Below are 224,805 nucleotides of genomic sequence, written 5' to 3' on the forward strand. Positions count from 1 at the left end.
TGAAAAGCAAAAGATAGAGATGAGTCAAATAAGACACCTAAATGATAAACAGAAGTGGGCCAAGAACTGAACAGTGACAGATTTATACCCTTGTAGGGTGATATAATATTTCCTATCGCTTATGTAGGAAATAAGCTAGGAAAGAGCTAAACCAGAGATACCGATATCAGAAAGATGAGAGATGAGTATTTCATGGCAGACTGTGTCAAATGCAGAGCTTAGATCTACAAGAAACAAGATGTTTATTAACCCAGAATCCATAGACAGAAGAATGTCATTAACCACACGAAGAAGAGCAGTTTCAGTGCTATGTGATAAACAAAATCCTGACAAAAAAGGTTCAAAAAGGCCATTAGCATTTAAATAAGATCTCCATTGTGAAGTAACTTTTTCAAGAATTTTACTTAAGAATGGTATATTTGAGATTGGCTTATAATTGTTCATGTCTAGATGGTGAAGAGACATTTTTTTTTTAGTATGGGGTTCACCGCAGCCATTTTTAACTCTGCTGGAACTATGGCAGATGCTAAACTACAGTTAATCATATGTGTTATGTAAGGTTCAACCTCAGGAACACACATCTTAAGCAAAACAGTAGGCATAGGATCAATCTGTCAGGATGTCGAATTTGACTTCACAATAAGATCACTTTTGTCAGCTGAAGTAGTGAGAGTAAAAGCAGAAAGAGAGTATGATGAGTGAGCCAGGGTCAGCTGACAACAAGTTAACATTTGAGTCAGTTGTATGAGTGGTTTCATTGGAAATGGATTCAGTGATTAACTTTAATTTATCTGAGAAAAAAAAATTAAAAAGTCATTCACAAATGCCTCAGAGCCAAAAATAACATGTTGTGGAGGGTTATTGAGTTTGTGAACCATTGCAAACAAAGATTTGGGCCTGCACATGGAATTCTTAATAGTAAAAGAAACATATGAGGATCTTGCAGCATTGAAGGCAGTACGGTAATTGAGCAAATGTTCTTTCAAAGCCAAAGAGTGTGCAATAAGTCCAGTTTTCCTAAACAGTCTTTCCAAGCGACGTCCCATAGCTTTCATTGCTTGGAAATCTGGAGTGAACCAAGGTGAAACGTGCAGATGGAACCAGTCTAGTTTTAAGAGGGGCATGTTTCTCTAATATTTGGGAAACTGTATTGTTATAGATGCTGCATATTTCAGATGGACAGTTGGATAACAAACAATCTGACTAGGTAGAAACCCTTACGGAATCAGAAAAAGCAGATGGATCCACAGAACAGGTTTTACAATAAGTGAGCAGTTTTTTCACAGGCGAAATAGAAATAGGAAAAACAGAACTGAAGTTTAGTAGTTCGTGATAAGAAAAGGCAAAACAATTTCCACTAACAAGAGTATAATATAATCCAGATGTACATATAAGGTCTGGTATATGACCACCAGAATGAGTAGCAAAAGTTCATGTAAGTAGGAAGACTTAATGCCACATCACATATTACAGTTAGATCTAGCCAATTGGCATGCAACACAAGGAATATAAAAGCCCTCTTCTCACCCTTCATTGTGTATTCAGATAAAGTCGCTGTTGTTTTTTGCTCAAACTGTTGCTTGACTTATTTCACGACTTTCCCTGGGTTACTTGCATATAGTTAAGTTTGTCTAATGTGAATGATTTTGCTACATTGCTGGCGTCGCTTTGGTGTCGCGGTGAATGTTTGTGAGTGTTTGGTAGTGTTTGCATGATATGCAGGTGTTGGAGTTTTCTCAGCAGAGGATGTGAAACATTGATGGAGTTCCGAGTTCCTTGCTTTCCGAGCTGCCGCGTCGGTGCTACTTGCATCTCAATCAACAAAATATTAAGATCTGTAGGCTAACATGAACCTGCACGATTTAAGTCTCTTCGGACCTCCTGTCAGAAACAAGGCTGTTGGTCTCCTTTGGCATTTCATCACTTTATCAGCCTACAGCAATATAAGTATAATTTTTGTTTTATGCACTTGTGGCGCTTGGGTGTAAATGTTATTATATGCACGGTTATTCACACACACGCATGTTTAATACAAAGTGCTTGGTGTTGCGTGATTGTATGTGTATCTAGCAGACTAGCACTGCATAATTAAACAAATGTGCACCTATGTTGCATTTGCCTTAGTGCAATTCCATATACATATATTTCATATACATATATACATATATATATATATATATATATATATATATATATATATATATTGTGACACATGTCCCGAGCTCTCATCAGCGTTTCCCACCTGCACCTGCTCATCACAGGCTGAGCGGCCAGACCTGCTACCCATCAAGCTCTGGCTACTTAAACCCAGCAGACGATCACAGAGGTGAGAGATGTCTCCACGAGACTCCACTTACCCCTTTCACTGCCTTTCCCTTAATAAAATCCACCCTTCAGGGAACTTACCTGCATCATCACGTTGTGTCCTTCTTCAACCCGCCACAATAAATATTATATATATATATATATATATATATATATATATATATATATATATATATATATATATATATATATATATATATATATATATATATAAAACCTTGCTCAGCGTATTTGTAAAATAGATTATAGTACTGAGGCCAGAGTTCAGGATTCATAGCTCACATAATGTTGCTCAATTCATCTTTGCAAGCTCATTCATATCTTTAACATACAGTTACAGTATCGCATTAGACGGTGCCCTATAGATCCCCTTAAGAACAGTTCCACTCATTCTATATTATAGGAGAGGAAGAATTGTATAAAAATGTTAACTCATCTAAACCAACAACATGTATGTTAGACCCTATTCCATCTAAATTCCTAAAAGAGGTGCTTCCAGAAGTCATATATCCTCTTCTGACTATTATTTTTTTCCTCATTGTCATTAAGATATGTCCCCAAAACCTTCAAACATGCTGTTATTAAGCCTCTCATCAAAAAAACACAACTTGACCCCAAAGAACTTGTTAATTATAGACCGATTTCAAATCTCCCTTTTCTGTCCAAAATACGAGAAATGTAGTATCCTCACAATTATATTCCTTCTTAGAGAAAAATGGTATCTGTGAGGATTTCCAGTCAGGATTTAGACCGTATCATATTACTGAGACTGCTCTCCTTAGAGTTACAAATGACCTGCTCTTATCATCTGATTATGGTTGTATCTCTCTATCAGTGCTATTGGATCATAGTGCTGCGTTCGACACTGTTTACCACAATATTAATTTACATAGACTAGAAAACTTTGTTGGCATTAATGGAAGTGCATTAGCATGGTTTAAATCTTACTTATATGACCACCATCAATTCGTAGAAGTGAATGAAGAGGTATCATATCGATCACAAGTGCAGTATGGAGTACCTCAAGGCTCAGTACTAGGGTCGTTACTCTTCACGGTTTACATGTTTCCCTTGGGAGATATCATCAGGAAACACTGTGTTAGCTTTCACTGTTATGCTGATGATACTCAGCTCTATATTTCGTCACGGCCCAGCGAAACATACCAAATTTGAAAAACTAGTATGGCAACTGGTATCACTTACTACTTAAGTTCTTCCCTGATTATGGAAGTTGTGAATGCAGAGCAGGCTATGGAAGATTCAGATATTCACGTAGTTGAACAAGTAAATGAGATGTCACTCCCAGCAGTAGAAATAAGCAATCCAACTGTTCAGCAGATCAGATTAAGCTCACATGAAAGGAGCTTTACAGAAAATAGTCTAGAAAACCAAATGGAACTGAATTGAAGGAGACAAGAGACTAGATCAAGAAAATAATTAAAACGTTTTGTTCACGTGAGAATCTTGAAAAAATACAGCAAGACATTCAAAGCCAAAATAATTCAGTTTATCAGCAATATGAAGCAGTACTACGTAACCGTGCTACTTCTCCGGACATTGTCAATCGTATGTGGACACTTGTGCTGCACTGTTATCTTGTGAGTAAATGGCTGGAAACAACAGATGAAGATTCCAATCAAGAGCTTGTGAAGGAAAGAATGAGACAAGTGCTAAATAAAGATTAGTGTGGATCCATCTTTGGATGCACAATAACAAACAGAGTCATTGCAGAGTCACTGCAGGGATTAGGACCTCTTCCAAGGTCTTAGGTAAATTAGCTGATACAGAGGGAGAACTTGCATTCAAACAAGAGTAAGCTAAAGCTATGCAAGAAATCCATGATCAACAAATGAAGCTTAATAAAATTGAAAGTGATTGGAAGCTTTGTGAAACTTAAATGCTTGCAGAAATAAACCAAAGGGAGAGCAGCTAAGGCTAGAAGAAGAAAGAAAACGGTTACATCAGAGAAGTAAAAGTAGCAGCAGCTCATGTCTAAGTGTATAACAATCTTGAAGGCATCGTTCAATGCGGTGATGAAGAAATAGACTCTAGCACTCACATTGGCTGTCAAAGGACAAAGCCCACATTTCAACTAAATTGTTGACATTTAGTTGAATTGTTCTTGCCTCAGCAAGCATTCTGTGAAGAACATGAAGCCCAGCCATCTCAGAATAATGTTCTGAACCCACAAACTTTGCTGGTGATCCTTTGAAATTCATAGTTTCTATAACGTGTAAATATATCCTCTGGTTTCTATAACGTGTGAATATATCCTCTATCGTATTCTACAACAAAAACAATCAGAGTGCCTTGTTATCACTAGTTTTATTTTGATTTCCCTGGTCCGCTATTTAGCTTATAGCCCGTTAGCATCACCAGCATGGTGGCCGCTAAACTCGCTTGCATTGCTAATACTCTATACAAACACACTACCATTGATTTACTCACTTTTACTTGCTTTAATTGCGGATGTATGTCTACCTTTGATTGCAAGTGAGGACATGCACTGAATGCATCTCAAGCTGGAGGCTGTAGAGAAGCAGATTCGCGACTTGGAGGTGAAGCAGGCCCAGCTGAGAGAGCGGAGAGCTGTGCTGGAAACCTCCTGGGCTGATGCTCACAAGTCCAGGATAAGTATACAGCAGGCTGCTGACAGTCCGACCACCTCTACTCCATGTGTTTTTCTGCACAGGCCCGGTGCACCCAGGACACAATCCTCCCAGATGTTCTTAACTCCGGCACCAGAACACCATGGACCCTGGGTGCATCCACAGCTGAGGACTTCTCCCCCTCCGTTCTCCACCTGGAACCATTTCGCTTCCCTCCACGAGACGGAACGCGATGGTGTGATTGTCAGAGACTCCATCGTCCGACACGTTCGTGCTATGTTAGCTAAAGGTACAGTGCACACTCACTGTTTCCCTGGTGCTCGTGTTCTGGATGTTTTTGTGCAGATACCCGCGATCTTGAAGGCCGACAAGAGCCCCAAAGTGGTCGTGCTTCACACCGGGGTTAACGATAACATGCTGCAGCAGACGGAGACACTGAAGAGGGACTTCGAGATGGTTCGCAGCATGCATCACTCCCCACGTATCAACAAGGACATGAAAGTTTCAGTAGACTTGTTGATTTAAATGAATCCTTATTGTCATGATGTAAAGAACAGAAACTGCTATTTGTTAATAATTGTAATCTTTTCTGGGAGCGTTGTAGGCTTTTTCGGGCTGATGGCCTGCACCCTAGCAGAGTCAGAGCGGAACTCCTCTCCAGGACACTTCGCTCCATATAACTAGTAAGCCAATTCTCAAATAACTATTATGATGACTTTTGTTCTACCGACTTAAATGATAAAAGTATGTGCGCTGTACAATCTATTAAGACTGTGTCTGTTCCCCGAATAGTGAAGTCAAAATATAAATTTAATGTAGGATCTAGGAAAAATCTTATCATAATAAAACCAGAAAAATTTTAAATAAATGAACAAAAAGCATTTTTAAAGTTTGGCCTCATAAACATGAGATCACTCACACGTTATTGTAAATGAAATAATCAAAGATAATAGTTTTGATGTACTCTGCTTGACTGAAACCTGGCTAAAACCAAATGATTATATTGGTCTAAATATGTCTACTCCACCAAACTACTGTTATAAGCATGAGCCCCGTCAGACTGGTCTTGGCGGAGGTGTGGCATCAATATATAGTGATATTCTCAATGTTACCCAAAAAACTGGATATAGTTTTAACTCATTCGAAATACTTCTGCTTAATTTTACACTGTCAGATATGCAAAAGAAACCTATTGTGTCTCTTGCTCTAGCTACTGTGTATAGACCACCAAGGGCATACACTGAATTCCTAAAAGAATTTCCTTTTTTTATTTTGCTCTTTTGTAGAGCAAAATGTCACCGGGCCCACTCATCGTTTTAATCATATAATAGATTTAATTAAATCGCATGGAATTGATCTTACTGATATAGATATCGTACCTCAAAGTGATGATGTTACCAATCATGTCCTTGTATCGTGCATGCTGCGTATCACTGATATTAACTATATGTCTCAGCATTACTGTCTGGGCAGAACTATTGTTCCAGTCACCAAAGACAGATTCGCAAATAACCTGCCTGATCTATCTCAACTGCTGTTTGTATCCAAAAATACACATGAACTAGACGAAATGACTGGCAACATGGGCACTATTTTCTCTAATACATTAGAAGTTCTCTAATATATAAAATTTAAAAAGGTTAGAGAAAAACTTACTGTGCCATGGTATAACAGTAATACTCACTATCTCAAGAAAGAAACTCATAGTCTTGAGTGCAAATGGAGAAAAACGAACTTAAATTAAAACTAAAACGAAGTTTTTAGAACTGCATGGAAAACAGTATGTCCAGCTATAGACAGGCTCTAAAAACTGCCAGGGCCGAGCATACTCATTGAAATTAACCAAAACAATCCAAGGTTTTAATTAGCATTAACGAATAACTAGACGCCACCTGGTTCTAATATTCCATCAACGTTTAATAGTAATGACTTTATGAATTTCTTCACTGATAAAATACAGTAGAACAAATCTAGATTCTACAGCGTTTAATACTTCCATCGCACCGAAAGATAAACTGCAGCATTTTACATCTATAGGACAGGAAGAGCTAAATAAACTTGTCAATGTATCTAAACCAACTAAATTTTTATAAGATCCTGTACCCACTAAATTAATGAAAGAGTTGTTACCTGCGTGTACGTTCTTTAAATAAGAAAAAACATTGCGCCAGACTTAGACCAGGTTTGAGCTGGTCTATGGCGCAGTCTATTTTCAGCTCTTTAAAATACGCCGGGTGTATGATAGGGCCCTTTAAGTTTTGATTGAACAGTTCAACCATGCCATCAGTCTGGGGGTGGTATGGAGTGATCTTAATGGCCTGTATACTTAACATAGAATAGACTTCTCTGATCTACCTGGGAGTGAAATCTGTGCCTTGATCTGTAAGGATTTCTGTAGACATCCTTACCATGAAAACCACTGCACAAGCGCATTCACAATTTGCCTGGACTAAATCTTTTTAAGAGGAAAGGTCACCAAAATATAACGGTTCCCTGACCTACTTCTCTCTAAAGGACCTACTATATCCATAGCTAATTTTGTGAAAGGTACATCAATTATAGGTAGGCTGACCAGGGGTGACCTGTCACACTTCTTAACCTGTGCTGTTAACTGGCATTCTGGGTATGACAATAGTCAATCACCTCCATGTACAATCGAGGCCAGTAAAATCTGCTTGAAATTCTTGCCAGCATTTTCTGTTGCTCTAATTGCCCTGACCAAGGAATGGAATGGCCCAAATGCAACACTTTAGCACTGATTGACTGTGAGACAACTAGCTGATTACCACTATCTGTTTGTCGGTACAACATGTTATCCATCACCTAAAATCGTGTTCTATTTCTAGCATGGAACTACCAGCTTTCTGAAAAAAGACCTTCAAGTGTAACATCCTGCTTCTGAAAATCAGCTCTATTATAAGGTATGTCATACAAGTTGTTTTCAGCGAGTTTGCTCTGCAATAACTGTTCCCCCAACTTTTTCTTTTCTTTTCTCTCTTCTAAACCTTTTACCTTTGGGCTCTGAGTGTTATCCATTTGTCATAAAGATCTTTTAATCTTGCCTGCAGCTCTTTGGGAGTCTCTCCTTGACGTAGGGCCTTTGCCCTAAAACGCCGCCTGTAGGTCTCTGCATTAATCTCCAACTTGACCAAGATTTCTTCTTCCACCCTAGCATACTCAAAAGTGTCATCACGTTCCATGGCAACATAAGCTGCTCTTGCCTTGCCTGTCAGCAGTAGCACTAGATGCAACACCCAGTCCTCAGTTGGCCATCTACAGGCCAAATGTTGTCAAATAGTGCTCAATGTCATCATCCTCTTGAAGACGTAACATCTTTGGTCCTTGTCAGCCCATCCATTGCATTGAAGTAACTCCTTGCCTGGTCACAGTTGGTGCCATCTCTTGATCCCCTTCTTCGCTATTCCGCCTTCTGTGGAGAACATTTTCCTTTTTCTTTTTGCGCTTCCTTTTCTAGAAAATCTCATGGTATGCAGTGACTGCATGAAACTCTCAGACATCTTTTTCATCTGATCCATTTTCTCCCCCATTGGGTCTGCCATCATTAAAGTGGTTGCCACAAACCCTGTAACTTCTTGGACAGACCTTGACTAAACATTATCTTCATCTTCCTCCACTGTTCTCTGCTTCTTGGAAGGCATCCTGCCATTTTACTGAAGCCTTCTACTGCACTGGACAACACCACTGACACCATTTGTCGTAATGTGTCCCTTGGTTACCACGGGGAGGTTGTAGATAGGCTCAGAACCCAGATTTCATCCAAAGAGGACTTTTATTAAATGCCAGTGGAGAAGTAGGAGTGTACATATTCACAGTAAGTGTAAAAATGTATAAAAATAAATAAATAAATCTTATAACATTAGGGCTGGGATAAACAATTATTTTTTAAACGATTAATCTAGCGATGATTTTTTTCGATGCATTCATTAATCTAACGATTAATTTTTTCAGACCGATTCGATTTCGATTATCTCCCGATTAATTGACTACTAACAATTTATACATGTTGATTTAAATATCTGAATGAAAAAAAACATGAATTCCTTAACATTGCAATATATGTTTATTGCTCTTAAAATTACAAAATAAAAGACTGACTAAGAATGCATTACTTTGTATAGAGATAGCATTCAATAAAACCTTGAAGCCTTGAAAACACATAGCTTACTGAAACAAGCTTACTGAACACTGAAGTTCTTCTTTCAGATAAAATTAATAACAACTTGATGTCTAGCATTCAATAAAAAGGTCACCCAAAATACTTGTTTAGAGCAATTGAAAGAATACAGTAACCAATGTAAACTTGAGGGCTTTAAGCTAATACAGAGAGTGCTTTTCCAAAAAATAAAATAAAAATTAACAGTGGGAGCCAGCAGCCTGTCATGGAGAAAAAAAAAATCTCTGAATGCTCCACGTGAAACTTTGGCGTTCCGCCCTTTTACTATCGTGTCTAATGATTTTGGTTAATATGCACGAGGGAGAGAGAGAGCAAGACAGCGCTCCTGTAGTTTGAAGACTGTGAGTGCGCGAGCGCGCGTGAAACTTTGGTGTTTCGCCCTTTTTCTATCGTGTTTAATGATTTTGATTAATATGCACAAGGGAGAGAGAGAGCAAGAAGCGCTCGTGTTGTTTGAAGACTGTGAGTGTGCGCGTGCAGCTGGGGCTCTCTCTCGTTCGCGCCGTGTCAGGTGCAGCAGTCATTCTATTCTACATCACTCACCGATCAAATAAGGCTTTGACAGCCACCAAAAAAAAGATCAATGCAGAAAAATCCCTGGATTGGTTATATAACTTTGGACAGAATGTTGATCCGGCCATCGCGTATATTCAGCGGACATAAGGTAAACGTTTTGCAAACGTTTTTAGAGAAATAAAAACAGGTTGACGAATCATTGCGCATATTTTGCATCTACTAATTTTTTGCGTCGACGTCATCGATGACCTCGACGCGTTGTCCCAGCCCTATATAACATGTTTCTGACATTAAACATCATCAAGTGGAACAGCCTCTCCATATTTATGTAACAGGGATGTGAAGTAATATACACACCACATAAATCGACAGCCAATTAAGGGTTAATTATTAGTAGCACTTGCCAAATCAAACATCACAATTACTATTGCTTGTCTGCTTGTGTGGTTAATGGGTAAAAAAATATCATAGGGGAACTATGGTAAACATAACACGATGCAATGACCACTGATATGTGCACCTATCTGCAATCAACTCAAACCACATGCTGTCTTAAACTGTATTATAGATCCATTTTAAAAGATAATGAACCAGAACAAATATAGTTGTATCTTAAACCTAATAAACTGCAACAGTCAACAGAAAAACACAAACATTAATATCAAATGCAAAGAGACATAAAACAGTTTTTGTACAGACTTCACATGCTCTTGATATTGTGGTACTGATGATGTCATCCTAGCACCCGTCATCACAGTGACCCTGAAGTTAAATCAGTCCAAACATTCATGACCACAGTCAATAACAATACAGACATTCTCAGTCGTTTCAGTTGGTTTTCTTCTTGGTCAATGCTTCTAAAGTTTGTTGCCAGGAAAAAAAAAAAACTAGGATCAAAACAGAAATACCCCAGTGGTCATATGACTGTTGAGGGTGTCAGAGGGCTGCTGAAGTTGTGATAAAACTTGTCTAGCAGAAAGCATTCTCCAAAGAAATAAGAATGTTCGAGAAGGGGAATACTCTTCCAAGTGCTAGTGCGTTTTACCTCCTAGATCCCATTTTAGACAAAGGTCTTCTTCGTGTAGCAACTTAGTGGGACCCAGGAATGAATTCATAGAATCACTGAAACAAGTTGAAACAATGTGCATTTGTTTTTAATGCTCCTTCTGCAAACCAAGCTGGAGGGATCTGGGAGCATTAAGAACTGTGTGAAATATACTCAATGCCACACTTGGTCAGTGCCCAGGCAGGCTGTTCTATGAAGAAAAGGCAATAGTTAATAGTCGTCTGCTAACGGTAGATGGCACTAATCCAAATTCACTTGAACCTCTAACTCCAAACCATTCAATACTGATGAAATTTGATTTTTGCACTTCCACCTCCAGGAAAATTAGTCAAAGAAGACATGTACGCTACTAAACGATGGGGCAGAGTCCAATACTTGGTCAAGCAGTTTTGTAGTAATTGGAAGAAGGAGTATCTTCTTAGCATTTTAACATGCCAAAAGTTGCATACTCCTCTCCCAAACCTCAGAGTAAATGATGTCGTAATCTTCAAAGAGGATTTGCTCCCAATAAGTCAATGGAAGTTAGTCAGTGTGGTTAAACTGTCAAAGAGAGTGATGGATTTGTTAGGCGAGTGAAGGTACAAGTAGGAGAATGAAAACTCGCTAGCAAACGTGATCAGCCCTCCAAACCCACAATCAATGAAAGGCACATCCAGAAATTGGTGGTGCTTCTTGAAGAAGAGTGACTGTTAATGGCTTGGGTGATACCCTCACATCAGACTAAGTAATTATTTCTGAAATGCTTTCTAGTCATTACCTGCATTCATGAAACTGAAAGGTGTTCATATTAAGGTTCAAAATCATGTTCTGATTCATTTTCAGTTTGTTCTGTTGATTAATCATTCTATGATTGTTGGGAGTTTAAATGACTGCAAATTATCATGTCACTTTACATTTTTTCTGAGCATGTTGCGTACTTTACGCAATGGGGGGGGGGGGGATTTCAACCTAGTGCTTTTTGGTAAAGCGAAACGAGGTATGTAGAAGTTGACGTATGTTACATTTTGTAATTAATTTCAAAGTCATATGAGCTCGTTTGTATGTATGTTAATCATTAGCTCTGCTCGTTAAATGTTTCAAACTGTCTTTATTCATTTCATTGTTTATTTTTCATCTGTTTCTTTGTAAATGTGAACTTTATTTATCCTGATTTTGTGTTTATGAGTTGTATTTATTGGTTTTGTTGTTTCTTTGTGTAGTTTCATAGTGCTACACAAACTAGAGTTTAATGGCGATCTTCATGAGCAAAATGAAGCAACCATCAGAAACACTGTGTCCCGCTTATGGATTCCAAAGGGCAGCTACAATTACAATGCAATCATTTAGATTCAATGGCTGCAGATGCAGAGAACCGTGGCTCTCACCTCATCTTTACACAGGTCACTCTTTTGGACTGGCACTATTATGAATGCAGTCTCTATCAAGCTGCTGTATACATGGTTATTCTCCCATTCGAGTTCTAGGTAAGATTTGGCTCAGGGCTCAGGGCTCAGTGCTCAGCAGGCATCTTTAAGCTATAATCAGGCTTGTTTATTTTTGCATTTACTGGTGGTGGTTCATTCTCTTTCCTCATACCTATTGGCTTCAGTCTTACTTGGCTTTCATGGCCTTAACATTACACAGAGTATTGTGGCACTTCACATAACTCTGCTATGGTGGTCATCAGATAAGCTTGTCCATTGCTGTAAATGAAGTTCAGCCTATTGTGGCCTTCACATATCACAGCCTATCAGGGACTTTGCTTAACATTGACTATCTCTTCTACTTATGGTCATGCTGATCTGGCTCATTTTCTATTTTGGGGAGATAGGTTTCCTCTGTGGGTTTGGAGTTGGAGTTCCATCAAGCGTGTGCAGGAGTCTAGCCTAAAGAATGTTTATGTATCTGTGTATATTCTCTTTCTTAAGTCGCTGTTGGAACACTAATACTACCACTGTCATTTAACCTAAACTAATGGCCTCTCTAACACAATGTGGTGGTTTAGAATCCCTGTAATTCACCATTAAGCTGCCATGTACATGATCATCCTCAGCATCTGAGTACTGTCAAGATCAAAGTCTAAACTATTTCACATAATACTCAAGGTACTCTTGGCAAACTACTGGTGGTGGTTACTTTTCACATGCTCCTCATGTCCAGTCTATCATGGCTTTTCACATACAATGGCCTATCATGGTCATTTACACATAGGGCTTTCACATCACATAGTTTATAGAAACATACACAGGTTATCAATGTAATTGCACCCCATCGGGCCTTCACATTACTCAGCCTATCACTGCCTTTGCTCAATTTGGCCTATTGTGACCATCAGGTAAGTATGACTATTATAGATTTTGTAACTCTGTTTATGTAATGCAAAATTGGCCTGTAATGGCTTTTCTCATTACATGAACTACACTGTCTTTGTGTTGGCATGATGTGGCCTGTCATGAGATAGCTCATACAGTCATTCGTTTGTAAATATTTATGCTTTTTGTTAAAAATGTAATGCTATACCATTTTATAAGCTGCAGTCTGTCCTCAATACACTGGCCACTACTGCTGCTGAAAGTTGAGTTCAAACATCAGCCATCAAGCTACTGGGCAGATGGTCATCCTCTGCATTTGAATCATACATTAGACCTGAACCACAAACCATCTCAAAGGTTCTGCAACTAATATCAAGCTGTCCTCAAGGTAATCTATAGGCAATTTCTGATGGTGGTGTAATACCTATTCATATTCTCCAAACAACTGCCGTAGTTTTCTATCTAAGGCTTGAGTTAGCCTTTCTCTATCTGGCCTATCTTTTGTGGCCTTCCACAGTACTGTCTATCTTGTGGCGTTTTGCACTGCGGCCTATTTACATGGCCTTCCTCTCTGTGCATACTGTGGCATTTCCTTCTAAAGCCTCTTGGCTTTCTCACTATGGCCCATCTGAGCATCTCCATCTTTTCTCCGTGATCTCTGTGGCCTTTCTTTGCCACCTATCAAGAACTCTTTAGCCTATCAGGGCTTTTCCCTCTTTGGCTTATCGGGGCCTTTCCTACTGCGGCCTTTCGTGGCCTCTATCTCTGTGCGGCCTATCATGGTCTCTATTACTATCTGGCCTGTCGTGACCTCAATATTCGAACCATAGTGGCCTCTCTCTCTGAGGCCTCTGTGATCCATCTCCTCTAAGCTAATACTTTAGCTATAATTCGATTTTTTATTTTAATTTCTATGCTTGTTATTCTCACTTTTATTATGAATTATTAAATATCTTACAATGCCTTGCGATAGTATTCATACCCCTTCATTTTTTCACATTTTATTATGTTGCTGCCTTATGATAAACTTCTTTAAATAACTTTTTCTTTAAATAACCCACATCAATCTACACTCCATACATCATACTGACAAAGCCAATACAGAATTGTTACAACTTTGTAATTTTTTTTTTTAAATAAATATTTAGCTGAAGCACCTTTACAGTCTCAAGTCTTTTTTTTTGTTTGATGCAACAAGCTTTGCTCATCCGCATCTGGCAATTATCTGCCATTGTTCTCTTCTTCTTTTTTCTTTCGTTCATATGTTCTAACATCTTTAAAATAAATACTTCATCTGGTGGGTATTTATTTTTCTTCTTTCTTTTGTCTTCGGCAGGAATAGCTGGAATCTGCAATTTCAGATTCAAGCTACGGATGGGGTCTATGCTAAAATAATTATGTTATTCATATTGGTATTGTAAATAAATACTTTTTTGAGGTTTATCTTCACCTCCTGAGTCTTTCTGGTAGAACTGTGTCATCTCTGCCACATGTATCTCACATGTCATGACCCAGCGACTTGAGCTGTCGGATGGTGATTGAAAGCCGCCACACTTGAGAGCATCAGCCTTTGCTTCTCTTGAAGTAATGAGCTGACCCAGAGAGCAGGCTGCCTTTGAGCCGGGGCCAAGCCATCTGAATCCACTCTGCCCAAATGAGAGCTTAGCTTTCAAAGCAGATCCGCCGAAGTCCGAGCCCAGCACCTCTGCTCAGTGTGAGGGAATGAGGGGGAAGGGGACCCAGAGCTTTTAAGCTAGCCCAGAAGTGATAAATCATTTCAGCGCTTGAAATTTGTATTGTCATCATGAATGCATCTGAACATTACAATTTACAGTGGTTGCTTACAGCCATAACGATTAAACCCAATTTCATTGGTTGGTTACTTTATGTAGGTGTGAAGTATTGAAGTAGTACCAACTGCTGGCTTGTACAATGGAAAAAAATGTATAAGTAGGCGCGTTGTGATAATGGTAAACCATCCGATCGGTGCTGTGATTGGTTGACTCCAGAGATAATGGTGCTTGGAAAATGGTACAACAGCTTGAGAGTAAACATGGCAGCTTTTGGGAAAGTAGCTTTTCATTACAAAAAGAACAGTGATTTGATCCAAAATGTCATACATCAAAATCGTTATAATGTCATCCTACGTCAAAAGTGAAGAACAAAACCTAATTTCCGAACGCAAAAACTGACGTGAATGTGTTTTTACACATATGTAATATAATGTATATTATACTCATCATCATGCTATTGTAAGCCTGTATGACTCAATTACTTCTGCTAAAACCAAATAATATCCAGAAGTTTGATTTCAGTGGTGTTATACTGTAGTAAATTGTGTCTGTAATGCACATTAGTGCCACCTACTGGACAGGAGTGGGAAGCAGTAGGAGTTGCTTTAATACGCGGTTGTAAAAATAAAAAAGAATCTACCCAGGTGCATTGAAAATATTTGCCTCTACCTGAGTTACTGCAAATCTCAAAAAAATATGATATGAATCACTGCAGTTTGATGTGATCACTTAACAGTAAAATTCTGACAACTTATTTTCCTTTTCACACAAAGTATGATTTGCAGGTCCACAGTTTCCATTAATAAAGCCTTATTTTCGCATAACTATTTGAGGAATATTATGTTATGAATTCAAAACTAATTTAACACGTTGCGAGATTTGAAAACCCGATGCATCTGAAGGTTAGCATCACATATCCAGCTCCATATGCATGAGTTCTCAGCACACTCGGCAGGTTTTCTCGGTAGCTCACACAATACGACGTTGCACTTCAGTGATGAAGAGCTTCAGTACGATCCCCATGAAACTACGGTTCAACAAAACAGCTCAAATCCACATAAGGAAGTTAACATAGCACGGCTGCATCAACAAATGCATTTTTATAACTTTTGCATTTGTTAACACTGTCGGGTAGGTTTAGGGTTGGGTTTGGTGTAGGCGATATTTCTAACATAATAGAGCATTAACTTTTCAGTTAACGACACTCCTCAGATATTTGAATTATGAACCACAGCAATATGTACCTGAAGCGATGTTATACAAACACAGAAATATGTGCCTATATTAACGTAACAAAAATTGTCCAGGTTCACGTATTTGATCCCGTATTTATAGCACCACTCACTGGACGTACTGCCACAAAACGTGCAGTAAGGTACTTAATAACAGTTCTGCCGAAATTTATTTAGAGGCACATATTTTGAATGAGCCTGGGTTGAGCAATATTAAATGCTTAAATATTGGGTTGCTTTTCATGGAAACCAATCAGAGCACTTGGGAAATGATCAGCGATGATATTTGGATGAACTATGTAAACCAACATTACCAGCCTACCAAAGTTGGCTTTAGAGCATTAGAAAATAAAACTGTCAAGTTCACACTTCCTGAACAGCACCGTGATCCAACTGTTGGAATTTGGTGTTTTTAGCGCTTGTTAGAGCCGTATAAACTGGCCTTAACATTCTCATCCAAGACATCTGACATGTATTATCCGAGATGGTTAATTTTTGCAAATGCGTCCCAAATTTTCCAGCTCTCATTAAGGGAGGTCGTGCTATTCCATATGTGAAACCCAAAGTCATCACAATGACCATAAATTATTAGAATCGAATCAACAGGCGATGGGCAGAGCGTCAGAGAAAGGGAGATGCTTTCACGCAGTCCGCCTGCACAGCAGAGCACTTCTGATGTGGTCTGGCTCCTAGTTCACACGCTAAACTCAATCCGCACATTACACTCATATATCTCCAAACAAGAGGGACGCAGATAGGAAATTCAAGCACTCTGCTTTTCGTGTTGATGTACATCAAGGTCTGCCAAGCGCTGTAGACCACATAAGGCATCTGTTGTGCCGTGATGCTCATCTCATCGTTTCGAGGATGACTGATGGATGTGACGAACCCAAACAAATCAATTCTCACTCACATTGCTCGCTTGGCCTCTCAGAGCTGTGAAGTTTCCACATTCTTGAAGTACAACACTTTTGAAAAATTAGCAAAAGATTTGTTGTCACAGTCAGAGTGTTGAGTTTTCTATGGAGGATTTAGAGGCTGTAGACACAATGAGAGGCAGTCGAGTACCGGTGGATATAAGAACTAAGGACACTTATCCATATGGTTTACATCACACTCATTTTAATCTTATTTCTGCTTCGTTTCCCTGTTAAAAAGAGGGGTCAGAAAGCTAGAGACCACATGTCTCGGTTTTCTTTTAAAGAATTTCGAGAAGTAAATAAATAAATAATTGTAAGCAAATTTGATTTTCACCATGTGAACTTATATGTACAAAAGCTCAGACTGAAGATGCTTTCTGTAAAATTAATAAATCATGTTGAACAAAATGATCATTGGGTTTTGCACAACATTGTGGGAGTTTAAGCAACTCGAGTGCTGATTTTATTATAGCAAAAGTGTGATACTAAATACTGAGAGATTCTAAAATGATTTTTTTATGTATATATAATTTATGAAAATCAAATGTTAGAATTATTAAAATTAGATATATTTTCACTCGATGGTTTTGGTTTAAATAAATTTTTAAATCTTATTTTTTATTGTTTTTTTTTTATATTTTACAGATTATCATTTTAATTCTTTCTTGTTAATGTATCGTATTTATTTATTTATTTATTTTGTCTTTTATTTTATTTTTATTTTTTTAGTATGTGAAAGTTCTATTAGCACTTTGACAAAAGTATTTTCAAATGCAATTTGAAATAAAAAATAATTACTCCCAAAAAATTCCTTTAAGGATCTCTTTAGTTTTTTTCTGATTCTGTAAAGTTAATGCGCTTTTCTTGTTGTGGCACATGCTGGAAATATTTGCACTACTTTTGACACCATCAAAATTGCTAATTCATTTGATGTGAATTTATATTTTCAACACTACTTTACAGAGCATTCCTCACTGTAACACAGATTTTAAGATATCTAAATGACCTCTTTCTTAAAAACAACCTATATATGTACCAGATGTCAAGACCTCAGCAGGTGCCAATTTCATACTGTATGAACTTTTTCTGAAATATCATGAAATTGTTTCATCTGTAATTTTCATGATATATCCGTTCTTTCTGCATTTCCTTTCCAGTTCTCTTTGCTATTTATATTTCCCCCGATTGGTCTTGTTACGCATTCATTTTCTAGCTTCTTTCACCTTCTTCCACCACCCCCCACACGCAGGCAGGTGTCCCACCCACGCTCTGCAGCGTGGCGGAGGGTGCAGGCAGCTGGGGAGATAAAGTGAGCTCGCTTCCTGCGTGAGGTTAAACTCTGTGCCTGCATAGCACTAACCACAGCCAGTTGTCTTAAACGCTGGTCTGGGAACAGTAACCCCAGCCAAATCCAAACTTTAACCACTACAGGCAAAACCACACAACAGGTTACAGATCAGCGTGTGAAGGTAACATCTAACAACATCTCCACACGTCGGCAGAGATGTGTGTGCGGTTAGACGCCCAGGTGCTCCTCAGAGCGAGAGGCTTTGAGAACCTCCGTAAGTCTCTGGTCTCATGTGTAATCAGATCAGATGTCATTTCGAGGGTTGAGGTATTGCCGTTGAGACAGTGGTTTTGGATTGTAATAGTCTGCGCTCCTCCGCTTCTGCAAACCTCCTGAGGTGACCTCTTATCAGTGAGCGGCTTTGTAAAAGAACGCTTCTATTTATATGAACTCTTCTGAAATTACCAAAGCGAGCTTTTATCAAAGGTCTTGAAGTAATAATTACATTTAATTTTTGTTTGTGCAGAGTGGAGAATTGCTTTGCGTGACCGTATTAGTGAAGTTGAAGGGCTTTTCACTCTGTCAGAAACTGTATTTATGCCATTATGTAGCTGCTTTTTTTGCTTACCAGCAAATCTGTTTGTCTCCGGCTCTTTATGCGTTAAATAAACGATGACAAAAGAAAACAAGCAGTTATAAAAAAAAATTATGTTTAATGTGTGCTCTTACATTTTTATTTACAAAATCCCCCAAGTATCATCTGGTTCGGGAACTGAACTTTTATGTCCTTTCAATGCAGCTAACCGTGGGTCACTTCAGGCCATTTACCCATGAATTAAACTATGACGGGTGAGTTACTGCAAAAAGACGGTCATCACTGGAAAGTCATGAAACTATGGTGCTATTTGCTTTTTAAAACCATTATATTTTTGACTTAGAAAATTCATTAATTTGACCAGAAACACCAGAGACCGGAAATGTAAAGAGTCAGGTGAAACTTGCACGTTTAGTTGGATATATGGGGGAAGGTTTAGGAGCTAAGTACAGCAGTACGTCCTGGAAAAAGGTAGCTTCTTACTGAATTTTGAAAACTAGTCAAATTGACAGTGTAAATCCTTTTATTTTGGCTACTCCCAAGTACTGTCAAATACTTTTTATTGTTGGGGGGAAAAAACAACAAGGCAACCTTTTACACCGGGGTGGATGCATATAAGACTTGAACAATAGATTCCCCTTTGGGCGAGTCTTCACCGGCCGCAATCAAACCTTGTGAAGACCCTGCAATTGAGGCAAATCAAGTCAGCATCTATTAATAACATTCCCAGCATTCCTTTTGGCAGAGGTGCGCGTCTGCCTGCTGTCAGGGACTGCATGATAGATCTTCATCTGAGCCAGGGCAGGCGTCTGTCACCTTGATAAACAATCCCTACAGTAATCTGAATAAAGATCTTCATTTTAGACCTCTTTTTCTTTGTCTCTTTTACAGTAATGGTTTAGTCTTTTGAGGTCATCTGATCATCTGATTCACTCTGGGGAGTTTTTTTGCACAAAAAGGTATGCAGCTGTATATTATTACACTTTGAAAGTCCTTCCACACTAAGTCTGAAATCTTCTTATGCGTTTTTTTCTCTCTTTCCCGTTATCCTTTCCTATTAAAATGCTTGCTACAGACGCGAAAACGCAGAAAATCGAACCTGATCCGATTTTTTTTTAACGACAGATGAAAGTTTTGGAAGCAGTTTGTAAATGTAATTGACACAGCATGAGGTTGTATTTATTTTTCAAAGTGCGAAAATTTCGAACAAGAATTTTGGACTCGGTGTGCAAAGACCTTCTGTAAAATAACCACAAATAAATTCAGAAAATTCCATGTTACAGTACATTGTGCCATATTATATCTTACAGATTATTTTTAAGGGTGTACATAATGGTGCGTATAAATAAAAGCAATTCAATTATATTTAAAAACTAAAAGAAAAAGCTATTATATATATTATATATCAATTTCAAAGCAACACCAACAACAGAAACAATTCTTATAATCTGAATATTTGTACTTTTACTAATGCTCAGCTGGCAAGTTTACATTGGACCGTGACATTAAGCTTTCTAAAATGAATAAATCATAATATAAGCATATAATATTCCACTCTCGTTCAGTTCTTTTAAAAGCAAGAATCATCAACGACAAAAAAAACAAAGGTAGATGCTCCTCTAAAGAGGAAAATGAATAATCTACAAGTAAAGCTTATACAGATGTGCCAGTGGAAAAATGTTAATAAAGAGAGAGAAAGACGAGTCTACAGTAAATATCAGTGGAGGAGCAAGGAAATCTCATCTTCTTTTTTAACCAGCAGACATGGGAAGTGAGAAATGTGCAGCACACAAACAAATGCCACAAAACATGCCATTTTGCACCGCCCCACCTCTAGCTCTGTATTTGCCTTATTTTGTCTCTTTTTGATTTTGAATAGATCCCATTTGCACGTATGCACACATATACATTTGTGATTTTTCTTTCAGCTCTATTGTCTTGTTTCCCAGTCTTCCCTGACGCACAAACTCAAACTACAAATCTACATAACGGCATAAGAAAGCACATACATTTCCAGCCCTGCCTATTTTAGCTCAGAAAGCAATAATCATAAAGAACAGATGTTTTAATATAACTGACTCTACTCATGGCATCCCATATGCAATTCTGTTCAACATGCAAAAAGTCAATGGACGAAATATTGAAATTGCTTTATGCATATTAAAGACACTTGTCATCATAAAGTGTGGAAGGACAAGAGGCAGCGTCCCTCTGAGGCCTTTTTTCCTCTCAAAAGTATCAAATTAGATTCAGGGAAATGGCCCTGCGTCGGCATGCAAAACAGAGCGTTTTTTTGTGGGTGCCGTTTTGCATATAAAAAAATGGGCGACCATGTAAATGGTGTACGATATACAGACAAATTGGTCATTCCAGATCGGAATGAAAATGACACTTTGGCGCAAACAGGAAATGGAGCCGTGCACCGCGAGAATTAGAGCCGTTAAAATGTCACGCCTTTCAGGTGTCCAGATGTATGGCTGAAGCAGACGCAGAAAAAAAAATGGAGATGTTGATGAAGGTGAGAAAACACGCCTTGGCCAGAATACATTGTCTTTCGGGAATGCGTTAGGTGGTCTATGATTTGTACCCAATCAGCTGCATCACTAAACAAGGGAAGGTGATGCCGAGGGGATTGCTGTGCAGAAGTGCTTGAATTGGTTGCATACTTTTAAAAATCTCTCCCGCCTCTCGTTTAAAGGGTTCACGGCGATCGTTCAAACTCGAGTCATAATTCATGAGTCTGTTTTCCTTTTTGGCATATGTTCGTCTTTGTGTGCAAGTAAATGATCGCCCTTCTCCAGACAGAAGACTAAATGACCCCTAACACCTACTTTGTGTTTTAAATGAGTCACTGTGGCAATTTGCCTGTTCAAATGGACATTACTGCGATGTAATGCCAAGCTCAACAACACGCTGAGCCAATCATCATTTGGACGTTCAGGGGTCGTAGAAGGGAATGGGGCGAAATAGAGATATTATTCGCAGGCGGTGCGTGTGTTCTGCCTGTATGCAAGCCAGGCGGAAATATAGGATGTAATAATCCACATTCGGTGCATTTTAAAGTGTGTCAGCACAACATTGGCAAATCTGGGAGACTGAGTGCAGGTCTACGGTCTGTTGATCTCAGGGGTCCACCCATTCTGAGACCACAGCCCGGGGGCTGACAAATGACCTTAATGAAATTGGACAATTCTGCACACATGCATAAAAAGGGACCTTAAATATTGATGGGGTGGATTAACCCAGTCCTTAATATTTTAACTACCTGACGGTCTCCGTCTGATAAATGGAGCTAAGCGTAATTGTCTGGTTGAAGTTTTTGTTAACTGCGGTTAGTGGACGACGCGGACATGATGTGTAACAAGATTCATTTCTCTGACAAAAACAAATGTACGCTTGCTTCTATGGATATTCCTTAAAATCACCGCAAGGCATATCGGATTAAATTAAAGCAATAGATTTGCAGCAGAACAAGAGCGTTTTATTACAAACCTTCATCAAACAAGCAAGATTATACTAACGTTCGAAATGATTTACTCATAGTTAACAAAGATCCATAAGCCTTGTGATCTTCATCTGCTAACTTTGATGGAAAACCTACTCATTTCATACACATAATGTATAATCATTTATTTAGATATTTGCAGATATTAACTCATTTTCTAAAGAAATAAACAATACGTTTACAATGAGACACTTAATAGGGTTCTAATAGGGTTAAAAACAGTTTTCTTATTTTATGACAAATAATTCAAAGGACAGCTCAGGAAAAAATAGTCATGATTTACACAAGCCATTTCATCACAATCCCATGTGAGAGAACTTTTGAAGAATGTTCGGGTTGCTGTTTTCCTGGAGCTATGCTAGTCTTGTGTGAGGAAAACATCTTTATTTTCTGCTTATTTTATACGAGATCAGGCCTGTTACGAGGATTTTGACATGTTATTTACTATCAATAAATATTCGATAAGCATGCTCACGATTTAAAATTACGCCAGAATGGATAACTAGTTAAAGATTCAGCCTAAATATATGTTACATTGGAAATACAAGCTACTTTTATTGATGAACTCCACATTAATTGATGACTTTATTGCTTTCAAATAAAAAAATAAAAAAAATAGCTGTAAGGTAAACCATTGCCTTACTCAATTAATGAAAAGTGTCAAGACGTGACAAGAGTAAGTATTTGAGAGTAATAAACATTTTATTAAGCATTGAATATTTGAATATTTTTTAAATCAAACTAAATTACAGTGAGACACTAAGAATATTTGGAACAATTCATCTTGTCTACATATATACTTATATAGAGGCTTTAATTATGTCTCTTTTATAGGTCATTAAATCAATTTTTGTTGAATTTTGTTGAATTGCTATGCTAGATAAAATCTGAATATCATCATATAAAGAAGTAAATAATATTTCCTGAAAAAAAGAAAGAAAACAATGGGAAAAAGTGAAAGTAAGTGGGACTCTTCTGTTTCCTCGTGTCACAGCTCCATAAAGATGACATGAATAATAATTATTCAAATTCACTCTGATCTGGGTATACTCACAGCAATCAGTTAATGTCTTAAAAATCAATTTCAGTCCCGCACGGACTGCCGTTGAATGCCCTCAGAGCAGGCAATTATTAAACACACACACAGACCAAAGGCATAATTAGCAGGAGATGGTAATAAAGCTCATGCACTGAGAGCGACTGATGTTAATAAGTGAACATGGAGCGGGACGCAAGGGAGGTGTGGAGAGACCTCTGCCCACCACTGAGACACGGGATGCCAGGTGTGTGTGTGTGTGTGTGTATGTGTGTGTGTGTGTGACACAGACAGCCTTATAAAACCAGGCCAATCCTAAAACATATTCCACAGATATCCTATTACGCATATCCTTTCATTGAAGAGTCATTGGATAATGTATTAGCAGCATTAAAGGGACAGTTCAGCCAATAAAATCTTTTGTTCATATTAAAATCATTTTGGACCTCATTGACCTTCATTGTAAGTAAAAGAAAAAAAGAAAAGAAATGCATACAGGTTTTGAACAACATGGTATGGTCAATTTAACTAACAAATAGCAATATTTAATATGTTTTATAAAATTAAATAAAAACATTACTGGCTGGTTATAATTTTATATTTTATTATTGTATCATATCATTTTATTAAGAGGTACCTGTATGTTTCTATAAAATATGATATCCATCTTATATGTTTTGAACAACCTGATGTCATGAGAAAATTAATGTAATGTAATTTGTACAAAAACGTAAAACATTTTGAAGAAAGTCATCATTGTCCACCCCTAGAGCAAACCAGCAGTAGAGTTTAAAGCATATTGGTGCAAAAAAAAAAAAAAAAAAAATGTATATATATATATATATATATGTATGTATATATGTATGTATATATATATATATATATATATATATATATATATATATATATATATATATATATATATATATATATATATGTATGTATGTATGTATGTATATATATATATATATATATATTTTTTTTTTTTTTTTTTTTTTTTTTTTTTTTACATTTAAATCATACTATTAGCCACAAATTCCTCAAAATGTTAAGCATGGTAATTATGAATTGACATGAGATGTCAAATAAACTGGCTGTTAGTTGGTCAAAATAAAATGTAATTTGTGAAATATGTTAAACCCTCAGACCTAAACAAAAAGGTTGCTTTCATATGAATTTGTACAATGTTACTTATAATGAAAACAGTTTTTTTATAAGCATGAAGATCTACCCTGAAAATCTAACCATCAGTGTGGCACAATAAGATTTTATTTTAAGGAGAATCATATGATCTAGCCACCAATTCTGCAAAATGTGAAGCAGTTAATAACTGCCATGCGATTGTGCTAGTTTAGACTTGAAAATACTCGCATTCGAATTATATTTGTGTAAATTGTCAAATCCTCAGACTCTGTTGATTTATTATGAATACATGCAATGTGAATTGCTTGAAAACAATTTTCTTTTCTTTTTTTTCTTTTTTTAAGTAAGCATTAAGGTCATCTCACCATAAGTGTTCGTAAGCAGATTGTATGAAAATGTACAAATAACATGACTTAGCCACCAATCCTGTAAAATGTAATATAGTTAACTGCTATGAGATTACCTTGGTTTTGACTTGAAAATTGGCAGCTGGTTGGTCGAAATACTTGCACTCCAATGTAACTTTGTAAATTGGAAATACCTGTCAGAATACATGAATTTGATTGTAATTTGTGCAATATGTCAAACCTCTAAAATAATAATAATAAATACAAATTTGAAAACCCACAGCAACAGTAGCCCAATTCCATGGGAAACCACAGATTTGGCAACCCAATTGGTTGGCACCTCCCCCTGTAGCCCCCACCCCGAAGAGTGCAGCATAATAGTGGGATGACCCTGAGAATCTCATTATGCATGTACCCAAAGAAGCCTCGGGCATCTGCATACAGAAGACAGACCAAATAAGGTCATAAATCAGCATCCCATATTCAAATGAATTTGGGGTGGGTGAGGGAGACCCCTGACTTGCACTTAAAAGACCTATATGTGCGAGGGCCTCATTCTCATTAAGAGACGAAGCCCGTCTGACCAGAGAGCTTGTATATACCCTACTCATCTCATTGCCCAGGGACAAGCCGTCACCCCTAAACATCAATATTCAAATGCAGATGCCATATGCAGTGCGTTCTCTGTCTTCTCCTGTGAAGGTCATGTCTTATTGTGCAGACAGGAGAACACTTTAGACCTCTTATGTTCTCTATTCCCATTAGCGCTGAAATAAACAGCACATGTTTCGAGTCTTTCTGGAACACGATGAGAATCATTTCACAGGGAGCACAATTGCGATTACTGTACATTTCCAATCAAGTCAAGGCAAATGCCGTTGCCACACACGCATTCCTATCGGTAAACACGAAAGCAAGAAATTATCAGAGCTCGTTTAAAGACGTATGCACACACACACACACAAAAGGATCACGTTCAAACGCGGTTTTTATTCACGAGCGTGTAAAGTAAGACAGATTCAGCTGTCAGCTAACTGCAGATAAAAGTGGGCATGTTTACAGTTTACAGACAGACGGTCTGTACTCGAACGAGAATTTCCAGAAGAAAATAAATCTCTTTAATAACACCTTCCCCTTGTCTCTGTGTGGGGGGAGGGGTTCGTTTTTTTAGTTATATGCAAATAACTATCCATCAATCTATTCGCCAGTCCCACATCTACCATCGGTTGAGCAGAGGCTGTGAAATGTAAGATTCTACACCAACAAAGTGATATTATTATCAATTAATTCTTATATTATCTGGTTTGTTTCACTTTTTTGAGAAGCAAAGGCACAATACCCTCTTGTTCGACACGGCCTGTCGTGATCCTTTGGAAAACAGGATTCAGTGGAAGGCGTCTGTTTTATTGCCAGCTTTGCACCAGCTGACAGTGTCATTATTTTTTTCCGGACACGTCGTGATGCAAATGTGCTGGCTAATAATGTAGGTTGTAGGGGAAGATCACTTTATCCAGATGAAAGAGAACGAACGGAGGAGCAGCTGTGACAGCAAGCCGTGCAAATAGTAGAGAACTGGTTTTCCGTGCAAAATTGACTCTCCATGTTTTGCTGTTACTGAGTGTGGTGTTAAATACGGTGACGACGAATAAAAAGGTCAAATTAATTCAACTCTCAAAGATTTCATTTGTTTGGAGTCTCAGACAGTGGGAATAAACATTTACAAATGTTCCGAACTCGAAATCAAACCCTTTTCACAGAATGACTACCATTAATCAATTATCAAAAACAGTTCAGTATAATAATGGACTTAATATATTTCTTGTCGAGCCATTGCATTTGATTTTAATAGGGCATCTGTGTAAGATGCACCATAAACTTTAGTTAGTTATTCCAACATTATATTATATATCATTATTTACTCCACACCTATTTTCTGTAATTATTTATTATGTACTCTTTTCCATACTTGATAATTGTGCAATGTAGTCCAAATGACAGCATTTTAAAATTAAACAGACCAACATTTAATATATATAATTAGAATAATTAGAATTATTGTAATATAATAATTATCTATTTATTTATATTCTGAAGTTAAAACTGGAAAGGAGCAGCATGAAGCTTTTCAGGATTTTGGATTTTTGTTTTTCAAAGGGGGAAAAAAAACTTTGGTTTTGGAAGGTTATGTGACAGAGTTTTCTTATATGAGTGAACGATTGCTTTAAAAACAGAGGAATATGTGACAGGGAGGGCCTTCTCTTCAAAACCCATGTCTCAAATAATATTCTCCCAGAAAGTTTAAAGTTTAAACACAAAATACAGATTTCACAGAAGGTTTCCAATTATATCTTGGTAAACACAATCAAGGCTGCAAAAATATATGTAGAGCCCTGAAGTTTACTCAAAACCTTGAACCACGTTTTTGGAGGGAACTAAATGAAAATGAGTCAGAGTAAACAAAGCATGATTAAATTTCCCTCTGGTGTGAAAAGTCAATTGTGAGAAAATTGTTCCTCAACCCTAACAAAAAAGAAAAGAACAACGAAAAAAATAGGCTAAAGAAAACTTTAGTCTCTTGAGTTAATAACCAGTAACAGAGAGCAACTCAAACAAAACATCAGTCCAGAGTTCATTTGAACCTCTCTATTAAAACACAGCGGGATCTATCTTTGATTTGAATTTTAAAGGTTGCAAGCAGCTTTGCATGTTTGGTCTATTTAAGAGATTCCTTTATGTCAGGACAAATCAACAGATTTAATGAGAGCCAATGGTGAGCAGCCTAGCACAATCTGGGAATGTAATATCTGCCGTGTCTCAAATCCGAGAAACAGTTTGATTATTTTTGCACCGAAGAGCCGAGATAGGGAACAATCATATAAATCAGCCTGACAACTGATGCACTCGGTTTATTTAGGGTGGATATTTGGAACACAGGGCTAACAATTCAAACCAGTGGTCCTTGGCTAAAACAATTAAACTCGTTAAGTGGTGGGGTTTGTTCGCGAGATCCCCTGTGTGCGCTGAAAGGTATCATCTCTCAGATGACTGGCTTTCAGAGGTTTGGATGTTTAACTGTGCAAACACTGAGCACGAACGCATGTATCTCCCTCCCTCATGTCCTGTTTAACAGTTCATTTATCCTTCAGATGTTCATGGTTAAACTTCTGTCACTAATAGCAAAATAAGTCTACGTGAGCTAGGCTTTCAAAGATGTCTTGCTTTCAGTAATGCTAGCTTTCCTTTATCCCCTAATAACCTGAGAATTGATGGATAACTCAAAGGATTAGGAAATGCTGTCATTATCACTCACCTTCATGTCATTTTAAACCTACATGCTGTTATTTTGTTGTGTTCCTCTAGCTAGCAACGAGCGCTAGCAATGCCAAATTCACAAATAACAGAAAATGCATTAATTGATGTTCATATTTACCACAGCTTCCAATCTAATAGTAGTTACATTATTTGTGGTTGTGCTGTATTTTACAGTATGTAAAAGATTATGGATGACGGGCAGTTGTAGAATTGTTTCAAGTGGAGTATCTCTAGAATGTTATCTCTAATTAATAATTTTTTAAACACAACATGCACCAAACGAAACTTAACAATATAGACATTATATTTTAGGTAATAATTTAGCAAAACAAGTAATCAATAGTGACAACAAAACAGGCAAAATACAAACAAATTATGCGAGATTCTATTCTAACACAGTTAATCTATACAGTTACAAAGGATTACTCTATTGCAGACAGATATCATTATGATTCTACACAGAGACATTTAATCATGAGAAATCATGAGAAGATACTACAGCAAAAATTATCGTAACTAGTAGCCAGGAATATACTTTAATAAAAAATAGGTAACACTTTAGTTTAGTGAAAGTGACGTGACATACAGCCAAGTATGGAGACCCATACTCAGAATTCGTGCTCTGCATTTACCCCATCCTAAGTGCACACACACAGCAGTGAACACACACACACACACACACACACACACAGCAATGAACACACACATGGAGCAGTGGGCAGCCATTTATGCTGCAGCACCCCGGGAGCAGTTGGGGGTTTGGTGCCTTGCTCAATGGCACATAAGTCGTGGTATTGCCAGCCCGGGACTCGAACCCACAACCCTTAGGAGTCAAGGAGTCAAACTCTCCAACCACCAGGCCACCACTTCCCAGGGAGCAGTTTTCACTATTAGCCGCATGTTAACATGCATATAACTCGTATAATCGCTGTTTATTAAGTTAGTAATTATGATTAATAACTTATTCTGCATAACCATATTTTAGATCCCTTAATCCTACCCCATACTTAAACTTTACTTAACTACTTAAACTACCTTAATAAGCAGCCAATTGTGGGTTTACTGAAGCAAATGTCATAGTTTATAGTTAGTCAGTAATGAGAATTAGTCTCCAAACTAAAGTGTGGCAAAAAAAAAAGATTTCACATTCAATTATTTTTCAGTTTTTTATATTGTGGTATAGCATAGACAACACGTGGAAGATGGCAATTAAGCGTGTGATGGTTATATCGGTATGGGGTGATTTTGTGATAACTCCATGAAAAGAATCTACTTGTGCTGGATAAGATAGTATCATAAGTGATCTGCTATTAAACTGTGGCTTCAGTACCCTCAAGGCTTTGGTACTCATAAACAAATGATTTATCTGAGGTTTCCGCATCAAAAATCTACTACTTAATTATTCGGCGGGGCGGGAATATTCATCTTGAGCTTGAGTTATGGAGTGGCTTCTTTATGAGTGAGGTTGACGGAATATCAAGCGAAGACTCTCGCCATAAATCCTCAATAACGCAAACATTTGAAGAATCTCTCAAAATAAAAATGCAAATGTGATTAAGAAACGGTTACCTTACGCTGATACGGCAGCTCATTTTCAAACCCCCCCCCCGCTGCCTCGCACGCCCCTGGCATGGCCAAATATAGCATCATCCGCGCGATAACATCTGCTTTTACTATGCGCAGAAGAGAGGGCTTGTGGAAAATAAAAGTCTCCCGCATTTTTAATCTAAGACGACTGCTTCGTCTAATGAGGGGGCATAAACTTTCAGAGGGGTTGCGATAGAGTGCAGCCTTGGAGATGCAAATGGAGGGCGTTTGAAAATGGCATCTGTACAATGTGGCGGCTTGTTAGCGAGCGAGAGCCAAACACTGAGGACAATCAAGACACCTCGTCACTTCCTTTTTATCTCTCGTTACTCGCCAGATGAAAAATCACTATGAATCCGCTACATCCCTCCACATTAGCATAACAAAGCCCCAGAGGGGTGAGAGAGTGAGCAAGGGAAAGAAAGAGAGAGAGAGAGAAGACAGAAAACCTGTCTTCTTCAAATCTCCCAAAAGTCCCACCGACATGCTTGAAATGCACAAACTCTATCTGTTTGCTGCCTTGCTTTCTTTCAAACGCACACACACACAGTCGCAAAAGTGTAGAGAAAGTGCAGCTGTCTGCCAGGCACCTCGACATCTCCCACTGCAGCATCTCACCAGTGTTACGCTGTCAGCACAATAGATTAGAAGCATTAAAGACAGTCGTTCTTGAAGAGCAAGAGAAAAAGAGAGTAAAACACAAAAAAAAAAACTTTCCATTTCTCTTTCCTTCTCACCCCAGCCCTGCTCTCGTCTCCTGCAAAGACACTGGAAGAAGAAACATTATGCATATGAAAATGTGCTGTGATTTATGTATGCATGCCATGCTGATTCCATTATGGGACACCTTGGCTGTGTTCCAAACCTAGTGAGCAGCCTTGCTGTCTACTTCCTACATAGGCAACTACCTTCTAAAATAACATGCTAATTGGAAAAAACCTCACAAGTGATTGATCTGGAGCATTCATGCGTCGCACAGTAAGTGCTACACATATGATGTGTCTATGAGACTTACAAATTGATTTGCTGTGCTACTCTATTAAGCATGCACAAATATTAGGTACAATAGTAAATCTTTAGGTATTTTATCCATAATTTTATTTGTGCACAATATAGCAAATGTGTGATATTTATGTGGGTAGCACTGAAAGTTTAGGTTTGGGTCCCTGAACCAGGGGCCCTTTCTGTGTAGAATTTGCTTGAACCCAGGGTCCAGGTTCCCCACAATCCTAAGAGATGGAGAATGGGTGATACTAAATGGTATCTGTGTGTGTTGACAATTGTCCAGATCCTGCCTTTGTCCCAAGATGCTCCAGAATCCTTGGGACACAACATGGGACAGTCATTTTTGGAGCATGAATGGAATATCGCAGCTGAATGAATTAACAAGAATTAACAAGACTTTTGCTTTGTCCGCCATGTTGGAAAATGTTTTCAACGAAGCTTATTGCAGTTCACTGTGGGACTGTCTTCTTTACGAAGAATATATGCAATGCTGGCTCAGAATTTGCTTAGTATTTTAAAAGGCTGTTTAGATTTGGAACAACCTTTGTGTCAGTGCTCATGATACCTTAAATATATTGTCTTGGGATCTGTCCCAAATACATCAGCTCACCTCTCGCAGTCTTGCTTCAAGTCTGCACAAGTTTTCACTGAATAATAGAGTCCGTTGCAAAGTCCACATCAACGCAAGCTTGGCAAAAGGTCTCATTGAGTTTGCATAACAGCCTAAAATTCCAAATAAGACACCCTATGTTCTTGTGGACTGCATGGACATGCACAAGCAAAGACGGCAAGTCCATATGAAATGCATTTAGGACATGTACAAAGACTCCTTTGGCTTCTTTCTTTCTTCTTTGAACACTTGGCCACCCTGATGCAACCAGCTCTTATAATTACTCAAAGACATCTTGAATCTAACGGGCAACCAGATGAAAAAGAGCAGTTTCTGTACAAGCCATAACACATTCATCCTCGGGGGATATGCTCCAATCCGGCCAGGTTTAAACACGCATTATTACGTCTGTACATAACAGCGTGACCAGCCAACAAGGCTCGTATCATTCTCTAATTCCCATGCACACAGACTTACTGACATGTTTGGTTTGTTAATCACGTTACTGTGAAGATGAGGGACAGGTGGTTTAGGCAGGGAAAATGTAGTACCTCTCCTGCCTCTCTTCTCCAGCCTCCAGTGATTGAGGTCAGACAGCCGTTTCCTTTCTGGCCAGCTAATGTGATTGCATCTGAGCAATCCCCCTAAACCACATCCTGCTCTGATCTGCATAGTAATTGGCTGTGCTCTCCTTGGACGTGACCTTGGTGAGGTGCTCTGTCACTTTACATCGCCAATCATATGCTCTCTCCATTTTGCATCTTCTCAGTTTTGCTCGCTTCTTTTTTTTGGTCTCACTCCCCCACTCCCAACCCATCCCAGAATGCACCTCTGTTTCCAGACCTTCAGGCCCTGGCCACTAAAACAAATTCATCAAATCTTCAACTGGAATTGGAGACCAGTAACATTGTCAACAACTCAGCTATTCCTTTTTAAGTGAGTAGAGTGATATTATACATGCACAATATCATTACTGAAAGAATTATATTTACATATTTAAGTACAAATGCGTCAAAACCAGGCATGATCCTGTTGGACATGTGAACTACCAGGTAATGCTGGAGTAAAGATGTTGTGCAGTTGTGAAGTTCACATAAAATTTGACTAAATTCAGGCCTATGAAATACCCAACCCAGTCTCATTGGAAATATGTACTTGAGGCAATTTTTCTGCAACACAAATATTATGTATATACCTTACAGCATTTTTTTTTTTTTTTTTTTTTTTTTTTTGAGGCAGAATCAAAGAGAAATATCCATTGCGTGGTGCTGAAATGTGCATTCAATATGTGATCACATTTTTATTACGTTGGTAAAGGCACGTATTGAATTTCCGGATTAATGCGCTATCGTTTGGGAAATAACATACCCCTTATACCAAACCCAACCTTAAACCTACCCGTACTGTTAACAAATGCAAAAATTCATTCGCTGATGCAATTGTACTATTATAACATTATATTATGTTAAAATAAGTTTTACTGCCTCTTGTGGTCATTTCAACATGATTCCTATGTATCGGTAAGTTTTTGAGGCACGTATTTCCAATGAGCATGGGTAGAAAAAAGCCAAAAGCACTAAAACAACTTAATATAGTTCAACTTAAAACATGCAACTGACAGTTGGAGGCGTGGTGCAGTGGTAGTGGTTCTAGTCTGGCACGGAACAGTCCTCAGTTCCATCCCAACCTCTCTTCTGCTACCCTACTGTCTCTCTACACTTTCCTATGCATTTAAGACATAAACACGTTCATAAACAAACATAAAGTAGGCCCAACTGTTGTATCTCTTTGCAAAGATCATTTGTGTTGTATAGTGTACAGCAGAAAGCTGGTCAGTTCTCCCGCAGCAAAATTCCTCCAAGTAACTTTTATCATGTTCTAGTAATAGATGTTTTTATGATGGATCTTTAGGAGATACGGCAGTCGTATTTATGTTTTATGAATGTGAGCCTCTCGAATGTCTTCCGATACAGACACCACCTCCCCTCTTTCCCCAAGTTGCACATTTGAAACAAAGACCCTCAGATTCATACGTCCCCAGATGTCACCGATGAGGTTCGCGTCGGCTTTTTTTGCTGATTTGATGTGCATTTCAAACGGAGAACTTCACAATACCAGTGCTGATTTGCAATGGAGATTCTGCTTTTTTTTCATTATTCTCTCCTTTGGAAGCAAAACAGACTGTCAAGTGAGTGACAAGTTTGTTTTCCTGTAAAGATTCCTACAAACTCTCAGCCCGTTATGTTTTGTTCCCTCCGTCAGTTTGACCTAGTTGTAGTCGAATGCAGCGCCTTTATTCCTCTTTCTCCTTCTTACGCCTTGTTGGGTCCCCAGTGCTTACTTCTATTGTTTATTGGAATATAGATGCCTGCCAAACAAACAAACAAATGACTCTGTACCAAGGCAAGAGATGAAGAATACATTAAATCAATATCCAAAAGATTTCCAGCAACTAAGCCAACTACAACTAATTTTTCGTCTTTGGTCTATCCTCCTTTTGTGGTTTTAGTTTTAATTGTGTACAAACAACAACCAATTTTATTGTAAACATTATGCACGATGCCAGTGGAGAATGTGTTTATTAGGTCCCTGAGAAAGTTGCAGCTGCCAGGGGACGCACACGCCCCGCACGCCCAGCGGATTTAGCTGGAATGATCTCAAGCTCTTTGTTATGGGAGCAAACTGCATCCCCTGGGCTGTCTCTCAGCGTAAGCCATAGGCTGTGATGACTTTCCTCACACCAAAGCAGCACCCCCCTCTCTCCTGTTCTTTATCTCTCTCTCTTCCTCCGTCTATCGCTCACACTCAGAGCAATGGTGGCATAATTGTGCCACAGGGCTTTAGGCGCTGACATATTTGTCACCTGGAGATGTGCCACTGCATTCTCAAAACAAGGCCCTCCTTCCTGTTTGGGTTCTCAAAGATAGAGTATTTTTCTTGACTCTCTCACTCGCTCGCTTTGCCTTTCCCTTTTGTCAGAGCTCTGAGGAAAGTTTTCCTCCAACTACTTTCTCACAAGCACAGGAAGTGTCAGAAGAAGACCTGTTCCTCAGAGGCTCAGCGGGGTGTTAGTTACATTTAAAGTGTCTACATCTGTAATCGTGTCACTGGCTTGATTTTATATATATATATATATATATATATGTGCATTGATTCAACAGACTCGAAAATACCATGTTTAATGATGATGAATGGAATTCCCATAAAATATATTTAATTATTTGATTTGAAATAATAAACATAATTGAAGATTGCATTGCATGATTTGAGTTCCAAAATCATCCTGTGTTTCAGTGGAAGCAAGTAAATATGAAGTTGTGAACATGAGCAACTAAAATGTCATGCATTTTCATCATTGACCAAGAAAAGGCAGAATGTCCTATAGTTCTTTAATTATCAGATCAATCTATTTATTTATTTACTTTCAGCTAGTTACATAAAACAGTCCAAAAAATCTTTAACATTTATTTGTAGGTTCAATTTATATTTTGAATCCCAGATTTTCTAATTTAGCCTCAGACTTTTGGACCCCGTGTGTATGTTGCAACCATATCTAATTTGACGTGGTTATTTGTAGTTCACCGCAGACGGTTTTGGTCCAATCGGATCAGAACATAAAGTGGGTGGCATTTCAAATTGACAAACTGGAAACTCGTCAGGAGTCAACCCACAGAGCAGCCCACAAAATCCCATTTGTTCAGTGTTGGATAGGAAATAGTGTTGGCCAGGTTTGTTTTATTTTAATTACTTTCTAATTTGTCCCTCATTTTGCTGACGTATTCCTTATTTATTTGTTTTCTTTTTGATATGACTTCCCACAACAAGAAAGTTTTCAGATTTTTGGTTTTGAATTAATTTATTTTTTGATCTACATTTATAATACTGTGCCTTGTGATGTGGTGGGGGGGGGGGTGGGGGGCTGGCTATTGTAAGTCTCCAGATTTATGCGTTTTATAGAGCAGTTCTTTCAAACCAATATCACACTCATAATCTTGCTGCTTTACTGAACATTGGCAGTGTCTATATCACTAATTTCAAGGACAAACACAATCATGCACCACTTTTGGCATAAAGTACGGACCTAACCCTATCCCTAAACTCTAACCTTAACCCATCAAATGATTCACTATTAGTTGCTAGCAATTGATTTCTGGATGCACAGGAACACCTGGAGGTCAGGTTCATCTATTTGGAGACCCGAGTGGAATCAGTTCTTCCAAAATTGATGATCTTCAGTGGCCTGTTGGATATCTGTCACTGAATAATTGTAAAACTTTAACTGACCACCCTTTATTTACAATATCAGCAATGCAACTGCCTTTCGGTAAGATATGTAACTCAACGGAACGGGTTTAAGCTGCTCTGTATGGTGACCTAATTGTATCCAGTTTTAAGTTTATCACTTCACATGGCTTCATTTCTTTATTCAAATTATTCATCAGGCAAGCATTTGGGTTTATTTCTCTCCAGCTCTTTTGGTTTTTGATACCTTTGGTGCGCTCTGGTGGGATTTCAGCAGAAGAAAAAAGTGGTTCTTTTTTTTTCCCTCCTGCGGTACGTTATTGTTGAAACACCTTAAGTCCCAGGTGTGAGTGGGTGCGAGCAGGACTGACAGACACGCCTGGCCTATTTAAATGCTTCAAAGGAGGCGAGCAAGAAGCATCTGTGCGCTATAACCCTCAGGATCATCATACATGCGATTCCTTTTCTCTTTCTCTCTTTATGAAAGTTTTAGTTGTTACTGAACTGAGTAAAATATGGCAAGTCCTTTAGAGACACCCTGGAAACTTTCTGTTAAGCAATTAGCTTAATGACTATTGACATGCAGGTGTTTAGGAGAAACATGAGGGAAAGCAGAGATTATTTCATTTTGCTCATTTATTCAGAACGTCTTAACATCTGGTTTACCTCAAACATCACAGACACGTTAGAAGTCAGTCTATTCAAATATAATTTAAAATTATAACTTAATTCATGTTATGTTATTGTATGCAATAAATGTAACAGTAAATTAAAAAGTTGTGTGATTTGAATAAACATATTAAATATATATATATATATATATATATATATATATATATATATATATATATATATATATATATATATATATATGAAGAGCAAATTTGGAAATACATTCTTATATATATATATATATAAACGACATGTGAATATTATGAAGGATGAACTTTAACAGTGACATCATACTATACATAAACAATTATGAATCATGCATATTTCATTTTAAAACTCATATAAACACTTTTTAATAGATAACATCAGTGAAATACAATAGTACAACACTTCAATTTTTAAAATAAGACAGCTATTGCATTCATATAATCATATCAATAAATAGTTTTACATTTAAGGAAATATTTATGTAGCAATATGTGCATGTTTTCCCTAACGTGTTTTTTTAATTGTTTTTATAACCATTAATCATTAAAAACTAAAATGATTAACAATTTTGGAGGAGCTAGTGGACTGTGCTTACAAATTATAACATCAAAGTTACTGTTTTATTGAGCATTCATTCTGCCTTGATAAAAATGTATTCATTATTTAACATCATGCTTGCATGCTTTAAAACCAAACAAGCATGATGGCAAGAATTAATACTGCTTTTATTCTGTCATAAATTATAAAAATAGCTTGAAACAGATCGTAGGATGAAGCTAAAATAAAACTAACTCATGGAACAGGTACACAGGAAGTGTCACACACATAAAAGAGTCACATGCAGTAAGTAAAGTGAGTGGCAGAGGAGGGACAGTAATGTGATGTACTCCGCAGCGTGTTTGGTTTTATTAGTATGCAGCCTATTTATTGGCACAGTGGCTCGGGGTTGGGCTTGGCACTGCGACCCCGCAGGGGGTTCTGGGAGAGCGAAGCCCACAGCGAGGTGGGTGACAACAGCTGTTGTGTGGCAGGGGATGCGTGTAGCACTGCTCATCAAATTCTGTCACTCACATTTTCCCCTAATTAACGAGCATCTGCTTTCCTGCTTCATTTACACACTCTTCTACGACCCCTGACCCCGGCAGAGGCAGCGGCCGCAAACAGCACTCTGCGTCGAGAGAGCTACAAACAACTTTATATCAAACTCCTTATCAAGGGCCACGAAAGCACAGGCTCCAGTGGGAATTTGCTTTTCATGAAAGTAATGCATAGGTGTGACAGATAACGCTTACATGTACCTGTCTTTCATTTGGGAGGGTTTTCTTGAAAAGGCTGAATTCTGGAAACGGACTGTGTTTCGAAGTGATGCCTAAAACAATGATATCTTTAAATTTATTCAAATACGTTCAAATCTGAATTTAGTTCACATGGACGTACAGCCTGAAAACGTTTTCACACAAATTACACAACTCCTCTGTATTTTTATTAATCATTTGCACATGTTCTTGGACATTTCTACTGTGGACGAAACTAATATTCAAGACCTCTGATGTATTAGGACTGATGATAACTAAGACATAAATGTCATGTTTTAAAAAAGCAAAGGTGGTGTTTGAAAGTTTGACTCGAATGCATTGTTCTTTTTTTTCATTCGTCAAAATTGTTTCACAGCCAAAAAGTGACTTGATTGAAGCTAGGATTCATTAAAACTTAATTAATATGCATCATTATGTAAATGAGGGTACCGTTAATGAGTTTTTAAAAGAAGCATTCCTTAATTAGTTCACTTTTAATGGCATCATCATTTATCTTCCTCTTCTTTGAAGCAAAATGATGAGCCAGACCAGACAGTATCAAAATTATAATCTATATTTTATCATTTGGATATCTCTGATTTAAATTTATTTATTTATTTATTTATCTTTTTTACACAATTGGAGGATGCACTATACATGAAACATACCTAATGATATATATATATATTTTTTTTTTTTTCAGAACTAATAATAGTAGCAGTTACCTTAAAGGGATACTTCACCCCAAAATCAAAATTTTGTCATTAATCACTTATCGTTCCAAACCCGTAAAAGCTTTGTTCCTCTTTGGAACACAATTTAAGATATTTTGGATGAAAGCCTGGAGGCTTGTGACTGTCTCATTGACTGCCAAGTAACTTACACACTCATGGTCCAGAAAAGTATGAAAGACCTCGCCAGAATAGTCCATCTGCCATTAGTAATTTAACCTTAACATTATGAAGTGATGAACATACATTTTGTAGATGAAGAAAACAACAAAAAAAAAACGACTTTATTCAGCAATTCTTCTCCTCTGTGTCTCTCCAAATCACTGAAGTAAAATTACGCTACGCTATTCTGAGTCAGCTGCGCCACAATGTTGCGCTGTTTTCTTTCAAATCAAAGCGTAAATATACGTTAAAAATGTATACTTGTGTCACAGCTGAGACAGAAGAGTGTACCTTTCCTCCATTCAGCTCATAATCTCCCAAATGGCGCTAAAGTGATGTGGAGAGACACAGGGGAGAGAAAATTGCTGAATAAAGTCGTTATTTTTGTTTTCGTCACTTCATAACGTTACGGTTGAACCACTGATGGCAGATGGACTTTTCTGACAACGTCTTTCATACTTTTCTGGATCTTGACGGTGTAAGTTATTTGGCAGTCTATGGGACTATCATAAATTGTGTTCTGAAGATGAACAAAGCTTTTACAGGTTCGTAACAAGATGTGGGTAAGTGATTAATGACAACATTTTCATTTTGGGGTGGAGTATCCCTTTAAGGTTACAAACTACAGATAATTACTGACTGGATGGATGGATGGATGGATGGATGGATGGATGGATGGATGGATGGATAGATAGATAGGAGCAGCTAAAGCTATTTAGAAAGACACTGCCGCTACTGAACATCAAGAAAAACAATTAAAAACACATGTACATCTCCTCACATCCTCCACGATGGCTGTGAAAAATCATCAACAGCTTCCTTTGAAGAGAAAGTGAAACAAAATAAGAGAGAGCTTTTCACTTGTGATGTGCCAGTGGCTCTACTGAGAGAGCTGGTGATTTCCCCTATCACATCACACCATGACTACCTGCACCCTGTCTTCCTGCGAGAGCCTGAAACACACACACGGTGAGAGCGTTTAGTGTTGATTGCCGAAGCAAGATCTGTTCTGATCTCTGTTCGTTCAGTTCTGTGTGCAACGGTCTCCATTAATCTGAAAAAATGTGCTGTCCGAACGTTTTTATGAGTTCATTCTCAGGAACGCAGGACACATTCCTGACATGCTTTTCCTATTTCCAAACCATTTTCAGGATATAAGATTATTATAGGTTTATGAATAAATTCGAATAGCTGCCATTTCAAAGAGATCCGTAATGCATGATCTCTAGCTTTTTAATACCAAGCCTGAATTAAAATGTTAACACAATAGAATGATGTGCTTAAAATGCACTATTATTAGTAGTATTAGTATTACTATTAATCGAATTCCTCCACAAGCATTTTAGCTTTCATTATTTACACGTGCACGGCTGCAGAACCTATTCTCGGCGACACATATAAATTACTGTTTAACGAGAAGCCGTATTCCATAAATTATTCAAAACACCTGGGATTACAATATGAGATCAAATGATGGTGGAAGAGCAGCTCTCTGCTGGGGGCTGCATCATATCCTCCTTTTCATCTTAAATAAGGCGAGGGCTTCATGAGACACGCTCAGGTCAGACGAATGAACGACACGCTCACACCTTCACAGACGCTTCCAGAAGACCACCGTCACTTTAGTCCCACCTGTGATTGTTTCCTTTCCTTTCCATTCACTAGCCAGTGTTAGATTTTTACTCATTGGTTTTCAAAACCCCTTTTTTGGTTTATGGAGGTCACAGTAAAACTTTATTATTATTATTATTATTATTATTATTATTATTATCATCAACTGTGTTTTATGTATAGGTTTTACCTATGACCTTGATCCATTTTGAATTTGAAAAATGGAAATCCAATTAAAAATAAATCCAATTAATAAAATATAATTATCTAAAATAATAAAATAAACTATTTAAAAAAAATAGTTTTTGCATGAATTACATTTCCAAAACAAGAATGTTCCTCTAATACAGTATCTTCAAAAGATAAGTTGTAAGACACGTTGAAAATGGTAAATATCATTTAAATGGCACAGTGTCATGTCAAATAAATGTTGTCAAATTATGCAAAAACTGTAAAACATTATGTTAACAGTGTCTATTTAACATATAGACATTCCTTGCTGTTAAATTATCCTGGCAAGACAAACGAGTTTGTCATTTTATACTAAAAATTTGTTACTGAGAGAAGAGAAGAAATGGAAATAAGGACAGATTTCTTGTTTGGTGCATGTTTGTCCACTGTTTCACAGTAATAGTGTGCAAAATAAATTAAACTAGTGAGAAAATGAGAGATTATTTGCTAAACATCTGAATTACCAAAGGTGTCCATAGTTAAAGAAACACCAATAAACTAACATTTCCAGGTTTTTTTTATATTAATTTATTATTAGATTACATTATATCATTAATATAAAAAGTCAAAGCACAATATTGCAATACATGGTTTAGAAAATAATGCAAATACATTGTATCTTTGCTGCCTTTGTAAAGGTGCACCACTACACACAGATTTTTAGCCTTAAAGCTAAAGAAATATGTATAATAAACCAATATCCCATTTTTTTTTTTTTTAAGCTAGAAAGAAATTTTAAGCAGAATTCAAAAACATAAAAAAGAGGTTAATAGATTTTAATAGATTGATTCCTCTTTTAGGAGGAAAAATGTGTCATTTTCTTACAGAGATTTAAATATCAAGTAACTGAGATAAGCAACATAAAACAAGCATAGAGCATAAAAGCACAGCATGTCTTTTGTAATTATGAAACAATTAGTGCATGAGCATTTAAATATAAATCACTTTTACGACTGTAACTGTATAGAGAGTGACTTCTCACCTGATGACGGGCCATGTAGAGTTAGATTATGAAAGGGGAAGGCATAAAAACTGCTTTTTTATTGTATGTCTTCAGTGTTACACAAACTAGATCAACTGTTCTGCAATATTCACTCAAATGGTGTACTCTAGCGCCTCCTATAGGGCGCAACATCACTGCTCTCTCCAGTGCAGACAGGACACTTCTTGTAAGTTTAGACACTTTCCCCAGTCATGCCATCTCTGATCAGGGAGCCACACACACAGCATGACATCTACGGCCGCTCCCCTGCGAGCACAGAAACCCTGCGTCGGGAATGAAAGATGTCCCTCTATTCTATTATTCATCCCAATGACAAGTTCCTCACTTCCTGCAGGCCAGTGCACTCCGGGGGACTGCATGACACTGAGAGTGAATTAGCAGCGTTGCATTAGCCATCTGCATATGGGTAGGGGCCCACTTCCACGGCCCTCCAAGGACGACACTGACAGTAATGTTAAACTGATTTCCCCTGGGACACGCGGGAGCGCAGTTTACAGAAAGCCAATGAGAAAGTTGTGGAGACGTGAGATGCTGTACAGCGGAGGAGCTGAGGAAGGATTGTTAGCAGTCATTTCAATGTTTTGTTTGTGCCAGACTAGGAGTCGTCAGAGCTTTCTTATATTCTTGAGCTGCCAAATGCTTTGTTTCTTAAAGACGTTTACATACACTGATGTCAAATTCTTCAGGGGTTAGATGTTTACCTTTCCTCATCCCGTCTGAAAAGGTCCAGATGTTTTCTCCCCAGCAAGTGTCTAGACGTTTTATTATTTAACCCTGTAAAGCCCTCATCATATTTTATATGCAAAATTTCTATAAGGCTTTTGAGCAAGGTTTATTTGTACAGTACATCTCTCAAACGGCATTGTATTGCATATCTGTTTTGCCTTCTAAAATAAAAACTACAGAGCTTTAATCATACAACTAAGCATTACAATACAATCCTACTAAGAAATACTATTGTAGATATGGAGTGACATTTGTATGCATTTTATGATTTTTCAAAATATCAGAATATATATATATATATATATATATATATATATATTAAATATGAAATGCAACAAACACACACAAATGTGTGTGTGCGTATTCATGTTTTTATTTAGCAGACTTACAATTGTCTTGCAATATAATATACATAGTGTAGTGAGAACATGGAGCTCATACCTGAGGGAAAACAATTGGTTAAATTGCTGATTTTTATTGATATTATAAGATTCTGATATTCTGAAAACCATGTATATATACCATGAATTCAGACTTACTAATTTAACATGTTTTTTTTCACAAACTGCGCAGTAGGAAAGCAGGTAAGAGGTGTTCTTAAGCGTGACACATACAATCACTGTAAATCACACCCTCTTGTGGCTTATTGCTTTTATAAAACAGCAATATAAAAAGACAACAACGTGTAATAAATAGCTCTATAAACTGTATGTCAGAGTGTGTATATCAAGAACACTGCACATTTAGAGGAAGGCTGAGATGAAGTGACCTTATGTAGGTCTAGAATGGTTTATTTTTCTGGTTAGCAGCCACAATATTTTGTAAAAGTATAAAATAATACATTCTAATAGTCAGAATAGTCTGTTGCTTTGCTCGGTACAGAATCTGAACAGTACAGAACAGATGCAGCATTATATCTGACAGCTTGAATGATCCATATAGAGAAAAAAAACAGATAACAGTTAGTTCTCTAATCTGATTGGCCAGTGTTGTTTTTATTATAACTGCACAGGAAGATTTCATTGTTTTTATCACTCCGCATCTGTGTTGAGTGTGTGAGAGCGATAGAGTTGAAGTGTATTGAAGTTGTATGGCTGTATGTTTTCTTTTTTTCCTCTAGGATTACTCAAGCAAAACCCAGAACTGATCTGGAAAGCCCTGTTGAATGCAGAATGAGTATTAAGTGAAATTGCTGTCACAGTATAATTTTACCACTACATTGCTGCTGTCGCAAGATCAACAGTACTTTAGCTTATGTGATACTGCTTTTATAATAAATGATTTGAACCAATCAGAGATCAATGCTAAAAGACGTCATCTGGCATAATCAAAAAGTGTATAACATCTAAATGTATGTTCAACAGTACTGCCCCTGCCCTAAGAAAGACTTACTAAACCGTGAGATTGTGCAAAATAACATACTTTATTCATGCACTGATGTCTTCAGTAAAACAAATGTATGCCTTGGTCTTTCCAAGATGTTAAGAATTTCTCAAAATACGTGAAAACAAGGCGCAGACTGAGAAAGCATGGTAAGAGAGCTGTGTCACGCCAGCGACTGACAAAATAACTGCAGATAATTAGAATCTTTCAACAAAGACACCTGCATTTCCTGCGAAGGGAGGCGACACACACGGTGATTGTCATTTTTAATCTGGTTCTCCTGCGGGGCTCTCTGAGTGGCTGCGGGGAGCCCGGTGGGTGTGTGAGTGCTGGGACGGGAATTCACACAGCGTTCCCGAACTGTTTCGCTCTGACAGGGCCCCTGCTGATGGATTCATCTGCGCTTGTGCACAGTCCACGACAACATTTGAAAGTCTCAAAAAAAAAGAAGAACCCAGTAGGGTCAGCTGTTAAACTGTAATTTGAATGTCTTTTATTTTAGCGTAGCAAATTAAATTAGCATGGGACTATCAGAGGAAAGGAGTGTATTAGTGAACTCCCAGAGGCGAGGACGGTGGTTGAATAGGCGGATACATGGAAATGTTTGGTTGCTCCTAAAGCGGTCATATTCTAGGAAATGAACCGTTAATGTAACTAAAAACTTTTTGTATGTATAATGGACAAGTAATTTTGATCTTTGCAAAAAAATAATATGTTAGTAAGGAAAAGCAGTTCCACCCATGGTAATGAGAGGTGAGGCCCGGAGCGCCCCATCTACCCCAGCGAGATCATCAGGTTAGGGAAATTAGTGCGGCTTGCTCTCTTTCATCTCTGCTTCTGAATGGAGCTCCATGTCTGATCGCCAAGCCAATTTGCCAGCCCATGTGGCACCCAACCCATCAGGCCCAGGCAGTGTGCCTCCTGCTTTCTGGCAACGCATGCTGAATTATCCCCCCTCCCCACAAAAAAATGTGCCGATATGCACGGCTGAATCCGAATGCCCGTCTCTGGCATTGTCGGGATCATTTTGGCTTGATGCCAAATGTATTATATTGATCTCTCTTTTCTATGCAGTTCAATGGCTCCACACAATGCAGATTTCGAGCAGAACATATTAGGCAAATAACATGAGCCCAGAGGCCCGCGCTCAGAGACCGGTGTCGTTAATATCAATGCCTCTGTCTCAGCCCACAGCTCAGGAGCAATCAAGACTCTTTCCTCTCGATCCCATCCCCTCAACTCCGAATCAAACTGTGTGCTGTAAAAGTCTATTTACTCGCGTGTTTGTTCACCTAGACTCTCAAAGGATTATTTTCCCCCAAAATAAAAATCTTGTCATTAATCACTTACCCCCGTGTCATTCCAAACCCATAAAAGCTTTGTTCGTCTTTGGAACGCAATTTAAGATATTTTGGATGAAAACCGGGAGGCTTGTGACTGTCCCATAGACTGCCAAGTAACTTAAACTGTTAAAGTCCAGAAAAGTTTGAAAAGCATCATCAGAATAGCCATCAGTGGTTCAATCTGAATTTTATGTAGTAACGAGAATACTTTTTGTACGCGAAGAAAACAAAACTAACGACTTTATTCAACAGTTTGTCTCTCAACATCACCGTAGTTCAATTTTGGAGAATATGAGCTGAACGCAGGCAGCTTACACTCTTCTGTGTCAGCCGTGACACAAGGATGCGCTGTTTTCTTTCAAACCAACACGTAAATGCATGTAGAAAACGTATCCTTGTGGCGCGGCTAACACAGAATAGCATACCACTGATGGATGCTTTTGGTACAGTAAAATATTGTAAAATAATTATAGAAACAGAGAGGGGAAGTCTTTTGTTTATGGGCTCAGACATTTGGAACATTACACTTTATTTTAAGGTCAAATTCTCAGTAACACTTTATTTTACAGTCCTGTCTCGTATATACAGTACATAATATGTACTTATAATAGCACTTACAATAACTGGGTAATAATAGTTGGGTACTGACCACAACTCTACCCCTAAACCTAACCTGAACCCATGTAGTTACCTTATACTAACCCAGTACTTTCTTGGGTATTTACACATTTAAGTACATACAATGTAAAAATAAAGTTTAACCCAATTCTCATTATTAACTATTGACTACGAATTTTGCCTCAAACTCCTAATTCACTGCTAATTGATTGTGAGTCAAGTAGTAGTCTGGAGTAGGATTAAGGGATGTAGAATATAATAGTAATAATAATAATATAATATTCCAATAATAAAGCCAATATAATAGTTACCTAAGTCTCTTAAAACATGCTTTTATATGTCCAAGTGAGCTCTAGGTAACACTTTAGTATAGGGTCCAATTCACACCAATAAGTAGTTGCTTATTAGCATGTGTATTATTAACATATTGGCTGTTTATTAGTGCTTATAAAGTACATATAATGCATGACATCCATAATCCTACCCAATACCCTAAACTTAACAACTACCTTATAAACTATTAATAAGCAGCAAATAAGGAGTTAACTGAGGCAAAAGTCATAGTTAATGGTTAGTTAATAGTGAGAATTGAACCTTAAAATAAAGTGTGACCGAGGTCTACATGCATCACAGGAGAAATCTGTCAAATTATGAATTCTGTTTGATAACATCCTGTGATGGAAATGACATTTTAAACATTCTTCAGTGAAACGACTGACTCTTTTGTCTTACCAAGGCCAATTCCATAGCTAACATTTTATGTAACCTAAATAAACACAATTAAACAATGTCTAGCATAATATGACAAAATTACACTTTATTTGGAAATGACGCACTATAAAAATATTCTGTTTACAAGTGACACTTATCATTATTTCCCTCACACATCATGTCTAATATTTCAACTCGGGGATGCCCCGTACAGTTGTCCCCTTGGTAAGTACACTTGGTAAACTTTGTTAGGGGCGAAAATAATGTAATGTTGGTTGTGTTGGAAATAATGCTGAAATTGATTCCAAAAATGTTTTAATTACTTTCACACAATAAATATCAAGACAGATTATATGTATTTGTCACTTTATTTGGAATATTATAGTTTTTACAATGTAATAACACTGATATAATGGACTTTTTATAGTAAAAAATTTACCAAATCTTAGTTTGGCAAAAGAGTAGGAAAATAAAAATGGAAGCATTAAAGCATTTGAAAAGTAGCGTAAATAAATGTCAAAAGCATGGTAAAAAGTTTCCAAGCCGATTTTACTGTGAGAAAAATAAGTTAGCAAACCATTTTCAATAATAATAATTTTAAAAAAAATGAAACCCTTTAAACATAAAAACCTGTAGCTGAAAAGAAAACGTGTACATGGAATTTTTTTCACGCTGTTTACAGGCTTTCTGATGCTTCAGTAGCCTTTTAATGACTCTTATCGCTTTCTATCCGCGTGCAGGTCCATTGGGTCTCCTGTTGGCATGGTGCTATTTGCTTCTTTTGGCAAACGCCACTCTTCAGTGCTAACGTGGCTGGGCACAATACATCCGTTAATGGGCTCGTCTATGAGATGATCCCCCCCATTTCCTGAGATGAGAATCAGGGTAAACATTTCAATGGGAATCCTCTGCAGACTTGGCTTGCCAACCCGGCAGCTAGTTAAACTCGTGTCTCACGTTCACCGCCTGCAAATGTGAAATGACTAAGCATCTGAGTCTTTTTGACATCTCTAACGAGTGTCATATGGCTGTGACGGCCAGGGCTGTGATGAATTTGCTGCAGGCTAAGAGGCCAGGCGTTCACTATCATCAAGGATTATGAGCCTTATGTATGTCACAGTCGTTGCTGTTGGTTCTTTTCTATGCGTTTCTTTTAGTGCTATTATTACGGAGAGCTCTCTTTAATCCGGGTTGGTTACGAAACAAGACAATTTGGTAACACTTTAGAGTAGAAAACACTTATTCACTATGAACTACAACTTTTCCCTCAATAAATTCCAACCTGTCCTCCAACCAATATACATGTATAGGTCGTTTGTCCAAATCCCTGAAATACTACCCATCAGAGCGTATACTACAATTGCGCCCCTATCGGCAAAAGGTCGTTTTTATATGAATATTTTGTACTCTTTAATTTGCCCTCTGGTTTGCCTTTCGTGTAGCTCAGTTAGTAGATTATTGCGTTATGCCTTGATATGTAATCATGCTATCGTGGGTTCGATCCCAGGGAACAGATGTGCACGAAAATGTATATGCTCAATAAATCATAATTTAGCATGATTTCTGTGAGGATTAGGTTTAGGGGTGGGGTTAGGTGTGGTCATTCGAACGAATAAGCCACCTACAGTAGTAAAAAATTTTTTAATATGTGTAAAACGCCCACACATTGCATTTAAATAAATGTGCGTTTTGATTGGTAATGACGTTATACGTCAATTCATGACGACAGACGCAACGTGATACTGTCATTATTTTTACGCCCGCTAGAGGGCGCTTAACTTTAAAACGTAAATCTAGGTCGTAATAAATGCTTGCACAAATATGTGCTTAATAAGTACAAATAAATGGCTAATATTCTAGTAATTTGCATGCTAATAATATTAAGACCCTAAAATAAAGTGTTACTGGAAATTATAACCTAGTATAGCATAAAATCCTTAAATCTAGGTTGGTTAGCTGGTTATAGATTGAGCTGGTAATAAAACGAGTCGAGTATATAATTATCTGGTGTTAACCGGGGTTGGGTGTAGAATGAATAAGTGTTTCGCCCAGAATGAGCTGGTTAATATTTGTCTGGTTATATAATAAGCTGTTTATAATCCAAGGTTTTTATAGAAGGAACTGGTCATTATTTGAGTCAGGTGCAGTAAAATGAGTTGAGCATTGAATTAATGTAGCGGAGTATACTGCCCTACAAAGCAAAAAGGCAGTAACTGCATTTTTGGTCAAAAATTAGTTTTTGTCATTTTCATGACATTCAAGGCATCCTTTGTTACGTGACAAAACATCTTATCTGAAATGTGTGTCATTTTGGAGAAAAATGGTAGTTGTTCATACAGTAACTACTTAGGCTGGATGACAGGATAACTTTTTAAGTAATTTTTTCTCCGTTCTGCACTCTGCGTAGTTACTGCCTTTTTGCTTTGTAGGGCAGTATAGAATCAGTGATTTGGGTATTGAATGAGTTTGTTATAATCTGCGTTTGTAATGTAATGAGCTAGTAATAATCTGAAGTTAATATAAAGTTGAATGTAGAATTCTAGAGTTTCTCTATGCCTGATTTTGGTTTATGAGTTTGATGTAATCTGAGTATCATGCGCTGGTAATAATCTGTGTTGAATATAGAACGAGTAGTTTATAATCTAGGTTGGTTTTCGAATAAAATGTTTGCATTATGAGTTGGTTGTAAAATAACCTGGTTATACTATAGTCTGAGGTGCATACTGTATATGAGCTGCTTTGGTATAACCCAGTGTATTGAATTAAATGGGATGTGGATTAAATTAGATATGATGACCTACATCATTTGAATAGTCTGATGATGTTTGCAATAATTAGATTAATGTAAGACTGAAAGAAAAACATTAATAGTAGTGGACGTGTCTTAATTTGGTTTAGGTGAATTAAGTGTTTGTCATTATCTCTTTGATTTATTGTGTCTTTTTAGTAATTAAGAAATCTGTCTGCAGTAAAAAAAAAATATCGGTCCAAAATGAATGCATTTTTCAATTAAGTAATCTTTGTAGGAATCATTCACTTTCTCATTAAACAGTGGTTTTCTTGTGTAGGTCTCCATGGTCAATACCTCTACCCCTTCACAGAGGACACACGTGGGATTTTCATTTCCGAAATCATTTGTGCCGCCACCGACCCCCTGTTCGCTCAGCGGCTGCTAAGGGGACTCTGGGGAGCCCTATCACAGTTCTGTATGCAAATGTCCTTGCACCTGGGCAGTGGTGCGGGCATGCTGGGAGGTTATTTATGCAAATCTGATAGAGAGTGAACACGCATCCTAACCGCAGTCAGTGCTGGTATGACTTTAGATGAACAGTCTTCTGCTCGGACAGGACGGTAAGAAAAGTGTGAGCAAAAAACGGTCCACAAAAATTGCCAGTCACTGGTAAAAATGTGCATTATAATAGTGAATAATGAAATGCTTGTGCCTTAGATTACCTGAAAGAAATAATAGCTCTAAAGAGAGAGACATGTTTTTGGCTCATTAATGGTGCTGAAGTAAAAAAAAAAAAAAAATTATAATAATAATGGAAAATTACAATAAGGTTTAAACCTCTTATTAAAAGTACGTTTCAGTAAAAAAAAAAAAAGAATAATAATTAAAAAAACTGTAATATCTATTGGGAATTTTTTTAATATTGTTAAAAGTACAGTTTTTGAAAGTGAAAAAGAGTTAGTCAGCTTAGAAATTACAGATAAAATAAAAATCAGACAGCTGACAGTCTGAAAGCTCATATTTAAAGCTTTTTCCACTGGATTTTTTTTTAATATATATATATATATATATATATATATATATATATATTTGTAAATTTTGCAAATATATTTAGACTTTAGTTTAGGGACTAGCTCTCACTGATCAGCTAGTTGCTTACTAGCAAGCATATTACTAACATAATGGCTGCTTATAAGCAAATATTCTTTATGAACATATTCTTCATCCCTCAATCCTAGCCAACACATAAACTTAACAACCTCCTCACTAACTGTTAATAAAAAGTAACTAGGAATTTATTGAAGCAAAAGTCATAGTTAATAGTTTGCTAATAGTGGGAATTTGACCTTAAAATCAAGTGACTGTATATTGTGGTACTGTATGGCTCTTATGTTGCTGAATTGATGTCTATTGTATAATTTTAGTGTCACATGTGTTACTGCTTCTACAGTATTAGCATTAACCTCAGCTTGTGGAAGAAATACAGTTGTTGGAAAAAAAATAGTTGTCTATCTTTTTACCAGCTTTTAAAACAAACACACATCCCCTGTAATGAACCAATCTATCTTACCAGTTAGACTGACTGTGGTACTGACGAAACGGCTCGCTAACTAACCTGAGCCGAAGTGATCACTGAAGTTATCATTTGCCTCTCTCTCTCTCTCTCTCTGTGTGTGTGTCTCTCTGTGATGTGGCCGTGAATGTGTTAAAGCAGTGGGTTGTAAATGAGGACAAAACAAATGATCAGCACGCGCAGTTGGAACGCCACCCAACCGCGCTCCACTCCTGTGAAAAACATCACACAGGAAATCTCTTTTTAAAATAAACAAGCTCTCGCAGCAGACAATGGGCAAAATTAATGTGCAAATGTATGCAAGAAATTAAAAGGCAGAATTAGGCAGGCAAATGAGGAAGCTACTCTCTCGAATTGTCGGAATTATGAATAATTGCGGCAAATTCGACTGCTTCTAATATGACTTTTTGGTGTAAACAAAGGCTTAATTGTGGAAATTCATAGGTGAATGTGAGCGGCCTTGAGCTTTCTTTCAGAACTCACAGGAAGCTTCTTTGAAATGATCAAGCTGTCTCAGTTGTCACTCTTCTCCAAGGTCAACATGGGCGTTTTACTTCACCGGACCAATGACAGTTTGTCAAAGTACTCGGGACTCAGTTTGTGTGGGTGGACCAGCAGCTTTCAGTCCACCATCAGCAGGGTGTTTCATCTCAGCACGGACGCCTCTCAAAGGTAAAAGGTTGGGCTGATATCTCTCCTCGTCTTTTGATTGACGCTGTGATCTAACAAACTCATCAGTGCAGGAGCGGTTGTCTCAGAGCGGATGGGAAGAGTGAACATTAGAGGAGATGAAAAAAAAAAACCCGTCTCTCCGTACCTTGGAGTGGGAAGAGGTGTCGTGGAATTCCCCGGAGACTTTGAGATGCAGGTTTGTTTTGATGTGGTGCTTGACAGACCTTAGAAGTGCTCACAACACGGCAAACCAGAGAAAAGGAAAGCCTGTTTTACACCAGTACTGCTCTTCTGAGAATTCACCATTATTGTGTGTCCAGGCAGCATTTTGGAGATCTTTTGGCTTATTCATATAAATTCGTATAACTTCCACTACACTGACCATTAGGTTTAACGGTGGGGTTAGAGGTGGAGCTTCATGCTTCTTCTTGTACATTGTTGGACACCTCATTAAATTATATTTTCTCACAAGATTGGGATGATGCAAAAAGATAATATGAACTTGGACACTAAATCAATCCAATAGCACTGTCGTATGGAAATGTCACTTTATAGCTAGTAAAAGAATGATGTTTTATTATTGACTGACTTATTGAGAAAAGAAAATGCCAAGGATATCTTATGAATGTTTAGGCCCCTGTGAATGATGTGCTTTAGGAGTCGGCCACACTTTGACTGTTAAGGTTTGCTTTTTCTCTCTTACTCTTCTCTTTACTTTGAATCTTTGAAAGGCTGGGTTAAAAACAGCAGAATTTGGGTAGTTTTTAAAAAACACCACAAAATCAAGACAATCTCTCTCACAAAAAAAAAAACTTTTACATTTGCATGTTTGTAAGAATTCATAAGATGCTATTCCTAGATCATTTAAATTAATTCATGACTAAAATACATTTTAAAATAAATAAATATGAATTCTAACCCTTAATATAACCATGTTAAATTGCGTTTAATCTATATAGTAATGTCTTTTTCTTTCTACTGAATTTGTAAAAATGTAACTACAAATAAATGTACAATAAACCTGAACATTTTATTTACTGTTGATGTGAACAAAATTACATCTAAGATTAGTTTAAATTATAGTTTTTTGGGACTTCAAGAGTAGAGACAGGACAACTGGACAGAGGTAAAGAGATAATTATATTTTGATAATTATAGTCATGTGACAGCTAGCATTCAAGATTCTCTTAACATGTAATATGTGTGTCATGATGTGTTTAACTAAAAGTGCATTATAAATAAATTATTATTATTATTATTATATTCTTTTTTTATAGGGTTCTATGTACAGGGTTCCATTTTTTCCCAGCTAATAAATATATAATAGTTTCTTAGTATTTCTCAGACCAGACCTGCTTTACATAATAATTATATTAAAACACCCTAATCTAAAATCAAATAATATTGTTTGTTTGTTGTTGTTGTTGTTTTGTTTGTTTTTTAATAATCAATAAAAAAAAATCCCAATTATGTAAGAATGTAATTTTCTGAAAATTTTATCTTATTATTTTTCTTTTTTTTTTACTAAAGTCATGTTAACATAATATAAGTATGTAGTTATTTTTTTTTCTGTGTGCAGTATATGGCAAAATGTCCTTAAAGTTCAATATTAATATACAAAAAGCTAAAATCATAATTATACATGGATTTCCTTTTTGGAGACAATATGACTTGCTGTACGGTCCTAGTGTTTATCTAGAGAATGGATCAGTTTAGAAAGATGGCCTCTTTACATAAAAAAAAGAAAAAAAATTGACTGACTTTTTTCAGACAATTTATCTGTAATATTCTTAAGTGTAGTGGCTATAAAAGACAGATTGAAAGGCTCTATTAAGCGTGACGTTTGAAGGGGCTCTCACTTTGAAGCACAGAGGGTTATGGGACCAGACATAAACCCCTGGCGTCGAGTCAGACGTGAAGTACCTCAATCCCAGTGAATTTAGAGAGTCACACAGCTTCCTGTAAGGACGAGCTGCTCATTCTCACCTCTCCGCTCCTTCCAACTGAGTCAAAACTTTGTAAGAGCTATAGATGGCAATTAACAGAGTGTTAATGAATTCTGTTTCATTATCCATGAATCAACAGGCTTGTGTTAATTACGACCAGAACAGGCTCTTCTCTTTCACAACTCCCCAGAGACATAAAACACACTCCGCTCATACCTGGAGCCGCAGGTGGTCCTCAGACGAAATAATGTCCTCACTCCGTTTTACTCGATTTACCTTCATCACGGAACAAGAGCCTTTGAACCTGATTGAAGATGTGTGAAAAGATGTGTGTCTGGAATACAGAACTACTGTTCTCCGGGAAAGCAGTACTGCCACCGTTTTCTTTTAACTTTACGCTTTGTGCATTACGAGATGGTGTGCAAATTCCTGTCATATTAATTCTTGACGTTTTGTCCTCAGTGGACAATACACTGTAAACCCTAAGTGAGCAGAACTCTAAAAAGTTCATCATCAAATTGAATTTGACAAAAAATGAGTTAATAGAACTTCAGGTTTAGATTTTGTGCTAAACAGGCATGTTAACTGCACATGACTTGAAATACTGAACAAGCTAACTCATAACTCATCAATTTGATTTGCATATGCACCATATAGACAGAAGAATTGGTACACCTCTTAATTACTGCATTCAGGTGTTTCAAGTCAGATCTATTACCACATCTAAACAATGGTTGATATCAGCTCAATAACTGTGCAGTGGGAGCGTCATGGAATGGGTTTCAACAGCCGAGCAAATGCATGCAAGCCTCGTCACCAACTACAATGCCAAGCGTCAGATATAGTGGTGCAAAGCATGCCACAACTGGAGTCTGGAGCAATGGAAACCTGATCAGTAGAGCGATGAATCATGCGTCTCTGTTTGGCAGCCTGATGGTGAGTCTGGGTTTGGCGCATGCCAGGACACTGTTACTTGTCTGACTGCTATGTGCCAACTTTACAGTTTGGATGAAAAAATAAACAATGCTATGGGTCAAGAAATATCAAGACATTACTGGACAATGATATGCTTCCACCTTTGTTTCTATTCCAGCATCACTGTGCTCCAGTGCACAAATAAGGTCCATTAAGACATGGCTGGACCTTGTCCACGCAGAGCCCTGACCTCAGCTCTATTGAGCACCTTTGGGTGGACTTGAATGGAGACTGAGAGCCAGGCCTTCTTGCCCAGCATCAGTACCTAACCCTAACAAATTATCTGCTAGATAAATGGGCAATAATTCCCAGTAAAACACTCCCAGACAGCCGTCTCAGAAGAGTGGAAGCTGTTAGAGCTGCAAAGGGCAACTCCATATTAATCTATGTATTTCGACATTAAAGTCCATACAATGTATGTTTTCTTATTAATAGGACATGGCGTTCTGTTATCTGCGTATTAAACTGGTAGAATTACCAATATCCAACCACGACGAACCCCAAAAGGTCTCAAACTAAATGTGCTACTAAGTGTTTGCTACCTAGTGCTGTGAAGGCAACATCATGCAAAAGCGAATAGGTTTTAAAATACCAATGCACTTGCAGAAACACTTTATTGACACTCAGCTGTGATTAATTTGTTCCACGAATGAAATTGGATAATAGCAGGACAATTACTGAGATAAAGCAAGTCACTGGACATGTCAAGTCAACATGGTGGCCCTAATGGCTTAATGTAAATGCAACTGATGCCATCTCGCGCCTTAGATATCAGCTGTATTGAAAATTACCTTGAGGACTTCAGTGTTAATATTACTGTAATTGATTTAGTGTTGTGAGTTTTTCTTTGCAGGAGCTTTGGGTTACAAGTGAGTGAACTCAAATCAGTATTTTGTTTCCAGTTAGGTTATACTTATTTGGCAAGAAAACATGTAATGAATGAAATAATGTGCAGCCAGATGGTTTTTATCACAAAATAAACCCCTTCAGGGCCAAACAAGATCCTGATCACCCTATCTGGGTTTGTTTTGCAATAACGCCTGTACGGATCTACATTGTCCCTCATTTGCCTGCTTTATGTGATAAAGTAGAACAGTAAACGGGTGGTTGATACAACAGAAATATTTCATCTGAAACTATCGTACATACTGGTTTTATGACCTCATATTTGTTGCGAGGCTACATTTAATGTTTGTCGCAAGATGAAATTCATGTAACACCTCACTGGAGTCACTAAAACTGAGCCTAATATTTATGCCCATGTTATTTGACACCTACCACAAAACAAACTCTGGATAATGAGAACTGCATGTATTATATCACACGTGTAATTACATAGTTATATGTTTTATTCCAATAGTATTTTAAGACTGTCAACAGTACAACATAGAAACAAACAAGCCCTTTATAATCATCAAGTGAATAAAATCAGCCCATAACACTTTAATAATCCAAAGCTTGCAAGGGCAAGGATTATAACACTTAACAAAGCACATTAATGAAAAGTGAAAAATAGCAGATTTGAATGGAAGAATACAGTACAAACAGAGCCTAAGATTAACATGCATTTGAAGTGTTTTGCAGTCATTTGAAAATTCCTCAGTGCCAAAGGGTTTAGTCTTTACATTTAAACACTTAAGGTTTCAATGCTTCAGTGTTAAGAGCTGTACACGGCGTTATCATTGATTGTGAGGCCCACTGTCAAGTGATGAGGAGCTCCTCGTCTGTGGTCTGAATAGTGACCATCATTATTCTGTCTACAAACCTTGTGAAAGGCAGCATACCTTAGCATATGCAAATCTGCAACCCTGAGATTTCTGACTTTTCTATTGGCTATTGAAATCCCGAAGCAAATATTATAGAAGGAAAACATCTAGAAACTCAATTGTTCCGAACTTCTTAGCAGAAGGTCAAATGATGTTTTTGTATGTGACCATCTGATCTGTCTTTAAAAAAATGCTTCATTTGTCAGACCAGCTGATCCAAAACATTTCAAAAAGTCACTTTGTTCAACAAGACATTTGTGTCCCATCGTTATTTTTCAAATGCAAAAATAAGTTGCTAATTTCGTCAGTGCTCTTTCTAGACAGTGCAGGTTTAATTGCTAATTGTTAACTGGGAATGAATGCATTTGCATATTAATTAGGAAGGCCATTTACATTTTTAATTTGCTGCCTTCAAAGGGGGTGAGATAAAAGGTCGCACAATTTTAAATAATTTATGCTCCGCCGCTGAAAAGAATCTGAAAAGAAGTGCTCAGCTGATTTTAACCCCTGAGAGCTTTTACAGAATAAAGCTCTCCAAAAATTGTTTTTACAAATCTAATTTAACGGAAGAAAGCTCTGAGCGGACGGGAACAGAGAGACGCCCAGCAAGAGCAGGACAGTGTGTATTTAAGACCTCTGTCTTTTATATGTAGGACCTAGATGTGGGGAAAGTGTACAGTCACTTTTCTTGTTTTGTCAAAAGGGCGATTGAAGTTACATGATGAAGTGTGTTTGCTTCTTAATATCTAAAACAAACGAGAACCTAAACAAGCGCCGTCAGGTCATGAAGATATGCTGTTTAAAAGACTACCTCTAACGTAATCATTTTTTTTTTTTCAACTATATTCAAATTCACTGGATTTTCTATGTGTACATTTAATGGGCCAGGCTTGAACTCAACCACTTTATCTGCGGCGCTAACCATGTGTCTAAAGCACATTGTGATTTTTTGACTCTTTTCTGTAACACTGAGCCTAATTACACACCCCAAACGAACCGAGAGCGGCTACATTTAAAGCCGAACACATCGTCATTGTCTGTTTGGCATTCGGTCTTTTGTGCCTATGCACTTAAATTACATCCTGACAATCCCAGCATGCATTAGAGGACAGAGAGAGAGAGAGAGAGAATGTGTGCAAGAAAGTGTAACTTGTCTGACATCCCTCCAACACGCTTCCTCGCGTTTAAAAAACTTCCTGTTCACTGATCGTGTGAATAAAAAAAGTTACCATTCCATTGAACGTCTGAAATTAAAGGTCTCTGCAGTCAGGCTTATTCTCTCAGGACCTGAAATCAAGTGAACCAACTCCTTTAAGCCACTATTGAATAGAGTGAAGGAGGGGTGCCCTCTTGATTGAATAATTGATTTTCTGGCACGCTCTATGTTTAAGAAGGATAAGACGACATCCTTTGGCTGTAATGATTGTTATTACTGCAATGACTGGTCATGTCAAATATGACACTGAAAGGACTGTTATTAACCTTTATTATCCAGCCAGAGAAATCTGAAAAAGGCGACAAGAGACTTCGGCTTGGGCCCACCTCAGCTAAACGCATGGATGAACTGATCCCAGATCAGCTCCCTGTTGCAGCTGGGTAATGGACTGTGTAGTCTGATTCACTGAGCTATCGATTCTTACGCTCTCTTCATCCTTTAATCAAGCGTCATCGACAATCGGCCGGGCAGAGGTTCAGGAACGAGTTTACTATGATTCAGACGTCAATATGTTGTGATATTAATTTGGAAAGAGAGGTCTGGTGACGTGGCTGCATGTCAAATAAAACAAATAAAACTACAGATTTTTATGTCAGTGGGAACTTTTGAGTCACAAGTACTAATAAAATACTAATTTGAATTACATGACACTCAATATGAGACCAAAAGAATACCTCCAAATGTTGACACAATCTGTCAAACTTGGTAAAAAAAAAATATATATATATATATTTTTTTTTTTTTTTTTTTTTTTTTTTTTTCACTAAGTTGTGGATCATCCAGCAAACAACACATTACAACACAGTATTAAGATTCAAAAGTATTTAAACTTTTGAACGGGGTCATTTTTATAAATTGAGTTTTGTCTTGTGAAGTACATGTAAACATCTGACACCTGTTATGTGAAATAGCTTGTTCAGGACAGTGCTAAATAATAAAAAAATAACATACAACTTTCAATATCCCTCATATTTTGTTTCAATTATTAACATTTTGCACATTCTGCAAGGGGTGTGTAAACTTATGAGCACAGCTGTATATTATAGTATATATGCATAACATTTAATTAAATATATAGAATATGTAAAGAATATATTGAATATAGAAAAACTTAAATAGTTTTTTCCTGAAAATTGCTAATATTATTTACAACTTGTAAAAGGTGTGTATATATATATATTAAATTCATTGTGATACCGAATAGTTCTTGACAATCCAAAAATCTGAATAGAATTTGAAGTTTTCTTAATTTTATTTATATATATATTTTAAAGCTGTTTCACCACTGAACCAAAGCACCATTTGAACTCCTGACGCATTTCAGTAAAAAAAGTGCCACGCTTTGACAGCTGTGCTAATTTGCATATTCAGCCACTAATTAGCCCTTTGAGCAGAGAGCGACCGGGGGGCATTGGGCTGGGCACTCATCCAGAAATGGGTTGTGGGTAAGGTGGGTCAAAGTATTGTGTAACTTGACAAATATGTCTGTTTTGCAATGGAAAGAACTACAATTATAAAAAGATACAGTCAAGCTCAGGCTTAAATTTAATTAATTAGGCTACAATTTCTTTATTTGCACCAGTGTTCCCCAAACTGGGCTTTGTGAAAGACTAAAGGGGGTGTGTGAGTTTACAGGAAAGTTATTAAATGCATCACAAAAAATAAATAAATAAATAAAAATGAAATCTATAGCTAAAACAATTAAAAAAATAAAAATTAGCAAAATATATGTGTGTGTGTGTGTGTGTGTGTGTGTGTGTGTGTGTGTGAAATGTTATATTTGCTAAACTGCATGAATCTTCACTGACATCAGAGAGATGTGAGCAAATGTGTTGTTAAATTATTGAAATATTAACTTAAAATCTCAGGGGTATTGCAAGTATTTTACACCATTGACAAAAAGTTTGGGAAAACACGATTTATACAATGACAAGAAAAATGAAAATAAAGAACTCAAGTTATCCATTGTTTGGTGAGAGTTTGTCATTTGCATGTCCATTTTAATTTTGATATTTGTTAATAATTTTTTGACATTTTCAAATTCTAATTTCTGTCATTTTGTCAAATGTGTTAGTTTGTGTTTGTGTTATGCTGCAGTTTACCCACCAAAATGATGTCACTTCCTAAAGGATGATGTCATTAAGCAACTGAAATTTAGTTTAAGCGAAAATCCTACAAACCAATTCAAGCGATATTTCCAAGAAATCATGTTTTGTCTGAAGCACTTCAGCTAGAAAAGGAACCAGTGAAGACATGCCTGGGTTATGTTTTAATAAACTGGGGAAATGGCAACAATCTGCTAAAATCAGAATGATTTAAATTTCACCCCCGTGTATAATTAATTGGATTGTCTCATTTAAAAAAATAAATATCGTGCCTATCTTTATAAAATCTGGCTTTATTCAGTAGTTATGCCTAGCTAGTGGGGCATGGACAAGTACAGCATGGCGAAAATGACCCAGGTAAAATCAAAAAGGTGCCATAAACATTACTTTCATTACAGTCATATGAATTCAGTGCAGCAAGACTTGGCACACATGGCGTTTTTAATTGACAAACAAACACTTTGAGAAGAGTTGATTCTGCAGCAGTGGCAGTGGAGGTTTGGTAAACTGACTAGTGCTGTTTCTGGGGTGTTTTTGTGCCAACAACTCTAATTATTCTTCCTCATAAAGCCCTGCCATGCTCAGAAACACCTGAAGAGCAGACGTCACCGCACTCAGGATATTGTTATTCAAATGTTTCCTCATCAGCAGCTAACAAAGGCCAATTTGCATGCCATTTTTTAATAATATCCAGCACTTAGCAGGTGCTTGCCACTAACAGAAAACCACTCAAAAAGCAAACGTCTAGTCATTTTTTGGTTACTAGGAATTATTTAGGTGTTATAAACATTGTTTTATTCATTAAAGATATAGAAAGTCCATTTTTCTTTTGAATTTCATGTGAACTTGAAAAGAGCGCATTGCCTGAAGATAAAAAAAAAAGCAGTACCTCAACAAAACTGACTATGAGAGCAACAGCGACACCTACCGGTTATTTTGTTAAAACACGGCCAGTACACACTGATCGCTAATCAATCAAACGATCATTTTATCGATCTTTCCAGCACTGTGAGCTAGTAGAGCTGCCGAAATGATAAAGAAAAGAAAAACCTCGTAGTAACTTAAATATCCGTTCATGAAAATAAATAAATACGGTTATAACCACCTCATTTTGTTCCAACTTTCTTTCCACGCTTTCTTCTGTGGTGAAGAAGTCTGACGTGTCTTCATCCGGTCCTTTTGAACAAAAACGAAATAAGAAATGACTCGTTTTTGACTCGCGAGTGAACTATTCTACAGATAAAGCGGTATAAACACAGCATTTGAACCAATTCACGACTTCCTGTTTAGTTTCAGAGCGATTCTGAAAATCAGTGATAGCATGCATTTATCTAAACAACACAAAACTGAGCTAAATTAGAAAAAATATCTCCACATAGAGGCCTTTGTTGGAGTTACTTAATCAAACGAGTCCTTCCTCTACCCATAGTGCTTTGCTCTCATTAACAAGCCTGGATGTCTCGCTGAAATGATAGCTGCAATGTGTTTTTAACTTCTGAAGGTTTTGATCTGAATGAGACAGTCAGACAGTCCTTTCATTTCATGAACATGGCATCGCACTTTGAACATAGCAATGTTTTAGCGTGAGTACTTCATTAACGTGAAGGTTATGCTTTTATCACCTCCGCTGGAGCCGTCAGAGAAGAACAGAACAATAGCGTAGATATAGACAGCCTTACTTGGAAAAAGGAAACAACAAAACTGCAAGCAGCAGACAGAGTGAAGCATTGAGGCTCATAACAACTCCTCAGAGGATGAGAAGGAAAGAGCACACATATCCCACGCATCAGTTGGTCCTGCTGTATAATATAGTCTATATACTACTAAAAAGCATTGTCTCATTGGGTCGATCAGTGAAGATCCTATCTGTTTTGTTGACTACTGGATAGTAACTACATGACTTAAAGTGCTAGTAGTCGAGCAACCAAAGCCTAACATTAAATTGATAGTAAGCACATGTTGCTAATTACTTATTTGTGTAATTTTACCAAATTGTGAGCAAAAGCTTGTTTAAACATTTCCACTGCCCTGAACAAAAAGTACAATTAAATAAAAAAAGTACAATAAAAATAAATACGAACTCTTGCCAAACAGCAATTTCCATATAAAAGGATATAGCTAGTAAGAAAACTCTTACTAAGATATTTTGAGGAAATGCCTCATCAGTTGGTTTTGATTCAGGATATGATTGGATATTAAATGGCACTGAACACAGTACTGAAATTGTTTATGAAATTAAAGTAAAGAAATGTTAATAAATATTACTTTAAAACTCAGCAGCTTTATAATTTGAGCACTGTAAAAAATCTAATGAGCTATTTACTCATAATATTTTTGAGTAGTTTTTCAGGCTTGATTTATAAATTTGCAAGACTGTATACAGCCAATCAGCTCAAGAAGGAAAATACTTGAGAAATACTGGAAAGTACTACACTAGCAATACTGCTCATTGAACAAGGTTTAATACGTTAGAGGAGTAGGATCCATAAGCACAAGCTCTTCTGTTCTTCACAGTGGTAACAATTGCACTGTGCAATGGAAACTTCAGTGTTACAAAAACTCTTACAAATGTCAAATGTAACTGAACATTAAACATTAATAGATGCTTCCCTTCACTAAAAAACATAAAGTAGCATTTCATTTCAAAATGTATACTCTCCATATCCAGCCATATGCAAAGCATGCTGTGAACTAACAAAATAAAACTGCAAAATTTAGCTATTTCTCTTAAAAATAAATAGGCAGCCTTCTTTCCTTAATTATTTTAGTTTAATAATCAGTTCCCCAATTCAAGCACCAAAACTGCTTAAGTGTTCTTAAAAAAAATAAAAAAAATGAGGAAAACGCATCTCTTGGTTTTATTAGTAAAAACTCCTCATTATTTTCTATACAACACTGAATCACAATATTTTTAATTATCACCTTAATTTTTTTAATGAAAATTACAAGACCCATGATTCATTTTTTTTTACAGTGAGTGTTTGATTTCTATATCTCTTGAATATCTCTATGAATAATTAAAAATGTTTATTAGTTTTATTGAACCAGGTGTGAATTTAGAGATCTGGGAGCCCAAAGAAAAATAAAGGAAAGATAGGATTGAATATACCAGAATTTCCTTAATGTTCTCTGATGATAATTTAATTAAGGTAGAAGTTAAAATCATTGACAATATTTTTACAATGAAAGTTCATTTAATCTCTTAAAAGTTAAAGAAATTTGATAAAATTAAAGAAATTAAAAATACAAATTATTAAAAAAATACTAAGAGATAAAATATGTTACAGTTTACAGTATATTGCATAGACCACTCAGATTCACACACAATTGAAATGGTATTTGATTTTCAACAGAAATTCATCGCAGACATGTCAAAAATGTTAAAGTAATCTCAAATGATTAATTCAATTTCATAAAACCTCTTACATTTACCCTTTCAAAATGCATTCATTCCATTATATATAATAGTATTATTCAATAAAGCTTAAGAAGTTTTTTCTATCAAGTGACGTATAGAGTATGATTGGACATAAACATGGGAAACATTGTGCTGTGAAGTTTTAAAAGCAGGATGAGAGACAAACGCACCCTTCTCTGGTTGAAGAACACTTGTAGACAAATACACACTGAGAAAGGATCACAACGCTTTTTGTTTTTGTAGAATAGGTAAGCCATCATCATTACGCTCAGCTGACCACAATGATTACTGATCAATCAACATCAAGAGCTGAGCAAGTTGAAGTGTGTAACTGGGTTCTTGTACTTCCAGATAACAATTACGAAAATGAGAAATAAAAATGTGCCTGAATCTTACTGATTTTTGAACTGTTGTAGCAATTTATTGAACTGGCTAGCAATCAAAAAACAATGAAAGTGAACTAAAAAATGCGGTCACATTTTATTTTTATGTACAATTCTTGCTATTAACAAACCACTGACTGTGACTTCTGCCTCAATAAATTCCTGATTTGGTGCGTCTTAACAGTTAGTATGGTAGTTGTTAAGTTTAAGGATTGGGTTGGATTATGTGCTTTTAAAAGCTGTGGCAGCTGTGGCCTAATGGTTAGAAAGCCGGACTAGTTACCAGAAGGTCGCTGGTTCGAATCTTGCTCCTAGCAGGAGTTGTAGGTGGAGGGCAGTGAATGAACAGTGCTCTCTTCCACCCTCAATACATGTTTACAACATGCATGTTAATAAGCAACTAGATAATAGTGCGAATTCGACATGCTAAGGACATTAAGATAATCTTATTTATTCAATATATGTTAATATATATAATATATCTTTAATATCTTAGTATGAGTCATTGGGAATCTGCCTTGCTTAAGAGTAAAAACACTGTGGAGCTTTCAGACTTTGCTCTACTCGAACTTCTGGTTAGACCATTAGCACGAATTTGCGACAAAACTTACTGTTTGTTGAATGACTAAACAGTGGGGAAAGTTTGGGAAACAGATTGCGTAGTGAAGCATCCCTGTATTGCTCATACCATCTTATGAAGAAGGACACAGTACATCCCAGAAATGGAGAAGTTTTACAGTGCATGGGATAAAACAGAGTATGGCTGTCAGGATCACTGGTGTTCAAGTTGTTTACTTCAATCAACTAAAGTTAAATACTATTTGTGTAGAAAACTCTTTTTTCAATTTCTTAATTTTTATTTTATTTTGAGTATTTGTAAAATCAGTCATAAGTAATATATAAGTAGCATACACTTGACTAAAAAGACTTTATTTGAATGTGTCCTTGTTACATTTACTGTAGTAATAATATTAAATTATGCATAATTACAAGCAATTTTAAGCTTTCAGATAAATTACAAATAAAATTGTAAAAAAAATGCTTGTTTTAATTTCATTTTTCTTCATGTCTATTTTACTTTCTTTCATGTAAAGCACTTTGAATTACCATTGTGAATGAAATAGGATATATATATATATATATCCCAGCTGCAGACCTTTTAAATGCAGACTTTGAGCCAAAAACTCATCACCAAACTCTAATGACTTGTGCATACACTATATTTGGACAAAAGTATTAGGACACATCCTTCTTTAAAACAGAAGAGGTTACTTCCAAAACTGTGGCAACAAAGATGGAAACACAATTCACGTGTTTAAAAAACAAATACAAAATCTCGGGTGCAACCGTTCTGGAAGAGTCTAAAATGACTGTACCCTTCTGTACAAGTCACTGGTGTTTGCTGACGGGTTTCTGGCTCAAGATCTGTATTTAAATTCACACCAGTCCGGTCCAGTCCAGTTCTTCCACTCTGAATCATTTCTTTTTGAAACTTACCTTATACACAGAGAATAGAAAATGGTCCCATCCTAACAACTGATATAAAATCAGAAGCACACAATTCCCCAGAATACCATTATATGCTTTAACATTACGATCTGTAAAGTAATGTGGAAATTAGCAAACCTGTTCATTAGAAAGGGGGTGTCCCAATACTTGTACCCATGTTGTGAATACTAAAGAGATTTCAAAATGTTTTTGTTTTATTTGACGCGTGTAATGTGAAGAATAAAGCACTGCATCAGAACAATGATGCTGCTTTTAAGAGAGGACTCGAATAAACCAATCAGTGATTTCTCTTTGCAACAATGTAGACTTTTATTTGTGAAAAAGTACAATACCTTGTCCTTACAAATAAGCGTATGAAAGAACTGAAAGGACATGGCAAGGCCATAGGAGGCGTTTCGCAGGAGTGAATCTGTGCGGTGACAACAGTGCTCCTGGGGCGGCAGCTTTACCGTGACACGAATCCACAGTCAACACAAAACACAGTAAGAAACGTTTGTACAGGTTTCAAAAATGAACAAAATCACTCTCCTGCCCAGATAAACCATCATTCGTTTGTAACTCAAATCAATCTTTTATATTTTCACATCCGCATCCTCAAAATCAGATCAGCAGCGACAAGCTGACCATTAGTCATTCGAAACGCACCTTAGGAAAATCCCAGCATATAATAGGAAAACTAAGCTGCTCAAAGCAAATAAAAGTTTCAATATTGTAGTCTGTATATATCTATATACACACACACACACACATGGTAAAACAATCCTAAATGAACGGCTAGCACTGTTCTCCTCAGAGCATGCTGGGAATACAAGATCCTCCACTCCTAATAACACCCATAATTAATGCCCTGCGAAGACGGCGGAGCAAAACGATGGTGTTTACACTAATCTGAGACTGATTTGGTTCAATTACAGCTGCATTAGTGAGCTCGAATCATCTGGATGAGCTAGCCATGTCCTCCGCTGTGCATTTCCATGTCAGATTATAGTACGGTCATTAGTTGACGTGGATTCAGTGCATCTCCAACTACTGAGCACGCTTTGATGCTCATCTACACCTTCAGCTCTGTACAATATGCTGGACTGCTCTGCAACGGACCGACTTACAATTACATGCCTCTTTACTGATTTACAAAGAAAAAAAAGAACAAAAAGAGAAAAGGGAAAAAAAATGCATAAAGCGTCACTGTCTTTCAGGTCAAAACAGATGGGATTTACCAAATCACACGAACACATTAAATCACATTGAGGTTTTTGGGTATGACATCTCTTTTTTTGTGTTTTTTTTGCATTGTAGGGAGGGAAAGGGCACAGGGGAGTTTGTGGAAGAACAGAGCTGCCCCCTGGTGGAGAGCCGTGTTGCACATGGGCAGGACTTCGACCTCCTGAGTACGAGACTGAGCCACTTCTACCTGCTGAGTCTCAGCTTGATCGAGTTCTTGACCACGGCGATGGGGTTGGTCGGGACGAGCGGGACATCCGACAGATCGGCGTTAGACATCTTCTGCAGAACATAAGACAGAACATCAGATTGGAAATAATCTTGAGCGTGTCCTGACCACGTGATACAAACTAATAAATCATCTCTTCTGTGATAAGTGTTTCTGTTTGAACAAGCTGTGACTAAGATATACGCTGCACGCCCTGGGCAATTTCACTGGAATAAAATTCACCACAGAATAAGTAGAATATGACATAATTACCTAAATATGTGTTCCTTCATTTGCATTTTGGCTTTCATAGATTACTTTCTGCAACACCTATATCAGCGCATACTGAAACTGAAGTCTTAAGTTTTTTTTAAAAAGTGCATCTATTTAAAGTATAGTTGGGCCATTTCAGCTAAATTCGAACAGTAAATCTAAAAAAAAAAAGGACCATTGTGTTGACTAATATATAAATGGCCTGGCTTGTGTAAAATTGTGTAAACATCCCAACCAAAAAACGTAAAATACAATCACTTTTTCACAGAATTTGTGAAAATGTTCTCCACAACTGAAAATGCATTAATCCGAGGTAATGGCCACCATACATTTATTCATTGGCCATTTCAATAGTGTTTAGCAGAGCTGAATGGACATTTCTATTTCAAATACAACATTGTTAATCAAATGAATGATATTTGGAATAAATATTAATAACACAATCATATATGGGATTACATACATCAGTTCATCAAACACCTTAGCTCTTCATTAGCTAATCCTAATTAGCTATTACGGAAATATTTAGTCTAAGATTTTTTTGTTTCTGAAAAGCCATGAAGCCAACCAAGACTGCATTTAAATCAAAGATACAGTAAAAACTGTAATTTTGAGAGACATCACAATTTAAAGTTACTTTCTATTATATTTTATAACGCAATTAAAAGCAGCATCATTATTCTTCAGTCTTCAGTGTCACATGATTCTTCAAAAATCACTCTAATATGCTGATTTGGTTCTTATTAAATATTTCTTAGCAATGTTGAAAACAGTTGTGCTGATGAAAATAGAGCTATTTTATTAAAACATCAGAGATTACAAATAGTTTTAGGCTTTTTCATAAGCTTTCAGTGAGAACAGAAACTTGACTTGCGTGTGAATATGATAAATATTACTGTGTAATAATCAATAGCTCATGTCCTTACCCGGGCAGGCGGGATCACCTCTGCTGGGTCCACCACCTGAGAATGACGGGAAACATCAGCATTTTGCCTTCTCACATATTTCCTCCATTTATCATTATAACTAGCATACCCTTTTTCACCATTGGTTTACCGTTAATTCTGTCTCTGTTTTAGATTCATCCTCTGAAGGAACCACTTCGACGCTCGGCTGGGAAAAAAACATGACAAAAACAATGAAATTGAGTGAACAACAACAACAACAACATGAAGATTACTGCCTCTTCGGGTTCAGGGGATGGACGCTAAGAAAGATTTTGCACTTTTGCAACAAAAAGAAAGAACAAATAGCCATTACCGCTGGATCCACAGCTACTTGGCCGTCAGTTTCACCTGAGGACTCTGCTTCTGGGCTTGAGAGCTGGAAGAGACACCATCCACACTTAATATGTAACGTTCATGATTGGATTGAAACTGAAATCAAACCTGAAAATAAAGACTGACAAAAAAAAAGCATCTGACATGAAAGTGTTGTCTTTTACCTCGTCTGCTTTGGCTTTCTTGGACATCTCATTCTCAAGGGGTGAGTCAGGTGTTTTTATGGCAGGGTCAGCAGATAAACATGGACTGGGAACAGGGTTCTGCTGTACACAGTCCACTTTGGCTTTCTTCTCCGAGTCATGCTGAACGGGTGAGGCGGGCCGCTTTAGTGGAGAGGCTCCCTTCTGCGGGGCATTGTTGCTGGAAGTCCCAACACTATCTGGCTTAGTGGTGTCCACTGCAAGGATTCGAAGAAAAAAAGTATAAGCATTAAGCAGCACTAAAAACAAACTAATTAAATACACTTCAAAGTTATTTTGAAAATCCAAAACAGGAAAGGTCTGTCATCACACACTCCCCCTCATGTTGTTCCAAACCCATATATCTTTTTTTTTTATTTCCGGTGGAACACAAAAGGGAAAATTTTGAAGAATGTTCAAGCTGTTCTTTTTGATTGTGACATTTAAATTACTTTTCTTTTGCCATGTCACACCAGGGGCCGGAGAATATATAAGAATAAAAGAATATCTTTTATCAAATTCTAAAGAATGTTCTTGTTTTTTCTTAGGATTGTTTTTAAAATAAAATTTTATAATTCTAATTCTTGAATATAATCTTCCTCAAATTAATCATAAATGTTCTTCAAGTTAGGATAGCCCCAGACTTGTCTTAAAGTGCCTCTATTATGGATTTTTTAAATTACCTTTCATGAAGTGTGTGACACAGCTCTAAGTGAATGAAAAAATCCTGCAAAGTTTTACATCTGAAAGTGCAATCCCAAGCCGTTTCATGTTGACACCAACATGAAAAATTAGCATATTGCCCGCACACTTGATGGTCTTTTTGCTTTGGTGTGAAAGGAAATGCAAACTCATTCTTTGCCACTAGATGCCACATTTGGAGCAGAAAAAATAGCTGTTTCCCTGATAACGCTGTACACAAAGCAGCACTGGCTTTACGGCTCATGATGAAATGAAAATAAGACCAATCAGACCAATTACCGCAGATTAGCATCACGCAAAGGAGGGGTTTGGAACAATGAATCGTAAAACGTTTGAGCAAATATGCAAAAATAAACGCATATTATAAGACAATGAAAGAGTTTTTTCACCTTGCATGCATGTGAATATTGGTTATTTCAAATTAATTGTTATATTTAATAGGAATATCCATTTTAACCAGTCAAGCGACCATTAAGAATTTTGACTGATTAATACAATCAATTAAACGGTTAAAAAAAATCCTTTTCAGTAATTTATTAAAATATTTAAAAAGGGTCTAATAAAGAAATAATAAATATTAAATAATAATAACAATAAAATTAAGAGCCAGATCACATAAACTGTTAATACTGGCTATTGTAATATCAGCATCAGGTAAGATTACTCACGTCCATTTATTCACTCAGTCACATAATGTTTTTATTACAGATGTACCTTTATGAAAATTAAACATGGGTTTTGCCTACTACAAAAAAACAAAAATACAAGTTATTGGTATTTAGTATTTATTGTGTAATATACTAATGGTAATCAATCCGAATGACTATATGTAATGCGTGATCTGCCCTCCCACCTCTGTAATAAACACGGAGATGTTAGTCCCATCCGATTTGGTACATGAAAATCACAGACGTCAGGTGGTAAGAAACGAAACTCAAACATAGTTTAGAAAACTAGTCCTGTCCGAATAGGGCTTAATTCAACACAAAATCAAATGTTTCCATTTCGCAATGTATTTGAATGCCAAATTAATATTTAGCATAGTTTATTCAATATCCATGTAAAACAAAATGTTTCGCATTTCACAACAGTATGGCGATGAAACTAAACGGCACAGATTTTATTTACAAAAACACAGAACAAAAGTTATTTAACAGATCGCTTTAGCTTGAGACAGGTTGTTTGTTACGGTTGAGTGCCAGTCAAGTTAATCGCGTCAAAAATAGTGCGTGCTTATTATGATTATTAGGGTAATCTGCAAGAAGCGCAAAAAAAACTATCCTTGAAGTGTGAGTTTTTCAATGCGTCTTGTATGGATTCAAATAGCTAAAGACTGTAATTTAAGATGTTCTTAAAAACATTCTTACGAACTTGGTGGAATTTCTTTAAAAAATTTCTTAACATATTTCATAAGGGGATTTTGGCCCAGGTTTGACTTTTGTCATAATAAAATACTGTTCAAGTAATAAGGAAAAAAAGAGGCCTGGATGACTTTCATGAAAAATTAACAAAATAAATTTGGGGGAGAAAAACATCCTTCAAAACAATCTTTTAGTGTTTTGTGGAACAGAAAGTCATACAAGTTTGGAACGATGAGGTAAGAGATAATTTTCGTTCAATGAACTATTCCATCAAATGACAAAATTACAGAATAAAAATATCTACTTTAAAGTGACTTAATGACCCCAGTAGACATACCACCTGCCAGGAGCGAGCTTCCTCTTGAAGCGTCTGTTTTTCCCTGCAAATCTGAGGTGTTTGTAGCAGTCCCAGTGGAGCTACAGTCAGAGAGAGAGAGAGAAGGCATGTGTACCAGTGTTTCAAAAAGATATGAATTACAGAAAGTTAAGCGAATAACATTAGGGCAACAGGTGACCAGGTGAAAATAGTTTTATCTTTTACCCCTGAGGGCTGGGGGCACGGGCGACCTTGGCAGCTGAAGGGCCCGTGGGGGACGGCACTGACATGCTGTTGTCACTGTCAACTGATAGGTCGAGACTGCCATCATTCATCGCACGGAGACCATCAGATGAAAGCTACAGGATAACAGAGGCAAAAACAAGACCATTAACAAAAAGCATTACTAGGTCACTACTGAGGCCACATTTACCAGACAACGAAAAAAAAAAAAAAAAAGAGGACCCATGTAGTCCTTCAACAGTTTGTGTCAAAGGTCAGTACATTTAAGGATGTCAAATGACAAAACTTTAAAACAAAAAAAAAAAAATCAAAAACTAATTAGAAAATAATTTGCAAGACATTCTCTAGACACATTGAAAACAATGTATTAACTTGAAATCTCTTCCAAAAATACAATATTTTTAAAGAACCTGGCACATGCATTTTTATCTTCATTATGAAATAGTTCAGCGTGTTTGCAAAGTAACAGATGAACGCTTGCCTTTCTCTTGCTCCTCTGAATGGTCATTTTGGGCAGCAGTTGTTGCAGTTGCTTCCTCTTCACGTGCATGGCTGTGATTTTCATATCTTGCTCAAACATTTTACTAGAGATCGCCTGCCGGTAAACTACAGCCATTCATAGAACACATGTTGATTACTGAGAGAAGTTTAATCATAGCACAACGTCCAGAGAACCGAAGCAATGCTGACACTTCCTGTGTGTGCTCTTCCCAACATAAACCAAATCGTACCTGTGTCTGTGAAGGTCTGGATGTCAAACGTCAGATCCACGTTAAGATTTTCTGATCCCTCCATTTTTTTAAACACAATACCTATTACCCACATTGTGCTGAACTCCTCCCTGTTCGTACACAAAGGAAAGAGCGAGTAAAGAGTCTTCCTATCGCCATCCCTTCGTTTCTTAGGTCGGTTTCAGGCCTTTGTTAAAGTTTAATGAAAGAAAGGACAAAAGCATTTGAAACTCACTTGTCAGTTCCCTCTTTTGGTCCCGGGAATGACTGTGGATTCACATGAGCGAGTGTGATAAACTCATTCTTCTCCAGGTTTCCCACCAGGATTCGGATCTTTGATTCCACGAGGCCCACCCTTTAAGCCAAACAGCATATTTAGTCCTAGTCCACAACATTTCTAAACAGATGCAGGGGACATGAGCAGAACATGGGTCCGATAAAGTGTGTGACGGTGCTGTACTCACCACTCTAAGTGCTGCTTCTCTGCCTGTGCGCTTGCTAGCAACACTATATAATGCCTTGGGACATAAAAGACAGAACAATGCCATTACATCCTTTAGACGAAGAGTTGTTCAACCAAACCCGGCAAAACCTACAGGGCCGCACCGATATCACTGACACTTCTCTCCAAAGACAAATATATCTTCCCTCAACACAGCAGGGATCACTCGTGTCCAGCCAAGAACACACTTCACAGTCTACAATATATATATATATATATATATATATATATATATATATATATATATCTTTTACAGTAGATCAGAAACAAGACCAAAATGCTGATTACATATATCAATCAAGCTGAAAAATAATGTTCGCACAAAAATGAGTTGTCCAAACCTCTATACATTTCTTTCTTCTCTTAAAAACAAAAGATATTTTGAAAAATGCTTGTAGCCATTGGCATCAAGCGTTTTTTTTTTCTCCATACTGTGGAAGTCAATGGCTACCAGCAACTGTTTGGTTACCAACATTCTTCAAAATATATTGGAGAGAGAAACTCATACAGGTTTGAAACAACTTTTTTTTTTTTTTGGTTAACTAGCCCATCTTGAATGCCAATAAAACTTCCAAAATCCATTTATTTGAAACGTAACTGCTTAACTTTGTCCTATAAAAGTGACTAGTTACTTGTTATTACAATATATGGTCTCATGTACACACTTTCAGCATCACATGGTATATATAAAAAAAAAAATAAAACCTCTTCTGTGGAAAAAGACCAAAAAAGAGACCAAAGCAAAAGCGAGATATTCTGTATTTTGCCATTTTAAAGTCAGTCATGTTTGTGGATGGATTCTTTGTATTTTTCTGCAAAGCAACACACTTTGGACATTTTTCCCACTCTGATTACATATTAGCGGCTTGTGTCTGACAGAACAGAATGAGATAATGCAAATCAATCATATTTAATCTCTTCTTTGAAACCAGCTAACTGCTACATTGTTTTTAAGGAAGAAATAATGGTGATTAATGAATTGAGCACTATAATGAACCGTCGCTGCATTCTCATGTGGGGTGAGAAGATCGTCGTACAGTGAAGGGTTTTCAGACAGGTTCAAATAAGCTAAAATTGGTAAAAATCTGACCTACTAAAACCCCCACTTACAAAAAAACCCTGTTGACTGGAATAACAAAGCAATGTGTGGCTTTAGACCGCTATTATTTTATTATTTAAAATATCCAAAAGTCTTATTTCTTTAGTTTGACTTTGGTTTCTTTTGACTGAAATTGACTTTAAGCCATTATGATCACACCACAACTAATAAAAAAATAAAATAAAACAAGCACAGACAAGGCTAAATGCTAAACATTGGTGGAAATCGCAAACAAAAAATTAGAAACACTATGAAAACACAGACTAACAAGAAATACATTGTACAAATTGTGAACTAAAACATTTTATTTTTGAATTGTATACAAATTAATATAGCACAAGAAAACCAGTAAAACTTTTTTTTTCTTAAATAGAAAAGCATTTTAAACTTAAAATACCTACCTTTTAAAAATATAAATTTAACCATCTCTAAAAAAAAAAAAGTTGCTTACATTTCAGGCATGCTCTACAATCGTAATGTTTACACATTTTAATTGTCAAAAATGATGACGTACCATAAAAGCCACTGTGTGCATAAACTGATAGTAAGCAAAATTCTTTTATTTCAAACTGATGACACTTATTACATAAAATAATAATTGTGAGAGGGCTATGAATGTGTGTGGGTGCAGTTTTGAGAAATAAATCTTTATTGAAATGATTAAATCTCACCATGAGTGTCCAACAGGATAAGCAGCTTAATACATACTTGTATTTCTGAAAGAAGTTTGGTGCTTCAAATAGTTTGGACCATTCTGCTTTATTCTGCAATATTTCATCCGTGATCGCAAGACCTGTGAGGAGTTAAACAATTGAAATGCGAGTCAAACACGTGTTATATCAGTATCAAACATACCACGCAAACAAAAATGAATTTCCATCATTATTCTGCATGACTTGGTTTTTAATCAGTGGAATTCAAAAGGAGATGCTGAAATAAAATCTCACCCATGAAATAAATTAATTCACCACTTAGATTCCTATTTGAATGTACCTGAACACTAATGAGATTTAAGAGCTTTTGCAGAGAAGAGGATTCTCAGCCAATTTAAAATGTTGGTCTGTTCCTTAAAACGTCAGAAGACTTAAATATAGTTAGGTAATAAGTAATATAGACTTAAGTTATCAATATTATTCATATTCCTTTTTAATGGTCATTTTTATTTTGTGTTAGGGCTGCACGATAGGGTTGTGCCGATAGACAATAGTATCATGTATCAATGATAGCAGATGTCTCTGTGGACAGTCAAGATGATATTAGGCTCATTTTCCTATTAACGTATTAAATAATAATAATAATAATAATAATGTTTATTTTTATTGGGCAGCCTATTATAATTGGGCTATCAAATTGCCCAGCTATTTCACTTCATCACCGCATTTCACACACATGCACGCACGTCCGACAATATATGAACTAGCGGTTTTAAACACAATATTTTTGTATTTAACGTTAGTTCATCAGTATGTTTGAAAGTATATTTTTTCGATTATTGTTGATTCCATAGGCTCTCTCTTGCGCACCTGCGTGGTTTAAAACACCAAATAGTTATGCTATGACGAGAACAGAGAGCCTCTCTTGCTCCACCCACGCACGATAATATCGTGTATCGTCGATTTCACGGGCTGACGATATGACGATTTGAAAAATGACCATATCTCCCAACACTTCTGCACGATTATGACAAAAATCATAATTGACAATTATTCCCTTGAAATTGTAATTGTGATTATTAATTATGATTATTACAATTTACATTGAATGAGGTTTATACCTTTGTTTGACGCAACTGCATGCTGTATTTTTATATGAATATAAACTAACTGGAAACACTAACTGAAAAACGTTGTGCTTTTCTATAGTATTAAGCCTCAAATGTCAACTATACATTGGATTGCTTTCTTTAAATTATAAAAAAGCAAAAATATGAATGGTATTATAATGTTATACTAAAAATAATGGGAAAACCCTTTAAGATAACGTAGAAAGAAAAAACAAATCTTAAGCACACCAAATAATATAAGTGGACTTTGAGCGATTAATTGCCACTTTGAACGATTACGTAAATGTGGCATCCATAATTGTAATCACAATTGGAAATTTGATTAATTGTGCAGCCCTATTTTTTGTTACACTGCAGAAAGTAAGTCATGCAAGGTGAGAAAATGTAGACATTTCAATTTTGAAATGATTATTTTCATTATTCTATGAGAATATTTCTAGGGATCTTCAGAACGGAGACTGACCCCGCTTGAACTCTTCCACCATGATGGCCCGAGTAGAAGCGGACACATTGTAAGTGGAGTTTTGTTGAGGGTAAGCTGGTGTGATGATCGGCATGAGGTGGTACCGGTCACTGGGGGTTACCTAGGAGGAAAAAGACCAACATTAGCAGTGCAATAGATCCCAATTCATTCACATAGCCTGAAGTGAATAATCTGAGACAGCACAGGAAAATCATTGTACCTTCTAGTAAAATACATGTTAAATGTGACGTCTATAGAGGTCTGTGCAGAGAGTTTTAAAATATATTTCAATATTCCGTACATTTACAATACATTTAATATTATTTTCATACAAAATTTCCCAGCACCATGAATATGTATTTATGCATTGCATGGCTATGCCTTGATTATTTGAACTACATTATTAGAACTTCTGATGGATTTTTTGGTTTAAATGTTTATCTTGGCAATAAAAATACTCAATGCTCTCAAAATATATTTTAATATCATAGCCTCATAACATAAATAAATCAATGAATAAGTACCCTGGGATCCCAAACTGGGAGGTTGAGATTACAGTCTTCAGGCTGCTTCAGAAGGACTGGATTTGGCCATTCCCTGAAAACACAAAATAACTAATAAATTAATGAATGAATCTAAAGAGAACGAATCTCTGAAAACAAAGACCATAGGTTTGTATTCATATTCTCATTGACCAGTGGTGTCGAGAGCAGTATGAAAAACTCACCACTTTGAGAAAACCAAGAAGAACTTATGGACCAGTGTGGATGCCACAGCATTGGGGTAGAGTTGGCAGGTTCTTGCAACCAACATGGCCCACGATACGCCCCCCAGAAAACCCAGAATATTTGAGTAGATGTTATGACCTGTAAGAGATTCAAATAACAACATTCATTTATTAATTTCTGTAAAACTTTTTTCAAATTTTTTCACATCCTGACTAAGGTCAAATGAAGCATTTATAAAAGCCAAATGGCAATCAAGGATCGACTGTTTTTCAGTAAAGTGCAAACAGGAGCATGTACTGGTTGTTATGCAGCAAATGCAAGCCAAACGAATCTCCTGAGGCACAATGCTGCAGTGTTGCTTTTCACTGACTGCACTAAAACCCACAAACACAACAGGTCATTTAAGGTCACGGTGGGGTTGGTTTTTTACATGAGACCAGCTGTGACATGTTCCACAAACAGAGTACAACGCAAAGCTGACACATAAGCAACTACTCACGTTTGGCCCACATTTTGATGGCTCTTAGAGTCAGTCTGAAATTCTCTATGTTGGGCACCAAGTGAAGAATTTCATCAGTAACTCTGCAACCTGTAAATCAGCAGATTGTTTAAAAAAAATAAAAATACATATATCAAGATTACCAGTGAAACCTTAAACAAGCAAACAAAACTTGGGGCTGGGTCGACAATATCAATTAATCAACTTTAATCAACCTTCATTTTGATGAACTTGCACAGATTCTTAAATTCCAAAAACAATCTTTTAGTCTCTGCTGTTCTCTTTAGTCAGTGCTGAGAGCAACCAAAAGTCAATAATCTTTGCAAATGTTTTTGCAAAATGCCAACGATCCTCTTCTCGTTCTCTTTACTATTAGTTATAGCACAAAATAAACATGAATGAACATCAGGTGTTCTTTCTATCATGTTTTGCGAAATCACTCAATCAATGTTTCAACTGCGGAAAGACGTCAATAAATCAGCTTGTAAACAATATCATGTAAGACTGAATTTTTACCTCAGGAAACACATTTAAGGTTCATATCTCAGTTAGGCAGAAAAAAAAGGTTTTTGCTAGACATGCACCCGCTTACTGTACATTATAAAATTACATTACTTAACCTGCAAAGGACCTTTCATATATTGTGTTTAAATTAATCTGTGATAAAATAATTAATAAATATAATTTAAATGTTTGTATTTCAACAATAATTTAGGGTAGAACAATTACATCATTAAAGTTTATTACAAACTGCCTTTTGAGCAATTTAAAAGTGTGTGTGCAACTTTAAGTGTTTATTATATCTAAAAATGAACAAACAATTTGTTGGACCTTTAAAACAAGGTCATGTATAAACTGACAGGGTTCCCTCTACAGTGTTCACATTTGTTGAGAGATTTTTTTCTTTAGATAAACTGACATGATATACATCCAAACAATTTGATATTGAATCAAAATCAAGATCTTGTGAATCAGAATCAATTCTGAAAATGTCGATACTCAGCCCCAACATAATCAATCAATTATGACCGACTACCGTTCAAACTCCGGATGCAGCGAATGTCAAGGTTCTTCAGCAAGCCATCATCTCGCAAATCCAGGTTCTCTGGAATGGCTTGTAGCGCCAGTCGGGCAAATAGTATGTCAATCTAGAATCAAAAAAATTATACTTAAAACAGAAATTAGAAGGAAAAATCAAAAATAGCAATTTTTGCATGAACTATTCCTTTATATCCACATTAAAAAGAATAACATTAAAAAGAATAATAACCTCAATTCCATCAAAAGACAGCTTTATCACTGGCACAAACGCTTCCTCCACCGCCTAAAGAAGGCAAACGCAAATATCAAGCATTAAACCTAACAGATACTGCTGGGAAGATGTATACCGTCTATGTACACCAATCATATAAGCAGGATACCCTTAGGTCTTTGACTTCCTCCTGCTCCTTTAATTTCTCATAGAACGAGGAGAAGAAGTCCGATCTCTCCACATGACGGGGCACAACGCAGAGAGCATCAATATCAGCACCTACACAATTAGTTTAGTGAATGAGATACTGCAGACACACAGAGACCATGTGAAATACACGTATCAATCGATCTAGAACTAGTGTAGAAAATATACCCTTAGTATGAACTCCAAGTCTGTAGGATCCAAACGTGAAGATCTTTCCACCAACATTATCAATCACTGATGCTGGAATATTCTGTGATTAGAAGAAAATATATAACGGTTAGAATCTGTGAGCGGTTATTCAGAGATTTGTGTGTGTATATATTAATTAAAAGGCCAATAAGATACCTTAACTTCACTGACTTCACGGATCCACAGCTTAACCAACGTATTTAGCTTCCCAAGCACTAGGATTCTGTGGGCAAAAGAAACATCTTAATCAAAAGCAATATGAGGAAGACTAAAGCTGGGTCAAGAGTATGATGTACACATTTATGGAAAAAAGTGTGTCCTGAAAAATATATTAAACCAAAGAAAACTCAAAAACTAAATGGGATTCATGAAATTTCATGTTACGTGAACATACACAGAAGTTTCAAAAGTTAAAAGGCCAATCAGGTCATTTGAAAATTTAGAAATAAGTATTTTATGCTTATCGATGCTAGATTTATTTAATGAAAATACAATAAAAACAAAATATTATTTGAAGTACAACAGTTAAATAATGTTAATCAAATAACTTTTTTTAATAGTTTTTTTTTCTTCAGCGTCACGTCAAGAATAATAATTAATTAATATTGTTTGTGAAAACATTGTGACAAACTTTTAACACCAATCTTTGATGAATGTCTATTCATTTATTTCAAATAGATTTTTTGTGACCCTGTAATGTGTCTCTCTAAATGTATCCTTGTTATTTTTTTACTGATAAAATTAACGAACCCAAACTTTTGAACAGAAGTCAGAGCTAAATCATTTCTCTACTTTGTTTTCAGTGTCTGTTGCCTTTGGATACTGCGGTAACTTCTAATATCACCTGGCAAAATACAATTATTTTAATTGTTTTGTCATTTTGTTCCTTTTTTTTTATAATGTTTCAAACAAAACATGCTTTCTTGGTAACGCTGTTACAATTGACAAATATTTATAGAATTTAAATTGATTTTTAATTCTTTCACACTTTTGTAAAAACTAATTAACAAACATCAAGTCACATTTATTTATACAGCGCTTTATATAATACAGATTGTGTTGATAAATGTACATTCTTCGGTTACAGTTCACGGTTGATTCAGTGACGTCATCATTGACTCAATGCTTAGTCACTGAATCAACACTTTGTGCCATTTTCCTGTGGGAAGTGACATCAGTTTGGGGGGAAAACCCAAGAAATGGATTTGATGAACTTTGTGCATGTTCTTTAGCGTATTACAATCAGTCAGATTGAATACCATTTGTATTATCACACAAATACCATGGTGAAGCTAATCGGCTAGTATAGCAAAACCATGTTAATGTGTGGTTGGTTTAACTTTTTTTTTTTTTTTTTGTAGTAAACCCATGTTTAATTTTCATAAAGGTACATCTGTAATTAAAACAGCAATTTAGAGTTTTTGGATGCAGCCATTTGCATTCAGACAGGATTAAAATCACAAAGTACGTCTGTGGAACTAATTTCTCTAACGACCCCCTGTAAAACTAGTCCCGTCCGAATAGGGCTTAAAGTCTCAAAATGAACATAACACATAAGCCCTATTCAGACGGGACTAGTTTAGAGATAAATACTTTTTTACCAAGCCTTAGTGAATAGAATCTCATTCACCTGCGCTGCAGCTCCAGCTCCTCCTCAAAGACGCCGAAAGGTCGGAGCGTCTCGGTCAGCTTCCGCGTGAGAACCAGATCGGCCTCTTTAGGCTGCGCCAAGCTGATAGGAGACGTGATCCCATAATGCTTTGGGGTCTGCTGGGCTGGTTGCACTGGGCTGTGAAAAGGTCAAAAATGAATTGTCAGACTCAACAGAAACATAACGTGATCACAGGAGCTGATCACATCCCTGTCAGCTCAATTATTATTACTATTATAAATGACTGGGATGTTATAAAAACTCTGCATTCAAACATCTGACCACGATGACGTCAAGAAATACAAAAATAATATAAAATAAAGAAAAGAAAGTTAGGAAGCTACATTTACACATACTATGTATGAATTCTTTAACACTTTGCAAGAGAATATTATATAGAAATTCATTTGTTTTGATTTCTGTATTCAAAACTCCGTTTGGTGGAGATATTTCCACGTGAACGAGCACTTTGAGAGTACTAAGTGAACAGAGCATGACAAATATTTTTAATAACAGATTTTATGACCGTTGTCTTTGGGGCGTTCACACGTGACGTGTCAAATTTTAATTGTTGCGTCACGCCTCGCTGTTTTTCTTAGGATAGCGCACAATCTGCGTCTGCCAGATCATGATATAAAGTGGTTCAGCTTTAATAAACGCTTTTGCTGCGCCTCGTCTAAAGTTAGTTGTTCAATTCGTCTTCTATGAACGCCTCCTTGAAGGGTATTAGTATGTAATAAGTCATACGTGCGCTTAGTCACATATCTGAACAAAGTTCAGCAACCACTGAATATTACAGATTTAAAGTCCATAACGTACATACAAACCAGGGAGCTCACTATGAGCCCGATTTCTATTTCTGATAGCCTGTTGATGGTTTTATCTCATTACCTACTGCTCACTGACAAGTTAATTTCGAAATGAATGCAATGTAGACTAGTTCAACCACTAAACAGCATCATTACATGGTTGGATAAGCGTGTCGAGTTTGCGACTGATTCGTGACATAGGGCCCAGGACCTCGCGTTTGCTTCGATCACGCTTGTCTTCAAACTCCGACGAGATACTTACAAAGGCATTATGAAAATCTCCGGCTTAAGAGAAGCTGAGAAGCAGGTTATATTCCGCCATTGCGTTCCAGCCCGTCATGAACTGTTATGAAGGCAATGAAGTTTCTTTTGTTTGAACCAACATGGCGCTCCGGCAACAGTAACTGCCAATTGGCACGGGAAGTGACGCCATGACGTATAGCACGCTGACGCTGGTTGACCTGCGTATTTATGTTTAAAGGGACAGCAACTAGCTAAGATCTTATATATACTGTATATTTTACTGTATATATTTTTATATTTTTTGTATATTTGTACATTATCACGAACATCTCGAAACATTTCTCCATTAAATTACATTTAATATTTTATTCCTTATAGCATAGCTGAACCTTAAATGTTTTTATGATTTATTCACAAGACATCAGTTTGAAAGGTAAAATAACTATTGTTATACAGCATACCATTTAAACATTAAGTATTTCCACTGTTTCACTATTTATTATCTTTCTATATAAGTGCTGTCAAACGATAAATCGCAATTAATAACATCCAAAATAAAAGTAAAACTTTCTTTTCAACTGGCCTGTCAGAAAACATAATAAAAACTGGAATAAGTAACACTGGCTATATCCGATTTGCTCCATACATATATGCTTGTAAACCCCAACATCATACAATACCATTTTCCCAACAATAACAAACTATGTCTTTATAAAACAAATAATGTCAAAGCATAATTTAAATCATACCATCATTCTGAAGTCAAAGTCAAAGTCACCTTTATTTATATAGCGCTTTTAACAAAATACATTGCGTCAAAGCAACTGAACAACATTCATTAGTAAAACTGTGTGTCAATAATGCAATAGTATAGTTAATCATTGAATTTAGTGATGTCATCTCTGTTCAGTTAAATAGTGTCTGTGCATTTATTTGCAATCAAGTCAACGATATCGCTGTAGATGAAGTGACCCCAACTAAGCAAGCCAGAGGCGACAGCGGCAAGGAACTGAAACTCAGAATGACAGAATGGAGAAAAAAACCTTGGGAGAAACCAGGCTCAGGTGACGAGTCAAATTTTCTTGGAATAAGAGAGAAACAGACTAATATTGGCGTAGATGCCATTCTTCTAATGATGTAGCAAGTACATAGGGTGTTATGGGAAGTGTTTCCGGTTTCGGTTTACCTAATTAATGCAGCATTAAAATCCTTTAATGGATTTGGATATTAAAAGCATATTAGTATGTTATGTGTAAACCAGGTTAAAGAGATGGGTCTTTAATCTAGATTTAAACTGCAAGAGTGTGTCTGCCACCCGAACAATGTTAGGTAGGTTACTCCAGAGTTTAGTCGCTAAATAGGAAAAGGATCTGCTGCCCGCAGTTGATTTTGATATTCTAGGTATTATCAAATTGCCTGAGTTTTGAGAACGTAGCGAACGTAGAGGATTATAATGTAAAAGGAGCTCATTCAAATACTGAGGTGCTAAACCATTCAGGGCTTTATAAGTAATAAGCAATATTTTAAAATCTATACGATGTTTGATAGGGAGCCAGTGCAGTGTTGACAGGACCGGGCTAATATGGTCATACTTCCTGGTTCTAGTAAGAACTCTTGCTGCTGCATTTTGGACTAGCTGTAGTTTGTTTACTAAGTGTGCAGAACATCCACCCAATAAAGCATTACAATAATCTAACATTGAGGTCATAAATGCATGGATTAACATTTCTGCATTTGACATTGAGAGGATAGGCCGTAATTTAGATATATTTTTGAGATGGAAAAATGCAATTTTACAAATGCTAGAAACACCTATGTTTTTTTTTTTTTCAGAATTAAGCAGTAAGAAATTACTCGTCATCCAGTTTTTTATATCGACTATGCATTCCATTAGTTTTTCAAATTGGTGTGTTTATCCGTGAAGAAATATAGAGCTGAGTATCATCAGCTTTAAAGTGAAAGCTTTTCCTGATGATATCTCCCAAGGGTAACATATAAAGCGTGAAGAGTAGCGGCCCTAGTACTGAGCCTTGAGGTACTCCATACTGCACTTGTGATCGATATGATACATCTTCATTCACTGCTACGAACTGATGCCGTTCATATAAGTATGATTTAAACCATGCTAATGCACTTCCACTGATGACAACAAAGTGTTCAAGTCTATGCAAAAGAATTTTGTGGTCAATTGTGTCAAATGCAGCACTAAAATCCAATAAAACTAATAGAGAGAAACACCCACAATCAGATGATAAGAGCAGATCATTTGTAACTCTAAGGAGAGCAGTCTCAGTACTATGATACGGTCTAAATTCTGCCAAGCAATACGAAATACCTCTAGTTTTGTTTTCCTCCAGCTGCGCTCCATTTTTCAGGCTGCTCTCTTCAGGATGTGACTATGATCATTATACCATGTTGTCAAACTGTTTTCCTTAAAGCGTAAAGGAGCAACTTTATTTAAAGTGCTAGAAAAGAGAGAGTCCATAGTTTCTGTTACATCATCAAGTTGTTCTGAGGTTTTAGATATGCTAAGGAATTTGGATAAATCAGGAAGATAACTTAAAAAGCAGTCTTTTGTGGTAGAAGTGATGAAGTAGAAGCAGTAAAACCGAAGCATGTTGTTCTTTAGCACCAACGAGCATTTCCTCATTCTCACTTGTCTTCTCATTTCCCTCAATCAATTCCTCCTGAAAAACCTATATGGTACACTCAGAAGACAGCTTCATAGACAGGGACCAAAAGGTTTGTGCTAGTGGAAATAGTTCTGTTTTCTACAAAGCATTTTAAGTCCTGCAACTGTCGAACAATATTTTTAAAACAATATACAATACTGTTCAAAAGCTTTTAAAATGTTTTTTTAAAGAAGTCTCTTAAGCTCATAAAGGCAGCATTTATTTGATTAACAATACAAGTAAAAGCAGTAAAACTGTTAAATATTACTCAAATCGGAAACAAATGCTTTCTATTTAACATATTTAAAGATGCAATGTATTCATATTATGGCAAACTGCATTTTTCTTCACTGTCACTTGATTTTTTAGAAATCTTTCTAATATGCATTTATAAATATTTTGTGCTCAAGAAACAGTCCTTGTTTTTATCAAACAAATCTTGTTGAATAGAAAATCTTCCAGAACCCAATTTGGAAAAGTTATGCAGATCTCACTCACCAACAATGCAATGACTTTCTCATTGATGGTTGCACTGACTTCAATATGATGAAGTTTGTAATATCTGCACAACTTTACTGCAACATACAGTATCTTTACCCAACAGCAGGGGGCCCAAGAAAACAGCTTTTTATTGGCCGAAGAAATTCAATGCAAAATATATGTAAGAATGTTTTGTAAACCTATATTAAAAAAAAAAAAAATAGTTATGTAAACTTACCAACAGTCGTCTTGCCTGTTTGTATTCCTCCACCACTTGAAGTATGTTATCAACTATCCCATATTCACAATCCCAGTGGACGTTTAATCTGTCCTTTAAGAAAACAGATTCAGTCAGTTACCTGAGAAAATACACAGCAATCTGATAGATTACCTTCATACATTATTTTATGACATGGCACACATTTATGTTCAGCAAAAAAAACTCATTAATTTAATTGCCTTTGTGTCATTGGCATCTGCCTTTGGGATGATTTCTGTTTTTCCTGACCCGGGGGTAGAAGCAATGGCCTAAGGAAATAGACAGCTGCATGTTTACTAATGATTTTCAGTACTGTTTTCTCATTACAAAACTAAGTGAGAGCATTACATTCAGCATAACAGAATGCAATCACACAGACGTAAAGATGTGCGATGAATTATTACTTTCACAATGTCTTCAAAAGTTTTCTTGGAATCATCCACAGCGATTAAATAATATGTTTTTGTTTGTGATCAATGATGTTTTGGACCACTCTAAAAATGACAAATGAAGACAAAATATAAGATGAAAATGAAACTTACAATTTTAAGCAAAAACACCAATCAATCAACAGCAATTTTTCAAACCTAGCAAGGACGTGGATGTGAATGGAAGGAATTACATTTGTCCCAGGCCCAAAAACCAAGTTGTCTCGAGGAAAATGAAGACGTTTTAAATTAAATAGTTCAAACTAAAATTTTAATTTGGTTAAAGTTTACTGAACCCCAGGCCAAGACGTAAATGAGTTTGTTTCTTTATCGAAATGTAGCATTATATCACTTGCTCACCAGTGGATCCTCTGCAGTAAATGGGTGCCATCAGAATGAGTGTCCAAACAGCTGATTAAAAACATCACAATAATCCACAAATAATCCACACAATTGCAGTTCATCAATTGACCCCTGCTTAGTGAAAACCTGCATGTTTGTAAGAAACAATTCCAGCTAGGTGTTTTCAAATTAAACCATTGCTTCTGGCCAAAATATATAAAGTTAAGGATAATCGTTTTTGTAACACGGTTTAAGATATTCTGGATGAAAACTGGGAGGCTTGTGACTGTCCCATAGACTAATACACTAAAACAGTGAAATACACTGTCAAGGTCCAGAAAATATGAAAAGCCTCATTCAGTTCAGAGTTCAGTAGATAATCTCCAAAATGGCACTACGATGATGTGGAGAAACACAGATGAGACTAATTGTTGAATAAAGCCATTATTTTAGTTTTCTTCACATACAGACAGTATTCTCATCTCTTCATAACATTACGGTTGAACCACTGATGGCAGATGGACTATTCTGTCGCATCCAAAATATCTTAATTTGTGTTATGAAGATGAACTAAGCTTTTACAGGTTTGGTACAACAAGTGGGTAAGTGATTAATGACGAACTTGTCGTTTTTTTTTTTAGTGGAGTAACCCTTTAAATATATTATCCATAATGCTTCCTTCTGTAAAAATGTACATCCAATGTTGTCTTCTTACATCTAAATTCATATATATATATATATATATATATATATATATATATATATATATATATATATATATATATATATATATATATATATATATATATTTGTTTGGAACTATTTTGGACTGTGTTTCCATGTAAATGGTGCTTGATTTGAGCATATTGTTCTCCCGATTCAACTTTTTCACTGGAGAAAGCAACATCATGGAAAGAGAGATTGTATTTTTGTCTAAAAGAATCTTAATTGTGGATTTGTTTAGTACAAACAAGCAGATTTTTCTTCAGAAGATGTTAATTGATAGATTTGAGTTGTGTGTATTACTTGTGGATTATTGTGGTGTTTTTATCAACTATTTGGACTCTCAGTCTGACGGCACCCATTCATCGCAGAGGGTCCGTTGGTGAGCTAGTGATTTAATTAGCTTCTGAAAATCTGTTTTACATTACATTTATATTTATTCATTTAGCAGACGCTTTTATCCAAAGTGACTTACAGATGAAGACAGAGGAAGCAATCAAAAACAACAAAAAGAGCAATGATATGTAAGTGCTATAACAAGTCTCGGTTAGGTTAACACAGTACACGTAGGATGGGTTTTTAACTAATATAATAAATAAAAAGAAACAGATAGAATAAAAAAAATAAAAGAATAGAGCAAGCTAGTGAGAGGTCTTTACACACACACACACACATACATATACAATTGCATAATAAATGAAAATAAAATAGAATACAAAAAGATTAGAAAGGTAGTTCGATTTTTTAAAGAATAGAATTAGAACAGTGAGTGTTAAAGTTAGAGGGTCAAATAAAGATGAAAGAGATGTGTTTTAAGCCGATTCTTGAAGATGGCTAAGGACTCAGCTGCTCGGATTGAGTTGGGGAGTTCATTCCACCAGGAGGGAACATTTAATTTAAAAGTCCGTAAAAGTGACTTTGTGCTTCTTTGGGATGGCACAATCAAGCGACGTTCACTTGCAGAACGCAAGCTTCTAGAAGGCACATAAGTCTGAAGTAACGAATTTAGGTAAATGGGTGCAGAGCCAGTGGTAGTTTTGTAGGCAAACATCAATGCCTTGAATTTTATGCGAGCAGCTTTTGGAAGCCAGTGCAAATTGATAAACAGAGGTGTGATGTGTAATCTTTTTGGCTCATTAAAAAGTAATCTTGCTGCAGCGTTCTGAATTAATTGTAAAGGTTTGATAGAATTGGCTGGAAGACCTGCCAAGAGAGCATTGCAATAGTCCAGCCTGGACAGTAAAAGAGCTTGAACAAGGAGTTGTGCAGCATGGTCCGAAAGAAAGGGCTTGATCTTCTTAATGTTGAATAAAACAAATCTGCAGGATTGGACAGTTTTAGCAATGTGGTCTGAGAAAGTCAGCTGATCATCAATCATAACTCTAAGGCTTCTAACTGTTTTTGAAGGAGTTATGGTTGATGTGCCTAACTTGATGGTGAAATTGTGATGGAACGATGGGTTTGCTGGAATCACAAGCAGTTCTGTCTTGGCAAGGTTGAGTTGAAGGTTATGGTCCATCATCCAGGAAGAAATGTCTGTTAGACAAGCTGAGATGCAAGCAGCTACCGTCGGATCATCAGGATGGAATGAGAGGTAGAGTTGAGTGTCATCAGCATAGCAGTGGTATGAAAAGCCATGTTTTTGAATGACAGAACCTAATGATGCCATGTAGACAGAGAAGAGAAGTGGTCCAAGAACTGAGCCCTGAGGCACCCCAGTAGTTAGATGTTGAGACTTGGACACCTCACCTCTCCAAGATACTTTGAAGGACCTACCTTATAGGTAAGACTCAAACCATTGAAGTGTGGTTCCTGAGATGCCATTTGCCAGTAGAGTTGATAGGAGGATCTGGTGGTTAACCGTGTCAAAAGCAGCAGACAGATCAAGCAGGATAAGTACTGAAGATTTGGATTCTGCTCTTGCCAGTCTTAGAGCTTCAGCAACTGAGAGCAAGGCCGTCTCAGTTGAATGTCCACTTCTGAAGCCAGATTGGTTGCTGTCAAGGAGGTTGTTGTGTGTGAGAAATGTAGAGACTTGTTTGAACACAGCTCGTTCAAGTGTTTTTGCAATAAAAGGAAGAAGGGAAACTGGTCTGTAGTTCTCTAAAAGAGATGGGTTGAGGTTGGGTTTTGATGAGGAAACAAACTCATCTACATCATGGATCACCTGAGGGTGTTTTAAGCAATTATTTTAAATTCATACAATCAAGCTGCTCTCGGATATAGTATTTCAGTACTTCAAAGAAGAAGTGGAAGATGTTCTCGCCCATGCCATACTGCAATCCTGATATTACAAAATAAGTAGCCAGCTTTAACTTTTAAGAGTAATGCAAGTAAACTAGTTTCTTGGTGTACTTTACATCCACTGATCCATTAACAAAGTGTAATTTCTGAATCGGACAGTTCTTGCAAGCCTGAATATATCATCCAGAGCGATTCATTTGGTGAGGAACAACCAGGACTGGAGTCTAAAAATACATTTCAGTGATATTTTACATCATTAAAATGTATTCCCAGTGTCAGCACTGTATCTTATTTCTATTATCAGCTTTAATTCACATATCCGAGCATTGGAAAGAGTAATGCAAGTAAGCTGTTATTTCACAAATAGAGAAGTCAGCACTCAGAAGGTATGTTTGTTATTTGATAAATGCTTATTTATGTTTAAAGATCATTAAGAATCAGTGTTATTTTTGTTATGCATGATATTTTCAGTGTTAGGTTGAAGATACTTTTTGAAAAATCATCTATAACATTGATGTCTCTAAAACAGTACTGAAGGAGTCATTTCTATTCATTCATTATTTCCCACAATTTGAACTCGGTTTATTATTAAACAGTTTCATATAAAACATTAACTCCATCAAATATGTCCAAACTGGTAGTTTGTCCTTCATTTTTTCTTTCACAAACAGCCCAGTTACAGTAATTGGCATAAAGCATCCCTTTTGGAAGAAGATAAACATTTCAGACTTACACTCCTTAATCATAAACCCCAAAGAGAAAGTAAAAAAACAGTAAAAAGACCAATCATCAAATTAAAATAAAACATCCATCACATGTTTTTTTTTACATTAAAAAAGACATTATGAAACGGTTGAAAGGCATAAATTATTCGGCATTCAATTTAAAATTATCAAACTGTGCGTATTCATAAGAGAGAGTTCCTAGTGCAGTCCAGCCATTCTTGGGTTCATGAACAACAGCGTTCTTCCACAGCGGATAGCCATTCAGCATCCCCGAGGCCAAATATCCCTGCAGAGCAAAACATGCCCATTTAAAACCAAAGACAACTGAGAGTTAAAAAGATACCATTTAATGTATGTGTTACCTTGACTCTAAGGGTTAAGGTATACCATACACCTTCCCTCGTTCCTGACAGTCCTTCAGCAAGAACTCTGTGTCCACCTTTAACATGAAAAAAGATTTGTCATAATAGTTCATTGAGGTATGTACTAAAAGACTGGAATCAGATAGAAAATAACATCTCATATCCCTGTAAATCCCCAGCCCACAACGATCACACGGTCCAAAAGCAGGTCCAATCTAATAGCTGGCGAGTAGTTTCAAAGCAGCAAAACAAACTCCATCCTGGCCAGGTTTAGTTTGAAAGTACAAAGCAACTTATTTTATAACTAAAATGCCTGACTACTGTAAAATTGACACGGTCCTGGAGGGCATGCAGAGTTTAGCTCCAACTCCAATGAAACACACCTGAACTAGCTAATAAAGCTCTTACTAGGTGTACTTGAAACTTCCATGCAGTAGTGCTGGACCCGGGCCCTCCAGGATCAGGTTTGGTGACCCCTGATCTAGTTTATGTCTGATATTTTGGTTTTAACCTCTAAAGTATACAAATTTGGCATAAATTCGGTTTATAATGGTATGTGACCCTGGATCAGAAAACTTCTTAATTGTACATTTTTCAAAAATTAGATGTATACATAATCTGACAACTGAATAAATTAGCCTCTTTTAGGATCCGACAACATTTGAGTTACAACTATTTGAAAATCTGGAATCTGAGGGTGCAAAAAATCGAAATACTGAGAAAATCGCCTTTGAAGATGTCCAAACAAATTCTAAAAAAATGCATATTATTAATAAAAAATTTAGTTATGAGATATTTACAGTAGGAAATTTACAAAATATCTTCATGGAACACGATCTTTACTTAATATCCTAATGATTTTTGGCATAAAAGACAAAATCGATAATTTTGACCCATACAATGGTTTTTTTTTGGCTATTGCTACAAATATACCCCAGAGACTCAAGACTGGTTTTGTGGTCCAGGGTCACATTTAACGAAACATGAACAAATTGTTTAAAAAAAATATATATAAAATGGTTACCTATATCATTTGTCACTTTGTAGGTTCCGTTTGCATAAATCCAATAAAAGACCCCCTTTGCTTCTCTGACGGACTCTCCACCTTGATCAACCCGGGCCGCCAGGAACACGCCTCCAGTGACGGGGGTTTCGATTAGGACGTCACAGGACACACTGAGGTCGGTCCTAGTTTTTTTTACATGTGATTAATTGTGAGACAGAAAATAATTTACTGTAAGTATTGATTAAAACATCTCTTAAAATGTATGTTTTCCAATATATTGCTACCAGCTGTGGTCTCCTATGATGCTGATGGTCTGGTCGGCGTCACTAGCCCAGGTGACCGGCCGTTCGGTGACCACCTGTCGTAAGGTAAAGGCATGCAAACCAGTGCTATTTCTGAAGTACTCAAACACACCGGTTTGATCAGCAAAATACGGGGCCTCAGAGAACGGAGGGTTATCTGAGAATGAGAAGAAATGCCATTGTGAACATCATTCGAGTCAGTGCTTCCGATAGTTTCCGGTTGACACTAATATCCATTACCGATAGTGAAGTCATCGGAGTAATTTTTGGGAAATGGCTGGGACTTGGGGGGCTCTGGGTAGGCGCCTTTTTGTCCAGTGTTGACTGTTGTGATTGTGTAAACCTCATCGACATCTAGTTTTAAAGTGAACGAACCATTATAGACCTGTGTGGAGATGGGAAGGTTCCTTTACTGCCTATTCATTCCACAGTGTGTAGAGACAAGAAATATGGAATATGAACTGATTGAAATATACTGTACCTTAATAGGACTGCCCCGCTGAAACAGTGTGGAATTTTTGGTCTCAAAATTCAATTTTGAGTACCACACTTGAAGGTCAGTGAGATGTGCCTGGAAAAAAGATAAATTCACAAACAAGATAATATTAAGCCTTAAGTTTAAGGAATAGCAAGTACAGAAAGAACTGCACTTACAAAAGAACCTTTGAGCTGAAATGTGGCTTTCTGAGGGGAGACGTCGAAGTGCGGCAGAGGAGGCCGAATGCATTGAGAGTGACTGTGTGTCTATAAAAAAAGGAAGGAAGGAGTGTTCATAGTCTGCAGAGATCAAAATCAATGATTCACTAAAACTTGTGACATTCACAAGACACCCACCATGGTTTGAATAACAACTGTGAGGTTCCCTTTACGGTCCGTTAAAGCAACATAACTTCCCCCGTGGGTGAGATTCCCTACAGTCTGCAGATAAAACCAGCCTGGCTGTGTAAACTGAGTAGTGTGTGCTACAAGAAAAAGAAATACAATTTATCAACACTCATGAAGTAACTAGCATTCATTCGCTCATTGGCTACAACAACCATTCTCATTCCAACATGCTACTGTAGCTTGACACGTGAGAACCAATGAGGTTTGTTCTCGCATCAAGCGTGTGTGGCTGACGTTCCATTTAACATATTTAATGTGCTTGATGTACACAGTGTTCCAAATTATTATGCAAGTGACACATCAATAGGACTTTAGTATGATAAAGAGTCCGGTTTTTGTTTGTGGTGTTTTTCACATCATTTCAGGTTACTGGTACCAATCTCAGACTGGTTTGGTCAATAGTTTGCCAGGTCTTCTTAAGTAAATGGAAACCTTACTTAAAAGTTGTTGTTCCACATTATTAAGTAACAGTTTTCATGAAATATGGTGAGGAAGAAAGATCTTTCTGAAGATGAAAAGTATGAAACAATGCAATGTCTTGCAAAATGCATCAAAATAATATTTTGCTAAAAGCAAATAGAGATTATTGAATCGTCAAAAGATTTGTGAGCGACTTACAGCACACAAGATCTTGGTCAGATGAAGATTATTTTAAGAAAAGTTTCTGTCAAACAAATGAACTGTATTGTAATGCCAGCTGTTAAAAAGCCACTGCTGAGCAGCAGACAGGTGTTTGAAGCCACTGGAGTCTCAAGATCCTCTCCATGCAGACTGGCAACCTGCACAGTGACTGTAGAAACACATGAAGACTTGTTTTTAAATAGTTTTATTCACTTACGAATGCTTCAGTACAACGGATGGTCGGAATAAATGGATTTGTAATAGTTGATGAATGGCCATCTTATTCCAACGAGACTGCAACATCAGCAAGAGGTGGTGGGTGATGGTTGGGACGTAAGATGTAAGGTCATTTTAGGGCATCAAAATGACTTCTGCAAGATATGTGGAGTTCATAACTGACCATTTTCTGCTGTGGTATAAAATGAAGAATACTGTTCTCGGAAATAAAAGATTTTCATGCAGGATAACACACTAACACACATCTCATGCTGCATAAATACCGTGGTGCTAAACTGTTTCAAAATGTATTTCTACAGCCACTGTGCAGGTTTCTCTTAGTGAGCTTCTGTGCTCTAAGTCAGTCACAAATCTTTTGACAGTTCGATAATCTATATTTGCTTTTAGCAAAATATTGTTTGTTTTGATGCATTTTGCAAGACATTGGATTTTTCATTCTATTCATCTTCAGAAAGATCTTTCTTCCTCACCATATTTCATGAGAACTGGGACTTGCTTAATAATGTGGAACAACCACTTTTAAGTAGGGTTTCCATTTACATAAGAAGACCTGGCAATATTGACCAAACCAGTCTGAGATTGATACCAGTAACCTGAAATGATGTGAAAAACACCACAAACTAAAATCGGACTCTGTATTGTACCGAAATCCTATTGATATGTCACTTGGATAATAATTTGGAACACTGTGTATGCATTGATGAATCTTTATTAGTGAATAAAACCCTAAATTTAATTTAACTCGAGAAGGCTAGTTGTATTAAACCTCTTAAATCATAAAGAATGGACTTTAAATGAAGGGAAAGAAATATCAATAAGATTCCTTGTTTCAATAAGAACTTTTTCATTTGTGTTTTGAAGACAAAGTCAATCTGTTATCTGGAATGAAATGAGGGTGAGTAAATGGAGACAGAATTTTCCTTTCAGGGTGAATTATTCCTTTAAAATGTTTAAAGAAATTAATAAAAGTCTATTTCTGCTTAATTCATACTGTATATCTACTGTATATTATAATTGGAAAAGATGGCAAGAGGCAGTAATTTAGATGCCTAAAAATTGGTGATATACCTGGTAATTGGTACATCAAGAAAAATTTTACTTTTTGCCAAGCATGATCTTAACATAATCTGCAAACAGTAGGGCAATTCAGAAAAAAGAAAATATAAAATTGAAGTAGAAGCTTTGAAAGGTTGACTGCAAAACACAGTAGCCCCTTACTGCAGAACACAAGATCCAGGGGGAGCGGTTGGATCCATATCTACGGGTGGAGACTGGTGGATTTATAGGGGGAACTCTGGGAGATGGGTGGGTTTAGGGATCTGGGGGTGGAGATGCTTAGGTTTATGTATATGAAAGGTGGGAGGCTCTTGTGTTCTGCAGTGAGGACCATCTCCCAAAACTGGCCAGACTGTTAGGAACATGTTACCGGTCATCCATATTGGAGACTCCACTACATAATGTCCACTCCAGGGCTCATCAGCTGTCATCAGGCCATCTCCACCAAAGGACAGATTCTCATAGTAACTTGCTATCAAATTCCAGGATATAGTCCTAAAAGAAAGCAGTCCTACTATGAGCACATTAGCGTAAGGATGTATATTGCAGAGAAAGTGACAGGTGTCTGTAAACAGCTCACGAGGTCATTCTGCCGTTCACGTAGTTCTGGTTTAAGATACGAGCCCAGCATCCGGCGCCGATGTCATCATTGAAGGTGCTGTAATCTTCAGACGACCAAAGCTTCTTCTCCGTAAACAGAGCTTCTTTCACTGTTTTGGTGCCTGGGTAGTGGACACTGTAAAGACTTTAAACTCTTAACTATACTTTATTTCACACAGCGAATTGGTTAATTATATGGGTTTTTTAAGGGCAAAAGAAAGCAAATTGCTCACCCTATCACCTGAACAGCATCATTCAGATATGGATCGTCCAGCATGGCTGCTGCGATGGACCAGTCTCCATCTGCAGCAATGATGCCAACATTTGTATAACCAACTCTGTCCAAAGTTTCTCTCAGCACCTAGATAAAGGACAGATCTAATCTAGTTAGCTGTTTAAAATGAAGATTACAGAATTAACTAATTTACCTTAATGTATACTGGATCATATTTTCTTTCATTCCATATCTGAAAAAAAATGAAAAAGAGAAGTTCAAATAAAGTTTCCCTCTTAAACATCATAATTATTTGCACTATTAACTAGTGCATACATACTCCAATATAATCAATGTCAAGGTTATGATGTTGCTTTGCTCCAGAGATCCATGTAACAACATAGTCAGCAGTAACATTTGGAAAGAAGTAAGGCCATTGGGTGCCAACTCCAACCCATCCTGGAAATGCCCAGGGAAGACCTTCAAAATCAAAGCTTTGAATCAAGCCAAATATCTGTCATCATCTCTAGATTATTTCTGTCATTCAATATATAAATGGCAAATGGACTGTGGAACAAACCAATTACCAATCAGCTTGATGTCTGGATTTCTCTTCTTGGCTTCTTTCATAAGCCACCACTCATATCCACGGAAAAAATTGTGATCATCCTTACTGTGCATGTGAGAGGGTTCTGTGCCATCTGTCAAAAATTAAAGTAAATATCCTTTAGTAACCAGTAGCAACCCAAATTTTGTTCATAAGTTGTATAGTTAATACATATTGTTTCTGGTAAATGTAAATTGCTTAGACTGGTCACTTTAAAACTGGTCTAAAATGTTTTAAATTTAAATAGAATTTTTTTTGTTTACATTATATTTGTTTGTATTTTTCTATTTTAATATTTTATTTTACATTAATAACTCCCACACTGCTATACAAATGGAGAAGGACCTCACTGCAGAACCCGAGTTCCAGGGAGCGTGGATGGATCCGGATTCAACTCCTTCCACCTTACATATACTTAAACTTACCCATCTCCACTCCTGATCGCTAAACCCACCCATTTCCACACCTAAACCTACCAGTTTCCAACCCCGATTCCTAAACCCACCCATCTCCACCCATAAACCTACCTGTCTCTACCCCTGATCCCTAAACCCACCCATCTCCACCCATAAACCTACCTGTCTCTACCCCTGATCACTAAACCCACCCATCTCCACCCATAAACCTACCTGTCTCTACCCCTGATCACTAAACCCACCCATCTCCACCCCTAAACCTATCCGTCTCCACCCCTTGATCCTTAAACCTACCTGTGTCCACCCCTGAGCGCAAAAGCCCCCAACTGCACCTCTAAACCTACCCATCTCCAACCCCTGATCCCTAAAACCAACCCAATTCTACCCCTAAACCCACCCAACTCCACCCCTAAACCTTCCCGTCTTCACCCCAATCCCTAAACCCACCCAACTCCACTCCTAAACCTTCCCGTCTTCACCCCAATCCCTAAACCCACCCAACTCCACCCCTAAACCTTCCCGTCTTCACCCAGCTCCCTAAACCCACCCAACTCCACCCCTAAACCTTCCCGTCTTCACCCCGACCCCTAAACCCACCCAACTCCACCCCTAAACCTACCCGTCTTCACCCCGCTCCCTAAACCCCCCCAACTCCACCCCTAAACCTTCCCGTTTTCACCCCGACCCCTAAACCTTCACGTCTTCACCCCAATCCCTAAACCCACCCAACTCCACCCCTAAACCTACCCGTCTTCACCCCGCTCCCTAAACCCACCCAACTCCACCCCTAAATCTTCCCGTCTTCACCCCGACCCCTAAACCCACCCAACTCCACTCCTAAACCTTCCCGTCTTCACCCCGACCCCTAAACCCACCCAACTCCACCCCTAAACCTTCCCGTCTTCACCCCGACCCCTAAACCCACCCAACTCCACTCCTAAACCTTCCCGTCTTCACCCACGATCCCTAAACCCACCCAACTCCACCCCTAAACCTTCCCGTCTTCACCCCGCTCCCTAAACCCACCCAACTCCACCCCTAATCCTTCCCGACTTCACCCCGACCCCTAAACCCACCCAACTCCACCCCTAAACCTACCCGTCTTCACCCCGCTCCCTAAACACACCCAACTCCACCCCTAAACCTTCCCGTTTTCACCCCGACCCCTAAACCTTCCCGTCTTCACCCCGGTCCCTAAACCCACCCAACTCCACTCCTAAACCTTCCCGTCTTCACCCACGATCCCGAAACCCACCAAACTCCACCCCTAAACCTTCCCGTCTTAGCCCACGATCCCTAAACCCACCCAACTCCACCCCTAAACCTTCCCGTCTTCACCCCAATCCCTAAACCCACCCAACTCCACCCCTAAACCTTCCCGTCTTCACCCCAATCCCTAAACCCACCCAACTCCACCCCTAACCCTACCAATCTCCACCCCCTATATGTGTATCCAACCATGCCCCCTGGATCTTGTGTTCTGCAGTGAGGGGTTGCTGTAAAAATGTTTTCTCTATGAGTTGGCAATCTCCTGGAACATGAGGATCAGCTATTGTTGGCAATGTTCCATATTTGCACAGAGCTCAACTTTATGCAAATGATTGGCTACTACCAATGGTCCACCTCCGGATACATTAAGATAATGTGGCAAAGCAACTGGCAGACCGCCTACTAGAAGACCACATTTAGAGACTTGCGACCTCAAGTAATTTAATCAATGTCGGCATGAATATTAATATGGGGAAATAATTCATAGGTAAAGCAGAGGGTATTTTTTGTGAAAAAAATAAAATTTATGAAACTCCTAACCCTAACCATACTGAACCTGCTTATCTGTAAAGAATCCTTGAAGTTCTGAGACAGAACACAGTTTTGAATGTTTATGCACATGTTGTTTTCCCATTTTTGGAATAATGTTTTCATTTTCTCTCCTGCTCCTGTTACAGGATGGGCTTCTTTTGTAAGTTTGCTTGGCTCAGCTAAACAATGGTGGAGTTTATGTAAAACGCCTTTGCCCACAATGCTATTTGCACTTCCTGTAAACAGACACTTCTAAAAAGTGTACACATAAATTTTTTTTCTTCACATTTTTAAGTAAAACAATGATTTTACAATTATTCATTATTATTTCATTTGAGGTTTTTGGGGAGTCACATCACATACAATTTTACAATCTGAATTAACCTTGCCTTTTCATTAAAAGGTAAAATAAATTAGACATTTCTTGGGATTGAAGAGGCCATCTTTACAATATCTCTTCCTGTGTCTTAAGATGTGTTTATCGCATGACTCACACCATGTGACTCTTGATTCCAGAAAATCATGTTTTTTAAATAACCAGTGAACAGGTTTTGTTAAACTATTGTTTTCTATGAAATACTACGTAATCTTTTCAGGCATATATTTATTTTGGTAAGGATTTCTTTGAATGAGATTTTTTTATTTTTTTTACTTTATCTGAATTAAATGTTATTAACTCAGAAACATCTTAGAAGGGTGTATTGAATGTATTAACTGCGTTTGAATGTATTAGTAAATATATGAATAGATGCAGACAATATAGACAGACGCAGAAAAGAAAGAGAAACAGACAAAGTCACTTCGCATTACCTGTGGTTTGAGAATCGCCTCCTATTTCTACTTTTAGGATGTGCAATGAAGCTCCGAAGTTGGGCTAAATAAAACCAAAGCCACATTATAACAACACATCCGCTTATTCAACGCATGTCCATAATTAAACGCCACACATCTTAAACTCATGTGACCCAATATACCTTGAACAAGAAATCCAATATCTGACTCCGATACGGTTCTTCATAGTTGACAAGAAGTCTTGAAGTGGCCTGTGAACGCAAGCAAGTTAGTCACCACCAACCACCGACACAACTTTTGACAGTTTGCAAACAGTAACATTTAAGAAGTTAACATAACTTACTCCTCCTCCACTTAATCCACCTATTCCATCATATTCTCTCCCTAACCCAAACCGATCATCTATGACATAAAACTCAGCAGAGCACCCGAGCAAGCAGCAGATCGTGAACAGCAGATTGTGTGTTAGCATGTTCAGATGGGTGTTTGTATGAACGACTGATGATAAAGTTTGTCATGGGTATGTTTAGAATGTGCAGATAACGTTAACGTTACTTCCGCGTCATGTGCTCCGATTCAACTTCACGTGAAACACGTATTAATCTGTCACTATGATTAAATCCTCTCTTCTTTATACAAACATGCAAGGGGTAAAAATGTATATCATCCATTCAAAAACTACGCATGCAAAAATGTACAAATAGTAAATTTCTATTACGTATTCACTGCATTTCTCTCATTCCTGCTAAAGATAACTTCCATCTTCGAATGAAAAACAGTACAAAACGTCACAATACAAATAGCGCCGTGACAGGTCAGTAAATACATAGCGCTCTGATTGGCCAAAGTGTCACCCTGAGACCGCCCCTAGTTACCATAGCTAGTTACGCGACTCTTCAGTCCACTGAACGTATCGCACTTAAGTCGCACGTGATTGGTCACTGAACGCGTCGCTGTAACTGAACGCGCCGTGCTTACGTCGAATTTGATTGGCCACTGAACGCGTCGCGCTCATGAAGCGAATTGATTGGTTACTAATGCGTCATTCTCGCATGCGGAAGTGAAAGTACTTGAAAGTACTTATTTTCTTCCTAAACTGGTGATTAACTCGTAATAACAGCATATTAAAAAGACTTAAGGAACCGCCAATATGTCCGTCGGAAACCCGAAACAAACAATAATGAATCCAGTAAGATTTATTCTACTTACACTTTTTGGTAATGGGGCAGTGCTTCTAGTCCATAGACTGACAAGTTTGATTTAATTAGGACTTCACCTGTTTCTCCGTTAATGCTTTATCTGTTTTGCAGAGATTAAAAGCGTAAGAAGTTATATCTTGTAGACCTGTAAGTCGGTGTGTCTCATGATTTTATTTTCTGCCCGTAGACGGTTCCTTATGCTGGTACCATCCTGGGAGGACTTCATCCAGGAGAGATGGTGCTCATCCAGGGCAGTGTTCCCACTGATGCAGACAGGTGAGCCATTAACGCAATTGATTTGCTTTCATATTGGAATCATTATTTCCACCTTAAAATGTGACCGTGTTCCCCAGACAGGTAACATTGCTGTAACATCTGAGGTCAAGTCACCCTTTTTTTCTATAGCGCTTTAAACAATACAAGTTGAGTCAAACAAAGCACGGAGATAAACAGGAAAAGATCAGGATCAGTTATGGAAACAGACTGTAAGCAGCTTTAAAAGACAATAGTGTCATTATTTGGCTCAAGTCAACTCAGTGTTGGTTCAAGGAAGAGATCATGATCATGGGAAGCGGAAGAATTCATTTCAATAACGAGCCAGTTTCAGCCTTACATAAACATGCAGGAATCACTCAAGCAGGAAATATGATATCAATAGAATTAAAAGATGATAGAAGCACCAGACTTTCTTTATGGGCAATCTTGACCCTTAAAACACTATTGGCATATGCATTAGTAGTAATAAAAATAGTGTCTACTTATAGTGTTTTGCAGTACACATAAATGCATCACCAGAATTGTCTTTTCTTTTCTTTTTCTTTTTTTGGAACATGATGAAAACAACAAATTGATAATTTTTCTCAAAACTCAAATTATAAATTTCTTAAAAATGTTTTCTGTACATAATGTTTACCAACATTTAAACACTTTTATAATAAAGTTTTTCATTTGCCTAATTCATGTCTAACATTTTATGAATCTTAAATATAGACAATTAATTAATATTATGTTTATATTAATGAACTTTCCACTTTTTTATGACTTAAAGATATGTATTAAAATATGTATCATTATTATTATTATTATTATTAACAAACAAAGTTTTATTTTCTTCATACAATATATGTCTGATTTCTCATCTCCAGCATGATCATCTTTAGTAGTGTGGTCTCTCTGTGTGAAATGCTTGTTAAAATTGTTGGTCATGTTGAAAATTGCAAAACAACTGTGGGACAGTCAACATTTTGCGAAAGTGAAAAAAAAATTCACACACAAGTACATAAAATTAGTTTATTTCCATCTTTGTTTAGATCATTCATGGATAAAGGACAAACAAACTGCCTTAAACCTTTAAAAGTAAAATTAGCAAAAATAAAAATGTATGAAGGCATGGTGAAAAATTGCAAGATGGTTAGCAATCACATAACAAAAACAATAAAGATGAAATGTGTTAGTGTAAGTTAAAGAAACACTGAAATATGTCCCTCATCCAGTCCAGACAATGCTAAACTGTAACGTGTGTTGTAGATTTCAGGTGGACCTGACCTGCGGGAGCAGCATGAAGCCTCGGGCAGACGTGGCCTTTCACTTTAACCCTCGCTTCAAGCGCTCTCCCTACATCACCTGTAACACACTGCAGAAGGAGCGCTGGGGCAAAGAGGAGACACACTACCTGATGCCCTTCAGACACGGAGCTGCCTTCGAGATCATCATACTCGTGCAGAAAGATCTGTTCAAGGTTAGAAACCACTTCTATCAGTCTGGCTCTTGTTTACTAGCATCCATCACCATTGTCAACTTTAATCTCATTCTCTTGCTTAAAATGATACAACATAAGTGACTTTATGTAAGCATGTTTTTTTTTTTTTTTGTTAAAGGTGAAGTGTATAATTTTTTGGATGTTGAAATCATTTCAGTTTAATATGCTGTAAGCATGCTGCAGTCAGGGGAGGAATCGAAGAAAACAAAACACTTCACTGTATAGAGATCCAAGCAGATATTTCATTTATGTTTTTTGTTTTTTTTTGCAGATGAAATAGATGCATTTGAAAAACTGCTGCTTTTGTACCTAATGCTTTTGTTCCCTGAATCATGTCTTGACCATTATTTTGTTTCCAAAATATGATGCACAATTGCATTCTTGCATACGAAAACAAAACTGGTGTTGGAGCTTGGAGAAGAAAATCGGTTTCAGTGTTTTTGTGAGCTCTCAGGGGAACACAATACTTTTGTTAGAGAGCGTAAAAGGTTTGTGAGCCAGTGCAGTGTTTCTTGAGGATGTGTTGAAATATAATGTTTCCCATTAGCTTATATTTTGTCCATCAATTTGTCCCTGTAGGTACTAAAGATAAATAGATTTAGTTTTAAGAACAAAATGTTAGTGAGATCTGTGATGTCAGGAAGTCATTTCCCACTGTGTTTTTAATGCACATGCTTTAATGCACATGCACATGAGTTTGTCTGAGTTTATCCATTAAATGCACACAAGAGCAAGTGCTCAGAAAAAAAGGTTTGCAAATCTGTTTCTTGATGCAGAAATTACACACTGACTTCAGTTGATCCTCCAAATTCCGATCATTTGATAAGATACTGCTTCTTGTTGTTATACGGTGTAAGATATAGATAGTTTTACTCCCTCCAGGTGGCGGTGAATGGTTCTCACCTGCTGGAGTACAGGCACAGGATCGAGCTCAAGAAGGTGGACACACTGGCCATATCAGGCAAGGTTCAGATTCAAGCCATTGGGTTTATTCCCAGTTCAGTGAGCAAGGTAACGGTTCATCTATTAAATGTTTCAAACAGGTTAAGAACGATACTGGATTTGCATTTAAAAGTAGCCTGAAAACTGAAACTTTAATGGACTGACAGATATATGTATAAAAACTATCAATATAGGAAAGGTATGTGTAGAGATCAATTGTTTTACAGGTCAGAGGTTTACAGAACATGATCAGGGCTGTGTTTCTGAAGAGTTTAAGTGCATTGTAGACCCATTAGAACCAATGGAGGTACAAACAACTGATGATGCTTTTGGGAAACACAGCCCAGTAATGATAGCGCCACCTGCTGGCAACAGGAAGATTGGAACATATACGTAATATACTTTGATATATTCCAATCATATTTATGACTTTAAATGCATATTTCTCACCGTTAACCTTTTTACTAACGCCACTCGCTGGCGGGGAGCCCGGGTGCGAGGGCCCGTTCATCGCTGCTTGCAGCTTTAATTTTTGTTATTATGCATTTTGTGAGACAAACGTGTTAATTTGATATTTTTTAGAGCTCCGAAACGCCTTCAAATGCAGTTGCAAGCAAAAGATCACAGCCTTATGTAAGTGACTATTCTGCGATAGCTTTTTCTATATTCAGTATATGCATACTATTATTGACTAGATGAAAAATACAGTACTGGTCAAAATGTTTACCATTCAGAATTATATATATATATATATATATATATATATATATATATATATATATATATATATTGTTAGCAAACTGATGTTTATGTATATTTTGCAGTAAAATAGATAAAGCTGTTTAATTCTATCATTGCCTCCTCTTTCGTTTCCTAGTCAGTCATGTCGGAGTCAGGTGACATGGTGAGTACATGTTAGGCTGAACAATTTCCTAAAGGGCAAACATAGGTCAACTGTTTTCAAATGCGACACCAGTTTTCTTTTTTTGTGGCAGCATTACTTTAAACTGCAGATAATACTGGATAACTCAATTACAGAATAAGTTCAATCAAATTGACGTGGGTGCCTCACAGTCTGGACAGAAACCAGGACATTGGCATTATTTGGTCACTTTGACCCATAAATCAGGTCTTTACAGCAAGCACCTCACTGATTAGAGACCTGTAGGTATAGACTACAAGAAGAAAGAGTGTATAGTGTAAGTACATAGTAGTATAAAGTAAGACCAAAATCCTGTCTTCACTTGCTCTCCCTGATTTATTTCTTCTGTGGAACATAAAAGAAGATATTTTAACAATATATCTCAGTGTTTATTTTATCTATACATTGGAAGTCAATGGTAATCGAAACTATTGGTTTCCAACCTTCTTCTTTTGTGTTATGCAGAGGAAAGTCTTGTCTTGTACTACATTTCTTAGTAACGCGTTACTGTAATGTGATTATTTTTTTCGTAACAGAGTAGTTTAACGTGTTACACAAATCATTTACGCAACCGCCTGTGTTTGCTTTAGTTAAAATAACAGTGTTTTGTGAATGTTGATGCTTTAAAGCTGCAGTAGGTAACTTTTGTAAAAATATATTTTTTACATATTTGTAAAACCTGTCATTATGTCCTGACAGTAGAATATGAGACAGATAATCTGTGAAAAAAATCAAGCTCCTCTGGCTCCTCCCAGTCGTCCTATAACCATTTACAGAAACTCCATCGCTCCCGGTAAGAAACAACCAATCAGAGCTGCGATCCGTAACTTTGTTTGTGTTCAAAATGTAGAAAAATGAACATAATAAGCGAGTACACCATGAATCAATTTTCCAAACCGTGTTTTGGCTTGTCCTGAATCACTAGGGTGCACCTATAATAAGTGTTTATATTCAGACTATTTTAGATTGCTTCGGGGATACCGCAGCGGAGTAACCCAGTACCTTTGTGATTCTTCATAGACATAAACAGAGGGAAGTAGTTCCAGCTACGATGTTCTTCCGCGAGACGCAAGCAGTTCTGTTTATTAACCGCTAGAGCGTCAAATGTTCCCTACCGCAGCTTTAATAACAAATATTTATCAGGAGCATTTATGTTGTTGGGATTTCTTGGAGGCAGCCACAGAAAAAGTACCGTAACTAGTAATGTAACTAATTACTTTTGAAATAAAGTAATCTGATCAGTGGCTAAATTACATCGTTTCTCTGGGTTTCTTCACTTATTATAAAATCCTTATCTGACAACTCTAACAAGCAGCTAACAATGCCCTGGGAGCCACCTTTAACACCCTAACAGCTGGCTCAGCAACACCGTGGCAATCATGCTGTATTGCGATGCATTCGGAGCACATTAATGCTGGAATACACCTCACAACTTTTGCACAGATGCTTGCCCCGATTTGCCATCTGGATGAGTCGATGTAAATTTTTGGCAGTTGGAGCTTGACAGATTTCACAGAAAATGACATTGTGTATGATTGGCTCAGACACAGCCTGTGTTTCCATCCAGTTGGAGGATTTCAAGTATCTTTGAGATTTTGAGTCAATTTTAGAACAAACATTGTTTTCTTTTTCTTTTTTTTCATGCATCTCCTAGTAACAAGTTGCACTTTTTTTTTTTTCTTCAGGAATGATTTGAAAAGTCTGTTAGTGTGTGATCCTCAGTCATTTATTGTGTAATGCCCAGATTTTCCTTGTAACCATTTAAAAAGTCAGTAAGTGTCTGATGCCTAGTGGCTTCAAATCTGTCCCGATTAAAAAAGATGCGTAGTGTATACCAGCCTTAAATGCCTGCATAGCAGTACCATAGCTGGGAATGATTACTGTGGTTGTTGTCTCTGTCGTGCAGAATTTGAAACCATTGTCAGATGGGTTTCTTTTTCATTCCAGAGTCTTCCATTTAAGAGCAAACTTGTGAAAGGATTGAGTCCAGGAGATTCGATTATGGTGAAGGGGCAGATCTCTGGTTCCCCAGAGAGGTATGAGAAGAAAACAACCATTGGGAATATTCTAGATATATAAAACACAATGCTTTTTGTCATTTTTAACCTCATTAATAATGTATTGATGTCTTCAGTATCTTCTTTTATCCCCCCAGTTTCGCTGTAAACCTGCGCATCAGTAACTCGGAGGATATTGCTTTTCACTTAAACACTCGTTTCAAAACCGCTTCCATCGTTAGAAACTCTTTCCTGTCTGGGTGTTGGGGGGATCAGGAGACCTCCGTCCACAGCTTTCCATTTTCACCCGGGCAATACTTTGAGGTACAGTTGTCACTAAATGAGAGCATTTGTTGAAATGTAAAGTCAACATGAAATCGTATTTCCTTAATTCCATTATTTGTAATGTAAAATATTAATTAATTACAGTAATAGAAGTGTATGTTACAGCATTGTTATATGTACTTCGTATCATGCTTTTAAAACATCCAGTGGTTATTTTATTGGTGGATGTTTCCGTAATTTTTACTGATTCAAATTAGTAAGACCCGGTGTGGAGACCAGAATAACCATTTTAATTGCCAGCATTCAAATATTTTGATTAAAACTCAGCCTATGTCAATTAAGTGAAATGGCTTACAAATGCAGATTCATGTTGACTTTAGAGAACGATGGCTTGGTTTTAGTGCGTTTCTCTAAAGATTCAGGATTGGAGGACAAGATTGGGTGAAATATTTCATCAGTTCCTGCATGTGCATCTAATCCATTCTTGCAGTGTTCTCGAGCGGTATCTGCTGTGACCTCTGACCTCATGTTTTCCATGGCAGATGATCTTCCTGTGTGAGGCTCAGGAGTATAAAGTGGCAGTAAACGGGTTCCATCAGCTGAATTACAAGCACCGTGCGCAGGATCTGAGCTGTGTGGATGTGATCGAGATTGTGGGAGATCTAGAGCTTAAGGATGTGAAGATTTGGTGAGCAGCTCCAGCTTGATGACCATTCCCAACGCGTTTCCTCCAACCAAGTATATTCGATCAACCCGAGACTCCTGCAGCTGCAAGCAAATCTGAACTATTTTAACTTACTCAAGTTATCATTTGAATTTTTAGTCTGTTTTGTTTGACTGTTATACCTCAGTTTATTATAATATTGATAAGGTATGATTTGAATGGCATAGGTAGGCAGAAGTTACCCATGATGACTAAGATAAACCCCATTTGCAGATTATTATTTGAGGAGATCTGGAGATGATTTGAACCTGAGCCTCCATGACTTCTTGTGTGGAACGAAAACTAAACATGGTTGCAATGGGTCAAAATAGGCTGCAGACCCCGGACATAACAGATGGGACGGACAAAAATACCATCTGGCAGGATGTTAATGGATGTGCAACAGTAATTGTGCTGTCTGTCTAGCCATTTGTTTTCCCAATCATCCCAAGCTAATTCCAGGCATTTGGAAAATTACATCTTGCAGCAGATTCAATTTGACACTTAGGGCAAAAACAGGGCTGAAAAACATACCCATCCATAAACCATCTCAACAATGAGTATAATAACCTTAAAACAATTCAATGTCCTTTCTGCATGAGATGCAATGTTTACATCAGACAAGCAAATGACTTGCTAATGCAAGGCCTGCACCTTATAGGATTATCAAATCAATAATCACGTTCACCACTAATGATAAGCACTTTTTGGTTTGTTTATATTTATAGGTAGCGACAGAACCATGCAACATTCCAGTAGACTTCTAGTTTTAAGAGTTATCTGGTTTAATTTGTGATATATATATATATATATTATTTGTGTTTTGTTCCTCTGATGTCTGTTGATCAATGCATTAAAATGAGCAATATATCATTCACATTGTCTAATAATTATGGTTGGGTTTTGTGAGTTATTATCATATATACATTACATTGAAAGGTAACACAGTTTCCAAAAATACTTTAGTTGACATGAACTAAGAATAAGCAATAGTTCTTCAGGACTCGTTAAGCTTAATGTTAATTTCTAACATTTACTAATGCATTATTAAAATCAAAATCTCTGCATTAACATGAACTAACAGTGAACAACTATTATTATTAACTAACATTAAACTAAGATTAATAAATACTGCATTAAATGAATTGTTCATTTAGTACATTATCAATTAGAATAACTAAAACATTATTTTGTTTATTTATGAGTTTTAATGACACATGTAAACAAAGACAATCATAAAGAGTTTTTTTTAAAAAGTTGTGAATTTATTAACATCCACAATAATCCACTTTTTTTTTTTTTTTCACCAGTAAACTGCTTTTTGGCACATAATCACATGACCATAATGTGTTGGCACCTGGTTTCAATTTGATGCAGTATATAACCAAAGCATAATTATCATAGATAATACCACTAATATCATCGACATAACCCCCAGAGAGAGAGATAAAGGCAGTGACGTCGCATGTTTCATATCTCATGTCAGACTTTGGGACAGATGGGTTTGTGAGCGTCTGAATCGCAGGCTGTACAAACAGACGAACACTGAACTGATTTGCTGTCATCTCACCAGCTCAGCTAATACGACTGGAGGACCACAGATCAACACTGTTCTTATGAAATGATCCCATTTATTGACTGACTGACAGCTTAAAGAAACACTTCTCGAGCACAACAGTCAGCTTCCACAAGTAAAATCCCATTTACTTTCTCCAAAGATTAATTGAATTTGAACCCCAGTAGCACATGAACCTTTTAAGAGGCTTCTGAACTTTAAAACACGGTATGTGCTGCTGTAGAAACCATTAAGTCTGTGATTTCAAGGTCTTTTTTAAAAGATATTTTTAATAGCTGAATTCCCCTACACCATAATCTCAACTAGAACGAAACAACAAGAGGACTTGTTACTATGGAAACATAAATCACTGCAAAAGAGCTCAGCAATGACCGAGCACTGCAATGCAGCACTGTGAACGACACAGTCACAATATGTTGTAATATAAATAAAATGTTTTGTTTTATATTGAGCTGTAGTTTCTTGTGTCATTCACAGTGCTTCACTGGATGAGCAGTTCATGTCTTATATTGTTTTCTTCATATCTGAGTTTATGATGATTCATATTAGAGCTGGTTGGTTTGGTTTAGGGCTTTGATTTCTTTACTGGAGAACATTTATGAAATCTTTATGGAGAAATGAAATCCTTGGCCACTGTTGTGCTCTATAGAGCTGCTTTTAAGAAAGGTAATTGTGACTTTTTATCTTACAGTTTTAGAATTGCGAGTTCATATCTCATTATTCTAATTTAGAATTCAGAATTATATCTGAAAATTCTACCTTATTTTAAGAATTGTTAGTTATAGACTTGCAATTGTGAGTTTACATCACACAATTTTTTCCCCTAGAATTACAAGTTCATCTCTCAATAAAGTCCGACTTTATTTTGAAATAAATTTGGTCAGTTTGTATCTGACACTTCTAAAGGTTTTTTTTTTTTTTTTTTTTTTTGAATTGTGAGATTATCTCATAAATCTGACCTTTTTTTTTTCATAATTCTGAATTTTTTCTAAGAATTGTTAGTTATAAACTTGCAATTCTGAGCTTACATCTCACAATTTAGATTTTTTTCTTCTAGAATTACTAGTTTAAATCTTACAATTCTAGGTTTTTTCCTCAGAATTCTGAGTTTGTATCTTGAATCTTGACTTTTGCAGTTGTGATTTGTATCTCACAAATCTCACCATTTTTCTCAGAATTCTGATTTAGTATTTCACAATTCTATATACTCTAATTCTATATACTATACTCCATAGTTCAGGTTTTTCTCCATAGAATTGAGTTACAAACTTACAATTTTGAGTTTATATCTCACATTTCTGACCTTTTCTTTTTTCTTTCACTGAATTCTGAGTTGACATCTTTACAGTTTTTTTCACCCGGCCTGACCCGACCACATGCACATGCAGAATTCTGAGGGGGGAAAAAGTCAGAATTGTGAGATCTATTCTCACAATTGCAAAACATAAACAAGCAATTCTGAGAAAAAAAATCCAAATTGACAGTTGCAACTAAAAAGTCAGAATCAGTCGCAGTTACCTTTTTTAAATATTGTTAATCCGTAGTGGAAACAAGCTTCCATAAAAGGAAAAAAATATACAGCTTGGGTAATAACAGAGCTGGAAGACTAGCTTTGGTCCTCACTTGGTACTCCAGAAACTGTTCGGGGCGGCTGCCTCCATTACATCCAGGAGGACGCTGTTATGTGTGTGTAAATTACCGTATGGCTTCTGGTCCAGTTCAGCAGAACGGCACTAAAAACAGCTCACACCGAGCTCAGCTTCACCAAACCCCGCACAGAGTCTTCATGGAGCGAGTCCTGGCTGGCGGGGTTGAAGAGCTGCGCCGGGTGAACGTTGTGACCCAGGTGGGTGGCGCAGGGCAGGGCTGCAGGCGGGGAGGGCGTCTCCTCCGGACTGATGAAATGTTGATGGTGTAGGTGATGGTGACAGTGGATCTCAGAGTCTCGCAGGGCCATCAGCTCTCCCCCGCAGCTGAGGCCAGGGATAGAGGAGGGCAGCGAGGCCTGAGAGGGGCCCAGAGTGGAGCACGGCCCACCCAGAGAGGTCTTGGCCTGGAGGGGCGCGCCTCCGCCCAGAATGATGGGCTGACTGTGGAGCAGCGGGTTGGTGGCGGCCTGCAAAACGAATTTGGTGCTCTGAATGCACTGGTCTTGAGCACACTGGGTTGAAGGATGAAGGACAGAGAGAAAAGGGAAAGCCAGGAGGAAGTCAGACCCAACAAAGAATCAAATGTTACAGAAAAACACGTCACAGGGCTCCACACTGCTGAAGACTGTTGTGCTTGCTTGTGATTACAACAGTTTTCACCTGGCGGTTGGTCACCAGCATATGTTGTGTTTATGCTGGCATGGTCATGCCCATGTTGGCATCAGTGTTATTTAAAAACGTTCTAAGTGAAATGGGCATCTATGTACTAATGGCAATTGCATTTTGAATTCTTGTCACAAATGTGTAGGGTTTTATGCTGTTTTGGAGCCCTGCAGTGTCTGTCGGTTAGAATGACAAAACAATTATTAGAAGGTTATGATTATAAAGATTAGAGAGTGTGTTGATCAAAAAAATTAAGAAAGACAGAAAAAGAAGTTAGGCGTTAATAATATCTGGGTAAATGTCACCAAACCTGTAAAGTACGTGTTGAGGACATATTTCACATTTCTTAATGGAAAAAGCCATTCTTGGACTATTGAGATGAATGTTTTTTCATTAAGAACCCCCAATTTCATATTGTAAAACTATGTTATTTAAATTGTTAAGCTGTGAAATATAACTAAATATTATTATTGTCAAAATAACTTTAAATTGATTGTAATATATATTAAAATGTCATTTATTCCTGAGATTGAAGAACTGAGTTTTCAGCAGTCATTTCTCCAGTCTTCAGTGTCACATGAATCTTCAGAAATCATTGACTCGTGTGATATTCCTTATCGATGTTTTAGTTTTTTGATGAAAATAAATTTCTAAAGAACAGAACAAGAGTCTCCAATGCCATTTTTGACCAATCTAATGCAATACCATTATAGATTTAAAAATTAATATACAAATATGAAATCAATGCATAATTAGTATGAAAAAAAAAGAAGAAGAATGGTCCATACTTTGGCTTTGTTTTCATTCTTCATGTACGCATGCATGTATTTGTTCACTTGTTTAAGGTGAAATATGACCTGGATACTTCTGTGTGAGATTCATCCATCTAACCTAATGGATTGGTGAATCGAAATATTATGTTAAGTAATGCCACACAGATTTTAAAACCTATTTGAAAGCTTACATAACACACTCATCACTTCAAAACATCTGGATCCCTTAAGGGACTGAATAATTGTCATCAAATCAGCGGCTGATGTGTTTGGCTGAATCCAGACAGTGTGCATCAGTATTCATCATGAGAGCTGATCTGTTCACAGCAGTGACATCACTGACCACGTCTGCGCCAACGGCAGATTCAACACATCAGGACAACTTGAGTGGAACATGCTAGAAACTACAAAAAGGGTATTATAGAGAGAAAGAAAATAAAAAAAACGATAGGAAAAGTTGTATTATTATTATTGTACCATTCTTTTTTTTTTTTTTTTTTTTACAATTCATACTTCGATTCAGCAAGGACGCATTAAATTGATCAGAAGTGGTAGTGAAGACTATATATATATATATATATACACACACACACACGTTTGTTTTTGTGAAAAGTGAGGACATCCCAATGGTTTTTATACTGTAAAAATAGGGCTGGGCGATATATCTAACGATATGATCATGCTACGCAATGTCGTGTTCATTATCGAAGGCGATTCATCTGCGATAATGAAGCGATCTACGGCTCTGTCTATTAAATGCCACTCCAATTATAAGCAGGTGATGGAGATTTTAGCGGTGATCACGGAAAGCAGCTTTACTGATTAGATGCGCATGATCATATCATTAGATATATCGCCCAGCCCTATGTAAAAACTGTATATTCTATGGCCCTAACCCTAACCCTCACAGGAAACTCTTTGCATTTTTACTTTCTCAAAAAAACTCATTCTGTATGATTTATTAGCTTTTTTTTTTTTTATAATAATAATAATTTCTAAATAATCATGTGATTTATGGAGTAATGGCTGCTCAAAATTACATTTTAAAATATATTAATATGAAAAAAAAATCTAATTATTTTACACGAAATTTTCACCAGTTTATACTGTTTTTTTGATCAAATAAATCTGGCTTTGGGGAGTGTGAGACTTCTTTTAAAAAAACATTCGGAAATCTTACCCGCCCTTAAACATTTGAATGGTATTGTGCTTTTTTCATTATTTAAGAATATGTATTTTTATTGCGTCCTCCTTTACCGACAGCAGCATTCCGTCTGGGATGTGTCTAAAACTCTGAATTCCGGATTTGCAGTGTGTGTCGCAGACTCCTGGACTCCACTATATAGCTCAAATCACTGTTTAACCTTGAAGTGCTTTGAACATAGATGGCTTCATTACAACGGCTCAAGCACAACAGACTGGACACACACACACACACACACACACACTCAGTGAGAGGACAGAGTACGGCCGTCTTACCATGTGACTCTGGACTTGATTGGAGGGGCAGGCGCCGGTGCCGTTTGTCTGGGCTGCAGGCTGCGGAGTGTCTGGCTGGACAAAACCTCTTCTGTCAATCAAACTGCAAAGAGAAAGAAGTGGATGATAGATTCCAACCATGAGTCAGGGAATGTGTATGTGTGTGTGTGTGTGTGTGTGTGTGTGTGCACGGAGTCCTCCTCCGACTCAACATGCCCACACACAGAGCAGATGGCAGCAGTGATGCTGTTCCCACTTCTGCTTTGTGTTCCTGGCTCCGTGAGAAAGTCATCAATGGCGTGCTGAACTCTTGTGTGGGTGTGTGACGGTTTTGACGTCAGCAAGCCTCCTCTGAAGCGATTCAGGAATGTTCCTGGGTTATCTAAGATATTCCCGGAGTGAGAACGCTGATTGGTTTTTGCCTGAATGAGTGAGAATCGCTGAGATGGCCAATCTTTCTACAAGATCAGCATGAATCTCTTGGCTGATAACGTGCCTGGATAATGAGTTTCTGAGGAAGCTGATTAATATCTTATTTGAAATGGACTTTTTATGTGGACTGCAATTCAATTCTCTGATTCTGAGTTATGAATGATGTAAAGGACAAAGCTTTGACGGGCAAACAGAGGCTAATTTTTTTTTCCAAAGTTGTGGGTTCGATTCCCCGGGAACACATGATAGGTAAAAATTGATAGCCGTAAGTCGCTTTGGATAAAAGCGTCTGCTAAATGCATAAATGTAATTTAAATTTAATTTTAAAACACAAATTCAAATATTTTGAATGAAACCTGAATGACTTCTGTTCCTCTGATGGAAGTCCATAATAAAGACATTGTAGAAGTGATTTATTCATGTAACCTCGCTGGTTCTTATATGTCCAGCAAGCATGTTTGAGCCTCTGTTCTAACCCTTCAGTCACACGTCATGAGTGTCGAGGTGTGCAAGGGCTTTTTGGATTTTTTGGACTTTGACTGAGTTGACAAAAAAATTGGCAAAACAGACTTGCATTCAAGAACTTGAGGTACATCTGAGCCAAGTCTTAAAGGTGGCCTCTTTTTACATGGTGGGCCAGAAAGCAGCCATCCAGAACATCCTAGAAACCAATCAGCAAAGTCCTGGCAAGCATCTATAACAACATAATTTTGCATTATGGCGGTGAGTTTTGAACAAGAAATCACCATTCAAATTCTCTAACAATTTAGTAATCTATCATCATTTTAAAAAAAGTATTAAAACTGTTACATTTAGGGGATAATAGATTTAAAAATGGCAACAAGCCAATAATTAGGTTCATTTAGTCATTTAGCAGATTATTTTTTCCAAAACGACTTACAAATGAGGACAATAGAAGCAATCAAAATCAACAAAAGAGCAATGATATACAAGTGCTATAACAAGCCTAAGTTAGCTTCACGCAGTACACATAGCAAGGGCTTTTTTATTATGTAACATATGAAAAGAAAACAGATGGAATAGAAAAAGAATAGCGCAAGCTAGTTTTAGAGGATTTTTTTGCTTTTGTTAATTGTATAATAAAAAATAAAAAAAGTTTTTTTTTTTTTCAAGAAACGAATAGAATGCAAGTATAAAATGGGCCCTTTTTTAAGAATAGAATTAGAATAGAGATTGCTAGAGTTAGAGGGTCAAATAAAGATGGAAGAGATGAGTTTTAAGCCGAATCTTAAAGATGGCTAAGAACTCAGCTGCTCGGATTGAGGTCATTCCAGGAGGGAACATTTCATTTAAAAGCAACATTATGGCCGATAACTTATATTTTTCCAACATTAAAATTATAGAAGGTTTTGGTAAAAAATAAAATAGCCTAAAATCTGATTTAAATAAAGGTAGTACTCCGTATACAGTACATACTGTGCAGTGTGCAGCACTGCGTTCCATCTGAACAGACACTGAACATAAGACACAAGCATCAATGTGCTGCACTCACCTCGGCGGCAGAGGTCCACACAGTGCAGCGCAGCAGTTGGTGAGGAAGTTTCCGTAGCTGTAGGGGTTGAAGTTGCCTTTGCCTCGTTTGGATGACCATGAACCTTTGATCTGAAACAGTGATGTGACCGTTGAGAACTACAGTAGCTGAGAGGGACAAGCTGCCAACATCAACGAGACTCTCAGAGACGACAGGCTGCCTTAATAAACCCAGCGATGAACCAGGGTCACGTGGAAGAGAGTTATAGCCTGATTCTGTTTTGTGTTACGGTGAGAAACACCTTCAAAGCCAGTCTTGTGAAGTGCTCATTAATTGTCCTCCTGTTACGACTTGTCAGACTTTCCGAGTGTCTCTTTTGATCTTGGCTCACAGTCTTGACCCGAGGGACAAATTTAAATCAACTTTGTATGCAGGGTGCAAAATTAACCTGCGGTCGGGTGATTTGAGGAAATTTACTGCTTGTAAAGATTTCTTAATGGCCGTGAAATATATATATTTGTTCTTTTAAAAATGGAATTACATACTGTATCAGTTTCTTTCTTGCATATTTATAAAAGCAAAGAATATTCTATATACTGAGCTGATATTCAGATTTTCTGAAAAAAATAAAATCTTTCACATGCATTCAAATGCTTAGGGGTCGGTAATATGATGATTATTATTATTATTTATTATTATTATTATATATTTATTTCCAAAAATATTTTTATTCAGCAAAAATTCATTGGATTGATCAAAAGTGTCTCAATTGTGTTTTCAATAAAATAAGTTCTCGGGAATTTATAATAATCTATGAAAAAATTATCCTGGACAACAACAATTAAGCAGAACATGCATCTTCAACTGTTATAACTAGAAGAAATGTTTTCTGAGCACAAAAGCAGAAAAACGTCTGAAAAATGCTATACTAATGGCTTCCATCACAGGAATTCATTATATTTTAAAATATAGCATTGCTAAGCATAAAAGACTTCTCAAAAAACTTCTCAACCCTAAACTGTGCATAGAGTATTACATACAGTCCTGGGTGAATTTGTATAAAACACTGTTAATTACAACATCACGTCACATTCGTTAATTAAAGAATATTGAGTTCATATTCTAAGAGTTAGATTTTAATATTGAAAGGGAGGTACTCACGTCTTCATTGGTGGTCTGATTGGAGCTGATCAGGTAGGTATGGAATCCTGACAGTCCCACGATGGACCAGACGGAGAAAAAGCACACCACCACTTCCAGAACAGTACAATCGTCAAGGAAAATACTAATCTGTACATGTATTACTGCATCCACTTATTATAGGAGGTACCTGACAGCTTCAGAAAAAGGACTCAAGTATGCTAGTGTTACGATCATCAGATGGCGTGCCCATGAACTCTTATATAGGGCACTCCTATTTCCATCAACCACCAGATGGACACTAGATCACTTGGACAGATCATTTGGACAACTACCACCTTACATTCTGTTGCACCGAACCCCAACTACATTCCCCATGAGCCATTGCATCGCAATCACCTTGCCACACCTGCACCTCATTCATCAGCCAATTAGACACACACCTGCAGCTAATACACAGACACATATTTAAGCAGCACAATCACTCTCACTCACTGCGAAGTCTTGTTTAACCCCGTCTAGCATTTCCGAGCGTTTTCCCTGTTTGTTCTTCCTGTGTCTGATTTTGGATCGTTTATACCGACACTGATTCTCTGCTGCCTGCCCTAACCTCTGCTTGTTACCGTTTGTGATTCTGGATATCCCTGACACCGTTCCTGATTTCTGCCTGTCTGACCATTCTCTTAATAAAGTTCTGCACATGGATCCGAACGCCTCTGACTCCTCGTTACAGCTATAGTTAAATCACTTTTTTAATGCTTTTTGTATCATTCCAGCACTGCAATCCAGAAACCAGAATCGCATCTTTAAAATGCTGAAAGTGCGCTCGACTACACTGCACTTCCGGATATGTGCACGATTAAAGCTCTGTTCTTTGCCATTTATTGAATCTCTCACAAACATTTAATAGACAAAAATCTGCTAATTGCCAGCTTTCCGCAAGTGCTAATAGTGCAGAAACAAACAGCGCTGATTTTAGTCAATAAGGTGCATCTGCGATGAGTTTAATTTATACTACGGTTTAAAAACCCGGAGTCGATACAATTTTTCATTATCATATCATTTGCAAATATATGAATTTAAAAGTACTTTTTTTGACTCTCTTAAATTTGACTTAATATCTTTACATGTAATTTCTGTCTTATGCTTATAGCAAAGGTTACTGTTAAATGTATACTTGCAAGCATTTACAGTAAATTAAAATAAAAAAATTTATGCAATTTGGCTGCACAACTCAAAGTCAAAAATACTGATTAAGAAAAAAATTTGCAGTTTGTACTTTGCAAAGTGGGTTTTTGCTGGCACTAGCATGTGTTGACTTGCTTGCTTATAGGAGTAAGTCTATCATGAAGCAATAAATGATGCATGACAAGCTAATAATTGAATGTGAGCAGGAAGCCGGTCTCACTAATGAACACTAAAGTGAATACAAATCACTCTTCTGCATATTTGTGCAGTAGGACAGAAGATCTTTCCTTGCCGTTTTCCTTTTCAAGCTAATCTCAGATATGCAAAGACTTCCCACAGCCCATATTTAATAACATACTTCTTTCCATTGAAAAGAGAGGGGTACAGACACATAGCAATGAAGATGTAGAGAAAGTCAGTGTGGGCTGCTTTTCTGCAATTGTGTTCCAGAGGTTAGAAAACCAGAAATAGACTCCTATTGCACTGCCTCTTCCCACACACATTTTAGTGAAAGGATATCTGGCTGGGCTGTCTTTGAGAGCACTAAGAAAGCCAGTCCTGTTGGATCCTGCAGGAAAAGCATTGGTTATGTAACAAAGAAATGCTGTCACAGAAAAATGAAACACAAGTCTCAAATGAAAAAGCAGGCAGCATATTGAGCAAAGAATCACTGGAATAAGAAATTAGCCAGCTGCTGTCTTACAGATGTTTGTAGGCACTCGAAATCCTAGACTTTTATGGAATTCATGGATGCCAACATTAGCAGGTATTTGTTAATGTAAAAAAAAAAAAAAAAACAGGCGAGCATTCCTTGTATCTTTGTTTAAAAAGTATGGAAGTAATGGAAATAGTATACTTTAAAATAATCTAGTGTAAACTGAATGTAGTGTTTTTGGACACTGAATTGCATGTTATGTAAAATTAAACCATATAATCAAAATAGACTTTTCATAACACACATAATTTGCAAATAGACTAAAAAGTACATTTTTGACTCAGTTTAAACTGAACTACATCTTTATACGCAACTTCATATTTACTTCTCTCTTATGCTTAAAGTATACTGTTAAACTTAAAAGCATTTACATTAAAATAAACTTGTATGTCATGTATTTACATGTGTTTGTAATTATGTAATTGTTTAATTGTGATGAAGTTGCAGTTTAGTATATTTAAAATGTAATACATTTAAACTTTAAATGCAATATTAAATACATATATATATAGCTTTAAGTCACCTTTCAAGTCAAGTCAACTTTATTTATATAGTGCTTTTAACAATACAGATTAAAGAAAATTGTGTGTCGATAACGCAAGAGGACGATATTAAACACTAAATTTTAAGTTGAAGACTTAAAAGTTGATTATTAATTCAGTTATGTCATCATCCAGCTCAGTTCAGTTCAAATAGTATCTGTGCAATCAAGTCGACAAAATTTTAAGTTTTACTCTAGTATTGTCAGTCAACACAATCAAAATAAGGGCCAGATTTACTAAACCGGGCAAATTAGCATTAGAGCGCAAATCCATAAAATTCTGCGGGTGATTTACTGACAATGTGCACATTATGACCATAATGACGAGCGCAATCTACCAAGAGCAGCGCAAATTACAGCCTGCTTTAAGATATGTTTATTGGGGACATTAAATAATGATGCAAATACCATTAATTTGATGAGCGCATATGTTTTGTGATTAATTTTAATACTCTCCTCCCATAAATTTTCTGTCTGAAAGGAAGTCGCAAAAATAACTGTGATCACGCCTTTTCAGCAATAATTCTTCACTCAATCCTGACAGTACTATTTAAATGCCAAAAGACGTTTTGCGCTGGCGCAAGATGTTAGTAAATCTGGCCCCAAGTTTTTTTTATAAAAAAAATAATAAATTAAGTCATTGTCATGAAAATGTACTTTCTGTAAGTAGCATTTATTTTATTAATATTATATTATCTGCAAGCACACATAATATTTGTAAATATTCTTCTTAGAATTGACGTGTCTGCAAACTTCAGGAGCTTGACAGAAGGGTCTTTAGACGTGTAGTCGTTGGTGTACAGGGAAAAGAGCAGAGGGGAGAGAACACATCCCTGAGGGGCACCAGTGCTGGTGGTGCGGCTGATGGATGTGAATACACCAGTTGTCTCTAGCTGTTGCCCATCTATCAGAAAGCTGGTGATCCATTGACAGATAAAGCTAGGGACAGAGAGCAGGATTAGTTTGGTCTTGTTGGGATGATGGTGTTGAAAGCGGAGCTAAAGTGCACAAACAGGATCCTCACATAAGTCCCAGATGTTGCAGGATGAATTGCAGTCCCATGTCCATCCACGGACCTGTTTGCTCGATAAGCAAACTTCAAGGGGTCCAGTGATGTCCTTCAGATACGCTAACACCAACTTCTCAAATGTCTTCATGACCATAGACCTTAGAGTCACTGGTAGAGCGTTTGAAGCAGACAGGGAGTTTGCACAGCTCCAGTGATATGAAGATCTGTAGAAGATGGGGGGCAGCTTGTCAGCACTGGTTTTCAGACATACTGGTGTCACAGCATCAGGGCCTGATGCCTTTGTTCTTTATGAAGACCTACCACACATCATCTTCACTGATCTGAAGTGCAAGAGTTGGGGAGAGGGGGTTGCAGGAGGCTGTGTGGAGAGATGTTCAGAGCGGTTGTAGAGTGTTAGACTGGGAGTTTCAAATCTACAGTAAAACTCATGTAGGTCTTCAGCAAGTGCCTCAGTGCAGGGGGATGGTATCTTGCAGTTGATGGTGTCTTTCAGTTCTTTCCACACTGATGCAGGGTCATTGGCAGAAAACTGGAGTTCTAGCTTTTTAGTGTAGCTCCTCTTAGCCACTGTAATCAAATTTAAAAAAAATCAATGAAACACATAGCAGTAGAAAAATCCTTATTTGTCCAGGAGAGTAGAAGCAGTTTGTCCGTTTTGGTATGTATAGAGCAGAGATTCGCCAGATGGATGCTAGGCAGCGCTATTCTGAATCTGCGCTGTCTAAGCTTCAGAAGCACGCCGGCTCGGTTCACCCATCTGCGCGTCCTAAAGCGTTTGATCAACGTCGCTGCTCCACCAACTACTATATTCAGCAAAACGTCCGAATAATGAATGGTGTACTGCCGAATGTTCAGCACTTCAACCCTGGTAAAACTGATCATGTTTGGAAAAAAAAAAAAACAGGAAAAAAAAATCTGTACAAAAACTGGAGAGCCAAAAACTGAGGCAGCCGTCTGCGGCGCCATCTTGTTCTATTAAAAACATAATACACACATTCATAAGACACACTGTTGAGACGCGTGTTACTACCAAGTATAAATGCTGATCTGTTTCAGCTGACCACTTGTGATCAGATCACCCAAGACGATATTAACATCCACTGTTGGGAAGGTCAGGATCGAGATGATGACCTCTCCAAGACTGTGCTGCTGATTATGGAGTTAGGGTATATTCCATATATTCCATACAATGGTCTAGTTATGAAACTGCTATGGAAATTGTTCAGATTTTAAAAGAGTGACTTATTTGCTTGTGATTGTGTAGGTTAAATTCTTGAATGTGTTATTTTGCATTAAAATGCGTCAGATCACAACTCACAGCACTGCATTCTAAGCACTGAACACGAACACCACGAGAAGCACAGTGACGGTTAACACAGACTGACTTTTATGGTCTTTTTTCTCTTTCAGGTCTACTACTGTGATGGCTGAGCAGCAGTTGAAAGATTATCTTCAAAATGTTGCTCTGCTATGTCAGTATTTGACCTTTACGTAACAAAGTGTTTATGTAACTTGCTTACTTGTTCATCTTTTAGATTCTTAAGTTCTCTCAAACTTTAAGTTATGGTCAGCATGTTTATAGCTAGCTACCTGAATCATAATGCATCCAGTTTAATGACACCGATATCAAGGGTACTCTATCGCCCCCTTGATTACTGGAGTATGTCAATGATACGCAAAAATGTGTACGTCAATATGTTTGTAATGCATTAGCCAAACATTCACATCATTTTCTTCCCTTGCAAAAAAATTCTGTTTAGTTGAACTGAATGTGCACTTAAAATCTTAACAATATAATCAAAACAAATATACTTGCAGATAGTGTAATAGTAAGGAAATAAAAGGCAACTTAGTGTACTTAAAGAGAGTACACTTTCATTACTATGTTTCTTAACATACCTAAGCACACTCTGTAATAATGTCAAATTTGTACATTTTTAAAACGTCTTTAAATTTTAAACAATTTTAAACCATTGTTTAATAATCTTTTATCATATTATTCATCAAGTCCACTTAATTTGTTACTGTACTAAAATACTAAATCCACGTAAAGTACTTGATTATAATATTAACTGTAGAGTGTTATTCAGTTCATATTAGTACAACTTCATTGTTTCAAATATGTATTGCAAATATATTTTAATAAATGACATACACATCTCAAAGTATATTTTAGTTTAGTTTGTCAGTACTTTTGGCAGAACACTTGAACCATACTTCGAAAACAATAGAATTTATTATGAAATTACATATGATGAAAGATGATGTACTAAAAGATGTATTTACGCTTACTTGAGTGGGTCAAAATTATATTTTAAATAATACATTTTAATTTAATTGTAATTATCATGCAATTAAATATTCCAAAACATTATATTCAGTGCACTGCTGTCACTGTCCCATGATGCACCAATCCCTAAACCACTGTCCTGACAGTCTCAATGCAATCACCTTCTGGACTGCTTCAAAGTCAGCCACTGTGTTTAATGCTAATGGTTTCTGGAGGGCATCTGAGGAGAGATTCGCGGGTAAATAAAGCCGCACTGAGTGTGCCCTGTCCAATAGACATCTTACAGGAGCCATTTGTCACTCCAGCAACCCCAGAGTGCCCCTGTTATCACGGCCCGATTGATCAGTTCTGTGCAGTAAACATCACTTCACCCAGGGAGCAAACTGCTTCGTCAGCAGCCTCATGGTGTCCTCCTGCCAGTCAACAGCTGAGAGGAGGAGCTGAACCATACAGTGATGAAGAACCAGTACTAGGTCTTAAAGGTGCAATTCTGAAATGTTTTGTAAGAGAAACAGGTTGAATATGACCAGTTTTGGGGAAGTTATTTTTAAAAGTAATGCAATACAATATTGTGTTACTCCCTACAAAGTATCTAATTGTGATTTTTTTTTATAGAAAGTAATGTGTTCTGTTGCTTTTCCTCATGTGGGCTGGGCTTGCTCGTTTGTTTTTAAAATAAAAAAGGTATATTTTTGGCACCCTTTCACACAAAAAAGAGAAATGAATGCGCCTCAGGCTAAAGGAAATGTAAACTCATGTCTGTACCGTAGAAAACAAACAAACCTCAAACAAATCATTCTGGATTGCATGAAGAATAGGACGCAAAAGAAGAAAGTCTAACACTCTTTAGCAATAACAAAAAAAGTTATGTTTATATGAAGTCATATTTGCTTATTAGTATAGTTGAATTGGATCATCGAAGGTCAGCACTAAAGACTTAAAGTGATTTACAATATTTAATTATTTCTCCTAATGCATTACTCCCAACACTGAATATGACTGTTACATGGGAACCTGACCTTTAAAAGTTATTTCTAGAAATAATTATTATATTTGATTATGTAAATGAGCTAAATTTTGCCTAGTTGCACTGAGAAGACAAAAACTGGTGCCAGCCATATAAAACAAGCAAAAAGTTCAGCAATATGATCAAAATCTTGAGCCTTATATTATATTTGTCCCTACACCAAATCAAAATCTCAAAGGTTTCATCATTTTCAATATCATAACATAACAAATTAATAATTTAGTTAAGAAATGAATAACAATTTATATAACTGCTTTAAGCATATCCAACCTTACCCAGATACATCCAGTTCACTTTCAGTACAGTAAAAGATACATGCTCTATATCATTGACAAATGTAACTATATTACTGCCCAGCAATATATATATATATATATATATATATATATATATATATATATATATATATATATATATATATATATATATATATATATATATATATATATATATATATATATATATATAAATATATATATTAAAAGTTATTGTTAAAGTTAAAGTTGGATACATCCTATTTTTCCTGTATTAATACAGTATACTCCGATAAAAGCAATGCATACTATACATCAAATCTAAGCTGCATGATTGTTTACATCGCTACGCATGATATCTCTGCTATGATATATAAAATTGCATGCAAATTTTATCCAACTTTACTTGTGTACTAAAATAAAGCAATGAATATTACAACTGTCAAATTTTTTATTATATAATTACTACCAATCTGACAGTCGAATATTCGTGGGGTGTTATTGATTATGCCATTCTGACTATATGGGGGAGCTCAAACGTCTGATTACACATAGAACTACCGGTTTTATCCCAATAAGTTAATATACAGCCTATTATGATAAAGCCGTGAATAAGAATCTGAAAAGGAAGAACGTGGAAGAACGAGATACTGGATTTTTGTGATCAGGTAGGGTACAAGTGAATTCAAAACATTTCAGCCGGTGAATATATATCATGGATATATTATTTACCTGATATAAGATGCATTTGGTTTTGAGTCAAGCGCTTCATTGTAGTACTGTGATAACTATGACTTGGACTGTCATACACATACCAATATAATAAAACGATGTGAACGTTGTTTCGTGAAGAATGCGTCCACAAAATGAGTTCATTCAGACCCACGCAGACACGGTTATGTGCAGTCCGCCCCTTTTTGCAGATAGCCTATAATAAGTCCTAATATTAACGTTATGCTGTATAAATAACGAAGTGTACTCTATATGAAATTATGAGTTGAATCCCATTGATTAAAAACGTGCTATCAAATGTGTCACTCTCCTGGTCATCTTCAGCGCACGCAGCTCAAAACAGAAATTCAGAACATTAATAACTTCTGTCATATAAGCTGACGTTGTAATAAGAGCGCTATTGAAAAAAAAATGTTGTGGCGTTTAATGTTAACTATCTGTTAACCAAAACATAATTTACCTCGTCTGTATCTGCGAGGTGTTCGTTACACATTTTCCCTGTGTGTTAACGTCAGTAATTATGTAAGTCGAATGTCTGACTTGAATCAATGTATTTTGCCCCGCCCCAAAACATGTGATTCGACAATCAGTCGAATATCGGCAAGATTCGAAAATTCAGATTCAAAGAAAATCATGACTTTCTTTTAACGCTGCTTTGAAACAGTGTGTATGAAAAGCGCTATACAATTAAATTTAACTTGACTTAACCAACTTGTTGCATCAGAAATAAACTATATAAATATACAAGACCAAGTGGTAATCATCATATTATCTTCTAATAAAAAGCCATTTCTATTAAAATCCTAAAAACCCCAAGCTGTCAAACCCTGGTTTGGTAAAAGCAAAAACACTGAGCTTTTTTGCTGAACACTGTTAAATAAGACAAGGTACGATAAGATCTGTCATGTGTTTGGGGACTGAAGGGTGAAGTTATATAAGACAGTAGGCGATCGGCAGTCTTACTCAGTATTACGTGCGTGATGACGAAGGCGAAGATGAAGATGGTGAGGAAGGAGAGTGAGAGGATGAAGAGGTAGAAGAAGCGATAGTTCCTCCTCCCCACACAGTTGCCCACCCACGGGCAGTGATGATCAAATCTCTCTGAGGGGAAAATCATATGTTAACTCTTCTGTAGCTACATGATGTTGCTGACTATCATATAAACATATTAGCAGTATACACAGACGCTTACCCACGCAGTTGTCACACAGGCTGCAGTGCGAAGCCCGCGGTGGGCGGAAGATCTTGCAGGTGAAACAGTATTTTAGTTTGACTGTTTGTCCATTAATGACCACCTCTCTGGTCCGGGGGGGTGGCCTGTACCCTGGGCCGCTCGGGCCGTTGGTTGCATCTGTGAAATCAGAACAGACCGATTCAGACATGCAATCTTGCAGAAAACTGAAAACATGATGGAAGAGGATGTCAGTTTAAAGATCTGTGTCACGCGGTTGTTTACAACAGAAAATAATTTAGACGTGTCCTTCAGTTTGTAAAAACTAAATCGGTATTTACAGAAGAGCACCTGCAATGGAAGAAGGTGTTTCAGAGGGTTTAATCCTATTACTACATGCAAATATGTGTACAGCGTATGAGTGTGCATATAACTTGTGTATATGATGTTTTGTGGCTGTGCTTTGAAAAACAGCAACATTTATCAATTGGCCAATAGAAATCCATTATACATACATTACTGTACATTATTGTTTGTACTCAATGAAGAATCAATTGGCAGCACGTCACAGATACTGAACCAGAACAATTTGCCTATTATTAAAATTTTAGTTTTTTATTAGTACTTATTAATCACATATTCTGCCTGAGCATATTCTACATCCCTAAAACCTAAACTTAACAACTTGCCTCACTAACTATTAATAAGCAGCAAATTGGGAGTTTATTGAGGCAAAAGTTGTAGTTAATGGTTTGTTTATTGTGTTTACTGGACCTTAAAGTGTGACCAAAAATCCTGACCTGACCTTTTAGACAAAAAATGAAAATATAAAAAAATTCACTATTAATGTATTACAAAACTTTCAACAGTAAGTTTTATAAAGCAAAAAAAAAAAAAAAAAAAAAAAAGATAGCTTTGTGTTAAGAAAAGATAGTTATTCACTGAAAATCTTTCTCTGAACTGCAGCTTTATTCATCAAGTATTGATTAACTTCATCAAAAGAGACAGGAAATTATTTTGCATTGTTACAAAAAATATATATCTCAAATATATACTGAAAAAAAAGTTTAAGTTTTCACAAAAATATTAAGCACCACAACGGCTTTCACCAATAATAATAATAATACGAAATGTGACCACCAAATCATCATATTACAATCATTACTGAACACCGAAGACTAATAACTGCTGAAAATCCAGCTTTGCCACTACTGTAATAAATATAACTTTAAATAACAGTTATTTAACATTGTAACAATATTTTACAATATTACTGTTTTAACTGTACTTCTGATCAAATAAATGCAGAATTGGTGAGCATGAGAGACTTATTTCAAAATATTTAAAAAAGTATTTTAAACAGTAATAAATGCACTATTGATGGCAATGATGTTTGGTCACAAGATACAAAAGAACCAATGGAATTTGGCCTCAGTGGTGTCAGTTTTGGCTGTCAGGAGGAAGATGACAAATATGAATAACTTAAATTTCAGTCTGTGTTTCACACAAAGCCATCATATGACTTCAGAAGACTTGGATAACTGTGCACAAGTCATATAAGGACACATTTTATTACCATAAAGGAGCTTTCTTCAAAACTTCCCTTTTGTGTTCCACAGAACGAATTCACATGGGCTTTAAGATATGACAGTATTTTCATTTTGAGGAAACTATTGTTTTAATGGGTTGACCCTCAACACGCTGTGCATCTTCTAAGCAGCACACAGCGCCGCTGGGCTTCACAGCAGTGTTTACTTGCTACTGCATTATTCATGCGAACAGCAGGGACACATAACTCCAAATCCCGAGCTGACAAACCTGAGCTAAAGTGCACTTCCTGGCTCAGGACCAGTCATTTCAATTTCTCACCAGTGGAGTCCACTAAATTCAGCCTCAATGAGAGACCAGCAAACTCATAGCAGTGACTCCAGAGTCCATTCAATTATAACCAGCAAATTTATACGCGAGCGAATTAAATCAACATGTGCATATCCATGGAAAATCTCCACTAATTGTAGTGTTATGGCATAAAATGGCTTGGCCTGCATTGATTTCACCGTTAAATTCTGAATGTAGTGAGAAATTTCTGTTAAATCTTGGGGTGCGTTCCTTGCTGGCCCTTTAATAATATCCAAACCAACTTATGAACAACCATTAACTCGTGACTGATTAAACTATCAGACAGCATAACATGAACACATCCTCTGAATCTTTGCTAGAGATGAATATTTCAGCAGATTTTATATTACTCTGGGCAGACGGCAAACCTGAGAGAGCGAGCATGCATTATTCATGTCAGACGAGAGGAGAGAATAACATCGAATGTTCTCGGTCTCCTTTTACTCGGAGAATTCTCTGTCCCACACTCCACAGACCTGCAACCGGAGGCTGCATATTCAGCTCAATGTGAAAAGAACAGAACGAGGAAAGAGCGATCATCTTGGCAGTTCCTCCCACCTATCTGCCTCTCAGTGTCGGCTGCTTCCTCTGGTGTGGCCCTGGGCAGGACGCCCGGGTCGCTGAAGCTCGCCCGGAGCAGCATTCCCATCACGAAGACGAACAGCACTCCTCCGACGGCCGGAATAGCAGGGGTCAGGTTTGATGCCAGGAATGGGCAGCTGGAAAAGAGGGAGTGGAAAAACTGTCTGTGAAGGTCATGTTGTGTAGCTAGTAAATCCCACCAGAAGTAAATACATGAGATATGAGGGGCTTGTGATCATGCAAAACTTTTATCATCCTGTCTTTTGGCTGTAGCAAAAACAAAAGCATTTACAGTCAGTCTGCTATGTAATGATTATAAAAATGTTATTACAATGTAATAAATACTTTAGTTGTGCTGTATTGTAGATATATATATGTAGATGTATTGTATAGTTGAGTGTTAGCGTCACCAAAACAGCACTGTAAAAAACACTTCCTGTGTCTATCCTGCAAGGCTGCTTCGACACAATCTGTATTGTTATAAATAAAGGTGACTCGACTCTGCAAGTAGTTTGCTCACATATACCAGATATACAAACCTGATTCCAAAAAAGTTGGGACACTGTACAAATTGTGAGTAAAAAAGGAATGGAATAATTTACAAATCTCATAAACTTAGATTTTATTCACAACAGAATATAGAAAACATATAAAATGTTGAAAGTGAGACATTTTGAAATGTAATCCCAAATATTGGCTGATTTTGGATTTAATGAGAGCTACACATTCCAAAAAAGTTGGGACAGGTTGCAATAAGAGGCTGGAAAATTTAAATGTACATATAAGGAACAGCTGGAGGACCAATTTGCAACTTATTAGGTCAATTGGCAACATGAGCCTCTCAGAATGGCAGTGTCTCTCAGAAGTCAAGATGGGCAGAGGATCACCAATTCCCCCAATGCTGCGGCGAAAAATAGTGGAGCAATATCAGAAAGGAGTTTCTCAGAGAAAATTAGCAAAAAGTTTGAAGTTATCATCATCTACAGTGCATAATATCATCCAAAGATTGAGAGAATCTGGAACAATCTGTGCAAAATGTGCGTAAGGGTCAAGGCTGGAAAACCATACTGGATGGCCGTGATCTTCGGGCCTTAGACGGCACTCCATCACATACAGGAATAATACTGCAATGGAAATCACAGCATGGGCTCAGGAATACTTCCAGAAAACATTGTCGGTGAACACAATCCACTGTGCCATTCACCGTTGCCGGCTAAAACTCTATAGGTCAAAAAAGAAGCCATATCTAAACATGATCCAGAAACACAGGTGTTTTCTCTGGACCAAGGCTCATTTAAAATGGACTGTGGTCAGATGAATCAAAATTTGAAGTTCTTTTTGGAAAACTGGGACGCCATGTCATCCGGACTAAAGAGGACAAGGACAACCCAAGTTTAGTTCAGTTCAGAAGCCTGCATCTCTGATGGTGTGGGGTTGCATGAGTGCGTGTGGACATAGACAAGAATGTAACGACATTCCTATTCCTAAACTTGTGCATCTTGTCTCCTCAGACCCCAGACGTTTGCAGACTGTTATAAAAAGAAGAGGGGATTCCAGACGGTGGAAAACATGGCCTTGTCCCAACTTTTTTGAGATGCGTTGATGCCATGAAATTTAAAATAAACTTATTTTTCCCTTAAAATGATACATTTTCTCAGTTGAAACATTTGATATGTCATCTATGTTGTATTCCGAATAAAATATTGATATTTGAAACTTCCACATCATTGCATTCTGTTTTTATTCACAATTTGTACAGTGTCCCAACTTTTTTGGAATCGGGTTTGTATATGAGACACAGGCTAATGCAGTTTATTAAAACAATTGAGACTCAAAGTTGCAAAAAATGTAATCTTACTTGTCTTAAGACTGTTTTTCTGAAAACTCACCAAAAAGTTTCAAACAGAAATTGTGTGAATTATTAATTTACAACACTGTTGGTAGATTCTGGATCTGACACAAAGAAAATCCAATGCCAATTTAAAACCAGCTGAGCAAACAGCGTTTTTAGCCAATACTGATCATATAAAATTGGCCAAATATGGGCAGATTTATTACTCTGGTCAATATCATTTAGCACTAATTAAAATCATTTTCTATTAAGCAAATGCATTCTTCAGCTATAAATGTAGTCTTGGATGTGTACAGTTATTTTAATAGTTGTGCAGTGGACAAGAACATCTGTTGGCCACGCTTTATTTTAAGTAGCTCTGTCAAGCGATTAATCACGATTTATCCAAAATAAAAGTTTTTGTTTACTTTATACATGTAGGTGTGTCGTGTATATTTATTATGCGTATATATAAATGCACACACATACAGAATATATTTAAAAAATATTTACATTTATATATTCATTCTTATATTTTATATTATATAAATAAATATATTTAATATATAAACAACATATTTTTCTTAAATACATACATGCATGTGTTTGTATTTATATACCGTACACACACATTTATTATGTATACAAAAACTTTTATTATGGATGCAAGTAGTCGCAATTGATCATTTAACAGCATTTTATGTTGACATTTTTACAGTGTAATTACAAAATTAAGTACTGAGTAACGGGAAGAAATAAATATCAGGGGCTCAGGGCCACATAAATGAATAAAAATACCTCCCAAATTCAAGATAATGTCATTAATCAACCACATGTACTTATCTAGGGTTAAGGTAATGCTTGTAATTCTGCATAATTTACTGTTATTAATAAAGGTAAGTGCATGTAACATGTAACTACGTCACTTTAAAATAAACGGTTACCCATATGTTATATAATAAATTATAAGACAATACATTTGCATTTATGCATTTAGCAGACGTTTTATCCAAAGTGACAGTCAAACACAGGAGTGATAAAATAACAGGGTGTGAATATCACCAACGAATAAGCCACATGATAATAATCTAAACTGAATGCATTTTTGGTGGATTTGGGATAAAAATATACAAAATTTAATCCAGATTGGCTGTACAGTACACTTAAAAGTTAATGAAATGTACCACCATCTGTTTCGAAGCATAAGCAAATGGTCTGTGGTACAAGGCCCACAATCTGTCTGCCACAATGTCTAATGATAATCAGACTCCAAAACATAAACATTTAAAAATGGTCAGCACTGCAACCTGATGGCTGCTAGTTGGCTAAACACAACTAAGAGCAACTGAATTAGCCGAAATGGTCAGATGCTATCGACTATAGCATGTTCAAATCGCCATCCCCTGAGGGACCTTATAAGAATGCTACATTGTGTTTAGCACTGCTTCTATATCACTGTTCGCTTTCCAGCTCTAAAGATTCCTTGTGAAGGGGTCTTCAAGGGGGTCTCAACAGTTTTGAGGTTGTTATGACAGACTGAGAGGTTACAGGGTCGCTGCAGTCTATTATCAAGTCACATTGTACAAATGGAGACTGAGGTTTTTCTGAAATCCAAAGTCTGAAGTCTAGACTAAAGAAACTGTGCTGCTGAATTTAGAGATGTCAAGAAACTCAAAACTGATTTGTCTATCCATTTTCAGATTGTTTGTTCTAGATGTATTTTTATCTGCTTGTTTATCAAGAGACAAATGTGCAGAGGATTACATCATATTTTCTCTTTAAAGGAAATGTTCATGCATTTGAGATATTGATTACAACTTTTATTACTACTGACATTGGAACAAACCGTTACACTGGGATAAAGAAAACAAAACTGCACATTTTTTAAAGTATAGCCACACGACTAAAACATTATGCATTACTGGTCAAAGTTTTTTATTTTATTTCATCTATCTGTCTATCTGTCTATCCATCCATCCATTCCTCCATCCATCCATCATTTGTTTGATCAAAAATAGTCAAAAACTTTAATATTATTAAATATTATTTACATTTTAAATAACCATTAATACACTTTACAATGTAATTTCTTCCTGTGATGCAAAGCTGAATTTCCGGCATAATTACTTCAGTCTTCAGTGTCACATGCTCAAAAAACATATCTTATTATTATCAAATTTGAAAATAATTCAGGATTATTTAATGAATACAAAATTTACAAAGAGCTTTACAAAGTTTACCTCTTTTTCGTGTATTTTTTTTGTATCATTTTAATGCCTCTTGCTGAATAAAAGCATAAATGTCCTTTCAACTAATTTACATATAAGGCTAGTTTGATCAAATCGCTCAACTAATTGCTTGTACTGAAAGTTATATATGAAACCTTCAACTTCATGAACATGTTAAGCTGGTAAACACGATAATTTTATGATGCATTTTATAAGAAGGGCTACCAGAAAGAGACGTGATATAACTATCTGCAAAGGACAGTTTAAACTCTGCATACTGCTTTCATTTCAGTTAGTTCAGTTCATTGCTTGAACCATTTCCTGTTGTTATTCCTGCGTATGATACACGAGCTGAATGCATTCAATCTAACCATCGTTCTTTGCTTGATATGATTTACGAGTAAACATTTTGTGCTGAACTGCGCAACAAACCAACTGCCTTTCCCCAGCACGGGTAATGTGTTTCCGTCTGTGGTTTCAGCTATCCGTGTTTAATGGATCCCAAAACCTCTGGAATGACTTTATAATCATTTCAAAAAAGCATGACAAGGCTAACCCTAGAGCAAAGAAATACAACTGTGGGCTGGGTCCTCGTGCTGTTTCCTAGGAGACACGGGCTGTTCCAAAAGAACACAGAGATCGGGAAAGGGAAACCGTCGCCATGGAAACAGGGCCGCACCACGACGATGTTTTGGAAGTTGTGGTATGGAATGTATGGGGCTTGGTGATGGGGGATGGGACACTGGAAAACCTCCGCTCCACACGTCCCCTTCTCCAAAGAGATTCTCTTAACAACCAGTGGAGGCTTACGGGCAAACATGCCTCGAGTAATGAAGAGCATTGGGTTTTTAAACCCTGAGAACAAGGCTCTCTTGTCTGAAGCATCTTTCACAGCTTGTGTTACACCATTAATGTCTAGTGTCTTTCATGAAAGTGGGATAGAAGTCAATTCAATTTTGAAAGCACTTCCCACTTTTGGACTTTATCATCAGTAATCATAATGATCACTCCAAACTCAAAAACAAAACAGTACTGTAGTGTACAGTGATGCTATCAGTTGCTAATATTGCTATTGAATGATTTCTGTATTCATACCATGGTATTGTTTTGAGGTGCTTTCAAAAATACTAGTTATTTTCTCACGGGACGCTTCTTTCTCACAGCAATGCCATCAAACAATGTTTTTGGGCTCCCCAAGGAAAGATATCTTGTTTGTGTGAAGAACCTTTTTTTTCACTTGTTCAATGCAAAGGCTCCATGGTTCTTCATTATCCCATACACTCTTAAAAATAAAGGTGCTTCACGATGCCATAGAAATAACTTTTTTTTTTGTCTAAATGGTTCCATAAAGAACCTTTAACAGCTGAAGAACCTGTTTCTTTGTGGCGAAAAAAGGTTCTTCAGATTATAAAAGGTAAGAAAGAGGGGGTTCTTCAAAGAACCTTTGACTGAATGGTTCTTTGTGGAACCGAAAATGGTTCTTCTGTGGTATCCTTGTGAAGAACCCTTTAAGCACCTTTATTTTTAAGAGCGTATACAAACGTTTCTGCTAATGTCTGGAGTAGAGAGAAGACACTGAATCTAGTGGTTCAATGTACTTACTCAAAGGCAAAGAAGAGGCCACTGGTCACCAAAATGAGAACCGTTGTAAGATAGAAGACCCCGGTCTGCTTTGCCATCATGATCCTGCCGTTGCAGTAAAACTTATTTCGGCCAGGAAAAACCTGCCATTTCCTTTTGATCTTCTTCTTCTTGGTGTGTGGCGTGTCCATGGGTGAGGAGTTGTGTGTGCAGATCTGATTGTACTGGCACTCTCGGATGGGCTCCTCTACTCCGAGATGCATGTTGCCTGTCATCTACCCACCAGCAATAAAACACAACTTTAAAGCAACACAAGTGAATCAGAATTAAACGTCCTCAAGGAACTGACGAGACAGCTGGATCTTGAAGAAACATCTCTGATCTGATGAAGGAAGCATTACACAGCCCAGTCAAAGAAAATCATGGCACTGTAACCAAAAAACAAAACATTTTCTTATCTCCATGTTTTGCATTGAAATCTTCAATGTTTTAAATGCATTGCTAATATGTGCATCCGAAACGATGGGAAAGAAATAAGATCCTCGTGTTTGGTTTACATGTTTGTTTGGAGAACTCCTTCATTGCAGATGTCTATCCTCAACACAACAGGATGCGCTCCAGGACACAGAGGCATGTGGACATCATGCCCAGAAATGTCGCTTTGTCCGCGGGCGTCTTAAAGCTTGTAACTCCGTTAATGCGATTCAGAAGCAACCAAATCCACTCCAAACATTTGAAACATCACGTTAAGAGCGTTCTTCCGATGTCCTCGTAAAGCACGATACAAATCTAGTTCTGACGCCGCATGCACAATATCGCAACACAACAGCAAACAAACAGAGGCGTCTGTTTAATCATCTGTATCGATGATGAAGGAGAGAGAGGGGAAGGATCGATGTGCGCTGAATGTGGATGGAGTGGATCCCAGCGTGAACAACACACGATGACCCTATAAACAGCGGCGCCGTCTCAAATCATAGCCAGCTGTCTACGTAGACAGCATATCTGGGTGTTACGGTTTAAAACCTAGTGATATGTCAGTACAGCATTTCGAGTATGTGCCTCAGTGTGCTGCAAAACTAGACCACGTTTTTTGGGGACCATAGAAAGCATTTTTGAGCATGTCTCAAAAGAGTGAATTGCCAGCATACGCTACACTCCTTTTAGGGGCATGTATTTCAAAAGTGGGTAACTTTTGACACAGACCCATTTTAAAAATGGATCTCAAGACAGCATATGTATAGGCGCTTTTGTGCTTATGTTGTAGCATCAATAAAAACAAGAACAATAATATTTTTTTAGAATGTTTTTAAATATTGTAATAATAAAATATAAAAACATAAACATTTTAAAAGACTGATTATTAAGATCATACTCCTCCCTCTCTGCCTGTGATGTCCCGTATGTTGTCTAGGTAGGCAGCTCGGTTTTAAACACAGCCGATCTGAATCTCAGTCTTCCTCTCGCCGACACATATCTAGTTCCATCAAATTTCACTTCATTATGAGTTTGAAAATCTCGTTTTGTCATGATGAAAAATAAAACAAAAAACAGAACTGCGGATATCAGCACAACACCAATCCTTACAGTCCTCTTGTTACTCTGCCATTATTTGAATTTAGTTTTTATTCTTATAATCATGCCTCAATTATTAATACACTTTAAGAGTAAGAATATAACAGTAGGCACGCTTATAATGCCCAGTAAAAGCTGTACGTCATTTCCACAATCTCTCTCTGTATTTTGAAACGTTCCGCCTGACGTGTTTCCGCCGGAAGTCTGTGTGAGTCGGACCCACTGATATATATATATATATATATATATATATATATATATATATATATATATATATATATATATATATATATATATATATATATATATATATACTGATATATATATATATATATATATATATATATATATATATATATATATATATATATATATATATATACACACAACACACACACACACACACACACACACACACACACACACACACACACACACACCATAGACAGTTTTGACGTGTTTTGATAGCATATTCGACCATTGGCGTTTATGAATGAAGCTTTAGGAATTATCTGTCAATATCACTCATTTGGATAACTGACCAAATTTTATTTGAGGTGAATAAATAAGCTTTCCATTGATGTATAGTTTGTTAGGATAGGAAAATATTTGGCTTAGATAACATTAACCATTTGAATGCCTGGAGTCTGGAGGTGAAAAAAATACATAAATATTGAGAAATAAATAAACAAATAAAGTTCCAAGTTAAGATAACAAATTAAACATTTTCAACGAAATCAACTTTTTTGTGTGTGTATGTTGCTTTGTTGGTCATTCAGTGTTTCTGTAAAAAAATAAAAAGGGAAAAACTAACAATATATTATAAGGTGATAATAATAATACGAATTCTACTAGTAAGCACGAAAACGCACTAAGCATTAGCGAGTTACTGGATTCATGAATATTAATCAGGTTTTGTGCGTTCCCTCGAACTGATTTGCTCAAATCAAAACAGGGACGATAATAGGAGGACCAGCCAATGAGATTGTCGTTTGCTCATTAGCTCCACCCACCACCGGAAAACCCGACAGTTCAAAGCTAAAAAACAATTGGCTGTATTAGTCGCCCAGAGTGGAGATTTTTATTCGCAAATGAGAGTGATTTATTTGCAATGCAGTGGGTTGTAGTGTAATTTATAATTCAGCATTTAAAAATCAATGATAGAACACAGAAGCATACCATCATTAACATCCTCAAACCTCTTTCTACAGGATTTAAATGCCATAACAAGTAAAGAAATTACAACAGCATTTTTAAAACAATTTTATTAACACTTTACTTACAGTATTTATGTATAATGCAAGGGTTATTAAACTGTGTAATGTATAAATAAGGTGCATTACAAGGCATAATTAATGCATTACAACTACTTTTATAATGCATTGTATATAAATGCTTTAAGTAAAGTGTTACCATCCTTTATTTTTAGTAGTATTATTATTTTTTATATCATCAAAGTTAATATTCAACTCAATAGTGTTCTAAAAAATAAAAATTATCCTGACACAGTTTCCTATTATTATTATTATTATTATTATTATTATTATTATAAAACTGTGGAGCAGAAAATCCCTTTCAGCTGCAGTGTGAATGGACAGAAGACTGCGATCTAAAACTCAGAATGTGAGCAAATGTTTGTTGTTGTTTTCTTCAGTCCCAGTTAGTGTGTTATAGTCCCAGTCCTTAAATATTTTGAAAATGTGACATCATCTTGCTCCTCTGCTTCCAGAACTCTTTTCTTCTTTCTCGGAAGCTGTTTTTGCTCTGGTTCTTCATCTAATCAGTAGAGCATTTCACAGAACTAGACATTGCGTAAATGCTGACATCGATTCCGTTTTATGACTTGTTTTGAACATAAACTCAGAAATAGAGGCCCCTTTGTTTTGTCCTCTTTTTTTTTTTTTTTTTTTTTTGCATTCCTATTTTTAGCCCACTGTCTCAGATCAGTAAACACACGTCTTGCCAAAAATGCTTTTAAAGTGTCTAAATCCAGTATGAGGTCAGTGACGCGACGGATCACGTGTCCTGCCCAGTTCCATTAATGACTATTTCATTATGATTTTCGTCTTTAGTTGTCATTTTATTATCGTTTAACCAAAACCTTAAAATGTTTCTAGGGCACGTTCCTCGATGGATGCTGACATGCTCTGCTCTAATAACAGCAAATCTAATATGTAGGGCACTAAAAACAGTGAATTAGATGAAATCAGTTAATGTCATTAGCGATGGCTGCATCTGGTGGAGACTTGTGTAAACAAACCACTTAGACATGAAGTCAATATGGTCCTTGTTTAGGTTCTTAAATGATGTTCCTGATCTTATTTTGCTGTTTTATCATCTGAAACATGCTGCTGAACAATAGTTTGACTCTCTGTACAATAGTGTAGCATTAATAATTAATGCTGTTTGTGATGAATCCCAGAATTACGTTTTTTTTATACCTACATTATATTTTTATATCTCTTCTGAACACTGTTGCATTTAAATTGTTGTGAAGCTCAAGTGTTTATATTTTTAATAATGTTTTTTATTTTATTTCAGACTATAATTAAATACAAACCTGTATGAGATATCTGATCTGTTTTTTCCCTCTCTAAAGAAACCTTTAATTTTTTTTGGCGGGGGAATATTAAGAGTGGTTTCAGATGTGTTCAATGCTTTTTACTCCTGAAATCTAAAAAAATAACGGGGTTTTGTGAAGCTCAACCCGTAAAATCAAGATTAAACTAAATTGACCCCATTTACTTTTTAAAGCTGGTTTGGTTGTAAAAATTTAAACTGTGTCTGTTATTGTAGCAAAAAAATAATAAAATACATTATGATATTAGCTTATAAGCATAAGATTACTGAACACAATACGAGATCTGCAGCACAATGTTTTGATGCGTTCAGGGTGTGATGGGAACTGCTGCGGTCCCAGAAAGCGGCGCGTTGTTAGCATTGCTGGTGTTGGGATGGGGTTCACTTCACACCTGGTGTGGAGCCGGCCTCCTGAGCTTCACCGTTTGGAAGGCCCTGGGCGTCCACAGCGTACGTACCTGCTTAAAGTGATGCTTTTAAATACCATGTGCCCACTTTCATCCATTTCTCACTCCAATCTGCCACTGCTGTTTGATATACTGTATATATGTATAATTTCTTTATGGCAGCTGAAGGAATTTCGTCAGAAAGTGCAGTCCATTTTCCCCGTCATGCCCAAAAATGAAGAGAATTCCGTTCCATTTGACTGGAATTCCATCTTGAAGTCAAAATGAGAAGAATTTACTGTCTATTTTCAAAAATGGACCACTTCAACCGACTGTCTGGGAAGAATATTTTTCATCTATTCAGCTTGGTCAAGTGTGAGCCAAAATCAGCCGTTTAAGATCAGTGTGTGGTCACAGCACTGGAGAAAGCCTCACTGAAGGCCGGAAAGACTTCTTGTGCCTTACTGGAATTTACATGAGACTCTGACTCTGCACCTGCAGTCACAAGTGTTTGTACATACTGTGCTATCTGTGATTTAATGTAACTTATTATTATTGTTTTTGGTAACCATACATTTTGGACATTTGTGTGGCCTAGTAAATGATATCACTGCCTTTAGCTGGTGGTGTTTATGCATTAAATATCTAACTAAAACAGTTATTGTGTTAAACTGTCATCATGTGATGACAAGGTCTAATAAATGCATCTTGTAATACGCTGTGGAAGTTGTTTTCAAGATGTTCCTGAAAAACTGTTTACTAAAAAAAAAAGGGACTGAGGATGAAAAGCGTGCCCTGAAGTGTCTAAAGGAAAAGCTAGAGAACGGCAGTGTGCGTCAGTGTTGGTGTTTTCTGTGCATTGAGAGTCATGTAATCTGGTTAAACTGTAGATGTGACAAGCAGCAGACAGAGAACAAGTTACTGATCATCTTTAACTGTCAGTAAATTAACTTTTTTGCTTTTAAATAATACTATATAGGAGGATATACATGGTTGTTGGGCACACTGAAATAACACGACACTGAAAAACTACATTCACAGTGCTCGACCAAATTTCATGTACATTTACTTTTAACATGTGGAACATGTATAAAGACTTTATACTGAATAAACAATGGTCATCAAATCATATGGAGCAAAAAGAGCTTACATAACGAGTAGTACATATTTTCTGTTAAAATAGTCAAGTCATTTTGGGGTAACTTTCACACTGAATTACATTTATGCCATCGGACTTCTTTCAGTTAGCCTGTATTTTCCAAAATCTAAGGCCATAAGAGGGAGCCATTGCTATCTCTGTCTCACAGGACTCCGTTATAGGACACACAGGTAAAGTCTTCAGGGGGACGTTCACACAGGACAAATTCTTGCGACAGGTTACCATATACAGTTGCGTATATACATGCTTGATCCACTGGAGATGCTCTTCCAGCACCCGAATTCATCTGACTGGTCCACTGTTGTGAAACTGACATGTTTTCTGCACTGCAGTGTTTCAAAATATGCATTTCACCTTCAACGGCTGAATAATATCTGTTGTGCACAATTAGCGCAGGTCAAATGCAAGAACCCACCCTGTGCGAACGGCCCCTTACACGCCTGAAAACAATGACTTAATATTTATACTACTCACTTTGTATAATACCACATCTCTTGGAGGGGGAAAATAAAAATATCAAAAGGGGCCCATTTAATGTACAGTTCCTATATACAAACCGACCCGTGGATATAGAATAGAGAAGAGGGGTAACCGAAGCACTTTGAGTTCGCCGTCAGAGAGAGGACCCTCTGTGACTGCACTAATATGGAAGCAAGTCAGTTTAGACCCAACACTGGCTTGACCCTCAGATACTGTGTGGTGAAACAGTGCAACACTGAACATCGCCTGTGGTCATTCACATTTCGTCATCTCCCCTCTCAGCCAGCTAAATCTATTGCACAACGCTTTTTTTCAGAGCTGTATACATGTATGTCTTAAAATCAGTGTATTTTTTTTCCTTTTTTTTGTTCTTTTATCGCAACACATTGCAAGAGAAATTCTATCTACAACATGTCTCACAATTTAAATAAATCTGCATTCCCCGAATAAACAAAGTCCCACGAGAAAACAAACGAAACACTGCATCGAAACATTCTGAGAGCAAAATACTCTAAAAACTAACGGTATCATATGCCAACTTTGGTTGAAACAAACGAAAGAAAATACACAGATGAAACAAAACGAAACGTCAAATAAAAACAAAAAGACCAAGTATTAAATATCCGTATTAAAATCATGTAAAAATCCAAAATGAAAACTGGGAAATGGGGCAGAGGAGCTATATATATTCTCTATATATTCATTTGTATGTAAAAACGATTTTTGTTTGTCTTTTTCCTTAAATAAAAATATAACACCGACAGTTGTGTGTGATCTCTGTGGCTCAGCTCAGCCGTTCGGTACGTTCCCGTGATGGCGCTCTAGGCTCCCGCTCTTTTGTGCCTGTCACGAGCGGCCGAGTTTAAACAGTACCTCGCACAAGATGGCCGCCACGCCAGAGTTCAGCACGGAGGACAGCGAGATATCAAGAAGCCTGCTCTCGTAGAGCACAAACTCAGGCCTGTTCTCCTCCACTCGGGCCATGGCCAGCAGGGCTTTGGCGGCCCGACACATCATGTTGATGCTAGGCGGCTCGGGATGGGTGGAGTGTCCCATGTGTCCCAAGAGACTGTGAGGGCTCTGCTGATACTGTGCCATTGCAACACTGTCCTCTAGGAAGCTTATCAAGGCTCCCACGCTGCCCTTGTGCAGGGCAACGGCTCGGGCAGCTGTGGGGTCACCCTGTGCAAGATTGGAGAGAACGGCTACGGCCATCTCGCGGCACACCTGACTCTTTCGCTCACCGACATGCCGCACTAATGTGGCGAAGAGGTGCTCCTGTCTGCTAAAAGGAGGCGTGGCCAGCAGAAGGTCAACGTTAGAGTCTTGGATGCTCAGTTTGCACAGACACTCCAGCACCAGCCTCTGCGGCGTGAGCGAGGAGAAGCCATTTGCCGTGCAAAAGGGGTCCTGGGCCTCCGCCGAGGGGCACACCATCCAGTGGAGAAGCCCGTCCAGAATGGGAAGGCAGATACTTTCTGGATAGATGGACAGGTCTAGCTGTCCTGAAATGTTGGCAAGGGTGACCAAGGTGTTCTCACGCAAGGCACCAAGGCAGTCCCACCACCATTCGTCCTTGCTGCAAGCCAGTCCTCGCTCTTCCTCTCGCTGGTAGGTAGGTGGCATCCTTTTCCTTTTAGGGTGCTCATGATGCAGAAGCACAAGTTTCCCGAGAATGAGCACTAAACCTGGGTGCCGAGCCATTTCGCTGTCATTGCCCGGGACGAATGAGAGTCCACGAATGATATTGGACACACAGACGCAGCGCTTGGCCAACTCATCCTGCCAGCCCTCGGCGACCGAAAGAGGTGCTTCATCCCAGCATCGGGGCTCATCCTCCAGCAAGGCAATGCCGCTCTGGTTCTCTTTGTTGCGGAAGGAGAATGATGTCTGAGTTTCGAGAGTTTCTGAGTTTCGAGAACTTAGCATGTCATCCACGGTGGCTGTCAAGTTCTCCTCTGAGGGCCCTGGAAGCTCTCTTTTCAGTTCCTCTTCCCTCCCGTGCTCCCCTTCAACCGTTTCTTGTCCTGGTGCCTGTGCACCGTCTTGAATCTCTGAGGGCTTCTGTTCTTCTTCTTCTTCTTCTTCTCTACGTCTCTCGAAATGGGTCTGGATGTGGGCAGTGGAGTCCCCTCCACCAGCCGTCCAATGCAGAAGCCCGCTGGTGAACTCCCCGGCCAGGCCTAGCAGCTCGGATCGATCCTCCACACAATCGGCCACAGCCTCTCTCTCCTCAACTTTCACTGGGAGTCTGTCATACTTGCTGGCTTGCTTGGGTCTGGGCTCCACTGGTGGACATGGTTCTTCACCAGTGTCGACCTTAACCTCCGCAGAGTCTTCCCTTTTCTCCATATTGAGTGTTGCTTCTGAGCTGCTTGGCTGAGGTTTCTCAGGCTCCACATCTAATCTCTCCACCAGTTCTGAACCGGATTGGCTTTTTAAGTCTTGATTGGAAGGTTGCTCTGTTTCGGTGGGCTCCGACGATGGACCAAGAAGAGTTTTCTGACCTTCTGTTCCAACTTCATATTCTTCAAGGATCCCAAAGATCTCTATTAAGCACCTTCTGAAATATTCAACAATGAGCTCCAAGAAACCGGGCATCTTTGAAAGGAAAAGACACAAAACCCAATACATTCATTATCAAAGTATATACACCTCTCATTTCTTAGAAACTGCTGTTTAATAAGGCCAAAAAGGCATTAAGACTTTGCATTCATTTCCTATCCTCTGAAGACAAGCCTTACAGCCCATCACACACTTACCTGAGACAGGCCAAAGGAAGACACTGTGTTGTCATCATAAAGCAGGATGTTTATAGTATCCAGGGCCCATGTGCTCTCAGCAAGCAAACCAGACTTCAGGGACATCATCACACGCCAAGCCTCTGGTGTGCCTTAAGATACACAAGCATGGTTAAAACCTCGTCATAACCACACCTTTCAAAAGTTATTACAGGAAGAGGGTTTCTTACCAATTTCTTTGGATGTTAACCTTCGGCGAGGTTTAAGCTGAGGCTGCGTAGCTTCCACAGAGTCCAGTGGGTAAGTGGCTTCCCGATGGATTGTCGGGAAGCCTTGCCCAGGAAGACCACTACTTTGAGAGTTTGGCATCGACCCTGGGCCTCCTGGCTTTTGCATCTGCTTCATAGAGGCCATCATGAGAGCCTTATTGGGCGACATAGAGCCCCCCACAGACCGAGGGAATGGTGAAGGGCTTGGGACTCGAGAGATATGGTTTGGCATCGCTGGAGGAGATTGATAGGAAGAAGGTGGTTGCCGGCTAGTCATGGGGGTCATGGAGCTGGAAGAGGACGAAGAGTGTGGTGGGGGGTAGGGGGATTGACGCTGACCAGGCCACTGACTGTCCTGACCGGCCCTGACTTCTGGATCATCTCCACGGCTCATGGAGGGGTAGGGCGCCCCATGTCCCTGCCGGCCGGGGTAAGGGTAACTCATGTCGTGCCTGGTGTGCCACATGTTCCCTTGAGGACCACCGCTGGAGTTGGAGGATGGGGGTGGTCCACCACTCATCATGCTGTGCTGAGGAGGTCCCTGCCCACCTGGCTGCATGCGATCGCGTCCATATGGATAGGGGAACGGGCTTTGCATGGGCCTGCGCTCTGGGTAACCATATTGGCTATACATGTCAGTCTGCTGGCCACCGTACTGCAAACCATAGGCTTCACTCTCATGGCGCTTCGCAGGAGGGCCGTACATCCCTTCCCCAGGCCGCTTATAACCCTGTAAAACAGATAAATAAGGTGTCTAAGGTTTGAATTACAGTGGTAAACACAAATATAAACTGCAATATTATCACAAAAGGGATGGAATTTGATCACATTTGACGGCTGACCTGCTGTTGGGGATACATCCCATGTGCACTATATGGCATACTGTGAGGGTACTGCTGTCCATAGCCGTCATGTCCATGTCTATAGGAAAACAGAAATGACTGTACTCTAGCCCTACACACCAAATACATTCATATACACTTGTCAACTGCAATCACTGTATACCTCTGATGAGAAGCGTATCTGTTGCCTGAGAACATGCTGGGATCACTGTTGGAAGGCACCATGCTGTTCTGATTTCCAGGGGGAACAATTCCCCCCTCTGGACCCATGACATGGTCCGGCCTGTGAACAAACATTAAATAATGTTAACATGTTGATTTTTTTCAGTTCATGAATTGATGTTTTAAGTGTTCTGGGCTACCTCCTCTCAAAGCCAGGGTTGTAGGGGTACTGGGGTCGTGGGCCCATCCCCATCCCGGAGGGCGGTCCACGTGGATACATCTCCTGCATGCCACTGCCTGGCATCTGCCCGGGGATGAAGGGCTCAGAGCCACCTGGAAACAAATCAACACTTTAAACTGCACGGGGGAAAACACCAAGACTATTCACAAACATTGTAAGATATTTTGTGTGTCATTTTGAGCATAACTTTTTTTATGCATTGGGTATTTTTTACATTGTGAAAAGAGGTTGTTCTATATCAGAAAGGAGCTGGGCCTTTCTCCCAATTTGTAGTTGATTGGAGTGTTGTTATTCTTACCCAACAATAAAAAAAAAAATGAAATCGATCACAGATGGGAAAATTATGCTGAACTACTGAACTATTTCTATGCCTTCATTACAAACGTAACAAAAGATAAAGGATTTGAGGCATGGTATAAATGTATTCGTTTATTTTTATTTTTATAGTAGAACAGATTCAATTTAAACATATTTAAATCTATCAAACTAATTATGTTAACGTTAGTCTTAAAATACTCAAATTAAAATAAATATACTAACAAAAATGTGATCGTCTAAACTAACTCATAGTGAAAAGAAACGTAAGATAAAGTAGCAATAAAAGCTAAATTAAATATTACAAATTTAATCCAGCTCAATTTTGGAGGTGATAAAAATTTTGACCTGGATTCGGGTCATATTTATTCAAGCCCCTGTCCGATGAGAATCAAGATGATGACTGGGATATGCAAAAAAATAATTTCAGAGGACCAAGTGTTGGTTTTTAATTAAAAATAACACATACAAATATAATACATTTCACTGGAATAAACTTCACTGATGACTTGATGATTCTAGCAACATGCTTTATAAAGACCATAAACTAGGCCAATTTGATTTCATGCTGGCTTCAACCTGCAGACACTAGATGGAAGCAGTGTCCAAGCAAATAATTTATATGCACCTCTAAAAAAAATGAGGAAGACACAAGGAGGCAGCAGTGAGCAGACAGAAGAAACGTGGATCTAGCACCATACGGGGTAATTCTTATAGCAACACACCTTTCCTAGCAGCTCCATAAGGATCCTTACTGGTGTCGAACTGCATTCTGGAGGAGGCATCTCCACTGCTTCCCCCGTGCATGGGACCCCGCTTTTGAAAGGCTGGGTCGCTGCTTTCAGAGAACGGGTCTTGCACACTAACACCACTGTTTCTAAAGATGTGGGGTAAAACAAGGACAAAAATTAATATAGACACACACTTTCATGAGTAACGGACACTAAAATACAATGCAATTCAGCCCACCTGCCCGTTTGCTGAGGGGTCACTTGTCCATGGGGTGTGGACGCTGGTGTTGGCGGCTTTAGGTCCCCTGGCATCTCTGTCATAGTGCTGCTGCCTGTAGACTGAGGAGTCTGTGGCCCTTGAAGAGAGCCCGAGTTTGCTGTTGAACAGAGCAAACATGGAGTACATTACATGAAGGAATTATTATATGCAAAAAAATGTGGATGAACTTCTGTGGTGAAAAGTAAGGCTTGGAAAAAAGCTTTTAGCATATTGATGCTTTCTTAATGTTGCAATGCAATAAATTCATATACAGATTTTCATTGAACAGTAAATTGAGATGCACTGAAAATATTTGTAACTGCTTTGCAAAATCAAAACTGATTCTTAGTGATACAATGAACTGCATATTGCCTCAATTTAAATAATGTAAAAGCCTCATTAAAAAATAAAACAGCTCATGTGCTATTTTTAAATATATATCCCACCCCCCCCCTTTTTAAGAAATAATATTCTGATTCTGCTTAAATGGTGTTTTATAAATCTACAAGCAAATGACAATGTCCTAATCGCTTCTTCCAAGCTCGAGGGAAAGAAACCAAAATCTTACAATCCCCAGACTGCATTTCCATAATCCAATAACATTTGAATACACTAGTTATTAATTTCCATAGAAATGCAATGGCATAAAAGGACGCCATCCTAATAACGTCTGAAATTTCTACGGCTCGGTTGATGCAAAGTAATAAAACCAATTTGCATTTTCCTCCGCACCTCAGAGCAGTAAAAGGTACTTCAAAAGATTTCAGCACGGGGAACAAAAAGAATCGGGGCCGAATGAAAGAACAAGGGAATGAAAGAGTGTCTGCTTTACATGTCCTTGATCTGCTGCCAGCCACGAAATCGTCTTTCAGCAGTGAAAGTAAACAATACGCTGCTACGCTGTAACACTTCCAGCCTGTGTGACCGCCAATGACCTTACGCATATTTAGAGAGTCGGGGAGGGCGGTAGAGACAGAAAGTGCTGGCTCACTGGTCTGCATTGAGCGAGGGGTCAGGCTGAGGTCACTTTTGTTTTTATCCCACACTCCTCCCACATTAATCTTCTCGGAGGGAATCCCTCCCCTGCTGTTTGACAGCTCTCTCTCTCTCCCTTTTCCTGTGACATCATCAGTCATTAGCCTCAGGAAGAGGGGGACGGGAATCCTTAAACCAGCAGCCCGACGGCTCTGTTTCCCAGCCCTTCCCCCCGTCTGTCTCACTTTGACTCCGTCACCTGTCAGATATTAAGAGCTCTGTCTAGAGCCGCTCTGCATTCATTATAGCGCAGGCAGACCAGAGCCACATGCAACTGAGGCCGAAAAATCGAAGAATGGCATAAAAATATGACTTTACATTACTTAATTCTACCGCTGTCAAACGATTAATTGCATCCAAAGTAAGTTTTTGTTTACATATACATATATATATATATATATATATATATATATATATATATACACACACATCCATGCATGCATATATTTTGAAAATACTTGTATTTACATTTTATTGTTTGCTTGAGAGTACTACTTAAAGGTCCCATGACGTGGATTATTTTCTTTTTAAAATGCTTTTTTTAATGTTTCCCGAGGTGTACTTATATTGTTAGTATGATTAATACATTTAAAATGTAGAAATAGAAGGGATTTTTCTATCCTGACTTTACTCCTCTGGCTTGAATGCTCTGTTTGAAGGGGCGTGTCTGCGGTGAGACTGTTGTGATTGGCTGACATTCAAAATGCGTATTACATGTGAAACCCCTCTCAAATACTTTTACTATATTTGTTTTTTTACAATTACAGCTGTCGAGATTAATGAATCGTGGAAGTGTTGATGATAGCATTATTTTTTTGATCTTTTCCCGTCACATGAATTGCTGTAGTGATGAGAGTAACCGAGTAACCGAGTCTGTTTATCGCGTGAATGCAGTGATCTCGTCATTGCAACGTGTTTTTCCCCACAAAATGTTTTCAACACAACTAACAGCAAACACAATATCGACATGCATACAGTAAGAGCTTTGTTGTGCAGCATAACAGCGTCACTGATTATAACGGCAGTTTGGGCAAGTGTGCAGATATACTCGATGTGTGACTGACAGCTCTGAACAAAATAAAGGGAGCGTTCTTTGATCGCTCTCTGTAGTTAAATCACAATTTAAATAACAGGTTTAAGGAGAAGGGGAGGTAACCTTTCCCCTTATGACAACATGAGGGGAAGAATCCAGATCGTCCCGTCTGAGCTCTTGTTTTCTCAAAGGCAGATAAGGACACCCAGGGCTTGGATTACACTTATCGAAATTTCTAGCCACTTGGGGACCACAGACAGGCTAGGGGAACTCATATTAATGTTAAAAAAACTCAAAAAGTGAAATTTTCATGTCATGGGATCTTTAACTTTCCAGCGATATCGTCGACTTAATTTCACAGATACTATTTGAGCTGAGCTTGAAATTTTAAATTTCCTAACCTGAAAAAATGTAGGGTTTACTGTTTTCCTTTTGCATTATTATACACTATTTTTCCTATTTGATACTGTAAAGCTGCTTTGACACAGTCTGTATTGTTAAAAGTGCTATATAACCAAAGGTGACTTGACTTTACTAATACTTCAATAGCATCACTGACAAATACTCCAGGACATCACTATAACTAATGTTAACTAATGACTAAAGACTGGAGGAGCTCTGTATGATATACCATTCTCTAGAAAACAACTCAGCTCTGTGAATGTAAGTCTACAGGATTTTTTCTTTAGGAGTTTTGTTGTCTGTAATAGTTATTATCGAAAAACTTGTCCTCAACAACCATGCAATTTGATGTCTCACATTCAAGTTTGTCAAAGTTCAATACTCAAGCTAAAATAAAGTTGATCTCAGGGTGCTACGAGAATAGACTATAATAAAACAAATGCTTCTGGTCCTCGATTACGATGGGCTGAACATAATATTTAAGCCTCTGTCAAATACTCTATAAACACACCTGCGACCTAATTACAGCAGTTAATCAATCAATATCATTTAGTTTCTGTGTGTTTATTTTATGAAACTTTGCCAAATATATAGTAGTTTCTTATAAAAGCAATTAACCCACGAAACCAGTGAGTTTGAAACAACTAAGGGCCTTTTAGCTCTGCTCTGTGTCATGCTTAGCTACTTTAAAATCACTGTACATTATGATTTCATGGGCTTTAGTGCTTTAGTACATAAAGCATGAAGCCTAGTAAACAGTGATTTGATGGATATAAGCTGTCTTTCTAAAGTCAGTTTGTTCTCTCCATAGCAATGCAGTAAAGTTGTTCACCGGGTGATGGTGGCTGGATCTTGGCCTGCTGCGGCTGCTTCTTGCCGTCTCCTGTAGTGAACGCATCGGGTGGGGGTTCCTCTCCGCGCTCCACCTTGCACTCATAGGCGAACAGGTACTGGATGTACTGCTTCTTGAGGGAACTGGCAGAGCTGCTGGATGTCCCCACATTCAGGTGGGTGGACAGCTCTCTCCATTTCTTGTTTTTATTGACCTGTTCAAGGAGAGATTTTCAATCAGGAGTTCACTAGGCTGTTTTCCGCCATCTGACCCTGTGACTGATTCATGAGCCACCAGCAGTTTAACTTCACCAGGCGCTGTGTGCATCTTTTTGGATGAACATACCTCTTTCTTATGTAAATGAGACTCATTATAGAATGTGCAGGATCCACAAAACATCATTGCTGGTATCCAGACATAATTAGCATTGCGCTATTACCGCCCACAGATCGCTGGCGGTAAACAAAAGCTTTATTTAAAGTAGAGGTCTCTAACATGGGTCTGTTGGAGCTGCTTCATACTTTTTTTTTTATCTATTTGAAACCTCTTTTTTTGCAAAAAAATGCATTCGTTAATTTTACGTTAAAGAAGCTTAAGTTTAGCTAAATGAGTCACTGCCCCCAAACTAAAATATAACAGTAAATAGTACTTTTAAAATGTAAGATCGGTTTAATGCTTTTGTGAGTTAAACATCATAAATTATATAAATTACTGATGCAGATATTTAAATTATTTCCAAAGCTGGTTATTATTAACAAGTTCAAGTTTCAAACTAATATTCATATTTAAGATTACATATGAGTTTACATTTTAATAGTGTTATAAAAATCGTTCAATTTAAAAAGTTCAATTTAACAGCAATAAATACTTAGGAATAAAGGAATAAAAACGGAGGAAATGAGCATAATTAATAGTACTGTCAATCGATTAATCGTGATTAATCTTATCCAAAATGAAAGTTTTTGATTGCATAAAATATGTGTATGTTCTGTGTATATTTATTCTGTAAATATTTATTTTGGATGCGATAAATCGCGATTAATCGTTTGACAGCACTATTAATAAATATTCAAAATCAGCCAGTATGGTCCTCATACATTTGTGCATCAATAATATAAATTTGTTATGTGGTTGCATTTGATTATAATGTGTCCTTGTCACAATTAAATAAATTATGTAATTAAATAAACTGAGTATTATTAATTAATGTACCTACTGTTTAATCGGAAATGGGTAGCACTTTATTCTAACAATGTTACATGTACTTCCTATTATAATAACAATACATTATGCATAACAGAGATTAGACAGACCCTAATCCTAACTATATAATAAATAGATATAGTTTATTAATATTACTCCGTACCTAAATGTATAATTACATTGTAACAAGGACACCTTGAAAAAAAGTCTAACACTCACAACCTGAAAAAGGTTGAAAACCCGATATAAAGAAAAGTTTGTGTATTTTATGATCTTGGCAGCATTCACTGTATCCAGGCCAATTTTCTTTTTTTTTATAATATTGTTCTTTCATAAACCCTGAGTGAGATCCAGGGTGCTAAAACAATGCAGAAAGCACATGCAAATAAATAACACCATCAGCATGTGCAATGCATTCTCAGTTAACCCCCCTCTGTTTCTTTGATGTCTGTGATTGATGCTTGAGACAGATCTGAGGAAGGATATGAGAGGTTTCGCCATTCCTTTAACATGCATTTCAAAGCTCTGCTCCTTTAAAACCCCAGCACGATCACACAGAGCCCAAAAGAGCTGCGGCATCAGCCTTTCTGGACTTCACTCACCATAGCCAAGCCTCCGATTTCTCGAACACAGAGGTAGAGGCGGCACAGATCCAGCGGCTTCTTGCCTACGGAGGGCAGGTTGGGGACAGGCGTGCCCCTCTCCTCCATGAAGGCGATGTAGCGATCCACCCATGCCCTCCTCTCCGGCTCACAGCCCATGTCGTACAGTCGTGTTATCCTCTCGTTTGTCATGTTCCCCGAGCTGTGCTTCTAGAGTCGATGGGTACAGAAGAGAGTAAGATGTATCGCCATCGACACACCCATACTGCACGCATACTGTGAGCCCATCATTCTTTGTCCTAAGAGTAAATGCTATCCACATTGCTCAATATGTCCCATTTTGACAGCTACCTAGAAAGCACAGATTGTGATGCACTGAGACAGGGATGAGTATTTTGCATGGCACCGTTGGCACAAAAATTGCATGTATGCTATTAGTCAATTGTATCTTGTGCTAAAGTAAACAAGCAGGTGATTTCATTGATTTAGCTCTGATGGATATAGACTGCTGAAATTCTCACTGGTTAACGTGCTTACAACAGAGTGCATAATCACAAGATCTTTTTTTTAAGGTTTTGGTTGCATGATGGAAGATCATCACAAACTCTTTTCTTCTGTCCTTGCGATGCACCATGTTCACTGAGATCAATGCATTTGCAATGTTTGCTGGTGAAGCGTAAAGTCTAGTATGTTGGCGCCTTTATATTACTCAGCAGGGTAAGGTATCACTACATTAACCCTAACTCTGCACCAGCATTGTGACTGGAACTACTGTTACTGTTACTGTGAACACTTTGCAAAATGCTTAAAACTGTTAACACATTTCAAGGGTTAGTTCTCACAAAAATGTATTTATGCAATGATACATTCGAAATTTGTGTCGCTTAATTGAAAGTCATTGAAAGTGGTTTTGATGCATAAAGCAAACAGAGCTGAACTTAAGTTTACCATTTATGATGTATGTGCACTGATCAATGTTTATATGTAAATAAACGCCTATTAATTGAATCTGTTCACCATATCTTAGATTAAACCCCATAAATCATATGGATCACTGTTATTTTGTCTTATGTCAACCCTTTTGAAGTGTTAATGTATTGGTTGAATGGACTGTCAACAAAGGGACTTAAATCTCTAAGGTTTAATTAAAATATCTTTCATTTTGTTTCACTTTTCAAGTCTGTAACACATTTTAATTTGTTTTTACATGCTCTTACTACAAAGGTTTTTGAACAGTAACAGTTTGAAATATTTTTGTTATTTAAAATAACAGTTTTTTTATTTGAAAATAACATTTATTCCTGTGATTAAAATGTGTGAAGCAGTTATTTTAAATAGTAAAAAAAATTCAGAATTGTACCGCTTTTGGTGTATTTTAGATAAAATAAATGCATGCTTAGTGAGCAGAAACCAAAAACCTTTGCCTGGTAGTGTAGGCTGATTATTCTTCTAGATTGAAACGTGCTTCAACCAGGATAAAGAGTATGAAACGTGCTCCGAGTTGCTTCAGAAAACAAAAAAATGAGCAACAACAAAAGCTGGTGTTGCTGGAATATATATTGATATTGAATTATTGTCCAGCCCTACCATATCGTAAATTAATATTTCTCAGTACTTAAATGTATAATTACACTGTAACAAGGTAACCTTTAAATAAAGTGTAACCCAAAAGTTTTATGGGTTTGGAAAAGGGATGTAATGATTAACCGCAAGCCGCTTGAAAATCGATTCAAATATGTGACTATTCAAATCGGTTGAGATGCTAATCAAATCTTGATTCATTTAGGCTTGAAGTTTATATGAATGCATGTCTGAGGGGAACTTACTGTCTTTAGAAAAGGTCAGATGGCATTTTTTATTTTAATCTTGCGTCTGTATAATTCATATTAAAGTTCATAAGTGCAGCGCTGCTTTGTTTACAGTGGAAACCAAGGAAACGCTTTAAGCGCCACCTGCTGGCAAAGAGTGAATCTGCATCTTCAACTCGTCTGCTGTTTCTGTTTCATGCAGATATTCTTTATGTTTAGTTCCACAAAACTGAAGCAAAGTCCTTTTAAGACGTCATGTCACTCGCCAGCCATCTTTGAAATGCCTCTCGGACATGTAAGTGTTATCTCTTTGAATGGGGAAACATTAAATTCTCCAAAACTGTTCACTAAACTTGCAAATAAATTTCATATTTAAAATTACCAATTAAATTTGACAACAACTGTGTCATGAATGTTGTTACTTTTGTTATGTTATAAAAAGCTTAGTTTTCACGCGAGTCTCAGAGTGCTGCCTGTCCTATAGCAACCAGGATGACTTTACCGTTTAGCGATTGGCTCTTTCATTCAGAATGCGGGGCTTCCTCTGACTGAGCGGCCAGATTGAGCGCTTCTTTTTTTTCCAATTTTAAACTCTACGAGTGACATGTCTTGGGTATTCTAGTCTTTGACTGAAGTCAAACCATTCTGTTTTTGCTTCAAATTTCGATATTATACAATCTAATATGATTAAAAACTGTTCATGCTGAATGTATGCAGCATCTTTGTTTGGATCATTACTAAAATGCAGTAGTTGCCTCTTGTTTTAAGTGGAAAGAGCACAGACAAAGCCTTATTTTGTTTATATGAAGAAATTTATTTTATGTGTGTTATTTATTTGATTTGGGGCTTGTTTTAAAATTTCAATTTTGTTTTGTTATATACATTTACATCATATTTATATTTGATAATTTAGCAGAATTTTTTTTATATATACGAAAAAAATTTTTTTATCAAAACCGTGAATCAAATCAAATCGTGACTTCTTTGTGTATTGTTTTATCCCTAGTTTGGAATGACATGATGATGAGAAATGGATTTGTAATTTAGTAACAGAATTTTCTTTTTTGGGAGAACTATCGCTTACAATCAAGAGACTCAATAAAGACACCCTTTAATGTGGCTTGTGGAAAGGTGGTACTAGCCAAGTTACATGTTATGCAAACTGTCTAATAATCCCTGGCTTTGCTTTGAAAAGTCGGCAGCGGACAGTGTCCATGTTGAAAGTATTTTGACTTTACATTGCAAAGCTTGACTAATGCACAATTTGGCACAGCGTGCATCACTTTCGAGTCACCGCATTGCTGAACATTTCTATGATTCGGGGGTTAAATCCACACAAAACAATAAGGACTGATTTCTCATGAAAATCTGATCCACCGTGTACCAGTTATCTGTGAAGTCATCCCAAAATCCCTCTTCTCGAATGCATTTCATAAGAATGATATTTCCTTTTACCTCTAGCCCCAAATTAATTGCATTTGAATAAACTTTCATTTAAAGTTAAAAACATTGGCAGTAGTATTACAAGAAAATGTTTTACCAGTGTTAGAGACACAACAACAAACCAATGACTACATTGATGTATCTCAGCAGTTTGTTTCTTCTTCTCTTTTTAATTCTTGTACAGTTTGAAAATAGCTTCTATGACACTGGATATTACTGAAAAAAGAAACTAGGAAAGTGGATAACAATCTTAAAGAGAAAAGTCTCATTACAGCATACTGTGTCAGAGGTCAAAACAGCTCACACCATCAAACAGGGGACCTAAATAACCACAGAAGAAGGAGCAAAGCCAGGACAATCCAGAGAAGATAGTGAAGGAGCATGAGGCACTTACAGGGCTGCTGGGGTTCTTTGGCCAGGCAGGGCTGCTAATGCTATCGCTGTCGTCCCCCTGATAAGAGGACAGACTAGCTGGGCTGGGGGACAGAGGGGACGGGGTGGGAGGCTGGGACAAACACTGGGAACCGTAGTTGTCCTGTGATGGAGAACGCATTGGGGAACAAAAAACACATTTAATGGAGGGACAGCTTTCAGATCATCTTTTCACCTTAACCACACAACTGATGCGCGATACAGCTGCCTTTGATGTAATATAAATTTTAACACAAATTTATAGCAGGAAATTTACCAACAGCATTATTATGAGTTTTATAAAACAGCTCAAATAAATGCACTGTTTTTTTGTGATGTTTTCTACATTTCATTAAAAGCCATCCTCTGCCATGAGGTAAAAAACAACTAAAACGTATAGAGATTATAGAGAACCAGGATGAAAACAGAGGGAGTTCTTTGAGAATTATTTCAAGTGACAGAACTACTTTCCTCTAATCAGTAAAGGGACAAAACAAAACATCACGTTGAATTACAGATGAAACAAAACCACAGGGAAAACAAATGACATCCAGACGTGAGAATGGAAAGCTCTGCCAGTGCGCCACATTTCAACCAATCAAATGAAAGCTGAACTTAATGACACAATGAAGTTCTGATGAAAGTAAGGGCAACGACTGAGAAAGAACGAGTTATACAGAAGAACGTTTTGAAATAAGGTCTTCCGGAGCTTACGTGAGCTCTCATTAGGACACATGAGAGAGTTATACTCCTTCGCTTACTGAATAACACACTGAAAAGGAAAACTCTTGAAGAACAACATACTTTCGGCGCTCATTTTAGGGCGTATAAATAACAAAATGATACATTAGAAGAGCTACAAGCAGTGTGTGTTAAATATTTCCTCTCACAAAATCAGAAATTTGGTCACATTCTGACATTCTGTTTCAATTTACTCAATTTTCTGCATATGCTTGATTAAACATGTTTGTGCTTACAAATTGGGGATCTAAAATTTTGTAGATTTTGGTAATGAGTATTATTATAGCAATTAGGCTATAACAACCAGTATAATTAAAGTGTTTAAATTCCAGCGGCAAGTAATTTGTTTGTACAACTCTACACAATCACAGCCAATCGGAAGACAGTCGATATTTAATATACAACTACAAGAAGCAGGAGATTAGACCAATGAGATTTCAGTGTAGACTGGACTACATTTACATTTTATCTCTCCGCTGCTCCTTGTTAGGACTGACTGATGCAGGTTTTTCATCTTCGCTAAGCATATATTAACAAAGTCATGGGTAAAGTAAAGATCAGAGGGTGTGTATATAATTCAACAAGAAGTGCTATAATTCAGTTATCTGTGAGCATCTTAAAGAGGGAAAAGATCTGTTCATACCTTTGGTTTAGGAGGCTCTGTGGTGGGTGTGCTGCCCTCCTCCTTTTTGGGATCGGTGGGCATCATGCTGTCCCCTGAGCCTGTCATGGGCCCTACAGAAGACTCTGACAGTTAAACTGCGCCATCCATTTTCCACAAAAATATTAGGCGGCACAAAAAAACCCATTTTTTGGAGCACCAAATTTGCATATTACACTTTCTGAAGGATCATGTGACACTGAAGACTGGGTTAATGATGCTGAGAAATTCAGCTTTGCTATTACAGGAATATATTACATTTTAAAATGTATTAAAATAGATTATAATATTATTTAACAATATTAATGTTTTTACTATATTTTTTATATATAACGTTTTCTAAATAACGTTCTTATGCAACCACAATGAGACAACAACATTAAAGGGGTCATATGTGGTGTATTAGGTGTGACAGAATATGTTGACACGCTTTAATGTTCAAAAAACACATTATTTTTCAAATAACGTACATTACTGTAGGTCCTCTATGACCCGTTTCTCTCAAACGTTTTCTACAAATCCCTCCTTCTGACAAGCGCAAGTCTGCTCTGATTGGCCAACTGACCCAGTGCATTGTGATTGGCCGAACACCGCAAGCACTCGTCGGAAATGTAACGCCCCGTTTCATAATCATGAGCTCCATCTTTCAAAATAAATATAAAAGACAGTTAATAATGTCCTTAGTTTTACCATCAGTTCAAGCCTGAAAGGGGAAGAGAGCTGTGTGATAGACACAGTGATGAAGCTCATATGTGTTTGCAGTAGTGTTTTCACGGTACCAAAATTTCAGTATTCGGTACAGATAACAGTGAAGATCCACGGTTCTCGGTACCAAAGCAAAACACAAAAATATGCTAATAAAAAAAAAAAAACGTATCATCACTAAAAATAAAACCAATGCCATTCTTTATACTTATTTACAATTGTGTTTAAAGTTTTCTTACAAGTAATATACCATATTTTTCGGTCTATAAGTCGCACCTGAGTATAAGTCGCATCAGTCCAAAAATACGTCATGATGAGGAAAAAAAACATATATAAGTCGCACTGGACTATAAGTCGCATTTATTTAGAACCAAGACCCAAGAGAAAACATTACTGTCTCCAGCCGTGAGAGGGCGCTCTATGTCTTCAGTGTAGACTACAGGAGCATAGAGCGCCCTCTCACGGCTGGAGACGGTAATGTTTTCTCTTGGTTCATTTCTCTTGGTTCATTTCTCTCGGTTCTTGTCAAATTAAATTTGATAAATAAGTCGCACCTGACTATAAGTTGCAGGACCAGCCAAACTATGAAAAAAAGTGCAATTTATAATCCGGAAAATACGTTAATTATGAAAAACAGTAAAAGAGTTTCACTCAAATTTAATTAGTCTTTTAATTAAATTTAAATTTTGGTAAACAAAGGGGATTTGCTATTAAAATTAAAACATGGAAGAAATATTGTGTGATTTATTTCTTCAAAAAAGTTTTTTCAATAGTAGCAGTAGCAGTATCACATACATTCTACTAAATAATAGTAATATTTCTAGGATAATGCCTTTATGTAAAACTGAACTTATTTTGACGGGTTGTCATGAATACCTTTAAATTGACACTGGTTTTACTCAAATGAACACTGTAAAAATGATTGTGATCTTAACATTAAAAGACTGTAAAAACGCTACAGTAAAAACCTGTTCATTGGTTATCAGTAAGTTTCCATACTATATACGGTGAATAACTGTAATCACATTTAATGTAATTTTACAGTAAAATAATGTTAAAATTACAGTTTTTGTAAGTGCAAAAGAAAAAGTCATTGTTGAATTTACAGTGAAAAACTGTAAATTGACACACCCAGAATTCCCTGCATGACACTTCATATTTTCATTTTTTTCATTGAAATAACCGGTTCTTTTTTTCTTATCGGTTGTTTACATTAGGGTTTTATCTTTCATCTAAAGTTGTTAAATTAATGTTTATTGCATTATTTCAGTATCGTGTGTTACCATGATGGTGTTTAGTGTGTGTGTGTGTGAATGACACTGTGCACCTTCTCAGCTTGTGTAAGAGCTGTTAGTGATGATCTTTGATTCATCATGTTATTTTTTCATCACCACCAGTTTTTGGTGGTTATTAGTGCATTACAATGGTTCAAAACAGATTAGAACTTCGGTAAGTTGGTTTATTAACATTAGAACATTAGATCAGTTACTGAAATACAGTATTTTAATGTGAATTTAAGTTAAGACTATAAACCTAAAATGTTGCTACCATATTTTTAACAGTGAAGTTCTGGCAATCACAGCTGCCGGTATTTTACCGTAAATGTCACAGAATATTTTTTACACTGAAATGGTAAAATGTTTGTGAAGCTACTCAGAACAGTTCTGGTGATGTTGTTGATGTATTTATGTCCTCATTGAGACGGTAGATGCGGAAATCACTGCAAGCGTCATGTGCTTCAGTCGTTAACTGAGAAGCTGCGAAAATCCACGTTCATTTTCAGCATTTATTTGCGCATCTTCTCAGTTAACAATGGCTCCGTGTGGTAACAGCTGCTCTATGTGAAATCACGCACCTGATGGAATTAACCGCTGATTAGAGAACCGGCTTTACTGTTGAGATGCCCATAACGATCGGCCGATCGTGATCGGAGCACCCCTAGTCGTAAGTAATCTTAAAGATTCCTAAATGCATCTACTTTCAGAAGGCCAAATAAAGTGCTTTTGCTTTTGCATAGATACACACAGCATCTCCCTGACATGACTGCTTCAGCACTAACTGCGGTTACTGAAACCACGCCTTCTTTCTTTGTGTGAACTTTTGCCACACAGTGATGTAGACATGTGGGGGCGTGACTGAATGAGCCATTTTAGACACGGTCTTTAATTTGATAAACAATATCTCTTTGGATTTCAGACTTCAGTCTTTGCAACTTTACAGATCTTCCTTATGCACCAAGAGCTTGTAACACTCCAAAGAGAAAGGAAAAATTGAAAACAACTCATATGACCCCTTTAAAAAAATCTTACCGACCCCAAAGCTAGACTCTCTTTAGCTATAGTGTCAAATGATTAATCATTATTCATGACTTTCAAAACTGTGCAAGATTTGTACTTCTTGTCACATGAATATATCAGTGAAAACCCTAAACACGCACCTGTGGGCATTGTGTTGTAGGACGGTCCTTGAGGGATCATCCTGGCTGAGCTGTTGCTTGCTGGATGGTTGTAGGGGCCTCCAGGACCCATCCCAAGCATGTGGGGACCACCCTGATACCCGCCTGGCCTATGGACAACGGCACACAAACATAAGGACACCAACAAAGCTTAAGACCCTGTTTAAGATGTGAAGAGTTCATTGGTAAGGTGTTAGTACACTTCTTTTCTTCTTTGTTTTCTTTTAGCTGGCAAGCAACAAATATGCAGGTACAGTAGAGAGGGTTAAGACAATCAGAATTAATACGCAAAGTAAAAGAAGTGAATCCTGTGTTGTCTACACACTATGCTAAACAGCCATACACCAAGTTAATGTAAAATAAAAATAAATAATCAGTTTTGATTATATCTTAAGGGTCAAGTACACACAAAAATCAGTTCAGGTTGCTCCAAACTCATATGCTGTTATATTTTTTATGGAAAACACAGCAAACATTTAAAGCATTTTCACACAGCTTTTCTTGTGAAATTTCTTCTGAAATAAGTCATTATTCAATGAAAATATTCTGTTCTGCTACAGCTCTCAAATCCTATTCTCCATTTCTCTACATGTGAGAACCAATGCTGTTTTGGCAGAAATTATGTCAATCCTGTGACCTGATGTGCCTGCCAATGAACCAATTTTATATCTTTATGTAAAAAATGAAGATTTCAAAACAACAGAGGCCAGCTGTTGAGTTGTTTAATGTTAATGGGTCATATGATGATGCTAAAAAGAACAATATTTTGTGTATTTGGTGTAACGCAATGTGTTGACGCAGTTTAAGGTAAAAAAAAACAAAAAAAACAATTTCCACGTAATGTACATTATTGTTGCTCCTCTTGCCCTGCCTGATTTTTACAAAGCTCATCGTTCTGAAAAGCAAGGTGTGATCTGATTGGTCAGCTATCTAGTACGTTGTGATTGGCTGAATACCTCAAATCCTGAAATCACATCATATGACCCCAAGTTGTATGATGATTACTGTATGGTAATTTATGCCCTTTTTCTGCCCATTTTGGAATGGGACAGTGTAAAAAAAAAATGCAAAAATTCCCCTTTTGTGTTCAACAGGAAAAAATAACAGCATACAGGTTTGGAAAGACACAATCTATGAATTTCTATTCACTTTAACTCTTGGCGTTTTGCTGTTCTCTTATCCTGTCCGTGTAAAAACTATATATTATGCTTACATTTCTTAAATGCTCAGAGTAGAACACAGCCACGGTGAAAGGAGGAGAAAGGAGAGGCTTATGCAGAGCGCTTGGCTTGTGTCATTTCTAGCGGATGCCAAGAGACTCAAGCAGAGTAAAGCTATCCAGCCAGGGGTCCGAATTTGAACCTACCCATACAGCTCAGCGTGAGGCTGGCCCTGGCTTTGCCCAGAACTGCAGTGAGGGTGATGGGGGTGAGGGACAGGGAAGGAGGCTGGCCGTCCTCCAGGCCCAGACAGGCCCGGGTATACAGGGGACCTGCCAAAGGGAGGCCTGAACCAGGGGAAGAGCATAAACGTCTCCTTGGTGCTTATTCACTTTCAACAGGAATGACAACTCAAAGATGCGCGGAGTAATTCCATGTTTGGCCCTATCCCAAATGCCGCCTTCAGCATTGTTTGGAGACATACAGCCGAATAGACTGCTGAGTAGTAGCCAATCAGTGATGCATGAGCAAAATTACTTAATGCACGTGCATAAAAGTTACAAATGGGGACTGTTGACCAGTGCTTCATGGTATGGTGAATATGACAACATAGTAATATTTGAGTTAAAAAGGTGTGGCTTAATTCAAATATATTTATTAAGTATCAATCTGAATAAATGTCATTAAAGGGATTGTTCACTCAAAAATTGAAATGAAAACCAATGAAGCCTGTTTGGTCACCAACATTCTTTAAAATGTCATCTTTTGGGTTTCACTGGAAAATGAAAACCATAATCATACAGGTATAAAATTACATTTAAATAACGCATATTAAACTATCCCTTTAACTATCTTATGCAATCTAGACCAAACATAGCATCTTGTTCTAGCTAAGCAGGAGGAGACTTCAGGATCTGATTTACCTGGGCTGTCCAGAGGGGACTGGGTTCTGCTGGCCAGATCCAGGGCCACTTTCATGGGGTTTGCGACTGACGTTGAGAGGAGGTGGACCCATTCCTGGGCCAGCGGACTGAGGCATATTTGGTGAGGCTGGAGCCACACTGCTGGAGCCTGCTGGGTACGGCCGGCCGCCGGCTGCATGCCCTGGTCCTCGAGCCGTGGTCACAGAGCCACAGGGTTGCCCTGGACCCTGCCCGTGCATTGGACTGCTGGCATTCATGGCAAGACTGTTGGCCATGCCTGGGCCGGGGCCGCTGTAGTTGGCACCTGGTGCCCCGCCATAGTTAGGAGGGCGTGTGTAGTTACCTAGAGATAAACAAGACTAATGTAAAGCCATAATAATATAAGTGCAACTCAAGAAACATAAATAAAAAATAATAATAATTGCATGACCCCTTTAAGACTTAAAAACTGTGCAACTTTTTAACAAAACATGCCAAGACCCCTGCACTCTGTTCCATTCCATCACATTTGTTTCCTCTTGATGAAAAGAAGAAAAAAAAACTGTGTTTCCAAACAATCATAAACACAACCCAGAAAAAAAGCCTTTACAATGAAATCAATGTTGCAATGTTACTAAATTTTCAAGCCTTGATTATGGCTTTGTTAACTTTTTTGTTATTTTATTTTTTATTTGAGTGATGCACAGGATGGTGCAAAAGGAGAACACTCAAAAGCAGTCACAATTTTAGTCAAAACTGCTTAAATATCTGAAAACAAATACTTTGTGAAATGATCAGTGGGACATAAGTAGTTTTATGCTGACACTCCTGGGAGCGTCTACGTTTACATGCACGATTTTTGGTTCAATCGGACTGAATTCTTTCTGATTGATGAATCTGATTGTAGTGTTTACATGAACGCCAAATAAAGTCATCGGGTTTTGTGTGTATTTATATATCACAAGCTTCAAATCAGAATTGATTTTTTTTTTACATGCACACACTGCACAAACTGAGTTTCTCACTGTTTGCACATAATAACAACTTTCCTACATGCTTTTTTATATGTTTTTAACAGCAGAGAAGATATTTATACATTAATGGATAAATATACATATAACACACTTTGCCGTGCTGCTCATATTTATCATGCAAAAAAAAAAAAAAATAAAAAAAAAAATAAAAAAAAATAAAGCCCTCCCCGCGCCCAAACCAGGTTGCCTGTGGATGAGTATCTTGACTGTTCTGCTCCACTTCTGTTGCAGAGTGAAAGGAGAGTTTTATAATGACAGAACAGCATTTTTACAACACTTTATTCAAGAGGAAGAGCTGCTCGTTCGGCGCGTCATACGTCATTACGTTATTTCTGCATCATTGCACATGCGCAGTCCTTTCAGTTTCGTGGTTCAATCAGATCGAGTGTTTACATGCACTCTCAATCGTATTTAAAGAGGAATAAACCACCCCCTTTAATCCGATCGAAATTTCATTCGGATCGAGCCATCAATCCGATTACAAATGGATTATTTGGTTGCATGTAAACGTAGCCAATGTAATGGATATTCATAAAATGACCAGAAGGATGTTAAACATGCCTGAAACAACGTACATTTTCTGGAAAAAAAAAATAAGGGTCCATTTTGATCTAAAAGCAAGTCATACATCATTCTTTTCTTTATCGGTTTCTTCTCAGGCAGTCAAATGATCAGATCTTTGTGGGAGAGCGTTGGAAGGCAGTGAAGTCTGGACACATTTCAGCCAATTTTTTTCAAAACTAGTGTTCTACCACAGCCCAAGCAAGTATGTCTCCTCATGACATGTTTCAAGGGCAACCATCTGAGGACATTCAGCCTGACAACCACTGGACGACAAGTTTCTCAGGGGACGAGACATCATGTTCACTACGCCACGAGTTTCGTCTAACGTGCTGATGTGCATAATGGGCATAAATTTAATCGTGCCCAGATCGCTGCTTGGCAGGAAGTTTGCCAAGCAGCATTTCAGTCACAATTAGAACTGGGATTTCCACTCCTCAAGCTGTCGAAACGTTGAGATCTCTGGCTCATTCAGGTTTCAAGAGATCCCTGTGGAAATCAGAGAGTCTTGGCATGTTTTCCGCTTTCCCAGTGTAAAAATGTATTCCAAAATCACATGAAGCAGGTTGGCTGGATGCTGGCTTTTTGCCCCCGTTCTGTAGTTACACTGAATCGGGACCCTTAACAAGCTCCTTCACGGTGGAGAGGATGGGCACTCCAGCCTGCACGGATGTAGACGTGGACCTGGAGCAATGCCAATTCCACACTCTGCGGTGACTTTCCTCCAGCCCTGTTAATCCCAACATTCCCTCATGTGAAAAAGAGGGAAAGGTGCCATGAATGTGAAGGATGCAGCCGGCTGCCCTTCTGACAGTGCTGTGAGCGATGCATAGATGACAGAGGGTTTGGGACACGGGAACACAATTTGATGCCTACTGTGAGCTAGAAAGATGTGTTTCAGTGACCCCCATGTTTCTGTAATTCAGCTACACGAAATGCCAAAGCTTGTTCTGACATAACAGGACTCAAAGGCTTCCCACTCGATTCACATCAACAACTAAGCTTGGAGTCCAAGACAATTCTCTGTTTAAAGGGAACATATATCACAGAAAATGGGATTTTTCTTGCTCGTTTGAAACTCATACACTTTATATTAATCAAAAAATGCTTGTATTTTATCCACAAATTTGAAATGCTCGTTTTCACTCAATATCATGTTAATCTTGAGTACCTATAGAGTAGTACTGCATCCTTCATAACTCCAAAAAGTATTTAGTTTTATTATATTTATAAGAGAAAGATAGTCTGTGCCGATTTTTCCCGGAAAAACACGACCGGCTGGAGGCGTGACGTGTGGGCGGAGCTAAAGAATCACGAGCGCGAGTAGGCTTTTGCGTTGAGAGCGTTTGGAAGCTGTGACACCGTGAGGAAAAAAACATCCAAAACAAACCATGGCTAACAGTCAGATTCAGCCGTTTATTTATGATCCAGAATCAGATCCCGAGGCTGAAACTGAACGAAAGCAGCAGCAGCAACGACTCGCTCCGAGCGGGGCTCGAACCCGGGTCTCGGGATGGGAGGCGGACGCACTAACAAGGAGGCAGAGATATTTTAAGCAGTTTTACTCACAGCTTGCGGTTCCAACACACGATCGTGTGCAGGGTTATCTTGCCCTGGCAACCAAAAACACACTCCTTTTGTGACTTTTCGCGACGCTCTCGCTCCGATCAGTGAAGTCTGTTGTGCTCTCAGTGCTCTGCTATACGGGAGCGTGCTCTTCCGGCAGACTTTGTCCATGTTTAGCATGGGAATCCAACTCTTTAACAGTGTAAAAAACTCAGTATTCATGAAATAGCATTTCACCCCCCCCTTTAATATATTTTTGCTAACTTTGCAGATCTTCTAAAAAAAGATAAAATTGAAATAAAACTGAAATAACATAATTGAGACGTTCCTGCACTTTTAGATTCCACCTACATATATCTGTATGAATTAGTCTAACAGCTAAAAAAAATACATAGGCATATTAGAACAAAAAACCAAGCCACGAGATCCAAGGAACAGCCTGCAGAGCTCAACGATCTGGGGAATGTTACAAAAACATTCATCTGAACTGAAGGGTTCCCAAATGCACAGTAGTCTCCATAATTCGTCAATTGAAGTAGTTTGGAAGTCTTCCTAGAGCTGGCTATCCAGCCAAAACAAATCAGGGGAGAAGGGACGACTGTGAATTCCCTCGAGTCATCCAGCAAGAGCCGAACTTGAACCAGATAGAGGTTCTCTCAAGAAACCAGAAATTGGCTGTTCATTGACAGTATCCGTCCAACCTGAGAGAGCTTGAGAGGATCTTCAGTGAAGAATGGCAGAAATCCCCCAAATCCAGATGTGAAAATCTTGTTGCCTCATAACCAAAAAGACTCGAGGATATAATTGCTACAAAAGGTGCTTGAACGAAGTACTGAGTACATATGCAATGTGATATTCTCATTTTTTTTTCCTTCGTAATAATTATCACAAAAATGCTTTTCGTTGTCAGGATTTGGAGCCTGGAGTGTAAAATGAAAAAAATAAAATAAGAAATCGGAAAGCACTGCATGATTTTTCTACAGATTTTCAATCATAATCCTCATTTCCATAGTGGATGGAGAATCAGATCTCAGCAGGGAAGCCTTAACAGCCACAATGACTCTACTCCCTGCTGAGTTAATAGCCTTACTGACTAGAAATCAACTTCTGTCTAGTTCAAAATTAACGTTCATTTGGTGGGATGATCATTTGGCTGTGGCTGTGACCACTGATCAATGAGCTCCTGAAGAAGCAACAAGCCATTGTCCTGCTTGAAACTCAAAGACTTTCATCTCTTTTTCATCAAAAACAGATGGCGGGAGAGACAATAATGATCCAAATAATTGTTTTGGGTCAACTAGTGAGACATTTTTACATATCACCCCCCACTAAAACCCCTATTAAAATTGGGAACCCCTACCAAAACTGGTGGCCCTGATGAATGGCAGTGTCACGTACAATGGTCAGATTCATATGCAAACAGGATAGCCAATCAAAAAAGGTACTTAAAGGTACCATTGTTTAACACGGTTAGCCCAAGTATACTTTGGGCTTAATGTGCAGCAAAACTAGTCTCAGAATTGAAACTCTTGTCACTCAACTAATCGTGCGACCCATGTTACCTGTTAATATGGGCATTTAAATGAATCAATGTAAAACAAGACAAGTGTAGAGTCAGAGAGAGCGTGGAAAATTGTCCAAAAAACTGAATTATGAATGTCTGTATTGTAGGTAGACTTCAGGAAACAATAAAATGCTGCATTTTATGCTGTTCCAAACTATGAATTGACTGAGGTATCTATTCATGGATCCAATCAATCTGTGTACACAATTCTGTGGTTGACTGGCGCTGTATCTCAACGGAGGCTGCTCCCCTGTTGTCTTGAGCCGGCTGTCAGTCATTTGAATGAGAGTACAGGACAACAGGGACTATCAATCAGGCAGAGTGGAGGCCATGACATTATAATGGCAAGCTATTCATTTATTACACCAGCACGCCATAACATTCATGATGAATTGCTGCTGAGACCTGTTAATGGGGTCTCTATCACAGATGCACACAGCTGAAACAACAACGGACACTTTAAGTATTAATTCACCAAAAAACATCAACTCTCATTTACTCACACTTCCAAACCCAGATTACGTTCTTACTTCTGAGAACACTAAAGGAGATGCATGTGTTTTCAGTTCATTCAGGCAAAATGGTTTGGAACAACTCAAGAACGAGTGAGGGGTCTAGTGTTATAACAATTTGGAGCATAAAAGATTCAAATAGAAGTCAAATGTTTTCATGCAGAAGAGCTTGGGATGTGCGTGTTACCTGAAGGCCCATACTGGGCACTCTGGGGCCCGTAAGAGGTGCCCAGCTGATAGGAGCTCACACTATGGTGCATAGGGCCAGTGGGACAGGAGTGTGGAGACATAGAAGGTCCAGGCTGCTGGCCTCCAAACTGGGGACCAGGTGCATTGCGTTGCATGTTAGGTGCAAATCCTACAAAGTAAAAAAAGATATTACCCATAACAACCAGGTAATGGTTAGGATGTAATTGGTTAAAGGGTGATGTAAGGTTAAGTGCTGAAACATTTGTGTGTATTGTCTATTGTGTGAATTATAGAGTATTCTTCAGTACTATTCTGTGTATTTCCGTATATAAGTTTTTTCAGAGTGAATTGATTACCCATACAAAGTTTGCTTTCATACAATATATGAGGCAGTCCCAATTAATATATAAACATATATTAATAATTAATGTCCAAGGGGTTACCAAGAGCTCATACATTGCATGGGACAGATGATTTCCTTTTCCTGATAGCTGTAAATAGAGGCAGTGTGAGTCCCAAAGTTACTGCGGGAAATCAGCTCACCTCTCTCCTGAGACATGGGCGACTGACTGTGAGTGGAATGGGAGCCCGTGTCCGGAACGTTCCCTGGGGTCTGAGGGGCCATCTGTGCACCTGTGTGTGGGAAAAACATGTACATGTGTGCACAAACCCAGTCTTTCACTGTACAAACATCAGTTTTTTGTTTACCAGTAAAACGTCCAAATATGGAGTTGTTTTCAGATTCCAATTCGTTTTTTAAATTAAATATTTAATTAATGTAAATTCAATATTGTTTAATATATTATTTGTATCTATTAATGGATGATTCATTTTTATTTATTATTTAATTATATGAATTAAAATTATATTTTAATACTGTTACATTTACTGCATGTCTAAAAAAATTAAAAATGCAACTTATATTCTGTGAAAAATAATTTCATCATCTTCATTGGGACATTTAGATATTTAAGGACATTTAGATATTTTACTGGAAAGCAAGAAAGCAATAATGATTATAAAAAAGATATTTTTGCAGTGCACAAGCACAAAACCACAAACGCAGTTAATGGTCTCATACAAGAGCTACATTTCACGATAAATATCTGACAAATTAGCCTAGAGGGCAGAATATCTAACCACACGTCCCATGGGAGGTGTTTAAGGCTCATTGTTTCTCTCCCAGGGGCGACTTTGTGTGCTTGTATGTACAGAACGTGTATATTTGTAAAAGCGGCGATATTCATTCTCCAGTAATGGCACACAGATCACATGTCACTGTATGCAGCTAATGGTGCTCCCAGTAGGGATGAGGCAGTTTTGTGTGCAGCAGGGTAAACGCTCTCCTGTGGACCTTGTTAGTGCCATTCCGGACGGAAAGGAAAAACAGCAGTTTCGGCTCCACAAAGCCCTCTGCTGCCCGGCTAACAATGCAGCACACAGCAGGACAGTAATTGTGTCAAAGTGACTCCAAACTGCTAACAGACTTTCAAAACTATTTTAATGACGGAGTGACTTGTTTTAAAGTCGGCTTGAATGCTGCCGCTGACCCACTGCTGTCTGAAGCTCAAACACCTTAGCCTCCGACTGCTCCACGGTGGCACGATTAAATGACACACATGTGACGGCTGCGGCTAATGGCTATGTCAAAGTTAGCATAAGAATAATAATCGTTTTTTTTTTTCTCTCAAAATATTCACAACAGAATATCAAGAATATTTGCCTAGTTAGAGAATTTCAGCAGACTTAACCGAGTAAATGTTGGCAAACCAACATGTACAATGACTGATAGGGCGAAAATAATGATGAAAATAATAATTTTATTGTGATTAATGTATGTAATGCAAAACGATTTGGTCTTACAGATATATATATATATATAGTGCCCTCCATAAGTATTGGAGCAATAAAGAAAAAATTGCTTTCTCTGTTGTGGAGTCAAGATATTTGCAAATATGATTAAAAGAAGAATATGTGACAAAAATTAGGTCTTTCGACTCATACATGTTTTACCAAATAAAAAGGACAACACCTTTAGAGTTCATGCCACTATTTGATGTGAGCATAAATATTGGAACAGTTGGATTTAAGGCAGATGTAAAAGATTAAAAGCTCATATTTAGTTACAGATCCCTTGCGTGTAATCAGATAAGTGAGTCCGCAACCCTTAGACATCACCAGACTATTGGTCTTACGCTTTGAAATGCTTTTCTCCAGCCTTTAATGCAGCCAATTCCAACTGTTTTGGGGAGTTTCTGTCTTTAGTCTCTCCTTCAGATGGTGAAATTAATGTTCAATCAGATTTAAATCTGGAGATTGATTTTGGCAATCTAAGACTTTACATTTCTCTGCCGTGATAAAGTCCTTGACTGAACTGGCAGGGTGTTTTGGGTCATTGTCTTGATATAATATGAAGTGCTTTCTAATGAGTTTGGTGGCAGTCTCTTGAATATCGGTAGCCAAGAAGAATCTGTACCCTTCCAAATTCATTCTGCTACTGCCATCATACATTAAGTCATCATCTTTTTTTTTTTTTTTTTTATAATTAAAATGAAGAGGTGCTGTTCTAGAGACCATGCATGCCCATGACATGACATTTGCTTTCCAATCACTTAAGAGAAAGGTTAATCTTTGTCTCATCGGTCCATCAATTCAGTTCCAAAACTCTACTGGTTCACATTTGTGAAGAATCTTGCCTTTCTATAGTTTTGCTGCTGATCAGAGGTTTGCATCTTGAGGTGTAGCTTCTGTAATTCTGTGTCAAATTCTCCTGTGGACTGTAGATTGACAGAGCATGACCTCAACTTTCTGCAGGTTGTTGATGATTTTACAGACGTGTATTTTAGGGTTAATTTTCACAGCTTTTATGATTTGTCTGTCATCCACTACTGTTGTTTTTCTCAGCCAATCAGGTGGTCGTTGGTTGCTGATGTCACCGGTAGTTTCCAAACTCTTGATTTCCCCATGCCCTTTGTTTTTCCTATAGTTCTGATTGACTTCCACTTTTCTTTAGCATCCAAATTGCTTGCATTTCTTTCAGAGTCAGCTTCCTCGTCTTCCTCCTGGTTTGTGTGTGTCATTATCGAATGCAAGACTTAGAATGCAGAAGCAATGGATATAACTGATAAGACACATTCCCTACTTTTATTATCTGAAGAATTACTGCAACAGGACACAGATGAACACGTAGAAAGACCTGTGAGCAACTGTTCCAATACTTCTGCTCACATCAGACAGGGGATGAAACTCTAAAAGTGCTGATCTTCTTAGCTGGTAAAACATCTGTGTGTTGAATCACCCAATAATAAAATGTCTTATATTCATCTTTTAATCATATTTACATATTTCTTGACTCCACAGCAAACAGAACAATTTTGTCTTTACTGTTACAATACTTCTGGATGGCACTGTAAATAGCAGATATACAGTGCCAACGATATATATATATATATATATATAAAAGATAATGAGTTTTATTTATTAATTTATTAGTTCATTTATTTGGCATTAATAAATCAATTGATTAAATTATTGATTGAAGATAAATCAATTTGACATTCTATGTCTAATTTTAATGGATCTTATAAAAATTCCTGAAAACTCCCATCCCTATTACATAATATTCTTATACAGTTCCACATAAATGCATAAATACTATTTCACATTTTTAAAATAAATTCAAAGCAAAACTTGAAACAGCACATACATATTCAATTTCTCATTAAAAAATAAATCAAAAAGTTATATCTCACACAGAATCTTTTACCTGGCCCACTGGCAGGTGATATGGGCCCAGATCGTGATTGGCTGGAGCCCACAGGTGACCCAACCGGCGAGGGCGAGGGCCCGCTTCTCATGCTGGGGACCCGGGGCGAGGCGTGGGGTGAGAAGGGCGACTGGGCGGGGTTACTCTGTTCTCCCTGGCTACTGGTGGAACCCGAAGCGCTGACGGCCGAACTGAGACCCGCCTCTGTTCCGGTGGGGAGGTCGTCTATTGAGCCAGATAGATCCTGAAGTACACAAGCACAAGAAACTTGAGTTGAAGATTGAGCCATTATCCAACTTCAAAAGAGCCAAGCAGCACAGCAGGCTATACATAAGAATATATTTTGGAAGTAGATAATATAAAGTATATTTTGATAATGGACTTTATGTCACTCTGGAAGAAAGCAAATCAACGGACAAAAGCAGTTCTGAAGCAGCAAACCTGGAAAGACTGTAGGTCAGTCTGAACATAGTGCATTCATTCCAAGTGTATGCTGCCAAAATTACAACCAGTGCCAATCTAAACCCTATAAATAAACCACTTAGGGGGCCCGGGGCCTTTTTACTCCACAAGTGATCCTGCATGCAGCCAACAGTCTCTGAATTCATGTCTGCAAATAGTCATAATCAACCTTGCGACCGAAATTAGTTTGCAATTGCTGAGGTGATAACAACTCCTGGCCTGAACTGCAGCAAATGATCTTTTAGTTGTTTTTTTTTTTTGTGAGCTCCTGCCCGTTGTCGAATCTCAATGATCGCTCATTGTTATTCCCCATAGGCTCAAAAGATGATACTGGAAGACAGGCCATCAGAAGTACTACCAGTTTTTTGTAACTAATAATAAGGGAAAAATAAAACCGATTTCCTTTGGCGTGTATTACATCAGGCCAATTCTGCTGGAAGACTATGAAACAAAACTTTCCAATGAGGCCTTAAATTCCAGGACACATGAGCCAGTGATTCCAGCACGGAGCGCAGTGAATGATTGTGATGGAAACTCAGGCGGTCTTCAGAAGAGACTAACTTCACGTTGCAGGCTTAATGGTGATGACCTAGTTGAGGATGAAGAGGAACATATGCTCAGCTTTGTGCAATCCCACATATCGGCCTCGATGAGAGAGTCGTGAAGACTGTGGGTCAACAACATCCAGCGGTAACTTCCTCCGCTGGAAAGTCTCTGCTTTTCCAGTTACGCTAGACAGCTTGTTAATGTTATCGTGGATTGTTTTTCCAATGACTCAAAAAAAGAGGATAGTCACTATTTACATTTCAGAAGAAGTTCACTGTATGGGGGACAGAGAGCGCTGACATCTTCAGTCTCAATGAATTTCAGTACTTTTAAAATGATCAAATGTCACCATTAATGACGACTTCTCTTTCTTGATGGTCACGAGTGAATGATGAGTCATTATTCAGTCATGACCGTCAAAAAGGAGATGTTTAAACTGCTCTATTTCACCGTGACCAGGGGCTCCAACAACAGATCATCACTAGTCAGAATGACTAATGAACTGTATTCCAAGTCATCTCAAAGGGTAAGTTCACCCAAAAATGAAAAGTAGCCCATGTTTTACTCACGCATATGTCCTATGTCATCCGCCCAGAATGACTTGTGTGTAAATATTACAAAGGCTACGTTCACACAGCAGGGCTTAATGCTCAATTCCGTTTTTTTTTTTTTTTTTTTTGCAAGGCCGTTCACATTTCCAATTAAATGTGACCTTTTGTGATCTCCTGTGTTAACGTGAAATGACCCAGAAGTGACCCGCATGCGCAGAAGAGTACTCAACGGTGAACTACGTCACTCGTTGTTTGCGGAAGTAGCTAACGTTAAACATGGATGTTTGTATTTGGCTTGGAGGCTTTTTATTTTTCGCTGGCATTGGAGCCAGGATCGTCTGTAACCACGCTCGGCCATTTCGCTGGAAATGTTTTTGTAAACCGCCCGGTTCCGATAAGAGCCCTCGAGTTTGGACTGAATAGAGCGGTAACCCCAAATATTAATTAAATCTGTGACCTCGCTTCCCTTCTATTGACTGGCCTCAGCAGCATCGTCTGCCATGGTTGCTGTTTATCTTCTCGTTCCCGCCTACTTCAACGCAGAATTATGACGTTTGTATCGTATCAATGACGTGCGGGTCAGATACATGTGGCCTGGCCGTTCAGACGGAGGTCGCATTTCAAAAGATCGGATACGTATCGGATTCAGGACCACATACCCAAGTGGCCTGGGTCACATTTGAAAAGATCGGATCTGTGTCGTTCAGACGGTCATGAAAAGATCAGATACAGGTCGCATAGGGGCAAAAAAATCGGAATTGGGTCATTTCAGCCTTCAGTGTGAAAGTAGCCATAGTCTGTTAACAGGACATTAACAGAAGCCAAAAATGCTGAAGACGGACACAAAGAGGAGAAAATACTGTAGCCAACAGAGCAGATCACTGTTGCTCGAAATATTTGATATAAAATATTTTATGGTTATATGGATTTATCGCTGAAGCGAATTCAGAAAAGTTTCAATGGCATTTTCTGTTCCTCTTATCTGTCTGTAATAATAGTCTTTTGGGCAGCACGCTGGCATATAGCGCCGCTGTGCTTCGGGGATCCCGAGTTTGTGTGCCAGCTTATGGACCTTTCCCAATTTCATCCCCCTCTCGCTCTCCCAGTTTGATTTCTGTCAACTTACTGTTCTATCAAAATAAAAAAAGGCCAAAAAGAAATCTTCTTTTCCTCTTATCTCCATGTAAAACGAATTAAAGTAGTGTTTATTAGCGCAGCGCTGCTTTATTGTCAGAGAGAGAATTTGTGTTCTCATTCAGTCCGTCTGCTGTTTCTGTTTCGTGCAGGGTGTCTTATGTAGTATAATTTAACAAAGCTAAAGTCAGACCATTGTGTTTTGGCTTTAAATATCGAAATTATACAAATCTAATTCAAATCAAAAAACAAATAAAAATCTAAACACATACTGCTTATGCTATATGTCTGTAGCCTTTTTCTGGATTGTGATTTAAATGCGGTGGTTGCTTCTAATTTCAACTACAGATATTTTAAGGCTATAAGGCCAATGTACAACAAATAATTTTGATCAAAAAATTAAAAAATAACAAATCAATCAATTGCCAATTTGCTGATTTTTTTTTAATTAGTCATGAAAAATTTCTAATCTCAAGCAATATGGAGTTTTCTTTTTCACCACTCTCAAAAGGAGTACTGTAAATATGTTCATATTTAAATATGACACAACATGATTGGTTATAAACCACTGTTGAATACATTCACATGATTATAAATAGACGTCAATGAGATTTGAAAAATGTGGCATTTTTGTGAATAAAATCTTGAACTTCTACATTTCCTTCACAAAAAAATCTATCGGATGGCTTCAGAAGTCTTTTATTTTATGACACTTTGCTATTTTTGGAGCTTTGTGGAAAAGAGCTACGAGAACATTTTTTAAAAACGTTTCCACAGAAGAAAGTCATTTGGGTTTGGAAAGGCAAGTAAACGATGACAGAATTTTTGGGGTGATCTCAAACTGGAGGATAAATGACTTCTGTTGTTTTCATTTTGGTGACATGTTGTATTCATCTCTGCAAGCTTTTCTTGCAAAACTCCTAGTGGTGGAAGTCAAACCACTTCAACCTTGTACAAATTAGTCGAGGCTGGAGCTTGCTTGATTTATGTCCATAATTAGTTATATTCGTTAAGTCTCTGACTTCTTTAATTGATGAACGCAATTATTCAGGCTCATTGGCCATTTAAAGCTCCTCGCTTCCCATCTCTCACCCTCCAAATCTCAGCAGTGGAGAGAAGACGGAGAACAAAAAAAAAGAAAAGAATGCAGCATCCCTCTCTTCTGATTGGTGAGATTGAGTAATGCAGCCCACCCAACGCTCATCCTTCATCATTTCACATGACAGCCTCCGTACAAGCCAATTAAAACATGAAGGAGTTATGAGAAGATAATTGGGGAGCCAGGCATGGCCATTTGAAGCCTGGTCTCTTTAAAACCGCTCAGAAATCAAAACCTGGATTTAAGGGCTTTGTTGAAGTGGAGGCCAAAAATAAATAAATTGTAATAATTAAAAATGTTTAATATTATATTATCGAAGTGTGTATTTACCCTTGTTGGCAGAGCTTATTGTCCAATAAGGTATCATCCATTTAATAATATGAATTAAAATTATAATTTACACTCAATACGTTACTACAATACTGAGGTGCAGATAATTGCCACTATTTGCAATGAGTAGTATAAATAAAAAAATAAAAAATAAAATATTTTAACATTGTAAACAGAATCTAGCTATCTAGCATCTATAACTAACGAAATTTGCTATTTCCACTTAGTGCAAATTTATTATATTATATTTTATTGTATTATATTTTTTAAATAACTAATATAACGCCTGCAATTTTAATTTAAAACTATGCAAACACACAAGAATAACCTAGACATACTGTAAGTAAAAGCAATATGGTGGACTGTACCACATGATAAGGTCAGTACAATTGGTTGATAACATCTTTCAGGCAGGGCATAGTGTAGACTCAATTAATAATGGGAAGATTTTTTTTTCTTTTATAGCAAAAAAAATATATAAATGTCTTCTGTTGAAACCCCAGGAGAAGAAATCCAAAAAATGGATGCTAGAGCACTTAAGGGCTTTTGTGCTCCAGCCAGTCATAAGAAGAGACAATAGATAGTCGCACATCAGTGAGGGAGAGGGGCCGTGAGGCAATACGAGTGCACACGACACACACACACTGACACACACACACACACACACACACATAATGCGCTGACGGAGGAATTCTCTTCCCCTGTTGTGATGCCTGACAATCTGAAAAGAGGCTGACATATTGGGTTTGACGAAAGCGTTCCCCAGACACAGAGAGCGAGCTGGAGCCAGGAGTGGAGGTGGATTAAGCAACCGCAAGAGAGATGGAGGGAAAATATGTATCTTTCTGACAGGAGAAGGCAACAATAATAAGTCTTCATACTAAAAAAATGACTGTGACACAGATAGGGTCTATACTTCTGATGTAAAATGGTATATATTTCACACCACTGGTAGGCTGGGAGATGAACTCTGTAGTTTACTCAGTGCTTGGAAAAAAAAAAAAAAAGTGACGCATGCCTAAGCGTGAATGGCAAAGACTTTAACCACAGTGGGTGTGATCACACCAACAGAGCGAAACAGCGGGGTTCAGGAAATAAAAAGGTCATTCAAAATCTCCATAGTGAAATTGATTTTTACTGATAAAGTTTAAACCTTTCAAGATAGACCTTCCATGATGATACACTACCAAAGGTTTAGGTTGTTCACCAAGGCTGCATTTATTTGATGTATATATATATAACCCTAAAAATAGTATCCATTAACAGTTTTTTTCAGCCAATACTAATTTGGGAGATGAACTGATAATAGATCAAAGCTAATGGTAACATTGTCTTTTTTTTCTCTATATGTCATCTTCAAGCAATGGAGCATGTTTATCACTTGACGTCATGGATATAAAGTGGCCAACGGAATATATGATTGTGTGTATGGAACGAAAAAGCATAAAAAGTGAAAACCATTTGTGCTTTATGGTATATAAGAACTTTATTCATTCTCTCATACACTAGGTAGATAGTTTAGCTCCTTTGTTTCTAAGGAAATGCTGTAATGTTGTGATTAATCTTGAAGCTGGTTGGGTTAAGTTCAACTCTTTACTGATTGTTTTGAAATACTCGCAGAGAAAACGAGTGAGAAAAATACTCCCAGAACCAAGTGTGTGGTCACTGATGAACTGCACTCAATGTTTACTTTACAAAGCGTCTTTAAACAAATCATTGCAGTATAATCAAACATTTGACATGTTTAATGACACGATAACGGCACTGGCTGAACACTGCATGACTCCATTAACATTCTGGACCAGATCTACTTTATTACATAATAGGGATGTGCAATACAACATATTGGATCAACAAAGAAAGAGACCCATTGTCTAACTGGTTTTGGGTTCACCTGACCAGATTGTACATGTTTCTTAGTGGGTACTTACATAGGACATGCTGCATAAAAAAAGAAAAAGAAAAAAATGGACTGGATAGAATGCAAGTCACTTTGTTTTCTTAAAAATAAATAAATAAAATCAAGTTAAACTACTTTTTACTTGAAAACATCTAAAAATGCAACACTCATGGTGGGATACTCAAGAAACAACAAAAGATAGGATGCATGAAAGAGGCTTTGTAATTTGCAAATGCAAATTTTCCCAAGAGAGTTTAACTGTACAAACTGTCTAACATCTAAAGCAGAGCATGCAGACGAAACGCTAATTAAAGCACCACTGCTTAAAACATCAAAACCCCCACCAAAAAACTAGTCAAACTTACTAATCTATTAGTAGTCTGTTGGACGAATAGTAATAGCGACAATCCCAAATACATAATGGAAAAACTATAAAGGAAATCAATAGGACAGTAGAGACTGAGACAGACAGATCATTACAGCAAGAGTGTGTGTTTATAGGGAGAAATGAATGAAGCTGCATCCCTTTTAAGACACACAGATAAAACGAAACAACAAAAAAGAATGGACAACAAAAGATGACTTTATCCGCACTGCGTGATAATGAGAAATTCTCTGTCTTTGTACGAGGAACCGAACTGATAGAGCTGTGTGTGAGAGAGAGAGGGGGGATGTCAGATCTCCCGTCACCTCATCATATCTCATCTTGTCAGTGGTAGCATCAAAGAGCTGTCTGATAGAGCATGTAAAATTGCTACCATCACATATACACACGTCACTGTGTGCAGCTCCCATTCACAGCCTATTAAACACTGAAGTGTGACAGTGGCTTTCTGTTGTGGCTGATGTCAGTGCTTCAGTCGACAGCAGTGATAGGAGACGTCTATGGCTGATCAGACTCGCTCAGCAGGTGGCCTGTCAAAGTCATCCCAGCCATCATATCTCACCAGGACCCAGGGCTCCAACCTGCACACTGAGCCCTGTGCTGAAGAAAATGGGTTTTAAAAACTGCACTCCTCCGTTTCAGTTTTATTTCTGTTCCACTACTGGCACAAACTGGAATTGCAATTGCACTTGTTTCAACTGCCCTAGTGGGCTCGGCCTTACATCATGCTGACAAGACTATCAGTCCAATACTGTTTAGACATCTTTATATATACCTCATCTCTTGTCTTTCACAGAAGAAAATCAGCCTTATAGGTTTAAAGTTGTTATAAGGGCAAATAAATTAAGACAGACACACACATTTAAGGCTATTTTTTACGCAAAATTCACTTTTACATGTTGTTTGAACATAAATGTGTGTTGGCAGCGGGTGTGCACAATCACCCTATAATTATAAAAGTCTACCCGCTCCTTTTTTAATCCCTATAAAACATAAACTGTGTCTCAGAACAAGCCTTTTGCAGAATCTGTACAATGTGATGTCACATTTTACAAGCCCCGCCTACAACTGTTGACGGACACTTCTGTATTAGCAGAATGAGCAATCAGCCATGTTTATTTTTCACGATACAGCATTTAAATGCGGACTGATGACAGATCAATCAGGGTGTGTCTTGGCTTAAAAACCAAAGACTGACAGCACTGTCAATTAAGAATTGTGGGAGGGGCCTGTGCAGAACTACGTCATTCTGCCAAGTATCTGAGAACGCCTTGATATGAGAAAGGGGTTTATACTTATCAGAATTTATATCGGGAAAACTTTGCGAATATCGAATATTTCAAATTCAAGCATACTTTAACAAAAGAACGCACCAAACATCCAAAAAGGAAACATGATATTGTGGACTGCTCTACATTCCTCTACTACATGAACTCTCATGAGTGCAGTTGGCAGATATCAAGAGTTATCAGTGTTTAGCTTATTTTAAGCAATCTGGCAACCATGCGCACGCAAACGCCCGCTCCTCATTGCGGAAGCACTGCCGCAGATGATCTGATGACTGATGACTGGAGTTTAGCGATCAAAATGAAAAGCATCATTCAGCCGGTCTTTGTTCTGTCATGGGATCTCGATTGTATTGTTTGTGATTGTGGTCACTGTATAAATGCACTAACTCAATCGCTGTTGTGTGCATAGAAAAACAGAGGCTATGGCAGTGAGGAATTAATAATATAAATTTAACTTTTATAATATTTTTCATTAGTTTTTACCAGTTTTCATAATATAGACAGAGAGAGTGTATAAGTCTTTTGTATTTATATATATATATATTTTTTTTTTTTATTTAAATGCAAATGCAAACATATTGAGATATCGAATATCGTAAAAAAATCGGACAATATCGAGATATATATATTTTTTTCATATATCACCCAGCCCTAGCACAAAAAAAGTTTAAGCGTAGTAAGACATGAAAGAGAACTTTAGTACTCATATGCAGAGTGACCGACACTTGATTTCAACGCATGATTTCATTGTGATATATATGATAATCAAAACCAAACAGATGTTTTTAGCAGAAGGTCTTAGCTAGTAAAACGGTCATTTTCTAAGAAAATTAGAAATGTATTTACTTTTTTTTTTTCACAAATGCTCGTCTTGCACTAGCTATGTGATGTGCATCTACAACTTCACGCATTACATTTCCGTTGGAAAGGTCACACGCCGCATAGGTGGAAGTACCAACCCAGTGTTCACAAGAGTGGAGAAGGAGGACCATTCAAAAATTGTTGTATGTTGAACGAAACATATTTATACGTCTTTGTAACAGTTTATTGTTTAAAATGGTTTGTTTGTGTGCATATCCTGGATGTTTAAATATTTTCAAACCTATAAGATTTCTTCTACTAGAAAAAAACTTCACCTTTCCAACGTGACTACATAAAGCCTTAAGTCATGGACACGTATCGCAGAGACAAGCAATTGTGGGAATGGTTGTGGAAAATGTTTCACTAGATAAGACGCTTACTCCTCAGCAACTGGGAACATGTAGAGCCCTTTGAATCTGCAATTTGGACCTTCAACCCGTTTGGCCTGGAATGTTTTTTTTAGATTTTTTCCGACTGAAGAAAGACTTGAACATCTTGGATGACATGGGGGTGAGGAAATTATGATGACATTTTTATTCTGGACTGAACTAAGACCTTTAAATATCGGCAAACCTTTTCACTACCTGTCCAATCTGAAAACATTTTATGACTATTGAGTGACAGGCGTTAGAGTATGATCAAACAGAATGTATTTTTGCTTGTAAAAAAAATATGTGAACTGCCCAAGAGTGAGGAAGAACTGCAAAGCTGATGAACAAAAAATAACCTGCGAAATGTGTCACAATGGTCAGACGGATCTGCTTTGTTCATACATAACATCATAAGGTCAACTGGTAATGTTATAACTCCACGTAACGGAAACTTGACAGAATTGATTTAGCTGTATATCTGAAAAAGTTCTGTTCACACATCTAAATGGTAATTTACCAGTAAAGAGTGTGTGAAATGCCTATCTACAATTTAACATGGTGTCTGCATTGTTGAGTTGGAACGGCATAGAGGTTTTTTTTTTTTTTAGGGTAACTGCATTTGCTCCTAAATAAAAATCACTGATCAGTCCCACCCTCCACAGTAGAAGGTGGCATCATGCCAGCTGTGGGCGTCGTCTGCTGTCTGCTAACAATTGCCGGGAGTCTAGCGATGGGAGACAGTGCTGATGAACTACATCCTGGGGTGCACATGTTCCATTCTTCACCCAAATCAAAGGTGGAAGCACCATCTGTCTTCAAAATATGTTTTCTCTTGCACACACATACAGTGACGACCGTATTCTAGGTTTGTATTCCAAAGAGTCAAGAGCTTTAGTAGGCAGAGTATACTTCGTTTTCCATGTTGTTGTGAATGGTTTTCCATTCTAGCCATTCAAAGTGTACCCTATAGATCATGAGCATGTTTGGACAACTGTGGACCTATGGATGTTTTCGAGCATTTAAATTATTCACTCAAAAAGCTGTCTGCAATCGGAAAGATGATGGATAACTTTCAGACTGAGCCTGAGTGGAAAGTATAATTTCAGCTTTAATACTGGACAAATAAACATCACTTAGAACAGGTTCCTCTGATATCTAAAGAAAATATGTTGTGAATGAATGTACAATTGTATCATTGAGACAATGCTTTTTTCAAAGCATGATGTGGATCAGTAAAGTACAAATTTGCAAACTCAAATACTAAAGGATTTGAGGTGAACTTGGGTTCAAAATGGCTCTTTTATATATATATATATATATATATATATATATATATATATATATATATATATATATATATATATTGATTGTGTGATTCTCCACACTTCATGATGTTTTAAGATCATGTTTTAAGACATAACATTTTTATATATTATATAATTAATCTATAATATATACTGTATAATATAAAGATATTATATTAAAACATCAGATAATGGGATGGGACATGTTTTTTTTTTTTTTTTTTTTTATCATATGCATAAGTTTTAAATGTTTTTCTATATGGTTACATCAAGGCTTTGTGTGGAGAAAGGCCCACTAAGGAGCTAGATGGCAGTGGTTCCTAACTCTGTTACTGAAACCCCCAAACAATGCACACTGTCAATGTCTCCTCTATCTGACACACCCACTCCAGGACTTGGAGTCGCTACTAACGAGCTGATGACCTGAATAAGGAGTGTTTGAATAGGAAGGCCAAAAAAATATACACTGTTGGAGGCGCTTCATGAACAGGTTTGGGAACCACTGCTCTATAAGTAGACCCCACTCATCGGGCTCAGGGGAAAAGGGGCCAACTCAAACCAATTTTGGGCTTTGTGAATTTTAGCGACAGTACTGTATATCATAATCATCTGAAGCACATGCATATTCCTGAGAGGCCACATTTTATTCTGCCCCAGAGCAACACAGAAATAAACGGATGAAAGAAAACAGAGATGGAGACGAGCCCACTTTACCTCAACTGAATGGCGCACTCCAGCTCGGCTGCTCTGAGACTCAATACTACAACGAAAGGGGGCTTGTGCTATGTGCATACTAACATTCAAAAGCTTCCCCTCTGTGATCCTCAAATCCAATCTTTGTTAAAAGCAGACATTAATCTTTCATTTCCTGTCAAAATTCAAGAGGTCCGCAGAGTAAAGCTACAGCGAGACAAAGCTCCAATGTCTCGCTGGCTGAACGAATTCCTTGTCAAGGTCTTGGCTTGAGCGAACGGCTAGGGTTTGGGGTTCAAGTGACCATACAAGGAACGATGGCCCGTTGGTTTTATATCTCCCCAGACAGTCTGAAGGAGGTCACAGATGGAGCATGTTTCTACTGGCATTTTAGCTTTAGTGGCGCTTTCTTTGACAGAGAGTCATCCATCTAAGGCGGACCACAATTCCCTTATCATCGATTAACAAAACAAGACTGTTTGAAACCCAAATTAAAAAAAGAATTGGATCCACTAAACCAATTAGCATTGTTAATATGGGCAATGAGAGCGCCTGGAGGCACGGAACAGCTTTCAGATTATCTTTCCTTATTGACAAGCTGCAATGGGACAGCTTGTCATTTTTGCGGAAACACAGGGATGGGTCAACGAATAGTTGATTAGTGAGGTTGACTAGTTTTTGTCGTACATTTTCATTTTGATATTTAACCAAAGCGTGTGGTTGCTACAACCAGACACGTTCATATTCAGCAACTGTCCATCATTTTTTTGACACCAGGCATGTCGAGAAAATTCTGCATTTAGCACCATTTCATTGTGCTCCACCTAACTAGTTTTAAACGCAAAGCTTGCTAAGAAAACTGGGGCTGAAGTGGGAGGAGAATTATTTAAGACGAATGGGTTGACTAGCTGTTGACTAGTTGATTTTGTAGCTCATTTCGCACGTCTCTAATGAAGGAAAATAAAAGGACAGATAAAAGATTTCGACAAAACATAAAAGGGCTTGGGGTGTTTCGTCGCTCACGCAAGCAGTGACTAATGTGTGCGTCTGCCGAGTGAGTGAGACACAGTAGACAACGGCAAGGCTGTGCTTGATTTGATGAGCTGTTGATGAGAGCCGCCTGGATCCCTGTAGAGGCTTCAGAGAGAAAACGAGCGCGAGACGCACACACACAGCCGAGTTAGGCCTCGATCTATCCTTCACTTCCTCCCCGAAGAGCAGCTTCAGCCAATGGAATCGCAGATTCCCATCCCCCCTGATGTCCCCTGCCAACGGCTCAGCCAATCAGACGGCTCTCTTGTCTGCTTCATCAGCACGGCCCTGGCGCCTCTCTCCCCTCCCTCATTTTCCATCCCCTTCGTGCTCGTTCTAATTATGGAGAACAAGTTGTGGAGCACGGAGAGAGGGAGTGGAATCAAAGGAGCACGGGAAGACAGAGTGGAACGAAGGAGAGGAACGTCGGAATGGTGGGGGAGAGGGCCGCATTGACAGGATACAGATCAGCCTGCAGGGCTTGGGGATAAACAACGATTCTTTCAAGCTCTCAGTAAATTAGAGCGCTGCAGAATGATGGTGAGAGTGAGTCGGCCGTGTCTGTCTCTCTGCAGCGGTGTTATTGCGGGAAAGACACAATCCTCTCCTTCCGGCCAGTCTGTGACGAGAGCACAGGCAAAAACGAATGAAGGGTAGACAGCAGGACTAATATGAGAGATTGGGTAAAGCAAGAAGGGATAGAAAGTGAGCTGCTTTTTTGGAGTGGAAATGATCAACCCAAACAGAGATCAGTGAAGCACCACAGTGATACAGCAAAAGCCTTTGTGAATCCCCAAAAACCTAGCTGCCTACATAGGCAGAATTTTAAGGCATCGGTCATGCCCCACAATACCAAGTCTGTTCCAAAAAGAAGATGCTTTTCTTCAGGACAAATTGTAAGACTGCTTAACATGAATCCTTTGTGAAGGAGGCAATCAAAGAATGCACTGCGTCAAGCTCAAAAAAAAAAAAAAAAAAAAAACTGTTCAAGATGGCAGAAGTGAGAGAAAGATTTATTATACATATTTGTTTTGTGTTTTTAGTTTAGCTATGTGCTGAATTGTGCATTAATTAGCTGATTTGCTGGTGCAGGCTTGTCTAGAGAGAGGATTTTAAATTACTTTTAAGGGTGATTCCCAGCTTAAACCAGTCCAGCAAACCCAATGTATGACCATTTCCATATAACACGTCTCAAAATGGTCACCTATGAAGTCATATTTCAATTTGGATGCAGCCATAGAAGACAGCTCACTACGTTTTAGAACAAACCTTTTCCCTTTTTTTTTTCCAACCCAGATTTAGTCATGCTCTGCCTCCATCTTATTTATGGTTCTGAATATTCAGCTTCTGAAAGCAGTGCTGAGCTCTCATCTGTCTTCCCAGCCTTTTCTCATTAACCGCTCTAAATTCTCAACTCCGACTCTCATATAAACATTAGTTGGCTAGACTGTGTGCAATTCAAAGAGGCACATCTACAGTCTTAAAAAATGTTCAGGACACAGAAGTGGTCAATAAAGGAAAAGTGTGATGAAAACACACAAACATAGTGCACGTTGTTTCGGTTTATTGTGCTTCGGTTGAATGGCAGAAAAGGTAGACAGTGGCCGAGAATTAAGTATTTCCATCATATATTAGGGCAGAAATTATTAGTCGAAATTATGAAAATGTTGACAAAAAAAATTGTCAACAAAATTTTTTGTTGTCGAGTAGTATTTTGATCCCATGTAAACTAAGGGTGCTTCACACCTGCCTCATTTAGTTTGGTTGAATCGTACCAGAGTTCGTTTCCCCCTTTGGTGTGGTTTGTTTGGGCAGGTGTGAAAGCAGCAATCGCACTCAGATGCGCACCAAAGGCGGACCAAACAACATACCTAGACCTGCTTGAAGAGGTGGTCTGGGCACGCTTTCAAACAAACTCTGGAGCAGTCCGTTTGTGGTGAGAACGTGATCCCACCTCGAACAGACCCAACTGCATAAAGTACTGATCTGGGCATGTGACTGCATTTTGGTTCGTTTCAACTGGTTCAGACCAAAGCAATCAGTGTAATGCGAAAAGGAACCAAAAAAGCTGAAAAACGCTACAATGTATAATTGTTTGCCCTTGGTTTGGACCAAATGAACCGAAGGCCCTGTCCGCACGAACATGGGTATTTTCAAAACCGCTGCTTTTCTGTTTGTTTTGGCCGTTCATCTACACGCAAATGCAGCACCAGGTCACTGAAACCAAAACATTTTTGAAAACTCCTCCAGGGTGAAGATTTTCAAAAACTCCTGTTGTGGTGTTTGGCTTGTGATGTAAGAGCATGAGCTGTTATCTCCGCCTACTGAAAAAGTTTTCAGGCTTCTGACTGGCCAACACGGCTTTACGTAAGATCATATCGCCACCAGTTGGCTTGGCATGTTTTTGACAGTCCTTCATAGCATGCGTTTATGTTTTTTATGTGGACAGAGATTTTTTTTAAACAAAAGTAAAAACTTTGTTTATAAAAATACCTGTGTACGTGTGGACATGGCCTAATACAAGCAATAATGCAGTTGCAATACAATGCAATAATGCAGTTTAACCATTGTGGCACAATAGAACAATAATGTAATTCAGCCCTCCTAGATAAAATTCAAGAGAAGAAGACATAGCACTTTAGAGTAAATGCTGCTGAGCAGTGAGAAAGCAGCAGTTAAGAAAGCATCTCATTACAGCGATGTGGATGTTTGCACAAACTCTCAATAAGGATACTTAAATGTTAAGGAGGTGAATTTACGAAGCAAAACCTTTACTGAAGCCATTCCTTGAGATACATAAAAAAGTATTTCTGTGCTGGAAATAAACAGGAAGACTTTAGGCATTTTATATGATAAGAGAGTGTACAATGCTGTGAGTAACATGACATTAACAAGGAAGCTTAAAAAAAATCAATTTTTTACAATCCTGGGCATTTATGGCTACGGAACAGGATGAAAGCCATCATCTGAAAAACCAAATCCAAAACAAAAATTAATTCATTAAAATTCCCACCCACTGTTCCTTGTGATATGAAGCAGGCTAAGATTTTAAATAAATCTGACTACCACAAAGAAAGAAAAATATATTTACTACAAAATCCACATGGTTAATGATTTTTACTGTTACTATGGTGAAATGACTCCAAAAAGGTACACCATATGTGTAATAAGAGGTGTTTCCTGTCAATGCTTTAGTGCAACCACGCTATGAGATAAATATTACAAAAGTGTACAATCCTCAGTCGTACAACTATGGTCTACAACAATATAGTGTACTCATTTAGTCTATGGCAGGTTTTTCCTCTATAACTATTTACGAAGTCTGCAAGCTTATGATCCATAGTGTTTTAAAATTGGTTCATATTTGAAAAGTCATGTAGTGTGTGCCGCCTGGTCACTTCACCTGCGTCAACTTACAGATTTACAATTGGAAAGTTAAAAAAGCCACCCAACTCCTCTGTGACCTTCAGTAAACCAGCTTTTATTGTGAATAGAGGGGAAAAAACTGTGATCCCATGATTCTACAAGTAAGAGAAGACCATTCATCATCATTGAGAGCTTTTTCTAAACCCAATTTCTCTAATAGAAAAGGCAAAAAAGTAGGAAGAATTGACTAGGAGAGACCAAAAGGGGTCTAATTACGTCTGCAAGGTCCAGCACATGTTTATTTGATTCGTCTTTTAAAGGAAGTGCTTGATTAAATAAATAGAGGCCAGGAAGCGCATTTCTAATTCTCTTTAATGGAAGATGATGAAAAAGCCCACGGCTCGAGGCAGAGCGCGCAAAACCCACCACGAGAGAAACGCAGGCCATCAATCTCGCTCTTGCTCATACGCATTTCACCTCTTAATGTTTTCCCCAACTGCAATGCATTGAAGATCTGAACACAAGCACATAGAGAGGCTTGGAAAGCGTCAGGTAAAAAGGGATAAACTGTACAGAGATTCCCACCAGCCCATAATACCCAAGGCATGTAAAAGAGGTTTAAAAAAATCACGCAGAACACCAAAGCAATATTTGTTCAGAAAGATGACACAGGGGGAGACATGAATAAAATGTGTGTGAGAGTGTGTGCGCACGGCTTCGCTGTTGAGACAAAGGCATTTACGATTACAGCAACACAAGGGCTGCCAAAGAAACAGCGTTTTACCCTTCACAGAGGTGAGCGTTGAGCAAACTGCAGGTGACAGAAGCTTTGATACACTGATAAACAGCACTGAGGTTGTTCCTATAACCTCCCCCTCTCTCCAACACAAAGATAAGCCAGCTGTGATGAGCTCTTACAGAGGTGTAATCCTTCTCTCACAGACACATCTTGGCTGACACACTTCATCACACTAACAGAGAGGGGTTGTGTGTAGATGGCCATGTATGAGTTTCCTTCATACCAGTATTCACCAAGAACAGCCATATCAACAGTATTCATAGGTAAAGTAACACACTTATGTATTGTTTCAATAAAGACTTTTTTACTTGTGTAGCAGATGTTTTTATCCAAAGTGACATCATCAGCTATGTTTAAATAACATTTAAGTCTAATCAGTTATACTTATACAGTTCTGTTCACATTGGACAGAGTTCTAAATCGACTTCACAGAAACATAATGCTGTAGTAATGTCTTAAATGACCATTCAGATGGTTAGTTCAAATAAAATGATGCTGTAGTGTATTTGTCTGTAAAATTCACAGGAAAATCTAGCCACTTACTTAAAACAAAGACTGAAACAAAAAAACACATTACAATAATGGCATAAATGACAAGAATAACACTAGCAAATTATAAATAATATTACAAATAATTAGCAGTTAAGAATTATTATAAAGTAGGATTACAAGTGATATTACGAAAATAGTTTTTTAAATAAAGAATGTGTCTAAAAGCAATGATAAAACAAAAATTGGTTTTAAGTTTTTTCTCTCAACCATCAGCATTGAATCAATAATAAAAGAACTGTCTTCTACTAAACATGTTTTTAACAATTTTAGGAACCAACTAGTTTTATCATCATTGGCTTTGTATTTACAAAAAACTCAAAATTTCTCAAAATATATTTTATGCTCGACAAACAAAAAAGTCAGACAGGTTTGGAACAACATGAGGGTGAGTAAATGATAACAGACATTTCATTTTTGGGTGAACTGTCCCTTTATTTATTTGAGACATGATAATTATCCATTGAAGACTATAGTTTTATAGTTTTACTAGTTTTATAATTAATTATTTTTGTATTATTCTTCATCTATTTTTGCGCATTTGCTTGAACTCCGGATGCTGTCTGTTAAACCTCAAGCACTACTATTTTCATCTGCGTCTCTTTTTTTTTTTCTTTGTTCTTTATGAACTTCAATACTTGGGGAAAAAAAAAGTCATATTTTGCTAATAATTACATTTAACTCCAAAATGACAAATAGAGATAGATATCTTTCTCTCGTTTTCTAATATATTCTTTGGAAGTAGAAAATCGTGCTATGTTTTTCATGTATGGGATATCGCAACGTCCACCCTAAGAATGAATTATCAGACACAATATTAGACAGGATGTGAAGTAAACAGTAAAAATAAAATGTTTGAAAGACTGAGAAGTTGCCAAAAAATCCAGACATAAAACCCCACAGAGAAGAAAAATGACAGCCCACAGACACATCTGAAAGGTTGAACCATCAAGAGCCTCTACCGGCACAGAAGCACCCAAACAAGGTCAGCTCACCACCAGGATCTTGAGCAGCGTCTTCATAAAGCTCTCAGAGATTGATAGACTGGAGGGCAGTTAACACTTTGAAGGAGATACACATTCGGACAAGCGATGTTGAATAATCTCTCCTGGACCAAGTCTGTAGCACAGTTTTTGACACATTTGTCTGGTCTCTAATATTCAAATTACATTAAGACATATCTAATTGTGTTTCTTAGGCTTGAGATTCACATGTCAGTCAGACTAGCAGATATCAGACAAATACTGGATTTGTAAATTATATTTGAAAGCCATATGTTGACAGAGTAAATGTGTTCAGCCGACAGCGGTTCAGTGCTAAAGCCTCCCTGTGTCTAAAAGTTTAATATATCAATCAAAACAAAAAACAAATAGAAAACCGCAGCTCCTTCATGTACAAATGATCCAGGAGTATCTGGACGTGTTTACCCCAGCAGCAGTGCCGCAATGTGATACAGCCATCACAATTAATATCATCAAAGAGACGACTCGACTCATCTGACGCTGCACAGTGAGTGAAAAGGTTAAGATTAGCAGAAGACTGTGTATGAATTCTGCAATATATGACAGTAAGTTCTGTCTAGTTAACCAAAAGTGCTGATATTTCGTACAACAGAGTTTCAACGTTTACATTGCTCCACTTGTCTGTGTTTGCAACATTCTGGACAGTGTGTGGGTTAGTGGTTAGTGCAGGCAACATTAGTATTCGAGTGAGTCATTGAATCATTCACTCAACCAGTTTGTTCAAAAACACTGATTTGAGACCAAAATAAATGGCTGCCATCACAAGCGAGTCATTGAATTATTCCCTCAAGTAATTCCTTCAGGAACAAAACACATCTGCGGTCGATTCAGTTTGGAACTATTTTTATCAGCGGAGAAAGAAATGGACAAAAGTAACTTGCGTCTAAAATGTATGTTACTTAGTATTCACTTTCTGCTTATTGATATTGTAAAAACAGTATCACATGATTTTATGGGATCTTTAAAATACATAATGCATAAACTACACTGTACATCCACATGGGAGATGTTTTTACAGTTCTGCCTGTAGCACATATTTTCAAGGCTGTTTCCCATTTCAAAGGGTACTTTATATGAGATGTCAGGAGCTCTAGATCTCCAAGGGTAAATGTAGCCACATTGAAGGCCACGTCAACATCCACTATCATACCTTGCTTCAAAAATGTTGGCTTCAAAAATCATTTTCAAGGACTTTCTGCAGCAGGAAGCATGACAGCGGATTATGCCGTGCAAAGCGCACACTGTTTTTGGTGCTAGTAAGGTGGATTACTTATGATTTCATAAATAAAGAGACAATGTGTTTAAAAACCACGTCAGATTTCATGGGGATTGCATAATTTGAAGCACGACCAGGTGGAGAAGAAGAAAGGGCAAATTTCCTCCAGCCACTGACACATAAAGCTCCAAAACTTGCTTCATTCATGACAGATGTTATTTTTTCTTATTGCCATCATGCTGATCCTACTTCTATTCTTAATTTAATTGTAGGAATACTTTAGTAAAACATCAGTTCATATCTTCCTTTGTTATGTTATGACTTGTGGTGGATACAAGTACAGCTAAGGCTGAAAAATAGGTTCTCTGTGGTCTTCAACCCATGTTTTCAAAGGTTTTTCCACAAGATTTTTTTATTTTTATTATTTCATTTGTGTAGTTCATGCTACATGAACATCTGGTGTTTCTTTGTACTTTTCTTCCACGGATCTGGTGCAGTACTTTACTGTGTGAGGGATAATTATCCAAACACAGTGCAGACTGGCCGTTCCTTCTGCTGTTATTCTCTTTGTCCTTGGCTGAGAGTTCACTGGGCCATTGTGTCAGACACATCTAAAAATAGGTTTGCCGGCATGATACCAGCAGCCGCTGGGGCTTTTAAACAACATTACCTCAGTCATCAAACCCCTGCGGGAAACCCATCATGACAGCACCAGAGACTGCCGTTCTTCTCGTTTAAATACCCATGCAGTGTCTTCTGACTCTCTGCTCACTGGAAACACCGAGAGCTTTATGAGTGCAGCAGGTTGAAGGACTATTTTTAGGAAATGGATGGTAACTGGAATTCCTTAAGCAACTCGGAAATCCTCATAAAACAACTGAGCCTTGAGAAAAACTTTACGGATCAGTGAAGAAAGGATAATATCATACTGTAAGAAACAGTTTACCAAAATGAATTTATTCACCCTTATGTTGTTCCCAACCCAATTTGACCTCATTCTTCGGTGGAACAAAAACTCAAGTGGTTCCTATATGTCAAGTGAAGTTACATATCACCAAATATAACTGACAAGCCACTCGTTCCTGTGTAATCACGTAACGTAATCACAGTGAAGATGACTTTTTTTTGATTATTGGAACAGCCAGTGGCCTCAAAATGTGTTCATTGTACGAAAAAGAGCAAAATGAACATTATGCTTAACAGCTCTTTTCATGTTCCTAAAAGAAAAGAAAGTCTTGGTCTGGGTTTAGGACCAATCGTTTTTTACAGTGAATTTTTTTTTTTTTTGAAACTTGATAGCCACTGACCATTAACTGTATTTACTGTATGAACTTTCTGCTTAACATCTCTTTTCATGTTCCAAAGAGAAAAAGTCTCAATAAAGAGAAAATTATGACATAACCTTCTTTTTGGGTGAACTTTTTGTTCAATAGAAGGTAAAATGCTGCTAATACACACACACACACATATGTATGTATATATTCATCTTAAAATTTTTAAAATGAATCAACAAAATATTTAATAAATAAATAAATAAATCTAAATTAAAATGTAATAAATATCTGCCTGTTGATTATCCAGTGAAAAATAGTTTGTTTGTCAACAGCATACGTTATGGAAAACATTTTCTCCTCCTTTTTAAAAGATGACAAGCAAATTTATTTTTATATGGTGAGTTTAAATTTATTAGGCTACTGCAACGATGTAGTCAAACACCGTAAAATTTTCACTTTGTGTTTTTAAAAAGTTTCATGTATACACAACAACATTTTCAAAATGATTATCATTTACACATATCCACGAAAACGGCCAAAAACGCTTTATAACGCATGCCAGGCCAATAGTTGGCGCTATCACCTTGTATGTATGTTGCATATGATGCATCTCTGCTGTTGGCTGTAATACTGGTGAAGTAAATCCACACTTTGCTGAAGAAGCGTTAGCCAACTCTTGACCAGCAACAACAGTACCATGTACTCTGCCACTGTTGTGTTGTTTGTTCGCGCTTGCCTTTAAAATCCAAACATACTTCGCAAGTCTACATACCTAACACAACTACGTACGGAAATGATAATGGTGCCATTTCAAAAACTTGCACTTTGAAACCCATTTTCAAAAATATGCATGTTCAGTCCCCAAGCGAATAGGCAAAACGCATAAGTTTGCCGTTTTTGGCTGAAAATGTTGTCGCGTAAACAGCCCCTTAGTTGCATTTAGCATTGTTATTCCCACTGTCCAGGACTCCATCAGAACAGACCTGCAATTCATTTTTGGTCAAGACCAACAAGTTGAGAAAAAACTAGTGCAGACAATTTGGTTGCAACAAAGCGCAAAAGAGGGTTTTGAAAAAGTATCCAATTCTGATTAATAGCCACAACTAAAGCACTGGAAAATAGAGCTCTGAAAAGGCAAACAACAGTGCAACGTACAACCAGAAATCTTTTTACGTGCGAGTGGAGGCAGTAATGGCATTTTCTGTTTTTGTGATCTGGTGTTGGTGATATCGCTATACTATACTACTATATCCACTTGAGAAATAAATACAGAGAACTCGTAAAAGTATTTCTAGAAAAATAAGTCATTATTAAACACCTAGGTCAAACAGTCTTTAAAATCTCAGACTAATTTGGGACTGTAATGTCTCACCGGGAGGCTGGACGGGCGATCCTGCTGAGTAAGACTCATGTCATCGTGGTTTGGTTTCCCAGACTGGCCCCTGCTACCATATCCCTCCTGCAGAGTCTCCTAGGGAGAAAAGAGAGGAAGACTCAAGGAAAAAAAAAAACAAGAAAAATAAAATAATAATGCAGCTACTGAAGGACTCAAACCGCCCAGATAGTTGTGTCATGGTACTGTACATTAGCAGGCCTTGATTCACACAGAATAAGGTAATTAGACAGTCGCAGACAGCGTGATGACACCAGCCCATAATTTTGCTTTATCCACAGACTTGTGATTCACACAAGCAGAACGGCTGTTCACGCAGAAATAGTGAAGCATATCTAACGGCTGAAACGCAAATTGTGCACTGAAATCAACAGTAAAAGTACGCTGAAACAATGCATTACAGCAAAAGCCCTCACACCAATTCTGAATTCTGAAGGGTGAATGTCCAAATAACTGGGTAACAGTTCTATGAGACGTAATAATACAGAACTGCAATAAATATATTAGAACGTGTAGGAAAAATAGTAAAAATGTGAAATATTATTTCAATTTTAACACACTTTCAAAATTTAGTCAGGTCTTCAGCATTGCATAATCCTTCAAAAATCTTTCTATTAAACTGATATGGTGCGCAAGAAACATTATCAAATGTTGAAAATTTTTGTGGGAACCATGATACATTTTTTGAAGATTCTCTGATTAACAAAGTTCACTGAACAGCATTTATTTGAATCAGAAATGTTTATAACATTATAAATGTCTTTCCGAGGGTTTGTCCACTAGATTGATTATATTTCATTTGTTTAGCTCAAGCTACATGAGCATCTGTGTTCCTTTGTACTTTTCTTCCACAGATCTGGAGCGGTACGTTACTATACATTTTGTATGTAACAAAAAACCTGTTGTTGACATTCATTCATAAGAGGAAATATATCTTGATCAGCAAATCAGCAAATTAGAATGTGAGTGACTTAAGTGAGTATAAGAGACTTCTTTTAACTTCCTAATTATTCCAAAAGTTTGGTATTAAAACCATAACAGCCATAAATTCCCAAAACACTTTTGCTTTAAAATGATGGCCAATATGGTAGACATTACTGACAAAACCTGTGTCAGCCAATCAATTTACTGACAAGCAGAACTTACAACTAAATGTCAAGAAAAAAACAAATACAAATCTGTGTTCTACAAGAGGAGAAAAAAAGTATCCCTTTAAAGTCTACAGCAATCTGAGCCAAAAATCCCAATAACTATTGGTATCAGGCCAAAAGAAAATTAATAACAGCATCTTTTGAAGAAAAGTGGATACTTGACTTCCCTCAGCAAATACACTTTGGAAAAGAAAACAGACTTGAAAAAAAGGGGGTTGAAAGTGTGCCAATTAAGGTCGCCCTGCCCGCAATCCACTCATGTATACAAACATCAGCAGAACGCCTTCCCTGCTCACTTCATTCAACAGTGGAAAAAACACCAGACAAAGAAAAAAAAGGAAAAAAAAGGAATGGGGCATTCCCGAGCCAAACGGAGCTGTGTGTGTGTGTGTGTGTGTATTGACTCTGGGTCATGGCCAGGCCACACACACAGACGGCTGTTTACAGTTGGGCCATTACATCACCGCTCAGGCATGTGCTGATTCAGAACCATAACAGCTGCTCCACTCCGATAACGGACAGCGAGACCTCCGAGATTCACCGCGTTGCAGGAAAACTATGTAATACCTCCCGTGTGACACATGCCTTTTCTCTCAAATTCAAAAAAATCCCTTTCACTATGGCATTTAGCGCTGTCACATTAACAAACAATTCCAGCAGTCAATAAAACTGTTGGGGGAATTTTACTACAATTGATTTATAGATTTAAATATCACCTCAAAATGTCCATTAAATATACTCCTAGTTAAATATTTATGCGTTGCATTAAATGAAAACATTACATGAAACCCTTAATCTGTCTGAATGCTAAATACAGGTGTAAAAAACAAGGGTCAAAAACATTAAATTTTTCCCAGTTTAACCAGACATCAAAAACACATGTGACGTCACCAGACTTAGCGGCAACCTCCCGCGCTCTCTCGTGAAGCCAACACAGAAGAACACGGACTTAAACGGTAATCCGTCAACTGGCCGCTGTTAAAATGGCCAACTTTACAGCAGAAAAAAACATGTTTACAGCCTGGTTCATTTTGGTAAATCGGTCCAGTAGATTATGATATATGTACGGTAGCTAATTTTGCCTTTCATGACAACTGTGAGGAGGGTAATGTTTTTTTTTATTTTTATAACTAATCCATTTAAATTATATTAAGACTTAAAATTCTGCATAATTAAGGGAGTGGCCAATTGAGTGACAGGTGGATTGCTGCTGCTGACAGCCGTCGAGCTAAGTGGGCGTGGCTTCAGCAACTAGTTCCCACCTTTTCCTACTACCAATATTCATAATCAACTAAAATTAATGAGAAGAGTAAACTAAATTGATAGATTTTTCCCTTCTCTCCCTCTTTTCTTCTGTTTATGGATGTTTGATAGGCTTACAAAATATAAACGAAACCAATCAAATGGAGTAGCTCCAATTGCCTCAGGAAGGATTTTTGAGGTCAATATGTTCTGATCCGAGTCAGAGCTTTCTGTTTTATTTCTTCATATAATTCATGTTTTCGTTAAACTGAAGGTTTGTGTTGAACGAAACGTGTTTACACAGGGTGTGTCTCGATAAAAACGTCGCTGTAAGCAGACAAACGCATCTGAGACTCGTAAAACTCAACATGTCCATGAAAACATCAAATCCATCTTTTTATGGTTTTTGAGTCCCTTGTGGCTCCACGGTTTCAGCACAATGATTAATGGATCGTTCTTTGAGCTACAGATAAAGCGGAAAACATCCCTTCAGTGTGATTAATGCTCTATTGTAATGGCTTGTCTGAAATTGCATCATCCCTGAGCAGTTTGATGTTTAGTCAGCGCGTGAGGGACATATTGTCTCTTTTAAGACAACATGAAACCAAATTTGACAGTATTTGCTTTCTTAATAAACGTCCCTGGTCTTATTTGTGTCTGATTCATCAGTGTGTGCTATTGTAAAGAATTTTTTTTTCTGTTGTTACCAAGGCCATGAGGAAAAAGAACAATACAATTACAGAATAATATCATAGTCATCTAACAGGGATCCTTTTAAAATCACAAATTGGTCTACCAGTAATTGTGAATGCTGTTTTCATGTTGTCTTGCCATTTAATTACACACACACAAAAAGCCTTGTCCTGAAACCAGCCAGACTTTTATAAATGGTATGGTCAGCAGATGTGAGACTGGGTCAGCTAAATGTACCTTTCATGGCCAGCACATGGTGCTAATTGACGATATAAGGCAAGTAGAGGAGAACGTCAGGCTGGGGGTCAATATGAGATTATTCTGTAAAGCTCTAATGAAAGCCAGTGCTTTGATTTAACGGCTGATTTTAACCAGACTAAGGACAGTAACTCTGGGGATGAGGAGGAGAGCTTGTTTAGCAGCTAACATTAAACAGCCTTCAGGTGATTCGGCGATGAACTATCATTTGCAGAACAGAACGCCACATCCTAGAGTAGTATGTCAGATAAAAATGTATATTAGAAATCACATTATGTTGTAAAATGTATGCAAACTTGGCCAGATGGTTTCTTTTTGAGTCGCCTTTGAGTAAAGGGCATTAAATCTACCTGAGTATTTAACCACTACAAAAGGCTAAAAGCTTGGTCAGTTTGAAATCAAGAGTGGGATACAGTGATTTCTGAAACCACGACTGGACTCGTCTGTATGAAATTCTCATTGGTCAACAGGGATTGGTTACATCAGCCGTTCTTAAATTATTACTTATGAACAAAAAATATTTTGGTATGTGTGAATATACCGTATTTTCTGGACTATAAGTCACACTTTTTTTCATAGTTTGGCTGGTCCTGCGACTTATAGTCAGGTGCGACTTATTTATCAAAATTAGTTTGACATGAACCGAAAGAAATGAACCAAGAGAAATTAACCAAGAGAAAACATTACCGTCTACAGCCGCGAGAGGGCGCTCTATGCTGCTCAGTGCTCCTGTAGTGCTGTAGACGGTAATGTTTTCTCTTGGTTCTTGGTTCTAAATAAATGCGACTTATAGTCCAGTGCGACTTATATATGTTTTTTTCCTCGTCATGACGTATTTTTGGACTGATGTGACTTATATTCAGGTGCGACTTACAGTCCGAAAAATCCAGAACACACCCACCGACTGCGTAATCGCCACGGACCAATGGTAGCTCAAAAGTGTTTAAGAACCAAAACAAACTCTCCCTAAAAAGTTTGCTTTTGTGAGCTGTTTTGAACTGCCAAAATGGATCTAAACAAACTTTGTTTTGACCTTGATTTTGTATGAAATGACGTCATTTCAGTTCATTCTACAATTTCATTTGAAGTATATCGTGGCCTTTAAATCAAAACTAGGCTAAGTTGTAACCTATGCACAGCTGGTGCAACCGGCTCCAGATGTATACAAGTGCATTACAGCAAAAGTTTCCTCAACTACTGGCTGCAGCTTGGAGCGTTACTTTTGCAAACCTTTGCGTTTTTTCTCTACGTCCTTGTAAACCCCCAATAAAATCAATGGACTGGCACCATTCCCTGGCATAACCTCCAGGATGAAAGCATCCTAATACTACCCCTTAATATAGTGACAGTTCTCACCCACTAAGTCAATAATTAATAAATTGAAATAAAATGAATTTAGATTCATTTAAATCTGAAATAAAATTAATTTAGCTGGGTCTGGAATTTTGTGATGAATAACGGAATTTGTATATTATTGTGGCAGTTTTGTTTGATATTATAAAATGATCAATAAAATATGTTTGGAAAGCGGTTATTTAGGGTTGGTTCATTTGCTAGCTGGCAGAATAGCTTTATTAAGTTGCAGGATGTTTATAATTCATTATATCCTCTCTACTCCAGTATTCTATTCATCGCATTTTGAAAATACAGCAGCTCCAAAAGTTTGAGACCACTAGTTAAAAGGATCCTGTCTTGCGTTCTATTCTAATTGAATACAAATGTTTCTTTTACAAATTGTTTTCAGTGTAACGATTTGAATAAAAAGTATTTGGGTTTTTCCATTTTTGCTTCACTGAAAGCTGCATTAACTTCCTTTTGCCAAAGGAGTTCACATGATCAGTGCCAGACATTTTCTTATTTTTATTAGCACTGAATAGTGTTTGTGGCGAGTGGGGCGGGTCCGAGAGGCGTGGGAACGAGGAGTGAGGCCAGGTGTAGTGATTAGAGATGAGCTGCACCTGCGCCCCACCGCCAGTATCGAGTCCCACGTAGGAGATGGAAGGATATAAAACTGGAGCGACTATAGTGAAGGACGAGAGAGGACCAGGCCTGGGATCATATTTTATGTTTGGCTTTTTATTTATGTTTTCTGTTTGGGTGTTTATTTTGAATATTAAAGTGTTATTTGATTGTGCGCCGGTTCCCGCCTCCTTCTTCCCGATGATTACAAAGGTTATATCATTACAGTGTTTATTTCGTCTTCAAGTTAACTAACTTTTTTCAGTTTAAACTGAAAATTCCCAAACTTTCTCAGTGTTCTCTCAGACATAGAGCCCACTGTATCTCCCACTTGCTGCAGTGTTTCTCCTCGCCACTATCTCTTTTGTCAGAGATACTGGAAGCAACGGCACAGAGGAAGAAAATGAAACCGTTTTTCTCAATCAGCCTCAGTGTCATATAAGAGAAAATGAAAATAATGCCTTTAAGGTCCAGGGAGTAAACAGAGAATGTGATAGCAATATGAGGCGCACGGCAGTGCTGTCCTCGCTGATATTACACACACACCTCTGAGACATCCACTCAAGGCCAGTTTCTTATTACTGCTTTCTCCAAACTGTTGGAGTGTGTGTGCTGCAGCCTGTTAAGAACAAGCTATGTGTAACAGAAAAAAGCTGTGTTTCTGTAGATGCTTAACCATGTGAGCAAGAGAGAATGAGAGAGTACAAGAGGTGGAGCTAATTGCTATATTGTGCAGACTAAATATACTTTTTTTTTTTTATTACTTTAGTACAGACAAATCTCATTCTTGACGCAATACAGAAAAATTGCATCCTCATTATCCATTACAAAAATATATTTACATTTATATTTAAATATAGCAGTAAGGGTTGTACTGCCTTATGTTAATATTCATTAAAAAAAATACAATAAAAAAAGTTGGATTTTTTCATATTACAGTAATGAGAATTTGGGGCTGAAATTAATTGTCATGAAAATACTTAATGTTCCTAAAAGATAGTCGTCATTTTCTTAATGTTCAATTTTCTTTCTTTCCTTCTAAAATATGACATACAGGAAATGTTATCAATAATATCCGAAGCCCAGCATGTGCCAGGAATATTGTTGTGGCACACATGACTCTGATATCTGAAAAGCTGATATCTCATAGATCAGAGAGTTTTTCCCAACAATGTGAAGTTTTTTCCCAAAAAATATCTAGTGAAAATTCTTTTGAGGGTCTTCAGATGAGGACAAGGACACTTTAGTAGAGCCCGACCGATATATCGGCCGGCCGATATTATCGGCCGATATGAGCTAATTGCATTTAAATCGGCATCGGCGTTTATAACGGCCGATGAAACATGAAAAAACAGAGTCTCATGCTTCACTCATGTTATGAGTGTTGCATACTTTGCCCACCAGAGGGCGGTCTGCAACTCCAGAGTTGACAACAGCGCCAGAAATTCACTACAGAAGGACAGCCAAGCCACCCAGGTGAGTCTGTCGTTCGTCATGTGAAATGATTGTAGATTTAGTTCATACACTGTATATAAAAACGGTGTGGTAGTTCTAGCTAACGGTCCTATCATTATCACTTCTAAATATTCTGCAACATCACTTACAGCCGCTCATGCATTGCTATATTAGATTAGCCACAAAGCTAATACCATGTTTATTAGTGGAAGAGCGCGAACGTTAATAAGAGGTCAAACTATAACGTTAGCATTAAAATTATTCTTATTCTATTGCGGTGTGTTTCCCACATAATGACCGCGTAATGGTCCTTTCACACAGGACGCGGTATGCTGGGTTCAGCGTTGCCCTTCAGATACAACGCGATTTGCGCTGCGCTATGGCGTTGGCGGAGTTTTAATAGTCTGTTGTTCCTCCTTTCGGTCAGCAGCAAACATGTATCTGTCCCGTTGTAAGAAGCGAGCGATAGCGCTAGTCCAGCTGATGATAATTAAGAGAGAAGCAAGGAAGAGAAGGCTACCCTCAGGTCCAGAGCACAATTTGGTGAATTCAGGCTGGTTATGTTACTCTAACGCTAATATAGCTTCCTTTTTAGCAGGCCCCTTAAATGCTTGCTATTAACTTGTTTGAAGGTGGTGCTTCTCAAAATTGACAGCGGTGTGTTCATGACACTAACGTTAACCATTCAACTTCGAATTGATTCCGTAATCTTCCGGTAACAGTAGGCTAACTTTACGTTCGCCAGCGCATGACGATGTTTTGATTCAGACTGCACAAAGAGAAGAGGAGAAGATCTACGGGTCCGTTGTGAATGTGTCTGTGAGAGCAAATGTAGTGTAGTTACAGTAACTACAGTAGGTGCGTAAGAAATGATTAAACCAGAGGGGACATGTAAATAAATGTGAGCTGAACACGCGCTTTTTTTTTTTTTTTTTTTTTACATATTGTTTCAAAGCAGCTTTACAGACATAACAGGAAAATGTTGAAATAATATAGTTAAATATAAGTAGGTAATACCTATTGCTTGACAAATAAAAAAAATATATAAATTTCTCATTTTTGCCTATGTAGGAGATCCCTGTTTATTATTATTATAATTCTAATGATGACATGAGTAATGATACATGGTGATATTATTAATACACATGCTTATTCTTTCTCTGTCTCTCTTTCTGCCCTACAGATACCTGAAAAAGGTGAATGCTGTAGCAGCAAAGTGTGGGACTACTTCTGCAAATACTTTAGTATTATAATTTATTTACAGTACACACACAGACTGTTAAAACCAGCTTCAGCTGGAAGAAAGTAAAAGTGTTAAATGTTTAAAACCAGACTGTTTTTTGATCATTAAAAAATATATACTTTTGATGTGCAATTGTTTAGTCATTGAGACCGTAATCTAAGGCTTTTTTTTTTTTACATAAATCCCTTCTGGAAAATGGTTTATACAGCCCACATACATAGAACAGGTAGATATTTTGCTATTCAATGTTGTGTAAGTGCAGTTTATAGGAAATGGGTCTAATATCCAGTTTACTTTCAAAATCAAAATATCGGCTTATAAATCGGCTATTTTCGAGTTAATATCGGCATCGGCATCGGCCCCCAAAAATCCATATCGGTCGGGCTCTACACTTTAGTACTGATTTAGCAGCCTCAGTGCTTACCTGTTGTGCTGGAGCGCGCTGCTGCATGTAAGGGGGTTGAGAGGGGGCTGCAGACTGATGCTGTGGGGGACTGAAGTATGGGGGCTGACCCTGTTGACAGTAGCCACCCATTCCCTGGGACCCATATTGAGCCGGCATCTGCTGAGAAAGACAAGGACAAAAACTTGAGTCTAAGCACACACTCACAGACAAACACTTTCAAATGCTTCACATGGCATGTCACGGCAGGAAGGACGATTATTATTAAGCTGTGAAGTATTTTAAATGGTGATCCGCCCCGGAACATTAACGGACTACTTTACAATGCTAATCCCATCTGAAACTTCTCTGTCTGGGGCGTGACATCTCAACTCAAGAATAAAAGATTCTCACAGGGCTGGAACAGGCGGTGCTTGGGACTCACAACCATATTTATCAACAGGTGTGTGTGACTACCAAATTACCCTGTACTACATACAGGACAGAAGCAGATCGCATTACATATGAACAGACAGTCAACTCTTAGGTTACCTTTACACGACAAATATGTAGTCAAAAACGGAAAAGTTTTTCCATTGTACCATGTACTCCGCCATTGCTGTGTATGTTTGACTTTAAAATTAACACGTACTGCGCATGTCTACTTACGAATGCACACGCATGACGTCACCGTTTTCAAAGATTCCCTTGTTGGGTGTTAACATGGATAACAGTGGCATATCCAAAAACTTGCAATTTGAAACACGCTTTCAGAAATATTGGTTTTCAGTCCACAAAACGTCATTGTCATGTAAATGAACAGGCAAAACGTATAAAAATGTTCCAGTTTTTGGCCAAAAATGTTGTAGTGTAAACGTCCACTTGATTGGCATCAATGGATCTATAATAAATACAATATATATCTCCATGGAACCTTTGAAATTCAGAAAAAGGTTCTTTATAGTCAAAGAACTTTCTTTCGATTTCTAAAATGTTCTTCAAAATTGATATTTTACGAACTGTTTACTGAAAGGTTAATTGGGGAACCAAATTTGGTTCTTGCATGGCATCACTGAAAAAACACCCTTTTGGAGCCTTTAATTTTAAGGTTGTAGAGCTGTCAATGTAGCTTTAAAAACATTTAAAATATTTGTGTGCCTTTTGATGATATTCAATATATTGCTCGACGCTGAAATACCACATATCATGAGTTGCATGTGTGTTAAATAGGAAGACAGCGACGTGTTTCACTCTGAAACCATCAGTGCACATATTTATGTGCCTGTGAATTGCCAAAATTGAAGCTGGATAGTTTAATGTTAGAAAATGAAGAAATTAATATGTAATTACTACTATTGTAATTTTACAGTTGTACTATAAATTAAAATGATATTAATATGATATTATAATATTATTATGATATTTGATTAAATACTAATTTTGTTTACAATAATAGTATTATAGCATTTTAATTATGATCATAATTTTGAAAAATCCATTATTTTACAGTTAGTCTGATTAATTGGTCAAAAAACTGTGGAAATGTGAATTATCAAAATTTCCTCATATTGCGACACATAGATAAATAAAATATGACCTCAGGTTTTCCAATATCATTGAGCTCTACTGTGCAGCACTTTGTATTGTGTCTTTAACGAGTTAAATTGTATTCCGTTGTTTTTTAGTAACTCCTCCTGCTTTTATTCTCAAATATCTGGTCAAATATATTTCTTTGGATTTTTACAGCCAGACACTTAGGTGTTCAGTCATGGTTTCCAACCACAATATGCTGCTATTTTCTGTCATTTTTCAGCTTGAGAGAGGTTGACAGCCCTAGCAATAGAGATTGACAGCAAAAGATATCCCGCTAAGTGCTTACATCAGAAAACAGACATCTATTTGTCGACAGCATTGCTGTTGATACAGCCCATATGAGTTGTGCATCCTGTTGAGAGTAGGTCTACAATAGGGCTGTGCGATCTGGACATAAAAAACCTATAGCGATTTCTTTGATTAATTTAGCAAATTTTGATTTTAATCACAATTTTGACACACAGAGACATGCTTTACAGTCATAAATTGCATTCAGTATGAATTGGAAACATTTTTCCAAAAGAAAACCAATTAGAGCTTTATCAACAAGTTGTAACATGTCTCTAGAACAGACTTAAGTCAAAATAATCACTAAGTAAAAGTGTGACAAAATGTCTAGACATATGGCAAAAAAACAATCCTTTCCAGGATTTTTGCCATGCATTGTTCATAGAGCTCACTGTTGTTGTGCCAGGTTCACACGTACTCCGTCTGCAGTGCGTATACAGTATGTGTATGCAGTGCAGAAGCAGCAACGAGAGCGCATTATTGTAACGCGAAAGCACATTAATATAATGTGCAGGCGTAAATCTCTCCATTTGCATGCAAATTTCCTTTACTCTCGCATAAAACCAGATACTTAAAACTCTTTCAAACTATGTCCCGTGCACTCACAAATCTCTCTATGCTCATGCGCTAAATATTAATTATTCTCAGCACCTTTCTATTTCTAACCTTTTCTGTTAACATCTTTCGCATCTTTTACCGCGTGCAGTATGAACGCTCTAAAAAATACGCACCACAGACGGAGTGTGTGAACCAGGCGATACATAGGCCTATGCCTGGTCTGCTCTGTTCTTGGATTCCATTTAGGCGCACTGCATTCTGATTGGTTCGGACAGCAAACTGCGGGAGGTTGGGAAAATAGAGCACGCTCAAATCGTGATTTTATGACGATTCGATTAATCGCACAGCCCTAGTCTACAACCACTAATTGATAATCAACGATAATTCAAATAATCAACAACAAATTTGGTAGTCTGTGTCTGCTAAAAATAAATCCACCAGTCATGTAATTTCACAATGGCATGTGTGCAAAATGAATTATAAAAATAGCATAAGATATTCAGAATATTTTAAATGTAGCACTTTAAACTAAAGTAGTTACTTTCCCAGTCAGGAGATTTGACTAAATATGTATTTTGTTAAAATATTTTTAGACACTGAATACAGGTTTAAATTTCAACATGTAGCACAAATAATTGTTATTTTATGAGAGCAGTCACTGTGAAGGATTATGGGAACGAGTGTGCTCCTTCCAAAAGTTAACATTTAGTCTGTGCTTTGATTTTTGTTTATTATAATTTTTAATTTAGAAATATTAATATCTCTTTTAAAAGTTAAGGAAACCCATATTTTTTTTTTTGGGCTTAGAATGTAATTTTATATTTTAACCCTTTTCCCCACATATACGTATATCATTTGTATAGTATAGTATTAGGGCCTTTCGCACCGCTTTAGTTCCAGAACTAAATGTACAGTACTAAATTCCAATTACCTAGTACCATTTTTAATAATTGCATTTGCACCGAGAGTGTGCACGAGTAAGTGACGTAAGCTGGTAGACAACGACGCCATTTGTGGGCGGCATTCAACAACGTTAACAACTAAGAACAACATTAACAACAGGAGGATGGAGGACACTGTGATCGGAGCTGAAGTTTTGTTGTGTCTCACAGTTTTCACAAAGATGGCCATGGAATGTCAATGTATACGTAAAGTGATTGAAAAAACAGAACGGAGGACTAAGAATCTCCAACGACAACTGGCAGTGCTACATTTGCTACAAGTGTCCGTACATTTTATCGCTGTTCATCATACTTGCGAAATGAGACACAATGTTTACAGTATGTAAACACAGCGTTTTAAATCATGCCAAGTTGGGGCATTTTTGAATGGGTTTGGCCAATCAATGTCTACTTACCTCACAGTTAGTACCAGTCGTGCTGGTTAGACCCTGCTCCAGAGTAAGAGCTAATCTGGTTCTTGATTAGCTCTTACACCCTAAAACACCCTAAAAGTGGGTAGTTCCACAATTAGTTCTGGTACTATGAAAAGGTTTTGGCGGTGCGAAAGGCCCCATTTAGGAATGCACCGATCATGATTTTTCATGGCTGAATCCAATACAGATTTTTTGGGGAAAAAAGACCACAAAAAAAAAACGTCCGGTTTCTGATTTAGCCGGTGCATCCCTAGCCCTATTATTTGCAAAACATTTCATAAATAATCCATAAACATATATATATATATCTATATATATATATAGATATATATATTTAGCCTTCCAAACAGGATTGACAACTGTATTCTGCTGCTGTGTGAACGTAGCCAGTGAGGGATGATGGGAGACATCTGATCACCGAGGGTCCCCATGGGTGTGTTAGTGCTTTAGTAATCCACAACTGTTCCCCCTCCTATGATACACGACAAGCTGTTATTGTGACACTCTTATGTAAGAGCTTTTCAAGGCAACAGCTGCCATTGGCACGCTGTCCTCCCATCTGAGCCCCCCGTTACCCACTCCCTTCATTCGCTGTAATTCTCATTTGTCATTCATACCAAACAGAAAACAAATCCACAAACCATGATGGTGTGTTTTTTCCGCTCATCTCTCTAATACATGCAGAAGTATGTCAGCGACGGTACGTGCACATACACTCACAAGGCTCAGATGGGAATTGTATTGAGATCTGTGTTCTCTGAGCTTCTTTAATGAGGAACCGTAAGTCAAGCAAGGACAAACCCTAATCTACACTGCAAAAATGATTTCCTCAATCAGTTTTCCATTAGAAAGTAAGTCAAAACCATAGCCTTGTGGGCAGCAATGCCTTGGGTAACATGAGTTTGAGTCCCGGCTTGAGGTCCCAGTCCTGCTCCCTTTTCTCTTTTCCCGTAAATATATATTAGGGCTGTGTCAGCAAGAATCTATAAAAAAAAATTAAAAAATAAAAATAAACATACCAGACTTGACAACTCTGCATCCAACACAAGCTACAGGAGTCAGATTTGACTGATAATAGGTTGAGAGGAGAGGAGAGATGGATGGCAGGCCATGCTGGAGGATTTGCTGCTCAACTGATCCTGAACTCAGTGAAACATATTAGACCTTTACACAGAGTGTGCGTGATCATGAAATCGAACGTGAAAGTGAACAGCAAACAATAATTTAAAAGAGATTAAAGGGGGGGTGAAATGCTATTTCATGCATACTGAGTTTTTTACACTGTTAAAGTGTAACAAAGTTTCAAAAATTAAGTTCTACCTTTGAAGGAGTATTTTTGTTCCAAAAATACTCCTTCCGGTTTGTCACAAGTTTCGGAAAGTTTTTTTCGAGTATGGCTCTGTGTGACGTTAGATGGAGCGGAATTTCCTTATATGGGTCCTAAGGGCACTTCTGCCGGAAGAGCGCGCGCTCCCGTATAGCAGAGCAGAGACGAGACATTCACTGATCAGAGCGAGAGACCGAAATGTCACAAAAGGAGTGTGTAACAGCATTAAGGGACCAGTGGATGGAGTTTATTTTTACAGAGCATCAACGGAGTTGTGCAAGTGTTTTTGTTTGTTTCCCTGCATTTCGAAGATGCTTGTTTTACAAACAAGGCCCAGTTTGACGCCGGATTTGTACATCGTTTATTTCTTAAGGATAATGCAGTCCCAACGAAAAAGGGTCACGATCGTGTGTTGGAACCGCATGCGGTGAGTAAAACTGCTTCAAATATCTGTGTTGTTAACTTAGCTATCGGCGCGTAAGCACATCAAGTAAACAACATGCGATGTTGTCATCAAACTGCACTTTCCAGATGTACACCTTAAAAAAAAAAAAAAGACGACATAAAGTGGAACTTTCCAAACCCGCTAAGCAAATATATACAGTTTCAGTACATACCACATAGAGACGTCCTGCTGAAGTCGTTGCTGCTGCTGCTCTTGTTAAATTTCAGCCTCTTGATCTGATTTTGGATCATAAATATACGGCTGAATCTGACTGTTAGCCATGGTTTGTTTTGGATGATGGTTTTTTCCTCACGGTAATGTCACAGCTTCCAAACGCTCTCAACGCAAAAGCCTACTGGCGCTCGTGATTCTTTAGCTCCGCCCACACGTCACGCCTCCAGCCGGTCGTGTTTTTCCGGGAAAAATCGGTACAGACGATCTTTCTCTTATGAATATAATAAAACTAAAGACTTTTTTGAGTTATGAAGGATGCAGTACTACTCTATAGGTACTCAAGATTAACAGGATATTGAGTGAAAACGAGCATTTCACCCCCCCTTTAACTGTCATCGGATCATCAGAATTAAATGAGAGGTAGAGTTGAGTAAAATCACCATAGTAGTGTTATGAAAAGTCATGTTTCTGAAAGACAGCACCTAGTGATGCCATGTAGACAGAGAAGAGAAGTGGTACAAGAACTGAGCCCTGAGGCACCCCAGTAGTTAGATGTTGCCACTTGGACACCTGACCTCCCCGAGATACCTTGAAGGAACTATCTGAGAGGTAAGACTCAAACTACTGAGTCACTACTGGTTAACCTTGTCAAACGCAGCATACAGATCCAGCAAGATAAGTATTGAAGATTTGGAATCCGCTCTTGCCAGTCTTAGGGCTTCAACAACAGAGCAATGCAGTCTCGGTTGAATTACTACTTCTGAAACCAGACTGGTTGCTGTCGAGGAGGTTGTTCTGTGTGAGAAAGGCAGAGATATGGTTGAACACAGCTTGTTCAAGTGTTTTTTGCCATGAAAGTAAGAAGGGAAACTTTTAGGTAGTTCTCTAAAAGAGATGGCTTAAGGATGGATTTCTTAAGTAGTTGGGTTTTACAAGCCTGTCTAAATGCTGGGGGAAAAACAACAGTGTAAGGGATTATTAAATATGTGAGTGCAAGTACAACTGCAGGAGAAATGGCTTGACGGAGATGATATATATATATATATATATATATATATATATATATATATATATATGTGTGTGTGTGTATGTGTGTGTGTGTGTGTGTGTGTGTGTGTGTGTGTGTGTGTGTGTGTGAGTGCGTTGAAATGTAAAATATATGTTGAGAACAGTTTTTAATAACAGCATAAAATTTTTGTAGAAACTGAGATACACTATCATTCAAACGTTTGTGGTAAGACTTTTTAAATAAATGATTAAAAGTAGTAGTAAGAACATTTATAACACTAAAAGATTTATATTCTGAATAAAAAGACTTTTAATTCAAAGAATCCTGAAAAAAAAATGGATCATGGCTTTTGGGAAAAAAAAGCACCACAACCATTCTCAACATATAACAATCACTTCTTTTTTTATTAGTTTTTACTTGTAATAATATTTCACAATGTTACTGTTTACTGTATACACACACACAAAATTTATAAATTGAGATTTCTCCAGTAAATTATTTGTTTTAATTTGTTTCTAGGAAAATTATCTAAGACTATGATACTAAGAAAAAATTTATTTCGCAGTCTTTCCATCACTGAAATAACCAAAAGGGATTTAAGAGGACAGCATGCAATTGCTTCAAAATCCCACAAAGAGATTGTGTCCAATCACAAACGGCACATTTAATCCATTTCTCTGCCATGTATTGTTCTTGTCAGTAGTGTGGACAGCAGGGCAGGTGAGAGGCGGTCAGATGGTCAGCAGCAGTGCCTCATGGGGGTTGATGGCTTCTGCTGATTGTGTTGTGATAAGACCTGTCCTCTTACAGAACCTTCAAAACACCTGTCAGGACCTTTGGCCCCCTGCCACGCACCTGATCCGCATCCACCTGAGCTCACACAAGCTCATTAAACACACCTAATGCCATCAATGAGCAAACACAGAGGTAAAATGCAGGGGCAAATTAGTTTGATGCCGCAAGTGGAGAACTACATTCAGTAGTTAATGTGCACATTTAAAAAGTGTTATGCTTTAAGAAATAGTGAAATATTGTACACATGAGATCGATACATTACTTATAACAGTCTATAAAAAGTGTTTTAATTATGTATGGTGTAGGTCACCCCCTAAGTGGATTTGGCCTTGCTGAAATGATGTGACATTGGAGAGATGGTCATTAGCTTTGATCTACTGTCACCTCCACAGTGTTGTTTGGTGATGCAAAGAAGGAACATTTTGGACTATATAAACTTTTTATTGTTCTTCATCAGCAGAAACAACAGGAGATTCAGTAGCTATTTGGTTGAAAAAAGAAGAAGAAAAGGTCTGAATACAGACTAAGACAAAAACAAGCTTAAACACTGGTAAGACCTACACAAGTTAGAAAAAATTATAATGGAGAGAAATCACTGACTAGCGATACCCACATGGCTACTGTTTTGATAGATAGGTAATGGAATAAATTACTGAGTAGAGCACTAATCTTAAACTGTGTAATATTAGTGTAATTTACATAAAAATCAGGGATGTACAGTTTTTAACAACACTGTGGTATCTATATTAGTAGTGATGCTAATGCTAACAAGACAACTACTGAATGCAGTTTTTAAAAAGGGTAGGTGATTTGGCTCAAACACATTATTTGTCATGCTGGTTTAAAGTCTCTTCACATCCTAATAGCAATCACTATTGTATCATCTTTGGAAACCATGAAATGTTTGTCCAATCATATGACTCGGTCTGAGGGCTACGATAGGCTTTTGCATTATTTGCACACCTCTGAGCACCATGTTCACGCAGACATGATATGTCATCAGCGCACTCCATTACATTATTCCGGACTGAGCGAGAATGGAAGGTGTTTTTAACGTAATATTATATGCTTGTACTGTAATGTTTTCTCACCAGTGAATGAGGCATGAGGTAATCGGACAGTATTGCATTCAACCCTCCACTAAACGCTGTTTCTCATTGTGTCGCAGGTTAGCCTCTGCTCCGCCTCTGTGCGTTCTTGTGTTATGAAGGAGAAGTGTCTATGGATAGTGATTTGCAGAGAGGATGGAAGCTTATGCTAGCGCAGAATTGAATTGTCATCAACTAATCTGTTCGTCCAGCAAACATTCAGTGTAGGTTCATATCAACTCAACTGGCCACAGAAAATATCTTTCCTTCGGTATCAATGCATTAGAGCATGTAGCTGGATCAGAATAGTAAGGGGACATTATTCACAAGCAGTGACAGAATCAGTAATTCATACACAAAAGTTTTAACAAAAAACTAACACATAACTAGTCTAAGCAAATAAAGGAATAAACATACACTCATTCACGCATACATAACAAGGGGAACTTAAAGTGGATGATTGAAGCCATTAGAGAAACCAGAGAACCAGACGAGTTAAAAACCATCAGTGCCATTTAACAATGGGGTCTACAGCTTGTACTAAACTTTTGTATTTTGTACAATACTTGCATTTCCTTGATTGTTGAACAAGTGTCTGGATGCAGTATCAGATGAATGTTTTGATGGTTTGTTCTGGTTCTGTTTATTCTGGCTCGGTGGTGATTGGGAGAGGTTTCTCCCAGATGAAGGTGATGAGAGAAGAGAGCAGAGTTTGAGAGACGACAGCTGGAATCCGAGGATTTTTGGTGAATGAAAAGAAGAGGCTGTGGCCTGGCATAAAGCTTCGGGGTCCAGAAAAAAACTTCTAGCTCAGCAATCCTCATTTTCTCAGTATCTAAAAGAGCTTTAGACTGAGCTGTGTCGAGGCCTCTGGAACTTCGCAACCAGAAGATGGAAAAGTGATGAGAGATGAGTGAAGAGACTAAAAAAAGCGAAGCGGGTCACTGAAGTGAGGCTTTAAGTTCTGTGGAGGTCACACGTCTCAGGGGTCAAAAAGTCAATGGTGACTTGCACTTCTGGAGGGAAAGTTTACGACTCTGTCTCTGAACGTGGTCATTTGCATATGTAACTGGATTGGATGTTGAAGCAAATATACTAAAGACTCTTAGAACACATATCTTGGCTGGGGAAGTCGTGGCCTAGTGGTTAGAGAGTTTAACTCCTAACCCTAGGGTTGTGGGTTTGAATCTCGGGCCAGCAATAACATGACTTAGGTGCCCTTGGGCAAGGCATCGAACCCCCAACTGCTCCCTGGGCGCTGCAGCATAAATGGCTGCCCACTGCTCCGGGTGTGTGTTCACAGTGTGTGTGTGTGTGTGTGTGTGTGTGTGTGTGTGTGTTCACTGCTCTGTGTGTGTGCACTCTGGACGGGTTAAATGCAGAGCACAAATTCCTGAGTATGGGTCACCATACTTGGCTGAATGTCACCTCACTTCACTCACATAGGTATAAACATGCAATATACACTCTCAATTAAATCATCATAAGACAAATAAATAGAAACCAAACATGGTATAGGTGAGTTTACATTAACTTGTGTTCTATCATAAGCATGCATGAAACAGTATACAATACACAAGACCATATACAAGGAGGTAGTAATCATACACAAAGACCTGGGGATATGTATGATAGGAAAGTCAGAGAAATGTGTCTATGAATTAATGAAAGAAGGCATTTCCTATAGCAGTGTGTGTCTGTTTTAGAGAGAACTGTGTAGGGAGGAAGATTCTCTCTACATACTTTCAGGGTGTAAAGTTGAGGTGTCCTGGCCTGGAGATCGTACACAGACATATAGGCGCAGAGTCTGGTGTTGGGTGAGGGGTCTGTGATTGTTTGTTATTCTAATGAAAAATTGATTTGTTAAATTTAATGAACAATTATGTCTGCTTGGTCCAAATGCTCGATGTATTATAGGCTATAACTGGTCTGAACAAAAAACGGCAGATCGCTAAACAAAAATGCTAACTCACTTTCTGACGAATGTGAAAAAGGAAGAATGGAGAATTTTGCCTGAAATAAATAAAATAATTATTTATAAGGATATTTAACATTGTGTATTCTTTTTCCTCTACCTAAAAATGGTGCTTTCATTTTTGTCCTCTAATATATATATATTTTTTTTGTAAAAATGTTATGGGACAAAAACAGAGGTAGCCAGAAGATCAATAGAAATAACACAGCAGGATTCCCTTGGTATCAGACCAGATGAAACATCCAATTTCAGGTAAAGTTGTAAAAATCCTCTGGTCATCTAAGGTCTCCTGGTATATACAAGTCATTATATGGTCACTCTCGACTGAGATTGGTGACAACTAACAGCTGCACAAATGCACCGCACACCCCTTCAGGGTAGAGTTACCCCAAAACTCTCTCCTGTAATGATCTCATTATGTGCTGGCCGCGTCCAGTGATGTCTTTCTTGATTAGTGCCTCTCCTACATTCCTCCACGCCAGGAGGAGATTGCTGATTCTGATCTTTCTTTCTATAAAGGTCACGTCCGTACCCTGGGGCAATCACAGGAGGAAACTGCACACGGCTGCTGTCCTGCTGATCTCCTGTCAGTATAGCTGACCAGAGTTCAGTGTAATGGATCTGGAGGTAATGAAAAGAAAGTGGCTGATGGCCGAAATACCAGTTTGTGTTTCTAAGGTCCAAAACACAGTTAAGTATGTGAACCCAAACGCTTCCAGCAACGCAGACTCGATTTCACGCGTCGCTGTTTTCCAAAATGTGTCAGAACAAGGTCTACAGTAGCTGGAGAAGTCTATATGTTAGCAATCCCATTTATCTCATTGGTAGTTGCTGAGCTAGCTTTAATAGTTAAAGCTGCAGTCCGTAAATGTTTGGGTTCAAAATTTACAAAATACACCATGAATCCATTTTCCAAACCGTGTTTTCGGCTTGTCTTGAATCACTACGGTATTTTGTGTAATAAGTGTTTATATTCGCCATAGACATAAACAAAGAGAAGTAGCTCCAGCTAAAATGTTCTTCCGCAAGACACACACAGTTCTGTTTATTAACCACTAGAGCACCAAAAGTAACATTTTAACAACCAGCTACGTAAATCATAGCACAATTTTTCATTTAAATAATACTGGGTAGCAAAAATCTGTGACCAACTTTTTGTGAAATCTGCGGCTGACCTCACAAAAACTGAATCCAAAATTGTGTGGATTCTAAAGAAATTGCTCGATTTTATAGGTTTGGAAGTCATTTCAACCAAATTATTAAAACAATCACCTTTAAAGAGCCATTTGTTCATAAAACGGACTATACGCTGGTTGTGTTATAAATTTATGAATGCAGCCTGTGTAGATTACACAATAAAAAATGTGCTGCTTTGATTTACTTTGAGGTTTCAAGACCTTTTATCTCAGTACATCTGTATCTGGCTGCAATCTTAAAGATGAATTCATCTGGCATGTCATTATAGATTCAGCAGCTGGCCAATCATTCACATCTGCGTTTACATAAAGTATGTTTCTAGCCTAAGTCTTCATATTTTGTCGAAGATACACAGAAGCTACACTCAGTCCAATATGCTGTGTTAATATCAAGGAATTTTCCATATTGATTTTTCACCATATAATATTTCTATTTTGAATCAACGTATAGCTTTGTATTGTGTTTTAGGACTGAAGGAAAATATACTGGTAATTTTCTGCCAGGACATTATCCAATAACAGTGTAGGCTAGATTAAAGAATATTGAAACTGCACTCGCATTTAATTTAACCTAGGTGATGTGGTAGAAAGTGAATCATGTTTGGTTTCAGTATTACTGGCTTAATTTTTCTTCTGTCCCACCCATGAGGCCTTGGTTTCATCAGCAGAACAGTTATTTCAGAGGCTGTGGCACTTAACACAGTCCAGCTTTCGAGTCTAAATTTAGTAGGGCAGTCTGTACCCAGAATAGGACAGCCCAGCCCAACCAGACTGCCTGCCAAGCTCTTCTGACAGACATGCGGCGCATTAGACTGTCAACATCTCTGGTGCACAGGGAGTACTGTCGCTCCACGCTGACAGGCACAACAGAGTAGTTCCTTCTGCACCACACTCTGTGTTCCCCCTCGGGCTGTCACTGTTCAGACCACCGGCCTGTGGGACATTTCAGTTTCCTGTGGACTCAACACCATGAAGAGCACCGCTGCTATCTCTGTTTGAGAGCTATGAGTCAGTGTTGCTAATTCTGATAGTCTAAGGTAGATGTGCTTAGAAAGTAGATATCGTAGCGGGATAGTCCCCCGTGTGGCAGCCAGCTGGGGTGGGTAAAAACAGTCTGGCATGGTAAAAAGTGAGCACTTTTACCAGACAAGTAACATAACTAGGCCCACACACATTTCTTTTAGTACCGAATATGTGAGGAAAATGTGTGAAGTTCTGCAAAATAGATTTAAAAGTGTGGAAATGTGTTAAATGGAGCCGGGAGCACTTTCAAATCAAGTGCTTTGGTGATTTTGGAATTTGAAAGCAAATTCGGATTTCTTTAAAGCCCCCATGATATCAAATTATTGCTGGGTGATAATTCGATAATGATAAATATCGCGATATAAGAGTTCGATAAATGTTCAATATAATGTTTATGCCGCAAAAGAATGAAACGGTTTAAATTGTGCCACAGGGACTATTTATCCGATCGGATCACAGATCAGATGTGTTTACTCGTGAATATGAAGCAGCGCTGTGAGAACCAGCGTGAAGCGCTTGAATGGCTCAGTGATTTAAACTAGTTTAAAGCCAAACAGGAGAAACACTGTGTGCAACGAAACCATCGGAAGGCTTTTCAATCTACAAATCGCCATCATTTGCTATGGATTTACTGTAGTTCATTGATAATGAACAAAATGTTACCTTTGCATCCTAAATCAAGCTACTATCAAATGTGCATTTCTAAAAGACAAAAAGTGATATTATTATTATTAATATTATCAGGCAACCCAAACCTGTTTCTTGATTTGAAACAATATCACTCATTAGAGCATGCAGAAACTAAGAAATTAATTTATTTTGTAAAGGAAAATTAATGGTCTGGTTTCTACAACTTTCACTTTGGAGCAAAAATCTGACTTTAAACTTGAAAGAAATAAAGATATTTACATTTATAGTAATACTTATCGATATCGACAAATTTTTTGGGCCAAAAATTTGTCCAATTAAATTTAGTCCACTTTTTCAAGAAGTATCTTTCCTATTCATTTTTACCATAGGGATTTTTGGAAGTCTTTGTTTAAGTAGTAGTTGACTGGGTTTTTTCTAGGCTTGATTGTGTTTATGGGGGAAATTCTAACATGTGTTCATGCTTCGTTATTTTAAAAATGTAAAAATGTAACTTTTTTCCACACTGGTCTGTCCCATTTCTCACAGAAGCCTCAATTATTTCCTGTTATTGTGAAGCCCTTCCCTCAAAAATACGCGATGGGCTGAGATTGGTCAGCTGGCTCAGTGTGTTGTGATTCGCTAAAGCGCCTCTAAAGCGCGTCTGAAAATCCCGCCCCTCAAGCTCAGAATGTGCTCTGGTTGTATTCCATATTGCTTATCAATTTGAACACGATTGAGACACAGAGAATATTAATGAAGAGGATCGCACAGAACCTGTCAATAAAAAATATGCAGGTCAAATTAAATCTTTCTTTAAATATTTGTTGTACTTTAAAAATCTATTCCCTATTGAGAAAATTAATGAAATTTTCATAGGAATGCACCAAATGTTTGCAAACCAAAACTGTCTGGCCAAATATAGCAAAATAAGCTCTGACTTATTCATTTTAAGTTAAATTGTGCTCATGTCTCCTAGAATGTGAAAAATGTTCAGTGTAAATTTATGCAATGGTGAAAAAATTGCCAAAAAAACCCGCAAAAAACGTGTTTAATTATTCGGCCTTCAGCCCAGTGCTCATTTTGTTCGACTTCGGGCGAGAATTTTCATTTCGGTGCATCCCAAAAATTTCTACCTCTAGAACCTGCCGGTTGCTATGTATAAGAACACGCCTCCCACTAATATTAAACGCCTTTGACTAGAAATAACAAACCATAGGTTAAAGAATGTAATGTAGATTAAAGTTGAAACGTGATGTAAATTAATATCACCCCTACTTCCTGTTTCAATACACACAGGACTGAAAACTGCATCCATCAAGCAATTTTTATGGGGTTTGTAATAAACTAACATTCATTGTGCATTTAAAAATTATAACAAAGACTCTTTCACATGATTCATTTTAACATTTCCCAATGCACTGAGCTCTACAGACTGAAGCGTCAAGCACATGACACTACCAGGGTTGTGCCTGGCTAAAATCCAAACATTTGCTGCTTTCCTGCCATCAACCACGTAAAATTGCCTTTCCATGAAGGTATCTGCAAATCAAAGCTGCATGTGACACTTCCATTTGAAGGGGACTTTTTCCGCAACACTGAAAATTATTAGCTCTACCTGTTGCTGAGGGTACTGCATCCCTCCCATGCCCACTTGGCCACGCCCCTGTATTCCCATTGGGTATCGGTGAGGAGTGGGTGATCCGTATGGCTGCCCTGGATATGTTCCTCCTGACTGAGAGTAGGGACTGTTGCCCATCGCATACATCTGAGAACGCTTCATGGCCATAGGGTCCATGGGTGCCACCTGTTGAGAGGAATATCAACATGTTAGCATAAAGAACAGCAATAGCAGTGATTTCCAACGTATGGGAGTCTGTGTGTGAACACATTTATGCAACTATTATGCCTGAGCAGACTGGAATACAAATAGCAATCATAAGGTTGAGCGGCTCAGTAAATGGAGAGATTCAGGGCAACGTGCCATCGACTGATATGGGGGGTGGGGGGGGGGGGTTAAGGTTTTCTCTCAAGTGTCTCATCTTTGCCAGAAAGACTGAGAGCCATCCAAGCTAATCTTCTCATGTCACTGCCAAATTCAAGCCAATTGAAGCAGCACTTACAGAAAATGTGACCAATTTGAGAAAGCCTGGGAGGCCACTATAAATGAACATTTTAAGCATCAGCAGTCATGCCAGAGTGCTCTGCTGTCTCTCTCTTTTACACACACACACACACACACACGTTTTCTCTGACTAGACAACTATATTGTCAATCGAGGGTTTAGAGCAAACAGAGTTTGTGCACCATTAGGCCATGCCTGGAGAATTTGTAGTGGAACATTGTTGGAAGTTTCCATGACATTCTTACTCAAGGAAGAATTGAAGTCAACAGTGACGAGTCTACTGTTTTAGAAACATGAGCCATTTCCACCTATAATTTATTCCTAACACTCCTCGTTGATGCGCTACGATCAAGTCCATCATTAAATCACCAATTAGGTACACAAGGTCATGCTATGCTGTGAAAATATTGTATTATGTGCAGCAGAGTGACTATATTCACAAACTAGAGTAGCCCAGAGTGTTTTCTTTCTTCATAGAAAGGTAATTACATACATAACACAAATATGAATAACACAAATATCCAATAGGGTATTTTATTAAACAAATACATGATTCCAAAAATATAGGTCTAGTCCCTGATATGTAAATAATCTAGGGAAGTGAGCGAGGCAGGGTTTCATTGTTCATAATGTCTTACTTTATTTACTTACATTCTTTTATTAATATCTAATGTACAACTTAAGTTTGTAAGCGACTCAGAACTTCAGCTGAAGATACTAGTCAACAAAGAAATTGGAACTTGGAAGAGTTTTCTTACAACCAGCATAAATTGGATATTTAAACGTAAATAATAAAGATTCAGGGTTTTTTAAGTAACAAAACATTTGCTTGCATCTTTTATCTAAATTTAGCACTTTATTTAACATCTGTGTATATAATGTACCAATCAAATGTTTGGGGTCTGTAAGATTTATTTTTATTTTATTTTTTACTTTTATTTACCACGGATGCACTGAATTGATCAAAAGAGACACTATTCAAGACTAAAGACATTTATAATGTAATTTTTTTATTGTAATAGTATTTCACGGTATTACTGTTGTTACTGTATTTTGATCGCCTTGGTCAGCATGAAAGACTCTCAAAAACATCCAAATATTTCACCATCCTCAAACTTTTACAAGGGACTGAAACGTTTTACATACACAAAATATAATAAATTGGTGAATTTCTGCCACTAATTACATTGTGCGTGGAGCCAGAGTGGCAGAGCAAGGCACACTTGGAGGCCTGGGGAAAGTGGACCACTTAAATGGGTTTCATGCTGAAGATAAGCCATTAACAACTCAAGTTATTCTTATAATAGCCTTTTTCTAAAAATGCAAATGATCATAAATGTCAACATCATTTTTGCGTATGTCTAAAGAATTGAAATCTGTCCCACTCAGCCTAACACGAACTCATTGATGTAATTCAACCCGTCTGCAATTTTATTCCAACCATTATTTCTGATCAAAGGCACCTCTAAATGTTTATTTATATGTGGGGCTCCATTTTTTTTAATTTTCCAGTGCAACATACATATAATTATTATTATAGTGTTATAATATTCTGTCATTTAACACAAATAGAAGGGGATTAAAACTATTTTAACCAGATACCTTTAAAAATAATTAAACAATTCCAGTCAGTATAGCAAAAAAATATAATACAATTTATCTAATAAAAACCAAAAGAGGTGCAGGGGAAAGCATGGAAGAATGCGGCTCATGTGATGTGATGAGGACACCACAAGAGTGATGAGAGAGGCCAACTGAGGTTTTTGTCTATTTTTTTACCTATAAACAAACATATTTTAATGTTGTTAACTGACTTCGTAACTCATGAATATGGTAAGGTACATCCAAAATGCTCTCAAGGCATCGTACAAAATTTGTCAAGAATGAATGCAAGGTGTGAGGGCTGCCAGGTGTCTTGGCATCTCTTCCAGTCATGTTCACTGGGCAGGCTTTGGGATTACCCTGGGCAATCCAGCACAAATGTTCTTCACGTGCCACTATGAAAGCATGGCTAATCTGCATGTGTAAAGGTCAGGACTGCTCATCCATTCAGAGAAGGACCAGAGCCAAAAAGTATCTGATCGCACAGATGCAGAACTGGGGAACTGAAAGCAGGCCATAGAAGGAAACATTTTAACTTTGTATTTTACCAGTTTTTTTTTTTTTTTTTTTGTCTACAAATGCAGATTTTGAACTCAAAGTAGACAATGCACATACTAGAAAAAAATTGTCAAAACATTGTTACACCAAATTGTTACACTATCAGCGTTTATTGTTTAACAAAGACAAAACCTAGAGCATTTGTCTGGCTGAATATTAATATATGCTAAACTATTCCAATAGATTCATCAGCTTTCCCCCCTGGACCTGCATAAAAACATATTAAGCAGCAAAGTCAATTGAACTTGAAAACTCTGCCAGCTGGACTGTGACATCCAAGGTTGTATCTCAAAACCAAGTACGCTGCCTATCTATAGTAAAGCATTTTTCAACATTATAGTCTCAAAATTTAGTGAGCTGGCAACCAAGATAGGATTTTCTGGCATTACATTTTTTAAACCCAGTGGGCTTCCTACCTAGAAAGCAATTCTGGGTATCACGGTCTCAAAGGCTAAGGCACAGCCTACCTAGACAGCATTTGGGATATCTAGTGCCAAAACCCAGCGTGTCACCTACCAAGTCAAATGTTTGGTATTTAATGTTCTCAAAACTTAGTAAGCCTCCTAGGTTTTGGAATAACATACAGCTTTAGTAACAACCTCACCTTATAATTTATTTATATTTTAATGTTGTGTTTATGTTGTGTTTTAAAACAGCCAGCACGGATAATATTTACAAATATAGCTACTAAATGTGAAAACATTAATTACTGCATTATGAAGCCAGACGGGCGCAATGGCGCTAACAATGCTAATCAGTAGCGCTGTTGTACTGAAAACACAGTCCAGCCCTTCGTTTTAGAAAGACGGTTCTTACTGGTGACAAAAAATTTAAAACAGAATCGAAATTTCGAAATAGAGCACAAAATCGCTTTATTTCAGTTGATTTCGGGGACGAAACACACAACAAGCGAATTTTATTTAGCAGAAGCGCAATGCTAGAATGTTCCGTAATTTGAATGGCACCGAACGAACGAGCTCTTTATCTTATTAACAACAACCTATCATTTATTCAATAACATGACACTGACTTTTTGGTAATACTGTTTTATTATTATACGGTCTATAAAAATATAAGCATCCCAGAATATCTTATCGCTGTATTAGGCATCTCTTAAAGCAGAAATGAAAGTCTCAGCGCAGGCTAACTCTCATGCTAACACCGTTAGCACAGTCACCTTGGACAGAACTTGACATGTTCTCCTGTCAGTCAATCCACACACAAGCCCAAATCCCAGAAAAATCACAACTATAACAGAAGGAAACAAACTCTATTCTATTCTATTCTATTCCACCACTTACACAGATCATTTGCATTGGATAAATATAAAAGCTGCACACTGTAAGATAGTAATACGAGTAGCATCAGGCCACGGCTAGACCTGCATGCGAAGCTTGACACACACACACATACGCAAGCTAAAATGTTCACCTGAGCTCTGCTGTTCCCGTTATTCCCGTGGCTCATGGCCGGGTGGTTTCTTTGTTGTGCTCCCCAGCCGTGGCTGGCAGCGGGGCTGTACGGGGAGCTCATGTCTTTGCCCAGACCCATGCCGGGCTGCTGCTGCTGCTGCTGCGGGGTGATGTAGTCCTGATAACCGCTGCCATACCCGCGCATCATCGGACTCGGAGAGGTCAGGAGCTGGTTTAGAGTGGGTGTAGCTCCAGAGGGGTGCTGTTGGTTTTGTCCGGGGAACCTCGGAAAGCCCCCAACGTTGGCACCGGGAGCTGGGGTATTCGAGGCCATAGCAGCCTTGCCATGACTAGCAGCAGCGGCATTAGGCGAGTTGGTAACTGGGCCTATCATGTTCCCCTGCCGCGACGGGCTCATCATACCGTATCCAGCGCCACCGTACCCCGGCCGGTAGTTGGGGTAGTGGTTGTACGGATTATTATGGTACCCTTCGTGGGAGTTTTGCACTTGATCCATGCTGCCCTGTGCTTGATGCATTAAAGCCGTCCTAGGGCTTTGTTGTCCGCCATGTTGATCAAAGCAAGGCCCTCCTCTTCCATTCCCGTAATAATGATTAAACTCAGAAACGGAGCTGTTCCCGCTTTGGGACGCGCTGCCGCCGCTGTTGTTGTTGTTGTTATTGTTGCTCGTTGGTCCGAAGTGTGAGTGCTCGTACCTGCTGCCCATCCGATCCCCCCCGGTCGTGGACGAGCGCTCTTCCTCGTCGCTTGTGTTCAGCAAACGCGGATGGCGATCGACCTGCGTCTCCAGAGCGTTTTCTTTCCCTCCATGCTGCTGTCGATCCCCGCGCACGGGTGTCGGGTGGATGTTGTTGTTGTTGTTGTGCACGGCTCGCTGCTGTGGCTGCTGCTGATGGAGTGATGCTTGCGACTGTTGCTGTGGAGGTGTGCGATGATGAGGCGAAGGAGGGGGATCTCCGCTAACAACATTTTTCACTTGATGATTCGCGAGCAGACCCGTTTCCATACTCGAAGACTTGGTTAAATGAGCAGAAAAGGCTGTGTGCGTTGATTCCCAGCGTCTGTGTTTTCGCAGAGACTATAGACGCATGCTGATGCCCCTCTACATTATTCATTGAGGCAGCGCACAGCCCCACATCACCCGTGCTCACTCACACCATTAGATTTGGGATCGTGGATGGAGCCCTTGCCAGCGCTGTCCTGTCAGGGGATGGCTGTGTGTCGCATGGCCACGATCGGTGAAAACAATTACTGAAGCGTTGAAACAGAGAAAAAATATATATATATGTGTGATGAAATATTATTTTAACTGATGGTGTTTCGGGTTGAGCAGAGGCGTTGATATATTTTCACATATTCAGAAGTGTATAGCAATACCAAACTTCCAATTCCCACAGAGGCAAATGTGAGCATGTATAAATGTGCCTCAGACCCCTACCGGAGCCCCTTTGCTCCTCCAGCGTGGCTTGATCAAGCATCTCCTCCAGCTCTCCACTGCTCTGCGCTGAGTCCGCCGGAAAACACGGACCGGGTGATTTGGAATCTATGAATCTCTGTATTTACATGTTAATTCATTCCATTTTAAATAGTTAACCCTTGAATAATGGTCCGGGCCAGTCTGACCCATTTTGATTTTCGAGCTGTCGGAAATACCAGTTACTCTTTGATTTGATTCTTGATATTCAAGAGACTCTTTCTCATTTAGGGTCATGGACATGCATGCAAAATGAGGGTACACTGATGTGTTTTGAAGTGCACACATCATTTTCTGATGATCTTGATGTTCACGGGTCAATTCGCCTTTTTTTCCCAAGGCAACTGTACAGACCCAAATTAAATACAGTTCTTGGGTATATGTTGATATTTCAGTGTTTTATCCTGGAAAGGGGGAAAAATAGTGTTGAAAAATACTTTCTCAGACCCAGATGGTAAAAGTGATTTTCTATTGTATATGTATATGAAATACTATTTAACTTATCTTTATCTTCCAGAATTTAGTACAACTTTTTCTCATTTATGGCTATGATCATGTCTAAATAAGTCATGTTCCAAATTTGAAGTTGATATGAAAAAAAATGAGGTTTTGTTTAGGTGTTATATCAAAACTAGCCACCAGGTGCCATTCAAACTCCATAGGTTTTTTTTTTAATGCAATTTTTCTGTCCCAAATGTATACATTCTTCACAAAATAACCACCAAATATGGAATCTTGAGACTCAAACCTTTCTGACGATATGTATTTTGTCAAGATTATAAATCCTTCATAAATTTGATTCTAAATGACCGTAATACATTTTGTAAAATAACAAAATGTATTACTAAAGGGGAGGAGCCCGCAAAAATATTTTAAAGTAGTTAACGCAATGTCCGATTTTGACTTTGACTTTGTTTAATAAAACAAAAAAAAAATACGTTTACAATAAAAAACAAACAAAAGGACATTTATTACCCTGGACCACAAAACCAGTCTTAAATGTACATATTTCGAAATTGAGATTTATTCATCATCTGAAAGCAGAGTAAATAAGCTTTCCATTGGTGTTTGTTAGGATAGGATAATATTTGGCAGGGATACAACTTCCAGGGATACAAAGGGTCCAAAAAAATCTGAATACTGAGAAAATGGCCTTTAAAGTTGTCCAAATGACGTTCTTAGCAATGCATATTACAAATAAAAAAATAAGCTTTGATATATTTACGGTAGGTGATTTACAAAATATCTTCATGGAACATGAGCTTTACTCAATATCCTAAAGATTTTTGGCATAAAATAAAAAAATATAATTTTGGACCTTTCAATGTGTTTTTGGCTATTGCTAAAAATATAACCCAGGGACATAAGACTGGTTTTGTGGTCCATGGTCACATTTATGACTTGAACCATTACTATTCTTTCCCCCAACTGCTGGTCCATATGCACAGGAGGACTGTTGGTATTGGTTACATGGAACGGCTACACATTGCCTTCAAAAACCAACTCGTCGTAATAGAATTGCATTCTCACTTTCATTGCTGCATTTTTTCAGATTTCTGACACAGTCATCAACATTAAATCAGCTATCGGCAACCCACTCTCTAAATATCAACAATTCCATGCCAGATTTTCTTTAGTGCTGTGAAATTGGTCTCAATCCATTTCCCTGCAGCCCAACACATCACACAGATATGGACTGAATCACAGGATATATCATTCCATGCTCTAGAAAACTCACAAAAAAAAATTACATTGTGTTTTTGCTATATTACTCAGCTGTAAATTACGTTTTATGCTGTTTTAGGCAGTAAGATTAGCTAATTTCATGCAGTCGCCTATGCTGTTACTTGCAGATTTGTATCTTGCCATTAACAATACATACTGGAGGCTTCTCCCTCGAGCAACAAATTGTTGGAATTCTGCTTAAACTGCTGTATCTAAAACGACAGGTCTTAATGGGGTGATGTGTGTATGTTGGAGAGGTAGGCCTGCTCTGGGGATGGCTCGGCCCGTTCAGCTTGAGCAGGATGTGAAAGGACCTCCCCCAGCAGCAGCGGCAGCAGCTCAAGCACAGAAACTGGGTCAGGCAAAAAAAAAAAAAAAACGTCAGGCTTAGCTCCAGAGTGATGCTGTGACACTGCAAGCCTTTTCTCCAAAATAGAACAGCAACACATTCTAATACAAAGTAGTAAAAGACAGAAAGTCTTGTGCTTTCAAGGTCAAGCAAATGATGGACTGAATTATTCAGCATGGACTGGACACAGCCATCTTATAGCAATTATTTGTACTATTACTGTTTCAGATCAAATTATGCATAGTGTATGAAAAAAGACATGGCAGGTTTTAAAATGACATCTTGTCATGGCAGTTCAAATAAAAAGGCCTTTTTTTATTATTATCAATTTGACTGCACTTGTCATATATATATATATATATATATATATATATATATATATATATATATAAATATATGTATATGTATATATACACAACTTTATTAAAACAACATATATCCAAAAAATTGTTTGCTTATACTGTATGTTTTTGTAAACACTGCTGTAAATACATATCTGTCTTATATTTAGCTATATGATATCAGCATGTATTGACAGATGAATAACTATATACATTACATACGTTTTTAATGTATTACACATACATAAACATAACTATTTGTATGGGATTTATATATATATATATATATATATATATATATATATATATATATATATATATATATATATATATATATAACAATTTCTAATAGTTTGTTTTTGAAATTACAATATATTTTATAAATGGAAATGTAATATGTACATTAATTACATTAGTGCTTGTGCTAAACTGACTTGAGGTCATAGTTGAATCATAATAATACTGTTATTTTCTTGTTTATTACTGTAAAGCTGCTTCAAAACAATCTGTATTGACTTGACGTTAAAATGTTGTATTTAAGTGGTTATGAGAGGTCTTTAACTAATCTAAATTTAAACTGTCGAAGAGTTTTAAAAATAGCTGGTACAATTAAAATGTCATTTTAATTAAGAGCATTAAACTAATATTGCTTTTATTTTTCCTAGCGTATTATAACAAACGGTGAAAAAGTACCATATAAGTGCAATACTTCTTTCATATAGTACAACGGTCCACTGTGATTTTTGCTAGTATCAGATCTGTAGCCCTCTGCAGTGGCTCTGGAAGTGCCTGGGTGATTCAATAACATTTGGTCATAGCATAAACACAAACCAGTGGCGTTTGATGCCTCTAAAGGCCCGTTCACACGAAGCACGATAATTATAAAGACAACGATAAAGGCGTAGAGAAATGGTATAGTTGGAATCACGATTTTTTTTCCAGCTGATGAACGATACAAACATTGACATCCAATCAGAATCCATCCTGCTGTAACGAGCTCGAGAGGATTTAAAGCGACAGACGCACGTGCACTCAGAATAAACAGACGATATGGTTCGCTGGTGTGGACGCTAATATCGTTATCTTTATAGTTATCGTTCTTGGTGTGAACGGGGCTTAATGCTTCAAACTTTATGCCACTCATGACACGACAAATGCGGTCCAATACCACCCCCCCCACCACCAAAAATATGCAAAAAAAGTAACCTTTTTTGTAATTTATATTTTCCCCAGTTTTTTATTGGAATAAAAGTACATTAGCTTTAGAATATATAATCCTTTTAATATCGCTAAACGTGCATCTTTTTAAGCTCTTTGTGAACATATACAAATTGTAATTAAATGAATACAGTTGATTTATTTGCTGTATCATACTTCGATATTGTCCTTCAGCGGTCTTCTCAAACTTTCGTAGCAGCTGGTGTTTTATTTTCTTACTCTGTAAATGTGTCAATTCATGATATTTTTTTTTTCATTGTTCGGCAGAGAAGTGAATCAAACTGATACGGTTTCATGTGACTCACTGTTTACTGAAGATGCCACACAATTGTTTTGTACTTATATTTTGTATTCGTGTTCACCTTCTATATATTGCCATTCACCTCATCTTATTGAAAAACAGCTTGTAATATTATATATATATATATATATATATATATATATATATATATATATATATATATATATATATATATATATATATATAAATATATAGCCTGAATGCACTGTAAGTCACTTTGGATAAAAGCGTCTGCTAATTGCATATATGTAAAATGTCCATGTATTAAAAAGGTAAAAACAGACTTCAGTGTGTTGGAATATTAACATTATATCAGTTTATCAAAAATTAAAGTTTAATTCATAAAACCTAAAATGGTTACTATCATATTTTCATGGTAAAGTTCTGGCAAACACAGCTGCGATATTTTACCTTAAATAAATGTGTAATAAATGTGTAATAAATGTGTAATAAACGCTTTCATGGGAGAAAGCAGAGTGAACATTCCTCCTGACTGCACATCTTTGGTGTTCAATGGAAAATGATTGAGGTTTACAGAAAATTATGTATTTAATGTAATGTTTTGTGATGTTTCCTCTGTTCACTTCCCATCATGGCTTCACTTCAGCCGGCAGCACAAGATGGCAACCGTCCTTTATTAAACACCGTGTCTTGAGCTGAAGCTGGCACTGGCCCAAACTGCATTTAGAACAAGGCACGGTGTCGCTGATTGCATTTTTCCTAATTAAGCCTCGTCTGACCTTGGCAGAGGCAAATCATTAGATTCTCATTTTAATAATCACACCGCAGCGGTTCTATTCCAGCGGGTCTCTGACGGCACTGGAGCAGTCTTTAAGCTCTTCTTAATTTTCTTGTTTACAAGAGGACCCAGCTTTATAGCGAGCGTAAGTAATTGTGTTGGTGGATGTGAAGACATAAATGACTCTCTAATTTAGGCCCTCTGTGTATGTTTGAAGAACACTATTGCTTTGACTATAAAAGCTACTTATGTTCTCATAAGCGTTTGATGGAAGTGCACATTTTAGCCAGTATTATGGTATAGTTTGGCTGTTTTGTTTTGCAGTAATGATAAGATAATCACTAAATTAGCTGATCATTATGAATGACTTAAGTAATAACTTGGTCTTCTTTAGTTGTGCTAATGAATGGTTGCCTAGCAGCCGGTGTTACACATTCAAGGCATGGATCTATTTTAAACTGAACTGAAGCTGTTTTCTGATAGTGTGGAAATTCATACAAACGAGTATTTTTTACTAAATATAACACATTACTAAACCTGAGGTGTAGAGTGCAGACAGATTTTTTAAGAGCAATTGGTTCTTTGAAATCAAATCAGAAAATCAGTATAAAATAGAGAGAATGTGCATGTTTAAAAAATAAACGCAAAACCTAATATAAAATTAGATGTGTATCTACCAAAGGCGTGACAATTAATAAAAAATGTGTAGTTCACTTTGTAAATACAAGAAAATGTTTAAAAAAATAATTATATAACTCAATATGAATAATTTGTGTACATAACATTGAATTAATGTTTGAAATGTGTACTTCTATGTAGATTTTGGGAAATGTTTCTGTTTATCTTGAACAAACTGTAAATGAGGACCAAAATAAAATGTTGTTGTAATTGATTCTTTTTTCTTTTTTCTTTTACTGAATTTAGAGAAATTACTTTATCTAGAAATTGATTTGGTAAATATACTTCCATCATAGTTTATGTGCAGTTTATTCTTATTGAAAAAACTTGTATCATCTCTAAAGTGAGCATGCACATATTAAATGTACATTTGATAAATGTTACTGGTGTGTCCAAGTTTGCATTCAACATTTTATGCAATATCAAAGTGTGCATAAAATACAGGGCTAATCTTCCTCCCCTAATATCATCCACCTCTGCCAAACACTAGCATTCAGCAAGCCATGCTTCAGGGCTGTGCACACATGTTTGTGCATCGTCTAACCCTAATTCAAATTACACATGCTAATCAAGATCTTCAGTCTCACTAGAAACGTTCAGAGTGAACCGAGGATGCTACCTTCTAGCCATTTGAATGGCTTGACTAGCAACATCACTGCTATCAGAAAATATTGTTGGATATGCCATTTCAACAATCAGACAAGCTCTTCCAATCCTGTAAAACATGCAACATGTCATTACTTCAAATTAGCTAACTTTAATTGTGTGAATTAAGTAGCCTAACTAAACCAATTGATTTGGAAATGCTAAAGCACACTAGATCTTAACTGAATAAACTGAAGTTATAAAGACAAACACTGCTTATCTACTGAATGATAGCTTTAACTGATCAGATGTGCTGATTTGCATCTTGAGTCATCCTGTTTTAATTTTTTCCCTCTTAAATGTTATCTAAATACACTGAATAGTCATAGAAAAAGAAAAAATAATAATATTAAAGCAATAGTTTTCTTAAATTTAGTCAACATCAGATCAATTTTGTTATGTAATGGTCTTTTTTGTTTGTGTTATATATTTCTGTAATATTCTGTTAGGTTTGAATCATATTTCGTCTAATATTTCACACTATGTTCTCTGAAATTGGACTTTAATTCCTTCCACGTTTCTTTCACAATGCAAATCGTACACACACACACACACACACACACACACACACACACACACACACACACACACACACACACACACACATCTCATACATTTAAAGCCAGTGGAGTCCAGAACAACACTGGACTTACATGTGCGTTAGTATCTGATGTGTATATGG

General features: G+C 37.6%; 5 protein-coding genes across 17 annotated transcripts; 1 reads left to right on the forward strand and 4 right to left on the reverse strand.

Annotated features, from left to right (window-relative positions):
- Window positions 1-64,669: 64,669 nt before the first annotated feature.
- Window positions 64,670-80,507, reverse strand: LOC127983796 (poly(A) polymerase type 3). 5 transcript variants are annotated; one of them, XM_052586134.1, is made up of 23 exons: window positions 80,347-80,507; window positions 79,255-79,413; window positions 77,781-77,847; window positions 77,604-77,685; window positions 77,398-77,507; window positions 77,247-77,300; window positions 77,013-77,124; window positions 75,977-76,066; window positions 75,477-75,615; window positions 75,274-75,346; window positions 74,750-74,870; window positions 73,212-73,296; window positions 71,367-71,420; window positions 71,138-71,257; window positions 70,903-71,012; window positions 70,653-70,777; window positions 70,154-70,287; window positions 69,953-70,029; window positions 67,532-67,767; window positions 67,348-67,410; window positions 67,144-67,200; window positions 67,014-67,049; window positions 64,670-65,888 (listed from the first exon to the last, which is right to left on the reverse strand). In XM_052586134.1, the coding sequence occupies exons 1-23, from the start codon at window positions 80,352-80,354 to the stop codon at window positions 65,793-65,795; spliced, it is 2,208 nt and encodes a 735-aa protein (XP_052442094.1). In that variant the 5' UTR covers window positions 80,355-80,507; the 3' UTR covers window positions 64,670-65,792. The 5 variants fall into 5 exon arrangements, with proteins under 5 accessions (XP_052442094.1, XP_052442093.1, XP_052442092.1 ...); XM_052586133.1 differs by having other exon boundaries at window positions 67,532-67,770; XM_052586132.1 differs by having other exon boundaries at window positions 69,950-70,029.
- A 7,525-nt stretch (window positions 80,508-88,032) lies between these two features.
- On the reverse strand, window positions 88,033-97,869 carry galca (galactosylceramidase a). Its single transcript, XM_052586136.1, has 17 exons — window positions 97,442-97,869; window positions 97,281-97,349; window positions 97,117-97,180; window positions 94,071-94,184; window positions 93,824-93,963; window positions 93,698-93,736; window positions 93,503-93,630; window positions 93,250-93,405; window positions 93,040-93,164; window positions 90,705-90,832; window positions 90,525-90,614; window positions 90,352-90,441; window positions 90,111-90,255; window positions 89,853-90,027; window positions 89,587-89,750; window positions 88,563-88,639; window positions 88,033-88,486 (listed from the first exon to the last, which is right to left on the reverse strand). The coding sequence occupies exons 1-17, from the start codon at window positions 97,568-97,570 to the stop codon at window positions 88,343-88,345; spliced, it is 1,977 nt and encodes a 658-aa protein (XP_052442096.1). The 5' UTR covers window positions 97,571-97,869; the 3' UTR covers window positions 88,033-88,342.
- A 283-nt stretch (window positions 97,870-98,152) lies between these two features.
- Window positions 98,153-105,782, forward strand: LOC127983807 (galectin-8-like). 2 transcript variants are annotated; one of them, XM_052586150.1, is made up of 9 exons: window positions 98,153-98,287; window positions 98,485-98,573; window positions 99,825-100,035; window positions 100,939-101,067; window positions 101,581-101,631; window positions 101,876-101,902; window positions 103,868-103,956; window positions 104,076-104,241; window positions 104,745-105,782. In XM_052586150.1, the coding sequence occupies exons 1-9, from the start codon at window positions 98,249-98,251 to the stop codon at window positions 104,892-104,894; spliced, it is 951 nt and encodes a 316-aa protein (XP_052442110.1). In that variant the 5' UTR covers window positions 98,153-98,248; the 3' UTR covers window positions 104,895-105,782. The 2 variants fall into 2 exon arrangements, with proteins under 2 accessions (XP_052442110.1, XP_052442112.1); XM_052586152.1 differs by lacking the exon at window positions 101,581-101,631 and having other exon boundaries at window positions 100,939-101,130.
- A 350-nt stretch (window positions 105,783-106,132) lies between these two features.
- Window positions 106,133-132,901, reverse strand: LOC127983803 (palmitoyltransferase ZDHHC14). 3 transcript variants are annotated; one of them, XM_052586146.1, is made up of 9 exons: window positions 132,554-132,901; window positions 125,515-125,675; window positions 123,079-123,237; window positions 122,850-122,987; window positions 115,817-115,865; window positions 114,131-114,233; window positions 112,991-113,100; window positions 111,046-111,148; window positions 106,133-108,642 (listed from the first exon to the last, which is right to left on the reverse strand). In XM_052586146.1, the coding sequence occupies exons 2-9, from the start codon at window positions 125,603-125,605 to the stop codon at window positions 108,226-108,228; spliced, it is 1,170 nt and encodes a 389-aa protein (XP_052442106.1). In that variant the 5' UTR covers window positions 125,606-125,675; window positions 132,554-132,901; the 3' UTR covers window positions 106,133-108,225. The 3 variants fall into 3 exon arrangements, with proteins under 3 accessions (XP_052442106.1, XP_052442104.1, XP_052442105.1); XM_052586144.1 differs by lacking the exon at window positions 132,554-132,901 and adding an exon at window positions 131,200-132,501; XM_052586145.1 differs by lacking the exon at window positions 132,554-132,901 and adding an exon at window positions 131,200-132,499 and having other exon boundaries at window positions 106,134-108,597.
- Window positions 132,902-136,768: 3,867 nt separating this feature from the next.
- Window positions 136,769-218,102, reverse strand: LOC127983794 (AT-rich interactive domain-containing protein 1B). 6 transcript variants are annotated; one of them, XM_052586128.1, is made up of 22 exons: window positions 216,652-218,102; window positions 212,554-212,742; window positions 197,505-197,642; window positions 189,059-189,154; window positions 167,504-167,747; window positions 164,281-164,370; window positions 163,736-163,906; window positions 158,333-158,675; window positions 157,616-157,756; window positions 156,232-156,359; window positions 153,072-153,163; window positions 151,671-151,811; window positions 148,026-148,235; window positions 146,221-146,434; window positions 142,898-143,036; window positions 142,654-142,805; window positions 141,573-141,705; window positions 141,374-141,493; window positions 141,211-141,289; window positions 140,330-141,098; window positions 140,121-140,251; window positions 136,769-139,959 (listed from the first exon to the last, which is right to left on the reverse strand). In XM_052586128.1, exons 1-22 carry the CDS (start codon window positions 217,657-217,659, stop codon window positions 138,205-138,207), a joined length of 6,483 nt encoding a protein of 2,160 aa, XP_052442088.1. In that variant the 5' UTR covers window positions 217,660-218,102; the 3' UTR covers window positions 136,769-138,204. The 6 variants fall into 6 exon arrangements, with proteins under 6 accessions (XP_052442088.1, XP_052442087.1, XP_052442086.1 ...); XM_052586127.1 differs by having other exon boundaries at window positions 197,505-197,645; XM_052586126.1 differs by having other exon boundaries at window positions 189,059-189,157; window positions 216,652-218,101.
- Window positions 218,103-224,805: the final 6,703 nt, after the last annotated feature.

This window comes from Carassius gibelio, chromosome B20 (assembly GCF_023724105.1).
Source record: "Carassius gibelio isolate Cgi1373 ecotype wild population from Czech Republic chromosome B20, carGib1.2-hapl.c, whole genome shotgun sequence".
Lineage (NCBI taxonomy): Eukaryota > Metazoa > Chordata > Actinopteri > Cypriniformes > Cyprinidae > Carassius > Carassius gibelio.

Coding starts and splice junctions, on each gene's coding strand:
- LOC127983796 (XM_052586131.1), bottom strand. Junction 75,616..75,976: donor CATCAAAATGTGGGCCAAAC/GTGAGTAGTTGC, acceptor AATCTCTTACAG/GTCATAACATCTACTCAAAT. Junction 71,258..71,366: donor GAGAAGCAGCACTTAGAGTG/GTGAGTACAGCA, acceptor TTTGGCTTAAAG/GGTGGGCCTCGTGGAATCAA.
- galca (XM_052586136.1), bottom strand. CDS start 97,570: ATGCTAACACACAATCTGCTGTTCACGATCTGCTGCTTGCTCGGGTGC. Junction 93,964..94,070: donor TCCAGACATCAAGCTGATTG/GTAATTGGTTTG, acceptor TTGATTTTGAAG/GTCTTCCCTGGGCATTTCCA. Junction 93,406..93,502: donor GATGCTGTTCAGGTGATAGG/GTGAGCAATTTG, acceptor AAGTCTTTACAG/TGTCCACTACCCAGGCACCA.
- LOC127983794 (XM_052586125.1), bottom strand. CDS start 217,659: ATGGAAACGGGTCTGCTCGCGAATCATCAAGTGAAAAATGTTGTTAGC. Junction 189,158..197,504: donor AGCGCGCTCCAGCACAACAG/GTAAGCACTGAG, acceptor TTTTCTCCCTAG/GAGACTCTGCAGGAGGGATA. Junction 141,706..142,653: donor TTATGGAGCTGCTAGGAAAG/GTGTGTTGCTAT, acceptor ATTTGTTTCCAG/GTGGCTCTGAGCCCTTCATC.
- LOC127983807 (XM_052586152.1), top strand. CDS start 98,249: ATGTCCGTCGGAAACCCGAAACAAACAATAATGAATCCA. Junction 98,288..98,484: donor AACAAACAATAATGAATCCA/GTAAGATTTATT, acceptor TTCTGCCCGTAG/ACGGTTCCTTATGCTGGTAC. Junction 100,036..100,938: donor TGCAGAAAGATCTGTTCAAG/GTTAGAAACCAC, acceptor TACTCCCTCCAG/GTGGCGGTGAATGGTTCTCA.
- LOC127983803 (XM_052586144.1), bottom strand. CDS start 131,453: ATGACAGGCAACATGCATCTCGGAGTAGAGGAGCCCATCCGAGAGTGC. Junction 114,234..115,816: donor CTCAAAGACAGCCCAGCCAG/ATATCCTTTCAC, acceptor TGACGATTGTAC/TGTTCTGGAAGTGGTGGTGT. Junction 108,643..111,045: donor ATCAAGTCCAGAGTCACATG/GTAAGACGGCCG, acceptor CCTTCAACCCAG/TGTGCTCAAGACCAGTGCAT.